Source organism: Canis lupus, chromosome 20 (genome assembly GCF_011100685.1).
Source record: "Canis lupus familiaris isolate Mischka breed German Shepherd chromosome 20, alternate assembly UU_Cfam_GSD_1.0, whole genome shotgun sequence".
NCBI classification, from domain to species: Eukaryota; Metazoa; Chordata; class Mammalia; order Carnivora; family Canidae; genus Canis; species Canis lupus.
In genome coordinates, this window is record NC_049241.1 from 39,605,614 (window position 1) to 39,864,684 (window position 259,071).

A 259,071-nucleotide genomic window follows, 5' to 3' on the forward strand; every position below is an offset into this window, starting at 1 on the left:
TCTGGAAGGCAGGCATCTGTTGGACCCTTATTTGTGAGGTTTCTGACTTACCCCACGGAAGCCCAGGTGTGGGGCTTCTGCATTTGCCTCATCTTCCAAGGAACCTGTGGGAGGCTGGCTGGGGTGAGGGCCCATAAGCACTCACCTTCAAAGTATTTCCTGAGCGCTTTTTATCCCTTTAAAGGGCCAGGCCTGCCTGAAAATAAGAAAATGTGACCAGCCACCAAAGCTGTGGCATTCCAGCTTGGAGAATAAGCCCCCCTCCCTAACTATATGCCAAACATGGAGCCCATACATGGAGTTCAGGCAGATTATGCAGGATGGATCCCCCATCACCACATCGAGTGCCAGGTAGCCTCAGATATACTTCCTGCCCTCGTCAAGTATGGGGTTACTGGTCAAGATGATGACAAGGATGTGATGACCTCCTTTAGAATGGTAAACCCTACAAACCCCGAGCTGCTCCTCAGCAGCTGAGGTGAACAATGAGGGGGGTGCATGGAGGAGGATGGGGGAGGAATGGGGCCTCAGTCCCCATTCCCCAGCACCTCAGCAGGGCAGGAACAGCCCAACACAGCATGCTGGAGTAGTCTGCAGAAATGGGAGAAACAGAGGCACTCACACTCACTTTGGTCTTTAGAAAATTGAAGTGGAAAAGCTGACTCATTTATGACTGAATTTTCATGAAGAATTTTAAGACATATTAACAAACTCTTTAACTTAAGAATCTAAACATGATTAGAGTAAGAAAAATAACAAAATACTACTTATAAATAACTTTTAACACACTTATCTCACCACCAGGCTTGACTAGCTCAGACATGCTCTGCACACCTGGTCACCCAAGAATAAAGAGACACAGACACTCATTTTTCAAGGTATTTCTTTTGTAAAGGAGCCAGATTTGGCAACTAGACTGAAAATCTTCCAAAATTCTGTACAAATGTGTAATATACAAATATACACAAGGCTTTTGCCAAGAAAAGACAGCACAACAAATGACAGAGGCGGCTTTGGTGTCACATACCACCTAGGGCATCTCAACACCCCGTAGGAATGCGAGGGGCTGACAGACCACGACATGGCTACACATGTAAAACACACTACATTACACTATATACACTGAAGTATAAAAGACCCACCGTCCCCTTGGCCAGCTCACAAGCCCTCTGGCAGGAAGGAAGGCCATTCACCAGATAGCCCATATAAGGGGAACTCCTTTAAGTGGGAGAACCTTGTAGAATGGAGTGGTTCGCCCTAAAAACTATTAACAGCACAAGGCATGCCCTTAAAGAGACAGGTAGGTGCTAAGAGTGAATTTAGGAGATGGTCCATTCCTTGTGCTCTGAGGAGCTCCTTGTCATCTTTCCCTCCCTCCCTCTTTCTCTGCATTTCACTCCATCTCAGTGAACCGAGCAAACATGGCCTTCCGGACAGCATCTTTGTAGGAATCCGCACCCGACAGTCCGTATGCACTGCCTTTGGCTCCTAGGCCAGCTCCTTTTAGCCGGACTTGAGCCTAAGGGAACAAAATTTCTGTCAGCAAATGGCAAGTAGGGTGTGGACAGCTCCAACTCCGTGTCCAGGCAATTCCCAACCAAATAGGACCGCCCACCACCGGGGACAGAAAAGAGAATGTTTTTGAGACCTGACGTAGGTTTAAGGACTGAAGGAATAAAATGGTCTAAGGAAGACAGGCAGAGGGAGACATATTCCACAACCCTGCTCAGCAAGCTTGTGTGTCTAGTAAGGGCCCCAAAGCACTCCACTGAAGCCTAGGAAGGCCTGGTAATTATGGGCACAGATCATAGCAGGACAGCCTGATGTCAGCAGAACTTGCTTGCACGAGACAAACATGGTCTGTAACAGTCTGACCTAAGCCGTGTTGCCTGGTCAGAGAGAGCAATCCCTGGTGGTGCTCTTGTCTAGAAGGCTGGAGGGCAGGGACTGCTGATCCTGAGATTATATCTCAATCTGAGCTCTGACCAACTAAAAGATTTTTCTTCTTCTTCTTAAGATTTATTTATTCATGAGAGACACAGACTGAGAGAGAGGCAGAGACACAGGCAGAGGGAGAAGCAGGTTCCTTGCGGGAGCCCGATACAGGACTCAATCCCAGATCCTGGGATCATGACCTGAGCCAAAGGCAGGTGCCCAACCGCTGAGCCACCCAGGCGTCCCAACTAAAGGATTTATCATGGATAAAACTCCTACTTAATCAGAATTTGTTTTATACATAACCAAGATCACTTAGAAAGAAATGAAAGCATAGTACACCTTAAAAAACCCAATCTAAGTACATGGATCTGAGTAGGTGTGAAGTAAGAGGCTGTTCTTAACAAAGGACATAGACATATACAGTTCTCACAAGATGGCTTTTATCCAAAGGTACCAAAAGACCAGAAAAGTCAAGTAAGGCACCACACCCATTCCTCCCAACTGCCATTTTAAAAGGGGGGTGAAACAAAGTGGTGGCGCTGCCCAGAAGAGACTGCCCTTTGTGGTAAGGTAAAGCTGCCCCTGGACCCCAGGCTGTCTGGGTGCTTCCATTCATCTCCTCAGTAGAACAAGCCTACAAACCACTGAAGCCCAATCTTACTGCTTACCTCGATGGGGGCTGTGATGCCTTGACATTTTCTTCCTAAACCTGAGCCTTCCCGCCAACCCATGGCCTGCAGCATCTTGTTGCCAATGTTACTGTGGTCAATGCCATCTTTGGTGGGCTGCTCGTAATTCCTGCCAGTGGCAAACACACAGTTACTTAAAACAGCCAGAGCCCCTGCTAATGAAATGGAAAAGGTACACAACAACACATACACAGTGCCAGCATCAAACTGCTTCTTGCGCTTGGGCTCTGGAGGTTCTGGAATGCCGTACTTCTCTCGTCTCTCTGCAGCTCGATCTCGGTATTTCATCTATGTGGGAGAACAAAGGATGCTAGACATTCAGATCTAAATCTTCCAACAGCCTGCCTGACACACTGAGACTTCACGATTACCACCCTCAAGGACTATCCTAATCTGGAGCGTGGCCTCTTAAGAGTGGTCTGAAATACCAAATGCCCCTTGTTTCCCTCACTGCAGTTAGTCCTATCAAAAATGGTGGGTGTGTAGGGACTGTGTGGAATCTGGGGCAGAGCTACACCTGCAACAAGGAATTTTATTTCATTAGCTATTGCTTGTCAAGCTCTTTGACAGGCCTGCTGAGCCGCTGGTGCAGCCTACCAGTATCTAGAGGAAGAGGAGGGCAGAGCTGCCATTCCTCTTACCACCTGGGACAGGTCCACCTCCAGGGACAGATGGCACCAAGGAGGCTTCCAGAGACCCATTCATCAGGGAGCTGGTACTGTAAACAGTGGAAAAGAACAGGAGAGCAGAAGCCCTAGCTACAGATAGCCTGAACTATAAAATTAACGTGGAGTGAGAAATTTCAAGTAACTTGTCCACTTCATCTCTAACCCACGGACCTCTATTTGGATTTTAAAACTGGCTGGCTCTCAATCTGCCTCATGAACTATTAAATGCCTATCCATTATTGGCCTCACTTGCTTTTGCTGCCTTCACTCCAAACCCTGCCCTGCCTACCGCTTTCTTCCTTACTATTTGTAATTGTCTTATGTATGTAATTGTCTTATGCCCTGATGTCCCTTGGGCCTAATGTGAAGCCTCCCTCATTGCAGGCCAAACAAGATCACATTCTCCTTACTAAAATCCAGTGTACCTCACCAGCAAGATAACCTGGTGTTTAGGACTTGTGAGCTGTCTTCAGGATGTGCTTCCGTGCATCCTCGTAGACATAGTGCAGACCTCACAATGCACACAGATCCCAGGTCCAGGCTACATGAACCACAATGGCCAGGTGACAAATATGTGACAAATCCTGCCTTGCCCCTGGGACCTGGAACTAAGTGCTACAAATAAAAGCTAAAGGCAGATACAAGATACTCCTCCTAGTGGCAAAGTGATCCTTATTCACCTCTCTCTCCCTCAGCTCCAAGGCTTCCAGCTCCTGCTCACTCAGCCTGGATCGTCGGTAGATATCCATGTTTTGCTGTAAGAAATTTGACAGACATGGTAAGAATTTAGACCAAACTAATTTGAAATGTCATTTCTAACAATATCTATCTATTCTAAGAGTCAAAGCCCAGTTCAATATACCATAGCATGAAAACCAGAACCTGATGTATATGGAGCCCCCATGCTCTTTAACACTCTACAATCTGGAACAGACCACAATAAGAATAGCCTTTTGAAAGGTGATCGAACACTCCATGCAGGGATCTGCCAAACCTTCACCACAGTCAGGCCACTTGTGACACTTTGCTGCCTTCCCTCCCTGCCTTGGATCAGCTCAGAGAAGCATGGTCACCTTGTGAAGGTCTGAGAGCTGCTGGTGCCTGACCAGGGCATCTCTGTTGGGGAACTGGCGCCGGCAGAGCAGGCAGGCCATCTTTTTCCAGTCGGCCAGCTTCTCTTCCTCACTCTCCAGTCTCTCCACTAGCTCCTCTTCATTGTCGCTGTCACCACTGTAAGCAGCAACCAGACCCCTCTGGGAACAAGAGTGTGTCGTTGGAAACATACAATAGGAAGGAGCCATGACTATATGATAAAACACGCAATTCAAGATGTGTGAGAACTCCCACTGCCCCAAGCCATATTTCAACAGTGTGGAACAGTCAGGTCCTCAAATGCTGGGCCTGCCAGCCTCCTGGTATCAACCCTCCTGAGGCCCAGGAAAAGTTCCTGGATGGCTGTTTTCAAACTACTCACCACGTACGAATACCCAAATATAACAGAGTAGTGGCCCACCTAGACCAGTATCTACCAAGTAAAACATGTTTTATTGTCTTGATTTTCTCTTCCCAGACCATTAAAATTCTACTTACAAATGCAATAAAACTCAACTGAGCTTAGGAATTCAGGTTTCATTCACTGCTCCAGCTCACTAGCTCTCACCCAGAAAACAAAGCCTTGGACATGGATTCTATGTGCAGGACCTGCTCTAAATACCCACTGATAGTGAGCACATCCAGTTTTAAGTAGGAATCACAGCCAAGATGAAGGGGAGATACCCAGTGAGATAGCAAGCACAAATATGGCCTTAAAAACACTGGTGGTGGGCAGCCCGGGTGGCTCAGCGGTTTTAGCGCTGCCTTCAGCCCAGGGCGTGATCCTGGAGTCCTGGGATCGAGTCCCACGTCGGGCTCCCTTCATGGAGCCTGCTTCTCCCTCTGCCTGTGTCTCTGCTTCTCTCTCTCTGTCTCTCATGAATAAATAAATAAAATCTTAAAAACAAAACAAAACACTGATGGTCTTCTACTTACCTTGAGAGGATTCTCCTCATCTCCATTTCGCACCAGTTCTGGGATGAGCTGCTGCCTTTCGGCTAAGGCTCCCTGGGAAACACAGAACAAGTCATAAGCCTCACATTTTACTTAAGTTCCCTTTATGAAGTGTGGCCATTCTTGCTGTTACCTTTTTCTCAAAGAGAGCAAAGCCAGCATCTGCCGCAGCGGACTCTCTCCTTTCTTCTTCTCTCAAGGAGTTAACAGGTTGAAAGCTATTTTTAAAATTTTCTTTCTGCTTGTTTAAACTCTTAGCCCAGCGTTCCATATCTTTGGCGATCTAGTGCCAGACAACAACCACGAAAAACCATTTAGAAATACAGGACTTTAGAAAACTGTCTCCTGTGCCACAAATAAGCAGCCATTAAAGGTCTCACCTCAATCACGTGCTCTGGAACAAAACCCCTTTTGCCCTTACTTCTACCTACAAATATCTTCATGAAATGCAATGCATACACCCAAAGTCATTAACAAATACTGATTGAAAAAGCCTGTGAAGCTTCGAGGATATTTTTCCTTCTAAGTATGTATACAGGCAACTGACAATGTATGGTAACTTAAAAGTAATTTACAAAATGCTCTGTGAACTTGATGTAAATAAGATATGTGGCCCAGTTTTCTTTTGTTTTGGTTTTTATTATTCATTCATTCATTTATTTATTTATGATAGACATAGAGAGAGAGAGAGGCAGAGGGAGAAGCAGGCTCCATGCAGGGAGCCTGATGTGGGACGATCCCGGGACTCCAGGATTGTGCCCTGGGCCAAAGGCAGGCGCTAAACTGCTGAGCCACCCAGGGATCCCCTTGTTTTGGTTTTTAAGATTTTATTTATTCGAGAGAGAGAGAGAGAAGAGGCAGGCGGCAACATAGGCAGAGGAAGAAGCAGGCTCCATGCAGGGAGCCCGATGTGGGACTTGATCCTGGGACTTCAGGATCACACCCTGGGCCGAAGGCAGGCGCTAAACCACTGACGTGACCCAGTTTTTAAAAAGATTCAAATAAAGCCGACACAGATGCCACACCTGAAAACACAGAAAGAAAAAAAGAAAGCCCAATCCTCTAGAGAGAACTGAGTTCCCTTCCTGGGTCATGGTCTCACCTGCTGGGCTGTTTTGCTCTTGGGTTTCTCCTTCTTTTCCTTCCCCTCCTTTGCAGGAGGTAGGCCCGTCTGCTGGTGGGAGCTGGACTCTGCAGCTGGCACATAGGTCTCCTTCTCCCCATCCCAGTAAAGGTACTGCTGGGTCAGGGAATTGTAGTAGTACTAGAAACAAAACACAATTAATGCAGGCTTTCTGCTTTGTCAAACCCTTAAAAGAATATTTTGTTAAAAAGACATATCAAGGGATCCCTGGGTGGTGCAGCGGTTTGGCGCCTGCCTTTGGCCCAGGGCGTGATCCTGGAGACCGGGATGGAATCCCACGTCAGGCTCCCGGTGCATGGAGCCTGCTTCTCCCTCTGCCTAGGTCTCTGCCCCCCTCTCTCTCTCTGTGTGACTATCATAAATAAATAAAAACTTAAAAAAAAAAAAAAAAGACGTATCAAAATTCTTTTGTCAAAAAAAGGAAACACAAACATAAAACACGCTGTGGAAAAGTATTTATTTCCTGCCTAGAAAGAAGCTGCTGTACATGCTGGTGTGGTAAGAATACAGAACTAGCCAGTGAAGAAGTATGAAACTTCTGGGACAAAAGTAGAATATGGTTTCTAAAGAGTGTAGTTCCATTAATCTAATCCCTGGGCTTGGAGTGCACCCAAAGAGCCATGTATCTGACTCCTTTTCATAGCCCATTTATACAAACCAGGTGGCCAGAACAGGTGGTACAGAGGGTTTTTTTTTTTTTTTTTTTAAAGATTTATTGGGAGGAGGGTGGGGGGTGGAGGTGAATGGGTGACGGGCACTGAGGGGGGCACTTGACGGGATGAGCACTGGGTGTTATTATGTATGTTGGCAAACTGAACACCAATAAAAAAGAAATTCATTATTAAAATAAAATAAAAAAATAAAAAATAAATGATTTATTATTTATTATTTTTAGTAATCTCTACATCCAGTATGGGGCTCGATCTCAAAACCCTGAAATCAAGAGTCCATGTTCCACCAACTGGGCCAGCTAGGCACGCCTTAGAGGAGGAGCTTTTATTTTTTATTTTATTTTATTATTATTATTTTTTTTGGAGGAGGAGCTTTTAATCACACATCTTCCATGACAACCAGTTAACAGCCAGTTCATCATCAGGTTCAAACATCTGGAACCCTTTGGACACCCAGGCAACCAAACACAGGGTTGTAAAATGCCAGCTTGGGAGTTGAAAGGTGGTAAGTGAAGGAACTGGATCTGACATATGTAGGAAGAACTGCAATAGCAGATAGGTAGCACCTATCTCTCCTCCTCCTCTTCTTCTTTTTTTAAATGATTTTATTTATTTATTCATGAGAGACACACAGAGAGAGAGAGAGAGGCAGAGACACAGGCAGAGGGAGAAAGAAGCAGGCTCCATGCAGGGAGCCTGACGTAGGACTCGATCCCAGGTCTCCAGGATCACACCTTGGGCTGAAGATGGTGCTAAACTGCTGAGCCACCCGGAATGCCCCTTCTCCTCTTTTTTATTGCCTATTCATTCACTCTACCTGCTTAGCAGGGACCCAGGGACATGATACGCTATATCTTTTCTGGGGAAGATGGCATGGGTCAGACATAGGAGTCACAGCTGCCTATGGCCACTAAAAACTGCCTGGGTAATGGTTAGACTTCACAGGCAAGAGAACTAGAACCATACAAGACTTGGCTTGCTCACCATTCCACACCTCACTCTCAGAAACCACAAGCTCTCAATGCCAAGTTCCTGTTAAAAGCACTTATTTTACTATCCTATATATATAGCTCCCGGTCATAAGTAATTGTTTATTTATGGAGTGTTAAAGCTGTCTTTCCTCTTTAAAATAATATACCACTACCAAAAATAAAACATCACCCCAGAGATCTGCTAATTTCTACCCACAGATCAGGACACTAAGTAAAAGAGGCTGGACACAATAAGTCACATGCTGTCCACCTCCACTTACATGAAATGCTAAGAGGCAAATCTGCAGAGACCAGAAAACAAATAGTGGTTGATGGAGGGACTCAGGAGGGACTGCTAAGGGGACAGGTTTCTTTTGGGGTTAATAAAAACATTTTGGATTACAAATAAATAAAGAGCAAGGGGTGTCTGGCTGGCTCAGTTGGTAGAGCAGATCTTGATCTCAGGGTTGTAAGTTCAAGCCCCAGGTTGGGTGTAGAAATTACTTAAAAATAAAATCTGGGAAAAAGAATAAAAAATAAAATAAAATCTGGGGTGCCTGGGTGGCAAAGTCACTTAAACATCCAACTCTTGGTTTTGGCTCAGGTCTGATTTTGGGGTTGTGGGATTGAGCCCTGCACTCAGTGGGGAATCTGCTTGGGTTTCTCTCTCCCTCTCCCTTTGCCCCTCCCCCTGCATATGCTCATGTGCATCTGTGTGTTCATGCTCACTCTATGAAATAAGCAAATCTTAAAAAAAATTTTTTTAAGGTGCTGCCTGGGTGGTTCAGTTAGCTGCCTGACTCTTGATTTCAGCTCAGGTCTTGATTTCAGAGTTGTGAATTCGCCCTGTGTCGGGCTCCACACTAGGTGTGGAGCCTACTTAAAAAAAAAACAAAACCTCAGGGGATCCCTGGGTGGGGCAGCGGTGTAGCGCCTGCCTTTGGCCGAGGGCGTGATCCTGGAGACCCGGGATCGAATCCCACATCGGGCTCCCGGTGCATGGAGCCTGCTTCTCCCTCTGCCTATGTGTCTCTGCCTCTCTCTCTCTCTCTGTGACTATCATAAATTAAAACAAAACAAAACAAAACCTCACATACCTAAAAACAAACAAACAAGCAAACAAACAGTGAAGTTTAGCTCAATTAAAAAAGTACACAGGAAGAGAAACCACATTTTCAAACTTCTATCTAGGTCTTTACGTAAACACTAACAGCCATCTATAAATTTTATTGACAGGGCAGCCCCGGTGGCTCAGCGGTTTGGCGCCACTTTCAGTCCAGGGCATGATCCTGGAGACCTGGGATCGAGTCCCATGTCAGGCTCCCTGCATGGAGTCTGCTTCTCCCTCTGCCTGTGTCTCTGCCTCTCTCTCTCTGTGTCTCTCATGAATAAATAAAATCTTTAAAAAAAATTTTTTTATTGACAAAATAATCCATGGTCCTAGAAATCAGACTTGTGGTTACTGAAGGGGGGGGGTACTGGCCAGCAGGGGGCATGAAGGAGCTTTCAGCACACTAGGAATATTCTCTCATCTCAGCGCTGATATAGGAGTACGTACACATGTAAACATTCTAAGAAATGTACACTTCAGCTTTGTACCCTTTTCCTATATGTACACTATACCTCAAAAACATTTTTAACATTTAAATGATAAAATTCCTAAAATAGAAATTACATCTTGGTGGTTCTGAAGAATTTAAAACCAATCTGGGCCACTTACTCCTTTGCAGGAGTTATTTCATGTCATGCTTCATAAATGGACTAAGTGAAATGAAGATATTTTTAGTGAAATTGGGGAGGAAAACAGTGCACTTACCTGTGAGTTAGGGTCATAGTACAGCCCTGTTGTTGGATCATAATAATATCCTGAAGATTCGTCATACTGGTAAGTGGATGTGTCAGGCACTGCTGCAAAAACAAAAACCAGCACACAGTCATTCCAGGTAAGAAACAAGCTTTACTTGAAACTCTAAACCACTGAGATGTGGCAGGCCTTAATGGTCTTCTCTCATATCCCCAAGTGTCCCTCTGACACCCACAAAGGGAGAAAACGCTTACTAGACACAGACAACAACTAGGACCTTCCAACTGTCAACAGCCCCATGAGGTTTGGCTTACCATATTTGGTACCAGGAACTACACCAGTGGGGGAAGCGGCTGGGGCCTGTGTACTTGTGCTAGTGCTAGGCTGTGCTTCCTCAGTCTGGAAAGAACAGCAGCTTCAATATAATTTCAACTGTAAAGCCTCTTAAGAGAACTAAATCACTGCAATGATTCAGGAGGAAGGGCTCCCCTGACAGACATACTGTAGTAATGATCTAGGGCAATCCTTGAACAAAAAACACATGCTGACAACTTTCTTCCTAAAAATCAAGTTGAAGCATGCAGGAAGTATCAATACACCCTGTTTGGAATCTTATGTTCTAAATACATACCCCAAATTATTTTATCATCTAATACTACCAGAGAAGTAAGGTCGGAATATCTGTATATTATTCAAACCTGGCTCATGCAGCAGGAAAGAATAATACTTTATAGCAAAAGCAAGCCAGCCCCCCCACCTCCCCGCATCACCAGTTCTGTATTTAGGACAACAGGATTACCGGAGAGCTGGGTGGATTGGAGGTCTGATTATACAGCTGGGGACTCTGGGACACTACAGCTGCTGAGGTGGTGGTCACTGCTGTGCCTAATGATAAACACAGAGGTTAGGAAGGGCCGAGGCACTAACTCCAAGCCAAACATCTTTATCTGTAATGCCCAAACTAACCTTCTGTCTTTGTATACGTTTTTGTTTTTGTTTTTTTTTTAGGTTTATTTATTTTTAGAGGGAGAGAGCAGAGGGAATGGGTAGAGGAAGAGGGAGACTCAAGCAGACTCTGCGCTGAGACTGAAGCAGGGCTTGGTCTCATGAGACTGAGATCATAACCCTCAGCTGAAACCAAGAGTCAGTCACTTAATCAATTGTGCCACCAGGTGCCCGTGTAGATGTCAGTTCTTAATAACTTAATTCCCACTGAACATCCTGGAACCTCTAACATTTTCATTTTTATGATCCTTTTAGAATGTCACATACAAAGTTAAATATTCTGCATGATGGTCAAGAAAAAGGAAGAGAAGAATCTCTAACTGGTCTGGGGTTGAGAAAAGATTTAACTATAAACTTTTAGAATTCTTTTTTTTTTTTTTTTAAACTTTTAGAATTCTAAAACAAAAACTAAAGCAGAAGTTTCTTACAATGACCCTTCTGATTGATGTCTGGGCATGAGACTTTATGGCCACACTCTCTCTGCTCACATGAACCTATGTAGGAACCCATGATTCCAAACAAAGCCAAGGGAGATACAAAGTTGAATTCTAAGAATGAACATTCATCACAATACGGTCTCTAAAAGGCTGTTATCCTCTCCTGATCTTCCCTAGAACCTTAGGCACATGGTGACAACCCTGAATATGTATCCCTTACCCTCATCTTGCAGGAAAACAGATACGTGGCTTTGGGTCTAGTTAGAACATCTAGTCCTATCTCCTTAATGATAGCTGCTTAAACAAAAGGTAAAACAGAGATGAAGTTTACTACCTGATGCAGATGATGCATCAGATTCCAATCCTCCAGCTTGTTGCTGATAAAACTGTTGGTAATCCTGTGAGTACTGAAGAAAAGTCCACTGTTAAAGCTGCTATTCTCAGACCTGCTCTGGAGAGCAGAAGTTGGATGCTGGTCAAATCTACCTACCTGAGCATATTGGGCATAGCCATCTTGGCCTGGCTGCAGGTAACTGTAGTCAACACTGCCTCCTTCACCACTCTGAGACTATAAAATGTCAAAAGAAAAGGATACACACAGGTGAGGTTAGTGGACATCAAGGAAAGAAGCCAGGAAGTACTTCCTAAAACTGACCTTGGAGAGCTCCTAAGGCACCAGAGATCACTTCTGTGAATTTGGGCACCACCACCACCACGCTATTTTGAAAAAAATTTTAACAATTCCTTCTTACCTGGGTAGATGACCACTGAGCAGCAGCAATGGCTGTACTGGCCACAGAGAAGGCGCTGACCCGGTTACCATCTGGGAGGACCAAGTCTCTGAAAACACAAAAATTCCATCATGTGGTTCTATCTCAGCATGCTCCCAATCTGCCAAGGAAATAGCAATTCACTCTAGCTTTTGTTGAGAGCTCTCAAATGCTAGCAAGGCCTCATTTCTCCATGGGTGAGTTCCTTAGTGGGCAAATGTCTCTGCAGTATCACTGTTTTACTGTGTATCCTACCTTCTAGTAAGGTGTTTCCTGGGTGAGCAATGATACTACAAATGGGAAATTTACATCTCTGGACTGAGGCTCACTCTATATGAAACTATTAGCATGCTGTTCTGGAAAGAATTATTTCCAGATGGGTTTGCACTATCCTGAAGCTGTTTGCATAGCACATATTATCCACCCATCTGTCATGTGTGCCTCTGTCCGTTCTGAAGTTTTCTGGCAACTGTTTTTTCAGGACAGGAGAAATATACTGTAAAAGAAGACAACTGTCTCCCTCCCAACCTTGGCAACCGGGGAGGATTGTATCTCAGTGTTGAGAACATGGGCTTAGGGTACAGTTAGCAAAGCACCCCTGGGCAAGTGTGTAAGTACAGCGGTTTGAAATAAAAATAAAGCTACTCACTTTCTGGCACTTTTTGCAAAATCAACCCCAATAGTTTTGCCATCAATTTTCAAAGGAGGGTGGAGACTCTGCAATATCTGAAGGAGCTGAGAGGCATCCTGAAGGAGAATGTCAAGAAAGACAACTTTGTCATGTAATTAAAAATCTCTCCCTACCACCAACTCCATTCGAAGTTTAGCTTTCTATTAAAAAAACAAACAGTAATTCATTATTGTTTGTGCATATGAATCCTTGAGGAGAAAAACCAGCCCTCTTTCTTCCAGTACATGAAGGTATTTCATATGTTTAAAGGAGTAAATGCTAAATCAATCTAAAATAAAGGAAGAAGGAAAAATTAAACTGTGGCTCAAACTTTAGTTATGCTAATTATCTACAGGTATACACATTATTTTTTACCACTTATCACATGTAGCCCTGACCTCTGGGCTCCAGGAGCCTTGCAGACAGCATTACAATTAGATGAACCGCATTTGCCTCTTAAAGCCTAATTTCTTGTAAAAGGAAAGATTGAGTGAGCACCTCACCATTGCAGAAGACAGCTGCACAAATGCGAAGCCCCTGTTCTGCTGGGTCTGTTTGTCTTTTATGAGGCGAATATTATTGACAGCTAAGGATGCGTAGGGGGACAGTGCTGTCATGATGGAATCCACCACAGTGTGCGGGGCTATGTTTCGAAGTATGATTGCTGGAGGTGAAAGAGACAAATGACATATATGTGCATTCCCACCACCGATACTTTTTTTTTTGTTTAAAAAATTTTTTTTTTTATTTATTTATGATAGTCACACAGAGAGAGGAGAGAGGCTGAGACACAGGCAGAGGGAGAAGCAGGCTCCATGCACCGGGAGCCCGACGTGGGATTCGATCCCGGGTCTCCAGGATTGTGCCCTGGGCCAAAGGCAGGCGCCAAACCGCTGCGCCACCCAGGGATCCCAGCACCACCGATACTTTTTAAGGCAGGTTCAAGGACAAATACTTAAATCCATTTTGGGAGAGTCCTAGTATACCTTGCACTTTGACATGGAAAAGATGCTAAAAACCAAAACTGAGGCCACAGCCATTCTAAAAACCCTATTCATTAAAAAAGGATAAGAAAACAAAAACTTCTGAGTTTAACTTCTACCACAAAGGCCAAAAGAGCATAGTGGAACTTACTATCACAGTAGTAATCCACAGACTGAACAGACTCTGTAGTTCCAGGGGGCACTTCCTGTTCAGAGTCTACAAGGGAAAGAGACAAGGAGACTCAGTAACATAAAGAAAAACAAACAATAAACCAGTGTATTTTTAGTAAAGAAATACATTCAAACCTCAAAGTTCAAACCTCAAAGCTTTAATTTTAAGTAAATGTAAGCATTTATTTTTATTTTAAACCATCTGTGGCTATAATAATACATGATTAATTTCGACGTGATAAACGTGGAATGCGAAAATTGGGCCAGTGGAGGACTGACATTACTTCAGTACTAAAGAAAAGCAGGAATAGAATACAAACTGTGAACAGGCTTAATTTTGGAAAATAAAAGAACTCTCTGCACCCACAATCATCAGAAGCATCTACCTAACATAAGGTAAGAAAGTTTAAGAATTATTTGTTGAAATGTCCTACAATCTATACTTTTCCTCAGGCTTGCAGACAGTCCAATTAGTCAGGTTTTTAATGCATATTCCAAATAGCTGAGTTTGGGCTTACCAAACTTGTCCGCTCCACATCGGAAGCATTTTAGTCTTTTCCTGAAATTGTTAAGGCAGCACTGGAAGAAAAAAAGTTTTCTCTGTAATTATTTCTCACAGTAGGCCAGGCTTACTAGTAATGAAATGGATTAGAGCAATATGGCCATGGACAAGTCCGAGGTAGCAAATAAAAGAACAGAGTGATATCACGTAACCAAGACAAACGGGAAGTCACCTAAAAATTTAAAATTTTATATGTTTTACTATGTGAATGGAATTCTTCCAAGAAAAACAAATATTTTTTTACTTTTAGAATTTGTTTATTCATGAGAGACCAAGAGAACAAGAGAGAGGCAGAAACATGGCTGAGGGGGCAGGTTCCTTGCAGGGAGACTGATACAGAACTCGATCCCCAGACCTGGGATCACACTGAACCAAAGGCAGAAGTTCAACTGCTAAGCCACCTGGGTGTCTCCCAGGAAAAACAAATCTCGATATATTTTGAAGTAGAATTCCATTTTTATCAAGTTCAAGGAAAGCTTCATTTCACCCCAAAACTTTATAGCAAACCCTCCAGTGGTGAATTTGTTTCTTGCATCAGAAGAACACTTAGTGGGATCCCTGGGTGGCTCAACAGTTTAGCGACTGCCTTCGGCCCAGGGTGTGATCCTGGAGTCCCAGGATCGAGTCCCACATTGGGCTCCCTGCATGGAGCCTGCTTCTCCCTCTGCTTGTGTCTCTACCTCTCTTTCTCATGAATAAATAAATAAAATCTTAAAAAAAAAAAAAACAACCCACATTAAAAAAAAAAAAGAGGAAGAACACTTACTATATGGACCACTCTAGATACACAATGTAACAGAATACTGTCTAGCCCCTACTGGACATGGTTCACATGCAGAACAAAGATTCCAAGTACTCTCAGAATGTCAATGGCAACACCCAATGCTCAAAATGATGCATTGGTGGGGCACCTGGGTGGCTCAGTTGGTTAAGCATCTGACTCATGGTTTCAGCTCAGGTCATGATCTCAGGGTTGGGGGATTAAGCCCTGTGTCAGACTCCACACTTGGTGGGGAGTCTGCTCAAGATTCTCCCCACTGACCACTTGCATGTGTTCACTCTTTCAAATCAGTCCTTTATTTTTTATTTTTTAATATCTTATTTATTCATGAGAGAGAGAAAGAGAGAAGCAGAGATACAGGCAGAGGGAGAAGCAGGCTCCACACAAGGAGCGCAACGGGGGACTCGATCCCGGGTCCCCAAGATCATACCCTGGGCCGAAGGCAGGCACTAAACTGCTGAGCCACCCAGGCTGCCCTCCACTGATCCTTAAAAAAAAACAAAAACAAAAAACAAGGGATGCCTGGATGGCTCAGCAGTTGGGCGTCTGCCTTTGGCTCAGGGCATGATCCGCGGTTCCGGGATCAAGTCCCAAATCAGGCTCCATGCATGAAGCCTGCTTCTCCCTCTGCCTTTTTGTCTCTCATGAATAAATAAATAAAATCTTTAAAAACAAAAACCACAAAAATAGTGCACTGGTGACAGCACTATAATGTTTTAATTTTATTTGTTCGTTCGTTCATTCATTCATTATGACACAGAGACAGAAAGAAGCAGAGACACATAGGCAGAGGGAGAAGCAGACTCCATGTAGGGAGCCCGACGTGGGACTTGATCCCAGGTCTCCGGGATCACACCCTGGGCCGAAGGCAGATCCGCTCAACTGCTGAGCCACCCAGGTGTCCCATAGACCTTAATATATAAATAAATAAAATTGCTAGTGTTCTAGGGATTCTAGTACCTATACAGGAGGACCCAAAAAAAGTCACAAAAATCACTCTATGATAAAAGCTGGTGACTGTGTATTTTCTAGTTTCCTTGTTCAAAGAAAAAAAACAATAAAACCCAAAGGATTTTTGTCTGTTTGCAAAGAACATATGCTTACCTTGTTACAAAGCCAATCTTCAAACTTAGGTCTGGGATTGCTATAATGCATCGCAATGTGCTTTCCTTGAATCACCAACTTTTTCTGTAAAAAAAAGAAGTAATTAGTTATTCCCATTGTGAGGAACATGTGTCCATTTTCCCAGGGCAGAGCACACTTCGGAAAAATCAGTGCTCTGGAATTAAATGGACAACATACGGGGAAGACCAACCACCGCCACCTATACTCTGCCCATCCAATCCTTCAGATAGGCAGTAAGAGAATGGGATGCGGAGTAAAGGTAAACGGAGTCAGGGAGTGCTGAGAAAGCTGCCAAACTCTAACCGCTGACATGCACCAGGCCGTGTCTCCAGCAGAGACAGAAGTCCTAACATTCAGCATTGCCAGGCTGCCTGAGAGTGACAGTCTATTTCAAAAAGCAGAAGACACAATTCTCCCAGTTCTGAGATTGCCTCCTACTTTAGCCTCAGCATGGTGTCCTTGGGCTTCGCTTCACTTTTCCCCCAGTCCCCGTCCTTATGCAAAGTAAATCCTTTCTAGTTCCCCTTCCCCAAACTCTTGCTTCAGGATGTGTCCTCTGGGGGACAAAGGGAGGGGAGCTCAGGTTTTTTTGGGGGGAGCTCAAGTTTAAAGGGAATCTGGTTACAACTCTTTCTTTGGAGGGCCTATTCTGAATGCCATCGACTCTAAAGCAGCTAAATGAGATTTCTTCCTGCCAATTGAAACCATGTTATGTCCTAGGTGACAGATGTGTTTTTCCCTGAAATACATGGTACTCTCTTCAAGATGAGTAACCAGGAGGCCAATGAAGTTTCTTCTGGGGGGTCAGAAGAGTTCGTAAATGCATACACCACCTTACCCTTCAAGTCAACCACGTGACTAAAAGAGACACAACTTTAAAAGATCAAAACTCCAAGCTCAATCAGTCTAGCCAAGAGTATACCCAGCACCTGCCCCCAAAGAGCCTTCATTTAACAGGAGCACCTTTTCTTTTGCTTTTCATGGGGGGGAGGGGGATCAATGGGGGAGGGAGCAGGGTGTTCTGATACTATCAGAACAGATTTAAGTAAGAGGTTAGATATCCAGATTTTTAAAAGGAGTCTAACCCCTCTAAATATACATACTGTTGAGTAATTTGGTTCTTGAAAATCCTGGAAGAGTTAAGACATGCTGTGAATGTTGTCTCTGCAATATCTAAAGGCAAGACTGCATGTCTGGCCAAGAGGGAAAAAGCTGAAGGGCCATCCACTCACTTTATTGTACAGAAACAAAAATGAAGCTGGGAGATATGTCAACAGATCATCCCAGTAGGAGGGGTGTGTGCTGGGGGAGACTCCAAACTATCACTGAGTCCCTAATCCTATTGGTCTTATTTCTGGAGTGAATTTGAGCTGTAATGAAATATTACACGTGAACTTAGCTTTGTATACATTAAAATTGTGGAGATTTTTAAATGTCTTGTGAGTTTTAATTTCTTTGGAGTTTTAAACTCCCAGGCAAGCCATTCTGATACCTCCAATGCATCAAAAGATGCTGCTGTGTCAAGAGGGCAGACTCACATGAAGCTTGTGTATAGGTTCTCAATTTACTAACATGGTGTCCGTGGTAGGAAATGAATGAAACTCTATTTCTGTAAGATCAGGCTATCACCTCTGAGTTAAGAAAATGAGAGGTTTAAAAATCTAACAAATCATTCAATCAAAATGATATGCTCATTAGTGAGTCTTTGTTATAAACAGCAATACATACCGGAGTGTAACTTATTCGTGGGTGACAAATCATAAAATGTTGCAGAAAAGCAACATAATGAGTTAAACAAACTTCCCAGAACGCACTGGGTTAAGGCATTTAATACTGCACTTTGTGGAGTTCTGGCAAAAAATGTTATTTAAGTGCCAAGTACAGAATGTTATCTCGACAAACTGTGGAACACTTCAGTTAATGCTACATCAAAGAACCATCAATGATTTGCTTTGAACGGAATACAAAAGGCATTCTCAGGGAGATTAGAATGTTAATGCCACTTTAACTAGATTAGACAGCAGCAGGACACCAGCTTCCAGGCTAATCTCATCAGACTTATTGTTCATAAATTCCATGAGGTCCTTACATAGTCCTTGAAGACCCATATGAGCAGTTATGCCTCTTAGAGGCTTGTGGTCTCCAAGCAGAAAAATGGAATTACTTCAAAATGCCTGTAGCAGACTTCTACTGCATTCTTTTTGCTATTAAATCGAGAGTTGGATATTTTAAGATTACTCTCAACGGACACAATGAATAGGAACATCATCAGTAGGGGAAAAGAGAAGGTGTTTTGGTTATCACCAGACAGGTATTCAGTGATTAACAAACTCTGCCAGGCAGCCACGTTTAAAAGCAGAGCAAATTCTATAATGCAGTCCTTGCTGCTGTATTATTCTAATAATATCAATTTTAATATATACAAAGCTTTTCTTTTAAAAAAATCACTCCTTTGGAACAAACCACTCCTTCAACCTTTTTTGTTTTTTTGTTTTTAAATTGTACAGACTTGTTCCATTTTCATGAATATCTAGACTTGGTGAGTGAAGCAACCTGATTGGCTTCCATCCAGCTGGTAGCATCTTGCAAGTGATAAAACTCCACGAAGGCGAAACCACGGCTTACACCTAGAGACAGCATTCAGATATAGACGGGATACTCGTGTTAGTCAGTTCCTTTATAACAGGTGAATCTCTCTCCCACTGCTTCAACACTGCGTGACAAAGCCAATTGGGAAGCAGCTTTACAAATGTGACTTGACTTGGGGATCTTCTTGATACTTTGCCATGGCAAGGAACCAAGCCGCCTGAACTAAGTGCCACTCGATTTGATTCCACGCTTAAAAAGTAACCATGCAACCGACTACAAACAGTCAAACAAGGAGTTTATAAATCGCTACTTACCGAAGGAAAAAAGCCCCTAAAAACAAAGTTTTTAAAAAGGTCCTCAGGTGCTCTCTAATATCGTTTTCAAAGAGTCACATTCCTTAGCCATGGCAAACCTTTCATTCTGAATTCATGTGCTTGAAGATTGGGGGAATCAGGATGGTCTTTACGGGCTGAGGTGGGAATGGGGAAGAGAGCCAGAACAGCCGGAACTAAGCAAGCTCTCACCTGTTTTCCTCTTCATCAACCTCACGTCTGCTGGCTGAGGGCCTTCAAAGGACTCCATCATTTCTCGAATCTGTAGAGTTTTACACATTTATAGTTAAAGCTTCACCATAAACTATTCCACACCAAAGAAAGTTCAAGGACCAGGAACTGCAACAACTGCTTAATCAGCCAAATTTTAAACTTCTATCACCAAAATATAATCATTCTAAAAAGCAGAATAAAAAAAAAAAAAAAAAAAGAACATTTCTCATAGAAATGAATGTACTTTAACAGCCTTAAAAGCATTCTTTATATGCTGCCTGGGAACTTCCCTTAGATACAAGTATTTATGTTATGATAAACAGTCTTGCCTGGGTGCTTGGATGGCTCAGTTGGTTGAACATCTGACTCTTGATTTTGGTTCAGGTCATGATCTCAGGGTCAAGATTGAACTGTGTCAGGCTCTGCTCTTGGCAGGGAGTCTGCTTGGTCCCGTCCCCCCCCCCCCACTCCCCGGTCCTTTCCTGCTGCGTGTACTCTCTCTCTAAAATAAATAAATCTCAGGGGATCCCTGGGTGGCTCAGAAGTTTGGTGCCTGCCTTTGGCCCAGAGCGTGATCCCGGAGTCCTGGGATCGAGTCCTGCGGCTCCCTGCATGGAGCCTGCTCCTCCTCTGCCTGGGTCTCTGCCTCTCTCTTTATATGTCTCTCATGAATAAATAAAATCTTTAAAATCAATCAATCTGTCTCAGGCTGTCTGCATTTGGCTCAGGTCATGATCTCGGGGTCCTGGGATTGAGTCCTGCATCAGGCTCTCTCCTCAGTGGGGAGTCTGCTTCTCCCTTTCCCTCTGCACTCACCCCAGCTCATGTCTGTGTGTATGTGCACGGGGGCACTCTCTCAAATAAAATCTTTTAAATAAGTAAATCTTTAAAAAAAAAAAAAAAAAATCTTGCCCATGGCACACTGTCCTGAAAGCCTCTCTTAGTCTTACCTTGCTGTCCTTTGTTCTAAAGTACCAGAAAGAAAATGAGATTTATTTTATTATTATTATTATTATTTAATTTATTTATGATAGTCACAGAGAGAGAGAGGCGGAGACATAGGCAGAGGGAGAAGCAGGCTCCATGCACCGGGAGCCTGACGTGGGATTCAATCCCGGGTCTCCAGGATCGCGCCCTGGGCCAAAGGCAGGCGCCAAACCGCTGTGCCACCCAGGGATCCCAGAAAATGAGATTTAGAAGAAGCAGAGGATGTACAATTGTCCTCTGAAGTATGTGATCCAGAATCCATAGCAAGGGACCAGGGTGGCTCAGTCAGTTAAATGTCTGCCTTCAACTCAGATCATGATGTCTGGGTCCTGGGATTGAGCCCCAAACCAGGCTACTGCTTAGCAGGGAATCTACTTCTCTCTCTGCCCCTCCCCACTGCTCATTCTCTCTCAAATAAATCTTTTTTTTTTTTTTTTTGAAGATTTTATTTATTTATTCATGATAGACATAGAGAGAGAGGTAGAGACACAGGTAAAGGGAGAAGCAGGCTCCATGCCAGGAGCCCGACTCGGGACTCGATCCCGGGACTCCAGGATTGCACTCTGGGCCAGAGGCAGGTGCTAAACCACTGAGCCACCCAGAGATTCTCCCTCCCAAGTAAACCTTAAAAAAACAATAGCTAAAAAATAAGGAACTCTCAAACATTTTTTTCACAATTATCTTTTTTTTTTTTTTTTTTTTTTAAATGATAGTCACACAGAGAGAGAGGCAGAGACATAGGCAGAGGGAGAAGCAGGCTCCATGCACCGGGAGTCCGACATGGGACTCGATCCCGGGTCTCCAGGATCGCGCCCTGGGCCAAAGGCAGGCGCCAAACCGCTGCGCCACCCAGGGATCCCCTCACAATTATCTTAAATGATTTTCGTGCTGGGAGATCCTTGGGTAGCTCAGAGGTTTGGCATCTGCCTTTGGCCCAGGGTGCGATCCTGGAGTCCCGGGATCAAGTCCCGTGTCAGGCTCCCAGCATGGAGCCTGCTTCTCCTTCTGCCTGTGTCCCTGCCTCTCTCTGTCTCTATCATGAATAAATAAATAAAAATCTTAAAAAAAAAAATGATTTTCGTGCTGAAAATTAACAAAGCTCATAACATTCCTAGGCTCCTAGTAAGTCAAAATAAACATCAATTGAACCTAGAAGAATGAATTTGGCCTGGTAGGTTTGTTATTGATGTTAGACCAAGCTGTTACTGCAAAAGGCAAAGAAATACACTATTTCTTACTCATGCCAGGCAGAAATATTCCAAGGCAAAAAGAAAAAAACGGCAAATTTGTGAAATAATTTCTTACTGGTCCCTAACTTTTCGTTATTGCACAAAGGCTACAGATTATATATTGTTGATCCTCATTATATTGGATTCCGTATTTGCAAATTTGGCCACCCACTATTCTAACTCCCAATCAATACTTGTGGCACTTCCAAGTCATCCATGGACATGTACAGATTTGAGTTGCTTGATGCACATGTCCCAGGCTGATACTCTGCTTTGTTTCAGCTTCCATAATGTAAAGAAGGGTCCCTTTTCGCAGTCTCTCTAGTGTCAAGTTTTCCACCGTTTTCTATTTTTTGGTTAGTGATTTCACTATTTTTTTTTTTTAATTTTTATTTATGATAGTCACACACAGAGAGAGAGAGAGGCAGAGACATAGGCAGAGGGAGAAGCAGGCTCCATGCACCGGGAGCCCGACATGGGATTCGATCCCGGGTCTCCAGGATCGTGCCCTGGGCCAAAGGCAGGTACGAAACCACTGCGCCACCCAGGGATCCCTGATTTTACTATTATATTTTTTAAATTTTATTTTATTTTATTTATTTATTCACAAGAGAGACAGAGAGAGAGATGCAGACACACAGGCAGAGGGAGAAGCAGGCTCCATGCAGGAAGCCCAACGTGGGACTCGATTCTGGGACTCCAGGATCACGCCCTGGGCCAAAGGCGGGCTCTAAACCTCTGAGCCACCCAGGGATCCCCTATTATTTTTTTTTAATAAAAATTAAGCTCTATGCCCAACATGGGGCTTCAATTCATGGGCTTGAAATCAAGGGTTGCATGCTCTACTGATGAAGCCAGCCAGGCACCCCAGTGATTTATGTATTTAAAATGGCTCTCCAAGTGTGGTGCTAAAGTTCTATCTAGTATTTCTAAACACAAGGAGACTAATATTCCTCACAGAGAAAATACGTATGTTAGAGAAACTTCATTCAGACACGACTTATAGTATTGTTGGATGTGAGTTCATAAGTTAATGAATCAACAATATATATTAAATAAGCCATCTCTAAACCAAAATACCACCTAAGACAGGATTATGTACTGACCCTTTGACGAAATGTAACCAGAGGCTCACAGGAACCTAACTTTTATTTTTCTAGGAATGATGGTTTAGTATGTAGTATTCTATCCGCAGTGACTTTATAGACCATAACAACCACCAATAAAAAGAATGGACTATTTTTTCCACAGAGTAGGAGAAGTTCTACACTGAGCCAGACCCCATCATGTGACTCAGGTCCATGCTTAGTAACATAGTAACTGAAAAGTTAGTCATCAGAGTAACTAAAGACAGTTACTATAAAAGTACTGTTAACAGTAACACATATAGTACCATAGTAACTAAAGACAGTTACTCTAAGAGTTCACATATCAGTGGGAGGGCTAAACTAAAAAAATTCAAACAGTATGATAAGCTGAAGTCCTGATTAAAAAACGTAATTTTAAAATATTTTAAAGACCTCAACAAGGGGATCTGCTAAGAATACTGCACAACTTGGGAACCTCAGACATTCTACTTTGAAAACCAGCCTTCTTATGGTAGGCACTTCTATTTTCCTAAAGAAGCCAGAAATACAGGGACACCTGGGTGGTTCAGCGGTTTAGTGCCTGCCTTCAGCCCAGGGCATGATCCTGGAGTCCTGGGATCAAGTCCCACATTGGGCGCCCTGCATGGAGTCTGCTTCTCCCCCTACCTGTGTCTCTCATGAATAAATAAATAAAATCTTAAAAAAAAAAAAAAAAAAGCCTGAAATACAAGAGCAGTTTCACTGTCATTCATTCTCGTTTCATTGCCAGCGTGGAGGCCCCTAAAAGTCAGCTAGAGCACTGCTTCCCCATGCTGCTCACTTCCTCTGCAGGCGCCCAGGGCCACAGGCCAGCAGAGTACTCAAAGGAATAACCTGCTAAACAGGCAAACTTTCCTAAACTGACAACTCCTGTAGTATTTCCTGTATCTTCTACTCCACCTGCCCACTGTTGCCCCTACCTGAGCTCAGCTCGGTCTTCCCTGTCCTCCCATTACCATTCTTTCCCTCCAACATTCTAACCTGTGCAGTTCTTGCTACCAGGCAAAGCCCTAAGTAACTTATTTTATACTTATCTGAGTTTTCAAAGATTCTGGCACCTGGCCTCAAGAGCACTTTCTCACCCACCTCTCTCCTGCCAAAAGCCTTTCAATTCAACCAAATGAACCTGGTGACAAGGCCTTGTCTACATTCAGCATTCAGAATCTATTTCCATGTTTGCTTGTGTGATCGCACAGCCTGGAGGGCTAGTCTACCACACCTTTCCCCCAGTTTTCTACCAGACCCAAACATTTCTTCTCTTTTTTTTTTTTTTTTAATTTTTATTTATTTATGATAGTCACAGAGAGAGAGAGAGAGGCAGAGACACAGGCAGAGGGAGAAGCAGGCTCCATGCACCAGGAGCCCGATGTGGGATTCGATCCCGGGTCTCCAGGATCACGCCCTGAGCCAAAGGCAGGCGCCAAACCGCTGCGCCACCCAGGGATCCCTCTTCTCCTTTTTTTAAAAAAAGATTTGATTTATTTGGAAGAGATTGACAGAGCACAAGCAGGGGGGAGGGGCAGAGGGAGAGGGAGAAGCAGGCTCCCTGCAAGGAGCCCAATGCCAGCTGGATTCCAGGACCCTGGGACCACGACCCGAACTGAAGGCAGATGTCCAAATGACTGAGCTACCCAGGCACCCTGGACCCAAACATTCTATCCCTCAAAAATCAGCTCAACTAAGATCTCCCTGAAACCCTTCTTTATCCTCCACCTAAAAACCTCTCTTAAAGAAGCTTCCTTCCACATACATTTTTTTTTTTTTTAAAGTAATCTCTGTTCTCAATGTGGGGTTTGAACTTACAACTCTAAGAGTCACATGCTCTACCAACTGAACCAGTAAGGCACTCCCCTACCTTTTCCCAGAGACATTCTGCAGAACCTCTTTCAACAAGACCTCTAATAATGAAGCCTTCAAGGGCAGCCCGGGTGGCTCAGCAGTTTAGCGTCGCCTTCAGCCCAGGGTGTGATCTCGGGGTCCTGGGATCAAGTCCCACGTCAGGCTCCCTGCATGGAGCCTGCTTCTCCCTCTGCCTGTGTCTCTGCCTCTCTCTGTCTCTCTCATGAATAAATAAATAAAATCTTTTTTTTTTTTTTTTTTAATGGAGCCTCCAAGCATAAAAAGGCACATTGGTAGAATGATGAACATGTCCAAAGTGGCCTACGGGGAAAGCAGGTGGTGGATGTGGTTGGAATAAATAAGGGCTAGAGAAGAGATTGCCACCGGAAAGCAGGTAGTGCCCAGTATACCAAGCTCCTAGTTGGCCAGTCTGAGGAGTGGGGAGTCAGGAATAGTCTTCTTGATAGGTTTCTCAGGTTTCAAATTTCATCAAATCAAAGGGTAGCCAGATCATGAAGGAAGTGTTTTTACTGATACATCCTCACCAAATAAATAAACAATTCAATAAAAAGGAACTGATTACCATCTAATGACTATTGAAAGAATAAGACCTGCTCCCTGTAGTTAAGGAAGTTCTGAAAACTCAATTCTATTTATTCATAAGAGACACAGAGAGAGAGGCAGAGGGAGAAGCAGGCTCCATGCAGGGAGCCCAATGTGGGACTCGATTCTGGGACCACGGGATCATGCCCTGAGCTGAGATGCAGACGCTCAACCGCTGAGCCACCCGGGCGTCCCAGAAAACTCAATTTTACACTGAGCTTCAAAGCCTAATTATAAATGGTAATTTACCTCTGAACCAAGATGAAAAAACCCCACCCGAAAAATGGAAATATACTTCACTGGCTGAGATGTTAATTTGAGGTAAAACAACAGTGTGAGAAAATGATCGAAGCCCTAAATCTGCTGTGCCTACTAGACTGCTTGTTACAACTGCTGTTTTCTCTTACATCGCTCTCTGTAATGGTGATGGGAAGGCCGCGCAGCATGATGGTCTTACTCTCCCTCTCATCACTGATGTCATGTCTGTAGTCATGCTCGCCATAGTCACCATCTGAATGGTAGCCATCTTCGGATCGGTCACTGTTCCTTCTTTCACGTTCTCTCTGATTTATAATAAAATTACAATTAAAATCATGCTGAGTTTATACCCTTTGATCCAGTCCCTCCACTCCTAGGAATTTATCTTTAGGAACAACAGAAAGGGTATGGGAACTCCATGATAATGTTCACTGTAATGTTTCTAAATTGGGGGTGGGGGTGGGGTTAGAAGGGCCATAACCATTTATGTCAGGAAGAATGGTTTAACAACTGACTGTACAGTATACTATCACACCGAAATACCACTAACTGTTACAATATGAAGGTATATGCATGGAAAAAGAAAAAACCCTGCATAATTACACGGGCAATACAATTACTTCTAAACAAAGCTGTTGTTTATATATAGATAGGAACGGGGCAAGAAACTATGCTGACCAAACTACAACTTTCAGAAGCAGCCTGAGGCACAGGGTTGGTATATTATTATGCTCTGATTGCCTCATCTTTAAAATAGAAAGACACCCACCGGTAAGGGATTGTAGTGAGACCTACATGAGTTCATTTAAGTCAAGTGCTCAAAAGAATGCCTGGGGAGCCCTATGTAAATCCTGGCTAGAGTTTCTATTACCACGAGTTCAGTTTATCTTTGAGGATTAGAGTCACCTCAGCAGATTTCAGAATAATAGAGGGTCTGAATTGTAATACTCAAGAGAAGAGTTCCAAACTTGACATCCTTACTTCATTTCTAAGATCTTAGAAGCTTTCTGCATGCAATATATAATTCTAACTACTCCATACCGGGTACTAGACCACTCACCTCTGGGCTGTCATAGTCTCGGTAGTCGTCATATCTGTCACCTCTCCGATCATCACTAGATCTTTTGTAGTCTGAGTCCCTCCGCCTGCTTCTGGATTCACGCTCATCTCGGTCATCCCTGTCTATGATGGAACCGTACCTTCCACTACGCTCTGTTCTACTCACTCTGCCAGGGAAAAGAATTTTCATTTAATCTAAAGTAAATCACCATTTATACCTTTAGAAAACATGGTTGAAAATACCACCCCTCGCCCCAGAGCTCAGTGTATAAGATATCCAAGTAGTTTTATATATCCCTAAAATTTATCACCAGATTCTAGTTTACAAAGACAACCACTAGGAAAACATCTACACCCCTAAAGGCAAAGATAACTTTCAGGAAATCATGCTAAATATGAAAATATGGCCACCACACATTTTTTTTTTTAAAGGTGAGGTTGGCCAAGTTCATCCTGTGTATTACCAAACCTGTAGTCTACACATATCACCCCTCTTATCCCTGATTCAGATCTTGCTGATCAAAAATAGGAAGAAAGTAATTTTTAGCATCTCACCCCATCTCAAAGAGAATGTGTTCTCACTCACCTACTCTCAAGGGTATCACACTACTGGGAAATGGACTAACAACCTGGATGAATTAAATTAGTTTTTTTCCCTCATCGGGCAGTTAACCAAGTTCATTTGTTAGACATAACCAGTACCAACAGAAAACATTATTTCCTATAACATCTGGTTTACTTTTGGTTACTGGACAAATCTAGTAACAAGAGGCTTAAACCCATTTGACTACAGATATAGTTCTTTCAAAAATTGTTTACCAGGTTCATAAAACAACTATGTAAGGACAAGACAAAGGAAAGGCTTAGAAGGGCCTAGTTAACAATTTTAACTTGTAATGTTAATGTTACATCCTCACCAAATAAATAAACAATTCAGAGTATACAAATTTAATAAAAAGAAACGAATGAAATTAGTAGTTAGGACTGACTATTTCATAATGGGAAGTATGAGGATGAGAAACCCTAAAAGGGTAAATGTTAATTTAGTAAGTCATTTGGAACCACAGACTGCTAACACAACATTAGAACAATGACATTACGTGACAAGAACACCTCCAGAAACTCTCTGGGCCATCAATTTGATTTATCACTAGCACCAGACTCAATACTAAGAAGGTGGCCGAATAAGGTCTTGTATGTAAATCAAACAGTTTGAGTGGGAGAATCCACAGATGACACAGCAGCCAAATGTTCTCATCTTAATTCTCTAGTAATTTTTCAATTCATTTATTTTTCATGTAATCCATGGTCCAAAGCTTCTACAAATCAGGATCATCTTGCTACAGAGGGGACAATAACAAGAACTTGTGTTCACTGATTGCTTGCTATTATGTAAAGTGACAGACTTGTATGATCTCCTGGCTTCTACACAGGCTGCTTTCCACACTGGGAACCCTCAGTGACCCACTCCACTCTGCCCTCCTTTGCCTAATTCTTACCTACCCTCAGGATTCACCTTAGAGGATACTTTCTCCAGGAAGCTTTCCTAGATATTTCCAGGAAAGTACATGCTTCCTATGTGTTCTAACAGCACCCTTGACTTCTTTTATATAGCACAGTTCACACAGTACTTCACTTCTCTCATTAAACTGCACGCTTTAAAAATAAATAAATAAAAATAAACTGCACGCTTTTAAGAGCAAGGCTCATGAAGGCAATAACAATACTTGGCACAAAATAGATACTCAAATATTTGTTTGATAAACAATTAAAAAAAATAGTTCAGTCTCTGATGAAATGTTGAGATTAAAAACACACACAGTAGTAACTTACCGTTTGTCTGAACCCATTATCCTACTGAAGATGTACCACACTATTCCAAAAGGTCCAAATTTTGTTTTTTTCTAGGAAACAAAAGAGATTGGTTGCTGAAAATTTGAGATCATTTAAGTCAATCTTTCTATAAGCTAGGACACTACTGAAGTTGGAATTTCATCAAATTAATAACAGTGATTATCCAAGGTGGGGGCAGGAGGATTAACTGTCATTATGAAAAATCATAGTAAGATTTTGTTGAAACGAACACAGCAGGAAGATGAACCACACTTTAAATATTAGAGTCCCTATTCAATAAGAATCCTTCCCTTCTACTTTAGGATTACAAAGCAAAAAAAAAAAAAAAAAAAAAAGGCAGCGATGCAATCAGCAGACTGTGTTCTAATCAAATCAACTCCAAGGGGGTAGTTGGTGGTTAAAACTTTAATCAAAGCGTCTTTATTAATACAAGGAGCAATATAAAATTCAAAATTTTCTGATGAAAAGTTTAAATCTTTCAGAAGCCAGGATGCTGCGGTGATTGAAATCTACTCCATTTATAACGCAACGGCTGGTCCAAAGCTATTTCAATGAGACAAGAGCAAACCTCGACACGACTTAATTCCTCAGTAACAATAACCACCACTAACCCTTGAGGCTGCCAGCTGGGCCCCGCAGCGCCCTGGCGGTGATAAAACAACACACAGCTAGACCGCGTTCAATGCGTGCAAGATCTGAGAAACTACTTTCAGCCGACCCTGGCGCCTGTTACAGAGTAGGCGCTCAACGAACATTTGCTGAATTATAAATGGAAGAGAACCACCTGGGAGAAATAAGGCCCTGGGCAGAATCTCTAACGCCGCCCCTTGTCGCCCCGGCAGTGCCGGGACCCACCTTCGCGGGGTGTTGAGGCCGAGATGGCGGCGCCACAGCCTGCGCGACCGACTCAGGCGTCCGGCTTTCCCTTTATGCCTGCACACGCCCCTCCTGACCCCCAAGAGGCTCCCAGCCTGCAGATCGGCCTTCGCCCAACAATCTCCCGGAAAGGGCGGATTCAAGTACAGCTGAGGGGCGATGGCGGCTAGAAACTGCCGGGCGCCCCTGAGGAGTACCCAAGGGACAGTCGACGGCTCCACGTTCAGTTGGGCTAGGGAGTCGCAGACGCGTCCCGGCAGACACACAGTCAAGAGCACGAAAGAAGCGGGTCTCGGGTGGGGCAAGAGGACGCCCTCCGAAAGCTGACAGCGCAGGCTGCGAGGAGGGGCGCGGCCCTCCAATGCTTCGGGTAACTACTTGAGAGATGCGACTGGGGCTGATCGGCTGCTGCCCGAGGCTGTCAGGAAGGCTGCACAAGTCCTGCCTCAAAAGCAAGAACCGCGGGGCGCTACGGGCGGATGCTGCACTTACCCCCAGGAAAGACCAAAGTGGCAGAAGTAGCGGTTTTGTGCCCCAGAACCTCCAACAGGGTACGGCCGCCTCACAAAATGGCGCCTCGGTCGACGGCCGTCTCCTACCCACAGTACCTCGCGCCTGCCACCTCCCCCACACCACCCGCCTCCCGAGGAGGCATCCAATCCGCGACGGTGTCTGGCTACGCGAGGACTGCTGGGAAGTGTGGTCGCTAAGGCGTCCTGTCACTCACTATGCCCTGTGTTAATTTCCTGCGTATTTCTTTCTTTCTTTCTTTTTTTTTTTTTTCAAAACCAAGGGTGAAGTTGCCAGTCTGCCATTTGCAGACTCTGATTAGAGCTCTTACCTTTATCGGTAATTCTTTGCCTTTGCTACAAAAGAGTACAGTTTGCTTTCCCAGACACAATGTAGAATATCACGTTTAATCTGGTTTTAAGAGAAGTCACGTTAGTTGACCGAGTATTGTATTATTGGACTCTAGATTGTTGGGCTAGATGCTTTATAAATATCTATTTTTTATTTTCATAACCTATGAGATGGTTATTAAACCCATTTTGCAGGTGAGGAAAATGAGGCTTATGGAAATGAGAATTCTTAAAACAAAAACAAACACCTCTGTACCCAACATGGGACTAGAACTCACAACCCCGAGATCAAGAGTGGTATGCTCTACTGAGCCAGCCAGGCGCCTCCAAATTAAGAGAATTCTTGAAGGCAAGTTTTAAGAGTGTCATTCAATTGATATTCTCTAGCCTAAGGCAAAGGCTCAGGAAAGTTGTTTTTTCAGGGTTAACAGTATTTGGATGTCTAATAGCATCTCAAAGTTGCAGCCAGAACTCAACCGTATCTCCTCCACAGCCTTCCTCAGCTCATAAATGGCAACTTCCAGTTACTGAGGACAAAAACCCTGTAGTCATCCATGATTTTTTCCTTGCATCTAATCTGTCAGTAAATCTGTTGACTCTATCTTCAAAATATATCTAGGATCTGACCACTTATAGCTGCCTCAGTTGCTGCTCACCTAATCAAAGCCATCCATCGCTGTCCTTGTTCGAGAGATAGTAGTTCAGGCAGAGTTAATAGTAATGGAACTGGGATTTGAGCTAATAAATGTGATTTCAGAGTCCATGCTCTCAATTACTAGAATGTAAACTCCAGAAGGGCAGAGAAGTATCTCTTTAGTTCACTATGTATCCCCAGTGGCTCTACTGGTGCCTGGCACATGGTATGTGCTCAATAGATATCTGCTGAGTAAACAAATTAATCCACCAACAAAGAAAGCTAAACGTGTAACATTTGGGGTGGAAAATGGCAAGGATTCTTGGGTAATTAGGAGGTATTTCAGACTGGGACTGGTCAGTGACATGGTAGTATTCCAGTGCCTCTAGTTAGCATAATTTGCCCTTTGGCATTATTTACAGAGATATTTTTAGTGAACTGGTCTTTCAGGTCACATATACAGACAAGAAGAATTAGACCATGACAAGGTAGAGGAAGATACCAGTTATAGAAAACTGCACCATATTCTTTCTCAAAGAGAGATCTTTCAAGAATAAGTGGAAAGGGGATGCCTGGGTGCCTTAGTGGTTAAGCATCTGTGTCAGGCTTGGGTCGTAATCCTGGGATCCAGTCCTTCGTTGGGCTCCCCGCAGGGAGCCTGCTTCTACTTCTGCCTATGTCTCTGCCTCTCTCTGTGTGTCTCTCATGAATAAATAAATAAAATCTTAAAAAAAAAAAAAGTGCTGGGGCAGCCCCGGTGGCTAAGCGGTTTATCCTGGAGACCCGGGATCGAGTCCCACATCAGGCTCCCTGCATGGAGCCTGCTTCTCCCTCTGCCTGTGTCTCCGCCTCTCTCTCCTTCTGTATCTCTCATGAATAAATAAATAAAATTAAAAAAAAAGTGGAAGGATGTCAGTGAGTAGATTCTAAACCAGAAGCTTCAAATATATTGGAAAATTTTTTTCTTGGTAAAGCAACCAGGAAAAATGTTCTTTAAACATATTCTAACTACGGGCATTCTACAGTAAGGGCATTAAGTGGTGGACACTGGAAACTCTTTGGGTAATCAAAAAACAATAGATGGAAAGGTAGAAATTTCTGATTTTGGAACAATGGATAACTTCCTTTCTCTCTTCCTCTCTCCTCCTCTGTATGCATGTATTTATCTCCGTTCAGGCTGCTATGAAGAAATACCACAGGCTGGGTAGCTTATAAACAAAAAAATTTTTCTCACAGTTCTTGAGGCTGAGAAGTCCAAGATCAAGGTGCTGGCATGGTCAGGTGAAGGCCCTCTTCCAGGTTGCAGACTTCTTATTGTATCCTCATGAGGTAGAAGAATCTAGGAAGCTCTGTAGGATCTCTTTTACAAGAGCACTAATCCCATTTATGATGACTCCATATTCATGAGCTTAATTATTTCCCAAAGCCTCATCTACTAATACCATTCATTACCTTTAAGAATTAGGATTACCAAAAAAAAGGATTAGGATTTACAGGGGCACCTGAGTGGCTGTGGTTGAGTGTCTCTGCCTTTGGCTCAGGTCGTGATTCTGGGGTCCTGGGATCAAGTCCAGCATCAGGCTCCCTACAGGGAGCCTGCTTTTCCCTCTGCCTCTCATGAATAAATAATTAAAATCTTAAAAATAAGAAAGGATTACAATGTATGAATGTTGTGGGGAGGGGACACATTCAGATCATTGCACTATCTATACATACACATAGTTCTACTTTTTCATGTGTGCATATATGTATTTATATATAGTGTCCAATTTACGGGGAGGAGATATATGTAAAATCTCCATCATTAGAAAAAGTAAAAGTATGCAACCCACAGAAGGTACCCAAATATGTTTAATGAAATTTAAAAGTTAAACATAGATAGGGTCATTGTAAACCCTGCAATGGATGTCTTGGATGCGTCAGTTGCTGAATCCAGAATCTGCTAGACTTTTTTTTTTTTTTTTTTCTGAACCTGCTAGATTTAATGGCCACTAGAAGTTGATTGCTTTGTTCTCAAAGCAGTTCAACAAGCACTTCTGAATATCCCTGAGGTGCTTGCTGGGTTGAGCTCCAGAGCAGTGCCCCCAAAAGCCTGTCAGGCAGCTGATGTGGGTCTGGAAAAGTTTAACAAGTTCCATAGCTAATAAAGAAAACAAAGACAACAAACAGTTGTTTTTTTGTCTCTTTTTGTTTGTTTTTTGTTTCTTTAAAGTTTTATTCTTAAGTAATCTCCACACCCAACATGGGGCTCAAACCTTACAACACGGATTCAAAAGTCACATGCTCCACCAACTGAGCCAGTCAGGCGCACCTGTTTTTTATTTTAAATAAAGCCATGTATGTTCACTACAGAGAAAAGTTTTTTTTTTAGTTTTTTTATTTATGATAGAGAGAGAGAGAGGCAGAGACACAGGCAGAGGGAGAAGCAGGCTCCATGCACCTGGAGCCCGATGTGGGATTCGATCCCGGGTCTCCAGGATCGCGCCCTGGGCCAAAGGCAGGCGCCAAACCGCTGAGCCACCCAGGGATCCCCAGAGAAAAGTTTTTTAAGATTGCTTTTCCTGGGGGCGCCTGGGTGGCTCAGTGGTTGAGCATCTGCCTTTGGCTCAGGTCATGATCCTGGGGTCCTGGGATTGAGTCCTGCATCGGGCTCTCCACAGGGAGCCTGCTTCTCCCTCTGCCTGTCTCTGCTTTTGTGTCTCACATTAATAAATAAAATTAAAAAAAAAAAAAAAAAGACTGCTTTTCCTAATCTTCTGAGGTTAAAAAAAAAAAGTTCTGTTAAAGAAATAATGATTTTACCTTTTTTTCCTTAATTTTCCACCACTTGGCAAAAGAAAAAAACTAGTTCACTTGTTTTGATCTCAGGCTGGGAACTATTGCTCCAGAATAAGTAAAGACTTATGTGAGAACTCTTACCTATACAAAGAAACTAATTTTTGTCAAGATAGACTTTGATGAACTGACATATATGCAATCAAAATTTAATTCAGCAAGTATTTTCTATAGACCTATGAACAAGGTATTATTCACTCATTTATTGGGTGCCTACTGTGTTAGGCCCTAGGGATATAGTAAGGAAAATTATCCAAGATCTCTGCCCTTATGTAGCTGGCATTCTGATCAAAGCCTCAGGGAACTGCCCAGGGACATTGCAGGGTAGCACACTTTTCATATTCATCCCCCCTCCCTTTTTTTAAACATTTATTTGAGACAGAGAGAGAAAGCACAAGCCGGTGTAGCAGCAGGCAGGAGAGAGAAGTAGGCTCTTTGCTGAGCAGAGAGCCTGATGTGAGGCTCAATCCCAGGACCCTGGGATCATGACCTGAGCCAAAGGCAGATGCTGGGGGATCCCTGGGTGGCTCAGTGGTTTGGCACCTGCCTTCAGCCCAGGGTGTGATCCTGGAGTCCTAGGATCGAGTCCCACGTCAGGCTCCCTACGTGGAGCCTGCTTCTCCCTCTGCCTGTGTCTCTGCCTCTCTCTCTCTCATGAATAAATAATAAGATATTAAAAAAAACAAAAAACAAAGGCAGATGCTTAACTGACTGAACTACCCAGGTGTCCCTCCTACTTTCATCAATACCCAAAATACTGTCTTAAAAATGTATGGAATAAATTAGACCTTATTTCCAACAGCAAAATCTCCATATAAGTGGCAAAATAAAGCTAGGAAACAAAACTAGGCAAACTAGTCTGAGGTTTGAGTTTAAACACTTTCTTAGGAAAGGTGCTGACAATACTTGCTGTACTGTCTCTCATCACATCAGTAATTGCTCAACACTCATCATCTTTTTTTTAAGTTTATTATTTATTTATTTATCTATCTATCTATTTATTTATTTATTGAGACAGAGAGAGAGAGAGAGAGAGAGAGAGGAGAAGCAGGCTCCCAGGACCCCAGGATCATGCCCTGGGCTGAAGGCAGGCACTCAACTGCTAAACCACCCAGGTGTCCCAACACCCATCTTCCTCAGTCGACTAAGTCCCATGGGCACAGAGGTCAACACTGATCTTGCTATAGCCCTGGTGAAAGTAGAGTAAGTTCTCAAAACATTCATAGAATGACTACTTAATAACTCAATGGTGCTTCTGCTGGGCAGCCAATAACTGGTGTTAACTAAGTAGCCCATAATGGAGTCTTTAATAGTATTTGATGTGTTCCACAGTTTACTCTAGGTCCAAATGGATAATGCAAATTTAGAAGGAAAACCTGGTCTGGGCAGTTTAGGACAAACCTGGACCAGCTGTCCAAAAAAAAAAAAAGATGCACCAGAGAGTCCAATGGCCCATCCTCTGTAATGCCGGACTGCTCCTGATTTTGTTTTCTCTTTGGGAGGGGTAAAAAGAGTTATTAAAGATTAAGAAGAAGGGATTATATCTGGACACAGCATGGCAAACCATTTAACTTCACATTTATCATTCCTGTTGCTAGAAATGTTTTCTCCCCTTACATCTCCCACCCCTCACTGCCCATTCCCTCCAAAATGCTAATACCTCTATGCTATTGTACAGAGCTGTCCTTGGTTCTGCTAGACTAGTGGGCCAATTCTGGCCTGCAACCTGTTTTTTTTTTTTTTCTTTTTTAAAGATTTTTATTTATTTATTCATGAGAGATACACAGAGAGAGGCAGAGAAAGAAGTAGGCTCCACACAGGGAGCCCGATGCAGGATTTGATCCAGGGATCTGGGGACCCTGGGATCACACCCTGAGCCAAAGGAAGACACTCAATTGCTGAGCACCCAGGTGTTCCTGCAACTTGTTTCTGTTTTTAATTTTTAATTTTTATTTATTTATTTATTTATTTATTTATTTATTTATTTATTTATTTATTTTTATTTACTTATGATAGTCACACAGGGAGAGAGAGAGAAGGGAGGCAGAGACATAGGCAGAGGGAGAAGCAGGCTTCATGCACCAGGAACCTGACGTGGGATTTGATTTTGGGTCTCCAGGATCACGCCCTGGGCCAAAGGCAGACGCCAAACCGCTGCGCCACCCAGGGATCCCTAATTTTTATTTATTTATGATAGTCACACAGAGAGAGACAGAGAGAGACAGAGAGAGAGAGGCAGAGACATAGGCAGAGGGAGAAGCAGGCTTCATGCACCGGGAGCCCGACGTGAGATTCGATCCCAGGTCTCCAGGATCGCGCCCTGGGCCAAAGGCAGGCGCCAAACCGCTGCGCCACCCAGGGATCCCTGCAACTTGTTTTTGTAAAGAAACTTTTATTGGAACTCAGCCACCATCACTTGTGTATATATTGCCTATGGCTGCTCTCTCACTAAAGAGTGCTGAATAGTTTCAACAGAGATCATCTGACATGTAAAGTCTAAAATATTGACTCTGGCCCTTGATGGGTCAGTTTACAAACTCCTACTTTATACCATCAACATGCTCTTTTAAACCTACAGTTCTCTTTCTTCCTTTTTTTTTTTTTTTTTAATTTTTATTTTATTTATTTATGATAGTCACACACAGAGAGAGAGAGGCAGAGACACAGGCAGAGGGAGAAGCAGGCTCCATGCACCGGAAGCCCGATGTGGGATTCGATCCCGGGTCTCCAGGATCGCGCCCTGGGCCAAAGGCAGGCGCCAAACCACTGCGCCACCCAGGGATCCCAGTTCTCTTTCTTCCTAACAAACATTCCTCCAGAGACATCTGAAAAGTGCAATTCCTAGTACTATAATATGTTACCTGGAGAAATTATTTTTTGAAGTTTTAAAGATTTATTTCTTTGAGAAAAAGAATGAGTGAGCAAGTGCGGGCTCGGGGAGAGGAGAAAGAGAATCCACAAGCACACTCTTCACTGAATGCAGAGCCAGACGCAGGGCTTGATCCCAGGACCCTGAGATCATGACCTGAGCTGAAGCTAAGAGTTGGCTACTTAACTGACTGAGCCACCCAGGCACCCCATTTTTAAAAGTTTTAATAGGTTCATAAGATATAGTCCTTTTAACTGCAAAGAATTAAAAACAACTCTCACTTTTGAAGCAAACCCTGTGAAATAGTATGATTGATATGGTAGAAAATTAAGAAAGATTTGAAAGGTGTCGAAAGACACCTCTTTAGAGAATTTTAGCCAAGGAGGGACGGAAAACCTGGGGTAGTGGCTGGCTGGAAGGGAGTGACAATTCTTACTATGCATTCATTGTGGTGATCATAACATGACGCATTGAGTGCCCAGCAAGCACCCAGAAAAAGAGCTGTCACGCTACCCCTTCCAGCAATGGGGAAATCAGAAGAGGACTTTCAAAGGTCTAATAGTAGTAAACCAACATATAGAAATATGTTCAGCCTTAGCAGTTATCAAAGAAGTAGAAGCAAACAATGAGATGCAGTTTTCATTAATTAGATTAGGAAAATAATTTTAAAAATCTGACAGTACTCACACAAAGCTAGAGTGCAAAGATCACTGTAACACATCCACTCACACTGAAGGCAGGTGATGTTTCAGGGCTCAAGGAAGCACTTCTGCCATTTCACCGCCACCTCAAATGGGCTGCACCAAGGTGCTCTCTCCCTCCTACCATAAGCCCCACCCCAACCCATCTATGGGAGAAAAATATAACCACCAAAAAAAAAAAAAAAAAATCACATTGAAAAAAAGTTTATTTAAAAAAGTTCTAGCAGCAAGAACAGTAACAAAACAAAAGGAGAGACGGACAAACAAAACAAGAAGGAGGTTGTGTCCTATGGGACTTGTCTCCATTCTTTAATCTAGTTCTTTATACCGAGCAAACATGACTCTTCGCACAGCATCTCGGTAAGTCTCGTTGGACTGTCTCTTGCTGGTTCTTCCTGGAGCCCCCACACTGGGCCCCCTCATCCGGCCTTCAGTCTGTAACACAAAGACAAACAATGAAGTGGGCTCTATGAATTCATTAGCCCATTAGCTTCGGGGCTGGCCTTTGATTATAAGCATTTCTGGACCAGTAAGGATCAGGATTTGGGGGAATTTTTTAGAATGTTTAATTAATAAACAAACCCAAGATGATTAAGGAGGGTGGTGATGCCACAACTTCAGGATAGAGGATTCCATAGCAGACTATGAAAAGTCAGTCTCCTTTTTCAAAGGTGGACCAAGCCAACACAAAATGGGCAGTGTTCCCTCTTACAACCTTTGCTCTATTCTCTACCCGAATAGTAGAGGCAAAGCCCTTTATGAGAACCAGGACTAACTTCATGCTCCTCAAATTTTAGCCATTTTAGCTCCCCTGATGATAATGCCTCTCAGAGATGCTTTTGTATCTTTTATTGTGGGCTCCCTGGTTCTTGTTACCAAACAATTCATCAGCTCAAACTGCCTGATTCCCATACTACCCCACATCTCACTCCATGTAAGAGTAAGATGAGCCCCATTCCCACTGCCAACCATAATTACAAAGAGCCCAGAATGCCTAGCTATCATCTAGTAATCAAGACTGATGGGCTCCTTCAGCTCCTGTGTCCTTCATCAGCAGTGGAGGAAGCCCAGCTAAAAGGCAAAGAGACAGCGCCGAGCCAGAGAGTGAGAGAAAGTTAAGTATATTCCAAGTTCATGCCACCCCCAAAAGATGGAAACCATTTCACCTCCTCTGCTGAAGCCAATCCAGGATGGCCATACCCGAGGCCTGCCCCCTTCCTCCAGCCAGAAGTCTGTTGGACACAGCCTCCTTTGTTGCTACTGTCGATTCCTTCTTTACCAACAGGTTTGCGATCACTGCAAAAGGAGCAGACGTACTTCTATACCATTACTTTCAAAGTGACCCATTTGTGAACCTAATAGGAACCTCTGTCTTCTTGATTTACATTTGCTTCCTCCTAAGTATATTAAACAATATTTCTGAATGCCTGCTAACAATGCAACAGGCTTTTGTCATGGGGATACAGAGATGCCCCAGATCCAACCCTGTTAATGGGGAAGGACATGAGAAGGATAGTATGTCAACGGATGCTTATAAGACAGTAAAGAGCTCAGCTATGGATGTGGCACCACGAGACATCTCCTATGGAATTACATCAGAGAAAACACAAACCCTGCAGGGGCATCACCAAAAACGACGAAATCCAACAAGATGGCACATCTGAACTGAAAAAGCAGAAGAGGAAAGGGGCCACAAAGAAGTGAAAGAATACAATTTGTCCAGGAAAGGAATAGTAGGAACTGACAAAGGCTTCTGGGTCCAGATGGAAGAGCCTTGAACATCATGCTAAATCATGACTCTGGACTTCAACCTTCAGTCAAATGTCCCCCCCACCCCACCCCACCCCACTCACCCCCGACTCCTCTAAGCCAGATATGCCTTCACAAAACAGTGAGTTTTAGGAGATTTCTGTTGACAAAGATGGTTTTGGTACCAGGGTAGAGATTACACTAGAGGCTGAAGAACAGAGATTGGGAGTAAGGATTCCTGTTTGGAGGTGAGCTAGAAAGAGGGACAAAGCTTAATTAGGGATGTGGCTAGTAATGATACAGGGGATAAAGGAAGAAGATCGAGTCAGACCAGGTGAACCATGATGTAGCGACGTCACTACTCTGAAAAATGAACACATAGCAGGTTTAGCAGGACTGGACTTGAATATAGTATGGGATATAATACTGAGTTAATTGTTTTGGATGAGGAGCTTAACAGGTCTCCAAAAGGAAATGCCCAGGAGAGATAAATGGAAATAGTGCTTTTGCACTGAGAAAACCTAACTTCCTTGGGATGGAGTTGTGGGGACCTGTTAGCTTGTTAGTGATGGTTGAGGTCTTGGGTACCTTAGACAGTCTAGGACAAGAGGGTGGAACAGGAAGAATTAAGGAGCACTAAGGGCAGAGTCCTGGAGAATATCTGGAATTGCCCAGAAAACCAAGAGAAGCAGGGGAGAAGACTAAGAAGTAAGAGAACCAGTGTGATGTGATGGGAGCCAAGAATACAGAAGGGTGTTTTTCTGCATCCAGCCAACTCACTCAGGGCTAAGGTGACCTTCTACCCCCCCCCCTTTTATAAAGAGTTTATTAATTTATTCATGAGAGACACAGAGAGAGAGAGAGAGAGAGAGAGGTAGAGACACAGGCAGAGGGAGAAGCAGGCTCCATGCAGGGAGCCTGACAAGGGACTCGATTCCAGGACTCCAGAATCATATCCTGGCAGGTGCTAAACCGTTGAGCCACCCAGGGATCCCGGCCCCGCCCCCTTTAAAAGATTTTATTTAGGGCAGCCCCGGTGGCGCAGCGGTTTAGCGCCACCTGCAGCCTGGGGTGTGATCCTGGAGACCCGGGATCAAGTCCCGCGTGTGTCTCTATGAATAAATGAATTTAAAAAAATCTTAAAAAAAAAAAGATTTTATTTATTCATGAGAGACACACAGAGAGAGGCAGAAACATAGGCAGAGGGAGAAGCAGGTTCCCTGCAAGGAGACTGATGCAGGACTTGATCCCAGGGCCCCGGGATCATGACTTGAACCAAAGGCAGACCACTGACCACCCAGGTGCCCCTGTCCTTCTTCCTCTTAACTGACTCACTTTTTGGTTTAGCCCAGTATATTTCAAATTGCAAGAATGACCTAATGGGATGTTAAATTGATTAAGTGGTCCTTCCTTAGCATTTTTCTTTTTTCTTTTTCTTTTTTTTAAAGATTTATTTATTCATGAGAGACACACACACAGAAAGAGAGAGAGAGAGAGAGAGAGAGAGAGAGAGAGGAGGGGGGGCAGGCAGAGAAGCAGGCTCCATGCAGGGAGCCCGACATGGGACTCGATCCTGGGACCCCAGGACCATGCCCCTGGCCAAAGGCAGGCACCAAACCACTGAGCCATCCAGGGATCCCCCTTAGCACTTCTTAAGAATACAAACAGGGGTGCCTGGCTCAGTCGGGTGAGTGGCTCTTGTTTGGCTCAAGTCAGGATCTCAGGGTCATGGGACTGAGCCTTATATCAGGCTCCACGTTCAGTAGGGAGTCTGCTTGAGATTCTCTCTCTTCCTCTGCCCCTCCCCCTGGTTCCTGTGCATCCATGTGCTCTCTCTCAAAATAAATAAATACATCTTAAAAAAATTGCTCATCCTTAAGAAAAAAAAAAAAAAGAATGCAAACAGAAAAGGCTACAATAAAAATACCAGAGTTTATTGCACACAGTAAGGAAATATTTTTATTTTTTTAAAAAGATTTAATTTATTTATTCATGAGAGGCAGAGACACAGGCAGAGGGAGAAGCAGGCTCCCCTCAGGGAGCCTGATGTGGGACCTGATCCTGGAACTCTGGGATCACGCCCTGAGCCAAAGGCAGACACCCAACCGCCTGAGCCACCCATGCATCCCAGGAAGTATTTTTCATAAAGATTTCTTTTTCAGGTACTGTGGGCAGTGAGCAAATAAGCTGGAATGCCAGAGCCCCAGACTCCATCAACCCTCCTCTAGGCCTTTCTCTATCAGTGATCTTCCCCATTCCCATGGGTACACATAATCTACCCTGGCTACTAGCTGCTCTTTTGCTTATCAACATATAGACCTGTTCAAGTCTCATCAGGACAACACCCTGCTTAAAATAATTTCAAAACCCCCCTCTCTGCCCTAAGACAAAGCCTTATTAGCATGGTATTCAAGGAGTATGAACTTCTTGGGCAGCCCGGGTGGCTCAGTGGTTTAGCACCGCCTTCAGCCCAGGGCCCGATCCTGGAGACCTGGGATCAAGTCCCACATCAGGCTCCCTGCATGGAGCCTGCTTCTCCCTCTGCCTCTCTCTCTCTCTCTCTGTCTCTCATGAATAAAAAAATAAAATCTTAAAAAAAAAGGGGGGGGTATGAACTTCTTGAACTGGCCTCCATCAAGTTACTTATAACTTCTCAAATGCATCATGATTTCTCTCTTATCAATAGTGTATGCAGTTTCATCAAATTGAAATGCCCTCCCCTTCTCGACTGGAATTCTATGTCTGCCCTATGAGACACTGCATCACCTAAACCTTCCTTATTCAGTATTCAGACAGTCACGGATAATATATGTCTTTTACCTATATAATGGGTTATCAACAAATTCTATATAACCCTGCTAGGTTCAAGAGTCTGATCTCGATTAGAAATAAACACAGGAATCTAGAGATCATTTATGTCTCTCAGCAGCCCACCATTCATTCAGTGCCTATGTATGAGGATGGAGGTTCCCTGGAGAAAAAGCCCAAGAGAGTGACATTCTTATCAGGTATAGGAGGTACAGCATTACTTATTAGGAGAGAAAGAGTTCCCAATCATGGCCACTCCAGTTGTGGCTTTGAGAAACTAAGCAGCCAGCCAAACTTCCATGCAAACACACATATTCCCTGAGTAATGCTAGGTGGTCAGAGGTTGGAACAAACCTCATGCTCAAGGAATTCAGACAGAACCTGCTTCTGCTGACTTCAGCATCCCCAAGACAGAAAAAAGCAGCACAGCTGGAGAAGGAGACCGTTTCATCATTAGGCCCTAAGGCCTAGGCTGAATGAAAAGTTTCTGACTTACCTATCAGTTTCCCTGGAGTATTTAATCCGTTTCCTTTCTGGAGAGTCAAAAGATTGGAGCTTTTCTCTGCGATCATTTCCTCTTTCTTTAAACCTTCCCTGTTGGTAAGCAGAATAACAAATATGAAATTTCCATTTAAGGGGGTTGGGTAGTGGGGAAGCTTCGCTTTATTCCTTTTATTCCTTCTAATGTGAAGGGAGTTCAACTGTTAACTCCTGAATCTCTTGCTCCTTCACATTATTTTTCTTGAGAAAGCAGTGGCTTCTCTGATAAATTTGAAAAGATGAGGTGGTGTGCTTGACTCAATAGTTGTGTTTACCTCTTCTAAGGAGGTGCTGTCCGTAGGTCTCCACAGGATTCGTGACCATCACAGAAGACCTGGCTCGGACACCAAAGCCTGTGGCTGTATAGGCTGAGTCTGCCTAATTACATGATCTAGGCAGCAAGTCCATTCGGCTCTACACTAAACTACTTCCTCCCACTTAACCTCTCATAGTAAAAAATGTTATTTCATTTTTTTTATATATATACATATATTTTTAATTTTTATTTATTTATGATAGAGAGAGAGGCAGAGACACAGGCAGAGGGAGAAGCAGGCTCCATGCACTGGGAGCCTGACGTGGGATTCGATCCCGGGTCTCCAGGATCGCGCCCTGGGCCAAAGGCAGGCACCAAACCGCTGCGCCACCCAGGGATCCCTTATTTCATTTTTTAAAAAAGATTTTATTTATTTATTAATGAGAGACAGAAAAGAGAGAGAGAGAGAGAGAGAGAGAGAGGCAGAGACACAGGCAGAGGGAGAAGTAGGCTCCATGCAGGGAGCCTCACGTGGGACTCAATCCCAGGTCTCCAGGATCAGGCCCTGGGCTGAAGGCAGTGCTAAAATGCTGAGCCACCCGGGCTGCCCAAAGATGTTATTTCAGTAGACCTATCTAATACTCCTTCACTGATTTTAAAAGCTAGGCAGGAAAGAGAAATGTTATTTATTTGACCTATCTGGAGACCTTAAACTACCACCACCTTTAAAATACATGTATCAATTTTATTAAGGTATAATTTATACACAATGAAGTGCACCCATTTTAATGGTAGTCTGATGAGTTTTGATACATGTATACACCATTTTTAAGGGCCTCTTCATTCTCTGTCTTCAGCACAGCCTATAAATTTCATACCAGAAAGTAAAAAGGGTTGGGGATCAAGGGAATAGCAGGTCATCAAAACTTACCTCCTGTTCTCTCCTTTCCAGATAGGCTAGCTCCTGCTCAGACTGTTTTATCTTCCGATGGATTTCCAGATTTTGCTGAGAAGAGAGAAAGTTCTATGAGTACAGGTCTAGAAAAAATGGTCCTAGAAAATGCCTTTAAGCCTTTCCCAATAGCTGCTGTAGGATTGTGGCTCCTTGGACTGACCAACTCTCCTGAGTGATCACTGTACCGTGCAAACAACAATTGCTAACTAGATTGGCTTTAGAATCACCAATGGGAATCCAACTTGTAATGCTGGCTTGTCACACAGATTAGTTATGTGGTGTGGCACAAGAGAGATCTTCATTCTACTTTTTTTCCAAATGTAGAAAACAGGGGCGCCTGGGTGGCTCAGTCAATTAAGTGTCTGATTTTTTTTTAAATAAATTTTTATTTATTTATGATAGTCACACAGAGAGAGAGAGAGAGAGAGAGAGAGAGAGGCAGAGACACAGGCAGAGGGAGAAGCAGGCTCCATGCACTGGGAGCCCGACATGGGATTCGATCCCGGGTCTTCAGGATCGCACCCTGGGCCAAAGGCAGGTGCCAAACTGCTGCGCCACCCAGGGATCCCTGATTTTTTTTTTTTAAGAATTTATTTATTTATTTGAGAGAGAGAGTGTGAGTGAGAACATGAGCAGTGGGGGAAGGGCAGAGGGAGAGGGAGAAGCAGACTTCCCCACTGAGCAGGGAGCCCAATGCAGGGTTCAATTTCAGGGCCCTGGGATCATGACCTGAGGTGAAGGCAAACACTTAACTGACTTAGCCACCCAGGCACCCCAAGCGTCTGATTCTTGATTTCAGCTCAGGTATTCTCAGGGTTGTGAGATGAAGCCCTGAGTCGGGCTCTGTGCTCAGTGGGGAGTCTGCTTGAGATTCTCTCTCCCTTTCCCCAGCCTGTCCCCACCAACCCCACGCTCTGTCTCTCAAATAAATAAATAAATCTTTAAAATGTAGAAAACACAAAATTGTTTTATAGGTCTTTATCTAAAGTAAAAATTATGAGAGGGGAATCTGAGCACATCAGTGAAGAAAACTTTATTTTTTTAAGATTTTATTTTTATTTAGAGAGACAGAAAGCAAGAGAGAGAGCAAGCATACACACAGAGGGAGAGCGAGAGGGAGAAGCAGACTCCCCATTGAGGAGACAGCCCAATGTTTGGGGCTCTATCCCAGGACCCTGAGATCATGACCTGAGCCAAAGGCAGATGCTTAACCGACTGAGTCACACAGGCATCCCTAGTGAAGAAAACTTAATGCCTACATGCTTTTCCTACCACTACCACCATCACTACCACCCCCCCGCCCCCATCCTCAGACACTATTCACTCTTTCAAGCCCCCAGAGAAATATGAAAAGGAGAAAGTCCTAAAAGAATAAAAACCTTAAAAAAAGGCGGGAGGTGGGGGTGGTGCCTGGGTGGCTCAGTGGTTAAGCATCTGCCTTTGGCTCAGGTAGTGATCCCAGGGTCCTGGGATCAAGTCTCACATCGGGCTCTCCAAGGGGAGCCCGCTTCTCCCTCTGTCTATGTCTCTGTCTTTCTCTCTGTGTCTCTCATGAATAAATAAATAGTGGTTTAGCGCCGCCTTCAGCCCAGGGTGTGATCCTGGAGACCCGGGATCAAGTCCCACATCAGGCTCCCTGCATGGAGCCTGCTTCTCCCTCTGCCTGTGTCTCTGCCTCTCTCTTTCTGTGTCTCTCATGAATAAATAAATAAAATCTTAAAAAAAAAGAAAAAAGAGAGAGAGAGAGAGAGAGAACAAAAAGGATGCTCTGAGAGTCCTGTATTCCTCAAGGGTCCAAACTTCTCAAGCAATGGCTCTATTACACAATACCCTCAGGCATATATAAGAAACTTAAGATGTCCAGAACAGCTTTTGGATGAATGGGATTCTCTGTATTGGATCACTGTGAGGAAAGGAAAAAATACTATAGTACACTTTCCACTATTCTGGGGTCAGTTCATTTTGTGGATTCACCAGACTTCGCTCCTCTTTCCTGACATTAACCATCAGACAGTTGAAATCTATTACTATTTTTTTTTAACTTTATATATCCTTTTATATTTTTTTAATTTAATTTTTTTAAAAAGTAAGCTCTATACCCAATGTAGGGCTGGGGCTTGAACTCACGACCCCAAGATCAAGAGTCACACACTCTACCGACTGGGCCAGCCAGGAGCCCCCAAAGAGCTGAAATTTCAATGTGTCAGTCTCGTGACTCAGAATTCCAGATCAAAGGGACTTGAGAGGCGATCTGTTGTAGGATTGTCAGGAACTTCTTAGACCCCTAGGAACTTTGCAAAGCCTCCACAGAGGCAGCTGGGAGAAGAAGTACACCTATTACCAAAAGCAGAGCTTCTCAGCTTTTAGCTATATAAGACTTTGGATTTTACATTGAAAGAAAGTTTAAATCCAATCTCCTCACCGGCTCTAGCAACATCTGCTAGAGAAGGAGTGTGAAATAAATCACCCTATACTGAGAACATGAGTCTATCTAGGGGGCTTTATTTGTCCAGAATTTGGCTGCTTGGTCAGTACATCTAAATGGGAAGACTGCAGGGGAGGATGAGTGTATGTCAGTTTACCACCCCAACAATAGATGTTGTGCCATGGCTCACAGCAGTGACTCCCCATGTGAAGAGATGGCACATGACCCACCTTCAGGGAAAACTACACAGTATCAGAACCAGCCAGAACAAGAGGAAGCCACCAAATACCACAGAAGAGAAGAGGCTTATCTGAGATCCAATCGTTAGGTTAATGGAAGAGCTATGGGGGATCTCTGGGTGGCTCAGCAGTTTAGCACCTGCCTTTGGCCCAGGGCGTGATCCTGGAGTTCCAGGATCGAGTCCCACATCGGGCTCCCTGGATGGGGCCTGCTTCTCCCTCTGCCTGTCTCTCTGCCTCTCTCTCTCTCTGTGTCTCTCATGAATAAATAAATAAAATATAAAAAAAAATAATGGAAGAGCTATGATGAGAAATTCAGCAAATAAGTCTCCTACTTGATGATCCCCTCTCCTCTTGTCTCCAGCACAGCCTCTGTATCTAGTGCCCCAGCCCCCGCCATGACGCTTGCCTTGGGTCTACACACTGTAGTTTTTGAATGTGGGCACAGCCTTAATGCAGAGCAACTCATGACAAAAGATGGAGGAACAATTCATTTTGGTGGCTCAACGGTTTAGTGCCGCCTTCGGCCCAAGGCGTGATCCTGGAGACCCGGAATCAAGTCCCATATTGGGCTCCCTGCATGGAGCCTGCTTCTCCCTCTGCCTGTGTCTCTACCATCCATTCTCTCTCTGTGTCTCTCATGAATAAACAAAATCTTAAAAAATAAATAAATTAAAGGTCAAGGCCCCTTCCCCATACCTTGTGCAGGTCTGAGAGCTGCTGGTGTTTGATCAGAACTTCTTTGTTGGGAAACTGCCTTCTGCAGAGCAGACAAGCCAGTTTATTCCAGTCAGTGAGTTTATCTTCTTCGTTTTCCTTCTTGGTCAGCTCCTCCCGCTGTGGGGGCTGTGTTGTGCGGGGCTGTGGAGGAGGGGTCTGCTCTTCCTCTTCCTCCTCCTCATAGTCACTGTCCCCTCCATATTCACCCAAGAGGCCGATGAGCGGATTTACCACCTTAGGCTGGAAGGAGAAGGTCAGAGATTAACCAACCTCAACCTATACTGAGAGGCCTGTTTTCTGGATATTCCAATATGGGTATTTCATTTCTTCTCTTTTAGTTTGAATAATGAACTGGGCTCAAAATAGGCCCACTGACCATACTGCTCATTTCTCACATGGAAGCGACATGGTTCAAGCTTGGCTTTTCTCATTAATTGCTGAGATAAATCAGAAAGATTCCCTTAAAGTGACTCTAGCAAAAGAATAGTGGAGAGGAAGAAGGGAAATGGGAACTGAAACAGAGACAGGGAGAATTAAGTTACAAGTTTTAAGAGGAAGAGAGAGCAGCAACCCCCCAAGTGACCGTAACCCATCGAGAACAGGAAAAATAAACTTTATTAAGACTACAGTAACCTCTATAGTAAAAGAGATTTAGCAGGTGGATTAAAAGCAAATGAAGAATAAGCTCTCAGGTAGACATTCAGCTCCTGAGTGAGGCAAAGGCATGGTTAAGCCTAATGCTACAGTGAATTGAGCTAGTAACACGGCACAGGCAGAGTATTTCTCAATAGTTTATAGGAACCGTGAAATAATGATGCATGGCCCTTGGCCTGTGATCAACTGAAATAAAAAATAAAACATGGTCACTATTACTATATATTTATATTTAATCAGAATCACCTGTGATTGGAGGAGACCATCACTTTAATACACCTAAAAAATGGGTACCAATTTTAGCATTTTTCACTTTGGCCAAGCAGGCAAACTATAAACACAACCATGCACACATTCCATATCTGAGCTTCTTATGCAGCAACAAAAGGCAGGAAAAATCAGGGCCAGGAAAATGAGTTTAGAAGAGAAAGATTAATAAGACCAAGATTATAACTTAAAAAGGGCTAGGCATTCCCTTGTCGATGGGAATGGTGGAAGATACAATGAAAGAAAACAGAAAGTAGCCTTGATTCTCCAGTTATATTCCTATTAGCAGATAGGAACGTTTATCTCATGCTCATACTCAAGAAAAGTCCTTGTTTGTGAGATAGAACAAAAGGACCCACACCAAAGTGAAGCATCAGCCTTTGAACTTCCCTTCCCATTCAGAATCAGAACCAGAACCAGACCCAGGTCCAGGCCTTGGCTTAGCCTTACTGGTGGAGGACTCTCTTCCTTCTTCACAGTGGGTGGCAGGGGCTTCTTAAAGACATCCTCTGGGGGCGCTGTCCCCTCACTGGCATTTTCCTGAAACTGATTAAGCCCATAATTCTTATATGATACTCATAAAAGCTAGGTTAAGAACTCTGTTGAAATTAATTTGATTTTCCAAACCTCCTAATTTATGAAATATCCAAAATGTTATGATTTCAAAATAAAAATCCTTTGAAAACATAACACTCAGTATATACTGAATGATCACTGTATGTCAGGCACCAGATGAGATATTTATATGCATTACTGTCCTCAGCCTTTAACTACAACCCTCCCAGATACACATTACTATCCTCATTTTACAAATGACTGGGAATACAGTCAGAAATAAGTGACAAAAGCAGAATCCACATATTAAGCCAACAAAACTCTAAAGTCTAAGTTCTCAGAAATACAAACATATTTTTTCTCTCTCTCTCTGAATCTCTAGATAAACAACCAGCAATATTAGAAGGGGAAAAACAGACAAGTTACAAACTGAGACCGAAGCAAATTCATCCATTTCCATTAATGCATAAATTGGTGCCAGGGAAAATCAATATATAATTCTTTGAAAACTAATTTGGCTTTTTGTCAGGAGACAGCAAAATATTCAAAATCTTCCATTTTGAAAGTTTATCCTAAGGAAGTAATTTAGAAGGAGAAATAAAATGCTAAATGATGCATATTATAACAGAATAAGACCAGAAAGAAAAGAAAAACAATGCAAGAATGATGAAGAAAATAAGGGTACAGTTTTGTGTTTTTACCATACAAGCATTAAAATAATAAAGAGCATTATAGAGCCATGGAAAAGCTATTTATGATCAAATATAAACTGAGCAGAGAATACAGAATGGTAACCCCTGCTACAATTACACCTACAGACATGTGTATAGAGTCAGGCACTGAAGAGGGAGCGCAGGAAAGTGAAACTGTGTGGAGCCCACGTGTTCGGTTTGAGCTGAGTCACTTTGTTCTACCATCCACAGGTTTTGCATTTGTGAAAAATTTACTACCAGCTGTAAGAGGCAATGGGATTGCCTGTTTTTATTTTTTTGTAACTTGACATCTCAACCCTAGATCTATGACTCCTTTATTTGAATCTGTAATTATCTAGTAAAGAGCAGATTCACAAGTCTTACCCTTGTCACTCCTCGGTCTTTTTTCTCCTTGCCATCTCTTTTAGATGCTTCCTTCTTGCTACTTGACTTTCCTTGACTAGAGGACTTCTTTTCCTTGATCTCTTCTTCTTCAGGTGATCCAGGGTCCTGGGGCACATAGACTTCTTGCTGCAATATAGTTAGAAACTGTTAAGTCTACAGGATGTCTCACTTTCCCAGTTAATTTGAGGCCTAAGAAACAAGTTTCCTACTAGGAGAAACAACAGCTCTCTCCCTCGCAAGCCTAACAAGAGACCAAATCAAACAATTTAGAAACCCACTCCAGAGGCCAGGACACATCCAGACTACTCACTGTTCATTTTTCCAAAAGCAGCACTGTTCTTAACTATAATGCCACGAAGCACTGATTTTCCATATAGGCAATAGTTAACAGAAAAGTCATCATCTTTATTTTTAAAATTTTATTATTATGTTTTTTAAAAAAAATTTATTTACTTATTTATTCATGAGAGACACAGAAAGACAGAGACATAGGCAGAGGGAGAAGTAGGCTCCTCGCAGGGAGCCTGATGTGGGACTTGATCCCTGGACCAGGATCACACCCTGAGCCAAAGGCAGACGCTCAACTGCTGAGCCACCCAGGCGTCCCAAGGTCATCATCTTTAAATCCTGAATGAACACAACTCAATATAAGATGCAGACTTTAAAAAAACACCAGACTAGACATGAGATACAGATAATATAACAGAACAGCTGCCAGGAATGGAAAAGTATTTAGAGTTCCATAAGATTTAAACTTTTCCACTTTTTATATAATGAGCAATCAGAAAATCCAGGGAATAAAATCTTCAAAGTAACAAATTATAGGTATTTTTCTCAGAAGAATCATTGACAAGGTCAACAAACCAAAAACTCACCTGGGTGTTGGGGTCATAATAAGTTCCTGCCAAAGGGTCATAATAGTAGCCAGTAGCAGAATCATATATGTAGCAGTCAGATGATGCTAGTGGGAATAAAACCAAAGCCAATATTAGTCCCTGTCCGGTAAAGTCCTGGCTGGGGACTCACTGAGAACAACCCACCAATGGGACTGGCCAGCCCAAACAGCTGCAGAACCTGTAGATGGTGCTCTCTCTGAATGAGCACCCCCAGTCAACAGTATCTCTTGCTAACATGGTGATCACAAAGATTTCAATTAATGAGTAGTCAGGCGAAAAAGAGCAATAGAAATAAAACAAGTGACTTACACTGTTGTCCTTGTCGATTTGTATCTGAAGACCAGTCTGAATTTCTGCCTCCTCCTCTCCTATCTCGGAAATATTTTTTACCCTATCACAGAAAGGCTAGTTAAAATTATGGAACTTCTGATAGCTCTTAACTTTAATAGTCTCCTACTGGAGGGAATTCAAGATCACTCTTTCAGGCACTTACTTGACAGAGCACTTCCCAACAGCTGAAGCCTACCTGATAGTAGTGCATGTGGTCAGAATGGTCCCCAGAATCATTTCTGCAATAAATAATACAATACATCTTGAGTCTGCTACAAAAAGCCACTTGAGGATTGCCTAACCATACAGATTTGCCAAGAAACTTTCTTTCTCCCATTTTACAGGGAAAGAAACTGACCCAGAGCAAGTAGTCCTGGAAGTAAGTACAGAGAGTCCTACAAAGCCGCTACTGAAGCAAAACAGCAAACAAGTTGAAGGTGCTAGAGCAAGATCTGCCCCATCCCTGCAAGCCTGCCTCTCTGATGCGGCCATTTCCTAGTTACCACTCTTGGGTCAAGATAAGTATAAGAGTAAAGAGAAATTAGATTTCCCAGGGCCAAGGAGGTATGAACAGGGTCAGGGGAGTAGGGAGTGAGGACAGTATTTTCTTAGGATTCCAAGAGGCAGAATGTATTGAGATTTTTCTGCACATCCAAGACTATATCATCATTTGGGACCCAAAGACACCAGGGAGTGAAGAGGGAAGGGACTAAAGTACCCAGTACTGCTATTTAAGGAAACAAACAAAAACAATAAAAAAAGACAACTAGAGTCAAAATAAGGCAAATTTCAGAAAAAGAAAACACGCACGGGTATCTGAAGAAACCCACACTGGAAGGTATCATGTCTTACTATCTTCACCTTTTAGGAGTTGACTCCCAAAAACCTGAGTAGGGAATCATAAAGAAGCCCCACTCCTCTGCCTTACCTTCGTTTCCCAGTGGCCAAGTTTACAGCTACCATCTTGCCATCAATACTAAATGGTGGATCAAGATTCTGTAAGATCTTCACTACACGAAGAGCTTCCTGGGAAACCAAAGACATGGTTCAGCATAAAGAGAGAAAAGGCCATGTCCTGTTTTTTTTTTTTTTTTTTTTTAAAGATTTTATGTATTTATTCATGAGAGAGACAGAGAGGCAGAGACCTAGGCAGAGGGAGAAGCAGACTCTCCGCAGGGAGCCTGATACAGGACTCCATCCCAGGATCCTGGGATCATGACCTGAGCCAAAGGCAGATACTCAAACACTGAGCCACCCAGGCACCCAAGGCCACGTCCTTTGAAAGAGAACTGAACATGGATTTTCCTTCTCAAAAGAAAAACTTACTGAACATTATATTCTGGTTTTAACTGTAATAGTAAGAGCACACTGGCAAAAAAAAGGTAACTCTTGATGAAGGGTTGATCAGAATAGTAGTCATAGTAGTCATCAGTTTCTGGTATTGATATCAGAAACTCAAATCCTCTTCTTTTAGGCTGTAACTGTCATCGCATCAGATCCAGTTTACAAAGTCCCTTGTGATTTCTGAGCATGAAATCTAAAAAATACCAATGAGGGGCGCCTGAGTAGCTCAGCCAGTTGAGCATCTGACTTCAGCTCAGCTTATAATCTTGGGGTTCTGGGATCAAGCCCCTCGTCAAATTCCCTGCTCAGCAGGAAGTCTGCTCCTCCTCTACCTCTGCCCCTCCTCTGGCTCCTGCTCTCTCACTCTCACTCTCTCAAATAAACCAGTAAAATCTTAAAAAAGAAGAAGAAGGAGAAGGAGAAGGAGAAGAAGGAGAAGGAGAAGGAGAAGAAGGAGAAGGAGAAGGAGAAGGAGAAGAGGAGAAAGGAAAGCGCAGGAGAAGATAAGAAGCGATAAGAAGAGAAGCGACAGAATAAGAATCGAAGCACCTCTCCTCTCCTTATCCTCTCCCAATTCCCCTGCCTAATCTCCTAAAGAAGCATCGCTCCCCTCCTCATCCAGCCGAAGAAAGAAAGAAAGAAAGAAAGAAAGAAAGAAAGAAATACCAATGATTTCCTTACTAACTTCATGTTACTTCAATAGAAAGGGGCGCCACAACTAAAAATTCAAGCCACAAGTATCTCTTAAACAACTTTTTAAGGAAGAAGAGGAAATGTCCTGTTACCATCAAATATAAAACCATCTATGGTTGAGCAAAACAAATGTAAGAAACTAGAAAATTTACTAAATCTTGGAAGGTTCATTCAGTACACAGATTCTTCACAAGTAAGTAAGTTCTCATGTTATTTTGACTGGACATTGCAAATGCCACAAGATAAAACCAAATTGGGAAAACAGAGTTCTAACTTTCAAGGGCAGTCCCTTCCTCTGAATGAGCATTAAACCCAAAGGGAAAAAAACAAAAGGGTTTTTGATACCAGGTAGCACATGAGAATTCCAATGATAAGGAAGTCCTTCAAACCTTCTTGAGATTTTTACAGCCAGCCGTCCTTGGCCATTCCAAGAGAGAGGAAACTTACTGCATGGGAGTCGAGGTCAATAAAGCCATAAGTATGGCCCATGGGGCCAGTTCTGTTCTTGATGATACGGACATTGGCAGTAGTAAGGCGGACGTAGGGCTCCAGCACTTCCACTATGACCTCAGGAGGAGTGGAACGGTAGATGCGCTTTAGCATGATGGCTGCACAAACCATACATAAATGGGAGGAACAAGGAAAGAGACAAAAGATTCATTTTCAAAGCCCTCGGAGCTTGACTTTTTTTTATTGCAGATGTTATTCTGCTCTAGCAAGACTGATTCTATAAAATAATGTTGGGTGACATAATTAAAACATTTCTTCACCAATACTCAGAAATCTAAAATGATGCCTTGATGTATTTGAATAGCAACTTGCTATTTCGGAGGATGTAAATTCCTTTGACTTGTATAGCAAGGCGAGTAGAAAGCAACAGCCTCTATAAGCAGGCTGAGCAGTTTTATTAGGGTGGAAAATACCTGGTCCCTAGCTGCAAAACAGGCCATCTATATTTCAACTGCAGTGGTCAGTTTGGTTCGTGCCTTGACAAACCACTTACTTTTGCTCTCCCCATCCTGGCGTGTCTCCCCAGACCATGACTCCTTCTCTCGGTCTCTTCGGAAGGGGAGTCCTTCCCTTCGAGGAGGCAGATACCTTTCTCCTTCTCTCTTTTGATGTCCCAAGCGTGGTTCTTGTCCTTCTTCCCGCTTCTTGGGTTCAGGTTCCTTATCAGCTGACCTCGGGGACTGGTTGGGTTGTTTTTCTGATGGTGCTGGTATGGATGTTTTCTGAGGCTGAGGATAGGTTATTAATTCTTGCTTGGCCTCTGTCACTAGAGGAACAGAAACAGAAAGAGAATCTCCAGCAGGTTTCATTCAAAAGATACTACTGCTGTGATTCCTCCTTACCTGCTACCAAATACTCATACCAGAATGCTTTTAATAGTCTCAGAAATAACTACAAAAAAGTCCTCCAACAGATTTTAAGCCAGGCCAATGAGATAACACATGAAATAGTTCAAAGAAACCACTCAAGTATTTAAAATATTTCATCTTATGAGTTTTCTATGACTTCCCAAACATATAGATGTAAGAAATCCTTCATGAGATGCTAGGCTTATTAAAACCAATGATAAGAACATATTTGGGGACAAAATTACCCAAGTATATGATCTTTGCTGTAAGTTTGGTAGAAACATACATCCCAAATGTACATGTCTAGGAGTGTTGCTTCTTCCAGTGTTGTGGTACTAAGATAGCTGTCTCATATTTTGTAAGGCCATGGGTCCCCTCTTCTCTGGGGAAGCTAACAGGCCTACCTGCATATAGCTCATTCATATGTAAATAATTGTAATGAGCAAATGTCTTTCAAAAAATAAATGACTCATTTCAAATCTGTTTCCACAGCAGGACAATTTGTCCAATTAATTAGGAACATATTTTTGCAATTAATTCATTCTTGGAGGGTTCACAAGAAGCCCTGTAGCTCAAAAAAAGACTTTCTATAGGAGCAATGTAGAGATTACTTAACAGCAGCAATAGGTAATTAGTGAACATTTGTTTTACCTATTTTCAGGTTAAAGCTTTTCAGCCCTCTTAGTGGTATAGTGGTATGGTGCTCAAGGATTTTTATAAACCAGCCATTCATTTGTTAGAATACATTGAGAAAGAAGTCTTTCTTTTCTTTTTTTTTTTTTTTTTTTTTTAAGATTTTATTTATTTACGAGAGAGAGAGAGGGGGGGGGGGAGGCACAGACACAGGCAGAGGGAGAAGCAGGCTCCATGCAGGGAGCCCGATGTGGAACTCGATCCCGGGTCTCCAGGATTACACCCTGGGCCGAAGGCGGCGCTAAACCGCTGAGCCACCCAGGCTGCCCAAGAAGTCTTTCTTCAGGGAAAAAAAACCCATAATGTTCCCTAATCTGAAGTAATACAAGCTAAAAATCTAAGTTATTTACTTACCTTCTCACAGGTTGGTTTGGTCTCTATAGCATCTAGAGCCTTCCTTAAAGATTTTCAGAACACCTGCTTCCCAGTCCTCACTAGAGAGTAGAGTCTCCACTACAGTCCAAACCGCAGCTAAGAAACTCTTCATAGACATACTAAATCCTAAACTTGGAACAAACAAGTCCTTCAGAAGGCTACCTAGATCCCTACACTGAACTGTATTTTATAGTTATGCCCTAACTCTCCTGAGGGGTAATATCAGAAACAGGCATATAACAATCATTGCTATAGGACTGTTGTTATAGATGCCTTTGACAGAATCTTCAAAGTTGCCTACACCTAAAGGGTCTCTGGAGAATTTACTTAAAATTAAGTGACTAAGAAACTTAGGTAAAACTTAGTAGGTTTTTTCTTTATAAAAACAACATATTCCCTCAATCCTGATTATTTTTCTCTTGTTCATATTTTTACTGTTATGTTTTTAAAGATTTACTTATTTATTTATTTATTCATTCAGAGAGAGAGAGAGAGAGACTGAGAGGCAGAGACACAGGCAGAGGGAGAAGCAGGCTCCATGCAGGGAGCCCAACGTGGGACTCGATCCCTGGTCTCCAGGATCACACCCCGGGCTGCAGGCAGTGCCAAACTGCTGCGCCACTGGGGCTGCCCTTTTTACTGTTATTTTAACAAATATTTTTCTGTTGAAGATCCTGAAATATTTATATAGAGTGTAAGTAAGAAAATAATTCCAATAATAGATGATTCCCAGTAACTCCGAAGCAGTAGAAGATAAGGGTCACATGGACTAATGCCACGGAGACTCTTTCTCAACTTAACATCCTTAAATATATTCTAAACTTTTTTTTTTTAATATTTTTAATTTATTTATGACAGTCACACAGAGAGAGAGAGAGAGAGAGAGGCAGAGACATAGGCAGAGGGAGAAGCAGGCTCCATGCACCAGGAGCCCGACGTGGGATTCGATCTCGGGTCTCCAGGATCGCGCCCTGGGCCAAAGGCAGGCGCTAAACCGCTGCGCCACCCAGGGATCCCCATCCTTAAATATATTCTAAATAACAGTACTATTGACCTCTGGTCAGCTGCCCACATAGTTCCCTCAGTGTGAGGATCCAGCAACCCATCTCCTTCCCCTGGTGGAGCTCTGAGATTCAGTATCAGTCACTAAGAGGTCATATGAATTTAGAGATCACATTGTACATTTAAGAACTTTACAGTTTAACTTGTATTTAGGAGTGACCACTCTTAAAAACCAAAGAGAGCATCAAATTTGTTTTGGTCAGCACATAAAAACTACCAACATCACCTCTACCACCACTTACCTTCCCTTGGGCACTTGCAGAGTGAACATGAAGATCGGTGTCCAGCTACGCTGGCCTTACACTGCATGGGAAAGGGAGAGACTTCAATTTGACCAAAAACATTTTTAAAAATCTTATGTATATGCAACACAATAGCACCTGCCAAACATGAAGGAAATAAGCCATATCCCAGATCACTGTAAAGCCTAACAAATCTGACGTCCTGCCACTCATCGGAGCTGGCAGACAGAATGTGGTGAACTACTCTTTGAGAGTAGCCTTCTAACAGGGTACCTGCACATGGGAGCAGCCCCAAATGCCTTTCTCCAAGACAAGGATATCTACAGGAAATAAACTGAACTAAGAAAACTGGACTGTTAAACGGTTTATAGGGTACTACTGCTCCACAGCCATTGCTACTCACAGTCTGCATCCAACATTTGGTTCTGCACTGCTTATGACAGCCCTATTCAGGCTGGGTTGGCACTGACAATTCAATATTAACTCCCCTTTCTCAAACATTTATTTCAAAAAGGGACAGGAAAGAGGAGGAAGATATATAAGTAGTGCCTTTGGCAGCTCTTCTGAGGACCTCAAAAGGAAAAGGAACATTCATTAGCCCAAACAAGAGAAGAGATATTGCTATGTGAATGTAGTTCTTGTTTGAACCTATGAATAAAAAGGCAAGCATATTGCCCAACTCTAAAGATGCTGAACTTTTGCCAATGAGTTTCTAAGTAGTATGAGAGCTGACTGGCAGGAAACCAAAGAACAGGAACTGTGAAGAAAAGGCTGCTATTTGATTAGGGCTTTGTAGGGTGAATAAGGAGGGTATGCCAGACACAGGAGAACAATAACCACCGTAGAGGCTAATGAGTAAACAATACACATCAGGTACCAGGCCTGTTCCACAAACTGTTGCTTAAGTGATTCAGACAACTAGTATCTTCTCATTTTGTAGAAGATGAAACTGAGGCCTAGAGACCATAACTCAAGTAAGATCATTACAGTTGATTATTCCTTGTTCCCTTCTCTGTGAGTGGATCATACACACAGACCTGCCTGTTGTCAAGTGACTGTGAGGTCTCCCTGCAGGGTGAGTGCACTTCCGTCTCTAGTGTCAGCTTTGGTCACGTGTCTTGCTTTCACCAACAGAGAGTGTGAGTGAACATGACTTGTAGCGGCCTGGTAGAATATCTAAGAGCCATTGCTTGGAAGAACAAGCCTCTTATTGTCTCCCTTATTCAGGGGGGATAGCAGTGCCACACTGGGACTACTCGTTCTAGCTGGGTCTCTGAATGAGAGGCCATGGAGCAGAACTGAAGCAATGACTCAAACATGTAACATGTACTTCCAAACATGTAACTTAAATAAAGAATATGTCTGTCAATTTAAGTCACTGGGATTTGGAGGCTGCTTGTTACTACAGAAGAGTTTTAAGTGGTGGAGTCAGCATCCTAACCTTGGTTTAAGTACCATAATGTTCACCTATTTCAAATGTTGAAATTTTTTTAAAGATGTATTTATTTGAGGGGGGAAGGGCAGATCGGGGGGGGGGGGGGAGAGAAACTCAAGCAGAGTTCCACACTGAGCATGGAGCCTGAGGTGAGGCTTGATCTCATAACCCTGAGATCAACACCTGAGCCGAAATCAAGAGTCGGATGTTTAACCAACTAATAAGCCACCCAGGTGCCCCTAATGATTTCCAGTATATGTAGGAGTGCAATCAACACCATAATCTTTTTTTTTTTTAAGATTTTATTTATTTATTCACAAGAGACACACACACACACACACACACACACACACACACACAGAAAGAAGCAGAGACACAGGCAGAGGGAGAAGCAGGCTTCATGCAGGGAGCCCGACGTGGGACTCGACCCAGGGTCTCCAGGATCACGCCCTGGGCTGAAGGTGGTGCTAAACCTCGGAGCCCCCAGGCTGCCCCTCAACACCATAATCGAACTTTAGAACATTTTCATCAGCCCAAAAGAAACCTGATGGAGTCATTTCCCATTCCTACCATCAGCCCTATGGAATAGTGCAATAGAAGGTATTTTGTGTCTGGCATAATGTTTTCAAAGTTTATCCCTGTCTTAGCATGTTGCAGTACTCTTTCCTATCTATCTATCTATCTATCTATCTATCTATCTATCTATCTATCTATCTAATCTATCTATCATCTATCTATCTATCTATCTAATCTATGTATCTATCTACTTTAATGTGAGAGAGTATGAGCAGCAGGGGCAGAGGGAGAGAGGGAATCTCAAGCAAACTCTGCGCTGAGCACAGAGCTCGATGCAGGGCTCAATCTCATGAGACTTCAAGATCATGACCTGAGCCAAGAGTTGGAGACCTAACTGCACCTTTTTAAAATTTTATTTATTTATTCATGAGAGACACACACAGAGAGAGGCAGAGACACAGGCAGAGGGAGAAGCAGGCTCCATGCAGGGAGTCCGACATGGGACTTGATCCCAGGCCTCCAGGATCAGGCCCTGGGCTGAAGGCAGCACTAAACCGCTGAGCCAACCAGGCTGCCCCACTTCATTCCTTTTAATTGCCAAACAGCATTCCACTGTATGGCTGTACCACATGTTGTCTATCTATTCATCAGTTGATGGATATTTTGCTGTTTCTACTTCTAAGCCATTACAAATAATACTGCTACATATATTTTTTAAGGTGGTGCATTCCACATCAGGCCAAAGGTCACATATGCAGGGCTGGTACCGCAATCCTTTCCAAAAAAGGGCAGAAATTACTACAAGTATCCCTGAGTCAGCTAAGCAAGTGGCTTGTCATCTTAGAGGACAATATAATCAAGCCATTCTGCTTTTTTTTTTTTACTTTTTATTTTTTATGAAGATTTTATTTATTCATGAGACACAGAAAGAGAGAGGCAGAGACATAGGCAGAGGGAGAAGCAGGCTCCATGCAGGGAGCCCAAGGTGGGACTCGATCTTGGAACTTCAGGATCACTCCCAGAGCCAAAGGCAGATGCTCAACCGCTGAGCCACCAAGGCATTCCCATTCTGTTCTTTTAGACAACAGCTTTGGCAATAGCCATATAATTTTGACATCAGATATCAACATTTGCTTTCTGCCAGTTAACAGAAAACAGACAGTTTGGGGCGCCTGGGTGACAGTCAATAGTGTTTAACTCTTGGTTTCAGTTCAGGTCATGATCTGAGATGTCCTTCTACCTCTGCCCCTCCCCCTGGTCACGTGCTCACTCTCGTTCTCGAAAGCAAATAATCTTTTAAAAAAATCGTATTCCAAATTGTTCCTTTAATGCTAGCTCCCTCCATCCTGATTATAAAATAAACAATACATGTGCATTATAGCTGATAGGGAAACTATAAGAGAGGGGCAAAATTACCCATAATCACAAAACATAGAGGCAATCACTATTAAAATGTTAAATGTTATCAAAATCCTAATGGTCTTTTTGTAGAAAGGCAAAGCTGATCCTCAAACTTATATGGAATTGCAAAAGACATTCAATAGCCAAAACAACTTTTAAAAAGAACAAATTTGAAAGACATACTAATTTCAAAGCCTTTTTTTTTTTAAAGATTTTATTTATTCATGAGAGATAGAGAGAGAGAGAGAGGCAGAGATACAGGCAGAGGGAGAAGCAGGCTCCGTGCAGGAAGCCTGATGTGGGACTTAATCCCTGGACCTGGGGATCACATCCCAAGTCAAAGGCAGATGCTCAACTGCTGAGCCACCCAGGTGTCCCGAACTAATTTCTAAACTTAATACAAAGCTACAATAATCAAACAGCATGCACTGACATAAGGATAAAAATATAGATCAATAGGGATGCCTGGGTGGCTCAGCAGTTGAGTGTCTGCCTTTGGCTCAGGGCGTGATCCCGGGTCTGGGGATGGAGTCCTACATCTGGCTTCCTGTGAGAAGCCTGCTTCTCCCTCTACGTCTCTGCGCACACCCCCACCCCCGTGTGTGTGTGTGTGTGTGTGTGTGTGTGTGTGTAATGAATAAATAAAATCTTAAAAAAAACTGAAAGTCTATAGAAATAAACCTACAGACCTCTGGTCAACTGCTTTCCAACAACGGTACAAGACCATTCAATGGGAAAAGAATAGTTACTTCAACAAATGGTCCTTGGACAAGTGGATACCCACCTGCCAAAGAATGAAGCTGTGCCCTTACCTCTCAGCACAAGCAAAAATTAATTCAAAACAGATCAAATGTCTAAATATAAAAGCCCAAACTTAAAACTCTAAGAAGAAAACACAGGGGTAAGGGGCGGCGCGGGTGGCTCAGCAGTTTAGCGCCACCTTCAGTCCAGGGCTTGACCCTGGAGACCCGGGATCGAGTCCCGCGTCAGGCTCCCTGCATGGGGCTTGCTTCTCCCTCTGCCTGTGTCTCTGCCTCTCTGTGCGTGTCTCTCATTAATAAATAAATAAAATCTTTTTTTTTAAAGATTTTATTTATTTATTCATGATAGTCGCACAGAGAGAGAGAGAGAGAGGCAGAGACACAGGCAGCGGGAGAAGCAAGCTCCATATAGGGAGCCCGACGTGGGATTCGATCCCGGGTCTCCAGGATCACGCCCTGGGCCAAAGACAGGCGCTAAACCGCTGAGCCACCCAGGGAATCCCTAAATAAATAAAATCTTAAAAAAAAAAAAAAAAAAGAACACACAGGGGTAAATCTTCATCACCTTGGATTTGGTAATGGTTTCCTGACACCAAAAGACCAGCATCAAAAGAAAAAGATAGTTGAACTGGACTTTATTAAAATTAATTTTTGTGCAAAAAAACTCAGAAAGTAAAAGACAACCTACAGAATGGGAGAAAATAATTGCAAATCACCTATCTGATAAAGGCTCAGAATGTATAAAGAACTTAACAAACAACCCAAATAAAAATGGGCAAAGGACTTGAATAAACATTTCTCCAGAAAGATATAAAAGTGGAAATAAGCACATAAAAAGATGATTAAAAAAAAAAAAAAGATGCTCAACATCATTTATCACTTAGGGAGATGCAAATTAAAATCAGGAGGTACTATTTTATACCCATTAGAATGGCTATTACAAAAAAGGGTTGGAGTGCCTAGCTGGCTCAGTTGATAAGTGTGCAACTCTTGATCTTGAGGTTGTGAATTTGAACCCCACGATGGGTGTAGAGATTACTTAAAAACAAAAAAATTTTTTAAAGGGTTAAAATTACAAACGTTGCCAAAGATGTGCAGAAATTAGAACACTCATACATTGCTGGTGGGAATGTAAAATGGTGTAGCTGCTGTCTATGGAAAACAATCTGGTGATTCCTCAAAGAGTTAAAACATAAAAGTACCATATGACCTGACAATTCCTTTGGTATATACTCAATGGAACTGAAAATATATGTTCAAGCAAAAATCTGTACATGAATGAATAGTCCTAGCAGTCTTATTTTTTCAAGAGGTGCCAACAACCCAAATGTCCATAAACTGATGAATGGATAAATAAAATGTGGTAGAGCCATATATTATTCAGCCATAAAAATGAATGACTGATACACACTACAACATGGATAACCTTTGACAACATGCGAGTCACTGAAGGGGAGACACAAAAGGTCACATGTTCTGTGACTCCACTTACATGAAATGTCTAGAATAGGCAAATCCACAGATATAGAAAGCAGATTAGTGGTTTATTAGGAAATGAGGGAAAGGAGAATAAGGAGTAACTGCTCAGTAAATACAGTGTTTCCTTTTGAGATGATGGAAAGTTCTAGAACTAGATGGTAGTGATAGCTGTACAACACTGTGAATGTACCTAATGCCACCAAATTATATATTTTAAAATGGTTAAAACAATACATTTACTGTTACTTGTATTTTATCATAATTTTTTAAAAAGTTAAATGTTTTCCTAAAATGATACAGTCAAGGTAGTATATCCATAAAATATGAGTGCTTTGTTTAATGACAACCACAGCTATACAAATTATATTTCACTGAGATTATTAAAATGTCAAGCTAAAGTTTTTACTGAATTTTATCAAGTTCTATGATGAACTTTTAATGAATCATGGTTCAGAAACTTTATAAATTTTTCATAATTATTTTTGAAACAAAGTAGCAGCAATGAAAAATGACAAATTTTATTTTCATGCTCATTTGCAAGCTGGCTGGACTTAACAATACGAGTATAACCTATGGGCGCCTGGGTGGCCCAATCAGTTAAGCGATTGCCTTCAGCTCAAGTCATGATACCAGGGTCCTGGTACTGAGCACCGTATTGGCTCCCTGCTCTGCAAGGAGTCTGCTTCTCCCTTTGCCCCACCCTCTTGCCTATGCTTTCTTGCTCATAAATAAAATCTTAAAAAGAGTATAGCCTAAAATCTTTAAATATGCCATTCTAGAAAACTATTGGAGCATAACACAGGTAAAATGTCATGGTACCTGAAGTTCTATATCCTTGGAAACACTTTAATATCCAAAAAATGTATATCTCTCACAGAACCAACCTCCCCAAATACTAATCCCCTGTAACCACCCCCAGGAAGGGTTAACTAGGGAGAAATTAGAAGTCAATGTGTTGTTATTCTTTCAGTTCATAATCAATTGAAAAGCATGGCGTATATCCCTTGAGATAGTGCCTCCAACAGGCCCAGAACCCTCTATGGCCACACGCAGCAGCTGGGAAATATGAATGGTAGCTTATTTTTGCCCTGACTTCATCTGAAGTGAACTAAGGTAGAAGAGCTCTGCCCTTGGCAATGCATACTACCAGGGAACACTGGAGACATGGGGGAGCTGTGCAGCTGGATCCTGACTTCTAAGGAATGGAATTCTTGGCACTTACCCGTTTGCAGTACCAAAAATCCGGCCCTGGTATATACTCAAGGGTGACCTCTTTGTCATGGATCATTAGAGTTCCCTGTGAAGACAAAGACAGAAGACATCAACATCAACCCCCAGAGGAAGAGAGAGACAGGAAGGCACAGAGAGCCTTTCCAGTCCCCAAGCTGAAATATTTTACAGAGTGAACCTATTTATCGACAAAAGGAAATGGCTATTTTAAGCCACAGACTTGGGGCAGTGTGGCAGAGCAAGCTTAAGCTTAGGGAAAGGGCGTGGGAGAAGGTAGAATCAGTCTTCAGCCTTGGCTCTTGTGGGTCAGGGTGCTGTCCTTGGGCAGGTTAGGCAGAGTCTACTTCTCCAGGGATCATGTAGTGCACTTTTGAGAGTCCCAGCAAGTCCCCCAACCTGACTCGGAGCTAGCACACTATCAAGAAGCAAAGTCTTCCTTCTGCAGCACAGAGGCACAGGAGCCCTCTCAGTTATCTTCTTTTCCATGGCTAACTCAAATCTCCTTGGAGGGGTAGGTAGGGCTTTTAACTGTGGTGTCTGAAAACTTTCTTTGGAACACTGGCTGCATGGCAAAAGCGCCAGAAAAAAGAGGTACAACCCCCACGACAGGTAGAAAGGAGAAAGGTGAAAGCTTCACGGCAGGTCACATCCTTATGGCAGGAGCCTGAATGGCTGATGGTGGCAGCAGAGGTGCTGGCGGCAGTATCACTCTGGCTTGGAGCCTACAGAGTGAGCTAGCCATGAGATCTGAGGAGCAACCTTTGGCAAATAAGCACCGTGGGGAAGTCTGGCACAGGAACAGGTGGGGGAAGGGGCTCGATAAGCTTGCAGTTACAGAGCTCCTTTGCCTTTTGGAAAAGTCACAAATTCTATTTCACACCAAGAAAAAGTAAGGTTTGTTTAATAAACTAGCCAGCAGATACGTGTTAGAGCAGAGGAGAAAAAAATCTCTGCCTACTGACAAGAGACCCTCACCCACACTGGTAAGTGAACTAACCGAGGATGCGACTCTGGAACTAGCCCCTGCGCTGTGTTCATTCTCCGCCCTCTAGGGTCCTCTGTGTCTCCTCAGACAGGGCTCTGAGTTCTACAAGGCATTTCTTTGCAAATGGACCTCAGTTTCTTGCTTGAATCCATACATCTGTCAAATAATGCTTTACCTCTCTGCTTTTCACACCAAAAGAGTCAAGAGAAATATACAGAATAAAATTATTGTCTTGTCAAAACCAAAGGAAATCTGCCCACCTACCTAAGTCTTAGAATCTGGTCTCTGAGAAATTGTTTCTTGGTTTGTTCTCAAGGCCAGAAGACGATGATAATAAAAACTTGCTAACATTTATTAAGTGCTTACTCAGAGCCAGAAACTGTTAATGCGATCTTGTTGAATCCCCTGAATGATCCCATAAAATCACATTATCTCCACTTTACAGATGAGGAAACGTGCTCAGAGTCAAGGTCACCCAGATGGTGAAAGGCAGAGCCAGATTCACATGTGAGGCTGTAAATAAGGGACCTCCTACTGAATTCATCAACTCCTGCTCTGTATTAAGGACAAGCAATCTGCTCTCAGAAACCAATCCAGGAAAGAGAAGAACTCTGCAGGCAGGGAGGTCAGGGGACTATCACTCTGCCAAGCTCTACCATACAGGACATTAGTCAGGATGGTACCCTTCTGCCTAGAGGCAGTTTATCACATTATTTAAGAACATGAACTCTGGGTCAGATTCCATAAATTTGAATCTTGCCTCCACCTTATGACCTTCAACAAGGACCTTATTAACTTCCATGTGCTTCAGTTTCCTCGTTTGTAAAGTAAGGATAACAGTACGTATTTCATAAGATGGTTTTGAAGATTCAGTAAATTAATACATGTAAAGAGCTAAGCATGGAATATATTGAGGGCTTGATAAGTGTATTTTGACTCCTAAGTGCTAAAAAAAGACCAGCATCAGCAGGTGAGACTAGACCAGTCAAAAAGCCACTCACTTCACCTCATTCGCTTGTCAGGTAATATTTCACAGCCCATTTCGATCTACTAAAAGGCTAAGTTTTCATAGGAAATGGTCACCACACATTAGAACCTGTATCTTTACAAAAGCACTTAGTGTTAGTTGGCATTTCCTGGGCCAGATCTTAGTGTCTTGGCTAAATCTTGCTGGCCTTTTATGATCAGTATCAAGTGCAATATTTGGTACAGAAAATAAACTTAATATGCGCTTTATGGAAGGAACAAAAGACTAAATGGATCCAACTATCCCTGGGAGACTGGAGTGCTTAGCACACAGTGGCTCTGGAGGGAGGTACTGTCATAGTGTGCATCTGTACACCCTGTCCACAAAACGTGTGTGTTGCTATTTGAAGAGTAAACAGTGCCAAAGGAATAAGGCACTACTGCAAATAGTTATTTGCAAATTTTGATTTCACCACTTGGAGGTGTCAGTAGACTCAGGAATTTCTAAGGCAAGGAGTCTTTATACTTCTCGGGTAACAAATATGCTACCCCAGGAACCATGGATAATTTTTGTCCAGGGTAGGAAACTCCTGCCAGGAGTGCTCATTAGCATATCAACTTTGAGATGATGCCTTCCCTTTATGTATTACAAAGGCATTATTTCCAATTCCTCAGAGTCCCCTACAGCTATGATGACTCTTTCTTTTCAACCTGCACATGGCTAGACATAAGGATGCCAAAGGAGACCATTGCTGAAGAATATGAAATAGTTTTAATATCACTGTTGAAGAACAGTCAGTTGTTTTATTAAGAATAAACAGAAAGAGAAATCACTTGAATGAGAACCCTCAGGTTTATCTATGATTTGATTCCCCAGCTGTTATCACATATAGGCTGCCCAGATATCCCAAGCACAGGGGTGACATACACTATGTCCTTCCCTATGCTGGCCAGGCCCTTTCTTCAGATTTCATAGGGTAAAGATCTGCCAGTGTCTCCTAGGAGAAGCAAATTGCAGGGAGTTGGATAAGTAGATATTAATAAGTAAGAAATTAATAAGTATAGGTCATTAATAAATGATTTCATCATTCTTGGTTGTCCACTTTTAAATGTCTATTATCTACCACCTTTACTCATTGGGATTTTTACTCATCATTTGAATTATTGGGTTATTAAGCTACTAAAGCAAAGGTACCATGAAGATCACAAGTCTGATTAACCAGGTCTGCCTCCTAAAGAGGCAACATACATTTGAAAGTAAAACCAAACACTCCTTTCTCAGGAGTGTTAGACTGGGCTTAAGTTAGATCAAAACCTGCTAAAATTTATCTCCCAAGCCTAAAGCCCTCACTGACAAAGTCACACATAGGTGCTCCTGAGTATATCCCAAGGAGTCTTAATGTAAAGCTGCAAAAAGCTAGAGATCATTGCATTCCTGAACAGTAAAGCAAGTCAAGACCTAATTCTCCACCTCAGGGACACTAGAGAGGAGCACACTCTGGGTCTGAGGGCTGCTGAACTCAACATCCACATTTCCATTTCCCTTTTCAGCTGCTGCTCCTGGAGATTTCATAACTTCATTTTGTGACTGTCAACCTGCGAAAAGGACTTGGGTCAGAGAATTACAACTCTACCACTTGGTCCAGCTGGCTCAAAACCAAACCCCAAGAATCCTTTCTTAAGGTTCTGGGGAGGTACAAGACCAGATGGGAAGGGAAGAACAATTATGGCCAGCAGCTAGGTATGTTCATTGACAATCTCCCAAAACAGGCATGGTCATAGTCACATTTTGTACTGAGAGCACGGTTGTTGTGTGACAGAACAGGTCATACCACTGAAGCATGGAGAGAGACAGAAAGGATCAAAAAGCAGGGAGAAAGTATGTGAGCCTTGTGAATACAACTCACAGTGAAACATCAGCAATCCCTCCTCGTAGATTTGTGCTTCTTCCAAACACAGGATGGGAGAATCAGGTTACTGGTGGCTGAGAAATGGTACTGTTTATCAGAGATAGTAATCTTTATTCATAAGGCAATTAGAGTTTACAAAGACATTCTTCACAAATGTCACCTTGCTCAATCCTCACAAGTAGGGCATATTAAAACCTCATTTCCACATGGGAAAGTGTGGTGGGATACATGGTACAGCCTGCCCAAGATTACAGAGCTACTTAGCAATACATACAGGACCAAAAGTCACGCTTTTTTTTCACCATACTGCTTTTGTTTTACACATCCAGGGAGCCAGCCAACTCTAATAGCTGCCACACCAAAGAAGTGGCTTCTGATAAAAGATGCATAATGTGAAATCTAAAGAAATTTGCAGGCAATGGTCCCGTGGGATTTTTTAGAGAGACTGTCATAGAAGCCCTGCTTACTGACAGAGCTGCCAATCCCCCCCGCCTGCTCAAGTGGTCTTTGTGTTCTCAAAGCACAATTACTTTAAGGCACAGTGCCTCACACAAAGAGAGCTGGTAAGTAGCCACTACCAGCAGTTTCAACAACCCAACAATCAAATGTATCTGCAGAAAGAATAAAGCGAGAGGAATCAAGTAAGAGGTTTGAAATGGATGTATATCATTCCTCTTAGTACAAAAGGGTAGTGTTTATAGAAATCTTTTGCAAAAGCAGCCAGGCTCATTCTTTCTGGTGCAAGGATATGCTATAGTTCAAACATTTTATAAAAATCAGTATTTCCAAAGGCCCAAACTAAAATGAGAGGAAAAGAGTAGAGGAAGGAAGGAGAAGAGTAGAGGAAGAAATCCTAAGGGAAGCACATGGAATCTTCTGTGACAACTCTGTAGTAACTCTGTCCAGTGATCTCTATACCCTCTGTTAGATTGGCTTTTCTTCTCTTTGTTTTTTAGAGGTCCTGATGGGATCTCCACTTAGAAATAGAATCCCACTTCAGGGTCCAATTTAAAGTTGAGGGGCAAGGAGACACTGCATTCTCAGCTGATACTTCATCTTGATATCTTTTCTGGTCTAGATAAAAGCACAAACATTTTTTTCTAAAATGTTCCTTAATATTTTTCACAGGGAGCCTGGGTGTCTCAGTTCAACATCTGCCTTTGACTCAGATCATGATCCCAGGCTCCTGGGATTGAGCCCCATGTTGGGCTCCCAGCTCAGTGAGGAGCCTGCTTTTCCCTCTCCCTCTGCTCCTCCCACTGCTTGTGCTCATTCTCTCTAATAAATAAGTAAAATATTTTAAAAATAATATTTTTCACTACCTGACCAGTTTATCTGTTTCCTAAGAGGACATAACCAGCTTCTTGCTAAAACCTTATTTGTGCTCTCTGAAGCAATATGGCTGGTTTGTGTTTTACTCAGCCCAAGCCACAAGACTTGGAGCTGGCCAGAGTCAGGGTCTCAAGATGAACTCTGCTCCAGGAACACAATACACTCTAGACCAGGCTCTAACATAAGCAATTTGATTATTTCAAAGGTAGCTGGTGCTGAGAATATATTCCACCCCCTCCACCACCACTTCCTGCCAGTCTTTGGTGTATTTTAAAATAACATCTCAGTTCTTCCACAAAATGCCTCTTATTATGAGGAAAAAAACCCTCCAAAATAAAAAAACCTATAGTCTTGGAGGTTAATTTAATCAATTTAGCCCCAAGAAGACTTGTCTACTAGGGGATCCACAAAACTCTCCCATTCTGAGTCATTGGAGTCAAAACCAAAGAGGCAAAATATAAACAAACAAATGAGTAAGGAAAGAAGTAAATAATCAAAACTGCCAAAAGTCTTTTCTTTCCCTGTGAAAAGGTGAGGTTCTATCAGAGAAACAGGTTCTATCAGAGATCAGGTAAATGGAGCACTCAGTAAATTCCTTCACTACAAACATCTTACTGTAACAGGATTCCTCTGAAACAAATGATACAGTATATATTAACTAAACTGAATTTAAAGAATTAAGGGCACCTGGGTGGCTCAGTGGTTGAGCGTCTGTCTTTGGCTGGGGTTGTGATCCCAGGGTCCTGAGATCAAGTCCTGATGGAGCCTGCTTCTCCCTTTCCCTATGTCTCTACCTCTCTTTCTGGATCCGTCCTCCCTCCCTCCCTCCCTCCCTCCCTTTTCTTTTTTTTTTTCCTCCCTCCCTTTTCTTTCTTTTCTTTCTTTTTTCTTTTCTTTTCTTTCTTTCTCTCTCTCTTTCTCATTCATTCATTCATTCATAAATAATCTTTAAAAAATAAGAGTTAAAAAAGAATTACAAAATCCAGCTATTAATACTTAAAATGAATAAATATGAACCACTAAAATGCAAATATTTTTGAAAGCTTTCAGTTTGCTTTAATTTTGTAATGCTTTTTTTTTTTTTTTTTTAAGATTTACTTGTTTGAGAGAGAGTCAGCATGAGCAGGAAGGGCAGAGAGAGAGAGAGAGAGAGAGTCTGAAGCAGATTCAGTGCTAAGTGTAGAGCCCAATATGCGGGTCGATTTCATGACATCAAACCTGAGCTGAAATCAAGAGTCAGTCACTTAACTGACTGCGCCACCCAGGCACCCCAATTTTGTATGTTTTATTTATTTTTTATTTTATTTTATTTATTTATGATAGGCACACAGTGAGAGAGAGAGAGGCAGAGACATAGGCAGAGGGAGAAGCAGGCTCCATGCACCGGGAGCCCGACGTGGGATTCGATCCGGGGTCTCCAGGATCGCGCCCCGGGCTAAAGGCAGGTGCTAAACTGCTGCGCCACCCAGGGATCCCAATTTTGTATGTTTTAAAGCAGTATTTCATCCAATGTTGATAAGGACCTCAGTCAAGATTTCTCTGGTTAATCATTATTTCCAAACAGTTCTTAGTGGAAGTAGATAATATTTGAACACATTTTACTGGTAATCCTCAGAATTCCCTTTAGAATTCAGGTTTCTATAACCTCCATTTCATTTTTTCTCAGCTGATTTTAATCACATAATAATGAAATCAAAGTACTCATAAAGTATATCAGATATAGAAACAAGATACAGCTTGTTCCTCACTAACAATTTTCTCAGTAAGCCCTAAAATAATTGTGAAGTATGCAGGGCAGAGGTCTTAGTGCCAGATAAAAGAAGGGCTCTCCACCTACTGCAGCCTTTAGTGCCATTTTCTTCCCACCCCACTGAATACTAGAACACTATTTAACACTCTTTCAAATTCTGAAATGGCTTTTTAAAAAAAGAATGTATTTACATACTTGAGAAAAGTGAGAGAAAATGGGGGGGGGGGTACCTCAGGGACAGAAACAAGCAGACTCTCCACTGAGTGCAGAGCCTTGATCCCATGACCCTGAAACCATGACCTGAGTTAAAACCAAGAAGTGGATGCTCAACCGACTGAGCATCCCAAGATGCCCCTTGAGATGACTATTATTCTAGCTCCCCCGACTCATTTCTCTGGAAAAAGTGAACCCTAAATTCATCACATATGCATGTGAGATCTCTAATTGTCTAGCTCTTAAATTAAGTCACTGTAGAGGAAAAGGGGAGTTTCTAAAATCAATGTGGCAAATATAAAGCTTTGTTTTTAAAAAAAATTTTTTAAAGATTTTATTTATTCATGAAAGACGAGAGAGAGAGAGAGAGAGAGAGAGAGGAAGGAACAGACACAGAGGAAGAAGCAGGCTCCATGCAAGGAGCCTGACGTGGGACTTGATCCCGGGTCTCCAGGATCACAGCCTGGGCTAAAGGCGGCGCTAAACCGCTGAGCCACCTGGGCTGTCCAAATGTAAAGCTTTCTTACTTTACTTTGTTTTTTGAGTAACGTAATCAAACCATTTCTCTCTCATTTGTTTTTCTTACAGAGCTAATGCTGGGATGTGGGAAGAACAGCCATCAGAAATTATGAGGCCTACAAGTCCTAAGCCACTGCACAGATCACACTGCTGAGCCCACCACAAAGGCGGCAGTGTTCCCCAGGTATTCCAAAGAACCAGCAGCTATTCTTGCAGTCTCACCATCACAGAGATTATTTCTACTGGCTCTTTTTTTTTTTTAATTTTTATTTATTTATGATAGTCACACACAGAGAGAGAGAGGCAGAGACACAGGCAGAGGGAGAAGCAGGCTCCATGCGCCGGAAGCCCGACATGGGATTCGATCCCGGGTCTCCTGGATTGCGCCCCGGGCCAAAGGCAGGCACCAAACCGCTGCGCCACCCAGGGATCCCTCTACTGACTCTTCATTAGCTATCTCCTACCCAAGAAACCTAGCCTCCTGAAAGTTGTCTCTATTAGCCTCTCTGGACTCAATGTCCTTGCTCAGACATTTCAACAAAACAAAACAAAACAAAACAAAACAAAACAAAACAAACAAAACAAAACAAAACAAAACAAAACAACCTGTGGACATACTTTCTGCAGAAACAATGCCCTGAAATGACAAATATAACACAGTGCCACCAGCCTTCTGAACACACACTATTCAACTGCCATTTCAGGGAGGTAACCACCCACCATTCTTTTTTTCTTTTCTTTCTTTTATTTTAAAGATTTATTTATACATTTGAGAGAGACAGCACAAGCAGGAGGAGAGGGAGAAGCAGACTCTTTGCTAAGCTGGGAGCCCCATATGGGGACCCAGAACCCGGAGATTATGACCTGAGCAGAAGGCAGATGCTTAACCATCTGAGCCACCCAGATGCTCCCCATTCTTTTTTTCTTAGGTAAAAAGCTACAGACCCAGGGCACCTGGCTGGCTCAGTTGGAAGAGCATGGGAATCTTGTCCTGGGGATCATGATATTGGGTTATAAACAATTTTTTAAAAAGCTACAGACCCAATGACATTCTGACAGTACCTACAGGACTAATAGAAGCTTTGAGTCAGAAAAGGTCCATTGGGACAAAAGGTTAGGTCCCTAATCCTTTTGGGTCTCCTCATTCTCACACTGAAACAACAGAACTATCAAACTTCAGTCCTTTTTTAAAAGATTCTATTTATTCATGAGAAACACAGAGAGAGGCAGAGACACAGGCAGAGGGAGAAGTAGGCTCCCCGAGGGGAGCCCGATGTGAGACTCAATCCAGGGACTCCAAGACCATGCCCTGAGTTGGAGGCAGACCCTCAAACACTGAGCCACCCAGGTGTCCCTCAAACTTCAGTCCTAATAAAAACAAGGGGTGGCTTTTCACATTTAAGACATGTTCAAAAAAAAAAAAAAAAGACATGTTCAAGTCAAATTACTCCATATTGAGGAAGCAACATTTGTTGAGCTATATCATGACTGCCATTGCAGGAGGTATGGATAGAGAATGAGGGAATGATCTCTGCACAGAACAGAAATCTCAGGTAATCCAGGAATTTGAGAAGAGAAAGCCAAGAGATCTCTAACAATGTCCCAGCTAGAGTTGCTGCCAAGTGCTACAAAGGCACAGCCCACAGACATCAAGAAACTCTCCCTGATCAGACGTGTATGCCCTGAAAATCTAACCCAGACTTAACCCTTGGATACCTTTAAACACCCTCAGACCTAAGGCACATCATCCAGTGTATTAAAAGGCATTCTTTATATCTATTTAAAGGCTACCAAAATAACAAAGTGATCACATAATTGAAAATTTCTCTTCTTTATAAGAAAAATTGGGTTAAGAAATATCTCTAAAAAGGGCCAGTCTCAAAGCAGTGTTAGGAAGCATCTTGAGGTTTCTCTTTTTAAAAGATTTTATTTATCTATTAATTTATTGAGTGGCAGGGGGTGGTGGTGGCATGAGTAAGGTGAGGGGCAGCGGGAGAGGGAGAAGCAGACTCCCCTCAGAGCAGGGAGCCCAACGCAGGGCTCAATCCCAGGACCCTGGGACCATGACCTGAGTCAAAGACAAGACACTCAACCAACTGAGCTACCCAGGTGCCTCTCTGGGTTTCTCTTATACACAATAGCCTGCACTTCTAGATTTTCTTTTTTTAATTTTTATTATTATTTTTTAATTTATTTATTCATGAGAGACACACACAGAGAGAGAGAGAGAGAGAGGCAGAGACACAGGCAGAGGGAGAAGCAGGCTCCATGCAGGGAGCCCAATGTGGGACTCGATTCCAGGTCTCCAGGATCAGGCCCTGGGCTGAAGGCAGGCGCTAAACCGCTGAGCCACCCAGGCTGCCCCTAGATTTTCTAAGGTAGTTTCAACTTTGTGTTCTGGACCGTTGAAAGGCTATGTGTTAAGCAATGCAAACTGATCAGAGGTTCAAGAAGATGATTAACATTACATCACATAACTGGCTCCTCTCCAAAAGACCTACTGAAATTATTTCTTCTTGTGGGAAGACTTCTAGAGTTTTATATATTAAAAAACACCTTTACCTCTTCCCTACCACATCCTCATCCCCCAAAACCATTAGCCAGAATAGGATATAAATTCATTTTTTATTTTATTTTTTTAAAGATTTTATTCATTTATTCATGAGAGACACAGAGACAAGGCAGAGACACAGGCAGAGGGAGAAGCAGGCTCCTTCTGGGGGGCCCAATGTGGGACTTGATTCCAGGACCTTGGGATCATGACCTGAGCAGAAGGTAAATGCTCAACCATTGAGCCACCTAGGCACCCCACATTTTAATTTTTTTTAAGATTTATTTGAGAGAGAGAGAGAGAGCAAGCATGCACATGGGGGGAGGGGCAGAGAGAGAACCTCAAGTAGACCCCCACTGAGAGTGGAGCCTGACACAGCACACAATCTCAAGACTTTGAGATTATGACCTGAGCTGAAATCAAGAGTTGGATGCTCAATTGACTGAACCACCCAGGTGCCCCTAGAATATGTATTCTTAACAAAAATATTTTCTCAGAGGTGATGGAGCATGGGGGGTGAACAAATCCTGATGATGCTCTTGTGGAGCTTCTTTTAAAGCATGAGGACAATAAGCAAGCATATTTTTAAACAAATATGAAACATGTATCTAGATCTGAAATTCTTATAGGGAAAGTATGAAATGGGAAGAGTTATTTAACACTGCTGGAAGTGAAGAAAGACAAAAGGAGAGTAAGAAAGTTTATGCTTAGAGGGGTCAAGCGTATAAACGATTTACCAGGTATAAAGTGCACTGTGAGGAATGCATACAATGGACAAAGCTGGATGTGATCCAGAGAGGAGAAAATTAAAAACCACAGTTAAGAAAAGTGAAAAAGCCCAGAAATAAGTAAGATCAACATATACTATTCTTCTTGCTAAGAAAGGCCTAGCAGAAATGCTGCATTCTATTTCTGTCCTTTGTAATTTCTGTATGTTTATATGTAATAAGATGTAGAACAGCTCATGCAGAAAAATTACATCCAAAGCTGCCCAGATAAATAAAACATGGTCTTTATCATACTGAAACTTCTCTAGCTTCTGCATCTATTAATCCTATATTAAAAAAAATTTTTTTAAATTTTTATTTATTTATGATAGTCACACAGAGAGAGAGAGAGAGAGGCAGAGACACAGGCAGAGGGAGAAGCAGGCTCCATGCACCGGGAGCCCGACGTGGGATTCAATCCCGGGTCTCCAAGATTGCGCCCCGGGCCAAAGGCAGGCGCCAAACCACTGCGCCACCCAGGGATCCCCCCAAAAGAATTTTTTTAATTCAAACTTTAGACACTGACACCAATGCTGATCCATTCCATAGCATATGCTATAGCTACTAGTCATCAATCTATGTGCCATTTTATAGAATACAAGAACAGGGGCTCCTGGGTAGCTCAGTTGGTTAAGCATCCGACTCTTGATTTCAGGGTTGTGAAATGGAACCTTGAGTCAGGCTCCATGCTGGGAGTGGAGTATGCTTAAGATTTTCCCTCTCCTCCTCCCTCTGCCTTCCTGCTTACTCTCCCTCTTTAAAAAAAGAAAAAAAGAAAGAAAGAAAAAGAAAAAGAAAAAATATACAATTACAGAAGCATACATATTTTAATTTTATTATCTTAAATCTATTTATATTTTTTATGATTATAAAGATAATTAAGGTGTGGCTAATCAAGTTCTATAACCTGAAAGAATTTGGAATTTGGTTCTTACTCTGTAAAATGAAGAGATTCCAAGGAGTCTCCCAATGCCTATTTGTTTCCTTCCTTCCTCATTTTTAACTGAGCACATGGCTCCTGGAATAAAGAAGTCTCCCACACCTCTTTAACTCGTTGTTAAGTGTGGCCATGACTAAATTCTAATAAACTGGACATAACAGAAATAGTGCTTGCAAAGTCCAGGAAGTATTCTTAAAGGAGGAGTGGCAAGTCCATTTTCATTCTTCATTTCCTGTTGGTTGGCAAGTCAAAGTGATAGCTGACACTCACTCAAGCAGCCATCTTGGCAATAAGGTGGAAGTCACATGTTGAAGGTGCTAGGGCTACATGACCAAAGGAGCCTGGGTCTCTGAGGATCACGGAACCACCAAAAGAAAACCTGGACAGCTTAGACTTCATTTACATTAGAAAAAAATAAACTCATTTAAAAATGTCAATATAATCTTAAATAGTACAGATGCTTTTTAGAAATTATTAGGTGATTGGGTGTTCAGTCAGTTGAGTGACCGACTCCTGATTTTGGTTCAGGTCATGATCTCAGGGTCCTAGGATTGTGTCCTGTGTCAGGCTCCACACTCAGCAGGGAGTTTGCTTGAGGATTTTCTCTCCCTCTCCTTCTTTTTTTTTTTTTTTTTTTTAATTTATCTACGATAGTCACACAGAGAGAGAGAGAGAGAGAGAAGCAGAGACACAGGCAGAGGGAGAAGCAGGCTCCGTGCACCGGAAGCCCGACGTGGGATTCGATCCCGGGTCTCCAGGATCGCGCCCTGGGCCAAAGGCAGGCGCCAAACCGCTGCGCCACCCAGGGATCCCCCTCTCCCTCTCCCTTCTGCCCCTCCCTCTGTTTGTGCTAAGATAAATGAATAAATCCTAAGAGGAAAAAGATTATTGGTGATAGGGTAGAAGCAGGTAGGTATTTTGCTCAAAATAAGACTATGAAATAAAGGGAAAGCTGTAGAATAAACTAGTTAAGTAGTGAACACAAGCTACGAAAAATAGCAATGGGAAAAAAAAAAACTGTCATGAGTTTTTTGCTAAGCTCTAGTCCTATATCTAATGGTCACCTAAAGGTTCTGCTGTCACCTCACACTCAACATACCTATAACATCATCCTTATCCCTTCTTCCCAAATGCTTTCCTTTCCCACATGCTTTATTTCTGTTTAAGGTACTATTCTTCTTCTTCTTCTTTTTTTTTTTTTTTTAAAGATTTTATTTATTCACTCATGAGAGACACAGAGAGAGGGGGGCGGGCAGAGACACAGGCAGAGGGAGAAACAGGCTCCATGCAGGAAGTCCGAAGTGGAACTCAATCCTGGGTCTCCAGGATCACACCCTGGGCTGAAGGCGGCGCTAAACCGCCCAGCCATCGGGGCTGCCCAGGTACTATTCTTCTAACCTCTGAGGGGCCCTTTGAATCTGCTCTCTCTTTGGCCTTCTGTCCAATATTCAGTATTAACAGATTCTTTGTGCAAACTCTTTCAAACCTGACTTTTCCCTTACATAGCTACTGCCAGCCACTAGTGCAAGCCATCATTTCTTCACATCTCAACTGCTGCTCTAGAACCTAAGTCCTTCTCCTCTGCAGTTTCTCCCACTCTTTCCTCTAGTCAAGACTATATACTACTATAAGAAGAGTTTCTTTATAGTGTCATTTTGATTTTGTTGTATTTGTGTAGCTCTCCCATGCCTTCAAATTAAAGATTAAATGCAAGGCTCTTGACAACCTACCTTGCACTTTCCAAGTTATTTCTTTAAAAAGATTGCTAAGAGCTTATGAAGAAGGAATATGGAGTCAGAAACTATTTAACATTTCTTAATCCAATTAACAAGTATTTATTCAGCACATCATGTGTTGCCATCTATAGCTCTAAACCATTTGGAGACTGAAGGGGAAAAAAAGTGAAAAAAAGAAAATAAACAGCTCTGACCTCATGAATCTTTCAATCTAGAGATGTCCAATTATATCTGGTGGCATTTCCGTTATTGTACATAGATCTTTGCCAGTCATTACTGAGGTACTTTGTCTGGTTTAGCGATTTACTCCTTTATTCCATATTTCTCACGGCTCTAGTACTATCTTGAAAATATCTAAACAAATGCCTAATAAGCACTCATCTCAAGCACTCAGAAGAGACACAAAGAGCATTTTCCTAGGCAAGGTGCCCAATCCAGTTCTCTGATCTTAAAGAGGTCCACTCAGCTTGGGAACTTGATAGGAATAAACACAAACATGTCTGAGCTGGCAACTCCTCCAGTCTGTAGGGAACCCAACATATCCTGTATTGTTGTGGATTAACATTATACAAGAATCAGGTCAAAGAAAAAAAAAAAAGACCTTTAACCTATTCCTTTAAAATAAATACCTCAGAACTAGACAACATGAGCATTACCAGATGCATGGGCAGAAATACTAAATGTGCTATTTAATAGTTGCAGGAGAATGTGTAAGGAATGGCAAGAAGAAAATTAGCTAGCAATTCAAGTGTCAACTGCAAATCCTGATTATGCCCAAAACCCAAAAAACAAAGACAGATTTACATCAAGGACAGCAACTACCTGGAGATACTCAGTCAAAAACCCTCCAAACAAACGAACAACCCCCAGCCTAAAGAAGAATTCAAAATGGCAATATGAGTGTCCAAAACAGAACTGAAACCTGAACACTGGAACTGTGAGTAGTCCATGTAGGCCACTATACTACTCTAATATGGAACCTAATTAGCTATCCACTTGGAGAAAGCTCCTGAAACAAACCAAAAGCTTCAGCATTTCCACTCCTAGATATACACCCAAGAGGAATGAAAATATATACCCACAGAAAAATGTGTACATGAGCATTCGTAGTAGCATTATTCATAACAGCCAACAGTGGAAACAACCCAAATGTCCGTCAATTAATAAACAGATAAAAGAAAATGTGTTACATTCATATGATGGAATACTCAGCCATAAAAAGAGATGAAGTACTACTTCATACACAACATGGATGAACTTTGAAAACAAGTTAAAATAATGCTAAGTGAAAGAATCCTGTCAAAAAAGTTATGAGCCCATCTACATGAAATATCCTGAATGGGCACATCTACAGAGAAAGTAGACTAGTGGACATTTAGAGCATGGGAAGGGGAAAATGGAGGAAACGGAAGTGACTGCTAATGAGTACAGAGTTTCTTTTTGAAATAACAAAAGTTGTTCAGGAATTGTATACTGGTAATGGTTGCATAATCTTGTGAATATACTAAAAACTCCTGATCATGACTTTTTAAAGTAGTATACTTTAAAAGGGTGAGTTTTATGATACGTGGATTACACCTCAATTAAAACAAAACAAAACATGGTTTCAGAGCCGCAAGGCTATTGCCAGGAGGAAGACATTCAGTTATTTCATTCCTCCCTCACTGCCATACACTGGTCCACTTAAACCTGCTCACACCCTACAGCCTTTCAGGGAGCATCCTGCCTTCAGCCTCTAATTATGCCTACCACTGCCACACTCATTCTTCTTATTGCATTCCCATTCTCGCCCAAAGCTCTGGTTCCCAACAACCATATATAATTGAAAATTAGAGAATTCTGGGGTGCGTGGGTGGCTCAGTTGGTTGAGCATCAGGCTTTTGGTTTCAGGTCATGCCATTATCTCATGGGTCATGAAATCGAGCCCCAAATGCCAAGTCAGGCTCCAGGTTCAGCAGGGAGTCTGCCTGAAGATTCTCTACCTCTGTCCCTTTCCCCACTCAAGTGTGAGCTCTCTCTCAAATAAATAAGTAAATAAAATAAATCTTTTTTTTTTTTTTTATTAAAGAAAGGAAAGGAAAATTAGATAACTCTAACTGGAAAGGAGCATCTATTTTCCCCAAGAAAAAGATGGCTGAAAAGCAATCTGACTGAACTTGAATGAATAAATTTCTAGGGCTGTATATAGTCAAATATCTACTTATATTTAATTTATTAACTTAGTCTGATACAGTTAAATGATAATATACTATTTTCTTAATTACAACTATACCCCCAATACCTATACAATGGCAGACATATAAACATAGTGGGGGATTTCTACTGAATGATTATAGGTAGGCAGCAATCAATGAAAGTTTAAACTACTGAGTGACAGATTGGAGATAACACACAAAATCCAGCAAGTCCACTCATGGATTTATATTAAGAGAAATGAGTATAGCTATTCACCAAGAGACATAACTTTGAAATAGTGCTCTCCACCCAACCTACATGTCCTTTAACAGAGGAACTAATGAATAAATTGTGATAATACTTTTATACTGAAAGACTGTATAACAATGAAAATGAATACATTCCAGTTATACATAAGATGAATTAAAAAAAACAATACTAAGCAAAAAAGTCAAGTAGAAAATACATCCTGTGTGATTCAATATACATAAGGCTCAAAAGCAAGTCAAAGGGCTCTATTTTATTATTTTTTTAAAGATTTATTTATTTATTCATGAGAGACACAGAGAGATTGGCCGAGACACATACAGAGGGAAAAGCAGGCTCCATGCAGGGAGCCCGACGTGGGACTCGATCCTGCATCTCCAGGATCAGGCCCTGGGCTGAAGGCAGCGCTAAACCACTGAGCCACCCAGGCTGCCCCTAAAGGACTCTTTAGTATCAGAACTTAAAACAGTGACTATCTCTGCGAAGGGCAGAAAGGAAAACAACCAGGAGAGGCAGGAGGGATTTCTGATATAAAGTGAAATTTTATTTATTAACATGGGTGGTAGTTCCATAGGTGCTATAGACAGAATGTCTGTGACCCCCACCCCTTTCCAATTTATTTTTTAAAAGATTTTATTTATTTGACACAGAGAGGGAGCCCAAGGAGGGGGAGCAGCATGCAGAGGGAGAAGGAAAAGCAGGCTCCCCGCCAAGCGGGGAGCCCAATGTAGGGCTAGATCCCAGCACCCTGGGATCATGACCTGAGCTACAGGCAGATGCTCAACCAATTGAGCCACTCAGGTGCCTGTCTTCCTCCATTTTTTTTTTTTTTTTTTGAAGTCCTAATTCCCAATCTAATGGTATCTGGAAGTGGCACCCTTGGGAGGTAATTAGGTCATGAAGGTGGAACCTTCATGAATGGAATTATTACTCTAAGAGATAACAGAAAGAGCATCTTTCTCTCCACCATTTGTGGATATACCAAGAAGGCAGCCATCTACAAACCAGAAAGAAGACCCTCACAGGGAAATGAACTCGCTGGTACCTTGATCTTGGACTTTCTGGCTTCCAGAACTTTGAAAAACAAATTACTACGTTTAAACCACTAAATCTATGGTATTTTGTTACCCACCCAAACTAAGACAATTAGTATATACAATTTGTGATAATTCACCGAACAGTAATGCTCACAATATGCTCTTTTCCATATGTATGCAATACAAAATGAATGAATGAAGAAAAGAAGTAATGATTTCAAGACATCACCCTTTCCATTCTATTTTACTCAAGTTCTTTATATGCTGCAGTTCCCTCACTGATAGGGCTATTTTAGGTCATCTAGCAATTTTTTAGAGCATGATATTTTAATTGCCATCATAACTGCTTAAGATATATCACTTCAGGGCAGCCTGGGTGGATCAGCGGTTTAGTGCCGCCTTCCGCCCAGGGCGTAATCCTGGAGACCCAGGGTCGAGTCCCACGTCGGGCTCCCTGCATGAAGCCTGCTTCTCCCTCTGCCTGTGTCTCTGCCTCTCTCTCTCTCTGTCTCTCATGAATAAATAAAATATTAAAAAAAAAAAAGATATATCACTTAAAATCTGTGTTATTGTAGTTATTGTAATGTTTTTATAGGAAAGTTTATCCTAAGCCACAAGTACCTTTTGAAATAAAATTACAATAGTCAATTATTTCATTGATACTATAAGTGAATTTGAGTACTTGTTTTATTAAAAATGTTATCTAACAAGCTGTATGATTATAACTTCAGAATTATCACTGAAATTTTGTTAGATTTCTTTACTTCTTCAGAGGCGCCTGGCTGGCTCAGTCAGTAAAGCGTTAGGACTTTGATCTTGGGTTGTGTGTTCCACCTCCACACTGGGTGTAGAGATTACTTAAAAACTGAGATCGTTATTCTTTTAAAAGATTTGTTTAGTTTACAGAGAGAGACAGTAAGAGAGAGCAGAGAGAATCCCAAGCAAATTCCACACTGAGCACAGAGCAGACATAGGGCTTGACCTCACGACCCCGAGATCATGACACAAGCTGAAACCAAGAGTTGGGCATTTAAATGACTGAGCCGCCCAGGCATCCTAAAAGTAAAACCTTAAGATTTTCTTTTTCTTTACTCCTTTAAAAAACCAACTCACAGGGATTCCTGGATGGCTCAGCAGTTTGGCACCTGCCTTCGGCCCAGGGCATGATCCTGGAGTCCTGGGATCAAGTCCCACGTTGGGCTCCTTGCATGGAGCCTGCTTCTCCCTCTGCCTGTGTCTCTCTGCCTCTCTCTCTGTCTTTCATGAATAAATAAATAAAATCTTAAAAAACAAAACAAAACAAACCTCACCCATCCACCCCAGATTCTAAGTAGCTGACTTCTGTAAGCATCCAAAATTGGCATGGGCTAAGTCAGTGATTAATATATCTTCCTCAAATACTTTGTGACTCAAAAGAATTGAGAAAATACTCCAGAACAGCAAAGACTGTTTTTTTTTTTTAATTTTAAAAAATATTCTATTTATTTATTTATTCACAAGAGACACACACAGAGAGGCAGAGACACAGGCAGAGAAAAAAGCAGGCCCCCCGCAGGGAGCCTGATGTGGAACTTGATTCCAGGACTCCAAACTGAGGCAAAGGCAGACACTCAACCACTGAACCACTCAGGTGCCCCGTCTTTTTTTTTGTTTTTTAAAGACTTTTCTGAAAGATAAATTCTTGGGAAACCCCATTTCATATTCAGATAATATACTAATTTCCAGTATTTCAAAAAAGTCCAACATGTCCGATACGTATTTACCTTAAGACTTGAGAGAGTAACTAAGATGTTCTACCTTTTCTCTTTTAGTTGAATATATATCAAGAACCAACAACTTAGAAAAGAAATACAAATAACTAGTAATTAAATATAAAAATGTTCTGGCTCATTAATAACCTAAGATAGGAAAATCAAAAAATTCCCATCTTTGATACACTGGCAACATTCTTTAAAAATATCAAATATTTCAAACATACAAAAAATTAGAGAATAACAAATATCCACATACACTACCCAGTATAACTATTTGTCATTAATACTTGGCCCTGGGCAGCCCGGGTGGCTCAGCGGTTTAACGCTGCCTTCAGCCCAGGGCCTGATCCTGGGATCGAGTCCCACGTCGGGCTCCCTGCGTGGAACCTGCTTCTCCCTCTGCCTGTGTCTCTGTCCCCACCCCCTGTGTCTCTCATGAATGAATAAATAAAATCTTAAAAAAAAAAAAAATACTTGGCCCTGTTTGGGATGCAAGGAAAACAGGTACAGTCAAACACTACTGGTAACAAAGAACAAATTGAGAAACTTCCAGATGGCAATCTGACTACATTTAACAAGTTATAAAATATGCTTACTTTTTATTCTGGCAAGTCTACTTGGAGGAAATTCACTTAAAGAAGTAATTAAGGACGTGTGACTATTTAGCTACAAGGGCATTCATCAGGGGGATCCCTGGATGGCTCAGTGGTTTGGCACCTGCCTTTAGCCCAGGGCGTGATCCTAGGGTCCCGGAATCAAGTCCCACATCAGGCTCTCCACATGGAGTCTGCTTCTCCCCTCCCTCTGCCTGTGTCTCTGCCTCTCTCTCTCTCTCTTTGTCTCTCTCATGAATAAATAAAATCTTTTTTTTTAAAGGGCATTCATCACAGCATTATTTAATAAAATACAGACCTCAAAATGTCAAATAAAGAACTAGTTAACTCATGGTGGTTTACACTATGGAGCAGTATACAGCCATCAAAAATGATGTGATAAAAATGTATTTAATGATAAGGAAATATGTCCACAATACTTGAAATAAAAAGGTTATAAAATAATGAGATTACCCTACTTTGTATAGGATAATCTATATCATCTATAATCACTAAATTATAGTGCACTGAAAAATCTGAAAAGGCACACATCAAAATAACAGCAGTAGTCTAGTTGATATTTATAGAATATATCTAACAAGAATGCACATCCCTCTCAAGCTCACATGGAATATTCACTAATATGGACAATGCTCTGGGCCATAAAAAACCTTAACAAACTTAAAAGAATAGAAAATCATAACAATGTATGTTCTCAGACCACAACAGAACTAAACTAAAAATCAGTAACAGAAAGAAAGCTATAAATCCCCAAATACTTGGGAGATTACACAACACATTTCTAAGTAACTCGTGGGACAAAGAAATCTCTCAAACTTTTTTTTTTTTTAACTTGGAACTAAATGAAGCTGTAAATATCACTTAACCAAATCTGTGGGATGCAATGAATGCAGTGCTTAGAGGGAAATTTATAGCCCTGCATACACATAATAGAAGAAAGAAATTTATCAATCTAAAATCAATAATCTAAGCTTCCACTTTAGGAAACTAGTAAAAGAAAAGCAAATTAAATCCAAAGTAAGGGACACCTGGGTGGCTCAGCGGTTGAGCACGTCTGCCTTTAGCTCAGGGCATGATCCTGGAATACCAGGATCAAGTCCCACATTGGGCTCCCTATATGGAGCCTGTTTCATCCTCTCCCTCTGCCTAGGTCTCTGCCCCTCTGTGTGTCTCATGAATAAATAAATAAAATCTTAAACAAATAAATAAATCCAAAGTAAGTAGAATAAAAGAAATGATAAAAAAAATAGAGCAGAGGGGCGCCTGGCCGGCTCAGGTGGAAGAGTATACAACTCTTGATCTCAGCATTGTAGGTTCAAGCCTCTATTTTTCAATAGGAAAAATCAATAAAACCAAAAGCTAGTTCCTTGAAAAGATCAATAACATTTATAAACAGCCAACCAGGCTAAGAAAAAAAAGAAAGAAAACATGTTACTAATATAAAAAATGAAACAGGGACATCACTACCAACTTCACATTAAAGATATTAAAATAGGGATCCCTGGGTGGCGCAGCGGTTTAGCGCCTGCCTTTGGCCCAGGGCCCGATCCTGGAGACCCTGGATCGAGTCCCACATCGGGCTCCCGGTGCATGGAGCCTGCTTCTCTCTCTGCCTGTGTCTCTGCCTCTCTCTCTACCTGTGTGACTATCATAAATAAATTAAAAAAAAAAAAAGATTAAAATAGGGACACCTGGGTGGCTCAGCGGTTGAGCCTCTGCCTTTGGCTCTAGGCGTGATCCCAGTTTGGGGATCGAGTCTCACAATGGGCTCTCTATGGGGAGCCGGCTTCTCCCTCTACCCGTGTCTCTCCCTCTCTCGGTATCTCTCATGAATAAATAAATAAAAATTTTTAAAAATTAAAAGAAAGACATGAAAATAATAATAAAGGAATGTTATGAATACAGCCACAAAGTTTGGCAACCTGGATAAAAAGGACCAATTCTTTAAAAAACACAATCTGCCAAAACTCACACAAAAAGGAGAAGACAATCTCAATAGGCCTAAATATCAACTAGACTACTGCTGTTATCCAAGAAATTGGATCAACAATTAATAATCTTCCAAAACTGAAAGCACCAAGCCCAGAGGAGTTCGATGAGGAAGCCTACTAATTAAGAAATTACACTAATTTTCTGTAATCTTTTCTAGAAGATAGAAGTAGAAAGAATACTTCCTAACCCATTCCCTGTAGCAGGCATCACCCTAATGCCACAATCAGACAAAGACACTAGAAGAAAAGAACTATAAGCCAATTATCTCCCAAGGCTGTAATGCAAAATCTTCAACAGAATAATAACAAATTGGGTGGCTCAGCGGTTGAGCGGCTGCCTTTGGCTGGGGGCGTGATCCCGGAGTTCTGGGATCGAGTCCTGCATAGGGCTTCCTGCATGGAGTCGGCTTTTCCCACTGCCTGTGTCTGCTTCTCTCTCTCTCTTTCTCTATGTCTCTCATGAATAAATAAAAAAAGAATAATAGCAAATCAAAACTAACGATGTATAAAAAGAATTATATACCACAATACACTGGGATTTATTCCAGGTATGCAGGACATGTTCAACATTCAAAAACAATTAATATAATCCATGACATCAAAAAGCTAAAGAAGGGAAAAAAAAAAAAAAATTGGGCAGCCAGGGTGGCTCAGCAGTTTAGCGCCACCTTCAGCCCAGGGCCTGATCCTGGAGACCAGGGATCAAGTCCCACGGACTCCTTGCGAGGAGAGGAGTCTGCTTCTCCCTCTGCCTGTATCTCTGCCCCTATCTCTCTCTTTCTCTGTCTGTCTCTCATGAATAAATAAATAAAATCTTTTAAAAAAAAAGAAAAAAAAATCACATCATATCATTAGATACAGAAAATGCATTTGACAAAATTCAACATCCATTTATGATAAAACTCTCAGCAAAGCAGGAATAGATGGGAACCTCAACTTGATAAAAAAAAAAAAAACACTGAAAAAAACAAAGAACAGCAGTATAGAGTTTACTGGAGATGTTAACATTTTTCCTACAGAATGAATAACAACCACACTAAAGAGCAGGTGTTGTGGTGAAGAACTAACATAAGTAACTTTGGAAAACAGAATTTTGATTATATACTCACAGGCTGAAGACAAACAGAACTGTACTCTAGTTTTTCACAGGGGTATGAATGAACAATTCTGAAATGATTTTTTTTTTTTTTTTTACACTCTAGGACACAGGAAATAAGTAAATACATTGTAGATAATGAAATCTAGGGTTTTCACTGTTAGGGAAGATAATTATATATTAAGATTGAGGTAAAGATGGATGAACTCAGTGATACTGGATTGGAATTACCATCATTAAATCATGGTTTTTAATATATGTGACATAATTTTTAGTTCTGTTCAAGAAATTGTAAGAGAGAAGGGATGGCTCGTCCTTATAGTAGAATTCTAACACATGTGTAAGGAAATGATGGAAATAGCGAATTGCCATTACACAAAACCCACAGTAATAACTGTTACACAGAAGAGTAATCAGTGGATGGGGTGCTGGGTAGCTTAATCAGTTAAGTGTCTGACTCTTGATTTTGGCTCAGGTTATAATCTCAGGGTTGTGGGATTGAGCCCAGTGTTGGGCTCTGTGCTTAGCAGAGTCTGCTTGGGATTTCTTGCTCTCCTTCTGCTCTTCCTCCTGCTCGTGCTCACTCTCTCTAAAATAAATAAACAAAAAAAAATTTTTTTTAAGATTTTATTTATTTATTCATGAGAGACACAGAGAGAGAGGCAGAGACAAAGGCAGAGGAAGGAGAAGCAGACTCCATGCAAGGAGCCTGATAGGGGACTCTATCCGGGGACCCTGGGATCATGCCTGGAGTCAAAGGCAGACACCCAACCACTGAGCCACCCAGGCATCCCAAATAAATAAAAATCTTTAAAAAAGGGCAGCCTGGGTGGCTCAGTGGTTTAACGTCACCTTCAGCCCAGGGTGTGATCCTGGAGACCCGGATCCAGTCCCACATCGGGCTCCCTGAATGGAGCCTGCTTCTCCCTCTGCCTGTGTCTCTGCCTCTCTCTGTCTTTCTCTCTGGGTCTCTATGAATAAATAAGTAAAATCTTAAAAAAAAAAATCTTAAAAAAAATCATTAGTGGATGCTAAAATTAAGTGAAAAAAGTGTGCTGAGAAACAGGACATTTATATAATCTCAAAGTATGCTGTCATAAGACACTAATTAATAAGTTAATTATACCTAAAATAGTAACTTCACAGTGGAGAAATACCACCTCACCCAAGTGGACTAATTTAACATCAGCAGTAATGGAAGGATCCCACCTCACGCCTGTGGTATTCTTGCTAAAAATGCGTAACTTGAATTTAATCACAAGAAAACAGACAAATCCAAACTGAAGATGTCCTATAATACAACTGCCAGTACTCCTCAGAAGTGTCACGGTCATGAAAGACAAAGACTGAGGAACTGTCACAGAGGGAAAAAAAAAAAAAAAAGGAGAGGACAACTGAGTACTAACATGTAATTCTGGACTGTATCCTAAACCAGAACAACTGGCAAAATGTGATAAAGCCCTGTAAATAATATTGTATCTATGTAAACTTCCTGATTTTCATAACTGTACTATGAAATGTACAAGTGGGGGGCACCTGAGTGGCTCAGTCAGCTAAGCATTCGCCTCTTTTTTTGGGGGGGGGGGCGGGTAGCAAAGCAAATTTTATTGAGTGATAGCAAGAATGATAGTAAAAAGTTCCCAAAGAGGGAGGGGACCTGAGAGGGCTGCCCAGCACCCGGTTCTTGATTTCGTCTCAGGTTGTGGTTTCAGGTTGTAAGACAGAGCCTCACACCAGACTCCATGTTCAGGGAAGTCTGCTTCTCTACTACCCCAGGTTGCTCAGTGGTTTAGTGCCGCCTCCAGCTCAGGGCCTGATCCTGGAGACCGGGGATTGAGTCCCACGTCAGGCTCCCTGCATGGAGCCTGCTTCTCCCTCTGCCTGTGTCTCTGCCTCTGTGTGTGTCTCTCATGAATAAATAAAATCTTAAAAAAAAAAAAAAAAAAAAAAAAAGGCTTCCTTCCTTTCTTTCTTTTTCTTTGTATGTAATCTCTATACATGGAGCTTGAACTCATGATCCCAAGATCAAGGGTCACATACTCTATTGACAGACTCAGCTAGGCATCCCCAAATGAAAACTTTAAAAAAATTTTTTTAAATATTTTATTTATTTATACATAAGAGACACACAGAGAAAGGCACAGGCACAGGCAGAGGGAGAAGCAGGCTACCTGTGGGAGCCTGATGCAGGACTCTATCCCAAGATTCCAGGATCACGCCCTGAGCCAAAGGTAGACGTTCAACCACTGAGCCACCCAGGCGTCTCAAAACATTTAAAAAATTAAAAACATTTAAAAAATTAAATGTTTAACATTTAAAAACATTTAAAAAATTAAAAATCCCAGAGTCCTGGGATTGAGTCCCATGTCGGGCTCCTTGTATGAAGCCTGCTTCTCTCTCTGCCTGTGTATCTGCCTCTCTCTGTGTCTCTCATAAATAAATAAATAAATAAATAAATAAATAAATAAATAAATAAATAAATAAATAAATAAATAAAATCTTTAAAAAATATATTAAAACCTGTGAGAAAGTACAAGATGGCAAAGGAGCAGGAGACCTTAGTCTTAGAAAAGCATCCACTTTCTGCAAGGTAGGAGGTGCAGAAAAGGGAATTCCAGGTGGTATATGGGCAGATAAACCACAGTGGGAGGGAGCCTCCATCAGCTGGCTACTGGAAAGTGACAGAGCAATGGGGCACAAAGTCAGAACTTCTAGAAGTCTGCTCCTATAAGGGATGTACCTGCCAGAAAGGCTCTCAGGTGATAAAGTGGACAGGAATCCCAAGCGGGACAGTGTGGTCTCAGGATCCCTGGGGTTACTGGAAGACTGGGGCTGCCCAAATGCTGCAGAGCTCCCGGGCATCAGAGTGGGGAAGCTGGCTGCACTCAGCGAGCCCATGAGTGGGATCTCAGCTTGGGGTTGCCATTAACCCATTAACAGCAAACCCCAGTGTGCCTGGGCAACTGCTCTCGGAGGAGGGGCCCAACAACTGGCAGGACTGGTGAGAACCACTTCTTCCCCAAAGAGGAGCAGTGCAGGTGCAAGCCACAGGCGTCTGCAGGATTTGAAGACTCTAAACAGGATCCCGTGCCTGAGATAGAAATGTTTAGTCACAGGCTGGGTGAGCACATAGAGTGTGGACAGAGATTAGGGAGATAGAAATGATTGATGCTTTCCCCTGAGGGTGCACTGAAGAGTGCCCCCCACCCCCACCCCAGCTCTCTACTCCAGGGCTGGAGATTTGGAGGCTGCCATTTTTTTCTTTTTTTTTTTTAATTGAAGTTTGATTTGCCAACATAAAACAACCCAGTGCTCATCCCATCAAGTGCCCTCCTCAGTGCCCGTCACCCAGTTACCCCATCCCCCTGCCCACTTCCCCTTCCACTACCCTTTGTTCATTTCCCAGAGTTAGGAGTCTCATGTTTTGTCACCCTCTCTAATTTTTCCCACTCATTTTCCCTACTTTCCCTTATAATCCCTTTCACTATTTCTTAAATCTCCTGTATGAGTAAAATCATATGATGATTGTTCTTCTCCGATTGACTTACTTCACTCAGCATAATACCCTCCAGTTCCATCCACGTCGAAGCAAATGGTGGGTATTCGCCCTTTCTGATGGCTGAGTAATATTCTATTGTATATATATATACCACCATGTTTTGTATCCATTCATCTGTCAAAGGACACTGAGGCTCCTTCCATAGTTTGGCTATTGTGGAGATTGCTGCTATAAACACTGGGGTGCAGGTATCCTGGCTTTTCACTGCATCTATATGTTTGGGGAAATACCCAGTAGTGCAACTGCTGGGTCGTAGGGTAGCTCTATTTTTAACCCTTTGAGGAACCTCCACACTGTTTTCCAGAGTGGCTGTACCAGTTTGCATTTTTAATCTTCATCCTCTAATGTGGCGTGGAAAGCCTTCATCAGGGAACAAAAGCCACAGAGAGCAATCTAGAGCCACTTACTTAGTCTGGCCCCATGGCAAGGGCATTGCAATGCCTCTGGGAGGCAAAGACACTTGAGAAAACCCAATAGGCCCTTCCCCTAGAAGATCAGCAAGAACATCCAGCCAAGACCACGCTTACTGATTACTGAAAACTGCAAAACTCCAGCAGTAAGGGAAATAGTATACAGAATTCATGTTTTTCCCCCAATTCCTCAGTCCTTCAATTTTAATTTTCTTCTCTTTTCTTTTTCAACCAATTTCTTATTTAATTTTCACTTTTACATTAACATTCTGTTCTCTCACTGTATTTAATTTTATTTTTAGGGCATCCCTGGGTGGCTCAGTGGTTTAGCACGGCCTTCGGCTCAGGGCGTGATCCCGGGATCACGTCCCGCGTCGGGCTCCCTGCATGGAGCCTGCTTCTCCCTCTGCCTGTGTCTCTGCCTCTCTCTTTCTCTCTCTGTCTTTCATAAATAAATAAATAAATAAAGTCTTTAAAAAAATTTTTTATTTTTATGTGTATATATATATATGTTTATAAGTAAACATATATATATATATAAAAACAAACATATACATATGTATGTTTATTTTTTCATTGTGATTTTGGGATGCAGATTTTTTTTCACAAGAAGGGCTTAAGAAATATTTTATTTTTTTAAGAAATATATTTTAAAATACATTTTTTAAGGTTAAAATGTTGAAAAATACAGAAGATTATGCATTATATATAGTTTTCATTTTCAGAAGAGTTGAACACACTTGCACTTCCTGCATCTATCTACCTAAGGCCCAAAGTTTCCCAATTTGCATGTTTCCCCATTTATCAAATTGCTCACTAGAAATTGGAGATCTAATAATCTCCTTCTGGTACCACATGCCTAAAAAACTGGTTTACCGTGGTTATAGAAACTGGGACTACTACAAAGTGACCAGCCTATTAGGGATGCAGATTCTTTTAACAGACCATACACCTAGAATCTAGTGTATGGCTCTGTTCTCTTTACCTGTGTGATCATAATCTCTCTTTTTTTTCTTCTTCTTCTTCTTATTTTGTTAAATTTTCACAATTACAGTTACATTCTATCCTTTCAACGTATTTAATTTTAGTTTTGTATATATGTTTTTCTTTCTTCTAACAAAGCAACCAAAATACACTCAGGATACAGTGTATTGCTCTGTTCTGTTCACTTGTCTATTTATATTCCATTATTTTTCTCCTTTTTTGTCTTCTAATTTTCATTTTTACAGTCACATTCTATCTTTTCATTATATTTAATTTACTTTTGTACATGTGTAAGTTTTTCTTTCTTTATAATTTTGGGATCTAGTTTTCTAACAAATGGACCAAAATACAGGATCCAGTAATCCTGGATTACTCTATTAGAGTAATAATAGAGTAGAATATTGCTCTATTCTGTCCACCTGTCTGATTATATTCTCTTTTTAAAAATATTTATTTATTGGGACACCTGGGTGGCTCAGTGGTTTAGCCCTTCGGCTCAGGGCATGATCTGGAATCCGGGATCAAGTGCTACATCAAGCTCCCAGCAGGAAGCCTACTTCTCCCTCTGTCTATGTCTTTGCCTCTCTCTAGTGTGTCTCTCATGAGTAAATAAATAAGAGTCTCATGCTCTACCGACTGAGCTAGCCAGGCACTGTCTCATGAATGAATGAGTGAATAAATAAATAAAATCTTTTCTTAAAAAATGAGACAGAGGAGACAATTAGTGATATAGAAGACAAAAGGACGGAGATTAAAGCTGAGAAAAAGAGAGACAGACATCTACTGGATCACTAGGGGAGAATTCGAGAGATAAGTTATACTATAAAGTGAAACAATATTAGAATAATTTGGACCCCAGAAGACAATGAAAGAGAGAGAGGGGCAGAAGGCATATTGGAGCAAATTATAGTGGACAACTTCCCTTTTCTTGGGAAGGAAACAGGCATCCAAGTCCAGGAGGCACAGAAAACCCTCCTCAAAATCAGTAAAAATAGGGCAACATCCTGACATACAATAGTGAAACCTGCAAATCTCAGAGACAAAGAGAAAACCCTGAAAGCAGTTTGGGACAAGAGGTCTGTAATCTACAAGAGTAGAAACATTGGACTGGCAGCAGACCTATCCACAGAGACCTGGCAGACCAGAAAGGTCTGGCAACATACATTCTGGGTGCTAAAAGAAAAAAATATGCAGCCAAGAATACTCTATCCAACTAGGGTATCATTCAAAATAGAAGGAGAGAGGGGCGCCTGGGTGGTTGAGCGTCTGCCTTCGGGTCAGGGCATGATCCCGGAGTTCCGGGATCGAGTTCCACATTGGGTTCCCAGCGAGGAGCCGAGGAGCCTCTTTCTCCCTCTGCTTGTGTCTCTGCTTTCTCTCTGTGTCTCTCATGAATAAATAAATAAAATGTTAAAAAAAAAATAGGAGAGATAAAAAGCTTTCAAGACAAACAGAAACTAAAAGAATTTGTGATCACTCAATCAGCCCTGCAAGAAATTTTAAAAGGGATCCTTTAAGTGAATACAGAGCCCAAAAGTAACATAGACAAGGAACAGACACAATATACAGAAACAGTGACTTTACAAGTAATACAATGGCACTAAATTTGCATCTTTCAATAATTACCCTAAATGTAAATGGGCTAAATGCCCCAATCAAAAGACAAAGGGTATTAGATTGGATTAAAAAGCAAGATCCAGGATGCCTGGGTGGCTTAGCGGTTAGGGTCTGCCTTTGGCTCAGGGCATAATCCTAGAGTTCTGGGATCGAGTCCCACATTGAGCTCCCTGCATGGAGCCTGTTTCTCCCTCTGCCTCTGTCTCTGTCTGTCTCTGTCTCTCACGAATAAATAAATAAAAATCTTAAAAAAAAAAAAAAAAGCAAGCTCCATCACTATGCTACCTGCAAGAGACTCCATTGAGCTCCCTGCATGGAGCCTGTTTCTCCCTCTGCCTCTGTCTCTGTCTGTCTCTGTCTCTCACGAATAAATAAATAAAAATCTTAAAAAAAAAAAAAAGCAAGCTCCATCACTATGCTACCTGCAAGAGACTCATTTTAAACCTAAACACACCTTCAGATTGAAAGTGAGGGGGTGTAGAACTATTTATTATGCTAATGGATATCAAAAGAAAGCTGGGATAGCAACCCTTGTATCAGACAAATTTTAAACCAAAGACTGTAATAAGAGACGAGGAAGGACACTATATCAAAAACAAAGGGTCTATCCAACAAGAAGATCTAACAATTGTAAATATTTATGCCCCTAACATGGGAGCAGCCAATTATATAAACCAATTAATTACAAAACTAAAGAAACACATTGGTCATAATACACTAGTAGTAGGGAACTTTAACAACCCACTCACTGCAGTGAACAGATCATTGAAGCAGCAGATCAACAAGGAAACAAGGGCTTGAATGACACACTGAACCAGATAGACTTCACAGATATACTGAGAGCATTCCATCCTAAAGCAACAGAGTACACACTGTTCTCTAGCGCACATGGAAAATTCTCCAGAAAAGATCACATACTGGGTCATAAAATCAGGTCTCAACTAGTACCAAATACATGTACTCAAATACACGGAGGCTAAAGAGCATGCTACTAAAGAATGAATGGGTCAACCAGGAAACTAAAGAATTTTTAAAAATCATGGAAACAAATGAGAATGAAAACACAACTGTTCAAAACCTTTGGGATGCAGCAGAGGTGGTCCTAAAAGGGAAGTATAGAGCAATACTTGTTTCTCAAGAAACAAGAAGGTCTCCAGAAACTAGGAGCTGGTTCTTTGAAAGAATTAATAAGATCATTAAACTCCTTACCAGATTTATCAAAAGGAAAAGAGAAAGGACCCAAATAAATAAAATCATAAATGAAAGAGGACGGAACACAACCAACACTGAAGAAATACAAACAATTCTAAGAACAATTATATGCCAACAAATTAGGCAATCTGAAAGAAATGGATGCATTCCTAGAGATGTATAAACTACAAAACTGAAACAGAAAACCTGAACAGACCGTGACCAAGGAAACTGAAGGAGTAATAAAAAAATCTCCCAATAGGGCAAAACTCTGTTGGGACCCCTCTCACTCCTGAGAGCTTTTTTTGAACCCTTGTTTAATAAATCTCTATCCCTTAAAAAATAAAAATAAAAATCTCCCAATAAACAAGAGTTCAGAGCTGGATGGTTTCCCAGGGGAATTCCACCAAACATTTAAAGAATTAATACCTATTCTTCTGACGCTGTTTCAAAAAATAAAATGGAAGGAAAACTTCCAAACTCTTTCTATGGGGCCGGCATTACCTTGATCCCAAACAAAGACCCTGCCAAAAAAGAGAATTACGGACCAATATCCCTGATGAACATGGATGCCAAAATTCTTTTTTTTTTTTTTTTAAGATTTTATTTATTCATGAGAGACACAGAGAGAAAGAGAGGCAGAGACACAGGCAGATGGAGAAGCAGGCTCCATGCAGGGAGCCTGACGTGGGACTCAATCCCGGGTCTCCAGGATCAGGCCCTGGGCTGAAGGCAGTGCTAAACCACTGAGCCACCTGGAGCTGCCCACGGATGCCAAAATTCTTACCAAAATACTGGTCAATAGCATCCAACAGTACATTAAAAAGGATTATTCATCATGACCAAGTGGAATTTATTGTTGGGCTACAAAAGTGGTTCAACAATCACAAATCAATGTGATATACTACATTAATAAAAGAAAGGACAAAGGGATGCCTGGGTGGCTCAGTGGTTGAGCGTCTGCCTTTGGCTCAGGGCATAATCCCGGGATCCAGGATTGAGTCCCACATCGGGTTCCTTGCATGAAGATTGCTTCTTCCTCTGCCTAGGTCTCTGCCTCTCTCTCTCTCTCTGTGTGTCTCTCATGAATGAATAAATAAATAAATAAAAGGACAAGGACCATATGATCCTCTCAACAGATGCAGAAAAAGCATCTGACAAAGTATAGCATCCTTTCTTGATTAAAACTCTTCACAGTGTAGGGATGAGGGAAAATGTCTCAATCATAAAAGCCATATACGAAAAACCCACAGCAAATACCATTCTTAATGGGAAAAAATGAGAGCTTTTGCCCTAGAGTCATAACACAGCAGGTGTCCACTCTCATCACAGTTGTTCAACATAGTACAAGAAGTCCTAGCTTCAGCAATCAGACAACAAAAAGAAATAAAGGCATTCAAATTGGCAAAGAAGTACTCAAACTTTCACCCTTCACAAATGACATGATACTGTATGTGAAAAACCCAAAAGACTCCATCCCAAAATTGCTAGAACTCATATAGAATTCACCAATGTGGCAGGATACAAAATCAATGCACAGAAGTCAGTTGCATTTCTATCTACTAACAATGAGATTGAAGAAAGAGAAATTAAGGAATCAATCCCATTTACAATTGCACCCAAAACCGTAAGATACCTATGAATAAATCAAAGCAAAGAGGTACCTTTACTTCTGTACTCTAAAAACTACAGAACACTTATGAAAGAAATTGAGGAAGACACAAAGAAATGGAAAAACATTCCATGCTCTTGGACTGGAAGAACAAATACTGTTAAAATGTCTATGCTACCTAGAGCAATCTATACATTCAACGCAATCCCTATCAAAATACCATTAACTTCTTTTTCACAGAGCTAAAACAAATAATCCTAAAATTTATATGGAACCAGAAAAGATCCTGAATAGCCAAAGGAATGTTGAAAAAGAAAACCAGGGACACCTGGGTGGCTCAGTGTCTGAGGGTCTGCTTTCAGTTCAGATTGTGATCCCATAGTCTCAAGATTGAGTCCCACATTGGGCTCCCTGTAGGGAGCCTGCTTCTCTCTCTGCCCATGTCTCTGTCTCTCTCTCTGTGTCGCTCATGAATAAATAAATAAATAAAATCTTAAAAAAAAAAAAAAAAAGAAAAAGAAAGAAACCCAAAACTGATGGCATCACAATCCCAGACTTCAAGTTCTATCACAAGGCTGTAATTATCTTTTTTTTTTTGTTTAAGATTTTATTTATTTACTTGACAGAGAGAGAGAGAGCAGAAGCCGGGGGAGCTGCAGGCAGAGGGAGAGGGAGAAGCAAGCTCCTCAGTGAACAAGGAGCCCTATATGGGGGCTCAATCCCAGAACCCTGGGACCACAAGCCACAAGCCAAAGGGAGATGCTCAACCAATTGAGCCATGCAAGTGCCCCTAAAGCTATAATTATGAAGACAATATGGTATTCGCACAAACACAGACACATAGATCAATGGAACAGAATAGAGAAGCTGGAAATGGACCCTCAACTCTATGGTCAACTAACCTTCAACAAAGCAGGAAAAGAATATCCAATGGAAAAAAGTCTCTTCAACAAATGGTGTTGGGACAACTCGACAGCTACACGCAGAAGAATGAAACTGGACCATTTCGTTATACGATACACAAATATAGGCTCAAATGGATGAAAGACCTAAATGTAAGATAGGAATCCATCAAAATCCTAGAGGAGAACACAGGCAGCAACCTCTGTGACCTCGGGCACAGCAACTTCTTCTTAGACACATCTCCAAAGGCAAGGAAAACAGAGGTAAAAATGAAGTATTGGGACTTATCAAGATAAAAAGCTTTTGCACAGCAAAGGAAAGAGTTGACAAAACCAAAAGACAATCTATAGAAACCAGAAGAAAACTCCTTCGTATGGGGGCTGTCCTGTGCATTGCAGGAGAAGATATTTGCAAATGTCTTATCAGGTAAAGGGCTAGTATTCAAAATCTATACAGAACTAGTCAAACTCAACATCCAAAGAACAAATAATCCAAAGAAGAAATGGAAAGAAGACATGAACAGACATTTCTCCAAAGAAGAAACACAAATGGTCAACAGACACATTAAAAAATGCTCAACATTGGGCAGCCGAGGTGGCTCAGCAGTTTAGCGCCACCTTCGGCCTGGGGCCTGATCCTGGAGACCCGGGATCCAGTCCCACATGGGCTCCCCGCATGGGGCCTGCTTCTCTTTCTGTCTGTGTCTCTGCCCCTCCCTCCCTCCCTCTCTCTCTCTCTCTCTCTCTCTCTCATGAATAAATAAAATCTCAAAAAAAAAAAAATGCTCAACATCACTCAGCATCAGAGAAATACAAATCAAAATCACAATGTGATACCACCTTACACCTATTAGACTGGCTAAAATTAACAAGTCAGGAGATAACATGTTGGCAAGGATGTGGAGAAAGGGTAACCCTCTTACACTGTTGGTGGGAATGCAAGCTGGTGCAGCCACTCTGGAAAACAATACTGAGCTTCCTCAAAAAGTTGAAAATAGAGCTACCTACCCTATGGCCCAGAAATTACACTACTAGGGATTTACCTCAAAAATACAAATGTAGTGATCTGAAGGGGCATCTGCACTCCAATGTTTATAGCAGCAATGTCCACAATAGCCAAACTATGGAAAGAGCCTAGATGTCCATCGATGATCCTAGATGAATGGATAAAGATGTGAGATATATATACACACACACACACATACATACAATGGAATACTACTCAGCTACCAAAAAAGAATGAAATCTTCCCGTTTGCAATGACATGGATGGAACTAAAGGATATTATGCTCTATTTCTAAGTGAAATAAGTCAATCAGAGAAAGACAATTATCATATGATCTCACTTATATGTGGAATTTAAGAAACAAACCAGGGGATCATAGGGGAAGAGGGGAAAAAATAAAACAAGACGAAATCAGAGATGAAGACAAACCAAAAGAGACTTTTAATCATAGGAAACAAACTGAGGATTGCTGGAGGGGAAGGGTTTGAGGGATGGGCTAACTGGGTGATGGACATTAAGGTGGGCATATAATGCGCCTTGGGTATTATATAAGATTGATGAACCACTGACTTATACCTCTGAAATCAATAATACATTATATGTTAATTAATTGAATTTAAATTAAAAAACAAATTAAAAACATTTAAAACTTTTATTTTTTTATTTTTAAAGATTTTATTTATTCATGAAAGACAGAGAGAGAGGGGCACAGACACAGGCAGAGGGAGAAGCAGGCTCCATGCAGGGAGCCTGATGTGGGATTTGATCCCGGGTCTCCAGGATCACACTGTGGGCTGAAGACAGCGCTAAACCGCTGAGCCACCTGGCTGCCCAATTAAAACTTTTAAACAGCCTCATCCCACTGGAAATGTGTCCATTTGATTAGTAAATGTATACTACCTAGCTCAGCATCTTGCATGTGGGAGGTGCTCCATATTCATCATGTTAACAAAAGTTAAAATGAGTTGCTTTTGATACTTCCAATGTGATTCCAGACAGATCAATCAGTGTCATCTAGCAGAGTAGGTCCCATTTACAGCAAAGTGCTATTTTACTAAGATAAAAAATATGTATTTCATATGTATCTCAGTCACATCTAAGGCTGGGTCTAAACATCATCTTTGGTTATTTGATGGTCAATCTATCAAACAGGTCTCATTCTAAAGCTCCTTTCTCAAGAGCACAAGCTGGGTATGGGATTGCTACTCTGGAGTGGGAGCAGGAACAGTGTCCACATTCTTGCTACACTGTTAATCCCACCCCCTAGTCCCCACTGTTAGGACCAGGAGGAAGGCAAGGAGAAAGATGATTCATTAAGAGACAACAAATGGCAAGATGGGTCATTCTCTAACCACAAGTACCAGAATCATCAGTCCCTTTGTACCAGAGGTTCTCAACCTCAGTACTACTGACATTTGAAAGCAGGTAATTCTTCATATGGGGGCTGTCCTGTGCATTGCAGGATGTTCAGCAGCATCCCTGGCCTCCACCCAATAGATGCCAGTAGCAACAACAAAAATGTCTCCAGACATTGCCCGATGTTCAATTGCTGGGGAAGGGAGAAGGAGGTGTTTTCTTCCCACTCTATCCCCCACGCTATTAAGAACTACTGTCTTGGGCAGCCCCGGTGGTGCAGCGGTTTAGCGCCATCTGCAGCCCAGGGCGTGATCCTGGAGACCCTGGATCGAGTCCCAGGTCACGCTCTCTGCATGGAGTCTGCTTCTCCCTCTGCCTGTGTCTCTCCCTCTCTATGAATAAATAAATAAAATCTTAAAAAAAAAAAAAGAACTGTCTTACAGAAACATTATCAGGCCAGTCTCTCCTTTCTCCTAGCTGGCATTGCTTCTTGGTTTAGTGCTAACTAGCATGAAGTCCCTTTTTGAGTATCAGGTATCCAAATGTCTGCTCTCTCATGGGGGAACACATTTGCTAGTTTAGTGAAAAGCCCCATAAAAACTTCACAAGTGCCCATGAATGAGCAGTTTGAATCTGGCCCTACTTCCCATCCCTCAATATCAACCCCAACTTTAGTTCTTGCCCAGCAGGGGATCCTCTGGGGAACACTGAGAAGATAGCTTAAGCCCCAAATATCTTCTAAAGCATCCACTCCACCCACCAGACACTCATGTATCTTCCCCTACCAAAGAGTACCTTCAACCACCAAAGGAGGGTCTGGTGGGAGGACAAGTCCAATGATGCCTCTTTCCAAGAGAAGGGGACACTGCTAATCAAAAATATCTGCATTCAAAATTCAAAAAAGGTTAACATTTGCTGAATCTGGGTACAAAGCACATAGAAATTCTTTCTATTGTTTTTGCAACTTTTAGTAAGTCTGAAATTTTTTTTTTTTTTTTTTTTTAAATGAACGCCCTGGGTGGCTCAGTTGTTTAGTGTCTGATTCTTGATTTGGCTTGGGTTATCTCAAGGTTGTGGGATCAAGCCCCTCGTTGGCCGTGGAGCCTGCTTGGGATTCTCTCTCTCCTTCTGCCCCGACCCCTCCCCACTTTCTCACATGCAAGCATACTTTCTCTAAAACAAAACAAAACAAAACAAAAAACCAAAACAGCGATCTTATTGGAATAATGAAGATGTTCTAAAACTAGGTTATGATGACAGCTGCACAACTTGGAAAATTAACTAAAAACTTCGACTTATAATTAAAATGGGTGGATTCTGTATTCCCTATGTACTACAGGTCAAACATGAAAGCCAAAATGTCAATTCTGCTGGAAAGAAGCTTCTAAGAAAGATACACAGGGAAGTAACTGGTCTTCCTCACCCCACTTTGAGCTTTGGTTAACAATTCCAGGAAAATAGGAAAGATCCACATTGGTACCTACTAACCATCTGGTTACAGCAATGTTACCTCTAAAAAGTAGCCCAAGGATTTCCTAAGAGGCATTTTTATTTCAAATCTACTTCAAATAGTTCTTTCATTAACTTCTAACTATAGGGATACTAAAGCAGAAAGCCTATTCAACTCTACCAAGCAACTACTGTGCACAAGCCACGTGGCCACTTCAAATGTGGTTATCAATTTAATCATCATCTTTCAGATTTTCAGCTTAAGTGTTCTTCTGTGGTAAGTAGATACAATTAGCAAAGAAATTCTTCTTTTACATTTTAAGATTGAAGTTCTAAATCTCTAGCTTCCCGACAAATTGACAGATACTTTTTTTGAGGGAGTAAATGAATCCATGTTTTATTTTAGACCTGGACTCATTCCCATTGGACTGGCACCCTAAACCAAATTCCATGCTAAGTTTAAAAACTTTTTAAAATTGAGATACAGTTTGCACATCATAAAATTCACTCTTTTATTGTGCTTTCTACAATGCAATGGGTTTTAGTATATTCACAAATTTGGTCAATGATCACTACTATCTAATTCTAGACGATTTTTTTTTAAATTTTTTTATTTATTTATGATAGTCACAGAGAGAGAGAGAGAGAGAGAGGCAGAGGGAGAAGCAGGCTCCATGCACCAGGAGCCCGACGTGGGATTCGATCCCGGGTCTCCAGGATCGCGCCCTGGGCCAAAGGCAGGCGCTAAACCGCTGCGCCACCCAGGGATCCCTAATTCTAGACGATTTAATCATCCTCAAAAGAGACTCTATTACCCATTAGGAGTCATTCACTATTCCCTCTTGAGAGTACTTCTCCCTAAGTGGCTGGTAACCGATAACCTACTTTCTTTCTTTTTTTTTTTAAAGATTTTATTTATTTATTCATGAGAGACACAGAGAGAGAGGCAGAGACATAGGCAGAGAGAGAAGCAGGCTCCTCACAGGGAGCCCGATGTGGGACTTGATCCTGGGACTGGGATCATGACCTGAGCAGAAGGCAGATGCTCAACTGCTGATCCACCCAGGCGTTCCCCTACTTTCTTTTTTTTAAAAAGATTGTATTTATTTATTTTAGAGAGAGAGAGTGCGAGTGCGGGGGTGGGGAGCTGAGGGAGAGGGACAAGCTGACTCCATGCTGAGCACAGAGCCCAATGTGCACTTGATCTCATAATCCTGAGACCATGCCCTGAGCTGAAATCAAGAGTCAGACACTTGACCAACTGAGCCCCCAGTAATCTACATTCTGTGATAAACTTCTTTCTCTATTTATATTCCTTTGGAAATAGGATTTATACAAATTAAACACAAATTTCACTTAGTCACAGAATTTGGTAAAATATATGGCATTAGTATATAACATTAGCATGGCTAATCTCACAATGTGAGATTAAAAATTATTAATCTTGGGCAGCCCGGGTGGATCGGTGGTTTAGCACTGTCTTCAGCCCAGGGCCTGATCCTGGAGAACCAGGATTGAGTACCGCCATTGGGCTCCCTGCATGGGGCCTGCTTCTCCCTCTGCCTGTGTCTCTGCCGCACTCTCTCTGTGTGTCTCATTAATAAATAAAATCTTAAAAAATAATTATTAATCTAGATAAGCTTATCCACGATTATCAAAATCATACCATCAATACTCTTAACAGGAAAGAAGTTCATATTATATATAATATATACTCATACGAAATGAGTTAGAAGGTAAAACAACAGCACCCGAACACTTGGCCTGGGGAGAAGGAGACACAAAGACACATTATAATATACTCCAAGTTCGGCTCAAGTGGAGAAACTGCCTAATAACACTGAATGCCACAGGAAGCCTAAGAGAATTCTGTGATGGGTGAACTACCAGCAATGCTAGGCTCTAAACAAGGCTCCCCACCCCCAGGAGTACTGGCATGGCCAGGTTCTTCTTCCCTCACATGCCTGGATGCCTGTGCACTCATCCTGCAGACACCAATGGGACAGATGCTACACAGCCTTGTTTTCACTTTCAGTCCAGGAAACCTAGTCTCATGGTAGAGGCAATGGGCAACAGCACCATCAGAATTGGCTGCCAAACATCTAGCTGCCACCCAAAGCATCATTATCACTTCTCAGGCTCCCAAGAGGTGAATAAGCAGCCAAGGAAAAGGAAGACAACCAAGCAGGGTCCAGTGTCATAGAATCATTCTCTTCAGTACCTCTTTTGGTAGTGAGCAGCCACCAAAGGCTGACTGTACCAGGCGCTTCACATACATCACTCTAATCTCACAGCTGCTCTGAGGTGGGTACTATGATTATCCTTCCATTTTACAAGTGAGACACTGAGACTGAGAAATTACAAACGAACTAAGAAGTGATAAAGCTGGAATTCTAAACTTTTCAGTGGTCCTAACCCTATACTGTCTGGAGGTATACAGAACCATAAACCAAAGTTATAATCAAGATCACAAACTGAACTATGCCTTTGTATAACCCCTGAGCTAGTTAATTAGAATTATACATATTCTGCTTGTCTTTTTTTCCAATAACTATCTGTAATCAAGTTCCAAAAGTCCACAAGACTGAAAATTAGCACTTCACACAACTCCATTTTTATAAAAAGTATAAACATTAACTACAAATACCAGCTGAAAGAATAGGTATAACATCAAAGAACAAGACTGAAATTCATAGGCATATTTCCAACTTAGAACAAATTAAGAACTAAATTACTTCAATCCACAGAAATGAATCATGATATACATGTATGACAAAAATAATTATAAACCTCATCATAGGAGACACACTGGAAGTCCTCTCTTAACACTGACAAAATGAGGGGCGCCTACATGGCTCAGTCAGTTAAGTGTCTGACTCTTGATTTTGGCTCAGGTCATGATCTCATAATCATGGTTCTGCACTGGGCATGGATCTTGCTTAAGAGTCTCTCTCTCTCTCTCTCTCTCTCTGCCCACCCCCATCACTCACGTATGCATACACTCTCTTTCTAAAAACAAAGCAAAAGACTGCCTAATGATTCAAGAAAGTCAAACTGAATCCAGTTTAGAGCACCTCTTGTGATTATTGCAGAAAGTCTGAGATATGGTAAAGCCAGGGGCTGGTCATCAGAACTTAAGAGTTTTAAAGCCGCATGCTAGGGGCACCTGGGTGGCTCAGCTGGTTAAGTGCCTGCCTTTGGCTCAGGTCAATGATCCCAGCGTCCTGGGATTGAGCCCTGTATTGGGCTCCCTGCTCAGTGGAGAGTCTACTTCTGCCTCTGCCCCTCTCCCAGCTCATATTCTTTCTCTCACTCAAATAAATAAATAAAATCTGGGACGCTTGGGTGGCTCAGTGGTTGAGCATCTGCCTTTGGCTCAAGGCTTAATCCCAGGACTCTGGGATGGAGTCCCACATCAGGCTCCCTGCATGAAGCCTGCTTCTCCCTCTGCCTATGTCTCTGTCTCTCTCTCTCTCTCCGTCTCTCATGAGTAAATAAAGTCTTTAAAAAATAAATAAATAAATAAATAAAATCTTAAAGAAAAAAAAAAGGCCACAAGCTAGATTTCTGGTGTGGTCTAGCTATGTTCCATGTCCTCCATGTGGTGTGTCTCTGGCTCCTTCTATTGGGAGAATTTAAGATTTGACAGCAAATGTAGCAGAAGCTCCGAGAAAGACCTAGAAGCAGTCCCCTGAGAATCAGTCCCAGTCAACAGTTTATTTTTTATTTTTATTTTTTTTAATTTTTATTTATTTATGATAGTCACACAGAGGAGAGAGAGGCAGAGACATAGGCAGAGGGAGAAGCAGGCTCCATGCACCGGGAGCCTGACGTGGGACTCGATCCCGGGTCTCCAGGATCGCGCCCTGGACCAAAGGCAGGCGCCAAACCGCTGCGCCACCCAGGGATCCCCCCAGTCAACAGTTTAAATGGGAAATACTGTTGACACAAAAATAATCTTCTTGAGTACTACCACCAAATCCCTTTTTAGCTAGATATCCCATGAAGCCAAGACTGAAGCTGCTGTAACTTAAGACTTTCTTGTTCCAGTCAGATGCAAAGTTGTTATGATAATAACAAATACTGACTCAGTGTTCACTGTGTGCCAGGCCTGGTTCTAATCACCCTACATGCATTAACTCATTTAATCCCAAGAAGTATGAGAGGACACTAGGACACAAAGATGTTAAGCCACTTGTCCAATCACACAGATGAAGGTGATAGAACAGGAATGCAATCCCAGGTAGTCTGCCTCCATGTATTTAATTACTAGGATATACTGCCTCATGCCAGTCAAGACTCAATTACTAAATAGAACTGTAATTTTCTTTTTTTTTCTTTTTTTTTTTTTAAGATTTCATTTATTTATTCATGAGAGAGAGAGAGAGAGAGAGGCAGAGACACAGGCAAGGGAGAAGCAGGCTCCACGCAGGGAGCCCGATACGAGATTTGATCCCGGGTCTCCAGGATTGCACCCTGGGCCAAAGGCAGGTGCCAAACCACTGCACCATCCAGGGATCCCCAGAACTGTAATTTTCTTAAATATCCTGAGAGCAAAAATCTTCAGGAACTACTGATTTACATTTACATTCATTTTAGAATGTATTTTTCTTTCTGTTTCTCACCAATAACCTTACAGAGGGCAATCAGGAAAAGGTACTAAAATTGAAGTTTCGAGGAAAAATCCCATGATTTAAGCCACAAGTCATACAGCTGAGTTCTGGATGGGGTGCCACATTCTCTTCAGTGAAGTAGTTTTGGGGTATGGGTTTAGGCAAAACCACAACCTTGCAGGATTAAAAGGTTACCACTTTTTTGTTACCTGGAATGTACACAACCTAAATACAACTTGAAAATGATTCCAACAAATTAAGTTTTCGCCCATTTTTTCCACTATGGCCTCAGTCTTCCCATCCTCCAGAACAAAGCTTTCCCTGGTGATCTCATTTTACTCAGAGACACCATTTCAGTTTTGGTTTCCTTCACATTATCTTCAGAAACACCCTTTACATCCTGGTATCTTCAAAAACCTAAACTCTCTTAACTTTGTTGACATAAAAAACACTATTTCATAAAACTTCATGGATTCTACAGCCTTCATCCCCCCCAACCCCCCCGCACCAGCAAAGGCCAGTGTCTGAAAGAATCTTCATGTTAGGTGATAATGGCATATTTTTTTTCCACTTTGTAAAGTCAGGATGATTCTATCATATAGCCAAGTCATCTTTCTAAAGAAGGCCACCAATGCTAAGAAAGTTGAGTAAATATTCCAGAGAAATGAATTCTTCTTCCAGAGCTACCCTTCATAAGAGCATTTCAGTAAACATGTGATTGAGAACCGACAACAAACATCACACCTGCAAATGGAAGAAAATAAAATGCTGGGATGCCTGGGTGGCTCAGTTGTTGAGCATCTGCCTTTGGCTCAGGGCATGTTCCCGTAGTCCCAAGTTCAAGTCCCACATCGGGCTCCCTGCATGGAGCCTGCTTCTCCCTCTGCCTGTGTCTCTGCCTCTCTCTCTCTCTCTCTAATGAATAAATAAAGTCGAAAGAAAGAAAGAAAGAAAGAAAGAAAGAAAGAAAGAAAGAAAGAAAGAAAGAAAGAAAGAAAGAAAGAAAGAAAGAAAGAAAAGAAAAGAAAAGGAAAGAAAAGTAAAAAAAGAAAATGCTAATTTCTTTAGATCAACTGACAACTGCTTGAAAGAGCTGGTACAACTGGGCAACCACTGAAGGGATCAATACTCTAATACAATGCTTCTTACTCCCCTCCCTAAGTCCCCCAGTGAAATGGCACACACGGCAAAAGGAGATAATATTCACCCTCAAACCGCAGGGACTTGGTCAACAAAGAAAGCCCAGGGTACATGACGCTGTTAGAAATACCCTTCCCAGTAGGAGTAGAATAAAAAACCCTGCCTCACAGTGTTTGCTGGCTTCCTATTTCTCCTAGACAGAGATGAAGGTACAAGCTGACAGACCTCTGCTAGAAATGAATTCCCCAGACAGACAGCTGCTAAGTTCTGCCCTGATGAGTGGTAAAGATTACTAGAAGGATGGTGAGTGGATCATGAAATCTGTACAGTTCAGCAAGAGGAGTCTGTTGTATGGCAGTGCTAGCAGTCTACGCTGTGTCCTATGACTAGGGGAAGAATATAAAACTAGGAAAGGAGGTTGACTGACTAACGATATGGTGCTACCTTATTAAATAATTATTCTAGTGAATATTAAAAATGAGATCATACAAGGCAGCCCGAGTGGCCCAGCAGTTCAGCCCAGGGCATGATCCTGGAGTCCTGGGATCGAGTCCCATGTCAGGCTCCCTGCATGGAGCCTGCTTCTCCCTCTGTCTGTGTCTCTGCCTCTCTCTCTCTATGTGTGTCTCTCATGAATTAAAAAAAAAAAAAAAAAAAAATGAGATCATACAAAAATTTGGAATCTGAGAGAACATCCTATGGGATCTATGACTACCACCTAATGTCTGTCACTTCCCTTGGTCTAAGTTCCTGTAAGATACAAGCTGTCTCTTATTTGTACTTCTGCACAGAGTACCTTATGGTACATATGCCTAAGGACAGCTACCTGTCAAAACATCCTATTTCACCCCGAAAAAATTTTGGCACTGCTCTTGCTTTGTTCTGGCATCTCATTCATGGGGCAAGGGTCAATCATCAGGGATTTGGGAACCCTAAGAATGTTCAGAGAAAGTGTAGGGAGGGTGGGAGTATAGATGACTAAAGACCACACCCCCTCAATACTGCTGTGTAAATAAACATTTTTCCACATATTGCTCGAAAAGAAACCCTGCCTAGGATAAATTTTGTTTTTATTTTTTTTATTTTTTTATTTTTTTTAATTTTATTTATTTATTTACGATAGTCACAGAGAGAGAGAGAGAGAGGCAGAGACACAGGCAGAGAGAGAAGCAGGCTCCATGCACCGGGAGCCCGACGTGGGATTCGATCCCCGGTCTCCAGGATCGAGCCCTGAGCCAAAGGCAGGCGCCAAACTGCTGCGCCACCCAGGGATCCCCTAAATTTTGTTTTTAAAAAAAGGCTGTCCTAGTTCTATGTAACACTTCTCTCTAAAAGGGGCTAGAAATTTCAGACAGGACTTTTTTGTTGTGATAGAAGGAAGAGGCAGTTAAAACACAATATTGTTATTTTTTAAGATTAAAGACCAAACAGCTCTGATAAAAAGTAATACCTCTCCAGGAGCAACACACAGTTGGGAGAACGCTACAAAAGAGAATAGCATCTGCCATGGCTCCCCCATTTATATTTCCACCACTCATAGTATTATTTAGCACAGTGGCAAAGGACTTAATGACTATTCACTGATAACAAGATGTTCACGAATTAAGTAAGTGTTCTCAAGTAGGACAGGCAGTCAGAATGGAACCAACCATAAGCATAAAGATTGGGACCTTCATTCTTCTCTCAAAATATTGGTAGCTGGCACATAACATCCATTAAATGACTGGCTTAATGATGGACAATGAACCAATCAGTCAATAAGAACTTCGTCAAAAAAAAAAAAAAAAAGAACTCCATCAAGAGGATTGTGGTTGTAATCCAGTCATTCTCTGAGGATCTAACAATATTTATACTAATAACAATAGGTATTACCTATTGGTAACAATAGGTACATCAAATTTCCTCTAAATAGCGCTTGCTCCCAAAGGATTTATAGGTGCCATCTCCCCATAAGGGGAGAACATGGCCAAAGAAGGGAGAAGGTTAAGTGTAATGAGCCATGCTGAATGGAACAAAGCTGACGAAAGGGCATCAGGCTACAAGAGAGGAAGAGTTCTCATGCAATACTACTCTTCTCTAGCAGAGCCTTAATTAAGATCTTGGGCACACTGCATTCACCGTTAAGTAACAGCAGTGGGTACATAAATATCAAACTGTATTATTAAGCTTCTTTCTCCTACTTTACAGATGGAGAAACTAAGACACCACAAAGAAAATAACTTCCCCCAAGGAAACACCATGACAAGGATTCTATCCATTTCATAATTCCAAAACCAACAGGCAGGCTTCAATTAAAAGTCCAAATGACAGTTCTAGGTGGCAAGCTGAATACATCTAGATGTTTCAAACATAAGGTAAGTAAAGATTCAGATTCACCAGCTCTGACGATAGGCAGCCAAGAACTTGAGTACGAAACTCCAATTTTTAAAGAACCATGATAAATGCACTACACACAACAATCCACTCCTCTTTCTCCTTCCTGATGGCCCTCTTGAGAAAGTAGCACATGCAAGTAGGACCTAAGTGCCACAGGTGTTGCCATCAGCGGCCCTGACCCTAGGTCTAGGTATAAGTACTGATCTAGAATTCCTGTGCCAGGCAGATCCTTAAGATCACAGACAGTCAAGGATCATTCTTTGCATTAAGATCTCCTAATCAATCACATTCCAATGGGAAGCACTCCAGACCTGTCATTTTTTTCCCATCTACTGTCTTTGTCATCTAGTCCAACTGCAACTGGGCTCCAGTTTTTAAAATACACTTGTGCCCATTAACTCTGCTAGAGAAACCTTCCCAGCCTCTTGTAAAGTTTCTCTTCACAACTGCTTTCTGGTTGGAATTTGGTATGCTCCAAATACAGATTTCTGGTACCTTTCCAAAGTTCAATCATTTGATACCCTCCCTCCCCGTACATAAAAAATATATCCTTCCAGCATCATTTGACCGAAGTATAAAGCAACCTGGTTGGCCTCCATGCATCCGATGGCATCTTCCAAGAGTGAAAACTCCACGCAGACATAGCCATAGTCGTAACCTGGGGACAGCATTTAAATACAGACGGGAGTGGTGTTAGTGCCTTGCAAACACAAAAGACACACTTAAATCCCCTGTTTCTGAACCCCTTAACACAAGCCCTCCCAACTAGCACCTCCCTCCCCTATACTGGGCAAAGCTGCTACCCCAAACAGAAAAAAGTACTGAAGGAAAATCTGGATGTTTCTGACTTTGAGAGTCATTCCAAAATGGCTTTTTCTATTAACCAAGAAGATCTGCCCTCTTTAGCACTGATGGTCTGTCTGGTGAGGTGCCCCAGAATTAGGTAATCCCACAGAAAGTTCACGAGGGGACCCAGAACATTTTAATCACAGGCTGAATCTTCTGGAAAAACAAAGTCAACAAGAGCAGGAAAGTATCTGGAAAAAAACAACAACGTATCCCGAAAGGGGAAGGAGAAGCAATTATCCCAAAGCTATGCTAATAGTCACCACTTTTCAAGCAGAAACCACCTTCAAAGACAGAAGTGCTGACAGACTGAGGCAACTATTCTGTTTGGAAACCACAGGAAGCTTCTGGTTGGCAGGGGACAGACCATTTCAGGTCTCCTCTTTTTTCCTTGTTTCAACTCAAGTCATAAACCAGCTTAAATCTTTGTGAAAGGAAGAAGGTGTAAAAGCATAAATAAGTACAAATAGCTGGGTCCCAAACTGTGCTTGTGCATAGAGACTGGCGCTAGGGTAGGATGGGGGAAGAGACAGCAGTTGTTAGCAATCAGTACATGTCCAAGAATTGTATAAGCCATTAGTCAGTCAGAGACCACCCTTTACCTTTCTCCTAAGAAAGTGTCATTTGCAACTCTCATGACCCATGAGATTAGGAACTCATGGGATTTACAGGCTGCTGAGCTCTAATACTAACCCATCCTGTAATTTCCCAGACACTGGCACCATATGCCTACAAAAACACACTTGGCAATGCAATGCTCCACAAATGCCTTCCATGTTTCCTCCACTGCCTCGCAGGATAAAGAAGTGCATCTTTAGGAGTGATGCTGTGCAAATGAACAGCAAGAAAAAGATGCAATTTGTTCAGATGAGAAATAAAACTCAGGGAAAGTGAAACAACAAATTGATTTCACACTCTGACCAACACAGATTAAAACTAACCCCTGCAGGGATCCCCGGGTGGCGCAGCGGTTTAGCGCCTGCCTTTGGCCCAGGGCGCGATCCTGGAGACCCAGGATCGAATCCCACGTCGGGCTCCCGGTGCATGGAGCCTGCTTCTCCCTCTGCCTATGTCTCTGCCCCTCTCTCTCTCTCTCTGTGACTATCATAAATAAATAAAAACTAAAAACTAAAAAAAAAAAAAAAAAAACTAACCCCTGCAACCTGTACTTAAATTTACCACAAAATCAGCCTCCTCTGATTAGTAACTATTTGAAGAAATGAAACTACTTTAAAGAAACAGTATATGTATTTATATACATCCTATTAATGATAGAAATTGTTTTGTTACTGAATTCCTTTTAAGTGGATGTTCTTTATTAAACTCCGTGAACTTTTAGAGAAAACATTCTGCATTTTGGGGCACCTGGGTGGCTTAGTCAGTTAAGCGTCTGACTCTCGATCTCAGATCAGGTCTTGATCTCAAGGTCAAGAGTTCAAGTCCCACACTGTGCTCCATGCTGGGTGTGGAGCCCATTTAAAAAAATAAATTAAAAAAAAAAGAAAGGAAGAAAACATTCTGCATTTTGTAAAGGGCTCTGAATGTTCCTGGGAAACACTATAGAATAGCAGAAGCAACTAAGGTGCCTTCTATCAGCAAATATCTACTGCAAACACTCAACTGCATGTCCACAATCAGAAAAGGGGAAGCCATGGAACAAGCAGATATACTCCAAGGTGTGTTGGTTACCTCTACAGAACATATCTAGGTCCAGATGTGTGGAAAGCAACCCTCTCTACAGCTGCCAAAATGAAAAACACAGGGAACTAACACCAAATTGGAAAACCCCTGAGTTTCCTTTCTGTACTTAAAGAAGTAACTACTGTGGCCCAGAGGAGCACACAGAATCTGTGGACAAAGAGAAAGAGAGATGATTTATGACAACATTCATACTTTGCTAGCGGACAAACAAGACTCTGATACTACAGTCACTGGGAAGGAAAAGATACAGTTTTCAAGAGACCTATGAGCATCTCTATATATCAACTCTAATACGTATGTTAACAATGTTACTTCAGATTGAATATTAAATCCACAAGCCCAACATTCAGTTTCTTCTGCCCGAAACTTTAGATATTAAATAATAACAGAAATTTAAGGCTTAATTATAATAACTGAGACTTTAAAAAAAAAAAAAAAAAGGGTACCCAATCTTAATGTTAGACATTTTGTGTGTCTAAGACTCACAGTTGTGCAAGGATTTTCAGGAATTGCCAAAATGGACAATATTAAGTAATACTTAACACTTATTGGTGCAAGGCTGCATTCTAAACACTTTACATACACTAATTTAATCCTCACAAGACTACCCTATGAGGTAAATACTATTAATATTAACCTCATTTTACCCATGGGGAAGCAGGCAAATAAAGATTATATAATTTGCTCAAAAATCACCTTAATGGAAAGTAGGAATATGGACTCAGAACCAAGCAGTCCAGATTCAAATTGATGCTGTTAACTGCTACACTGAATAGCCTCTTACCTTTTAATAAAATCCTAGACTGATATAAGTAATCTGAATTCTAAACTTTATTGAGCCCAATCACAGAAAAGGGTCCCACATTACCAAGGACAGACAGATAAGGCCATGTCTATAATTAAGAAATACGGAAATCTGCAGCACACCAGTTACCCCTATTCTAAAATATCTATAGCAGAACTTTGTAAGTAGGTCCAAGTATGCAAGTTAGAAAGCATGGGCTGCTATACTGGCTACCAAAAGTCTTCTGCAAAGACAAAAATCCAAAAGCTTGTTGCAATGATAGCTATAAAAGTTACAATACAGGGATGCCTGGTGGCTCAATGGTTGAGCGTCTGCCCTCAGCTCAGGGCACGATCCTGGGGTCCTGGGATCGAGTACTACACCAGGCTCCCTGCAGGGAACCTGCTTCTGCCTGTCTCTGCCTCTTTCTCTGTGTCTCATGAATAAATAAATAAAATCTTAAAAAAAAAAGGATTAAAAAAAGTACAATACAGTAAGATACTTGATATAGGATACTTAATATAGAATATTTTAAAAGCTTTAAAACTGAGAACAATTGTATAAAATGTGTATAGGAAAAAGAATCGGAATTAAATATGAGGAAGTCACATCTAACTCAGAGGTTAGAGATAAAAGTCTGCATATGAGATGAAAACCATGCATTGTCAAAAATTGTACTCAAACACCCCAACGTGAAGAACAACATACCATCTCTCAATATAGGTTAAGTCCAACACTGCCAGTTTTTCCTCCAGCGTCGCAACAGATCACTTTTCTTTTGGTTGACACCAGATGAAGAGGCTGGCTTGCATTTAAGGGCCATAATGTATGAAAAACATATCACTTTAAATAACAGAATCACAGCTAGCACAGCGAATGCTCACACTTAGAGAAACTTGAGAGACAGAGACCAACTGAAGCCATGACTGAGTCACATCACACCTCTCATGCTCACTCCATGAGAGAGAAGATGGAGTCGTGGAGAGGGGTTGAGCAAGCACAGGTGAATATATGGAAATCTGAAAATGAGTAACGCAACATGGCTGTAGACGAACATGATTACAGTGGTTGTACTGTTACAGCAGGATAATTGGGGATTTTTTTTAATTCCTCAAATGTAACTTTATAATTCACAGAGTAAGTTTTAGTAGACCTATCCCACCCACAGACCTAAACACTCTGAAAATAACCAACCAACCATGCATTCATAATTGCTAGAAACCATTTGGAATCATTAAGATGGTAAACTCAATGTTAACAGTGCCATAGACAGATTCTTACCTAAAGAGTAAAAAATTCTTTTATTACCTTTTTCTTCTACCGCCACATGCTGGGAAGAAGTCTGATGGGCTGATGGGTCTTTGTGCTTATTTATAGGACTATTAAAAAGCATATTTTACTCCATTTTCTAACCTAACTAAATGTACAGATTTCTCATAGAAATGTGAATGCTCCTTATAAGTTTGTTTTGTTTGTTTTTTGGGAGTTGAGAAGGATGATAACAAGGAAAGAAAGGGAAGTATATAAAGTAACACTAAAATTTCAATTCTTCTTCATGTTCATTAATCACGTGATAGCCTATTAACCAAAAAAGTATCCGTGATAAAAGCTAACCAGGTGCTTAAGGGGGAGTATGGTACAGAAAACAAAGCCCTAATGAATAATATCCAGTATCTTTTAGTCTCTGCTCCTAAAAGAGTTGACTCAGGGATGCTGACAAACATGGCCCTTAATTATTCAAGTCAATTGCAATGTTTATACCAAGCCTGGCATTTATAACAATTACACAGCAATACTTACTTAGGCAAATGAGATGAGCAGCCCTGTGTTCAAACTATTCTAAAAAAACCCAACTAACATAAACAAGTCTAGCTGAATTTCCCATTAGGAGTGATTTGACTTTGATAAAGCCAAGAATATACGTACCAACTATAAAATGTAAAAAAGAATCAGGATTTTTAAAAAAAATTTATTTATTCACGAGAGACAAAGAGACAGAGACAGAGAGAGAGAGAGAGAGAGAGAGAGAGAGAGGAAGAAACACAGGCAGAGGGAGAAGCAGGCTCCATGCAGGGAACCCAACCCGGGACTCGATCCCGGGTTTCCAGGATCAGGCCCCGGGCCAAAGGTGGCGCCAAGCCGCTGAGCCACTGGGGCTGTCCAAGAATCAGGATTTTAAAGGACACAGGCAGAGGGGAATCAGGATGTAACATATAGAATTGCTGAATCATTATACTGTATACCTAAAGCTGAACAATACAGGAATTAAAAAAAAAAGGATAGAGGTAGGGAAAAGTTTTCTTTATTGGGTATCTTTGAGGGAAAAGAACAGATTTTTTTTTTTCTCTACACAAAGATTATATTTCTGTGGGAACAAAGCTTTATGAATATAAAGAGCACCACGAAAAATCTTTATAGAGATTGAAGAGGGCTATGTTTTTATAGATCCTATTTTCATAATTCCATTTCATTACTTTTAAAAGAAAAATAAAATATTATCAAGTTAGAGATTTTGGCAAAAACCAAACAGAATCAATCCAGATATCTGAATTCCTACCAATGAAAGTAATATAACAAAGAAAGCCAATGTGCAAGATTTCTAACAGGTACTTCACTCTGTTAAAAACTCAAGTGAATATGTCCCTGCAGCTTGCATTATGAAAAGTAGGAAAATATCTGATTTATATGTCAACCTACTAACTGGGAAGAACAGAATTGGACCTCATGAAATACATCATTTCAAATCTTACAAGCACTTTCAATCCTCTCCCCCTCAACTATTCACATAAGGCTTGCTGGTTTATAATAAAAGATGAAACAAGGAAGATACACACTCATGATTACTTGCTAAATTTTTGAAAACTGCATATGGTTCCATTTTACTTAGTGCTCCATTTGTGCCAACTGGTTATTCCAAAAAAAAAAAAAAAAGGGAGGGGGGTGGTTGTTTGAGGTTGTATTTTCAAGAAGTTCTCAAAATCCAAAAAAAATTTTTTTTAAGATTTTATTTATTTATTCATGAGAAACACAGAGATGTGAGAAAGAGAGACAGACACAGGCAGAGGGAGAAGCAGGCTCCATGCAGGGAGCCCGATGTGGGACTTGATCCTTGGACTCCAGGATCACGCCCTGGGCCGAAGGCAGGGGCTAAACCGCTGAGCCACCCAGGGATCCCCGCAAAGTCCAAAATTAATTAGGGGTCACTTCATCTAATGATGATTCTCTGGGCCCAGGATATTATTATATGGGAAATTCTCACCCTTATTTAATTCATTTTAATTCCAATGACATTAATAATGCTATGTGAACACAACAAAAGAGTGTCCCTGCTCTAAGAGAGCTTAGAGCAAAGGAAGAGTTATGACAACAGATAGGCATAGACTATCTCAAGATGCTATGTGAGTCGGAAAAGAAAACAACTATTATTTCTTCATTGAGATATTACTGACATATAACACGTGTTGGTTTTAGGTGAACATAATAATTTGATATATGTATATATTGTAAAATGATTAGTACAGTAAGTTTAAAGTTAACATCCGTCACCACACACACAAATTTTTTTTCTTGGGATGAGAAATTTGAAGATCTATTCTCTTAGCAACTTTAAAATATACAATACAGTACTATTAAATACAATTAACACACTGTATATTATATCCTCAGGACTTTTTTTATCTGGGAACAATTCTTTTTCTTTTTTTTTAAGTTTATTTATTTATTTAAGCAATCTCTACACCCAATGTGGGGCTCAAACTCACAACCATAAGATCAAGAGTCGCATGCTCTTTCGAGTGAGCCAGCCAGGAATCCCAGGGAACAATTAACCTTTACAAAGCCAATGTTCTACTTCAATTTTTGTTCACTTGAAAACAAACAAACAAACAAACAAAAATCTACAGAGCAAACACCAGGAGTAAAAGAGGAACCTTTGTTGACCTACTTTTTTCCCTAGCCAACACTCTGGCCTGGCAGGAAAGATGATATAAGTATATGGCAAAAGGATCATCCAAGAGAAGAGCAGTGCCAATGAATGCTGCAGCAAACTGCCATGCAAGATGATCCCAGAACAAGTCCCCGATTAGGGGGTAAAGTCTTCTCATTTTTTTCCCCTTCCTTCCTTTTTTGAGAGAAAGAGACCATGTGGGGGGGGGGAGGGGCTACAATGGGAGAGACGATCTGAAGCAGGTTCCACGCCACCTGGTGTAGAGCCCAATAACGCAGAGATTGATCTCACAACCCTAAATCATGACCCAAGCCAAAATCAAGAGTCAGATACCCAACCAATGAGCTACCCAGGTGCCCCAAGCTCTTTTCATTTCTATATCCCCAATATTAGCATAATACCTAGTACATGATGGTGCTCAGTTAACATAATAGCAATTGCAATGTGTATCTTCACTGGAGCAAAATACAAGAAAAGTAATTTCTCCGGTTTGTACTTATGCAGAAGCTAACTCACCATGTGCTTTCAGTCCGAGCCACTTCTTTCTGGGCCTGGGATATCCATATGCCAAGTTGCAATGATGTTAACTCCTTTGCAGGGTGGTCTCAGGAGTGCATGAGATAATGCATTTCAGCACCTTCATGTTTCTTTTACAAAGCATTGTCAGGGACTAAAGATCAGATGATACCTGTGTTGCTGCTCCTCAAATATGCCCCAGTATTAAAATGTTAGCACTGATGAACTGACTCACTGATTTCTGGTTGTTAAGAATGTTTCCCCCAAAGATCACAAAGCTATTTTCATTTTGAGTGGAGGAAAAAATATGGCCCATAAACACGTTTCCTATTGCCTTGGCCCTAGTACAAATAAAAGGACAAGTCTCCACTGTTCACAAAGATAGTGGCTTCTGAGCTGGTTGCTCAAGATGAGAACAGATCACACTGGCCCAGCCACTTACCTATTCCAGAAGTAAAATAACATACAGAGAAGGGTCAGACAACTGGCATTCTCACACTCTGACGAGACCATAAACCTAGGTCATCTATGCATTATAACAGAAAACTGATGCCCAACTAAACGTACTAGCTACCAACCAGATCCACATTTGGGATCCCCATCTGTGGTAAAATAGAAAGATATTTGGTCTCTGTTCCAGGTTCCTGGCACGGAGATCTTAAAACTCTTGGAATTTCCTGAATGACAGGGGTGATATGAGTGTCTTTTGTTCTAATGAGGTGACTCTTGGTGGGCTCTTTGATAGCATTAGGATGGGGCCTGGTGATCAGAATGCCCAAGCCTTGCTCAGAAGCTTGCAACTTTTAGCCTTACCTCTCCAATGCGCAGGGAGAGGAAAGGAGTTGGAATTTAACCTAATCACCAGCAGCCACAATGATTTAATCAATATGACTACATAATGGAACCTCCCATAAAAACCCTTCAATGATGGGATTTGGAAAGCTTCCAGGTTGGTGAAAGCATCCATATGCACCTGTGTGCAATTTTTTCTACTTCTTGTCTGATCATTTCCTGTAACACCCATGAAAAGTCCTGTTTTATTTTACCTGTCTGAAAATCAGAGGACATCATTAATAATTACTTGCTGATCTCTCTGACCAAGAATTATCTCCAAGCATTCATTTAGGTGTTATTCTTTTTCAAAAGCCTGTTGCCTCTAAAAGTCCTGTTTGTCATCCTCTAGTGACTTTACTATTAGAAATAACTGACCATTTTTCATCAAGTTATCCAGAGCAGTAAACTTCAAACTTTCAGCCAAAAAGAACTCATAATGCATAGGGACTCCCAGATTCCTTTTTAAAAATTGACTTATAAGATCAGTTGAATATAGAACACTCATACCATATACCCATTTTCCATAGAAACTGAAGCCCGTAAGGTCAAAGACTACATTGCTCATGATCACCAGAATATTCTCTAGATCTCAACATGCTACAGCTATTGGATGAATAAATCAATAAACAAACATTCTCTAATAGTTTCAAAATTAGAGCCATACTCTACTCATACACTACCAAATATGTGGTAGGTAACACCAAAGAATGAATTATAAGCTTTTCTTTTTATTATTTTTTTTTAAGATTCTATCTATTGGGCAGCCCGGGTGGCTCAGCAGTTTAGCGCCGCCTTCAGTCCAGGGTGTGGTCCTGGGGACCCGGAATCGAGTCCCGCTCAGGTTCCCTGCATGGAATGGAGCCTGCTTCTCCCTCTGCCTGTGTCTGTGCCTCTCTCTCTCTCTCTGTGTCTCTCATGAATAAATAAATAAAATCTTAAAAAAAAAAAAAGATTTTATTTATTTGAGAGGGAGAAAGAGAATATGAGTAGAGTGAGGGGCACACGGAGGAACAGGTTCACCACTGAGCAGGGAGCCCAATGTGGGGCTCGATCCCAGGACTTCCAGAATCATGACCTGAGATGAAGGCAAGATGCTTAATTCAGGTGCCCCAAATCATAAGCTTTTCAAGAATATAAGGCACTATTTTATTTTTTAAAGATAGGGGGGAGGAGCAGCCTGGGTGGCTCAGTGGTTTAGTGCCGCCTTCAGCCCAGGGCCTGATCCTGGAGACCCGGGATCGAGTCCCACGTCAGGCTCCCTGCATGGAGCCTGCTTCTCCCTCTGCCTGTGTCTCTGCCCCTCTCTCTCTCTCTCTGTGTTTCTCATCAATAAATAAATAAAATCTTAAAAAAAAAAAAAAAGATGGGGGAGAAATGAAAATATAACATTTTCTAAGCATAGCATAATGAATTGAACTGAGATTAGGGACAATTATGAACTCTACCAGTAAGGTGTAAGTAGCAGTCAGTAGGCCATTAATATCTGCACTGAAGCTCTGTAAATATTCTACATGCTCATGAAAATGCTTTTAAGAAATCAATCTTTATATGACTTGTCAACTGATTTTTAAGGCTTATTTTCTAATACTAAGATTTAATTTATACCACAATATACATCCTTTTAAAGTGTACAATTCAGGGGCACCTGCCTGGCTCACTTGGTGGAGTGTACAACTCTTGGCCTCAGGACTATGGGTTCAAGCCCCACAGTGGGTGTAGAAATTACTTGAAAATAAAATCTTTTTTTTTTTTAAAGATTTTTGTTTATTTATTCATGAGAGATATATATAGAGAGAAGCAGAGACAAAGGCAGAGGGAGAAGCAGGCTCCATGCAGGGAGCCCGACGCGGGACTCAATCCTGGGACCCCAGGATCACGCCCTGGGCAGAAGGCAGGCGCTAAACCGCTGAGCCACCCAGGGATCCCCTTGAAAATAAAATCTTAAGGGGCACCTGGGTGCCTCAGTTGGTTGGGCTCCAACTCTTGGTTTCAGCTTGGGTCATGATCTCAGGATGATGAGATCAAGCCCCATGTCGGGCTCCCTGTTCAGCACAGAGTCTACTTGTCCCTCTACCTCTGATCCCCTGCCCCACTCCACTCTCTCTCTCTCTCACACAAATAAAAATCTTTAAAAAAAAAATCTTAAGTGTTCAACTCTTGATTTTGGCTCAGGTCATGATCTCAGGGTTGTGAGATGGACCCTAGGTCTGGCTCTGCACTGGGTGTGCATCTTGCTTAAGATTCTCTCTCTCCCTTTCCCTCTGCCTCTCCCCACTCTACTCCTTCTTACAAAAAAAAAAAAAAAAAGAAAAATCTTTAAAAAAAAATTAAGTGTACAATTCAGGGGCATATATACAAAGTAGTGCCACCATGACCACTATGTAATTTCAAGAAGGCTTACATATAAATTAGATAGAAGACTTAAGTGATTAAAAAAAAAAAAAGACTTAAGTGATAACATAAGAAATATGGAAGCAGGAAAAAATTGCTTTAATTTACATTTTGAAGGTGGAGAATTTAAGCTACAAAGGATGAGCACAAAATCAGATGTTCTGTGCAAGGAGAAAGTTAAAGGAAGAAGTCAATGTATTTTTATAACCTGTAAATAGTTTGTATGGATGGCCTCTAACTTCTGCCCATTGAAGGTAACTGTTTAAAGTGACTTTTCCTCCCTGGACTGAAGCTGGGAGTCAACCGGCTGCTGCACTATTCAGCCTGATTAGTGACCCTTTTATTTTCGCTACTCCAGCAGAATAAATTCTTGTATGAATTTTACTCACCACCCAAAGGCACAGGAAGCCCCATGCAGACTTATATAACATAGAAGACTCAGCCAAAGCCATCTGAGCATTTGGCCGAAGAGACAAATAAGAACTACAGAAGCCAGGAGCAATTCTACCTAGAGAAGAGTGAAGAACTCAGAAAAGCAGGGAGTTCAAACACCTTCCACATCTCAGAGAGACAAATTCCATCTCAGTTAAATAGTTCTGGGGAAGAGGATATAACCTGCCAATTAAAGCATCTGCTCATCACTGTCATGCTTTCTTCCCAAAACTGCTATTTTCTCTATCTCCAGATGTTACATGTAGTTTAGGTAAAGATCTCCAAAATGACACAGTCTACCAATTAAAAACCACCAAGGTGGTGGTCCTTGTTTCTGAATAACATGATGCCTTGGGTTGTGAAGATGTTCTATTACCAGATCGAGAATGAAACTCCATACAAGAAAAGGAAGAATGCCGAGAGCCCAATAAAAGCCAACAATAATATTAAAACTTCCCTATCAGGGCTGCAAATTACCACAGCCATCGTTCAAAACTTAAGTGGTTTCAACAAAGGGGCTTAAATTGAAGAATGACTCAGCCCACAAAAGAAATTGAGTTTCATATTAGTGTCAGGAAAGCTAAATACACCAAAGAAAAAAGTTGCTTTAGTTAAGTTAATGTAGAAAGTTAAACCAATAATCCTAAAGTATTGCTTTCAAAAACAGTACTGGGATTCTATCTTTTTTTTAAGATTGATTAATTAATTAATTAAGGCAGAAAGGGGAGGGAGAGGGACAAGCAGACTCTGAGCTGAGCACGGAGCTTCACATGGGGCTCTATCCCACAACCCAGGGACCATAACCTGAGCCAAAACCAAGAGTCGGGGGATCCTTGGGTGGCAGTGGTTTGGCACCGCCTTCGGCCTAGAGTGTGATCCTGGAGTCCTGGGATCAAGTCCCGCCATCAGGCTCCCTGCATGAGGCCTGCTTCTCTCCCTCTGCCTGTGTCTCTGCCTCTCTCTCTCTCTGTCAAGAATAAATAAAATCTTTAAAAAAGAAAAAAAAAAAAAAACCTAACCACACTTAAAAAAAAAAAAAACAAAAATAAAACACCAAGAGTCATGGATGCTTAATCAACTGAGCCACCCAAGTGCCCCAAGACATTCTTATTTTTAAAGGTTTGCCATTTTTGCTTAAGGCTCCTCTGTAAACATCCTCCCCAAATGTGGTACACCAAGACTCCTGGTTGAAAACAAAAACTTCGGAATGACTGGGTGGTTCAGTGGTTGAGTATCTACCTTCAGCTCAGGGCATCTGATCTCAGGGTCCTGGGATCAAGTCCTGCATCGGGCTCCCTGTGAGAAGCCGGCTTCTTCTCCCTCTGCCTATGTCTCTGCCTCTCTCTCTCAATCTGTGTCTCTCATGAATAAATAAATAAAATCTTAAAAAAAAAAAGAAACGTGACAAGTAAATGTGATACTTTCCAATCAGCCTATGCTCAGTTTTCCCTTAAGAACTAAAATTATTAAAAAAAAAGGAACTAAAATTATTTACTTGTCTATTCTGTAAATGCCAAAAATACTGCAAAAGATATGTATTTGCATTTTCCAACTCTATTTTTTCTAAGTGACATTAAGCTACTGTATCTTTTAGCTACTCCATTTGGAATACCATAAACTGTGCATGTCTTGTAAGTGTTAATCCATTTCAAAAGGACTTCTGCCCCTGAAGTGACAGATCTTCTCTGGGTTTTCCTTCTTTTCTTAGAACTTCTATTTTATCAACATAGTGGTGAAAACTCAAACCATTTCAATTGTGAAAAATGAAAGGGGGGTTGCCTGGGTGGCTCAGTCAGTTAAGCATCTGCCTTTGGCTCAGGTCATGATCTCAGGGTCCTGAGTCCCACAGTGGGCTTCTGCTTTTCCCTCTGCCTTTCCTCCCTCTCATGCCCACTCTCTTACACTCCTCTGTCTCTCTCAAATAAATAAAATCTTAAAAATAAAAAAAAAAGAAAGGATATAATAAAAGCCTGTTATCCAGGGCCACAGCAACTGTGCCCATTCATTATATGAACACTAACAGACTCAATGCACTTGCAGTGCAATGCAGACTCAACCACTTCCATTAGCCTTCTAACTTTCCTAAGCTAATTAATAAAACAGTAATATAATAACTTCAATCACTATGGAGAGTTACTTTCTATTTTGAGACTTATTAAGAAACATAATCCAGAAGCCATATCATTTTTGCTTAAATAATACAAATTCCTTTGGAAAAAGCATCATAGCAAGCTTATGTACTGGATAGCATGCAAATCCACCTAAAAACTAAGAGCAATTCTGTCTATATTCATAAGTTACAGAAACACTTTGAGAATGAGAACATCTAAAACCATTCCAAGATCTCTGGAAGAAATATGCTACATAAGCAGAAAGTACAACTAAAGGGCGCCTGGGTGGCTCAGTCAGTTAAACATCGTCCTTCAGCTCAGGTCATGATCTCAGGGTTGTGGGATCAAGCCTCAAGTCGGGCTCTCTGCTCAGCAGGGAGTTTGCTTATTCCTCTCCCTCTATGCTCATTTCCCAACAAACCCCAAATACTAAAAAGGAAGGAAAGAAGGGAGGGAGGGAGGGAGGAAGACAGACAACTAAGGGCATAAAATAGCAGCAACCCAACTCTAGCTCCTGTCCCAGCTCAGTACAGCAGAATTGGTAGACAAGGCAAGGGTTTGCCATGGGCTCCTAAAGCACATAAGCATTAATCTTTTTAACTTAAAGAAGGTCCACCTGCTTACTAAGTCTCTTTTAAACTGTGCCCAGGGACGCCTGGGTGGCTCAGCAATTGAACATCTGCCTCTGGCTCAGGGGGTGATCCTGGAGTCCAGGGACTGAGTCCCACATCGGGCTCCCTGCATGGAGCCTGCTTCTCCTTCTGCCTGTGTCTCTGCCTTTCTTTGTGTGTGTCTCTCATGAATAAATAAATAAAATCTTTAAAAATAAACAAACAAACTGTGCCCAAAAGTTATAGAATAAGGAATATAATCAATCTAATGCAGTGGTTCTCACAAGTCAGGGCACATCAAAATCACATGGAAGACTTGTGAGAACAGAGATGACTGGGCCTTGTCCCCAGAGTTTATGATCTGATAGGTCTAAAGTGAAGCCTGAGAATTTGTATTTCTAACAAGGTCTGAAGTAGTGCTGACACTGCTGGTCCAGAACCCACTCTGCAAACCACTCCTCCATTGTTCACAGAAGCTGTTCATTGTAGTCTTTATCTTGCAAGACTTCTGCTCAATAAAATACATAAGTTGTATTGTCAGTTCTTCAACTTTTTATTGAAAATCACTTCCAAGTTACAAAAAAGTTGCAATGCAAGATGGGGATCCCTGGGTGGCTCAGCGGTTTAGCACCTGCCTTCCGCCCAGAGCGTGACCCTAGAGTTCCGGGATCGAGTCCCACATCAGGCTTCTGCATGGAGCCTGCTTCTCCCTCTGCCTGTGTTTCTGCCCCTCTCTCTCTCTCTCTCTCTCTCTCTCTGTGTCTCTCATGAATAAATAAATAAAATCTTAAAAAAAAAAAAAGTTGCAAGAACAATAGCACAAAGAACACACGCATGGACCTGTTACCCAGATTCAGCTATTACACTTTGTTGTATCTACTTTATCATTTCTCTCTCCCCCCCCCCTATATACATCAAATATTTTTCCCTAAAAATGAGAGAAAAAAGCATAAATAATGTCTTTTGCCCCTAAAAACTTCAGTGTGTATTTCCTATAAAGATGTTCTCGGGGATCCCTGGGTGGCGCAGCGGTATGGCGCCTGCCTTTGGCCCAGGGCGCGATCCTGGGGACCCGGAATCGAGTCCCACATCGGGCTCCCAGTGCGTGGAGCCTGCTTCTCCCTCTGCCTGTGTCTCTGCGCCTCTCTCTCTCTCTCTATCATAAAAATAAATAAATAAATAAATAAATAAATAAATAAATAAATAAATAAATAAATAAATAAATAAATAAAAGATGTGTCCTGGAAGGGGGGAACATCTTAAAAAAAAAAAAGATGCTCTCATATAAATACAGTAGTTACCAATTTCAGTGAATTTAACATTAATACACCACTACCACAATCCATATAGAGAACAGTTTCATTGTGCCCCAAAATTCCCTCATGCTTCCACTTTACAGTCAACTCATCCCCAATACCATGGCAACAACTATTTTCTATCATTTTGCTTTCTCCAGAATGTCATAGAAATGGAATCATATAGTATATAATCTTTTTAAGAATTATCAAATACATATAACATAAAATACAACATTTAATCATTTTAAAATGTGCAATTCAGTGGCGTTAAATACACTCAACAATGTTATGCAACCACCCCCACTATCTGGTTTCTAGAACATTTTTATCACCCCAAAAATGAAACCTTGTACCCATTAAGCAGTCATTCCCCATTTTCCCCTTCTCAAGCCCCTGGCAACCACCAAGCTACCCAAAATGCTTTCTTCTTCTATGGATATGCCTAGTTTGTGTATTTTATATAAATGGGACCATACAATATGTGCTCCTTTGTGCCTGGCTTCTTTCACTCAGCACAAAGTTTTCAAGATTCATCCAAGTTATAGCATATATCAGTATTTCGTTCCTTTTTATGGCAGTGTGTAGCCTTTTGAGTCTGGTTTCTTTTACTCAGCATAATACCTGATATACCTCCATATTTTTACATGCATGTGTAATTTCTTCATTTTTATTGCCAAGTAGTAGTCCACTGTATTTACATACCAAAGTTTGTTCATCCGGTCACCAAAGGACAGTTCACTCTAAGTACTTTTCCCAGGAATAGAATCACTTTACTCAAGGTACTTTACAACTAATGGGGGTATAATGTATTTGCAAATGGCAAAAGAAAAACTCAAATATATACAACATATATAGGTTCACAATTCCTTATCTGCAATTCCAAAATCCCTTAAATATCAAGTTTTTTGGTAAATTTTAAGTCATTTGGAGATAAATCCTGACCTAGATGACACTGAGTCTCTTTCCAGTCTTTACTTAGTCCTTTTAGTGAAAATAGTCATATATTTTGCTGCAAAGTATTATTATGGCTGATATACATCCCACTGGGGGACAAAATTCATATATGATCTATGTACCGTATTACCTTTCTGTATTCAGAAAAAGTTGTAAACTTATTCACCCCACAGATTTTGGATAAAAGTTGTAACCCTGTACTTACACAGCTTTAAATGAAACAAAAATTAAATTGATAATTACTAGAGTCAATGAACAGGCATTAACCTTTTCTCTCCATTACAGACTTACTCCCTATTATACCAACTAAAAGGACAAACTCTGCCCTATAATCCCCTTCCTATGAGCAATGTCCATCCTGCGTGGTCTTTGTAGATTACCACAAGCCTAAAAAAACTGACTGCCATTTATAAAAGTCCTCTCTTCCACTGAAATACACATACAGGGGGTAACCGGTGGCTTAGTTGGTTAAGTGTCTGCCTTTGGCTCAGGTCATGATCCCAGGAGCACTGGGCTCCCTGCTAAGCTGGAAGCCTACTTCTCCTTTCTCCCTTTCCCTCTGCTGCTCCCCCTGCTTGTACACACACTCTCTCTGTCAAATAAATAAATTAAATCTTTAAAATAAAATACATATATAGTGCTCGCTTCGGCAGCACATATACTAAAAAAAAAATACATATATAGTCTTTTAATAAGCAAATATTAAAGTTCTTAAAACATTTGATTGCTCCAAGGCATACTCTTCTAGCAGATATAAGGCTGCTCTACTCTGAAACCTAAATGACCCTTTAATGTTCCTCACCTGAGAGAACACAGCTGCTCTCCATATACATCACAGACACTCATTCTATGCACACCGGGAATTCACTAGTGCCAGGAAGAGTGGCAAGCATGGAGGTAACAGGAGAGAACAAGGTAGACAAGGCTCCCACTGTTATGGAACTAACTCTCTACTGGGAGGCACATGACACACAAAACCACTAAGGAAATAAAATGATCGATCCTATGACAACAAACCAGGATATGATGAAAAACCAAGGAGTGATTTCAGATTAGATGGTGAGGTAAAGCCCTGAGAAGTGAAACTGAAGCCAAGAACTAAACCCCAGAAGACAAATGAGGGTCAGAGGGAAGAACAGTACAAAGGCCCTAACAGAGAAAGAAGTCTGTATTGGTCAAGCCTAAAGAAAGGCTCAGTGTGTCTAGAGAGCATAGTAAGAAAGTTAGAGAGCAGTACGGGATGAGGTCAAATCACCAAGGGCCAACTCATACAGGATTCTGTACATCAGAACAAAGAGTTGCAGATTTCTTCCAAATGAGATGGAAGACCATTAGAGGATTTTAGGCATGGCAGTAAAATGATCTTATGGATATTTTCAAAACTTCATTCTACTTGCCACAAAGATATAGATAACATGGGACTGACTGGTAATCCAATTCTCTCATTAAAAAAAGAACCATATATACATATTTAACACACTGTCACATCATATAATAAAATGCAAAAAAAATAAAATAAAATGCCAAGAAAAGATTGTATTTCCTGAAAGGTGATTTTTTTTAAACTACTGTCATAAATGATTTTACAGGAAGATCAATGTCTTTGGTCTTCCAATAACATTTCTAATAGCTACAACAGCAAGCAAATTTAAGAACTTCTATGGATCTTATACATTCATAGAAGTAATACTCTGCTAATAAATCTGACAATATAAATAGAAAGTCAACGAGTACTAAAGAAATGAAGAGTTTATGTTGCTATTTAAACATTAAGATATCTCTATTTTCCTAAATATACCAATACTTAGTAAAAACACAATTCATGAGACAAGACCAAAGCTGAGGTTACTGCTGTCAGTTAAAATGTAACTGTGGGGGATCCCTGGGTGGCGCAGCGGTTTAGCGCCTTTGGCCCAGGGCGCAATCCTGGAGACCCGGGATCAAGTCCCACGTCGGGCTCCCGGTACATGGAGCCTGCTCTGCCTATGTCTCTGCCTCTCTCTCTCTTTCTCTCTCTCTCTCTGTTGTGTGACTATCATAAATAAATAATAAATAAAAATTTAAAAAAATAATAAAATAAAATAAAATAAAATAAAATAAAATAAAATAAAATAAAATGTAACTGTGGCCTATAAATTCTACTTCTGGTTCTTAAAGATAATAGTAAATCAAGAAAGTGTGTATGAGACACGTGCCAAAAAAAATAAACAAAAATTTAAAAAGGTCATGAATGTGTAAGAACAACATGACTACTCTTATATTTCCACAAATTCAGAATTGATGCTTTTAGAACAAAGAAATAATTAGCTTTCTGAAAAATGTTTCTGAGTTTGTTCTCAAATTACACAGAAAAGTATTTCTGGACTTGACACCAATACCAAATTATTTCAAACACAAAAATTTATTTTTATGGATAGTTTCCCTCTGCAGAACCAAAGTGAAGAAACAGCTATCTAGTTAACACAACGAAATTTATTCCACAGTGAACTGTTTAGAAGTAAACGATATCCTCAAAAATACAGCATACTCTCATTTGAAGAGTTCTTTAATTTGGATTACTAAAATTCTAAGTTCTGTAAATAGATTAATGCTCTACTTTCTTCAATTTAAAATGTAAAAGAGATCACTTGAAGATTACCTTCATTTTTAAACCATTTCATATTATGTAGACTAAAATATCAGTCAATACCTTGAGTGCCTAACATTTGACTTCCACTTTGTAATAAGATTTGAAGGAACTGACCGAAAGTGTTACGCTAAAACACTAGGACAAAATTATGAAAAGTTTAATCTGCAGTTCAGACCACAGAGCAGATGTCAAAGAGAAAGTTCTTATGGATCTATTCATGGATTTCAACAACACAATTGTTGCAGGACTTCATCTCAAAGCAAGACTGAAAATTTAAGAAACTCCTAATTTGCACAATTTCTCTGGAAAGTTGTAAATTTCAAGCTAAAGCAATGAAATATCAATTTTTAAATATAATAAAATTATCAAATCCTATTAGGCTCACATATAATCACTCTACTACCATGAAGAACATATATAGCAAGTTTAATGATTATATAAAATATATTCAGGGATAAATGCTACAACACTCACTTTCTATCTCACAGGCACCCAAGAGAACTGGAACATGCATCCTCATCACCCATGTGGACAAACAGCCACAAAGAACCACAGCTAAGACTAAAGCTGGCTCTTATTTGAAGGCATCAACAGGAGGCTTCTTGAAACCTTACTGTGGTTTCTTAAAAAAACTTTGAGTAGCGCATGATGCAGAGATCTGACAAAGACCCTTCCTAACCCAAGGCCACATGCATGTCCAGAAACCCACCTGTGTTATACTCCTTCAACTCCAAGTCCTTTACAGGCATTCCATCAGGAGTCCGAAAGGCATTAAGAATCTGCAAGAACATGGTGTATACACTAATGACACAAATCATTATCAAACACTGAATATTTAATTTTCCCTACTGGTTTTTAATTCTACATAATTTAAAGCTATCACTACTTTATCAAGGCAAAATTAATCCATGTACACTCTAGGCATTCAAAACAACTAATGAGTAGAAGATAATTATTCAAAAATTCCTAAATATAAAAAAGGCAGAAGAATATAACCATCAAGAACCTGAGCTCTGGAGTGCTTGGGTGGCTCAGTGGTTGAGCATCTGCCTTTGGCTCAGGTCATGGTCCCAGGGTCCTAGGATCGAGTCCCACACTGGGCTTTCTGCAGGGAGCCTGCTTCTCCCTCTACTTGTGTCTCTGGCTCTCTCTGTGTCTCTCATGAATGAATAAATTTTAAAAAATGTTTTTTAAATAAAAATTTAAAAATAAGAACCTGAGCTCTGAAATCAGACTGCCTACATTCCAAGACTCTTTTGCTGTGTAAGTTTTCAGTGCCCAGTTTCTCATCTGTTAAATGTAAAATGATGATGCCTTGGGCTCATGCCAGTACAGGGCCATGGCACTTAAATCCCTCAGCCTGGAGCTCTCTTCCCCCATCTTCAGATGGGACTGTTCTCTCATGGCATTCAGGCTTGGGTTCAAATGTCATTTCCTTAGTGATGCCTTCCCCCAACTGAAAATAGCTCCTACCCCAATTATGTGCTTAACACCTTTTAGTTTCCTTCAGTTTATCACTAACTGAAATTATGTTTTTTTGTTTATTTTTTTATTATCCATGGATGCAGTGACTTTACAATATTCCATATTCACTGCTGCTATATCACCCAGTGCCTAGCATATGGTCTGTGATTTGTATTTGGAGGGAATGAATTAAAAGTATCTATTCATAGGATACTGTGATAATTAAAGAACTAATGCTTGTAAACATCACATAATGCCTGGCACAGAGTAAATACAGTTTGTTCTTATTATAATGGTCTGACCAGATTTTCCTGTAAGCTCAGCCATTATTTAGTCAGCCAGTCCTCTAACACTCAAGAGTTACACAGCTCCCAGTTTTTACTACTGTAAATAAAATGAATCTTTATGTTTGCAATTGAATCCTCCCTCTTGGATTATGCCCTACAGGATAATTGTCAGGCCTGATGATAGCAATCATTCATATATATATATTTTTTTACAAACGTCACCTCAGTGAGTGTGTAACTGCCGAAATTTAAATAAGTTCTATGGATTGTACCAAAGCCAATTTGCTGGTTTAGCTATTGTACTATAGTAATACAAAATGTTAACATTGCAAGAAAGACACCCAAAATATCTCTGTTCATTTCTTTGTACCTTCTTATGAATCTATTAATTTTTCAAAATAAAAGGTAAAACAAAATTTTTTTTAATTGACAAAAAAAAAGGAAAAAGAAAAAAAAAAAGAGCCTTACCTCTTCTTTTGTAGCATTTTCAGGCACCCCACTTAATCGAATAACCTTGCTTGCTTTTTCCTCGTTTGGGCCAGTCCTATAATCTTGATCCTTAAATCCAGAATAAAAGATTATTTTAGAAATAAAAATATGTTAGTGTATAAATGAAAGTCAAAGTGAAATGCAGGTTCTCAGGATCAAAAATCAAAATGAAAAAAAATCAAAATGACCTGCATCATGTTAAGATATGAAAAATTATAATTTTTTTTCAGAGTTCCAAATTTGATTTCAAATCATTAGTATGTAAGTGTGCTAAAACCAAGGTTCACTGAGGAATCTTGAAATAGTAAAGCAGAACATTAAGAGAAACCACATTGAATAGGACTTATAATCAGGAAAAAAAAATAAACCAAATAACTAACATATTCTCAAAAATACAATTTTCTTTCCCTGAATGAGAAAATAGAAAAAAAAAAAAGATTAAATCAGGTGCCATTTGTCAAAGATGTCAACTACAAATAAATTTCAGAAAGAAATCAAAAGGTGTCATCTGACCATACAACGTAACAGTACAATTCAGAGAAATTAGCATTTTTCATATTTTTCACAAAAGCCTCAACTCCAATATCCTCTTTTACTCTTGAAAGTGTCCTGATCTGAACAATAAACTATACAGTCAACCAGCTCTAACATTCTCAAAATTCATTATTTGGTTAGCATGTTTTAAGATCATTATTTGGTTAGCAAGTAACAGAAACCGGAGTAGAGATGAGAAAAATCTATTTCAGGAGATAATATTTGCATTAACCAACTGAAAACTTAACTCTCCTCACTTAGATTATGAACATTAGATTATATATATATATATTGAAATCCAACATTTAAGTCAACTAAATTACCTGTAAGAAGATATTTGCAACATTAACATCACCTCTTCATGGTCAGGGAAAGACTCCTAGGTATTTTGTATATCCTAAATTAGTTTCAGAAAATGTACCTTACTGGCTGTCTCAGTCAGAAAAGCATGCAACTCTTAATTTCAGTGTCATGAGTTCGAGCCCCATGGTGGCTGCAGATTACTTAAATAAATAAAAACTTAAAAAGGAAAAAATGTACCCTGAATAGCCAAGGCCTGACTAGCAAGAATTAAGAGAACTAACTCCCAAAGACATACTTTCTAACTAAATTATCCCAAGGTATTTAAGTTAGCATTAAAGGAGAAAATGAAGAGATAGACACCAAAAGTACAATCTGAGCTGAGAGCCACTACTCTAGAGATGTACATTCCACTCCTGAATATACATTTTATTTTTGTTTTTTAAAAAAGATTTTATTTTTAAAAGTAATCTCAACCCAACATGGAGCTCAAACTTATAACCCCAAGATCAAGAGCTGCATGCTCTACTGAGCCAGCTAGGTGCCCCCACATTTTATTTTTTAATGGTTATACAAGGAGAGACCCCAGGATCTTGGACTCTACACACTTCATCCTTCAGAAAAGCCTTATGATACAACAACAAGCAGAAAAAAAAATCTATTCCATTAACATACCTGAAGGTCTCGCTGGGCATCTCGGGAAGTTTTGCCCTCTGGGAAGGACTTGCTTTGGCCATAGCCAAATATCTGGCTTCCCGGCAGCCTGTGATCCACATCACGGTACTCCATGTTTCTGTAATCAGTGTCTTCCCGGCCAAGAAAGTCCAGACTACCTTCTTCTTTAAATACATCAGCATCTGAACTCTGTTGTTCACCTCCAGAAAGCTGTGACTTGTCTTGGTCTTGAAGTGGACTTTGGCTGTTCTGAAAGTCCGATGCAGACTCATGTTCAAAGGCTACATCTTGTTTTTCTCCTTCTCTTGTTTCTGAATGTTCAAATTCTCCCTTCTGAATGCCAAAACCAGGCCTTTCTGTTGTATGGTCATGTGTGGACTCTTCTCTCTTGTTCATGTTCATACCAGAATGTTCTCTATCTTGTGTAGAAGGTTGTATGTAATCCAAAATATCTGGATCCACAGAGGGCATCTCCCTATCTTTAAACTCCATACAAGGTCCCACCTCTCTGCTCCTAAAATCCTGATCAGTCCTGGACCGATGTCTACCTCTGAAATCTGAATGTGGCGTATCCCTGTCCCTAAAGTCTAGATCACTAGTACCTGAACCTCGGCCTCTAAAGTCCACCTGTGTTCCGTCTTTGTCCCTGAAGTCCAAATCAGACACATCTCTATTCCTAAAATCAGAACGGGACTGATCTCTGGCCCTGAAATCCAAATCTGATAAATCTCTTCCTCTAAAATCTACATGGGATCCATCCCGGCCTCTAAAATCTAAATCGTAAGTGCCCCGGCCCCTGAAGTCAGATGAAGGAGTATCCCTACCCCTGAAATCAACAGTGTGAGCATCTCTGTCTCTGTAATTCATGTGAGATGTCTCTCTACCTCTATAATCCATAGAAGTACCATCTCCACTCCTGTAGTCCATTGGTGGTCCTTCTCTATCCCGAAAATCCCCAGAATGTATGTCCCTACCCCTGAAGTCCAACTGTGATGAATCTCTGCTCTGGAAATCAGAAGATGAAAAATCTCCCCCCCTGAAATCATGTCCAGGTCCCTCCCCTCCTCGATAGTCGCCATGCGGTCCATCTCTAGCTCCATAGCTGAAAGAATGCTCCTCTACATTTGCAAAGGGAGGCCCCGAATGCCCCTGGAAATCAAAGGGAAGTGAATCTCTGCCAGGAAAGTTGCCAGAGTGTCTCTCTTGAGCATGACTCTTAAGGGGAGGAGGAGGATAATCCCTGTTCCACCCGGGAGCAAACCTTTCTTCTTGGCTCCCACTGTAGAAACAAAGACAGTGTTATTCATATTGTCCAGAGAGTTTGAAATCTACACACCAGCATATTCTTCTCTAATCACAGCACATTCTTCTGTAAACATTTTTTTTTTTTTTTTTTGGCAGAGTTCTGTAACAAGGTCCTAGATCTGCAGAAAACAGCAATGTTTTGCTATTTTAAGACGAAGTGGCGGAGTAAACTTTTATGTTCCCATTTCAGAACACGAGGAAAGTCAACACAAGGTTTTCAACATGACTGCTGCAGAAAAAGCTTTCACCCAGTCCTGCAACAGGGAAAATCCGCAACACCAGATAAGCTAGCAATGGTGACACACTACAAAAGTTTCCATTTCCTACAGCCAGGGAACTTAGAATTCCAAGATCAACATGATGAATCCTATACAGCAAATAAATCAATGCACTATAAGTGTATTACAGTAAATTTCAGGAGGTGTCATTCTCATTTCTGCATTCAGTGGTAACATTCCAAATATTTGATTAAACTACAGCATGGACACCACCCAGATCAGAATGGATGCACGCCCAAGATGAAGGAACACTGGCTGTAAATCACCAGTAGGAGCACACAAGTGTACACCAGCTGAGCATCAGTCCTGGCTGCATCTAAAATCCAGTTCTACAGTGGCTCCACCAAGAAGCGCTCTCACCTGGGTCCTATTATTATAACTACTCAAGAGTATCACAAAAGGCAGCATGAATTATGTCACAAAGCATATGTACATCAACCTAACCAAGCCAACAGCATCTAGAAGCTTAATGCTGAAAAGGACCTAGAGAGAGCCTTCAATATTATCTCCAGGTCCCAAAAGAAGCAGCTGATATTCAAGATTCTAATTCCTCATGCTAGTTTTTCATAGTAATAGTAAAATATATTTAAAAATAAGCAAAGTATTAAATTCACATTCTCAGTTTACAAAACTCAAGAGATAAATGAGGACTGGCCTAGTCTTTCATTCTACCCAATTCTTCCCTAACCTTCAGACCATTTGGTAGAAGGGAAATTAAATAGGCAATTAGATACCTAGGATTCTGAGCTTGAGAGTGAGGGGAGGGCAAGAAAAAGGAAAACATGAAATGATCTGAAGAGTTACCTGCTAGTCAGCAGTAAAACAAAAGTATTAGGAAATCAAGTCCAACTCAGTTCTCTCCTCCCAGAATATACAGGTTCTATTATATGACCCATCTGAGTGCAGACTACACCACCAGAGAAAGATTCAAAGGACAACTGATTCCAGGTGACTCAGTTCAAGAGAAAGAGTTACAAGGCCAAACCCTTTCTTAAGTAACAAGACTTTAACAACAGTAACCTGAATATTAGAAAGGTGCATATTTAATGGATTTTCAGACCATGATGACTTCCATTAGCTGCCATTAAACATAAGTTATGTCTATGTGGGGTTCATCATAAGAGAAGTATGTCTAAATGTTCCTCAGAATACAATACAGTTTTGCACTAAAATTAAGACATTACCACTAACTCTAGTGTCTCCCCTATTTAAAATCATTAAATCTCAATAGTTAGCTTGAAGGAAGACTTAAGCTTCAGCCAACGCTCATGGTTACCGACGCATCTAAATCTACATGTTTTCTGACAAGAATGCTTCTAACACTGTCTAAGAATACTGCCCTCTTACGTCAGGAAGATCAAATAGAGCAACCTACTGTACTAAGGTTCTTCGAACCATATTTTATGCAGACAATTCAAAAAACAGTTCTATTAACATAAAATAGCAGTGACTATGAAAATCATTTTTATCAAATAAAATCTAAGAAGTTGTTAAAATAAAATATAAAATCATTTTCCCGCATGATGCCTTTTTAAAAATCCAAATTAGTCTTCCAAAAAGTTATGCTATATAAACTATGTTCCCCTTCTCGTCAAAGATCTTAAAAAGAATATATAACAACTTATATTTAAACTAAAATTAAGGTGGGAGAATATCATTTTAAATAATAAATTGGTCAAAGAAAAAATGTTTTGAAAATTTTTTTACAGTTATGAAACAGAGCAAAGATTACCCAATATTTCTGAAGGCTTACCAAACAATCTAAATAAGGTTAATTTTATGAAAAACAGCCTTACTTACAAAATAGTTATCCATAAGTATAAGTAAAAAGGGGCAGATTACAATCTAAATATTTAAAAATGTTGAAGTATAAGCCCATTGATCTAGACTAGGGATCAGCAAACTGTCCACAAAAAGCCACACAATATTGCTATTATTAAGCTTTGCGGTCTGTCAAAACTATTCAACTCTGCCATTGTGGCATGGAAGCAATCATAGACAATTTGTAAACAAATGATCATGGCTGTGTTCCAATAAAACAAAAGTGAGTTGCAGCTATGGTTTGTTGACCACTGATGCAGACCTTAAATTTTGAAAGGAAAAACATATCCAGCATCATCACCATTGCTTTAAAGATTGCTGAGCCAAAAGACTCCTATTGTTTAGTATTTATGAAACACTAGCTTTACTAAATTATTACATGGGTTTTAAAAATTCAGTTGACTACCTAATTTTTCCCTGGAACCCCCAGCTTCAGAATAATGAGAATACCTCTTGATAAAATCTTGCAGACTGCCGAACCAAAAGAAAATTCACCAATAACAGAAGTTTCAACTGAAGGATCAACATTTTTAATGTCGATGCTTCAGAAATAACTTTAAAGGTCAGATTTTTTTTTGCCATACAAGTAAAACCAGAAAAACCACATTCCTTTGGCATTTTTAAAATTGTAAGCGCAATGCAAAAGCTTTAAAAATATAGCTATCATCCTTTATTATACTGGCTATAAAAAAACTAACTCCGGGATCCCTGGGTGGCGCAGTGGTTTAGCGCCTGCCTTTGGCCCAGGGCGCGATCCTGGAGACCTGGGATCGAATCCCACGTCGGGCTCCCGGTGCATGGAGCCTGCTTCTCCCTCTGCCTATGTCTCTGCCTCTCTCTCTCTCTCTCTCTCTCTGTGTGACGATCATAAATAAAAAAAATTAAATAAATAAAATAAATAAATAAATAAAATAAAATAAAATAAAATAAAATAAAATAAAATCCTCCCTACAAATCCAAAATATCTAATAACTGAATGGTATTACTTTCTCAACTCATCTTTTTACCCAGTAACCCTTAATATTTTACCTTTGAAAATTACATTAAGTAATTTTTTTTCTCAGATCTACTTTTAGTAACTGAAACATAATATGCCATGGACCAAACACAGTTCTGGATTCCAGACATAAATTAGTGAACTTAACACAACTTTTATGTACAAATATAAATGTTCATGTATGTTTCTGTTAGCTCTCCTTATTTGCCAAGTATACATTACTTTGTTAAAAAAGACTTAAAAAAATAGTTGGGGAATTATTTTTTAACGTTTAAAAACTGCTGAAACACAGGGGTGCCTGGGTGGCTCAGTCAGATAAATGACTGTCTTCAGCTCAGGTCATGGACTCAAGGTCCTGGGATCAAGCCTCACAGTGGGCTCCCAGTTCAGCAGGGAGTCTGCTTCTCCCTCTCCCTCTGACCCTCCTCCCCACTTGTATGCACGCACACGTGCTCTCTCTGTCTCAAATAAATAAAATCTGAAAAAAAAAAAAAGTGCTGAAACACAAAATACTTGGCATGCTCAGTATTCAATCTCACAAGCACTTTGGAAATGACTAGAAATTTTTTAAATAGTTTCTATTTTTAAAAAACCAGAGCTATTTCTATACAAAGAAAATATCCGTCTTTATGAGACCAAAATATATTATATGTCCTTATCATTAAAATGTTACAATTTCAATATTCAAATTTCAAGACTTACCGAAAAGGTCCTGTTCTGTTAGCAGATCGAGAATCCCCCCACATCTCTTTCTATGTCAAGAGGGCACAGTAAGCAGATCTTTTTGCTACCAAACTCTGGTTATAGTAGTACCTATATAAAACAAACCATAAAATATAAACACATTAGAACATGAAGAAAAGGTTAGACTAATTTCTCCCACCTTGGCTTCTCAGGAGCAATAACAGGGATATTTCTGGAAGTCACTTTTTAATTTTTTTTAATTCATTCATTAATTAATTTATTTAGAAAGAGAGGAAGGGAACATACATGCAGGAGTAGGGTGAGGGGGAGAGGGAGAGAGTGTCTCAAGCAGACTCCACACTGAGCACAGAGCCTAATCTGGGACTTAGTCTCATGACCCTGAGATCATGACCTGAGAAACCAAGAGTCGGATGCTTAATCAACTGTGCCACCCAGGCATCCCTGGAAGTCACTTATATTTACTTATTAATTTATAACAAGAGAAACACATTTTTTTTTTTTTTTTGAGACAGCAAGCAAGGGTGAAGGGGCAGTGGGAGAGGGAGAGAGAGAATACCAAGCAGGCTCCACGCCCAGCAGTGGAGCCCAATGTGGGGCTCAATCTCACCACCCTGAAATAACAACCTGTGCTGAATGCTCAACTGAGCCACCCAGAGGCCCCAAGAGAAATACATTTTTAATTAAAAATGTGTACTCTGGGGGCCCCTGGTTGGCTCAATCAGTTAAGTGTCTGCCTTTGGTTCAGGTCATGATCCCAGGGTCCTGGGAACAAGCCCCACATTTGGCTCCCTGCAGAGGGAGCCTGCTTCTCCCTCTCCCTCTGCAGCTCCCCCTGCTTGTGCTCTCTTGCTGTGTCTCTCTCTCTCAAATAAATAAATATTGTTTTTTAAATGTGTACTCAGGGGGCAGCCCAGGTGGCTCAGCGGTTTAGCGCTGCCTTCAGCCCAGGGCCTGATCCTGGAGACCCGAAATCGAGTCCCATGTCGGGCTCCCTGTGTGAAGCCTGCTTCTCCCTCTGCCTGTGTCTCTGTCTCTCTCTCTCTCTCTGTCTCTGTCTCTCATGAATAAATAAATAAAATCTTTTAAAAAATAAAAAATAAATGTGTACTCTGGAGCATCAAAAAATTCTAAATGTAAAAAAAAAAATTCTAAATGTACTAAGAATGTTTTACATTTACTAAATATTTACTAATTCATCCATTCACCTCCCTTTTTGGAAACAGCATCTTTAACACTAACACCATCATCAGTCCATGCACAATCCAGCCTGACCAATCAGAATAGTCTCCCACCCTCATCACAATAATTGCTCTAAAAATGGGCAAGTACCAAGAGGTACCATTATGAGATAAACATTATTTGGAATTAAAATCAAAACCTAGCAGGAAAAGCTCTTTATCGCTTTCTTATCTAATTTATCAGGAAGAGAGCTATTAACAGAAATTCCTCTTTACCAAAAACATGCATTCGAGGGCAAACTTTGTTTCCTAAACATCTCTTCTCACCTTTCTGCTAAGGTTCTTCCTTTCCTTTATACCCTCAGATCCCTAACCCTCTCCTTATTCAGTATGTCACAAAAACCTCATGTTGCCAGACTGCCTTAGGAATTTCATGTCTCTGTGGATTCCTCATATGTATGACACTAAATTTACTTTTCTCCTGCTAAAAAAAAAATTAATTAAATTTAAAAACTGAAAATGGGCATGTAGGGATCCCTGGGTGGCGCAGCGGTTTGGTGCCTGCCTTTGGCCCAGGGCGCGATCCTGGAGACCCGGGATCGAATCCCACATCGGGCTCTCGGTGCATGGAGCCTGCTTCTCCCTCTGCCTGTGTCTCTGCCTCTCTCTCTCTCTCTCTATCATAAATAAATAAAAATTAAAAAAAAAAAAAAAGAAAATGGGCATGTAACCCAAATCAAGCTGAAAAGTCATCTCCAGGACCTTTGCTGCAGCTACTAAAAAAGGTGCAAACTTTCATCACCTTGGATTTGGCAACAGTTTCTTAAATATGACACCAAGAGCACAAGGAAAAATTAAGTGGGCTTCATCAAAATAAAAAACTTTTGAGTGAAGTACACTACCAAGAGAGTGAAAAGACAAACCAAGTTTCAGCGAAATGGCAGATGAAGTTCCAAAGTCTCGTTCCACCACAAAAACAAAAAACGATGTCTGAGGCAGCTCTGTGGAGCTTAGAAAACAGCTAAAGGAAAAAAAAAAAAAAGAAAGAAAACAGCTAAAGGTGTACAACAACCAAGAGAATACTCAATCAAGAAAAGGCTATCTTCAAAATAATAGTAAAGTTTCATGGCATTTTCACTCATCCCTGTCCCACTCGCCCCTGTAAGTAGCAGTTTTGATCTTGAAGCGGCAGCCCACTTCCCAGTTCCCTCCTTCAAATCAGAGGGAAACCTGATTTGCAAATTACTATGTACATCTCTTCTAATCTGAAGGATGGGTGCAAGGTGTTGGTGTCTGTTTCTGTTTCACTAACTGAGAACTTTAGTGGTGGATGGGGCAAGCACTGCTAATAAAACCTGCAAAGCAGACTCAGATACGGGAAAGCTGGGGTGAAAACACTTTGGGAAATTAGGACATTCCAAAGCAACAAGTATAGGGGAAAATTTAGAAAACTACATGCATACCAGGGCAAGACACATGATGAGACAAGACCTGAAAAGCCTTTAAGCTTTCACCTCAGGTTGATCCCAAGGCCCACAGCAAGCCTAGCTAAATGTTGAAGGAATGTCCCAGTACAAAACCAATATGCAAAAACAGACAGAGGTGGTTATTCATCTTTCGGCTTTTCTCTTTAATTGGTGAGGTTTTTGTTCATTTTCATTTGTTTGAGCTTCCAGTATTCACAGAAAACAGCTGAACATCAGCTAAAGGAATAGACATCAGTGATCACACAATAATGACAAGGAATAGTCTTTGCAAAATAGTTTACAAAAAAACTCAAAAAAAGACTACTATAGCCTTCAACAATCCCCCTCCTCAAAAAAAAAAAAAAAAAAAAAAAAAAAGCAAACCTCAACAAAAGGGGAGAATGTGATTTCCAGAGTTACCATATTATTTTCAATAACAAGAAAAAAATCTTAAGACATACAAAGAAACGAGAAAATGTGGCTCATTCAAGGAAACAAAACACACTGCAAAAACTATCTCTTAATAAACTCAGACATCAGATTTACTAGAAAAGACTTTATAACAACTATCTTAATTATCCTTAAAGAACTAATGGAAATCAAGAAAACAACATATGAGCAAAATGAGAATATTTATAGAGACAGAAATTTATACAGTGGAATAAAAAACCTGGAGCTGAACAGTACAATAATTTAAAAGTTCACTAGAGGAGTTCAACAGATTTGAGCAGGCAGAGGAATCTACAAACTTGACAAGAAGATAGTTGAAATTATAAAGTCTGAAGAGCAGAAAAAAAAAAAATGAACAAGGGGATTCCTGGCTGGCTCAGCAGTTTAGCGCCTGCCTTTGGCCCAGGGCGCGATCCTGGAATCCCAGGATCGAGTCCCGCGTTGGGCTCCTGGCATGGAGCCTGCTTCTCCCTCCTCCTGTGTCTCTGCCTCTCTCTCTCTCTATGTCTACCATAAACAAGTAAATAAATAAATCTTTAAAAAAAATGAACAAAGAAGAACAAAACCTACAGGGCCTGGAGATGCTGTCAAACTGAAAATGATTATGTAAGAAATGAGAAGGGAATCCCAGAAGGAAAAGAGAGATAGGGCAGAGGAATTACTTGAACAAATAATGGTAAAAAAAAAAAATTCCTCCAATTTTATGAAAGCTATGAATCTATAAATCTAGGAAGCTAAATGACATACAAAAAGGCTGCTTCGGTGGCTCAGGTGGTTGAGCAACCAACTCTTGGTTTCAGCTCAGGTCATGATCTCTTGAGTAGTGGGACTGAGCCCTGTGGCCAATTCCATGCTCAGGGGGGAGTCTGAGGATTCTTCCTCAGACTCAATAAGAATGCTCAAGCTTTCTCTCTCAAATATTTGAGATATTTATTTATTTGACAAAGAAAGAGAGAGGGAGAGAGAGCACAAGCAGGGAGAGCAGCAGGCAGAGGGAAAAGGAGAAGCAGGCTCACTACTGAGGAGAAAGACTGATGTGGGGCTTAATCCCAGGACCCCAGAAGCAAGACCTGAGCTGAAGGCAGATGAGTAACAGACTGAGCCACCCAGGTGCCCCTAAATAAATCTTTATAAAAAATAAATAAATGAGGTACAAATAGGATAAACTCACATCAAGACACATTATGATCGGGCACCTGGGTGGTTCAGTGGTTGAACACCTGCCTTCAGCTCAGGTAATGATCCAGGGGACTGAGTCCTGTTATCGGGCTCCTGCAGGGAGCCTGCTTCTCCCTCTGCCTATGTCTCTGCCTCTCTCTCTTCCTTCTGTGTCACTCATGAATAAATAAATAAAATCTTTAAAAAAAAAAGACATTATGATCAAAGACAAAGAGAAGTGACAAAGCAACAAGAGAAGTGACAAGAGATCACTTATTATTATTATTATTATTATTATTATTATTATCCAATTACTTATTAGAAACCCTGGAACCCAGAAGGCAGGGAACAATTTATAAAAATACTAAGAGGAAAATAAATCAAACTGTCAATCAAGAATTCTATATCCAACAAAATTGTCCTCTAAAAAAAATAAGGAAGAAATTAAGACATTTCCAGATAAACAAAAGCTGAGGGAGTTCATTACCACTACATGAACCCTGCAAGAAATGCTAAAGGAGTTCTTCAAGTTGAAATGACAGGGAACCCTGGGTGGTGCAGCGGTTTATCGCCTGCCTTTGGCCCAGGGCGTGATCCTGGAGACCTGGGATCGAATCCCACATCGGGCTCCCAGTGTATGGAGCCTGCTTCTCCCTCTGCCTATGTCTCTGCCTCTCTCTCTCTCTCTCTGTGTGACTATCATAAATAAGTTTAAAAAAAAAAAAAGTTGAAATGACAAAGAAGATAAACAGTAACCAAACCATATGAATAAATAAAGATCTCTGGTAAAGATAAACACAGGGGCAATTATAAAAGCCAGTATTATTGTAACTGGTTTGTAATTCCACTTTTTATTTTCCACATGATTTAAAACATAGATGCACAGGCAGCTCTCTCTGCCCATGGGTCCTGTTCCTGTGCTTTAATAAAAATAAATAATTTACACCAAAAATAAATAATAAAAGATAGATGCATAAAAAAACAATTTCTAATCTAGGTTATGGGGGACACAATTTATATATTGTGATATCTGTGACATAAATAACAGAAAGACAAGAAGCTGTACAGTTTTTGTACGTTACTGAACTTCAGTTGATATAAATTCAAATTAAGTTGTTCTAACTGTTGGATGTTAAATGTAATTACCATGGTAACCACAAAGAAAATATCTATAGAATACACACATAAGAAAATAAGAAAATCAAAAAAAGAAAATCAAAACATATTACTGCCAAAAAAAATCCAAAACAAAAAACTGAACATAAAGAAGGCAACAATGGAAGAAAGAAGCACAAAAAAAAAAAAAAGCTACAGGGCACACAGAAAACAAAAAGCAAAATGGCAGAAGTTCTTCCTTTTCAGTATTTACTTTCAATGTAAAAAGTTTAAACTTTTCTAATCAAAAAAGGAGATGGGGGAGGCTCAATCAGTTAAGTATCTGCTTTCAACTCACGTCATGATCCTACGCTGGGATCAAGCCCTATGTTAGGCGATCTGCTCAGCAGAAAGTCTGTTTCTCCCTCTCCCATTTCCGCTGCTTGTGCTATCAAATCAATAAATAAAATCTTAAAAAAAAAAAAAAAAAAGAGGAGATGGGCAGAAAAAATGTAAAAACATGATCTAACACACAAGTTTGAAATGTGGCGAGTCCACTTTTCATGGATTTTTTTCAATAAATATATTGGAAAAATTTTTGGAAATGACAAAGTTGAAAACTTGAAGATGAACCATATAACCTAAAAATACTAAATAAAACTAAGAAAAATTAGGTATATCACGAAGGCATAAAATATATGTGGATATTAGCCTATTTGATCATTTACTACCATAAAATACACACAAATCTATTATAAAAAAAAAAAAATTGGGGGAGCCTGGGTGGCTCAGTTGGCTAAGTGTCTGGCTCTTGATTTCAGCTCCGGTCATGATCTCAGGATCCTGCAATTGAGCTCTGTGTCGGGCTCTCCACTCAGCAGGGAGTGTGCTTGTCTCCCTCTGCGCCTCCCTGCTCCACTTGTACTCATGCTGCTCTCTCTCTCTAAAGTAAATAATCCTTTTTTTAAAAAAAAGTTAAAATTTATCAAAACTTATAAACTCACAGACCGTAACTGATATCATTTGTGGCTGAGTAAAATGTAAACAAATATAAAGATGTTGTTTAAATTATAATTGCATAAAATTAACTATAGTACATATTGTACTACTGTAATAATTTCAGTCATTTCCTGCTGCTATTGCAGTGAGCTCAAATGTTGCAAGTATCCTCTTAAAAAAAATCATGTGGAAAAAAAAAAAATCATGTGACACTAATCATCCCTAGAGAGGCAATTGGCCTTTCTGGCAGATTGCATATCACAGTAAAAAGTGATCTCTTCCGGTTCTCCTGTATTTCTCATCATGTTTAATGCAAGATCATAAACCTTGAATAATACCATGGGACCCATAGGAAGTGCCATTAGTGATGCTCAAAGTCTTCCCAAGAAGCAAAGTCGTAACATTACAAGAAAAAGTTGAATAGAGGTCTGTGGTTGCAGCTGCAACCACATTTGTTTCAAGACAAATGAATCCAGTGTTAGGACCATTAGGAAAGGGACGACTGGGTGGCTCAGCAGTTGAGCGTCTGCCTTTGCCTCTGGAACTCCGGGATTGAGTCCCGCATCAGGCTCCTTCATGGAAGCCTGCTTCTCCTCCCTCTGCCTGTGTCTCTGCCTCTGTATCTCATGAATAAATAAAATCTTAAACAAACAAACAAAAAGGGACGTGCTGGGTGGCTCAGCAGTTAGTGTCTGCCTTCGGCTCAGGGTGTGATCCTGGGGTCCCGGGATCGAGTCCCACATCGGGCTCCCTGCATGGGGCCTGCTTCTCCCTCTGCCTCTGTCTCTCTCTCTCTCTCATGAATAAATAAAATCTTAAAAAAATAATAAAAATAAAAGACAGGAAGGAAGGAACGAACGAAGGAAAGAAGGAACGAAGGAAGGAAAAATTCATGATGTTGTCACTGGAGCTATACCAGTAGGCATGAAAACGTTAATTTTTGCAAAATATCTTTTTATCTCATATTGAAAATGCAGCTTTTACATGGGTGAAGGATTGCTATAAGAAAGGCATACTTACAGATTCTAATATGATTTGAGAAAAAGTAAAATCATTATATGACAACTTAAAGCAAAGAAAGGTGAAGGATCTAAAACTATTCAATGTCAGCAAAGGATGGTTTGATAATTTTAGAAAGATGTAGGGATCCCTGGGTGGCTCAGCGGTTTAGGGCCTGCCTTCGGCCCAGGGCATGATCCTGGAGTCCCGGGATCAAGTCCCACATCGGGCTCCCTGCATGGAGCCTGCTTCTCCCTCTGCCTGTGTCTCTGCCTCTGTGTGTCTCTCATGAATAAATAAATAAAATCTTAAAAAAAAAAGTTAGAAAGATGTTTGGCTCAAAAAACAATGTCAGATAACGGGAGAGGCAGCTTCTGCCACAAGAAGCAGCAGCTGAGTTCTCAGGGCCACTAATAAAATCACTGAGGAAAAAGTTTATCTGGTTTATAATACAGATGAATGTGCCCTACTCTGGGGGAAAAAGGACATCTATTAGTAAGGAAGAGAAGAGAGTACAAGATATAAGGCAATAAGGTAGAGGTTAACTCTACTATTTTGAGTCAGGTTCATGATCCATCCATAAAGTTGCTAACCTCCAAGTCTTGAAAGGAAAAGATAAACAACAGCTGCCAGTCTTTTTGCAGTACAAGAAGGCCTGAACAAGAACCTTCTTTCCAGACTGGTTCCACTGAAGCTATGTCTCTGAAGTCAGGAAGCACCTTGCTGGTAAGCATTGTCTTTTTAAAGTTCTTTCCATAATGGACAATGCCCTTGACCACCCAGAACCCCAGGAGTTCAACACCAAAAATGTAAAAGTGGTCTACTTGCCCCAAACACATCTCTAATCCAGCTTCTAGATCAGGGAATAAGGACCTTTAAAGGTTTATTATACAACAGTACTCTATGGAAAAGACTGTCAATGACATGAAACAGAACTCTGATAGAACATCATGAAACCCTGGAAGGATTTCTTTTAAAGACTATATTAGGGATCCCTGGGTGGCGCAGCGGTTTAGCACCTGCCTTTAGCCCAGGGCTCGATCCTGGAGACCCGGGATCGAATCCCACGTAAGGCTCCCGGTGCATGGGGCCTGCTTCTCTCTCTGCCTCTCTCTCTCTGTGTGACTATCATAAATAAATAAAAATTTAAAAAATATATTTAAAAAAATAAAAATAAAAAAAATAAAGACTATATTAATTTATTTTAGAGAGAAAATATGTGAGGAAAGAAGCAAAGGGGGAGGGAGAGAGAGAAAGAAACTGAAGCAGACTGTGTTGAGTGCAGAGCCCCACATGGAGCTCAATCTCAATGACCAACCATGAGATCACAACCTGAGCTGAAACCACGAGTCAGATGCTTGGGGCACCAGGGTGGCTCTGGTTGAGAGTCTGCCTTTGGCTCAGGTCGTGATCCCAGAATCCTGGGATTGAGCCCCATATCAGGCTCCCCGCAGGGAGACTGCCTCTGCCTCTCTGTGTCTCTCATGAATAAATAAATAAAATCTTAAAAAAAACAAAAAAAGTTGGACGCTCAACCAACTGAGCCACCCAGGCGCCCCAAAAGTCTGGAAGGATTACACCATCAAAGATGCCAGTGTTGGAGAATCCCTGGGTGGCTCAGTGGTTTAGCGCCTGCCTTTGGCACAGGGCCTGATCCTGGAGACCCAGGATCGAGTCCTGCATCGGGCTTCCTGCATGGAGCCTGCTTCTCCCTCTGCCTGTGTCTCTGCCTCTCTCCCTCTCTCTGTGTATCTCATGAATAAATAAATCTTAAAAAAAAAAAAAAACAGATGCCAGTGTTATAGGAAAAGCCATGAAAGCCATTATGCCCGAAACAGTAAGTTCCTGCTGGAGAAAACCGTGTCCATATGTTGTGAAGATTTCACAGGATTTACAACAGAGCCAATCTAGGAAATTATGAAAGAGCGGATAAAAAAAGATGGCGGGTGAAGGGCTTCAAAATATAGATCTTGGAGAAATTCACACCCCACACCAGAGTAATGAAAAGAAGATGACTTGATGGAGATGAGTACTTCCAAACCATGCCCAATGAAGAGGAAGAAGATGTAGAAGCATGGGGCACCTGGGGCTCAATCAGTTAAGACTTTTAGCTCAGGTCATGATCTCAGGGTCCTGGAATCAGCCCCTGCTCAGCTGGGAGTTTACTTGCCCCTTTCCTTCTGACTCTCCCCCTGTTCATTCACACACTCTCTCTCAAATAAATATATAAAATCTTTTAAAAAGAAAAAAATATGGAGAAGAAGCAGTCCCAGAAAACAAATTGACATCAGACATCTGGCAGAAGCATTCTGAATATTTGAAATGCTTTTGACTTCTTTTATGATACGACCCTTCTAAGGTACAAGCACTTAAACTAAAGCAAACAGTGGATGGATTGGTACCATCATAGAAACAATTTTAGAGAAACTGGAAACCAAAAGAAGTGAGAAATTAGAATGTATTTCCATAAAGTTAAAGTGTGGTAGGCCTTTCCTGCTTCTACTTCCATCTCCTCCACCTCTTCTACCTCTGCCACTTGAGAGGGCAAGACCAAACCCCACTTCTCCTCCTCAGCCTATTCAACATGAAGACAACAAGGATGAAAACCTTTATGATGGTCCACTTCCATTTCATGAACAGTAAATAATCATCATGTTGAACAGTTAATGTATTTGTTGTATATGTGTGTGTCTTTGGGTGGAAATATAACTGTATGGCAAGAACCATATGAGATGTTCTGTTGTCATCATCACACAAGTACTCATCATGTAGAACATGCAAGGCTTGCATGGAAGTAGACAGATAAGTGATATTTAATAGAAAATTAATAATGTGGGGACGCCTGGGTGGCTCAGCAGTTGAGCGCCTACCTTCCACACGGCATGATCCTGGAGTCTCAGGATCGAGTCCCACATTGGGCCCCCTGCATAGAGCCAGCTTCTCTCTCTTCCTAAGTCTCTGCCTCTCTCTGTGTCTCTCATGACAAATAAATAAAATCTTAAAAAAAAACAAAAACTAATAATGTGCTAGTTTTGTTACCATTTTATAACATTGCTTTCAAAGAGTTACATGACCATACAGTATGCTTCTCTCCTATAATTGAGAAACTGCATATCAATCTATCATTACAAGTGTTTTTAAAATCTGTGTTTCCAATACTGTATTATAAACATAACTGTAATACTGTATGCCATAAACATTTTACAATGATTAATTCATTAATGTATAGGCTAGGCTACCACAAAGCAATCATACTGCTGTTTCTTTGGTACCAATGCATGAATCATTATACTTGTAAATAAATATGTATTTCTTTTGCATAGAAATCTTCTCATTTTTAAAAAGATTTATTTTAGGGGATCCCTGGGTGGCGCAGCGGTTTGGCTCCTGCCTTTGGCCCAGGGCGCGATCCTGGAGACCCGGGATCAAATCCCACATTGGGCTCCCGGTGCATGGAGCCTGCTTCTCCCTCTGCCTGTGTCTCTGCCTCTCTCTCTCTCTCTGTGACTATCATAAATAAATAAAAAAAGAATTAAAAAAATAAAAAATAAAAAGATTTATTTTAGAGAGTGAGAGAGTGTGAGAGTGAACATACACACATAAGCGAGGGGGAGAGGGAGAGAGAGAAGACTCCCTGCTAAGGAGGCAGGTGCAGAGGCTTCATCTCAAAACCCTAAGATCAGGACCTGAGCTGAAATCAAGAGTCAGATGCTGACTGACTGAGCCACTCAGGCACCCCAATCTTTTTACTTTTGATGTCTAGTTTCAGTAATATGTATAAATATCTATAGTGTTTTTATAATATAAGACAATTTTTTTTTAGATTTTTATTTATTTGTTTATTCATAGAGACAGAGAGAAAGAGAGAGGCAGAGACACAGGCAGAGGGAGAAGCAGGCTCCACACAGGGAGACATGGAACTTAATCCCAGGTCTCCAGGATCACACCCTGGGCTGCAGGCAGCACTAAACCGCTGTGCCACCGGGGCTGTCCAATATACAATATTGATATAGGTACTAACAATTCATTTTGTGAACAATGTAGATGTATGGTATTGATTTAAAAAATGACAGTACTTAAGTGTATTTTCTCTTCCTTATAATTTTAATATTTTCTTTTCTCTATTTTAACAATATAGCATGTAATACATATAACATACAAAATATATATTGACTATCTTATCATCTGGTCAACAGTAAACTATTAGTAGTTAAGTTTAGGGGAGTCAAATTATGTATTTTGACAATGCCTGGAGTCAGCACCCCAACCCACAATGTTGTTCAAGGATCAACTGTATATGCTATATTATATGTCTGTATAAGCTGTATATGCTTCAAAAGACTCACTTTAGATCCAAAGACATAAACAGGTTGAAAGTGAAAAGATGGAAAAGAGAGGCACCTGGGTGGCTCAGTTGTTTGGGCGTCTTCCTTCAGCTCGGGTCATGATCTCAGGGCCTGGGATCAAGCCCCACATTGGTCCCCTTGCTCATCAAGGATCCTGCTTCTCCCTCTTTCCTGCCCCTGCTCTCCTGCTATCTCTCTCCCAAATAAAATCATGAAAAGAAAAGAAAAGAGAAAAGAGAAGAGAAGAGAAGAGAAGAGAAGAGAAGAGAAGAGAAGAGAAGAGAGAAGAGAGAAGAGAGAAGAGAGAAAAGAGAAAAGAAAAAAGAAAAGAAAAGAAAAAAGAAAAGAAGGAAAAGATATTCCAGCAACGCCTGGGTGGCTCAGTATTCGAGCATCTGCCTTTGGCTCAGGGCATGATTCTGGGGTCCTGGATTGAGTCCCGCATCAGGCTCCCTGCAGGGAGCCTGCTTCTCCCTCTGCCTATGTCTCTGACTCTCTGCGTCTCTCATGAGTAAATAAATAAATCTTTAAAAAAAAAAAAAAAAAAAAGGGGGCAGCCCAGGTGGCTCAGCGGTTTAGCACCACCTTCATAATTCCAGGGTCCTAGGATCGAGTCCAGCATCAGGGTCACTGCTCAGGGGGGTCTGCTTCTCCCTCTGCCCCTGCTCGTGTGCTCTCTATCACTCACTCACTTTCTCTCAAATAAATAAATAAAATCTTTAAAAAAATATTAATAAAAAATAAAAAAAGAATCCCATCTTCTCAAGTGAACCTGGGATAGTCTCCAGAATGGACCATTTGTTAAACCACAAACAGGTCTCCATAGATATAAAAAAAAATAGATACCACATAAGTATCCTCTCTGACCAACAGAGATGAAGAAGCTGAAAGTCAATAATAGAAGGAAAACTAAAATTCACAAAATTTTAAGTGCATATTACCCCTGACTTTCTAGTTCCTCTTCTAGGAATTCATTCTCTAGGAACTTATAGTGTGAGGTGACATGTTTACAAACGCGCACAGGGCAGCACTGTTTATTTATTTATTTTTAATTTTTATTTATTTATGATAGTCACAGAGAGAGAGAGAGAGAGGCAGAGACACAGGCAGAGGGAGAAGCAGGCTCCATGCACCGGGAGCCCGACGTGGGATTCGATCCCGGGTCTCCAGGATCGCGCCCTGGGCCAAAAAGGCAGGCACTAAACCGCTGCGCCACCCAGGGATCCCAAGGGTAGCACTGTTTATAACAGCAAAAGATTACAAAATCTAAATGTACATCAATAGAGTGTACTGCACTACTGAAATGCCACACAATTCTCTAAAAAATGAGGTAATTATGTTAACTGATCTAGGACCAGCAATTATATATTAAGTTTAAAAATATGTACAAAAAAACGTACAAAATACTATTTGTAATACCATACCATCTGTGCAAAAGAGAAAAGAATAAAGGCATACCTTGAAGATATTGCAGGTTTGGTTCCATACTACTGCAATAAAGTGAGTATTGCAGTAAAGCAAGTGAAATGAATTTTTTGGTTTCCTAGTACATATAAATGTTTACACTATATAGTAGTCTATTAAATATGCAATAGCATTCTGTCTAAAAATACAATGCACATACCTTAATAAAAAATACTTTACTGGCAAAAAATGCTATCATCTGAGCTTTTAGCAAATTGTAATCACTGATCACAGATCACTATAACAAATATAATAATAACGTAAAGTTTGAAATATTGTGAAAATGTAATACAGAGATACAAAGTAAGCAAACGCTGGTGGAAAATGGCACTGATAAACTTGCTCAACTCAGGGTAGCCACAAACCTTCTTTAGTCTATAAAATATGCAATTATCGAGACGCCTGGGTGGCTCAGGGTGTGATCCTGGAGTCCTGGGATCGAGTCCCATATCGGGCTCCTTGCGTGGAGCCTGCTTCTCCCTCTGCCTGTGTCTCTGCCTCTTGTGAATAAATAAATAAAATCTTTTATTTTTTAATAAAATCTTTTTTAAAAATGCAATTATCTGTAAAATGTAACAAAACAAAGTATGCCTGTATATATAACAAAGTTAGAGGACTCACACTTCCTGATTTTAAAACTTAATACAAAGTTTAAGTAATCAAGACAGTGTGGCAGTGGCATAACAATGAACATAAAGATCAATGGAACACGATTCAAAGTTCAAAATTAAACCCTCATTTAGGGTCAAGTGTTTTAGACAAGAATGCCAAAGATAATCGAATGAAGAAAGGACAGTCTTTTTAACAAATGGTACTGAGACAACATGTCCCTGTGGAAAAGAATGAAGTTGGATCCCTACAGCTCATGCTATTTATAAAAATTAACTCAAAATGGATCAAAGACCTAAGTGTAAAACTGTAAAATTCTTAAAAAAAAAAAAAAAGAGGCATAAATCTTCATGACCTTGGATTAGGCAATGGTTTCTAAGATAAGACAGATACCAAAAGCAAAAGCAACAAAATGAAAAATAAATTGGATATCATCCAAATTTAAAACTTTTGTGCTTTAGGGGTGCCTGGGTGGCTAGTGGTTAAGCAATCTGCCTTTGGCTTGGGTCATGCTCCCAAGGTCCTGGGATCGAGCCCCATGTCGGCTCCCTGCTTAGCAGGAAGCCTGTTTCTCTCTCTGTTTTTCCCCCTTCTTTGTGCTCTCTCTTTTTCTCTCTCTCAAATAAAAATATTTTAAAATAATAAATAAATAAAATAAAACCTTTGTGCTTAAAAGGATACCATCAAGAAAGTGAAAAGGCAGCTCACAAAATGGAAAAAGAATGTGTACACATCATATACTTGATAAGGGATTTGTATCCAGAATACATAATTTTATATAATTTTATAATTCAACAACAACAACAAAAAAAACCCAATTTACAAGCAGGCAAAAGACAAGAGTAGACATTTCTCCAAAGATGACAAATGGTCAATGAGCACAGGAAAAATGCTCCCCATAAGGGAAATGCACACCAAAACCACAAAGATACCACTTCACATCTACTGGAATGGTTATGATAAAAAAAGATAAGTTGGTGAAGATGTGGACAAGTAAGAATGCTCATACACTGCTGGTAAGCAAAAGATTTGTCAAACCATCTATTAATAGTTCCCTCCCAAGTTTTTCTCAGGGGGCACATCCTGAGATGTGCCTGGCTCAGTTGGTAGAGCTTGTGACTACTGATCTCAAGGTTGGGAGTTCAAGCTCCACACTGGGCGTGGAGCTTACTTAAAAGTTTTCTTCGAGATGACTAGAGTTCTCACAGACATGTAGTTTAATTCAGCAAGCAAAGCAAATGATTATGGGTCTTGGGCTGTAATGATCTCAAAACTATTCTCAAACTTTGGGCAAAAACTGTTGAATTGCTGGCATGAAGCCATGGCCACTTTTTGGTAAGCAGAACTGGCATTTCGGAGGACGACCTCAATGCCAGGTTAAAGCTTTAAATGCTGAAGCTCATGGGGACCTGGGTGGCTCAGTGACTGAGCATCTGCCTTTGACTCAGGGCATGATCCTGGGATCGAGTCCTACATCAGGCTCCCTGCAGGGCGCCTGCTTCTTCCTCTGCCTATGTCTCTGCCTCTCTCTGTGTCTCATGAATAAATAAATAAAATCTTTTAAAATAAACAAATAAATAAATACTGAAGCTTATCAGATCCTAGCAAAAAACACTGGTTGATATACACATAAGACAGGAGCCAAGAAAGTGGGAATCTATTAGGAAGTATAGAACAAGTCACCTACCATATCACTGAACTCTGAAATTAAATGGTACTAAAACATCAATTCCATACACAACTGTGGCAGGCAGTGAACCATTAAGTGGGACTGACAAGGGCCTGCCACCACAACTAACCAGATCCCACCAACACATGCTACCCACCAATCAGTAAAAGAACCCTCTGGTGAGTTCTAAAGACTGGCATATGAAACTACTGTGGGGTCGGTAGGGGGCAGGGAGGTGTGTTCAGTTGGTTGAGAGTCTGCCTTTGGCTCAGGTCCTGATCCCAGCGTGCTGGGATCAAGCCCTGCATTGGGCTCCCTGATCAGCAGAGAGCCTGCTTCTCCCTTTCCCTCTGTTGCTCCCGTTTGTGTGCTCGTGCTCTTTCTGTCAAACGGATAAATAAAATATTTTATAAAAAAGAAAAAAAGAAACTATTACAGGTACAGATCTGGATGAGTAGTAAATAGTCAAATGAGAATTTTGAAAATTGAAGTGAAAAATGGTTCCAAATGAACAGCAGTTGAACAGGGATCAGGTGGTTCTGGAGGTGGCGAGCATTATAATAAACTATAGGCTACACTCCTAGCCACGTCCTTCCACTGAACTTTGCAGTCACACTCCTTTAGAACCTAAAGACTGGTTTCCTGGAAGGTGACCAGTGGGTTTGGCAAAAAACACTCCATTGTAGGTCAGCACTCTATGGTTGGAACAATGATGGCAACTGATTGTTTTCGAGCCTCCTCTGCCTTTCATTCTTTATTAATAAAAGCATTCTTGGGAGGTGCCTGAGTGGCTCAGTTGACTCTTGAATTCAGTTCAGGTCATGATCTCAGGATGGTGAGATGGAGCTCTATGTTGGGCTTCATGCTCAGTGGAGAGTCTGCTTGCAATTCTCTCCTCTGCCCCTCCTCCCGTTCACATGTGTGCTCTCTTTCTGTCTAAAATAAATAAATCTTGCTTAAAAAAAGGAAAATAGGGCAGCCTGGGTGCTCAGCAGTTTAGCACCGCCTTTGGCCCGGGGTGTGATCCTGGAGTCCTGGCACTGAATCCCACATAAAGCTTCCTGCATGGAGCCTGCTTCTCCCTCTGCCTGTGTCTGTGCCTCTCTCTGTGTGTGTCTCTCATGAATAAGTAAATAAAACCTTTAAAAATAAATAAATAAATAAATGAAAACATTCTTGGCAAGTGTTTCCACTCTGGTCCATCTTGCAAAGGTCCAAAAATGTTATAATTTTTCTAGCAGCAAAATTCTAATACCCAGGGCCATCCTTTTTAATCATAATCATGATTTCAGTTCCAAGAGCCAACAAAGCAGAACCAGGGGTCCGATTCTATAGTTTATCTGCAGTATGCAGTAGCTTGCTTCTGCACCAAACACTCTAATTTTTTCCAAGGTAAATGCTTTGGGCCCCATAGCACACTCAGCTAAAAACATCAAGGGGGCATCAACAGGCAAAGGTTGGTTTGAGCACCTACCAAATAAGATCCACTTAGAAGTTTTTAAACAGTAGCAACTTTAATATGCACTGTGGGAACTGGAGTTTGTGGCTGCTGGTGGCACCTTTGTCCCTTGCAAAATTTCCAATAAAAGATTTTAAGTGTATTGATCCCAATTACAGGGCCCCTCAAGAGTCCTCAGATTTGGAATGGGGAATTTACATGCCTGATGCCATTCCTAGATGTGGCATCTGTTTCTCAGGCTCCCTCTCCAGAACCATATCCTGATTCCCCTTTCTTGGCACCTGCTTGCCTACCATCACACCACACTTAAAAGCTGATTAAAAATGGATCAGACATAAATGTAGAAGCTAAAACTATAAATCTTCTAAAAAACATGGGAGAAAATCTTTTCAGCTTGGTGTTAGCAAAGATTTCTATAAAGGATGCAGAAAGCATTAATCATAAAAGAAAAGATTAAAATTAAAACTTGTACTTCAAAAGACACTATTTAAAAATGAATAGGCAAACTATGGAACAGAAGTAAATATTTGTAACACAGCTGACAAATGCTTACTATTATTAGTCATAAGGAAAACAAATTAAAACCACAATGAGATCCTAATACCCACCCATTAGAACTACTAAAATTAAAATGCCTTACAAAAGCAAATACACAAGGATTTTCAGCAATCAGAACTCTTATATACTGCTGGAAAGAATGCAAGATGGTACAACCACTTTAGAAACTGGCCTGACAAACACTACCCTACGACTTAGCAATTTCGCTTCTAAGTTTTTACCCAAGATAAATGAAAACTTGTACAAAAATGTTCACAACAGCTTTATTCCTAATAGCTTAAAAAATGGAATGAATTGGGGACGCCTGAGTGGCTCAGTGGTAGAGCGTCTGGCTTTGGCTCAGGGCGTAATCCCAGGGTTCCGGGATTAAGTCCCACATCAGGGGGAATCCCTGGGTGGCTCAGAGGTTTAGTGCCTGCCTTCTGCCCAGGCAGGGTGTGATCCTGGAGACCCGGGATCGTGTCCCATGTTGGGCTCCCTGCATGGAGCCTGCTTCTCCCTCTGCCTGTGTCTGTGCCTCTCTGTGTGTCTCTCATGAATAAATAAAAATCTTAAAAAAAAAAAAAAAAGTCCCATATCAGGCTCCCCATAGGGAGTCTGCTTCTCCTGCCTATGTCTCTGCCTCTCTCTCTGTGTCATGAATAAAGAAATAAAATCTTAAAAAAAAATTTTTTTTTAAGGTCTTAAAAGTGGTACCCATGGGACGCCGGGGTGGTTCAGCAGTTGAGTGCCTGCTTTCAGCCCAGGATCCTGGAGTTACAGGATCAAGTCCCACATCGGGCTCCCTGCATGGAGCCTGCTTCTCTCTGCCTGTGTCTTTGCCTGTCTATGTCTCTTATGAATGAATGAATGGATGGATGGATGGATGGATGGATGGATGATGAATGAATGAATGAATAAATAAAATCATAAAAAAAAAAGAGTGGCACCCTAATCCAACAGGTTTGGTGTTAGAGGAAGAGATACTACAAATGCATGATGTACAGAGGAAAGTTTGTGCGAGGGCATTGCAAGAGGGCAGCTTTCTACAATCCAAGGAGAAAGGCCTCACAAAAACCCAACCCTGCTGACACCTTGATCTTGGACTTTAGCCTCCAGAGTGAGAGAAAATACATTTGTTATTTAAGCTACCTCATCTGTGGTAGTGTGTGACAGTAGCCATAAGAGGATAATACAAGTTCCAATTTCTCCACACCATCACTAACACTTGTTATTTTCGGTTTTGGAAGCATGTTGTTATTGCTTTAATAGTCATCATCCTAATGGGTGTGAAGTGACATCTCACTGTCTTTTTGATTTGCATTTCCATAATCATTCACAATGTTGAGTATTTTTCCATGGGCTTATTGGCCATCTATATAACCTTCTTTAGAGAAATGTCTATTCAAGTCCTTTGCCCATTTTTGAATCAGGTTGTATTTTTGTTGTTGTTGAGTTCAGAAGTTTTCTATATATTCTGGATATTAATTCCTTATCAGATAATACTTAAAAATATTTTCTCCCATCCTGTGGGGTATCTTTTTACTCTGTTGACAGTGTTCTTTTTTTTTTTAAATACTTTATTTTTTTTTTAAGATTTATTTTATTTATGAGAGAGAGAGAGAGAGAGAGAGAGAGACAGGAGGAGGGAGAAGCAGGCTCCATGCCGGGAGCCCGACACAGGCCTCGATCCCGGGACTCCAGGATCACGCCCTGGGCCAAAGGCAGGCACCAAACCGCTGAGCCACCCAGGGATCCCCTGTTGACAGTGTTCTTTGGTGAAGAAAAGTTTTTCATTTTGATGAAGTCCAATTTATCTATTTTTTTCTTTTGCTGACTATGCCTTTAGTGTCGTGCCCAGATCATTTCCAAATCCAATGCATGATGCTTTCCCTGGTTTCTTCTAAGAGTTTTATGGGTGGCTCAGAGGTTATATATATATATATATATATATATATATATATATATATATATATACACACACACACACACACATAGACACATACACACACTCTCTCTGGAATGTTTTTGTGTATACCTAGGTTAAAGATCGTAGTCTGAAGAACCTACCTTTTTATATTGCACCCTTGATAAATTATTTAACTTCTATATGCCTCAAAGCTCACCTATACTATAGGAATAATGGTACCTAACTCATACGATTACTATCAGGAGTAAACCAGATCATGCATAAGAAGCAATCATATTCATAGCCTCATTGTTTATAATAGCCCCAAACTGGAAACAGTCCAAATGTCTATCAATAGATGAATGGATGAACCAAAGAGAGACACCATAAAAAAGAATTCAACAACATGGATGAACCTCAAAAAACATTACAAGTGAAAGAAGCCAGACACAGAAGATTGAGAATTATATAGTTCCAATTATATGAAATTTCTAGAAAACATAAAATTACAAAGACAGGAAGCAAATCAGTAGATACTAGGACTTGCAGTTGGAGAAGTGGGAATAAACAACAAACAGGAACTAAGGAATGTTCTGAGGTGTTGGAAATATTCTAAATCTGAAGAGTAGTGATAATTACACCAAGTTGAGCCCTTACAATGGAGGAATTTTTCAATATGGAAACTATGCCTCCAAAAAAAGTTTTAAAGAATTTTAAAACAAGGTAATAAATATTATTACTACTGCTACCATGCTCAGGTTTTTAGAATCATAATAACATTAAGCTGGAAAGGATCTTCCTTAGTAGGTCTCATCCAACTCTCCAAAATGAAAAGTGATAAAGACAAGTACAACTGAGTGCTGAGTCTGCCCCAGTTAAGGACTTTACATGGGTTTTCTCATTTAATCATCACAAGTCCTCTGTAGGATAAACTCAAGTTACTATTCCCACTTTAGAGACCATGCAACTGAAGCTCAAATAGGTTAAGACTTGCCCCAAAATAGTATGAGGAAAAGCTAATATGCAAACTCAAGACCATCTGGTTCTAAAGCCAATGCTCAGAAAAAAAAAAAAAAAAAAAAAAAAAAATCCTGAAATTCATATAGAATTTCAAAAGCTGGGCAGCCCGGGTGGCTCAGCGGTTTAGCACCACCTTCAGCGCTAAACTGGGGAGTGATCCTAGAGACCTGGGATCGAGTCCCACATCAGGCTCCCTGCATGGAGCCTGCTTCTCCCTCTGCCTGTCTCTGCCTCTCTCTGGCTGTCTCTCTCTCTCTCTCTCTGTGTCTCTCATCAATAAATAAATAAAATCTTTAAAAAAAATTTTTTCAAAAGACTCTGAAGAGCCAAAACAGTCTTGAAAAAGAATTAGAGAGCAGCCCAGGTGGCTCAGCAGTTTAGCACAGCCTTCGACCCAGGGTGTGATCCTGGAGACCCGGGATCAAGTCCCACATGGAGCCTGCTTCTCCCTCTGCCTCTGCTTCTGCCCCTCCGCCCCCCATCTCTCATGAATAAATAAATAAAACCTTAAAAAAAAAATTAGAGGACTTACACTTCCTGATTTCAAAACTTACTACAAAGCTACAGTTATCAAAACAGTGTGGTATTGGTATAAGGACAAACATACAGATCAGTGAAATAGAGAACCCAGAAATAAATTCTTACATATATGGTCAGGATTTTTTTATTTTTTTATTTTTTTTGGTCAGGATATTTTCAACAAGGCTGCCAAGACTATCAAGAAGAAAAGACAGGGATCCCTGGGTGGCGCAGGGGTTTGTTGCCTGCCTTTGGCCCAGGGCGCGATCCTGGAGACCCGGGATCGAATCCCATGTCGGGCTCCCGGTGCATGGAGCCTGCTTTTCCCTCTGCCTGTGTTTCTGCCTCTCTCTCTTTCTCTCTCTGTGACTATCATAAATAAATAAACATTTAAAAAAAAAAAAAAAGAAGAAAAGACAGTATTTTCAACAGATGCTCACAGGAAAACTTGGATATCCAAATGCAAAAGAATGAAGTGGGACCTTTTCCTAGCACCACATATAACATTATCTCAAAATGGATCATAGACCTAAATGTAAGAGCTAGAACTATAAAACCCTTACAATAAAAAGAGAAAAGCTTCATACATTGGATTTGGCAACGATCTCTTGGCTATGACACCAAAGGCACAGTCAACAAAAGAAAAACAGACAAAATTGGACTTCATCAAAATGAAAAACTTCTGCATCAAAGAACACTATCAATAGAGTAAAAGGACACCACAGAGATTGGGAGAAAATATTTGCAAATCACATATCCAATAAAAGATTAATATCCAGAAAATGCATATGTCTATGTTCATAGCAGCATGATTTTTTTTTAAGATTTTATTTATTTATTCATGAGAGACACAGAGAGAAAGAGAGGCAGAGACACAGGCAGAGGGAGAAGCAGGCTTCATGAGGGGAGCCTGATGTGGGACTCGATCCCGACACTCCAGGATCACGCCCTGGGCCAAAGGCAGGCGCTAAACCCCTGAGCCACCCAGGGATCCCCATAGCAGCATGATTTACAATAGCCAAAAGATGGAAACGATGGTTATCTACCAACAAATGAACAGATAAAATGTGGCCTAAAAAAAAAAGTGGCCTATTCACACCAACGAAATATTTACTCAATCATAAAGGAGAATGTCAATTACATCTCCACTTAAATTTTTTTTTTATTTTTTTTAAAATGGGGGGAGGGGCACCTGGATGGCTCAGTTGGATAAGCATCGGCCTTTCAGCTCAGGTCATGATCTGAGGGTCCTGGGATCAAGCCCCACTTCAGCTCCCTGCTTAGCAGAGAGTCTGCTTCTCCCTCTCCTTGCCATTCCCCCTTCTTGTGCTCTCTCTCCCTCTCTGTCAAATATATAAAATATTTTAAAAGATTTTATTTAATTTAAAAATAAATAAGGAATGAAGTCTGGGGTGCCGGGCTGGCTTAGTCAGAAGAGTGAGCAACTCTTGGGGTTGTAAGTTTGGGCCCCATGTTGGATGTAGAGATAAATAAATAAATAAACTTTTAAAAAAAGGAATGAAGTTTGCATACATGCTATGATGTGAATAGACCATGAAAACATCATGGTAAGTAAAATATGTCAGACATGAAAGGATAAATATTGTATGATTTCACTTGCATGGGATACCTAAAACAGAGAAATTCACATTGACAGACTATAAATTAGGGGCCACCAGGGGCTGAAGGAAGGGAACAATGAGTTATTTGCTAATGGATAAGAGTTTGTTTGGGATGACAAAAAAGTTTTGGAAATAGTGGGGATGGTTGCACTACACTATGTATGTAATTAATGCACTGAATTTTACACTTAAAAATGGCTTAGGGGTGTCTGGCTGGCTCAATCAGAAGGTTGTGTGGCTCTTGATTTCCAGGTAATAAGTTTGAGCCCATGCTGGGTGCAGAGATTCCTTAAATAAATAAACTTTAAAAAAAAAAATCAAAAGAAGTGGTTTAAATAGCAAATTTTGTTACATTTTTGTAACAAAATATATTTACCACACCTTTGGAAAGAAATTAGCAATGTAATATATAAAAAGTATTGAATTACACACTCTAAATGGTTAATTGTATGGCACATGAATTACAAACTACATCTCAATAAAGGGAAAAGACAACAGAGGTGGTTAACATTTAGTGGACACTTTCTACACACCACTGTTCTTTTTTTAAAAAAAAGATTTATTTATTTATTCATGATGGACACAGAGAGAGAGAGAGAGAGGCAGAGACCCAGGCAGAGGGAGAAGCAGGCTCCATGCTGGGAGCCCAAAGCGAGACTTGATCCCGGGACCTCAGGGTCGCGCCCTGGGCCAAAGGCAGGCGCTAAACCGCTGAGCCACCCAGGGATCCCCTCCAAGCACTGTTCTAAAAGCATTACATAAAACCTCACAAGAACCTCATTTCACATATAAGGAAACTAAGGGTAATTTATCCAATGTAATTGAATTAGTGGAGGAGTCAAGGATTCAAAACCTATCAGATTCTAGAGCTCCACCAGTTACCTACTCTGCTATTCTGAGTCCCACAGCATTGACAGGAGGGTTATAAAAGGCATTCAACAGATGCCCCATTAACTAAGTAAATGAGATGAAGAAGGTACTGTGGGAGTATGGCAGAAAAATTAATTCTAAGCACTTGGTATATGGCTAAAAAAAGACCATCCAGGAATGAGTTATGATCTTTAAAATTTCATAACTTTCTAATAGTTTTAATTTTATTACAACCCTGAATCTGATTTTTAACAGTAGTTTATACATTTAAACTTTGGCAGAAGAGTATAACCTTGCTCAAGTATTTGCAATAAGAGAGCTCATTTAGTAACATGCACTCACCGCCCCAACCCAAGCTTTGACAAGTCTCCTCTGAAAGGCTACAACAACCTAGGATCCTAAAGGCAGCAAAAACCCCAGTCTGGTAACAGAATTCTATAAAGAAGGGTGCTGCAGGAACACCTGAGTGGCTCAGTGGTTGAGCATCTGCCTTTGGCTCAGGGAGTGATCTCGGAGTCTTGGGATCGAGTCCCACATCAGGCTTCCTGCATGGGCCTGCTTCTCCCTCTATGTCTCTGCCTCTCTGTGTTTCTCACGAATAAATAATAAAAATCAGGAAGAAGAAGAAGAAAGAAGAAAGAAGGAAGAAGAAGGAAGCGACTGAAGATGTCCAGAAAAGAGACCTAGTACCTATCCTATAGGTTAAGTACCCAATTAGGTGCTAATTAATGAGACAAGGTTCAGGTCCAACTTGTCTGTGTTTCACCAAAATAGTAACAGGCCATTAGTTAAGCAATGTGCTTTACACGTTGCTAGTTTCACTGTTACCCATCAGTTTTTTTTTGTTTTGTTTTTTAATAAAGATTTTATTTATTTATTAATGAGAGAGAGAGAGAGGCAGAGACACAGGCAGAGAGAGAAGCAGGCTCCATGCAGGGAGCCCGACGTGGGACTCGATCCCAGGTCTTCAGGATCACGCCCTGGGCCGAAGGCAGGCGCCAAACTGCTGAGCCACCCAGGCATCCCCCACCCATCAGTTCTTGATACCTCTGCCTATAGTCCTCACAAGTTTGCTGATGTTGACATTATAAACTATTCACACTGGTGGCATTACTCAACAGAAAGTCGAAAACAAACCTAGGGCACAATCCAGAGTTCAGAAAATGAACCAAATGACCAGGCTCATCAGAGTCTACTGAACTGGGCAGCCCGGGTGGCTCAGCGGTTTAGGGCCGCCCTCAGCCCAGGGCGCGATCCTGGAGACCCGGGATCGAGTCCATGTCGTGCTCCCTGCATGGAGCCTCCTTCTCCCTCTGCCTGTGTCTCTGCCTCTCTCTCTCTCTCTCTCTTTCATGAATGAATGAATGAATGAATGAATAAATAAATAAATAAATAAATATCTACTGAACTCCTTCAATTAGATCCAGCAACTCTGACCTTCACCTGCAAAGCTGGAATATGCAAAAAATACCATTACCCTTAAAAGTGTATGTACCTTACAAAACATAGTCCTTTAAAAAAAAAAGCACTCCTAGAGTTGAATCAATACTAAAGTTAGGAGGAAAACACAGATTTACAATGCTAAAAGGAATCTGAAGAGAAAATACAAAAAAAAAAAAAAAAAAAATTCCCTCCTCCCACATTCTCCCAACGGGCGCAGAACCCACCAGACCACTCCCCTGCCTCCAGGTTCTACAGCCCCGCGTGCCGGGCTCCGAGCTCGCACACCCGGTGGCACGGCCGAGCCCATTCGTGCCTAGCCAGGTCTAAGGACGAAACTACGTGCCAGGCACACGAAGGCCTCTTTCTCAAGCAATGCCTCAGAACTGGATCAGATTCCTGCAAAAGCAGGAAAAAAGGAAGAAGAAAGGACCCGCCTGCGGCTCCACAGACCAGAAGCACCAAACCGTAACCACGCGCCAGGCCCCTACCCGCAGCCGACAGCCCCGAGGCTGCACCGGTAATTCTACCGCCGCGCCGGGCCCCGCCCCGGGCCCGCGACCGTTCCGGGGCGTTCCTCCCGAGGGCGGCGCCTCCCTCACCACACCGCCACTTGGCTCTCTTCTTCCCGAGCGAGGCCGCGGCCGCCCCGCGACACCGAAGCCGCAGCTGCCAGGCCTCGCGGACCCGCGACTTCAGTAGCGGCCTGGCAGGCCGCCTCCCTCCCCGCAGGCCCCGGCACGCCCTCTCCACTGCCCTAGGCCCTTACCGAGGCAGCGCGGCCTCCACGGCCCGCTCCTCCTAATCCTCAGCCGCCGCCACCGACCCAGCGTCGCGGAGACCGGAACTTCCTCCGCGCCGGGCCGCTGCCTCCACAAAGGCGCCGCGCCGCCGCCTTCAGCGCTCTGCCCGCCGGGAGATAGAGTACAGCGGCAGGTCGCTCCGACTCCACTCCCGCCGTGCCCCGCGCGTGGGGGGGCGGGGCTGTGTACGGGAGCCAGGCGTGAGGGCACGCTGCACGCCGGCGTCCAATGAGAGGACGTGCCTCCCCACGTTCGCGGGGCCTGCTGGGGGTTGTGGTTTAGACCCTGGCTTGTCTTCCGGTGCTCTCCTTAGAGTTGAGCTGGAAGTGAGGTCGGCCTTTGGATTGGCCTGCCCTAGGTTTGCTCCCCACCGGGAGCACGGATCAGGCTTTGGTCTGCCTAGTTTGAGGCCACCTTCTTTCCTGTCTTTGTAAAGGCAGGGTGAGACTTCTCCCGCCTAAGTCTTCCAAGGAAGGAAGGCCCACACAAGCGCCTGATCCTGACCCCCTCTGTCCAGCTTAACCCTTTGGCCCACGACCCGAGGATAGGTGCAAGAGAAGCATTTGAATTAGAGAAGCAGTAATCAGAGGCTCCTCCCCCTTTCCTTCTGATGGGTTTCCAAGTTAGGCAATCCCCCCGCTAAAGAATATCAAGTAAAGGGATCCCTGGGTGGCGCAGCGGTTTGGCGCCTGCCTTTGGCCCAGGGCGCGACCTGGAGACCCAGGATCGAATCCCACATCGGGCTCCCGGTGCATGGAGCCTGCTTCTCCCTCTGCCTGTGTCTCTGCCTCTCTCTCTCTCTGATGACTATCATAAAATAAATAAAATTAAAAAAAAAAAAAAAAAAGAATATCAAGCAAATACCACCTATGTTAAAGGTTCAGTACTGCCAATGAGGGAAAATCCACCCAGCTTCAGCTTCCACAGGGCCTTGCTGGATCTCAGGAAATAAATCTGGCCAAGAGCGACTTGTGGGAGGTCTCAGAACTGGAAGGTTATCTGCAAATCTCCCAATCTAGCAGAAACGCTTTCAGTTTGCAGCTCATTTCCAGAATCTCCTTACAGCTAATCTTCAAATGGCAAGCTGCAACCTTCCAGGTGGGTTATCTACACTGTTGATATGCTTGCTGGTTCCGGCCACCTGGTGTCTGTTATGGGTGGACCCTTACAAAAGGTAACCTGATTTTGTAGCCTGAATTCAACATCATGGGATCAAAGGAATCTGCCACAAGAAAAGCCTGTAAAGCATCCTAAAATAAAGCAATGCTTATCTATAGAGAAGAGGTTGTTGGGTTAAGTAGTCTTTAAAATTCCTACTTTTCAGGCATCTTGTCCAGAAGCCTTTCCTTCATTTGGAAACTGTGAGGGGCCTGTGTGTGCCAGGCACTGTATCAGGTGCTGGGGATATAGGAACAAACAAAGCTGATAAAATTTGCTGCTCTACTGGAGATGGGGGTGGGGTAGTTACTGGAGATGGACAAGGAACTAAACAAGATATACAATCTCTACTGAAATGAGTTTGGTTTCTGTAAGGAGGGACATGGGAAGTCATTGGAGGGCTCCAAATAGAATAATATCATAACTTGATATCCATGTTAATAGGATCCCTCTGGCTGCTGTGTGGAAATAGGCCAAAGGTAGGAAGGGCAGAAGCAGTGCAGCCATTTAGGAGTCTGTTGTAATAATACAACCACAGAAGGATTATACCTGTACCCGTCTGGCAACAGAAGACATGAACTGGGATAAGGACAGAAAGGGAAGAATATGGGCAAGCAGTTTTGGTAGGAAGAGCAAGAGCTGTTTGGGGTAGATTGAATTTTTTGATGCCTAGTATTAAAATGAGACATGGAATTGGTCATTGGATACATCAGCCTGGAATTCAGGATAATAGGTCAGTGTTAGAGATGCAAATCTGGGAGGTATCAGCGTATTGCTGATGCCAGTATCTGAAGCCACAGGCTTTTATGAGATGACCAAGGGAATGAGGGAGGGAGTGTAGGCAGGAGAGCAGAGTTCCAGCCCTGAGCACACTAGCACTAAGAAATTACAGGGAAGAGGAGGAACAGCTACACAGAACTAACTGTGGCTACTTTGACTTTGTTTCCCAAACTGGACAATTCATTGTTGGTGGTGGATCTCTCTCCCTTATCAGATAGTACTTTGTCCTCTAAAGAGGTAAACCTTATTAAGACACCAATTATTCTTACTGTACACCAAACTCCTTGAGTAATAATCGCTACTCTCTATCAAACTATATGGCTGGCATTGTGCTGCCACTTCATTATCTTTCTTTTGTTTTTTCATTATCTTTCATTTAAATTTTCATAATAATCATATGAGGAAATCCCTTTTATAGTTAAGGAACCCAAACACCAGAAAAATTAAGTAATTGCCACAGCTGGTTGGGTGTGGGAAGTAGGCATGGAGATTCCAACCCAGGTCAGTCCTGTCCTCCAAGATTTATGCCTCTTGACTACTTTCCCCTTTTCCTTAAGGTGATTATTGATGGTTTTCAGAGGAAGCATCCAGAATTTTCTCTTTTTTTTCATTTTTAAAAAATATTTTATTTATTTATTTATTTATGAGAGAAAGAGACAGAGACATAGGCAGAGAGAGAAGAAGGCTCCCTGCAGGGAGCCTTTGTGGGACTCCATTCCAGGACTCTACCTGAGCCAAAGGCAGACACTCAACCTCTGAGCCAGTCAGGCACTCCAGAATTTTATTTTTTTAGCGTACAAGGGCTCATAGTACTTGAAGTTCATTTTTACTACATGAGAGCAGGAAATCTGAGCTATTTAGAAGAGCTGATCCAAACAGCACCTTCACCTGGAACAGGGTGTACAAGATCTAGTCAGTGAGATGTGTCTGCTTTCAGCCCCTAAATCCTCACAGAGGAGGACCCAGAAAAGAGAAAGACCATGTCCTGTCTGTTGTTCCTTGTTGCCTTGGTCTCATTCGGGGCCATGGCTCTCCAGTATCAAAAGTAGGATTTGATCAAATGTTAAAATAAGAGACAGGAAAAAAAGAAAGAGAGACAGGAACCAGGAGAGATACAGAGGATACAAAACCATGGATAAAATTTTCCAGCAAAGCTGAAAACCCAGCTGCCTTCCCAGGAGTTGTGAAGTAATAAAGGCAGAAAGGAAAACTTCAGATTTTCCAGGGAAAGATTGAGTGTTCCTATTTTTAGCTCAAAATACTTCGTGCTAGATGTCTTGTATTTGTAGGCAAGGGAAACAGCTAAAGGTGCTGAAAGGGACACGAGAGGATTTCCCCCTAGTCACACCCTTAACATAGCAAGAGGGCTGGGAACAGATCCCAGCCTCAGGGCACAATCAGGCATTTTCATGTTCACCATGACTTCCTCACAGTCCCTTGGGTTCTGAAATGTCCACTAAAGCTATAAAAGAAAATAAATCTGGAGAAGAACAAGAGGTCTTATTTTATCATTGTTCTAGTCCCCACTAGTCCACACTACTATGTTGTGGAGATGACAGCGGGGTCCATGAAAATCATGGGCGCACACAAACAGAAAGCAGAGATTTAGAGGGGCCCCTGACCTGGAGGGTAACAGAAGGTGCAGGTAATGTATTATTTGTGACAATGCCCCAAATTTGAAGCAGCATAGTGCAGGGCAGCAGAGCCATTGGGACTGGCATTTATTATTATTCCAAAAGACTAGGATTTATTTCTTGGTAATTTCTTATTTATTTACTAAGCAGGATCCACACCCAGCCTGGAGCCCAATGTGGAGCTGGAACTTGCAAGCCTGAGATCAAGACCTGAGCTGATATCAAGAGTCATTTGTCGCCCAACTGACCAAGCCACCCAGGCACTCCTGTTTCTTGGTAATTTCTATCAGCAAAAAGTGACATATAGAGGAGTGCCTGGATGGCTCAGTTGGTTAAGCATCTGCCTTCAGCTCAGGTCATGATCTCAGGCCCCTAGGATCAAGCCCCCCATCATGCTCCCTGCTCAGTGGGGAGTCTGCTTCTCCCTCTGCCTGCTGCTCCCCCTGCTTGTGTTCTCTCGCTCTCTCTCTCTCTGTCAAATAAAATAATTTTTTTAAAAGTGACATACAGGAAAGGGTTGTCCCAATATTCATTTTTTTAAAATATTTTTATTTATTTATTCATGATAGACATAGAGAGAGAGAGAGAGAGAGAGAGAGGCAGAGACGCAGGCAGAGGGAGAAGCAGGTTCCACGCTGGGAGCCCAACATGGGACTCGATTCCCAGACTCCAGGATCGCACCCTGGGCCTAAGGCAGGCTCTAAACCACTGAGCCACCCAGGGATCCTCAGTCCCAATATTCAAATGTAGATCAATAGGGATGCCCCGGTGGCTCAGCAATTTAGTGCCTCCCTGCATGAAGCCTGCTTCTCCCTCTGCCTGTGTCTCTGCCTCTCTCTCTCTCTCTCTGTCTCTCATGAATAAATAAATAAAATATTTTTAAAAATGTTTTATTAAATAGCCACAGTGGTTTGCCCTGTGAGAGTACCCTAGGCACAAGTTTTAGCCAGAAGCACATGGGGCATGTCGCCACTTGCTTGGCTAAGTAGATACAGTACCATTGAACCCTGAACAACCTAGGGGTTAGGGGCACAAACTGCCCCACACTGTGGAGTTGAAAATCCACCTAAAACTTTGACTCCCGGGATCCCTGGGTGGCGCAGCGGTTTGGCGCCTGCCTTTGGCCCAGGGCGCGATCCTGGAGACCCGGGATCGAATCCCATGTCGGGCTCCCGGTGCATGGAGCCTGCTTCTCCCTCTGCCTGTGTCTCTGCCTCTCTCTCTCTCTCTCTCTCTCTCTGTGTGACTATCATAAATAAATAAAAATAAAAAAAAATAAAAACTTTGACTCCCTTAAAACTTAACTACTTAATAATAGTGAGAACCGTGAAAGGTCACTTTTTACTCTGATAAGCAATTTACCAGAGAGATTAACTGCTTACAAGGAGATAATTAGTGGATACTAGCAAACTTGAGCTCACCACAAAAGCAACAGTAGGTGGCTATTTAATTGTTACAGTAGGGGATGCCTGGGTGGCTCAGTGGTTGAGCATCCGCCTTTGGCCCAGGATGTGATCCTGGAGTCCCAGGATCAAGTCCCACATCAGGTTCCCTGCATGGAGCCTGCTTCTCCTCTGTCTGTGTCTCTGCTTCTCTCTCTGTGTGTGTCTCATAAATAAATAAATAGAAATCTCTAAAAAAATAATAATAAAATAAAATATCCTTTAAATAATAATAATAATAATAATTGTTACAGTAGTATAATATGTTCTGTAGTTAATTTTATGCAGTTATGATTTAACACTGCATCTTTACATTTGTTTACATTTCAACTATAAATGGCACCATGTACAGTCTACAAGTATTTGTGGGGAGTGGTTAATAAATTTTGACTTTTTGTAATAGATTTGTATATATTTTATGGTAGTAAATGATAAGATGGACTGGTATGTACATATATTTTATTCATTCATGACATACCTAACTTTTTCTTATTTTTTTTATATTTCTAGGCTACGTAGTTCATCTGCAAGTTTTTTCAAATTATCCCAAATCCAGAGTGCCTGACTGGGTGGCTCAGTCAGGTAAGCATCTGTCTTCAGCTCAGGTCATGATCTCGGGGTCCTGGGATTGAGTCCAGCATGGAACCCAGCATCTGGCTCCACCCTCAGCAGGAGTCTGCTTCTTCTTCTCCCTCTGCCTCTCCCGCCTACTCGTGCTTTCTCTCTATCTGTCTCTCTGTCTCCAATAAAAAAATATATATATTTTTAAAAATGTATTACAGGGCAGTCCTGGTGGCCCAGGCCCAGTGGTTTGGTGCTACCTGGAGACCCAGGATCAAGTCCCACAGCAGGCTCCCTGCATGGAGCCTGCTTCTCCCTCTGCTTGTGTCTCTGCTTCTCTCTCTTCTCTCTCTCTCTGTATCTCTCATGAATAAATAAAAAAAAAATCTTTTAAAAAATGTATTATAAATTGTCTCAAATTCCCTCAACATTTTCCAATATACTTATTGAAAACAGTGTGCGTATTAGTGAATCTGCATATAACAAAACACCTGAAAAAAAAAAACAAAAAACAAACAAACAAACAAAAACACCTGTTGTCCAAGGGTCAACTGTACTTCCAAATGACAGTGGTGCTCTGGTGGAGATATGCTTGAAAGCAAGAGTGAGACTCTAGAAGAAACCCTAAGGTCAACATAAAGACTGTTGAGGAGACTGGTTAGGTATGTTAAGAAACTTTAAATTTGTTTTCTATGGAGATTAATTCTATGGGGTGCAATTTCTGGTTAATTGAATATAGCCAGGATATTTTTTTTTTTAAGACTTTATTTATTTATTCATGAGAGACACAGAGAGAGAGAGAGAGAGGCAGAGACATAGGCAGAGGGGGAAGCAGGCTCCATGCAGGGAGCCTGATGCAAGACTTGATCCTGGGTTTCCAGGATCCCTGAAGGTGGCACTAAACCACTGAGCCACCGGGGCTGCCCCAAACTTTATTTTTTTAAAAGATTTTATTTTTAAGTAATCTCCTCACCCACCATGGGTCTCAAACTCACAATTCCAAAATCAAGAGTCCCATGCTCTACTTACTGAGCCAGCCAGGCACCCCTTGGTTTAAACTCTTACAATGCAATGGGATGTATGCTAAACATTATAAATGATATTTACCATAAGCAAGGGAGCCTGGACTCCTGAGCTAGTAAGGAGATAAAATACTCAGTGACCTGTGAAGACCTGGATAGATTCCTCTTTCCTCCCCCACTCTCCTTTCCAGGGGAATAGATAGTGAGGGAATTGAACTTTTTCTCACAGGTTCTTACCTAAAAGGGAGGAAAAAGCTTCCCTTAAATTATGTGCAAGGGGAGCACCTGGGTGGCATGGTCGGTTGGGCATCTGACTCTTGGTTTCAACTCAGGTCCTGATCTTAGGTTTGTGAGATTGAGCCCCATATCAGGTTCCAGCTAAGACTACCGCTCCCTCTGCCCCTACCCTCCTCAAATAAATAGATCTTGGGCAGCCCTGGTGGCTCAGAGGTTTAGCACCGCCTTCAGCCCAGGGTGTGGTCCTGGAGACCGGGGATGGAATCCCATGTCGGGCTCCCTGCATGGAGCCTGCTTCTCCCTCTGCCTGCTTCTCCCTCTGCCTGTGTCTCTGCCTCTCTCTGTGTCTCTCATGAATAAATAAAATCTTAAAAAAAATAGATCTTATAAAAAAATTTTTGTGCAAGGCTTTCAGCCCTATGCAAAGTCATCTCCAGTAAAAGGCCACAGCTTTGTCACCATTTCAGTCATTTCAGTGGTATGGAGATAGGTTCCAAATGGCAAACTGAGATCATGAGAGAAGAACAGGGGCAGAACTTTCCCAATTCTAGTGTAGGGCTGAGATGGAGACAGGACACTACATGGGTGCTTGAAGCAGCAGGGAGAATCAAAGAAGTGATTTCAGCCTTTTTCCTTCATCCTAGAACTGTTTGGGGGAATTAACCAGAAGACTATAGAGTCTTCAGAGATTTCATTTCCCTTTCTTTCTTTCCTTCCTTCCTTCTTTCCTTCCTTCCTTCCTTCCTTCCTTCCTTCTTTCTTTTATCTTTTCTTTTCTTTTCTTTCTTTCTTCCTTCCTTCCTTCCTTCCTTCCTTCCTTCCTTCCTTCCTTCCTTCCTTCCTTCCTTCCCTCCTTCCTTCCTTCCTTCCTTCCTTTCTAAGATTTTATTTATTTATTCTGAGAGACACAGAGAGAGAGGCAGAGACACAGGCAGAGGGAGAAGCAGGCTCCATGCAGGGAGCCTGACGTGGGACTCAATTCCCAGTCTCCAGGATCACACCCTGGGCCGAAGGCAGTACTAAACCGCTGAGCCACTGGGGCTGCCCAAGATTTCATTTCTTCAGAGAAAACATGAGCAGTTTTCATTTTCCTCTAATTTTACTTTTTTTTTTCTTTTTTTAAAGATTGAGAGACACAGAGAGAGAGGCAGAGACATAGGCAGAGGGAGCAGCAGGCTCCATCCAGGGAGCCCAATGTGGGACTCAATCCGGGGACTCCAGGATCATGCACTGAGCTGAAGTCAGACACTCAACCGCTGAGCCATCCAGACGTCCCTCTAATTTTACTTCTTTATTTTTTTTTAAAGATTTTATTTATTTACTCATGAGAGACACACACAGAGAAAGGTAGAGACATAGGCAGAGGGAGAAGCAGGCTACCCGCAAGGAGCTCCATGCGGGAGTGGATCTGGGATACTGGGATCAGGACCCCAGCCCACAGCAGATGGTCAACGGCTGAGCCATCCAGGCGTCCCAAATTTTACTTCTTTAAATTGTTCTTCAAAAATAGAATTGGGAAAGCCTTATGTTTTCCTGTTGTTGGAATTGCTTTGTTTCTAGGAAATTACAAATGCCCAAAGCAATGGTTCCTTGCCCTGGCACGTCACCTGGGAAGCTTTTTTTTTTTTTAAGATTTTATTTATTTATTCATGAGAGACACAGAGAGAGAGGCAGAGACAAGGCAGAGGGAGAAGCAGACTCCATGCAGGGAGCCCGACGCGGGACTCGATCCCAGGACTTGATCCTGGGACTCCAGGACCACACCATGGGCCCAAGGCAGCGCCAAACCACTAAGCCACCCAGGGATGCCCGTCCTGGGAAGCTTTTAAATAAATACTGATGCCTGGGTCCCATCCCCGTTCAATTAAATCAAAATGTCTAGAAATGATCAAAATCTCTAGGCATAGTGATTTTTTAAATTTCCCCAGGTCATTTCACGTGCAAAGTTGAGAACTGTTTCATGTTATTTATTTTTTTAATATTTTATTTATTTGTTCATGAGAGATACAGAGAAAGGGAGAAGCAGGCTCCATGCCGGGAGCCTGACGTGGGACTCGATCCCAGGTCTCCAGGATCAGGCCCTGGGCTGAGGGCGGCGCTGAACCACTGAGCCACCCGGGCTGCCCGAGAACTGTTTTAGAACCTCATCCTGATATATTAAAACATGGCTAAAAGGATGATTTTAGCAACAATTGATGTGTTTACATGCTTTACATCCAGTGTAGCTGGATCCACTAAGGACATTTATCCAGCCTCCAAACTTGTACTGCCCTACATGGTCAATAGAGGAAACAACCCCAACGTCTCCTTCTCTCCCGTGAAATAAACCTTTAGTTGGCGGGGCCGGAGGGGCTTGGAAGTCTGGGCCTGCCGCCCACCCTGGTCCCGGTTCCCGGGACGCCCTTGGTGCAGGACCCCCGCGTAGGAGAAGGCGGTGCAGCCCGAGGCAAATCCTGACCCTGGTCAGGCCCCGCCCCCGACTTTGCCAGGATCTCGCGCCCCGCCCCGCCCCAGGGTGCCGCAGGCCGCCGCGAGCGCCGGACTACATTTCCCACAATGCACCTCGGGGCGGGCAGGGCTGGGCCGAGAGGCTGGAGCCAGGCCTCCGCCACGAGAGGCCGGCGAGGGCTGTCTTCCTGGGCCGGCCGACCCGGCGAGGGGCAGTGGGAGGGGGCGGTGGCCCGCGCAGTGGCCATGTCTGCATCCGCAGGGGGCCGTGGCCCCGCGAACCTGCGTTCTCGGTCCAGGTCCGGCCGGGCACCCGTGCTCTCCCGGGGGTCCGGCAGAGTGCAGTGACCGCCAATCTCTGTGCGTCCAGGGCCCCCCAGAGAAACAGGTGAGTACGACTGCCAATCCACGTGGCCTGGAGGTACCGAGAGACGGGAGAGCTGTCATCCTCTGGGCGAGGGGCTCAAAGACAGGGCTCCCCTGCTGCCCACGCTGCTATTTGCGGTAGGAGGTCTCAGTCTCTTTGGGGTGCCTTAGCCGGTTGGCCTCCAAGTAGAGAATACAAAAGGCGAGGACCGAAACCCTTTCTTTGGCTGGGAGGGCAAAGCCCTGCAGGGATCAGTAGCCAGATAGGACCCGCCCCCAAGGCACCCACATTTCCCCCGGTAAAGTCCTCTCAAAGATCAACAGAGGTGACTGTGGGGTAAGCCAGGGAGCTCCTGGAAGTGTCCTGGGGCTTTAGACTTTGCTCTCAGGGTGCCCTGGCTCAGATAACGCGTCTGACCCTTGTACTGGGTGAGCCACCGTTTCTGGGTTCCAGTTTGCTGGGGGAGGGTGAGCAGTCTTTGTCAGAGAGGGGAGTGGCCACCAACAGTGACAAGTACCAGGCCATGCTCTCAGCACGGAGTAGGCATCCTGCTGAAACAGCTACAGCACAGCCTCACTGGGGCCCTGTCTGCCACGAAGGGCCTGGATCTGGCTGGATCCCCATATTAGTCCTGGAGATGCTGAGGTGCTACATGATTTCAGATAGCAGGGGAACAAATGTAAAGGAAGCCATCACTAGCCCCAGCCAGCTGACCCTGTCCTCACTCCATGCATGTACCATGCTGAGTACCACTTAGCCATACTGGGCTGTCACCTAAAGCCCACAATGGATCAGTGGGTAGTGGGGCCCGGTATATTGAGTAAGTTGCTGTAGACCTTGTTTGGGTCTTTAAACCAAAGGTGCAAGGCATAGAGCAGGGGCATGTGGTAGACCAAAGAGTTGGGAGAGACTCCCAGCAGCTGCAGCAGAAAAACAATGGTCTGTTCCTGCAACATCAGGCCAAATGAAGAGCCAGTAAGCCTAGAGGAACTCCAGTCCTAGGCCCACAGACAACTCTTTGACTGGACATCACAGGTGGCTCACTTCAGGCCAGAGCCTACCTGGCTTCATGAGGTCAGAATCATGTTTTCCCAGGTCATTTCACTCAGGGTGAGCCAATTCTCAAAGGACTGATTTACGTGGCAGAAACCGTTGGATCTGTGTGAAAGTGCAGCTACATATGGTCTGAATGCTAAGTAAAAATACTCATGGTGTACTAATGGCAGCCGCTGCATGTACAAATGCCTACTCTGAGCCAGGTTATCTTATAGGTTATCTCATTTAATCCTCCCACAACCCAGTGAATCAGTATTATCATTATCCCTATTTATAGATAAGAAAACTAAAGACTTATAAAACCAGGGACACCTGGGTGGCTCAGTGGTTGAGCGTCTGGCTTCGGCTCAGGTCGTGATCCTGGGGTCCTGGAATCAAGTCCCCGCATCAGGTTCCCCACAGGGAGCCTGCTTCTCCCTTTGCCAATGTTTCTGCCTCTCTCTGTGTGTCTCTCATGAATAAATAAATAAATAAATAAATAAATAAATAAATAAATAAAAATCTTAAAAAAAAAAAAAGACTAATAAAACCAAACCAGGTTAATCCAGGTCCCTCTGACTCCAGGGCCATTGTTCTTGAGCACTTGACTACTCCCAAACACAAGTCTTCTCCACAGACCAGTGTCTCTAGAGGCTGCATTATAATTGGATGTTCTTTGAGGATCTTTCACCTTTTCCCTTCCAAAGTTATTTATCTGGCAAATGTTAATTAAAGTCTTCCTGTGTGTGGAGTTGACATATTGAAATTTGTGGCAGATCACAGGGTGACCTTCAATGTAGAAAAATGCAGCAGGGCAAAAGGGATGAGAATCAGGGATATTGCAGGAAGGCCTCTCTGATAGGTAACACTTGAGCAACAACCTGAAGGAGGTGAGAGAGTGGGTCATGTCAATATCTAGCCCAAGCAGTGGAATAGGGAAGGTGAGGGGCAGAGGGAAAGGCAGGAAGACATGGTCCAGGCAGAAAGCTCAGCAAGGGCAAGTGAAGAAGTGCTCAGGATTTACATTTAAATTTTTTTAAAATTTTTTATTTATTTATGATAGTCACAGAGACAGAGAGGGAGAGAGAGAGAGAGAGAGAGAGAGAGAGGCAGAGACACAGGCAGAGGGAGAAGCAGGCTCCATGCACCGGGAGCCCGATGTGGGATTCGATCTGGGGTCTCCAGGATCGCGCCCTGGGCCAAACCGCTGCGCCACCCAGGGATCCCAGGATTTACATTTATATTATCTCAAAGGAAAGCCATGAGATCAGTGTGGCTGGGCTAAAGTAAAGCGAGTGGGGGAAGGGATAGGAGATGAGGTCGAAGAAGTAATGGCGGGGTAGATAGAGTGGCGCCTTGTACACTGCTGTGAGGAAATTGGCTTCTCATTGAATGAGTGGGAACCATTATAAAGTTGTGAGCAGGGGAGTTACATGACCTGACTTCTTTTTCAAGAGGATCACTTTGAGTGCTGTGCGAGGGATAGACTGTGCAGGGACAAAGGCAGAAGTAGGGAGCCTGGTTAAAAGACAGGTACGATACTCCTAGAGAGAGAACGGGTAGCCTGGACCAATGTGGTAGTGGTGGCCGTGATGAGCAGTGGTCAGATTCTGGACATGGGCATTTCCCATTTAACATCAGTCATCTACAAAAGTTGGGCATTATGTCTAGAATCACTAACTTGGTATCTGTTTCCCCTTTTAAATGGGGAAAAGTATAATGCTTCCCTCAGTAACCCAAATCTCAAATTTTCTAAAATAGTACTAAATCACAGGAAAAATATATACCTAATATATGCCTAGTAAGGTATAGGGTTAGGATATAAAATGCTTAAAAAATTTCCTCCTAATCACCAAACAGTATTTGCTGCTTTGCTGCAGTATCATGGCTTCTTTCAGTACCTGCAACAACCACAATGCAAGTAAGCCCCTTTTGTTGCCACTCAGTGATGTTCTATCTGATTTGGAATGTAATTTGAGGCTTTACATGCACATTGCTTTGTTTAAAATGGTTTGATGTTGTAAATATGCATTTTTTCTCCTTAAACATAAGCTGAATCAAATACAAGTTTGTTGTATTAGCTATTGCTGTGTAACAAATTACCCCAAAACTTAGCAGCTTAACACAACAATAAATATTTATTATCTCATGCAATTCTTATGAGAATTTGGGAACATTTGGGGAGCAGCTTAGCTGGATGATTCAGGCTCAGGTTCTCTCATGATGTTCCAGTCACCTGAAGGCTTGACTGGGGCTAGATGATTTGCTTCCAGGTTTGCTCATTCACATGACTGGCACATTTGATTTTTTTTTTTTTTGCTTTTATTTTTTTTTTTTAATTTTTATTTATTTATGATAGTCACACAGAGAGAGAGAGAGAGGCAGAGACATAGGCAGAAGGAGAAGCAGGCTCCATGCACCGGGAGCCCGACGTGGGATTCAATCCCGGGTCTCCAGGATCGCGCCCTGGGCCAAAGGCAGGCGCCAAACCGCTGAGCCACCCAGGGATCCCGACTGGCACATTTGATACTGGCTCTTTGCAGGTCGCAGTTTCTTGTCATGAGGTTCTCTTGGCAGGGCTGCTCAAGTGTCCTCACAACATGGCTAATGGTTCCACAGGGAGAGAGTGATCCAAGAGAGAAAGGCAGCAGCCACAATATCTTTTATGACCTAGCCCCAGAAATCACACATTGTCATTTTCACATTATCCTGTTAGTTACATAGATGAGCCCTGCTCAGTGTGGGAGGGGAGTACACAAAGGCATGAATTCCAGGAGTTGAGGATCACTGGGGACCATCTTGAAGGCTGGCTACCACAGTTGGGTATTAAATACTAAAAGGAATTCTGTGGGGAAAATATTAACAAGAGAGACATTTTACTGGGTGCACCTGTATTCCGAAGTACAGGTGACAGGATTTGCTAATGGTTTGGTATATGAGGTGTAAAGAAAAGAGATGACTCCAAAATTTTTTTTGCTGAATAACTGAAAGGATGACATTGTCTTTCATTGAGATGAAGAAAACTCTGGGAGGAATAAGTTTCTAAGAAAAGGATCAGAAACTCAGTTTTGGACATATAACTTTGAAATACTGTAAGACATTCAAGGGCATACATCAAGTAGATGGTTAAATGTGTGTGCCTCTAGAAGTCAGAAGAGGGATCAGCATTGGAAATAAAAATTGGAATCATTAATGTATCAATGGGATTTCAAATCATGAGACTGAATAGGGCTACCAGTGATTGATGAACACAGAAAAGGGATCTAAGGACTGAAACCTGGGTCTCCTAACTGTGAGAATAACTGCAAAAAGGACTTAGAAGAAATGGTCCATGAGGTAGGAGGGGAATCACGGAAGGAGAGTGGTTGGTGTACCAGGAGCCAAGAAGAAAAAAATGTTTCAAAAGAGAGGAAATGATCAACTGTATCCATTGCCGCTGAGTGAAGCGAGAGGATCCTGAGGTTAACTGACAGCCTTGATGGGAGTGGTGTTACTACAGAAATGAAGGCACAAGTCTAGTTGGAATGGCTTCAAGAGTGAGCAGGAGACATGGAGAGGCTGTGGCAGATGTACTTCTTGATTACCAAATATCCATGACTCCCCATGTTTCTCAGTTCCTCTAGCTATGGGACTAGTCCTGGCCAATTTGGGCTTTGAAGTATTCAACAGCTGATACATGACCTTCCAGCCCCGTCTTCCACGTATTCCAGTGGCAGAGCTAGGAGATGCAAGTAACTTGGATTCCTGAACCACAGCTTGGAAGGAAGCTAAATTATGACCAGACCCATGCTAGATTTTGTGTGAGCAAAAAATAAGCCTTCATGTGTAAAGCCTCTACCACTTTGGCATTCATTTTTTTAAATTTTTTTAAAAATTTATTTATGATAGTCACAGAGAGAGAGAGGCAGAGACATAGGCAGAGGGAGAAGCAGGCTCCATGCACCGGGAGCCCGACGTGGGATTCGATCCGGGGTCTCCAGGATCGTGCCCTGGGCCAAAGGCAGGCGCCAAACTGCTGCGCCACCCAGGGATCCCGGCATTCATTTTTATACAGCATAACTTAGCCTATATAATTAAACTTCAAGTATTATTTACTCTTTCGAGGTTGATTGGTTGGTTTTATAAAAGGCAACAACAAAAAAATGAGGTGGAACCTAGAGGGGAATGTAGAGTTAAGGAGAGGTTTGTTTTAACTTTTTTTTTTTTTTTTTTTTTAAGATTTTTGTTTATTTGACAGAGAAGGAGAGCCAGCACAAGCAGGGGGAGCAGCAGGCAGAGGGAGAAGGAGAAGCAGGCTCCCCGGGGAGCAGGGATTCTGATGCAGGGCTCAATCCCAGGATCCTAGGATCATGACCCAAGCCGAAGGCACTCAACCAACTGAGCCACCCAGGTGCCCTTTGTTTTACCTTTTTAATTGAAATAAGACAGACTGGGCAGCCTGGGTGGCTCAATGGTTGAGCGTCTGCCTTCAGCCCAGGGCATGATCCTGAGGACCCGGGATCGAGTCCCACACCGGGCTCCCTGCATGGAGCCTGCTTCTCCCTCTGCCCGTGTCTCTGCCTTTCTCTGTGTGTGTCTTTCATAAATGAATAAATAAAATCTTTAAAAAAAAAAAAAGAAATAAGACATAGTGTTCACAAATCAAAAGTACAGCTCAGTGAATTATAATGGAGCAAACACACCTAAAGGAAGGTGTTTTGAAAATGGATGAAGCATCAGCATATTGGTGATATGATAGGGGAGTGGGGGGAAACAATGATCTGGGAAAAAGGGACAGCTGCGGAAGCCATGCACTTGTGCTTGCATCGGCAAGAGGGACAGGAGTGGAAGAGTTTGCCCCAATGGAGCATCGACAGCTCATCTTCAGTGAGAAGGAAGGCAGAGTCTGGCAGATGAGGTGAGGTCATGGTAGGAATCTTGGAAATTCTCTTTTGCTAACTTCTGTATCCTCAGTGGTATCACGGATAGTGCTGAGTGAGTGGGGGAGAAGCAGATGAAGGAAGTTGGAAAAGAGAGAAGGTGAGAACTTACTGACTAGGAAAGTGGGAAAGTGAGTCAACACAGAAATGTGGTAATTTAAAACAAAGGTTCTGGACCTTCTTCCTGGAAGTAAGCACGTAGCAATCCAGGTTTCCTTTTTTTTTTTTTTTTTCTTTAATTAAAGCTTTTATTTACTTATTCATGAGAGACAAAGAGAGAGGCAGAGACATAGGCAGAGAAAGAAGCAGGTTCCATGCAGAGAGCCTAATGTGGGACTCGATCCTGGAACCCCAGGATCATGCCCTGGTCCGAAGGCAGGGGCTCAACCGCTGAGCCACCCAGGCATCCCGCAATCCAGGTTTCCATCAAGGGAGCCAGATCCAGAAGCCCTGGCCACAACCCTGGACTGTCAGTAGCAGCTTGCCCTCTGTCTGGTCATGGTCTCTCTGGAGTCACACTCTCTTCCCATAGCAGTGCAGGCCCCAATCTGGCTTTCAGGTTAGCTTGTGAAATAATGGTCTACAAGGTTCTCATGTGGCCTGTATCTTCTTGCTGAAGACCTAGGCATGCCATACTTATTGTGGCACCCACTGCCCTGGCCTCTGTGGTGTTATAATGGTTGTTTTGGCCTCTTTGGTCTCCATCTCTGTCTCTGAGCAGACCTTTCTTGAACAGGTTGCTGTTGAGGGCAAGTAGCCTCATAGTTACTCTGGCCCATTGTCAGACAAAGTAGCCCAAGGTGGTCCCCTGGGCTCTGACTCATGCCAGGAACCATCACTCTTGATTGTCCTGATGGGTGGGATAAGTGGCCTAGAAAATCCCCAAAGGTGGCTGTTCTCCCAAATGACCTTCCTTTGGTCCTGCTCTGTGTAGGATGGTGCTGTTGGCCAGTGGTGCCCAGCCTTCACTTGTTCTGTGATGCTCCAGGTTCAGTGCAGGAATGGCCACCAGCCTCCCTGTCTGTTTTGCACATTGAGCTTCTGCAAAAGACTCATTTGAAGAAAGGATTCCATAGCTTACAACAAAGATGACCAAAAGAAGAAGAAGGGAAAAAAAGAGCTTGAAAGTCAGTTCTTTGGATACATACAGGAGCTCCCTGATGGGAACTCTGGTGTGATGGAGTGGGAGGTCTGAGAGAGTGTTCGTGGATACAGACAATCTGAGATAACAACCTGCGGTCACTGTCTCTTTGAGATCACATTCTTCATGAATGTTTCTGAGTACCTATTTCATGCCAGGCTCAGGGAGGAGTCATTTGCTCAAGGTTGCAGTATGTAGGAAACAAGGCCTCAGTTATTCCCTATGACTCTGCCCTAGAGGAGACAGGGGGAGGGTCACTGACACCAGTCCCTCCCAGGCCCCTGGCCTGCTGCATGACCTCTTCATGAGTCTGACTGGTCTTTGCTGCCCTTCTAGCCTATCCATCCAGATTTCTCTTCACGAAAGGGTCAATGCATCAGATGGAACTCCTTCCCTGGGAATGTATATTGCCTACCAAATGAGGATCCTTCAGCTTGCCATTCAGGGGCCCTAGGGGTGACTCCAAGTAAGCCATACAAGCCAACAGCCATACTTCGTTATCCCTGCCATCCACTCATAGCCACCTTCACCAGGCCCTGAGGCTACAGAACTGGGAGATCAAGCTGTCTGTCCTGGTCATCAGAGGGCCCTGAGAACTGTTATGTCCAAAGTTGTTGGTAACTTGTAAGGCAAGCCTTGGTGCCAAATTCAGAAAGTACAAAAGTGTATTCAGAAAAAAGCAAGCCTAAGATGCCTGGGTGGCTTGGCGGTTTGTCACCTGCCTTCAGTTCAGGGCGTGATCCTGGAGACCAGGATCAAGTCCTACATTGGGTTCCCTGCATGGAGCCTGCTTATCTCTCTCTGCTTGTGTTTCTGCCTCTACCTGTGTGTCTCTCATGAATAAATAAATAAAATCTTAAAAAAAAAAAAAAAAAAAAGAGGGCAGCCCGGGTGGCTCAGCGGTTTAGCGCCACCTTTGGCCCAGGGTGTAATCCTGGAGACCCTGGATTGAGTCCCTCATCGGGCTCCCTGCATGGAGCCTGCTTCTCCCTCTGCCTGTGTCTCTGCCTCTCTCTCTCTCTCTCTCTCTGTGTCTCTCATGAATGAATAAATTAAATCTTTAAAAAAAATTAATGGGGAAATGTTCATGGTAGGCTGTGCAGTGAAAGACACCAGGATATAGAATTGTTTCAAGTCCCAGCTCCAGTATTCCTTCCCTGTTGTGACATTGGGCAAGACATTTAAAACTCTCAGCCTCAGTCCTTTTATCTATAAAGCTAACCTGAGACAGGACACCTGCTAGAGTGGAGTGATTAGGCTTAGATAACTGTCCACTGAACCTCTTAGCTCACACTTCCTTGGTGCTCAATTAGTGTTAGCTGCTGTTAACAGTTTGTAAAAAAAAATAAAACTATTTATCTTTTATGTACATTTTTTTAAAAATGGAAGGAAATGCACCAAAATGTGAAGAGTGAAAGATCCTGAATGCCAGGAGAATGGCGACATTTCTTTCCTTTTTTTTTTTTTTTAAGATTTTATTTATTGATTGATGAACAACACAGAAAGAGAGAGGTAGAGACATAAGCAGAGGGAGAAGCAGGCTCCATGCAGGAAGACTGATGTGGGACTAGATCCCAGAACTCTGGGATCATGTCCTGAGCCAAAGGCAGATGCTCAACCGCTGAGCCACTCAGGTGCCCCAGTGACATTTCTTTCTTTAGACTTTGTTGTATTTTCCAAGTTTTCTATAATGAATAGGTAGATGAATTCTTCCTTTTCTTTCTTTTTTTTTAAGATTTTATTTTTTTATTCATGAGAGAGAGAGAGGCAGAGACATAGGCAGAAGGAGAAGCAGGCTCCATCCAGGGAGCCCGACGCGGGACTCGATCCTGAGACTCCAAGATCACACCCTGGGCTGAAGGCAGGCGCTAAACCGCTGCGCCACCCAGGTGTCCCAATTCTTCCTTTTTTTATTTAGAAAAAGAGCAACTTTTTTTTTTTTTAAAGATTTTATTCATTTATTTGACAGAATGACAGAGAAAAACAGTGCTTGTGCACAAGGGGGAGCAGCAGAGGGAGAGAGAAGCAGACCTCCCACTGAGCAAGGAGCCCAACGTGGGGCTCGATCCCAGGACCCTGGAATCATGATCTGAGCCAAAGGCAGACACTTAACCAACTGAGCCACCCAGGCACCCCCATACTTCGTTTTTTAGAGGGGACTACTCAGAACCCATTCCCCAAGGGGTTTGAGCTAGTTGGGTCCTGATGAAGGATGCTTTCCTGTACTTACCACTGTTAATTATGCCGGTGACCCCTGCCACCAGCACCTTTCCCCTTACCCTTGATGATGCCTTTGTTTATCCCACAGGAGAGCCCAAAGGATGGCTGCTGACATGCAGAGAAAGAGAAGCAGCGAATGCCCTGATGGCACATTGGCTCCTTCTGATGGGCAGAGTATGGAGAGAGCTGAGAGCCCCACACCAGGACTGGCTCAGGGAATGGAGCCAGGTACGGGCAGGGTGTGCAGCTCCAGGAAGCTGACAGCGAGAGCAGCCTCCCAGGCAACTGGGATTCCCAACCAGTCTTTCACTCCCGGTCATTCACACATTTGTCAGGTCACTCCTGGGCTGTTTGTCAGGTGCAGGGGGATACTGCAGGGAACTGGACACAGTCCACCTGTGTCCAGCCTTCCTCTCCACCTCATGTTGGGCTACTCACCCTGTGTTGTCTGGCTGCCAGCATGGGTTCTCCTCCTATTCCCTGGGTCTACGGTGTACCTTCCTGGCTCCTTCTCCCTCCCTCAGCTCTCAGCTTAAATGTCACCTCCTCACAAATTAGGCCTGCCTGCTCTGACCATGCTTTCTACAGGATACTCATTATTTTGTAATTTTTTAATATATGTATTGCACATCTGTAGTCCACAGGATTGTGAGCTCTTTGAGCACAGAGTGGTTGTATCCCTAGGACCTAGTACAGTATGGAACTCATCATAGAGACTCAAAATACACCTGTTGAATTACTCTGTCAAAAAAAAAAATCAGCAAAGAAAGACTGACATGGTCCCTGCCTTAGGGGAGCCACAGGCTAGTAGGGTCATCAATTGGAGTAGGGTAGGAACTATGGCCTGAGCAGGGTCAGGGAGACTTCTCGCAGGGAGAGTCACTGAACACAGAAGTATTCCAGGCACAGGGTGAGGTGCTGGGCACACGGCAGTGAATAACCAGGTTCCTGCCCCTCTGGAGGAACCCCTCTGTGGTTGAGAAGAAGGATAACTGACAAGTGGCACAAGAGAAATCAAGGAGGGAGATGTGATAGAGTGCCTGGGGTTGGAGGTCAGGTGAGGAGGTAGCTAACATCTTTGCTGAGAGCTGAAGTGTGACAAGGAGCCGGCCCCATGAGGAGGTGGGAGTGCCTTCCAGGTAGAGGGAACAGCAGGTGCAGAGGCCCTGAGGTAGATGGGGGCATGTTGAGGATGTCCAAAGAGCAGGGGGATGAAGGTCAGTATGACTGGAATGGATAAGGACTGTGAGATGAGAATGAGAGCAGCAAGCAGATACCAGCCGCCCTCACAACCATGAGGGGTTTGGGTCTTATTCCCAGTGTGATGGGAGGAATCTGGTGGGCTCTAAGTTGCAAGGAGGCATAACTCCTAGCAGGCAGTAGTAGGAGGTAACAGTGGCTTGTCTTGCCAGGACAGGCAGTAAGGTTAGAGTGCCATTTTGGATACCTTGCTGGTAAGATGATCTGCCAGCGACTACTGCTCTAAGCACCAGTGCTTTTGGCCGCCAGGTGCCGGGCAGGAGGGTGCCATGTTCGTCCATGCCCGTTCCTACGAGGACCTGACGGAATCGGAGGATGGGGCAGCTTCTGGGGACAGCCCCAAGGAGGGTGCTGGGGGTCCCCCACCATTGCCTGCAGACATGCGCCAGATCAGCCAGGACTTCAGTGAGCTGAGCACCCAGCTGACAGGTGTGGCCCGAGACCTACAGGAGGAGATGCTGCCAGGAAGCTCTGAGGACTGGCCAGAGTCTTCAGGGGCAGCTGGGCAGCCAGCCACAGAACCTCCCAGGGAGGGGACAGGCGAGGGGGATGAGGAGGAGGCTGCTGAGGCATGGCGACTGCACCAGAAGCATGTCTTTGTGCTGAGCGAGGCGGGGAAGCCTGTGTACTCCCGCTATGGGTCAGAGGAGGCACTTTCCAGCACCATGGGTGTCATGGTGGCCCTGGTGTCCTTCCTGGAGGCAGACAAGAATGCCATTCGTTCTATCCATGCAGGTGAGCCACCTGGAAAGGGGGGTAGGGAGGGCTCCCCTGGCCAGGGTTAATTCATAGCAGGTTTTGGAGCCCCCGGGTATAGAGGGCTGGGATGTGCTATGTGACCAAGGGCAGTCCCTCCACCTCATTAGGCTTTGATATTGTCTTCTGAACATGGATAGCAACAGACTGCCTTATAGGGCTATTGTGAGGGCCAAGTGGCTCTGACATGGGCTTTGCCCTTGGAGAGAACCAGAAGTCTGAGGAGGTGACCAAAAAGTCCCAGGTCCTGGGCCCCACCCAGCTTGCCATTTAACACAAGAATGTTTTTCTGAAGTGCTCACTGCATTTTGGCTGGTGCCAGTCTGTGAATCAAGTGGCAGGGATAGACCTGGAGTCCTCAGGGAAAGGGGACCTCGGGCTCCTGTTTTTATCTTCATCATCCTTAAGTCCCTACTGTGTGCAGAGCTCTGAGGGAGGGTGGAGAGGATGTAGAAGGCAACAAACTGCATAGGAAGCCAGGGCTCCGAGGGAGCTGGGCAAGGCCAATCCCGGGAGGCTTCCCGGAGAAGCTGACGCCTCCTCCCTCCACCTTCAGATGGCTACAAGGTAGTATTCGTGCGCCGGAGCCCACTGGTGCTGGTGGCAGTGGCGCGCACAAGGCAGTCGGCGCAGGAACTGGCGCAGGAGCTGCTCTACATCTACTACCAGATCCTGAGCCTTCTTACGGGCGCGCAGCTGAGCCACATCTTCCAGCAGAAGCAGAACTACGACCTGCGGCGCCTGCTCTCGGGCTCGGAGCGCATCACCGACAACCTGCTGCAGCTCATGGCGCGAGACCCCAGCTTCCTCATGGGGGCGGCGCGGTGCCTGCCCCTGGCGGCGGCGGTGCGCGACGCGGTGAGTGCCAGCCTGCAGCAGGCGCGTGCGCGCAGCCTTGTCTTCTCCATCCTGCTGGCGCGCAACCAGCTCGTGGCGCTAGTGCGCCGCAAGGACCAATTCCTGCACCCCATCGACCTGCACCTGCTTTTCAACCTCATAAGTTCCTCCTCGTCCTTCCGTGAGGGCGAGGCCTGGACGCCCGTGTGCCTGCCCAAGTTTAATGCAGCCGGCTTCTTCCACGCACACATCTCTTACCTGGAGCCTGACACCGATCTCTGCCTGCTGCTCGTCTCCACCGACCGCGAGGACTTCTTTGCAGTCTCTGACTGCCGCCGCCGCTTTCAGGAGCGCCTGCGGAAGCGCGGAGCCCACCTGGCGCTGCGGGAGGCACTGCGCACACCCTACTACAGTGTTGCTCAAGTGGGCATCCCTGACCTACGCCACTTCCTCTATAAGTCAAAAAGCTCAGGACTCTTCACCAGGTGAGGGAGGGCCTTGGGGACACTGCTTGAGGGAGATAGGGGCGCAGTGGGATCTAGGGGAGGATTGGTCCTGAGTCCTGATGCAATCCTGAAGCTGAGAACCCCTCTGGGAATGACTGACATGTTGGGTCTGTTTCACTCTGACATCAGGGACCCAGTCTCCCTATCATTCTACTCCCAATGGGCATACACCTTTCCACGTTGTTACCCAGGAAGCCTTGAAATGCCCAATATACCCAGGGAAGGAAGCTGGAACAGAGGTCTCCTGGATCTCCTGCCCTGGAGCAAGTCTGCCTTAGGGATCATTTTGATCCAGTCCAGGATGCAGAACTCCTCTAACAGAGAGGCTGGGGCAGCTTCTATCGTCACATTACTCCTTTTTGAGTTCCCACTTACTTTCCCTCCACTTCAGACCTGTCACTCTGTCTTAGACACTGAAACTTAGATTGGCAGCTCTCCAAGGGAAGATAACCAAAGATGCCATGAACTCAGGGGAGGGAGAAGAACAGGGCTTCAGTCTGGAAGGGCCCAGCCCTGTCCTGGAGTCTTCTGTGGTAGGTAGACATTGCCTTGTCCTGGGAGATCATTTGGAGGGTAGGACTCATGGCAGAGTCTCTCTGGCTAGGCATAGTTATTTCTGGATCACCAGAGAAGGCAATGGAAGTCATTTCTTTGCGAACCCACTCCCCTATCTCCAGCCCTGAGATTGAGGCCCCGTACACGAGTGAAGAGGAGCAGGAGCGGCTGCTGGGCCTCTACCAGTACCTGCACAGCCGAGCTCACAATGCCTCCCGCCCACTCAAGACCATCTACTACACAGGCCCCAATGAGAACCTCCTGGCCTGGGTAAGGTGGCCCTGGGACGGGCTGGGCTTCATCAGGATCCTGGGTAGGGGGCCTGAGGGATATTTAACCTCGATGACTACCCTGTGCCCCCTCCTCCAGGTAACAGGTGCCTTTGAGCTCTACATGTGCTACAGCCCCCTGGGGACCAAGGCATCGGCCGTCAGTGCCATCCATAAGCTGATGCGCTGGATCCGCAAAGAAGAAGACCGCCTCTTCATCCTCACGCCCCTCACTTATTGATGGGAAAGTGTGTGGGTTCAGCCCTCTTAGACACACTGGGCGATGGAAGCCATAGGCACCTCTACATGGGCTGGCCTCTCTTGCCCAGGCGGCAGGCAGGGACTGTGGGTTGGTGTGCGCATTAAAGTGCTTTGGGGAAGACACTCATTGGGCCTTGTCACTGGTCCCTTTACTCACCCTTTCTCACTCACATACAGATACTGAATCCTTCTTAGTCCTTGCCCATGTTTCCTCCTGCACAGGGGCACAGGCACATTCGAGTCCCTCTCCTCCTTAGCATCAGGACACAGGCACTCAGAGTCGAAACTTGGGCTGGGGCTCTTTTCATTCAGCTCAAGTCTTGCCACACATAAAGTGTACTTTAGCACCCCACTGGCCTTGCCCCCACAGCCCCACCTCAACACTCAGCCTAAGCCCCTGGTGCCTCCCCTCTCATTCCTAGGAATCATACACCCTGGTAGCTGTGGCTTTGTTTAATGGGCTGCTGTATTTCAGCAGTAGCTGAGCTGAGTAAGATACAGTCAACTAAGGAGAGTCTGAGCCTTGGTATAGGTAGGTGGGAGCCCTTGGTGAGGTGGTCTAGTGTTCAGCACAGACAAATTTAGAGTTCAGTCTCTAGAGTTTAAGCCACTCGGGAAATTGTCCCAGATTGAAGGGCTATCCACCTCAGCATCTATACTTCCCCAGAGTGGCCCCAGGAGTGAGCTGGAGGGCCTGCAAGAAAACTCAGCTGACCTCTGGGACAGGGGAAAACCCTGCCTAGGAAGGGCAGATGACATAGGCACACTGGGCCCTCTTTAACCACCCTATACTCTGGCATGCCCCAGCCTATGGGAGTCACTGTGGACATTCCTGGAGGCTCAGCAGTGAAGGCCCAGCCACATTCACTCTGTCCCAAGACCTTCTTTGGGCAGAGCCCAAGACAGAGTGCAGAAAGCTTCTACCTTGCTGCTGGGGGGGTAGGGGTGCTTTCCCAGTTCTGCCACAATTTAACCATATCATGGGCTAGGGGAGCAAAAGACTAGGAAATGCTTATGGGAGAAAAGTGTCCACTGAATATGGTCTTCAGACAGTAGAGTAAATCACCCTCTTGCAATCTCTAAAAAGATGGGCTAAGGTACTCTGCCTCTAAAACCAATTCATGTTCGGAAAAATATTTGTGTGGGTAACATGGACCAAGGGTACACTGGAATGGTTCAATTGCTATCCCAGGAAATGGCAGCATAGTCCCTGCCCTTGGCTGCATCCTGGATCACATTAGAATGGGTTTGGCCATGAGCCATCTTCCCAGACCCCAAAGTTCTTGGGAAACAGTCACAGGCTTGGTGGTGCTGCTCACCCTGCATATGTGCCCTGGGTCTCTTTTCTGCCTGTTCCTACTTCTGTTTCTCCCCTTGATCCTGGCCAGTGCACCAAGTCACTGCCCCTGGGACCAGGGTGACACCATGACTGCTATTGGCATGCTTCTGGTAAGTGGTCAACCCCTAAGTGCCCCTTTTGGCTGCTGTCATCCTTGTAGGGCTCTCAGCTTCTCTGTAGTTTAGCACCTATTCTGAGTGGGTGTGGAAAGGGGTGGTCACAATTAGATGAGTGCATGTACCTAGGGCAGGAAGCACCTGAAGTGTGGGGTTCTCAAACTCCAGGTAAAAGTCTGGCAGTAGGGAGCTATTGAATGTTTTAAAGCTACAGAATGATATGGTCATACTGTGGTTAGAGAGATCCCCTGCTAATACTCAGATGATCTCTTTGGGTTGGAGATAAAGGCCAGCACTAGTTCTTTGAAGTAGTGTTTAGAAGGGTGTGAGAGCTCACAATGGGAAAAGAGGGCACTCCTTTGAGGTGACAGATGCCAGGGCAGTTGGGCAGATCTTAAGCCAAATATGGGCCAAGGCTTATGAGTTCAGCTTGGGAGAGCACTTATACTTAGCACTGCAAGGCCCCATTAGCAGACTTCCTCCAGATGGTTTACCTGCCCCCTCCTGCAGAGCGAACAGTTGGGGAAGGAGGAAGGGGCACTCCTGTGGATGCTTCTATCAAGGACCAGGGCTGCCCAGGAAGGGACACTGGCCTGGGGGCAGCCAACATCTTGGCCACACGATGGCAGCAAAGAATCAACTGTTGACTGCTATACCCCAACTCACAAAGGGTGGGATAGGGTGATCAAAGAGGGCCCTGAAGTCTCCTCCCAACCCACAGAAGTCTCTTGAAATGTCCTGAGGCAAGATGGGGGTCCAAGAAACTATGTCTCAATGCCAGCAAAGAATATTTCATTTCAGTTTTTCCCTGCATGTCTCTCTCTCTCTTTTTTTTTTTAAGATTGTGTTTATTCATGAGAGACGCACAGAGAGAAGCAGAGACATAGGTAGAGGGAGAAGCAGGCTCCCCATGGAGAGCCCGATGCGGGACTTGATCCCAGGACCCTGGGATCACGATCTGAGCCGAATCAATCGCTCAATCACTGAGCCACCAAGTGCCCTGCATGACTATCTTTAGACAAGTTGACTGTGGAACACAGGAACTGTGCCATGATTTTTTTGTGGGTATTTATTCATTTCCGGGCCAATTCTGGTTAGAGAAGGGAGTGCCTTTTATGTTGCCTGAGGCTTGGAATCCTCCCAGCACTGGGTGTGGCTCCCCACTCCTGTTTCCTCTCTCCACCAGGTACTCACTGAGCTCCAGCCTCGAGGGGAGAAGGGAGTCCAGCACTAGGAATGGGGGAAGGGGGGAGTCAGGTATCCAGGGTCAACTGGCCGGGAGAGGGGTATAGCATAGGATCTGTGGGACCCACGAAATGGCTCTGGCATTTACAGGATCAGGAGGGCTTCCTGGAGGAAGTGCTATCTAAGCTTTAAGAGGAGGAAAGGAAAAATGGTGCTCCTGGAAGGAAGAACAAGGAGTATGGTCTTACAGGAGATACAGCTCTAAAAGTCAGGCTGAATGAATCCTGCTGGGCTGAAAGCTCCTCTCTCCCCCAACCTTCTTACCTTCCAAAACCCTAGGACCCACAGTTCACAGGTCTCTTGGACCCCAGCATAGGGCCACCTTATGAAGCTTCCCCTCCCTCCAGGGTCCAGGCCCACTTAGTTGAGGGGGCTGTCAGGCTGACGATGTCTCCCAGCCCCTCTCTAGTATCAGGGAGAACTAGTTATCAAGGAGCAGCTGCTGAAGTCCAGGTGTAAGAGGCAAGGTGGCCTCTCCTTCCTCCAATCCCATACACCTCACACACTGGAGAACTCTGGACAGCCACCTAGTTAGAACTACATCCTCGTTTCAGAGACAGAGGGACCGATGCCCAGCATAGCTTATAGAGCAGGTTAGAGGGCCCCTGTCAAAGCCCATGTTTCTCCCATATGAGCAGCAAAGAAGGCCAGCACTGTGTTTTGTTATCCCCTATCCTGCAACTTCTATCTACTGAGGCAGCAGTGGAAGTACCAGAGTTGAGGTCAGGCCTCCACATAACCTACCACTCTTGACTCTAATGTCCAGCCAGCAGAATAGGCCCCAACTCACAATCCCTACCTTGGGCAGGCAGGGTGCAATGTACCTTCCTCTGACACCATCCTGTCACTGACATCCCAGGGCAGGCCCATGGAAGGATGGCCCCTTCCCACAGAGTAGTACTCTTGGGGGGCCCCCCATGTCTCCCCTCTGGTCTTCCACACATTCTTGGCCTCTCAGGGGCCTCTAGGCCTTGTTTGGGAACCAGCGTCTGAGTATGTTGCTAGATACTGATGACAAGGGATGAAGTAAGCCAAGTGGTCTTCAAACCCTCACCGGTGCTGAGGCGGCCCCTGATCCTTCTTTTTTTTTTTTTTTTTTTAATTTTTTTAAAATTTATTTATGATAGTCACACAGAGAGAGTGAGAGAGAGAGAGGCAGAGACACAGGCAGAGGGAGAAGCAGGCTCCATGCACCGGGAGACTGTCGTGGGATTCGATCCCGGGTCTCCAGGATCGCGCCCTGGGCCAAAGGCAGGCGCTAAACCGCTGTGCCACCCAGGGATCCCTGATCCTTCTTAGTTTCAGCCTAATTGGTCATGGAGGGCAGGAAGGGACGGCTCAGGCCTCCTTGCCTCTTTCCAGGCCACTCCACGCACATTCACCCACATGCCATTGAGAAAAACGTGCCCAAGAGGTGTAGGTGACAGGCCTGCCGGGGCCTGGAGAGTTGGGTGGTAGACAGGCCCCACCCACAGCTCCACCCCCACGCCGTGGCCCCGCCAGCCCCGCCCCGCGCCCTCAGCAGCCTTGGCTCTAAGCTCCGGCTTGGAGCTGCAGCTGGGGCAGCAGGTGAGGTGGCCTCCCTCTTCCCTGGCGGGGTGTGAGTGTTCACCTGGTGCCGGGTGCTCAGACTCGAGGGGGGAGGACGTTGGGCATCACGGTAGCCCCGGGCGAGGCTCAGCTGCCCGAGGGCTCTCAGAAGCGGCGGCTCTGGATGAGGATCCCAGTCTAGACCTCGAGTCTGCTCCCAGCCAGGCCCGAACGGGGCCCCAGCGGGGCCTCAGCGGGGCCTAGATGGAGCTTCTCCCGCCGCCTTCCCAGCCTTCACTGTTGCTGTTGCTGCTGCTGCTGTTGCCGCCGCCGTCGCTGCTGGCCAGAGGGTCCTGGCGGTGCCCACGCACCCCCTATGCCGCCTTGCGCAATTTTGACGTGGAGTACCAGGTGCCGAGCTTCTCTGCCGGAGGTCCGGTACAGGCCGTAACGACCTACGAGGGCGGCGAGGACGGGAGTGCAGTGTTCGTAGCTATACGCAATCGCCTGTTTGTGCTGGGGCCTGGCCTGCAGCCAGTAGAGAGCCTGGTCACGGGCCCTGTTGGGGACTCCGGCTGCCAGACATGTGCGGCCTGTGGCCCGGGCCCCCACAGCCCACAGGGAGACACAGATGCACGGGTGCTGGTGCTGGAGCCGGCGCTTCCCGCGCTGGTCAGCTGCGGCTCTAGCCTGCACGGCCGCTGCTTCCTGCACGAACTTGAGCCGGGAGGCGCTGCCTTGCGCCTGGCACCTCCGCTCTGCCTCTTCTCCGCCCACCACAACCGACCCGACGAGTGCCCTGACTGTGTGGCCAGCCCCCTGGGCACCCTGGTGACCGTGGTGGAGCAGGGCCATGCCTCCTACTTCTACACGGCATCCTCGCTGGACGCGACGGTGGCCGCGAGCTTCAGCCCCCGCTCGGTGTCCATCCGGCGCCTCAAGGCCGATGCCTCCGGATTCGCACCCGGCTTTGCGGCGCTGTCGGTGCTGCCCGAGTACCTCACTTCCTACTCCATCGAGTACGTGTACACTTTCCGCGCCGGAGCCTTCGTCTACTTCCTGACCGTGCAGCGGCCCAGCGTGACAGCTGCCCCGGGCGCCTTGCACACGCGCCTGGCACGGCTCAGCGCTGCCGAGCCCGAGCTGGGCGACTACCGGGAGCTGATCCTCGACTGCCGTTTGGAGCCCAAACGCCGGCGCCGCGCAGCGCCCCAGGGAGGACAGTCCTACCCAGTGCTGAGAGCGGCCCACACGGCGCCCGTGGGCAGCCAGTTGGCCAAGGAGCTGAGCATCCCCCAGGGCCAGGAAGTGCTATTCGGAGTCTTCGCGACTAGGAGAGACAGCAGCCCCGGTGTGAATCCCAATTCTGTCGTCTGTGCCTTTCCCCTCGACCTCGTGGACACTCTCATTGAGCAGGGTGTGGAACGCTGTTGTGAGCCTCCTGTCTCCTCCGGCCTGCGGCGAGGCCTCGACTTCTTCCAGTTGCCTAGTTTTTGCCCCAACCCGGTGAGCAGAAAGAAGGGACCCTCACCTGTGAGCAGGTGGCTGAATCCAGTGAGAGGGTCTGGGATGAGAGGAGGAGGGGAGAAGAAGGAACCTCGACGCAGTTCCTTAGTCCTGGGGGCAGCGGGGTGGAGTGGCACAGGGGTGAGGGAATCAGCCAAGCACAGGCTACCTGGGAGGCTCACCTCCCAGCCAGGCTAGCCCCTGTTGCTTCTCCATTTCGTTCTTTCACCCTCTCAGGTACCACCGCCTCTGTTTTTTTTAGGTAGTTTCCCAGATTGTGTGAGAACCAGATTGCATCACCACTGTCTCTGGCAGGCACACTGCCAAACTCCAGATAGAAGGGTGGGATCTCCTCCTGCCTGCCCACCACATAGCCTTGGGGACATACACAGAGAAATACCCCCTCACACAGGCAGATGCTAACAGTTTCACACAGATGCAGCTGTTCACCAACACAGTTTCATTTTACCTTTGAATGCACTTGTTTTGCTCTGCTTTCTAAAGAGGGGGGTGCGGGAGTTGTCAAAGATTCCCCTACTCCCCCACCCTAATTCAGGGAGCCTCCTGGGTCTTGGAAGTTTGGGGGCTTGTCAGAGAGCCTGCATGGCTTGGGCTTCACTGACACCCTTCACTGTTCTTGATTGTTCTCTATGGGGTGACTGGGGGAGGACCTAGGACATGATGGGAAGGTGGCTTGGCACTAATAAACTCCAGGAGGCTCACTCCAGTCTTGTGCAAGCAACTATAAACATCTGGGGATGAGTAAAGGCTTAGGAGGGGATGGTTGGAATTGGTTCACCACAAAGGAGTCTCAGACTTTCTTCTACTATCTTTGAGGCCCTGCTCCAATTCCCCCTCTCACCCCAAGCAGGAGGTCTCCCAGCCCATGCTGAACTGGGGGCTCTTTCTAGCAGACCCTACCCAGGTTCTCTCCATCCATGGTGTCAAGGAGCTGGAGCAGAGACAAATAGGACATTCTTTAAAATGCTGAGCACAAAACCAAAACTGACCCTTTAGAGCCTAACAGTCCTACCATAGTTTATAAGAGATTAAACCAAGGCCATGGGGTGAACAGCATTAGATGAGTGGTCTTTCAGTGAGCTGACTCACAGTCTCTGCTCTCAGAGTCTGTGGTTGCCCTATGGCCCTGGCCCTTCTGGGATATTCTCCACTGACTTCTTTCTAGCTCTTATTGATGCCTCAGAGGTAGAAGAACTTATACACAGTGAAGAGTAGGGGATCTCCAGCCTCTCTCCTTCAGCTGAGTCCCTCTGGGTTGAGGAGACCTTAGGGGTGGAAAGACCTCGTCTGTGTCTACCCTCCTCTCCCCCTAGAGAGTCAGAATCTCTCCCTGACTTGGCTAGTGGTCGGTAGGTCAGAAGACATCCTGTGTGAGTTGGCAGTGCCAGGTTTTGGGAGGACTAATCTCAAAATGACCCCCAAGCTGGCCAGGCCCCTGGGAGGTGAGTGAACCAGCCTGTGCGCTGTTTGATGACTGGGCACGGAGCCTCCAGGGCAACACCCACTGTGTGCTGATTGTGGCTGTCCTCAGGTAGCCTGTGGGGCTCTGATCTGGCACCTGCCTTCCGTGGGTCCAGGTAGAGTTTAAGTTTGGAGCAGTCACCCTCCTCTGTGGAGCACTGGACTCTAGAGTCAGGTTTTCAGGAGCAATAGGCTCATAGCAAGCCTGGAAACCCAGAGCTAAGGCCCTGGAATCCAGGGGCCAGCGTACAGGGGTGTGGCCCCAACTGGGGTAGGGCCTCTTTTCCACCCCTCAGCCTCACCTGCCCCTGAGTCATGCTGAAAACACCTGGCTGGCTTCTGGCTAAGGCCAGGCCCCTTTTCCTGCCTCAAGTGAGGCCAAAGTCCCAGTTCCCACCCACACAGGCTACAGCCCCAGAGTGTGTGGAGCTTCTGGGCTCAGCTCTGCACCCCAGGGCTCCTGATCAGCACTGAGGTCCAAGCACTAAGTTAAGCATACTTGGTTTGATGGGAACCTCAGGACTAGCAAGGGAAGGTCCCAAGCAGCAAGAGCTACTGAGCCCTGCCTGTGCTTTGCACTCAGTTCCAATACTTTGCATTCTTTTTTTTTTTTTTTTTTTTTTTTCCCAATACTTTGCATTCTTATCCTGATCTGATTCCCCAGAAGCTTCCATAGTCCTGTCTTGGGGCTTTGAGTGCACCCGCCAAACACCTTCCTGTTAAGATCAGGGGAGCGGTGTCTTCCCCTTAAGTCCCCCTTAAATCCAGGGGGTCTAGCCTTCAGGCCTTGGTTTTTCTCTTTTGTTCCCTGAAGGGGATACAGGTAGCAGGTGGCGAGGGCGGGGGTGGGGATGTGGAGAAAAATCTTTGGAGTCTCAGGAAGAAGGACCTGTTACCAGTCCCATGCTGGCCAATTAACTTTGGAGTTTACTTTATGCTAGAGAGGAAACGGAAGCCCCAAAGGGGCACAGGGTTTGCTGAAGTTCAGGGCATAACCGGCAGAGAGCACAAGAAGACTCTGGTCAAGAGCTCAGATTTCTTACTTGGCTCCTCTCCTGAGAGGCTATAAGGCCTTGGACAAGTGACAAAATGCTCTCTGAGCCCATTTCCTTAACTGCAAAACAGGGATGGTGAGAGCACCCACTTTACAGGGCAGTTGTGAGGACAGAATGGGGTTGGGTCTCTGAGAGTCTAAGTCATTATCAGAATGGACATGGCGGGTCAGAGCAAGGCATGGAAGGCAGTCTTCCAGCCTGGACCTTCCTTCTTGGCCTTATTGCCTCTGAGAGACCCGTAGGTGGAAGAGGGCAAGTGGCAGATCTGGGGCCTAGCTAAGCCAGGTAAGGGATGGGGGTTTGGGCTTCTGTGGTCACTGACAGAAGTCCCAGGGGCCAGTGTGTGGTGATGAGCCCTGACTCCTTCCCTGATCCTCCCCAGCCTGGCCTGGAGGCCCCCAGCCTCAACACCAGCTGCCGTCACTTCCCTCTACTGGTCACTGGCAGCCTATCACGTGTGGACCTCTTCAATGGATTGTTAGGACCAGTGCAAGTCACTGCCCTGCACGTGACACGCCTCAACAATGTCACAGTGGCCCACATGGGCACAGCTGATGGGCGCATCCTGCAGGTAGGACTCCTGTCTCCATGTCTCCTTGTCCCTGGGTCTCCATCCCCATTTCCATTTTGCTCACACTAACCTGTCCCAGGTGGAGCTGGTCAGATCTCTCAACTACTTGCTGTTTGTGTCCAACTTCTCACTGGGCAACAATGGGCAGCCCACACAACGAGATGTTAGTCGCCTTGGAGACCACCTGTTCTTTGCTTCCGGGGATCAGGTAAGGTGGGACTGGGGTCAGGCCTGGGGCCAGGGCTGTGGGAGCCTAGCCCCTCCATCCAATCCTGGGAAGCACTGATACACAGGTCTCACCACCCTGATCGACAATAACCAGGGTGTCTGTGGGGCCTAGTTCCCTCTCCAACCACCCCTGAACCACCTGTCTGCCACTGCAAGGTCTTCCAGGTACCTATCCAGGGCCCTGGCTGCCACCACTTCCTCACCTGTGGGAGTTGTCTGCGGGCACAGCGTTTCATGGGCTGTGGCTGGTGTGGGGGCATGTGTGGCCGGCAGAAAGAGTGTCCTGGCTCCTGGCAACAGGATCATTGCCCACCTAAGCTTACTGAGGTAACACTTGCTTGGCAGGACACAGGTAAGGGTGGGACAAGCTGGGCCTGGGGTGGGGTCAGCAGGTATTCTTCTTCTTCTTCTTTTTTTTTTTAATACTATTTCTTTTTGTTTCTTTCTTTTTTTTAAGACATTTATTTGAGAGAGAAAATGAGTGGGGGAGGGACAGAGGGAAAGAATCTTAAAGAGATTCCCCGCTAAGGGTGGAGCCCAACATGGGGTTCCATCTTACAACCTGAGATCCTGACCTGAGCTGAAATCAAAAGTCCGATGCTTAACCAACTGAACTACCCAGGTGCGGGGTCAGCACGTTTTGACCATGATCCTTAGGCCTGGAATGTTCTCAGTATCAACAAGAAAGGTATTCTTGGCAGAGAGGATGGCACATGGAAAGACTTGGAGGCAGAAAAGTGCCCGAGCGAGGACTAGCCAGTGATCTAGGAGACTAGAGGGAGGGCAGGCAAGGGGCACAGCAGAAAACTCTGGGAAAAGCTGAGAGCCCTGACCCACACAGGGACTCAGGTTCTCTTCCCCTCTTCAGTTCTACCCTCAGAGTGGACCCCTAAGGGGCAGCACAAGGTTGACCCTGTGTGGCTCCAACTTCCACCTGCGTCCTGCTGATCTGGTGCATGAGGGCACACATCATGTCACCGTGGGCCAAAGTCCCTGCCGACTGCTGCCCAAGGACAGTTCAAACCTCAGGTATAACCTAGTCTCTGCCCTTCCTATCCTTGACAGGGATGACCAAACAGCCCTTGCCCTGTGAGACCCTGTCTTCTCCTCCCTGGGGACAAGGAGATATGAGGCGAGCTGAAGTGGCTCTGGCTGCTTGATGTTTGACTGCTTGATGTTTGAGGAGACATCTCTGTCCCTTCCTTTTTTTTTTAAATATTTTATTTATTTATTCATGAGAGAGAGAGAGAGAGGCAGAGGGAGAAGCAGGTTCCATGCAGGGAGCCTGATGTGGGACTCAATCTCAGGTCTCCAGGATCACATCCTGGGCTGAAGGCGGCGCTAAACGGCTGAGCCCCCCCGGGCAGCCCTCTCTGTCCCTTCCTGAGCCTGCATATGCCTTACCTATCTGTTGAGTCATGAAACTGGGCAAGGCTAGTAGGCCCTGCCTCACCAGATCCTGCCTACCCTGGAGGAAGGGATGAGTGAAGAGATGCCATTTTAGGCTCAGAGGAGACCTGTGATATGTGGTGGGCAGGTAGCCAAGCCTGTGTGACCCCTGGCTGACCTTGGCTTCCCCTGGTATTCTAGCCCAGTGCCCCAGAAAGACTTTGTAGAGGAGCTTGAGTGTGAGCTACAGCCCTCGGGAAAGCAGCCAGCAGGGCCCGCCAATGTCAGCCTCACTGTGACCAACGTGCCTCCAGGCAAGCACTTCCGGGTAGATGGCACCTCCATGCTGCAAGGCTTCTCTTTCATGGTGAGGCTACCTTGCCTTGTCTGTGCCCTTGGTCAACTGGGCAATATGGGTGGGGAAAGACTTAGAGTGGAAGGCCTCTTATGCCAACCTAAGCCACCTCCATACCCTCTTAGGAGCCGGTGCTGACAGCAGTAAAACCCCACTTTGGCCCACGGGCAGGGGGTACCCGCCTCACCCTTGAAGGCAAGGGCCTGTCCTTAGGCACCAGTCAGACTGTGCTGGTCAATGGGACTGAGTGCCCACTGAAACAGTAAGTGACAACAGGCAAGGGGATGGGAGACTACAGGACCCTCTCCAGGTGGGAGTTGGATCCTGCCAGGGCAGAGAGAGGAGAGCTGGCACATGGTCAGTATAGGGAGTGGGTCCAGGAAGAAGGATCTGTTGCCCGCCCTGGTGGGCAGCCCAGAGCTGGTTTAGGGATGGTGAGAGAGCCCATCACAGAGTTTATTAGCTCCAACCAAGGCCCTGGGGAACCTATTCCTGCCCTGCCTTCTTGGAAGACTTAATGGCTCTATCTTCAAACAGACCCATTGAGTATGGGCAGATTGGGGAGATAACCAACAGAGGAACTGGGAGGGATTGGCAGACCCTTGGAAAAGATAGATCTGGCCATCACACGGAGGGTGATCCTGAGCCCAATCCCCCTCTCCACCTCCCACTCTGGTCTGCAGGGTCAGCGAGCAGCAGCTTTTATGTACCACGCCCCCTGGGGCTGCTACGGCCATCGTTCCCATCCACCTGCAGGTAGGGGGTGCTGTGGTGCCTGGCTCCTGGAACTTTCACTACCGGGAAGACCCCATTGTGCTGGGCATCAGCCCCAACTGTGGCTATATGTAAGTGCCGCCTCCTTGTCCACTCTGGTCTCCTAGGAATGAGGGAACCAGCTTGAGAGAGCACCCTAAGCCCACCACACTGCTCTCCTCCACAGTGGCTCCCATGTCACCATCCATGGCCAGCATCTGACTTCAGCATGGCACCTAGTGCTGTCATTCCATGATGGACTTAGGGTAGTGGAAAACAGGGTGAGCTGGCACTGGCAGCTGCCAAGTGGGCATTAGCGGGGCGGGGGGAAAGACTGGATCAGTCCCCTGAGTTCCAGTTCGACCCCATGCAGGGCTGAGGAGGGGAGGGGTGAGGAGGTGGCTATAGGTGGAATGCCTGGCTAACCACTCTACATGGGCCCTGGCAGTGTAAGGGGCTGTCCCCGGAGCAGCACCAGTGCCGCCTGCCTGATTATGTGGTCCGAAGCCCCCAGAGGTGGGTGATAGGGAACCTGAGTGCCTGGGGGGATGGAGCTGCTGGCTTCACACTGCCTGGTTTTCGCTTCCTGCCCCCACCCCATCCACCCAGCACTGACCTAGCCCCGCTGAAGCCTGAGGAGCATGCCATTAAGTTTGAGGTAAGTATGGGGGATGGAGGGTAGGGACAGTGGAGGGTTAGGGCTGAAGCCTTGCCCAGAGGAGATGTGGGCACTGGCCAGTCCTTATGACTGTCTCTGCAGTATATTGGGCTGGGTGCTGTGGCTGATTGTATAGACATGAATGTGACCGTGGATGGTAAGGTCTGCCAGCATGAACTCCGGGGGGACGTGGTCATCTGCCCTCTGCCCCCCTCCCTGGAACTTGACAAGGAACCACTACCACTGCAGGTAGGCAGCTCAGCTGGCTCTCCATGGGAGACATGGGCCAGGGCTTGCAGGCTGGGCCTGAGTTGCTACCTGCCCCCAGGTCTGTGTGGATGATAAATGTCACATCCTGGGGAGGGTGGTACGGCCAAGCCGAGAGCGGGTCCCACAGAGGCTACTCCTTGGTGTCCTGCTGGCCCTGCTCGTGCTTGTAGCTGTGCTGGCCACTGTGCTGATCTTCAACTACCGGCGGAGGAGACAGCTAGGTGAGCTCTCATCACCTATACCCCCAAACTCAGCCTATACCCCCAAACCATGACATCTCCAAGTCCCTATATCTTCCTTCTGCCCTGGCCTTGGAGGTCTGCCCACACCTCTAGGAGCTTGGAGAGGCTGACCATCAAGGGCTGTCTTTCCACAGTCCTCTCTCTAAACTCAAATGACCTGGCATCCTTGGGCCAGACGACTGGAGCTGTGCCCTTGCCTGTGCTCTGCTCAGGCTCTGACTACAGAAGTGGCCAAGGTAAGGCGGGGGAAGTGCTGAAAGCTGGAGCCACACACTCTGCTCCATAGACCCCTCACTCCCTCTCTTCCATAGCCACCCCTGCCGCCGCCGATGGTCTGCATGATCTGGATGGTCTGGATTCTACTACTTGGGGCCACAAAGCGTCCTCCTCAGACAGTGGGGATGGGTCCTGTGTCCCACTGCTGCGGACAGCGTCCATCCAGCTTGGGGACTTGGACTCTGCACTCCTGGCCGAGGTCAAGGATGTGCTGATCCCCCACGAGCAGGTGGTCACCCACAGTGACCGAGTCATTGGCAAAGGTGTGGGGGCCAAGGCAGGTGGAACTGGGGCACAGATGGAGTTCTGAGATGGCGTGGGCTCAAGGGACATTTGGGCAGGACTCTGCTCTGGCCTTCTCACCAACCTTTGTGATCTTGGGAATACCACATAACCTCTCTGAGCCTCCATTTGCTCATCTGTGGAATAGGAATTCATCTGTCTTCAGTGGACTCTGCTACAGATTAAGTGGGCATGGGAGGGTGCAGGCTCTATCACCAGGTGGCTGATGTTTGTTTTTAATATCAGATTGGCCAGGTGGTGCTCTGGGGTTTGCTTGCCAGTGAGAGGGTGTGGCGTGCACCCTGGGCATTGGGGGTCCCTTACCATTTCCCCTTCACCAGGCCACTTTGGAGTTGTCTATCATGGAGAATACATAGACGAGGACCAGAATCGAATCCACTGTGCTGTAAAGTCACTGAGTCGTAAGTGGGGAAGAGGCCAGGAGGTTCCCCGTCTGTGCTGTGCTACAGCCTTGCTGAGTGACCTCAAGCAGGAGAACTTTCTCCTTTATTTCCCCATCTGAGCCTTGCAGAGGGTCTCCCTGGTCTGAGCCTGACTCAACCCATTCTGCAGGCATTACAGAGGTGCAGGAGGCAGAGGCCTTCCTGCGCGAGGGGTTGCTCATGCGTGGTCTGCACCACCCAAACGTACTGGCTCTCATCGGTATCGTGCTGCCACCTGAAGGCCTGCCCCGTGTGCTGCTGCCCTATATGCGCCATGGAGACCTGCTTCGGTTCATCCGCTCACCCCAGCGGGTCGGTGCTCAGGTGGCTCTGGGGCAGGGTGGGGTGGGGGGACATCAGGAGACTTGGGCAACAGTTGGGGATGCATTGCTATGCCCTTGCTTACCAAGCCCCCTGTGGCCCCCAGAATCCCACGGTGAAGGACCTCATCAGCTTCGGCCTTCAGGTAGCCCGTGGCATGGAGTACTTGGCAGAGCAGAAGTTTGTGCACAGGGACCTGGCTGCTCGGAACTGCATGTGAGGGGCCAGAGCATTTGTGGTGAAGCAAGGGGGCAGGGCACCAGGGTGTGCTACTGCATAAGGACACCTCAGGGCAGGGCCCACACTCTGGCCCTTGTTGTGCCATCCTGGGCATGTCCTCACTTTTCTGGCCCTCAGATTCCCTGTCTGGCCAGATTGTGGCTCTGAAGCCCTATGACATCTGGAACTAATGGGTTCATGGCCTGGTGGGGGCCAGTCCTGAGTGTGATTCCTTCCCCGCCCCCCCAGGCTGGACGAATCATTCACAGTTAAGGTGGCTGACTTTGGCCTGGCTCGTGATATCCTGGACAAGGAATACTACAGTGTTCGACAGCACCGCCACGCTCGCCTCCCTGTCAAATGGATGGCACTGGAGAGCCTGCAGACCTACAGATTCACCACCAAGTCTGACGTGGTGAGGCCCCACCTGCCCCAGAGGCCACATGGCCTGGTGTCCCAGGAGAGCACTTGGCTTTGCCCATTCAGCTCTAGCTGATGATCTGAGTCCAGGGAATCCCCAAACTGAGTGGCATCCACAGCCCATTTGCCTGCCTCTGGAGCAGGTCTGAAATGGACTCCTCTTGCCAGGGCAAGAGGGGGCTGTGAGCTCATTGGCTCCTTGCAGATGATACAAGGCCTGCCCCGGCCCAACTCCACACAGGGTCCCAATGGTGAGAAGAGACTGAGGGAAAATGTGAGGTATTGAGGAAGGGGCTCTGATAGATTTCCAGCTAGAGGACCTTGGGGAGCCCTCCTGCCCCCAAATTTGAGGTAAAAGTTGAATCTCCTCTTCTCTTCCCACAGTGGTCGTTTGGTGTGTTGCTATGGGAGCTGCTGACACGGGGTGCCCCACCATATCCCCACATTGACCCTTTTGACCTCATTCAATTCCTGGCCCAGGGTCGGCGCCTGCCCCAGCCTGAATATTGTCCCAATTCTCTGTGAGTATGTGGAGGTGGTGGTGGGAGGGAGCCTGGGCCCCAGAGACAAGGAAGGAGCAGGAGACAGAGCTCTTGCCTGGCCCTCTGACCAGTCCTCTAGTTGACCTGGAAAGAGACCCTCTCTGGGCCTCAGTTTCCTGGTCTATGGACTGGTTCCACCCCCATTTGGGGCTGAGTGCTGGGAGGATATCATGGTTGCCATGGTAACAGTACTCCCCACTCAGAGTCTGGGTTGAGGCCAGTGATTTGATTTCTCAGCACTCCTCTCACCCCACCCCCGCCAAGGGGGCCTGTTTTCCATCTTTTCCATTCACTTAACCTCAAGGAAAGGTTCCATTAGCTCCCACACTAGCCCCCACCACATCTCCAGATCAACATTTTTCCCTACTGAATATAGTTTCAGATTCCCTGTTCCTAAGGCATGGTGGCAGCTATGTTCACCATGCCTGCCCAGTGGGCCTGTGTGAGGGTTCAGCTTCAGCAGCAGTACGTGTGCCTCAGCTGAGCCCAGGTCTTTGTGGTTAGAACAGGAAGAACCAGGTCACAGGTAAAGGTAGTTGATGACTTCTGTCTCAGGCTGTGCTCCAAAAGAGTATGAGTAACCTCCAGCCTTGCCTGCCTTGGGTTTAATCTTTATTATTCGTTTCACTAGTACATCTGCTTTGAAGTAAGGGAAATCATCTTTACTGCCCATCTGCCCCTGGGTCAGGTTCCCTGACAGAGACTTGGAGCTGGGGATATATGTACAGGGGGTTTATTGGTAGATTGGGGGCCAGGGTAGCAGGAGTGGGCTAGGGGAGAAGCTGGGCTGCTGTGGAGAGGCAGCAGAGGCTGTAGCCCATCCCATAGGGGCTACTTGATCTGGAATGGCTCCTCAGGGTTTGTTTGTTTTTTAAGATTTAGTTTATTTATTCATGAGAGACACAGAGAGACAGGCAGAGACATAGGCAGAGGGAGAAGCAGGCTCCCCATAGGGAGCCTGAGGCAGGGCTCAATCCCAGGGCCCCGGATCATGACCTGAGACAAAGACAGATGCTCAACCACTGAGCCACCCAGGTGCCCCAGCTCTTTGGAATTTTGCAAAATTTAGATCAAGGGGCCAGGTCCTTGTACTAGACATTAATAAGTCACTGGTCACAGTGAGAGCTTGGGGAAGGCAGCTATTTTTTGCCGAGACACTTCCTAAGAAGGCTTCAGGCAAGAGCTGGCAGCAGCCACTGGGGAATTAAGGGAGATCTGGGTAGACCACCACAGCATCCATTAGACCAGGCCAAATCTTTTCTCCTCTTGAGGCCTTAGTTTCCTCATCTGTAAAGTTGGGATGATGACAGTACCATCCTTAGAGAGTCTGACAATTGGGAGATAATTTTGTGTAGGGCACTTAGTATCATTTAAGGCTGGGATGGCATTTCCAAGATAAAGAGGCAGCCAAACCCAGAGAAGCACTGCTTGGGAATCACACGGCCACTTGCACCATCTCCTATGTCTGTGTCTAGGGACTTTTAATCCCCATTTCACCCAACACAGGCTTCCTTCCTAAAAGACAGAATATATCTGTGATAGCTCGGGAGGTGTGCCCTAAGCTAAGTGCTTCCCAGGCATCCTTCCACTGTCTGCCCAACAGCTCTGTGATCAGGGGAGAATCCAGAGACACAGAGAACTTAAAGAACTTGCCCAAGGTCCATCATTCAGGTCACAGGGTACAGGAGTTCAAGCTCAACCTTTGGGGCAATCGGACCTCTGCCAGGGTGGGGAGGCAGGACTGGGATAGCAGTCGCAATGCTGAGAAGAGCTGTCCCTGACTGGGCAACACTCTGCTCTAGGCCCTGTCACCTGTCCTTGTCCCTGCATGGCCTGCCACAGGATTAACAGCAGGTGGGCAGCCTAGAATCTCTGACTGGGGGGTGCTCCCAGCCTCCGACATTCACCTCTTCTCACAGGTATATGGTGATGCAACGCTGCTGGGCTGTGGACCCCGCGGTGAGACCCACCTTCACGGCACTGGTGGAGGAAGTAGAGCACGTGGCGGCCAGGCTGCTTGGGGACCACTATGTGCAGCTGCCGGCAGCCTATGTAAACCTGGGCGCTGGTGCCTCGGAGGAGGCAAACAAGCCCCCAGAGCAGTTGCAGACCACACCTGTGCACAGGAACACGGGTCGACTCCGGCCTTTCTCAGAGCCATCACAGCCCACGTGACCTCAGCTGTGGGCAGGCCTCCAGGGATTGGACTGTCTAGCAGCCAGGGAGTTAATCCCAAACTGCCTCTGGGCCAGGCTAGGCCCCAGGGCAGCCCAGGCTGGCCTCTGTCCTGTCCCTCCCCCTGAACTTTCTGGGGCGACAGGAGGGAGCAGGGCCCCATGGCCCCTCACTCCACAGAGGGAACAGTGGGGTGATCCTCAATGTGATGAGTATTTATGAGGTACCTGGTGTGTGCCTGACCTGCTGGGCACAGGAGACTCAGCAGTGACCAGCACTGGCCCTTGAAATAGTAAATGAACACCCGAATATTCAAGTGCAAATCGTGGTCAATGCTATGAAAGAAAGGCTGCTGTGAGGGAATGGAGGGCAGCTTTAGAGAGAGAATAAAGGTGAGGGAAGCCTCCCTAGGAGGTGACATTTCTGCTAAGTCCCCATCAGGTGGGAACTGTGCCAGAAGCAGAGGGGGGAAGAGAGTTTTGGGCAAAGTGAGCAGCACATACAAAGACTCTGAGGCTTTGTAGGGTTAGCACAAAGGCTCTAGAGAATAGGAGGGTTAGGGTGAGGCCCTGATCCAGGTTACAGGGTCCTGGGGACTTCTTGATGGAACCAAGAAGGGTGGGTTGAGTACCCAGGCGTGCAGAGCCAGAATGGCTTCTCCCATCACCCAGCCTGCATCTGGCTCTCTCTAACCTGTTCCCAGGGATCCCTGCTCCACCTGCAGCTCCCTCTCACACTGCAGGGCATGGAGACCAGCTCCCCCCTCAACCATGCCCTTACCAAATCCTGCCAGAATTCCCCTTGCTGCCTTGAGAGAGATGAGCCAGCAGCAAGGCCTCAGCTCCACACTTTCAAGGCACCAGCTCCAAGATGTTGGACTGCCCAGGCTATTTATACCCGTCAAGGCCACTGCACAATAGCCACTAGATGGGCAGACTCCACTGGGGAGTGAGGGCAGTTTCCTCCATATTGCTCCTCCCCCACACCCTGGATCCTAAAGGGGGCAGCTGGGATGCCAGTGACTGGGTCTGGGGCCTGCATCGTGGTGGTTCCTCTCTCTTTTTCAGGACCCCTGTGGCTTCCATCCCTCCAGTCTGGGAGACCCCAGCTCACCCTAAGGGGAACAACCTCCCTCTCCTGTGAGTTCCCAGCTCCTTGCCCTGTTACACATGGACTCCTGGGTTTGGAGCAAGAGCTCTCTGGTAAATAGTGGGGTTTCCTTGGGACTGGAGCTGCCCAGCTGTTTTCTACCTACTGCTGCTTACTCTGTCCCCTCAGACCAAAGGAGGCCCTGCCATGGGGAGCCTAAGGACCCTAAGGACATGTGGGTAAACTTAAAAGGGGGATCTTCTGCTCAAGTACAGGGTTCTGAAGATCAGGGATCTATGATCTGGAGAGGTAGAGATGGACTCTGCCTATTTACTACTGTACCTCTGAGCCCCACTTAGGCATAGAGGCAGTTTTGTAGCCTTGCACACTCAGCTGGAGACCCCTGGTGTGCGTGTGTGTGTGTGTGTGTGTGTGTGTGTGTGTAGGGGGGAGTCAGTTGTGTCGCTGCTGAGGCTGGAAGAGAGATGGGTGGAATAGCCTAGAGTACCCCCTGAGCTGTAGTCCCCATACTAGTTAGAAAGGACTGTCTCCATCACTCCACCTTGTAGTCCTCCTGCCGTGACCTCATCCTGAGGATCTGAAGGCTGCCCAGAACTCCCCACCCTGGATAGGGAGTGAGGAGAAGGCCCAGGAACCTCTCTGAAGCTGGACTGAGGCTCTTTCCCCACTGAGCCTCTGGAGTTCATGGACCATAGCTTATCTGCTCATAAAACAGGGGGGTCTGTACTTGAGAGGGGAGCTTAGCAGGAGAGGGTTCTCAGAGAAGGGAGATAGAGGACAGCTTAGAGGGTGTCAGCTTTTCTGTGCAGCCAGCATATCAGGCTTTGGACATGTTTCTGAGTCAAGGGCCTTCAAATCCAGAGTTTTCCAGAGAGGGGCCGCAGTTAAGCAGGTGCTTGGGACTCTGGATCATAGCACAGCTGCACCTCCTCCTCCCAAAGCTGCAGCCCCCAAGCTCTGAGTTTCATCCTCAGAGCCATCTGAATAGTCACAAGTCCAGCTGGAATGTCAGGAACTGGATTTAAGACTTCAAATTGCTGACAGGGCCACAAGGGAGATGAGGAAGGGTAGGTTAGTTCTAGGCCCCCAGATGGGCTGGAGGAACTAGAAGGTTTCCTTCCAGTGAAGGCTGAGCTGCCTTTCCCTGGGGGAGGCCTGAGTAGTATCTCAGGCATGGTGGTGGCCAGTGCAAGGAGAAGATTGCTGGTGGCCATGGTGGGCCTAGGCCTGCCACTAGTTTCTGATGGGGTGAGCAGAGGCTTCTCCTGGGGCTTTGGGAGTCCAGTCTTCTACCATGAGCTATGGATGACAGCTACCAGCTCCCCTGCCTCATCTCCTTCTGTTGTAGTGCTGTGGGGCTGGGGGCAAGCAAGTACTAGTAAAGGTTGGAGGCAGGCCAGGATGGGAGCTGGGGCCAGGGAAGCTGCAGATGACTCACAGCCTCCTGACTGCCCATTGGTGTCACTGTTGTCTGGCACCTGGAGAGCACACATAGGTAGACCGACCTGCTTTGATGGGGGACCCTGAGTCTGGTCTGAGGTGCTCCTTATGTCTCAACCCCAGCCTTTCAGAGAATTTTCCCAAGGATCCCAAGGCCCTCTGGGGTCATACCCAAGGGCTCTAGATATTGCCCCATTCCAAACTTTGAGAACTTCTGGGACACTGGCCTTACTGGTCACTTCCTCAGTGTAGCCCATTAGGCCACAGGTCCACCTATGGCGCTACATCACAAATTAACTCCCTTTACCTGTAGGAGAGAGCTGGACACTCAGTGCCAGAATGAGGCAGGGGACATGGGTGCTGCTGGGAGTGACTGAGGCTCAGAGAGGCCCAGGCTGCATCTCACACTTTTTGCCTCTGCCTGGGGAGAAGCAGCCCCAGAAATCAGTAGCTGAGCACTGAGCCCCATCCACCAGGCCCTAGTGAAGAACACCTTTTACTCCATGCTGGGCTGGAAAACCCCCCTCTGTGAAAACACCAGGTACTGAGCATCTCTTCCCTCAGAGCCTCTGCTCTGCCATCACGAGGATCCAACCAGCCCAGAGGTGGAGCTACACCAGCCCAGAGGAGCAGGGATGACTCCAGGAAGGGCTCCAGCATTCTCCATCTGGTACAGAGGGGCTGGCTGAGCCTCATTTTCTCCTGCCACTCTTCTGGGGTTTGTTCCAGCCAGGGTTTCTAACCCAATGAGTGTAGATGTCAGAAGAGCCTGGACAGCTGTGACATTCACATCTGGCTGTGGTAGCTTCCTGAATGGGCTGGGTTCTTCACGTTTAAGGATGGCGACCTGGAGCCATGGCCTTCACACTTGGTCCTCCCCTGGTGGGAGTCCTTGGCCCAAAGATAAGCAGGAAATGCCCAGCAATTGGCAGAGCTTGCCTGACTCATCTCAGTCCATAGGTGTGGCACCTGGATCCCAGCCACCTCACACTGATATCCTCAGATACCCTTAGAAATAACTGTTTCTCCTGAACCCCGTAACACATCAGTCCATCCCAGATGGACTGCTCCAGGACCTAGAAGGGAGGGTAGCTCTGCTCCTGAGCCTTCCCACAGCCTCTTCCCCTGCATCTTGTTCTCTATTCCTTCGACATTCTGAGCATCTTCTGTCCCTGGTTCCAAGATACTCATGCTGAGCCTGGCAGGGATGGTCACACTGCCCAGATCATACTCCTCTTGTCGCTGAGAATCCCAGGACCATTCTGGGATTGTGCCCTACCATTGCTACTCATTCCCCTGCAATTTCTACTCCACCCATTGGGCAGCCTTGGCCTTGTCAGGGAAGCAGAAGCACTTGTGGCCCTGACAACCTGCCCTTGCTGGGGGCGGGGGGGGGGGCAGGGGGTGACAGGAAGTCCTGGTATTTGGCCCATACCTGTCCCCCTGCTGCTCAGTGGAAGCTCAGAGGTGAGGCCCATGGTGGTTTCTATTTTGAAATCAGGTGGTAGGAGCTGAGGGAAGTTGCCTAATCCTTGGGGCTCAGGAAGAGTAGATGCAGAGGGAACACCCGTGGCCCCACTGCCAGGGGCATCCTTCCCTTCTCTATTTGTTCCGTCTCACATTGGTTTAGTCGCCGCACGCTTGTGGTCAGTCTTGGACTGGGCACCCGGAATCTGGGAACATATCAGGAGAGGCAGGGGACTCAAAGCAACTGGCAGCCAAGATCACAGGATCATAGGATCTTCAATCAGCTTGGAAGCCAGTGCTCACTTTCTTATGTCACTAGCCCCACCTGTGCAGCCTGGACCATAGAGACCAAGAGGGGCCCCAAAGGAGTTGGCTTCACTCCCGGACCGGACCCCATGGTCAGGACAGCTTCAACCAGGCATCAGTCCTGCTGGCATGTTCTTCCAAGCTGGGAAGCCACTTCCAAAGGGGGAAAAGAATCCTTTGGGCAGCCCCGGTCGCCCTTGCCCACAGGTTCTGACCCAGCCATCTGTTCTCAAAGTTGTCCCCACTCTCCCCTGGGCCTGGGTTCTTCAAGTCCCCTGCAGGAGGGCAGATCTCACCTCCCCTCTGCAGATGTGGTTGGAGGTCTCTTCTCAATAGTCATGAAATGGTGCATGTTTCTGACAGCATTTCCTCTGCCCCACCTATGCTGGCTCCTGACTGGGGGGCTGCTTCCAGGGACTGTGAGGAGCTTGCCTCAGCCCTGAAGCCGTCAGGGTGTCTCTGCCACTGCCCTCCCTCCGGGCTGATGCGGCTGGCCATCTTTCACGCAGAGTTACGTAAGCTTGAGTCAATTGGAGCTCAGAGCAGTTCATTGTGGGCTATTTTTAAGCTGTAACACATCACAGCAGAGGGGTCACTGCACCACGGCTTGCAGGGAAGGTTGTTTAAACATCTGTTATTTAAATTTCCTATTCCTTAGAGCTCAAAAGCCACATCCTCCTGGCACTGTTGGATCTGCATTCCACATTCCAGATTAGGAGTAGATTATCACCCCTCATCCCATCAGGGGCTCCCCTAGGGCTGGAGTTCTCTCTGCACCCTGGTTGTCTTCCTTCGGGAGTCAGGGAGGGAGACTAGAGAGGAAGGGGAGTCAACTGCCTCTCAGAACGGGTGCACCCTGGCCAGGAAAGGCGGCAGGGAAGCAGGAAGTTAGTGCTCACAGGTCACTTGGATTCTCCCCCTCCCCGGGGAGGAGGGTCAGGAGAAGGAAACACAGAGCACTGTGGAGCAGTCTGTGGAGCCTGAAGACCAAGAGTGCTTCGGTTTAATACCCATTAATAATATTAATTAATACCCCAAGAAGGTTGGATCACAACATCCTTGTAGGTCTTTTCAGAAGCCCATATTTACCTGGGTTGCGCTACTAGCCGGAATGCCCTCCCTTCACAAAGCTAAATGCCACCCAGCTGTACCCTCTGGGGCAGGAGGGCTGGTGTATGAGCTCCTGGACAGTGGGCAGAAACCTCTGGGGAAACAGGCCTTGCTTTTCACTCCATTACCAAGTGGTTGCCTGTACTGGGAGCCCTTTAAGACTCCTTCTGTTCCTAGATTTTTGGAGATATCCAGAGTCTTCCTGGGCACAAGGAGGGGGAGACAGGTAGACCAGAAAAGTTCAGGGCCAAGAATTTGACAGAGCTGTTTCAAGAACACTAAGTGCCAAAGATACGGGTGCATTGGAAAATCAAGTCTGGGAGATTTGGCTAGTCCCAGAACCTTCCCTCTCCCCTTGATGCACTTCCTTCCCACCACACTCAAGGCATCCTAAGTGGGAGGGCCCCACCCTGATCCACAAGGAAGAATGGTTTCTCAGAGAGCCCCGACTCCATCTCCTGAAGCCTGACCCTCTCCACAGGGGCTGGGGCCTTTCCCCAAAGCCTGCTCAGAGGGGGCCCAAGTGAGCTGTGAGAGAAGGTGATGTCCGGACTGCCCTCATAGAGAAGACTTCTATAGCCCTGCCCTCAGACTGGGCTTCTTCCAGTTCTTTCTTGGCCTCTCCATCCCAAAGAGCCCTCAGCCTGGGGAATGGGCTCAGCCTCAGGGAGGGGCTCTCCAGTTTGCCATGGCAACATGTTGGCCCTCCTCACTTTCCAGAATCAGAAATAGAATTGGATGCCCTTCTTCGTGGTGAGAGACTGTTTAAAAACATGTAGGGGGGAGGGGTACAGTGGCAATGTCCCTGCCCAAACCCTGGGGGCTGGGCAGAGGGGTCTAACCTAGGAGCTTCTCTGGCTGCCCTGCTGCCCCTGCCCTTACCTGGATGAAGTATAGTCGGCTTTGGCCATCCAAGAATTCTGAGTACAAAGGACTCAGCCTGGTTTGGCAGGGTGTGTAGCTGGTCCCTATTCAGTGCTGCCAGGCTCTCGGGAGTGCACTGGCTTAGAAGTGCTGACAGGGGAAATGCCCCTTCCAGGCTTGAGCACCTGCTAAGCTATTGGGAGGAGGAGAAGGTTCAAGTGGGACATAGCTCAGGTGGGTGCTTGGGGCTATAGCACTCAGAAGGGAGGCATGTTGGCTCCCTTCCAGGAGGGTCCATGGATTTCTGAAGTGCGGGTCCAGAGCCTGGTGGCCTGGCTTCAGATTCTGGCTCTACTACTCATTTAACTGAGATCTCTGTGAATTCTCTCTTCTTTGTGCCTTGGTTTCCTCATTTATAAAATAGGGATAATAGTGCCCAGCTCATCAAATTACAAGGCTGGTAACTAGCACTCAGGAATGCCCAGCTCATAGGAAGAACCTGATCAATATTAGTCATGGTTCTTTTTTATTTTTTAAGATTTTATTAATTTTGAGAGAGAGAGAGAGAGAGAGAGAGCACGAGTGAGGGGGGAAAGGCAGGGGAGAGAGAGAAGCAGGCTAGCAGTCTCCATTGAGCAGGGAGCCCAAAGGACGTGGGACTGGGTCCCAGAACCTTGGGATCATGACCTGAGCCAAAGGCAGACACACTTAACAGACTGAGCCACACAGGCGCCACACTTCTTATAAGGGGTGTTTGCTTCCCAGGGGGGAAAAACTTTCTCCTCTCTCAGGACTGCTTTTTGGGGGCCTTCCTTCATGGGCCACACCCTTCCACTGGCTCTGCATCCTTCCTCAAGGACACTTTAGGAGGATCTCTCAGTCAGTTTTCACAAAGCTCCCAGCCCTGGAAAAGAGGATTATGCCCCACTTCTGCAGGAGGTGGAGGGCGGAGGTGGTCAGACAGGCAGGGGGTCTCAGGGTCTCCCTCCCTGCCTTCTTAATCCTCCCAGGTGTAACCTGGCTCAAACCTCCCCACCAGCTCTGGAGGTTACTATGAGCATCTCCATCGTGGAGGAAGAAATCAGTTTGCTTGAGGCCAGAGATTAATGAAGTTGACAGTGTTGAGCGAGTATGTGTGTATGCATGTGCGCATAGGCAGGCCACAGGCCCTCCAGCTCTGCCACCTTCCTAGGCCATAGTGTGTGGTGAGGAGTAGCATCTGGGTGTTCTTTGCTGAAGGCAGCATCTGAGGAAAGGAGAGGAAGCCCAGGGGGCCTGAGCGGTGCTGAGTCAGGCTTCGCCCAGGGCCAAGGCAGGAAGGTGCAGAAGCAGCAGCACTAGCCAGCCTGGTCCCTGGTCACATCGTTTCACACCCCACGGCCAACTGTAAGCTCTATTTTTAACATTTGTGAAAACACTGCTTCCGAGGACAGGCCGACTGCTGCATTCCCCACAAACCTGTTTCCTGGGCAGAAAGACTGAGGCCTGAAAGGACACAGCCCTGGGGACTGGACAGAAGAGGCTCAGAGCTCACAGCTGGCAGGCAGGAGGAGGGCTGGCTCGGCCCCAGGTCAGAACCTCCAGACTAGGCCTGTGGTAATGGGTGCTTCCCCAAACTGCTGCCTAGGCCTGTCTTCTATAGCTAGAAGCTTGCCTACCCTATGTCCAGTCCCGTGTCCAGCTTGTCCTCACTGTGTACACAGCTGTGCCCACTGTGTGCCCAGTCCCGCACCAACCATATCCGTACTCTGCAGCCAGCCCTGTGCTCACTGTGTCCCTCCTGTGTCCCATCTGTAATTGCCACTTGGCTGGCCCTATGTCCACTGTGACCTAGCCCTATGCCAAGTGCTCTGCACCACCCCCACCCTCCTCAACCAGCAAAGGTGAAGTCGACACAATGTGACAGGAGCGAGAACATTCTGACTTGAGGATTCTGAGCAAAGGCCCCACCCCCACCCTTGTCGCCCCCATAGCCACCTCTGTGGGATACTGGTTCTAGGCTTGAAGGACATGTGGCTCTGGGGAGGGGGCTCTATGAGGCACAGGCAGAGGAGAACCATCTGGAGCAGAAAGACTGCCAAGGAGCTGCTGTCCCTGGAGTGGGAGCCAGGGAACGTGGGGGAGAGGAACACGGGCCTGAGCCAGGCCCCTCACCCTCTTCTGTCTCCCAGGACCGAGTGGTAAAGGGGCTTTGATCCCCCCAAAGGGCCTTGTGTCACATAGTTGGAACTCATCCCTGGGTTGGGGCTAAAGTCTCAAGTTGCTACATGAGAAGAGAGGAGAAGGAATCAAGTCTGGCATCTGACGTAGACCAGAAATCCAGGTTTCCCCAGTCTATTTTTCTCCCTTGCCCTTGGCCTTCCACTGCCCTGCCCAGCCCCTGCCACAACGGGCACCACCCTCGTCTGGCTAGCTGGCCTGGGGAGAGAGTAGTCAGTCACCTGGCCCGTAAGGGTAGAGGAAGCCGACTTCACCAGGATTCCCAGGCCTTTCTGTCTCCCAAGGTTCTCTGGGCAGGCCCCATTCCTCAGGGGGGTGGGGCCCCTGGTTTCCCATACTCTGTCACCACCACCCCCACCCAGGTCACTGGGGGCTGTGATGTGTGAGGTTGCCATGGCAATGAAGTGGGGGCAGGGCACCTAGGGCATGGAGCAGGGCTATGGAAGTCACCAAGAAGGTGGGGGGCCCTGATCCATCGGGCCCCCAGGGCCACCCCTCAGCCAGCAGCCAGCAGCTGGGGGGTGGCCACAGAGGGTCCCAAGGACCATGGATAAACTCGGGATCTGTATACTTCAGGCAGGGGTTGTCATTATCCACTGAGGCCATCATTGATAGGACCTGTGACCCTGCCTCCCAGGCCCATGCCCCTGAGCCCATTCACCAGCTACACCAGGATCCTGCTGAGGTTGGCTCCCAGTGTGGCCGTGAGCAGGCCTCCCAAGATGCCCCAAAACTCCCCTCTACTAGCCCATTTCCAAGCTCCATCGTGGGAACCCAAACGCATCTCATCGTGGAGAACAGGACTCTGACCTTACCCGTGGACACACGCAGTGACAGCACCAGTGACTCGCTCCAGCATGGATTTTGCCGCTCCCGGCTTCGGGTGCACGTTGCAGGTGAGGGCAAGGCTCCAGCTAAAGTCCTGGTAGGCTGGGGCAAAGGCCCCTGCCACCCTGACAAGATAGCCCCCTTGGGCAGCAGGAAGAGCCGGTGGCTACCTTATTTCCTTTCAGGGGAGGATGGCTTGGCTGCAACGCAAGGTCCTCTTCTGACTCCAGCCCAAGGTCAGGGCCAGGGCAAGGGCCCGTGTCCTCCCGCCCAGGCTCCTCCAACTCCAACTCAGGCAAATACTCCAGCTGGGGATACTACCCCAATGCCGGCAGCAGCTGAACCTAATACCTGCAACTCTGACCACTTGACAGACACCACTGCCACAACCCATGGCCTGTCCCAAGAGCTCCTGCTCAGGAAGTGTGGCAACCAATGGTCAGTCCTCTTGGAGTCTTCCGAAGTGGTCCCATCCTGCCAGGACAAAGTGGATTTTTGTTTCCAGAAGGAGCCTCCCACCCCAACGCCCACTCCAGAGGAGTCCTCTGACCATGTCCAGGAGCTCGAGGTTGCTGGAATGCAGGTGTTACCCACCCCACCTGAGAACCCAGAGGAGAAGCCCCTGGTCTGTACCTCTAGGCCAGGCAGCCCAACACCAGGCTCAGGCCCCCCAGGTACGCCCAAGTCCCAGAGGAATAGCCAGGAGAACTGTAGCTCTCAGACAGACCAGCAGCCTCTCAATGTTTGCAACAATACCTGCTCCAGTGTGCCACCATCTGCCTACCAAGTATCCTGCCACAAGCAGTCGCCAGTCCAGTCTCCCAGGGAAGCTGCACAGATTTCCCCCTCCAGTGCTCCTACCTGCCAGCTCCAGGATGCCACTGAAGATCATGTGCTGGTATTCGATATGGCCACAGGCAAAACCAGGATCGGGCTACTGTGCCATGACCCCACAGGTTCACGGGCAGTGCTGGTTGGTGTCATGCCCAGCCACTCATCCATCTATGTCCCCGAAAATGTGTTGTCCACTGCACCATTAGCCATGCCCATCCTTTCCCCTGACAACAATCGCTCCAGCTTCTGGTCCACTTCGCACATGCTCTCCAGCCCTGCACCCTCCAGCCTTTCAACTGGAAGCTACCGAGAGGTGGCCTTGGTTCCCAAGGAGGGCAGGCTCAACTTGGAGTCACAGGACACCCCTAGTTCTGAGACACCCATCAGAGTGTTCACTGGGCCCGTTCCACTAGGAATGCCCCTCCAGCTTGGTGAGAGGCTATTGAGCCATGTTCGTGATCCTGGCTGCTCCAAACCAGATGGTGTAAAAAGTGAACCTAGTCATACTGTCTGGATGCTGGATGCCTTCAGGATGCAGCACACCTCCATGATCCAGCCCAAGAAACTTCGGTGGATGAACTCAGAGCAGACCCCAGAGCTTGCTCCAGAAGCCCAAAAGCAGGAGGTGCCCAGATCTCTGCTTCAGGAGGATAGAGGCAACCACGACCAGAAAGAGGTCCTTACTGCTCACCCTGACAGCCTTCGGGGTGAAGGTGCTGGGCAGGCCTCCCTCGGTGGTCGGTCCCTACTGGCTGAGCAGCATCCTCTTGCTGGACAGCCCTCTCTGACCAGTCAGCCTCCCTCTGCTGAGCAGTGCCCCCTCACCAGGCCCACCCATCCTTCTGGACAGCTGCTCCTGGCTGAGCAGTCCCCCTCCACCAGGCAGCTCCCCCTTCCTGGTCAGCCCCCTCTCACTGGCACCCCTCTTGCCAGGCAGCTTTCTCTCACCGGGCAGCCTCCCTTTTCTCAAGAACCCCCCATTTCCAAAGGACCCATCTCAGGAGGGCCCCCCATCATCAGGGAGCCCAGCCAGGCCTCCACCATGTGCCAAGAAGGTGAGCCCTTGGGCTTGCCAGCCCATGTGGGGGTACTTCAGATGCCCCTGGCCCCTGAGGAGACCTGTGTCTACATGAGCAGAGATAAGGTCGGTGGTGGCGCCACTGAAAGCTCCAGCACACATCGGCTCTCATCCTGGCAACCGGGCAGTTCCCCCAGGACCCAGGAGGAACAATTTTCCCTGGTCACGTTCTCTACATCTGGCACTGGCTGCAAAGTCTTGCCCGTGGCCATGGTGGGCACAGAGCCCCAGGGTCCCCGCTTCAAGGTGACACCCGAGAACATCATGCACTCATCAGTAGTTGCACACCTTGGCCTGCTCCGTGGGGCCTGCTATGAACTGGTGCCCACCACAGATGCTCCGCCAATGCAGTCCCCGGTGCTCTGCCGCCACTCGCTTGGTCCCTACCAGGACATGGCAGCTGTGGTGATTGACACAGGCACAGGCTTCACCAAATGTGGACTGGCCAGAGAGGACCATGTCCTCAGTGTGTTGCCTTCACGTGTCCAGTTGCTACAGCACCCAGCCCAGGACGAGCCCCGGTATGCGGTGCCTGAGAACCAAGAGGGCTCCTATCCGGTGCTGAATCGGGGAGTGGTCTCTGACTGGGATGCGCTGGAGGTGCTGTGGCAGCACCTGTTTTACTGCAGGCTGGGCGTGCGCCCGGAAGAGCTGGCTGTACTTGTGGCCGATTCGCCCATCTCGCCACGCACCAACAGAGAAAAGGTGGCGGAAATACTCTTTGAGCGTTTCCATGTGCCAGCCATGCAGACAGTACATCAGGCCCTGCTGGCACTCTACGCTTATGGGCGCACCACTGGGTTGGTGCTGGGCAGTGGCTATGGGACCTCCTACGTGGCACCTATCCTCACTGGGGATCTGGCCCCACTTGACACCTACCGGCTGGATGTGGCCGGTGTTGACCTCACTGAATACCTGGCTCAGCTACTGTTGGCAGGTGGCTACTCACTGCCCAAGGCAGGGTTGGTCAACCAGATTAAAGAGGGCTGCTGCTACGTGGCCATGAATATGACAGCTGAGATGGCCCGCACTCGGACCCAGGCCCGAGTGGACTTTGTGCTTCCAGACAAGCAAGTCATCACTCTGGGCTCTGAGCGTTTCTGCTGCCCTGAGGCCCTCTTCCAGCCCAGTCTGCTAGGCCTCAACCAGCCTGGCCTCCCACAACTAGCTCTCTTGAGCATCAGCCGGCTGGAAGCCAAGCAGCAGGAGCAGTTGCTGGCCAACGTGGTGCTGGACGGTGGCAGCACCCTGATAAATGGTTTTCCTGAGCGTCTGAGACAGGAGCTGGGCCCCCAAGCCACTGTGCTGGGCTCTCCCCATCGTGCCGTTGCTGCTTGGCTTGGAGGCTCCATCATGGCGTCCCGGGACTCCTTCCAGAGCCTGTGGCTCAGCCGCCGTGAGTACGAGGAGGAAGGCCCTTGGGCTATCTACAAGTACCATCTGTGAGCACATAAAAGTTCTGGTTCTGCTTACTTGATCACTGTGGCATGTTTTAGACACAGAGTGTCCAGACATAGAGTCAGGGATGGGGACCCTGGCACTCCCAAGGCACACCCTGCACATTGGAACTTCCATGGGTCCTAGCAATCCTATCCTTTCCAGAGGACCCCAGAACCCCTTGGCTGGCATTGGCTCTGGTCTAACCTGACCTTTCCTGCACCCCAAGGGCAACCACAGACAGTGGCTGCTGTGGGTTTTGCCCCGTTGCCCTGGCGACAAGTGCAATTACCCTTGATTGCCAGCTCGTTGCCATGGCAATTTCAAACATAATGTAATAACCCACACAGCCTGGAGTGAGTCATGAAGGGGGACAGCCCCCTCCCCTAGCTCCAGAGGAAAAGACTGCTTGCCCTCCTCCATCTTGGGCCCCCTACGGGGGGCTAAGGACAGCAACATGAACAACACCCTAACAGTTCCAAAGATGGCTGGGGACCTGCAGCATTTTGACCCCCATGAGAGGGTATTTGTCAAAGTTTAGGCTTCTTGGGGGAGCTAGCCTGGTAATGCAGTGACCCCAAGTCTGAACTTTAGCTAGAGCTCTATGCTTCTGTGGGCCAGTCAGAATATGAGAATATGAGAGTTCTGGCCTTTGGTGTCCTAGGGCAGGAAGTCAGGGTCATGGGGGGCAGCAGATAAGTCCTGGATCCTGGATGGATGGTACACCTGAGCCGGATGAGATCCGGCCTGCTTTGTAGGCTCTGTGGATAGGGAGGCTCATACTTTACCTTGCCTCTCTGTCTAGCTCTGGTTGGGAGCTGGAACTGTCAACTTTAGGCTCCCTTCTCCTCCTCAGCCTTCCAACCTGGACTGTCCCCACTCACAGGGTGCCTAGGGCACAAGCTTCCTCAAGAGATCCTCAGAGAGACTACTGGCCAATGCCAATGCCAATGCCAACTGCTCCGGCTCTTTGTCCAAACTCTGTCTTATGCTAAAGGACCTTCTGCTATTCCTCTGGCCAGGGGAGTGTGGCTAGAAGACATGGCCCCTGAACTGGTCTAGCTCTGAATAGTGGAGGTAGGAATAAAGTTAAACATGGGCCCAGTCCATGGCCTAGAAGAGCTGAGAGGATGGTGTCCAGCTGGTATTGCTACTTCCCACCCAGAGGGTAGCTGAAGGTAGAAGCCAAGACACTGAAGCCCTACCCTGCCTGTGCCTCCCTCCCTGGCTGGGGGCTGAGGGACTAGCCATTCCCCAGTCCCAACCCTGGATCCGCATCTTTAGGTTGTTCTCTCCACAAAGGGCCAAGACCTGATATCCCCCAAATGCCTGAGAGTGAAGGGCTGCCCAGGGTGGGGAGACTGGCAATAGCCAATAGGGTCATCACGGCCCCAGCAAGCCCTTAGCATGGCCCAGCCTCTTCCCACATCTGGCTTTTACACCCTGCTTCAGCCTCCACTTTCCTGAGGCCTGTGTCAGGCAGGAAGAGGATCAGTGGCTCCAGGGACCAGTGGCTCCAGGGACTGGCAACAGTGTCCATGTATATGTGCGAGCAAGCATGCCTGGGTGCACACAGAATGCAGACACACGTGCCACTGGGCACCACCGCACACACTGTGCTCCTGCCATCTCCTTCAGCAGAAGCGCGCGCACAGACATAGTCACACGTGTACACACACACCCTGCCACGTGCACTCACCCACAGGCACATGGAATGTGCACACGACCAAGAAGACGTGGAGCACTGCCAGCAGCAAGCAGGGCTCTAGCGAACCACCTCTTCCCCTGCCTCTAAATGCCCCATTCCAGCCTCTCCTCAGCCCAGCTTCTCCATACCTAGACAGCCATGGCCTTTGGGAAAGACAGATAATGTATGTCACATGTGTAGGGTCAGCAAGCTACGGCTCAGCAGCACTATACAACTCAGAAAACCGTTGCTTCAGGGACCATGGGCAGACAACAGGAAAGTGCCAGGCCATTCATTCATTCTGCAGACATGAACTGAGTATACTGAGATAAAACCCAGCCTCTGCCTGCCAGGAGATTAGGAGATTCCTACGGCGCGCGCATGTGTGTGTGTGTGTGTGTGTGTGTGTGTGTGTATGTATGTATGTGACTGTGATCACCCAGAGCCCAGAGGGCTCAGAGGTGGCATCAGCCTGGCCTGCAAGAGGTGACCCAAAGCCAGGGAAGGATGTGAAGGGCCCCCTGACACCCTCGTCCGGAGGTCCGGAGGTAGATATTGAGGGGCCTTGTTTGAGTGGTCATTTCCCAGGTCAGCCTTCCCAGCCTCGGCTCCAGCTTCCTCACTTGAGCAGTCACTCCTGTCAGCAGCCATGGGGACCCATGCAGGGTAGACTCACTCAACATTAAAGGTTTTGGAGATGACCCCATCCAGGACAGGGTCAGAAGGCTCACTGGGAGGTTTGGGGTGGGGTAGAATCCAGCTCCAGCTACCAAGAAGTCTGTCTGGCCTTCAGACATTGGCCTCAGGATGGTTCTTGTGAGGGCGGAGGGGCAAGCACTGGGGCCATGTGCCTCCCTGACAAAGGAAGGAGAAATGGCCAAGGTCTACCTTCAAGACTTCCTTTTGGCAGTTCTCAATTTCCTTCTATCAGAGGACGGGCGTGGTGGGGCACCTTTGGTGCAACAGTTCTCCTGTATTCCCATATCCCAGCCCAGGATGCTGGTGGTGATGCTTCTCATGAAGAGTTTCAGGGTGATTTTGCTGGAAAGAAAGCAGAATCCACATCATGTCATAGGTGACTTTTATAGGCTGGGAAATTCAGTGCTATGCAGGGAGGAACAGACTGGGCCAGTCACCCTGGCTGGGACTTGGGGATGAGAAAGGCTGAATTGGGGTGGGGGGTGCGGGGGGATAGGAGGTTCTCCCACCATGGTCGGGAGCCCTCACTGACCACGTGCACACATTCACCCATGTGTTTACTATTCATAACTAGGGGATGCCAGTCTGTAATGCAGCTTGCCCTAGCGACTGCCCACTTTGTTCTTGGAAGTAGTTCCGCCCTTTGGGTCAGGTTTTGGGAGCTAGGCGGAGGGCTCTGTCCCCTGGGGACTACTACCTGCCGAGAGATTCCTGTGTAGCTCCGGGGCTCAGGCTTTCCCCACACCTCCTACTCCCAACTCCCTATCATGGGCGTAAGAAGGCCGCCCTGGCCCCTGTGCCCAGTCAGTCCGAGGGCCGGCGGCGGGCAGACCAAGGCTCTCTGAGTCGCTGCCACCAGTCGTCCGCCCCCCTGCGAGTGGGATTCTGGCTTCAGGCTCTGCCAGGGCCGGGGCGGAGCCGGCCGAGGGAGGCCCCGCCCCCAGCCCGCCCCCGGCCCGGGGTGCGAATCCGGTGCCTGTGAGCGGCGGGAGATGCTGGAGGTTTGCGAGCCGGAGCGGCTGCAGCTGGCGCCGCGTCTGCCCCGCGTGCCCGGAGCGGATTCTGCCCGCCGCCCCCGGAGCCTTCGGCGCCCCGGCGAACACGCGATCGCTTCCTCCGTGTGACCGACCGGCGCTGCAGGTGCGGGGCGGGCCGCGCGGGGGGGGGCGCCCCCAAACGCACGTTGTGGGGGTCTTGGGGGATTGGGTCCCCGACTCAAGGTTTGGGTCGCTCAGTGCGCGGGGGCTCCTCGAGGGCTCGGGGTCCCAGCGGGGGCAGAGCACGCCAGATCCGCAGGTCCGGGGGGCTTAAAGTTCCCGGTCACCTCGCACGGCTCGGGGGTCCCAGGGGAAGCCTCTGAGCCTCAGGTCCAGGCGAATCTCCCCCTCCCTACCCTCCCCCGCTACCCTTCTCGCTGCGCTCCTAATTGTGAAAACCTTAACCCTCGAATATTCGTGGTGCCCCATGGGGGTAGGGGCCCAGGGCTGAACCGACCCTCCAGACTCCCAGAGCCGCCTTCAGCCCCTCCCGACTGCCCCCGGGTCCCCTTCCTCCTGCTAAGCAGTCACTAATTTCCATGACAACGGAGAGTTCTTTATGGGCGACAACCTGAAGGGGGCTGGGCGGGGCTGCCGCGGGGTGGGGGAGGAGGCTCCAAGCCCCTGGGGCCCAGCAGCCCCCTAGCCAAGGTCCTGCTTCCTTGCCTTAACAGGGAGGCCAGCGGGGGGTTCAAGGCGCCGACCCAACGCTGCGCGGTGGGGGTAGGGACGCACATGCTTCTGCTGGGAGGTGCGGGGCTTGGTGCTCACACGTGTGCCTCCCGCATGTGTGTTGCTGTGCCAGCGGGGGCGAGTCAGCAGCGCTGGGGAAGGGGGTCAGGGTGGCACCACGGTGGGGAGCAGGGTCCCTGGCTGGAGAAGTGGAGGAGTAGACAATAGACAAATGAATTTCCGCCTTCCCCAGCCTGTAGTGTCTGATAGAGACCCTTCTCTCCCAGCCCCCATGGCTCTGCCAAACTGCTTTTGTCCGCACCCCCTAGACACAGCCTGCTCCACCAGATCTCCTTCTGGGGAGGAGGGCCCTGTATCCTTCACCAAAAGCTTAGTCTGCAGCAGTCCAGCCCCTGCTGTTGGTGGCCCCCCTCCAAGGCCCAGACTTTGAGCCCCCCAGGACCACCTAGGGAGACCTAGTTCTCCCCCTCCCCCCCACCCCACCCCCCAGGCGAGTTTTAGCCACCTGCTGGACCTGTTTCCTCATCTGGGAAATTGGTGTCTCTACTCCCCTCCGTGTCAGGCAGAGGTCTCTTTCTGCCTTTCTTTTATAGCATTTGGTGCGGAACCCCCCACCCCACTGGGTCCCCAAGGCTGCCTTTCTCCTATTTGCAGCTGGCCCTCTTCTCCAGCTGGTGTCCTGGTGACCACTCACTAGCAGGTGGACAGTCCTTGCCCTGGGAGATGGCTGCAAAGTCCAGGATCTCCTTCTAGGGAAACCGAGGCAGGGGGTTTGTGTTGAGCAGTTGTTACCGTGTTTCTGGGTTGTTTAGGGTGCTGTTTCTGCCCACCCCCCCCCCCCCGATCCACTATTAGAAAGGGAGGTGGCTGCAGCAGGGAATTAGGCTGAACTGCTAGAGGGGCCCTAGGGACCCAAGGCCTGGGGAGCACCACTGATGGGGGTGGGTGTGGCTGGGGAGTCTAGGCAGGGCTGGGCCAGCTGACAGGAGGGGCTAAAGGGAAGCAGCCAGGTCTCCAAGCTTTATTTCCCCCACCATGTTTGTGCCTTCCACATGAGGGACCTGCTTCACCTAAGCTGCCTGATGATCCAGAGTGGGGCCACAGAATTGTTCTGAGGGGATTGTGGCAGCTGGCCTTTCCTCTCAGGCCACGGTTGTGTCTCCCACATCAAGTCCAGTACATATCTGAGGGCTATGGGAGGGTTCAGTGTTGAAGGTCCGTGAAGCAAGGACATCTCCTGGCCCAGGTGTTCAGTACATGTGGCTGTGGGGGCTTTGGGGCTCTGCTGGGCATCCATAGACCCCTTTGGAATTCCCTGCCTACCTTCCTCTCCTGTATCATTGTGATCATGTCCCTTTTATTGTCACCTCTTTGCTCCCCTCCCATCCGTTTCTGCCTTCGTCCCTCTCTGTCCCTGCCTCTCTTTTCCTTTCTAAAGTCTCTTAATTCCCCTACCTCCTCTTCCTTGAGGGGGCCAGGTCACAGAACCTACAGGAAAAGAGTCGGACCAAAGTCTCAGGGAATTCTTAGAGAAGGGGTTTGGCCCGCACTTCTCCCCTTTCCCTTCCCTTTGTTTCAAAACTTCCATTACCATAGCAATCTTTTACTCCGAGGCCTTCTCCATTTCCCTCCTCTACCCACAGGGAAGCAGGGCCCTCCGTGGATTCTCCTTCGGGGTTTCAAAGATTGGGACCCCAGATGCCTGGTAGGGGCCAGTTCACTCTTCCCTCTGCCATGCCAAGTTCAAGGCTGAACTTTCTGGAGGCAGCCGCACTGGACTATATGCCCACTGCTGAGGCTGGAGAGGACCCTCCTCTCCCTACTCCATCATTAGAAGGGAGAAAGTCGGCAGCAGGAACTATGGACCATGATTTGGCTGGAGTCGGAGGTCCAGCCAGGGCAACCCCTTGCCCATGTCCCTGAGGCAGTTGGACAGTAGACTAGAGCTTGGTTCTGTCTCCTGATACCAGACCCTAAGAGTGAAGTCTCCATTTCTCTGGGTCTTTTGGGTGAGACCTCAAGCTACAGGCCAGGCAAAGCTTGGGCCCAGGCATGTACTATGCACCAGGAAACCCAGCCCCAGTCCCCAAGAGAGAAGAGCAGGGGAGGGGAGGTAGTACCTGAAGGCTGGTGTTCACAGCTGCCACTAAATTGGGAGGTGTTGCCCACAGTTGTCGGGAGGTAGCTAGAGCCCTCTTGGGCCCTTCCTGACCTCCCAAGATTTATTACAAGTTCTGGAATTCCACATGGGAGAGGACTAAGACAGCAGGAAACTTGTTTATGGCTATGAAATGTGGGGCCTGAGCCAGGCTGACCCCAGTGGAAGAGGGGGACAGGACTCCAATGTAGGACCACAGGACCTCTGGACCCAGACTTGTTTAAGGCTGCAGTAAGGGCCCCTAGAGGACTCTTTATTACCAGGGCACCAACAGGCAGAGGCTCCCTCAGGGCTGTCTGAGGCTCGATTGCCCAAGCCCAGAGGTCAGACCTAAGGAGCAAGCATTGACTAGAGAGTGCTTGGCCCTTAGGCACCCTTAGAGCCAGTTGGAGGACAGTGGTAGTGCCGGTGCCAGGCTCCGCACTTCCCCCAAGCTCTCTTTGGACAGCCTCCATGCACCCTGTTTCTCTGCAGAAAATGGAAGGAGCCACATCTCTAGGGAAATGGCCACTATGGGGCTTCTGTGCCCTCCTATGTCCCAGTGTGGACCCAAGGCAGAGCCCAGGTCCCGCGTCAGTGGGAAAACTCTTTGCTGTTGGGTATTGGGTCTGAGCTGTCTGGGCCATGAAGGTGAGAAAGCAAACCCCTTTCTGCCTGGCCTTCTACTGTTCTTGAAGCTGTCCCTTGACTGTTCCTCCCAGGCTCAGGGCCAGTGTCCCCTTTGTTGCCAGCAGGTGCCAGGGGTTTGGTGCGCACACCGGCAGCCTCTGAGGCAGCAGCAATGGGTAGCAGGTGGTGGAGTGGGTGGGGGTGGAGGGGACCCCTTTTCTCCTTTCTTCGCCCTGGCGCTAGATTGGGGGTGGAGACAAATGAGTGCATTAGACTGGTAAGGAGAAACAGTACTGGCTGCCATCATGGCACCCATGGTAGAGAGGCATATCTGCCTCTGCCCCAGCCATGAGGTTTTAGGACATGGATCGAGGCTGATGTGACTGTGAGCAGAGGCCTGGATTCCTGTGGTGGAGACCGACTGTGAGACCAACCTTGGGCTCTTGTAGGCACAAGTGCATATGCATGGCTGAAAGCTGGGGCAAGATCAGGGATGGGCATATACAAAACCTCCCACACCACATGGCAGAGCAAGGAGCTGGAGGAGTGTGGGGTGGGGGGAGGTGGAGATTGTGGAAGGTGTCTCTCAGAGAAGGGCCGTTTTGAGTCTGGAGCGTCAGGATCATTTTAGGCCATTTGTTGCATGAACAACCTTATAAGGTCAGAAATCACAATGAAAGAAGAAAAAGATTAAGCCCTGGTCTGGACACCTAGCTCATGTAGAGGCTGCTTCACAGGGGGGCCAAGGTGGGCAGTGTCCTTGCCAGTGTCCACGCTTCCTGCCATTGAATGGACACAGTTGAGCTGGCGAGTCACCTGTTGTTGGATTTTAGATAGTTGCTGATTTTTTTTTACGTTATAAATAACTCTGCTGTGACAAATAGGATACTGATGGGAGGCTTTGGGGGAAGGGCATTCCTGCCACAGGGAATGGTGTAAGCAAAGCAACAGAGCTAGGACTTAGGTCCCTCCCAGTTTCCCGGGGGGCCTGCAGGCTAGGGTACCACCCCTCTGCCCAGTACGTGGTCCTTGGGTTCCAGCCTGGAAAGGGAATTGCAGTGCGTTAGCCATCAAGGGACTGATACAGGCCCCCTCCCCCAGATTGTTAGGGCATAGAGATGGGTGGCCGGCAGTGGTGGGTGGCTGTGCCTCTGCTCTCAGCTCTGAGTGTGGGATTCCAGCCACATGCTCCTCTCCGGCAGACGCAGGAGCAGGGCTGTGACCACGGTGGCAAAGACACGCAGTCGGGGCTGATCTTCAAAGCTTCTCTTGTTTGCATCTGCAGTGCCTCACAAGATGGCTTAAGCCCTGGCTTAAATCACGCCGACGAAATGCATTTGCGTTCCCTGAGCCCAAACCACAGGGATGAGGGAAGGATGGAATGTTTTTCCTAATGCTGAGGGCAAAGATGAGAGAAGACTTTGGGGACTATGACCCGTGGGAGGTGGGTGGCCTCTGCCTGGGAGGAAGAAAGCAAAAGCCAGGGCTGGCCACAGGGCTCATATGGGTCCTAGCCTTTGACCCTGGCTGGCAGAGTCCCTGGGACCCGAGCTGCTTCCTCTGGGGGTGGCTTCCTCCCTTCTCCACTACCCTGTAGCTAGGAGTGACTCCAGGCCGGGGAGCATCTAGGTGGTCAAGGCCATAAGCCAGGTCCTGGGCACAGTGGTTGCTCATCCGTGAGGAGAGAGAATATGCACCATCAGCAGAGGCAGAGCTGTGTGAATATAGCCTTAGTGCAGAGCTTGCCATGGTCCCAGATCGCATTGACCAGGCATTACCGAGGTCCAGACACTGTCACCAACTCCCCTCCCAAAGTTGACCATTAGCAAGAGCTGTGACTTCCTTTTCCTTTGGGTGCGGGAGCCAGTTCCCCAGCACTGCAGGTGAGGATTGGGTCTGCAGGATCATAGACCCTCCAGTACCATGCGCCAGGGGCCAGAGTGCTTGGAGCCCATTGTAGTCAGCTGTGTGTGGTCGCTTTTGTGCCTGGAATGCTCACCCCTGGCCAGGGCTCTATGCCCTGGACCTGACTGCCTAGATCTCCTGTGGGCCCTGGCACTGTGGGACTGGCAGGCTTGTCTAGCTTTTCCAGACCATTACCCCTGTATGCCTCCTGCCAGATCCTTCCCCTCTAAGGCCCAGCCCTGATGCCGTTTCTTCCTCAAAGCCTTTCCTCACTTCCACCCAAATGGGGGTTCTCTCTCTGTGGAAACTCTCCAAGCACTGTGCCTCAATACGTGTATTAAATCAATAAAGTTAATTATAATAAAAATTCTAACAGAAAAGTAATAAAAGATATAAACTGCCCCTCTAACACCTAATTCTTTGCCACAGAGGGCCCTCTGATTTTCTTAGGTGTCTCTCCAGAATTGAGTTTGTGAATGTACACTGGTATATAAACTTTACAAAATTTACCTGAGGGGATCCCTGGGTGGCTCAGTGGTTTAGCACCTGCCTTTGGCCCAGGGTGTGATCCTGGCGACCCGGGATCGAGTTCCATGTTGGGTCCCTGCATGGAACCTGCTTCTTCCTCTGCCTCTCTCTCTCTCTCTCTCTGTCTCTCTCTCTCTCTGTCTCTCATGAATAAATAAAAATAAAATTAAAAAAAAAATTTACCTGAGCACCCTTGACCCATCATTCTGTCCCTTGCTTCTCCACTTAACATCTTAGAAACTGTCCAACTGTAGCACATTTTGCTACTATATTCTTCATCATAACTACCAAGTATTCTTTTTTTTTTCATTTTTTTAAATTTTTTATTTATTTATGATAGTCACAGAGAGAGAGAGAGAGAGGCAGAGACACAGGCAGAGGGAGAAGCAGGCTCCATCACTGGGAGCCCGATGTGGGATTCGATCCCGGGTCTCCAGGATCACGCCCTGGGCCAAAGGCAGGCGCCAAACCACTGCGCCACCCAGGGATCCCCCAAGTATTCTTTAATATGGATGGCTATACTTTTTTAAAGATTTTATTTATTTATTTATTTATTTATTTATTTATTTATTTAGAGAAAGAGTGTGAGAAGGGGGAGGGGCAAAGGGAGAGGGAGCAAGTATCCCGAGTAGACTCTGAGCTGACCATGGAGCCCAATGTGGGGGCTTGATCCCATGACCTGGAGATCATGACCTGAACCAAAATCAAGAGTTGGATGCTTGGGATCCCTGGGTGGCGCAGCGGTTTGGCGCCTGCCTTTGGCCCAGGGCGCGATCCTGGAGACCCGGGATCGAATCCCACATCGGGCTCCCGGTGCATGGAGCCTGCTTCTCCCTCTGCCTATGTGTCTGCCTCTCTCTCTCTCTCTCTCTCTGTGACTATCATAAATAAATAAAAAAAAATTAAAAAAAAAAAAAAGAGTTGGATGCTTAAGCAACTGAGCTCCCCAGGTGCCCCATTATGGCCATGATTTTTATTAACATTTTAACATTATGAAATATAACAAAAAATCTAAAAATGTGCCCCAAACTTTTATGTGCATTTTTACAAATTATTATAGAACAAACAACTGTGAAACCACAACCCAGGTTCAGAAATCAGCCCTCCAGAATATCCCCAAGTGTCCTCACTCAATCACAACTACTCTCTTTCTCTTAGAAGGACTTGTGGTATTTATTTCCTAGCTTTTTTTTTTTTTAATAGTTTTACCAGAACATTTGTATCCATATATAGTACAGGTTAGTTCTGCATGTTTTGAATTCTATATCAATAGGATTATGGTCTGTGTATTCTTTTGTCTTTTTCACTCAACACTATGTTGGTGAGATTTACCATGTTATTAGGTATAGCTGCAGCTCCTTCACTTCCATTGCTGTGTAATATTCCATTGTGTGACTGTACCATAATACATTCTGCTGCTGGTGGTTATGTGGGCTGTTTCTAGTTTTGGGCAGTTACGAATGTTACCACTATAAGCATTCTTGTATGAGTGGCCTGCTGCCTAAATGTATACATTTCTGTAGGGCTTATATTTAGCAGTGCAAATGCTGGTTCATAGGGCATGTTCAACTTTAACAGTTTTACCAAACTGTTTTCCAAAGGAGAGACATAGCCTCTACCAGCAGGGCTTGTGTTCTCCACATCTTTGCCAACACTTGGTATCTTCAGACTTTTAGAGATGGCTCTCTGCTGGGTGGGTGGTTATAGCCCCCTTCATCTGTGTAATAGCTGAAATGTAAAGAAATCATTTGGTAAAATTTTTTTTAATGTATGCTGTACAAAATGATTCCCTGGTATGTCAGTTTAATATTTTTCGTAAGTGGGGGTTGTTGTAGTTCAGGCAGCCAAGCTGAGTGGCAGTAGCAATGGCCAGCAAAGCAGGATTAGGAACCTGACCACCTTTTAGCCCCTTCTAGTACAGTCTCTGCCCCTTGCTTGGCTTGAGCCAGGCTGGGGTCTCCCAGAGGCATCCTCTGGATTGTGGGGAGAAGCCTCCATGTTGTGGTACAGCTGAGCTAGACTCCATCCTGCCTGCAGCTCAGAGCCTGGCAATGCCGTTTGGGTGTGTGACTCTGGGCGATAAGAAGAACTATAACCAGCCGTCGGAGGTGACTGACAGATATGATTTGGGACAGGTCATCAAGACGTGAGTGCTGGGTCTGGTGGTGGAGGGTGGGTGGGCAAGGGCTGGTGAAAGGGGAGCAGAGGGCTGCTCACACTGAGGCCAGGGCTGAGTGGGGTGCTTGCCGGCTGCAGTGAGGAGTTCTGTGAGATCTTCCGGGCCAAGGACAAGACGACGGGCAAGCTGCACACCTGCAAGAAATTCCAGAAGCGGGACGGCCGCAAGGTGCGGAAGGCAGCCAAGAACGAGATAGGCATCCTCAAGATGTGAGTGTGAGGCCTAGGGGTAGGGTGGCATAAAAGGTAGCAGAGAAGGGTTTCAAGGGCAGGTGGCCTCAAGCAGTACCAGCCTCTGGGCAGTTAGTTTGCTGTGGCCCACAGTGGCAACCAGAGCCTCTCTTAGGGGTTTACCCAGCCCTGACTATTGGTCCCTCTCTCTGTTGCCAGGGTGAAGCATCCCAACATCCTGCAACTGGTGGATGTTTTTGTGACCCGCAAGGAGTATTTCATCTTCCTGGAGCTGTGAGTGTGGGCCTGGGGTCTCAGGATTCCTCAGTCCCCAGGGCCTTTACTTCCTCTGCCTTCTGCTACCAGGGAAAGCTCCCTTTCTGGACCCACAGGGTCCTGGGTCCCTGTGTCTTGCCCAGCCAGCTTCCTGGTGTAGGCAGCCTGCCCAAGTCCTCCTGCCCCACCCCCGATCCTGCCCACGCCGGGCTCAGGGGCTGGTGTCCCTCAGGGCCACGGGGAGGGAGGTGTTTGACTGGATCCTGGACCAGGGCTACTACTCGGAGCGAGACACGAGCAACGTCGTGCGGCAGGTCCTGGAGGCTGTGGCCTACTTGCATTCACTCAAGATCGTGCACAGGAACCTCAAGGTGAGGCCAGGAACCAGGTCTGTTGGCAGCCAGCCTAGGGCTGACGTGGGCTGCACCTTGGGGTCTGAGTTCTAGCCTCTGGGGTCCTCATGGAGTCTTTCTCTGCTCACCCACATGTCATGCCTGCCCGGAGCAGTTGGAGAACCTGGTTTACTACAATCGGCTGAAGAACTCAAAGATTGTCATCAGTGACTTCCACTTGGCTAAGCTAGAGAATGGCCTCATCAAGGAGCCCTGTGGGACTCCCGAGTACCTGGGCAAGCAGGGGGTGGGGCAGGAACAGGGGCAGGGTGGGAGATAGTCTTCAAGCAGTGGCTCTCGGTAGGGGGGGAAAGAATTCTCTAGCCTGGGAATGGGTGTGAGTGGTACCAGGACTGGCCAGGCCTGATACTGACCATTAGATGGACACTGTGTTTGCAGCCCCAGAGGTGGTAGGACGGCAGCGGTATGGACGCCCTGTGGACTGCTGGGCCATTGGAGTCATCATGTACATCCTGTGAGTGATTGGGCAGGCAAGCAGGTTTGCAGCCAGGCTGGGTTTTTTTTAATCCATGGCCTTCCAGGGTGACCCTGACCTTTGGCCCCCATGCAGGCTTTCAGGGAACCCACCTTTCTATGAGGAGGTGGAGGAAGACGACTATGAGAACCATGACAAGAACCTCTTCCGCAAGATCCTGGCTGGCGACTATGAATTTGACTCTCCGTATTGGGATGACATTTCACAGGCGGGTGAGGAGGTGCCCAGCATGTGGGTGGAGGGAAGGGTTGGTGTGGGGGATCTGCTTTCAGCCTTCTCTGCTGGACTCTGCTCCCACATCCCAGCCCATTCATCACCCCTAGACAGTGAGATGAGGTACCCATGCCTATCCTCTCTCTGGCTTTGTCCCCAGCCAAAGACCTGGTAACAAGGCTGATGGAGGTAGAGCAAGACCAGCGTATCACCGCAGAAGAGGCCATCTCTCATGAGTGGTGAGTAGGGCCCATGGAGGATAGGAGAGGCTAGGTTTCTCTAGACCTTTGTCCTCCTCAAATCTAGTAGCCTCCATCCTTGATACTTTGTGTGGGGGTTGGGGGTGCCCAGAGCTCAGGCCAGAGGGCCTGCCTCATAATCTCTGGATCTTAAAAGAATAGGGCTGGGCAGTCTCCATGAAGGCCTGTACCCCCTCAGATCCAGAAGCACTTGCACCCTTTCTAGGATTTCTGGCAATGCTGCTTCTGATAAGAACATCAAGGATGGTGTCTGTGCTCAGATTGAAAAGAACTTTGCCAGGGCTAAGTGGAAGGTAAGGCTTGGATGACTCCCTTTCCTGGACTGATCCCAAGTGTTCCTTCTGGCACACACAGTTTCCTGCTATATCACACCCCTGTAGCCACACATAGGCATTTCTTCCACTGTCACTACCGTCAACGAGTGTGCTGAACAGTTGGGTCCCTGGTCTAGTCCCCTGGGGTGGTCAGAGGCAGCTAGGGGTGCCATGGAATGGTCTGGCTTTGGCTCTTGCCAAGGAATGGATCCGGCTTCTATAAGCCTCACTCTGGGCCTCTCCACTACCCTCCTTTCAGAAGGCTGTCCGAGTGACCACCCTCATGAAACGGCTCCGGGCACCAGAGCAGTCCAGCACAGCTACAGCCCAGTCTGCCCCAGCCACAGACACTGCAACTGCTGGGGCTGCAGGTGGGGCCCCAGCTGCAAGTGGAGCTGCCCCAGCCCTTGGGGGTGGTGCCACCTCAGCTATGGCAGGTGATGCTGCTCTTGCCGCAAAGAGCGATAATGTAGCCCCTGCAGACCGTAGTGCCACCTCAGCCACCGATGGCAGTGTCACCCCAGCCACCGATGGAAGTACCACCCCAGCCACTGATGGGAGCATCACCCCAGCCACTGATGGGAGCATCACCCCGGCCACCGATAGGAGTGTTACTCCAGCCACTGATGGGAGAGCCACACCAGCCACAGAAGAGAGCACCATGCCCACCACCCAAAGCAGTGTCACACCAGCCACCAAGGCAGCTGGCACCCCTGAGCCGGCTTTGGCCCAGCCGGACAGCACAGCCCCCGGGGGCGCAACAGGCCAGGCTCCACCCTCTAGTAAAGGGGAAGAGGCTGCTGGCTATGCCCAGGAGTCTCAGAGGGAGGAGACCAGCTGAGTGGGCAGGCTGGTGTGGGGCAGGGGGCGGGCAGGAGGGTGGGAGAGTGGATGAGGGGCTTCTCACTGTACATAAGAGTCACTGGCATGATGCCCTTGCTCCCCCCTGCCCCTGCCTCCCAGTGTGAGGCATGACTGGGGGCCACGGGAGAGCAGTCTCATCTCCTGTGTGTATGTGCGTGAGTGGTGGGCAGGCCAGAGGCAGGACCAGCCCCAGCCCCTGCATGGATCCCTTGTGGCTTTTCTGTCTTTTGCTAGCTTCACCAGTTTCTGTTCCTTGTGGGATGCTGCTCTAGGGATACTCAGGAGGTCCCTGCTCCCCTTTCCCTTCCCTTCTTGCCTCATAATTTCCCCAGGCAGGCCCTGCAGGCCCCATCCTCTCCCAGGCCCTAAACTTGGGTGGCCTTGCCCTGAGAGCTGGTCCTCCAGCGAGGCACTGTCAGCGGTCTTAGGCTCCTGCACATGAAGGTATGTGCCTGTGGTTTGTGGGCTGCTCTAGAATGGACACAGGCTGGCATAGAGAATGTAAAAATCTAGGGCAGTATGCTTTAAGACAAGACTGGTCGTATGGTTGGGGGCACTGCTTGGTAGTTTTGGGGGTCCTCAGAAGTGAATGAGAAGGAGTAGGGAGGGTAGAAACTTCCACCTTTGTTCCTGAAAAGTTCCTACTAATACCCTTGTGCTATTTCCTGCCATCCTGGGCTCTGCAGTGGGTTGCCCTGTGCCCTGAGCTTCATGAGCCTGTAAGGGGAAGGAGGAACAGTTGGGATGTGGCAATGAAAACTGGGAAGGCAGCATGCAGGCCGAATACCTAGCGTACCAGCCTACCTGGATCCTTACCCCAAGTCAAAGAGGGAGGGCTGATATCCTTGACTCTTCTCTGAAGGTATCCCTCAGGTTCAGGCTACAGTCCTCTCCATCCCAGGGGGTCTGCCACATGGCAGTGTCCCATAGTTTGATTTGGGGGAGGTTCACCCTTCACAAGGGCATATCTCTGCTCTCCTAATTCAAAAACAAAATAGAGAGGAACCCCCCTCTGTCTGTGACCCATTTCCCCTTCTGTCAGGGCTTAGAGAGAGGCCCAGGTGCCTCTGAACTATGCTGAGTTGCTTTTTCTGGAATGAGGAAGTGGAATAAGGCTCCCCAGTTTCCTTTTGGAGGCTCCTGGCAGGTGCCCTTTGTCAGACCCCACCACAGCTTGGGCAGGCAGCCACACTGGTCCCGGCCTTTGCTCGGCACTCCAGTGGCAGTCCTGCCCTTCTCCCTGCATGCCTGTGGGTCTGCTCTGGTGTATGAAGGTCGGTAGGCTAACTGTGTGCCTACTGAACCTGGCAAATAAATGTCACCCTGCCAAAGCCTCTGGCCATCCTCTTGCCTTTGCTTCCTCTCTCTTACTTGGGAGGGGCCCCTGGAAGGCAGTGGGGAGGGAAGAGGCTGGGAGCAGGTTCACAGGTCTGTGCTCACTGCCATGAGGATTGCTTGGGCTGAGAGTGCAGATCATTCTTTACCACTGTGTATTCCTTGATTGTGTTGGCGGGCCCTCTGGACTCCAGAAATCCATGTGGGTGGTGGGTCCTGTCCTGGGCTTCTGCCAAGGAATAACCTCTGGACTGCTATTCTGACAAGTCCTGTTGAATAAGGAGCCCTTGTCTTGACTTAGGTATACAACTGGAAATCACCACGGACCAGCCACCATAGGGAGAGACCTTGCCCATGGCCAAAGTGGGCTTCCTTGGGTTGGGGAAAGGGTGCAGGGTGGGAAGTGCACAAAGGTTCTGTGCTGCCCTTTGAGTTGATTCCTCCATCCTGTGAACAACACCTGTGCTTTCCACATAGGCCCAAAGAATTTCACTGTGGGTCTAATTCAGGTGGGATAAATCAGCTTTATATCATGGGGCTCTACAAAAGATTTCTTTTGGGATGAGGGTAGTAACACTGCTAAAAATAGTAAAGCATGAAAACCCCTAGGAAGACTTGTTCCAGTCGTGACTGGCCCAGGTGAATTCACCAAGTATGCTGCTCTTTCTCAGGGAAGACCCCAAAGATAACCTCTCTGATGTGGGAATCAGAAAAAGGGTTTGCTAGTTGTGAAGCATCTGGGCCTCCAAGATTCTTATCCCACTACAGTCTGGAGCCATGCCGATCATTCTAGGAACTAAAAGTTAAAGTCAGGGTTCTGGCCCTGCCGCCTTCAAACTGAGGGATCATCATGCCTTGCCTGGATAAAGCCAGAGTAAGCTTGGGGTGTCCTGAGGGATTAGGACCTGTGTCCATCTTTCTAGGATAACTCAGAGCCGAGGGCTGAGAGGGTGGAGCATTCTTTTGGTCTGTGGGAACTTCGGGTTTCCGGGCTTCCGGGCTTCCGGCGAGTGGTTGAGCACTGCCCAGAGCCCAGCGGGCCACACTCCATCGGGACCATCGTCCCATTCCCGTACGGCTTCGGTCTTCTCGACTCTCCCGAAGTGCAGAGAAGACTGCCCTGACAGAACAGGGCTGAGAGCAGAACAGCGCCTCGCACCGGATCTGACTTCGGACCGTAAAGCCGTGTCTTGCCCCAGAAAGGGGCCCGTGGCGCGGCGTAGCTGCTGCGGGTACTTGCTGAACCCTTCCGGGAGCCACAGGAGAGTTACCACTGACAAATCCAGTCTCGCGCTCAGCCCCGGGATTCTCTCCGGCCGTTAAGCCCCGCCCCCTGTGGTTCGTCCAATCCGGACCCAGCCTTCAGGCTCCGCCTCCATGTTTCTTATTACCACTTCCGGTCCGCTCCTGGAAGTTGCTCAGTGGAGCCAAATTTGAAGCCAGCCGGGACGCGGGCGCACGGCCGTGAAGCTGGACCGGCTGAGTTTTCCTTGCCCGCCTGTGCCCTTTTAGGCCCGTCATCATGCCTATCCGTGCGCTGTGCACCATCTGCTCCGACTTCTTCGACCACTCCCGAGATGTGGCCGCCATCCACTGCGGCCACACCTTCCATCTGCAGTGGTGAGTGACCGCAGTGGCGGGGCCAGGCCCTCTGCCTGGTACCGCTACAGGACTGTGGGGTGTCAGGTCTCCGAGTGGAGCCCGGACAGTGATAAAGACGGCACTAGTCGGAGCCCCACGGTCGGTCTCCGACCTGGGCAAAGGCGGATCAGGGCAGGCTTCCCAGAGGAGGTGACAGTTGAACTGAGTCCAGGGAAACAGAGTTGGTTCAGTGAAAATAAAGTAGGGGGCTCATTATTAGTACGAATGGAGGTGAAATTTCGCCAAATTAACGAGGCCTTTTATTTCTTCGAGATTACCTGGTAGGCCTCTGACTATCCGATTTGTTGTGGTTTGCTTGATGGTTTGGGATTATTCTACCCAGAGTCATCTCGTTGGCCAGACATCCCAGTGTATTCACTGACACGAAGAAACCCGAGTTAATATGGAAGGGCAAGGAGGTGCTCTCTGATCAAGCCGTCCTGCTGACCCTTTGAATGTACAGCTGATGAGGAAAGATCCTCGAGCAGCTGTGGACTGCCCCCCCCCCCCGCCCCTTTTAAGAGTCTTATTTATTCATTCATGAGAGACACAGAAAGAGAGAGGCAGAGACATAGGCAGAGGGAGAAGCAGGCTCCATGCAGGGAGCCCGACGAGGGACTCAATCCTGGATCCCGGAATCACGTCCTGAGCTGAAGGCAGATGCTCAACCGCTGAGCCACCCAGGTGCCCTGGACTGGCCCCTTTTTAAAAATGAAATATAATTGACATACCATATTATATTAGTTTCAGGTGCACAACATACTGATTCAACAATTCTGTACATTACTCGATGCTTACCACCATAATTGTGGTCACCATACAACAGTATTATTGAGCATATTTCCTATGCTGTACAAGTCTGGGTTTTTTGCTTGTTTTTTTAGTTTTTTTTTTTTTTCAATATTTATTTATTTATTTTTTATTTTAGAGAGCACAAGCAAACACACATGCCTAAGAGAGGGGAAGGGGCAGAGAGAGAATCCAGAGGGAGACTACCTGCTGAGTGGAGAGCCCATGTGGGGGCTCTATCCCAGGACCCTGAGATCATGACCTGAGACGAATCAAGAATCTGCCATTTAACCAACTGAGCCACCCAGACGCCTCTTTATTTGTGTTTTAGATTCCACATATAACTGAAATCCCTGACTTATATATCATTTAGCATAATACCCTCTAGCTCTATCCATGTTGTCCCAAATAGCAAGATCTCATTCTTTTTTATGGCCGAGTAATATTCCTATGTGCGCGTGTGTGCATATACATGCTATACTTGCTTCCATATTTGGCTATTGTAAAAGAGCTTCTTTTTTTTATTGTGGTAATTTTTAAAAAAGATTTTATTTATTTATTCATGAGAGACAGAGAGAGAGAGACAGAGACACAGGCAGAGGGAGAAGCAGGTTCCATGCAGGGAGCCCAACGTGGGACTCGATCCTGGGTTTCCAGGATCAGGCCCTGGGCTGAAGGCGGTGCTAAATCGCTGAGCCACCCGGGATGCCCATATTGTGGTAAATTATATATCACATAACAGTTACCATTTTAACCATTTTTGGACTATCACAAAAGTTTACTTAACAAAGAAGTTCAATATGAAAATGTGTATGACTCAATTTTATATCATAATAAAATGGACCCTTTGGAGAGGGACATGTGAAAGCAATTGATTTCTCTGGTGAACACAGTCATTGTTTATACTCATTCCAAGGCTTCTAATATGATTATGCTATTCTTTAATGTTACCACCGTTCTATATTGTTCTGTTGCCCACTAGTTGTCATCTGCACACATTTATCTGTCACAAGATTCTTAAAAGGGTCAAATCCAAGCGGTATTCCTCGAACATATCTACCACCATTTAATTTCAATGATAACTTCTTGTCCATAATTTTTTTTTTTAACTTGGGATGGTGAGCTTTGCTCATGTTGGTTACTTGGTGAGCTTAATGATGCCTTCCATTTTTAACCATTTATAAGTGTACAACTCACTGGCATTAAGTACATTCACAAAGCTATATAACCATACCCAATATCTATTTCCAGAACTTTTCCATCATTCTAAACAGAAACACTGTACCAACTAAACAACTCTCCATTACGCCCTCCCTGTTGCCCCAAAAATGTCTATTTTCACCCTCTGTCTCCTTGAATTTTCCTATTCTGGGTACCTTGTATAAGTGGAATCATACAATATTTGTTCTTTTGAGTTTTGCTTACTTCACTAAACATAACGTTTTCAAGATTCATCCATGTTGTAGCATGTTATCAGAATTTCATTCCTTTTATGATTAAAATTCAGTTGTATGGAAATGCATTTTGTTTATCTCTTCATCTGTTAATGGACCTTGGGTTGTTTCCATATTTTTGCTACTATGCGTAATGCTACTATGAATGGATTTAGAAGTATCTGTACAAGTCCCTGCTTTCATTCCTTTTGGATTATGCCCAGAGATGAAATGGCTGGATGAATATGGTGATTCTGTGTTTAATTTTTTGAAAAAGTGCTTCACTGCTTTCCATATCAACTTCACCATTTACATTCCCACCAGCAATGTGCAAGGATCCAATTTCTCCACATCCTTGTCAACATTTGTTATTTTTGGTTCTTGTTGTTTTTTTATAATAGTTACCTAATGGGTGTCTTTTTTTTGGTATGTGGTGTTTTCATTTTCACTCATCTCAAGGTATTCTCTAATTTCCTTTGTGATTTCTTCTTTGACCCATCGTTAAGTGTGGGTTGTTTAATTTACATGTATTTGTGATTTTTCCAGTTTTTTTTTTCTGTTACTGGTTTTCAGTTTCGTTCCACTGTGATCAGAAAAGATACTTTGTATGATTTTAATCTTTTAAAATTTATTTTTTTAAAGATTTTGTTTATTTATTCATGAGCGATACAGAGAGAGAGAGAGAGGCAGAGACATAGGCAGAGAGAGAAGCAGACTCCATGCAGGGAGCCCAATGCAGAACTCTAAACCAGGACCACAGGATCACGCCCTGGGCCGAAGACAGGCACCCAACCATTGAGCCACCCAGGCATCCCTTTTTAAATTTATTAATACTTGTTTTGTGGCCCAACCTATGGTCTATTCTGGAGAATGTTCCATGTGCACTTGAGAAAAATGTGTATTCTGCTGTGATTAGGTAGAGTATTTGTGTCTTAGATCTAGTTCTTTCATGTTAAGTCCTCTGTTTCCTTATTGATTACCTGTCTGATTGTTCTATCCATTATTAAAAGTGTAGGGTAGGGGCAGCCCCGGTGGCGCAGCGGTTTAGCGCCGTTTGCAGCCCGGGGCGTGATCCTCTCTGTATGGTGCCTGCTTCTCCCTCTGCCTGTGTCTCTGCCTCTCTCTCTCTCTCTCTCTCTCTCTCTCTCGGTCTCTATGAATAAATAAATAAAATCTTAAAAAAAAAAAGTGTAGGGTATTGACATCTCCAACTTTTATTGTAGAATTATTTCTCTCTTTAATTCTTTCCAGTTTTCTTCCATATATTTTTGGGCTCTGTTGTTAGGTACATGTATGTTTGTAATTGTTATTTCTTCTTGTTGGATTACACCTTTTATCAATATTAAAGTCCTTTGTTTTTTGTGACCTTTTTTGACTTAAAGCCTATTTTGTCTAACAGTAATATAGCCACATCAACTCTCTTTTTGTTACCATTTTTTACTTATCCTGCTTGAGATTCACTATGGTTCTTTTTTTTTTTTTTAAAGATTTTATTTCTTTATTCATTAGAGACACAGAGAGAGGCAGAGACCTAGGCAAAGGGAGGATACGCAGGCTCCATGTAGGAGCCCGATACGGGACTCGATCCTGGAACTCCAAGATCACGACCTGAGCCAAAGGCAGACGCTCAACCACTTGAGCCACCCACGTATCCCCTCACTACGGTTCTTTTACTTATGGAATGGTTTCTTTAATTAGTTTTGGAAAATCCATCAGCCATTATCTTTTCATGTATTGTCTCTATTCCATTATCTCTTTTCTTTTCATATTAGTTTCTCATTTCTGTTATAATAAATTACTACTAACTTGTGGTTTAATTTTTTTTTAAAGATTTTATTTATTTCCATGACACAGAGAAAGAGTGAGCTCACGTGAGCAGGTGAGCAGGGGGTGCAACAGAGGGAGTGGGAGAAACAGGCTCTCCACTGAGCAGAGAACCCAATGTAGTGCTTGATCCTGGGATCATGACCAGAGTGAAAGGTGGATGCTTAACCTATTGAGCCACCCAGGCACCCCTAACTTGGTGGCTTAAAAAACACAAATTTATTATCTTGTAGTTCCAGAGGCCAGAAATCCAAAACAGTTTTACGGGGTTGTAGTCAATCTTAGTAAGTGGGGATATGACTTTCTTGGCTCATGACCCGATTCTCCATCTTCAAATCTCTCTGTATGACTCTGACACTCCTACTTCACTTATGGATCCTTGTGATTACATGGGGGTACACTTGAATAATTTCCCCATCTCAAGATCCTTAATCACATCTGCAAAATTACTACTGTCGTATAAGGTAAAATATTCACAGGTTTGAGAAATTAGGACATAGACTTCTTGGGAAAAGTGCATAATTCCACCTAATACTTTATTTTTGAAACTCCTCATTATATGTGAGCTAGACCTTCTCATAATATCTTCTATATTTTTTATCTTCTCTTATTTTTCTTTTTAATTCTCAGTGTTTTCTCTGACCTATCTTTTCATTTTACTCATTCTTTGTCCGTGCCTAAACTGCCATTAAACTTGTCCATCAAGGGGCACTTGGGTGGCTCAGTGGTTGGATATCTGCCTTTGGCTCAGGGTGTGATCCCAGGGTCCTGGGATCAAGTCCATATCGGAGTCCCCTCAGGGAACCTACTTCTCCCTCCGTGTCTCTGCCTCTTTCTCTGTTTCTCTCATGAATAAATAAATAAAATCTTAAAACAAACAAACAAAAAACCCAAAATATTGTCCACTGAATTCTTAATTTTGGCCATTTTTTATTTTAGAATTTGTTTGGTTCTTATTAAATTCTACTATATCACCCTTTGTTCTGTAGTTCTCTGCTGATATATTTTTTCTTTTTTAAAATAAACTCTACCTCCAACACAGGGCTCAAACTCACAACCCTGAGATCAAGAGTCACACACTCTACTGATACTTTCAGTCTTGATTTTTATTTCCTTAGCATAATGTGTAATGCTGTATCTGACAATTCTCATAGCTAAAGTCTTTGCGCACATGTTCTGATTTGTACTTGTAATGCTTTTTTCCTTGTGTGACTATTTAGTTTTTTTAAAAAAACTAAAACATTTACTTCATGTAAATGGAGTCACACCTAATATACCTTTTATGTATCTGGCTTCTCTTCCTCAATGTTATGTGTATGTGACTTATCCATAATATTGTTCATAGCTGTAGACTTGTTCATTCTTATTGCCATATAGTATTCCAGCTTTGAATTTATCTTGCCTATAATATATGGAAAATTATTTATAGAAAAAAATTGAGACCTGGGATGATGGTATCATCTTCCAGATGTTACCAGAAACAGATGGACTCTTTCTCCTGATCCCTGATGGGAGAGTCTACTAGTAGGAGACTAATTAAAATTTAAGGCTTGAGGGACGCCTGGGTGGCTCAGAGGTTAAGTATCTGCCTTTGGCTCAGGGCGAGATCCTGGAGTCCCGGGATTGAGTCTCACATTGAGCTTCCTGCATGGAGCCTGCTTCTCCCTCTGCCTATGTCTCTGCCTCTCTCTCTGTGTGTGTCTTTCATGAATAAATAAATAATCTTTTAAAAAATAAAATTTAAGGCTTGAGGTTTTGTTGGACCACTCAGATAAATGTTACGAAGCTGGACTGTATTTTGCTTTTACGACTACTTGCATTTACTTCTAGTTTACTCTTATTCTGAAAGTGTAGCCCTTTGGAGTCCCTGCTTAAAGTAGGGGTGTTATTAGAATCCCTATCTTTGAGGGACCCTGGGTTCTGGCTGCTGCTCTCTAGTCAAAGCCTAGGATGTTGACAAAAGAGCAGCTCAGGGGTGGGGGGTGCTACACCAACAGGGCCAAAAAAAGGGCCAACTGGTCAGAATGCTTGTACCAGTGAGGCCTTGTGGGATGTGCAGTACCACCTGTGGTACTGCCCTCCTATGTGGTCAGGCATTGGATCGAGGAAGAAGTCAGATGCTGTTGTGGTCAGGGTTGCTACCTGGCCTATATGTCTCTAGCCAAGCAAGGACTCACTAGTCTGCTTATCTGCTTCTCATTCCAGCCTCATTCAGTGGTTTGAGACAGCACCAAGTCGGACCTGCCCACAGTGCCGAATCCAGGTGAGGGCAGTGGGGTGAAAACACCTCAGCTGAAGACATCTTTTCCTTGTCAGGGAGTAGGAATAAGGAAAGATCTCTGAAACTGAACATCTTTGACCTTTTTGGACCGTCCTGGTTTGAGGCTGATTAAGCCTTGTGCTTTTGAGTGGCTCGGGAGGCCCACTTATGCCCAAGAGTAACTGGCAGAGGGACTTGTTGGGTGGGCTGGTCTTCACCTAGGTAAATTTGTCCTCCTTCCTTGCCTTTTCCCATCCTCAATGCCCAGTATCTAGAGTTGGTATATCTTTTGAACAGTTACCACACGGGTCTGTGACATGACTTTAGTAACCACCAAACCAGTGGCACCAGCTGGGGCTACCTATAGGGTTACAGAACTCATCTCATTCCAAGGGATGTGCTGTGAAAAGCTAGGCCTGATAACAGGCCTGGTCACATGGTAGGCTGCATGTACATCCCTGTCCTCCTTACACATGACCCAGCTATACAGTCATACTCTATCTTGTCCTTCCATCCAGGTTGGCAGAAGAACCATTATCAATAAACTCTTCTTTGACCTCGCCCAAGAGGAGGAGAATGTCTTAGATGCAGAATTCTTAAAGGTACCTGGGATTTATGTCATTCTACTGAACTCCAAGCCCTCTGAGAATTTACTTTCTGCTCCCACCCAGGGTGGGTATGTAGATGGTGAAGATGGTATCTGGAGGGAGATTTGTAGAGGTTTCAAGGCATAAGGGAGTAGAGCAGAGGAAAAGTGATGATAAGACCTGGTCATTGGAGAAATACACTGTTAGGGAAGAAAGGAGCCATGTGACTATGAGCCTTCTCCCTTGGGATTTCAAAGCAATTCTCACCAAAGACCCGAGTGTCTCTCCCAAGATTCTTTAACCTTGCAGAGGTTCTATGGCCATCTTTCCCAGCCCACTATGCTGCTTGGACAATTAGAGACAGATTAGAAATTCTTCTAGTCCTCTGCCAGGGAAGATGTGTAGACCCACTATTCACAAATCTGGCTGTGCCTCAAAACTGTGAGGAAGCTTGGTATATATGCAGATGCCTGGGTCTTTCCCAGACCAGGAATAGAGGGTAGAACCCTTGGAATCAGGATGTAAGCCGGGGTAGAAACCCAGGGGAGAATGGGTGGATTCCCTCCTACACTTCTTCCCTTCAAGTCCAATATTTAACTTCCTTTGTGCACCAGGGGGCTGGATTGGCCACAGCTTCTTTTTTTTTTTTTTTTTAAGATTTATTTATTTATTTATTCAGAGAGAGCGAAAGAGAGGCAGAGACACAGGCAGAGAGAGGAGCAGGCTCCATGCAGAGAGCCTGACACGGGACTCGATCCCGGGTCTCCAGGATCACACCCCGGGCCACAGGCGGCGCTAAACCGCTGCGCCACCGGGGCTGCCCTGACCACAGCTTCTTGAGCAAGTGGGGTTGGGGTTTTTAGTGCACCTGGACTCTGAGCATCTGGGCATCTGTCAGCCCAGGGTTCATTTGGCCTTGGCCCCAGGGTGTGGTGATGTCCTTGGAACCATACTGCTTCAAGAACGAAGAGCTTTTCTGTTTAAAGCCAACATGTTCATCGTCATGGTAACTGCTCCTGGTTTTAAGCTGTGTCCTCCCTGTGATAAAGACAACAAAGGCAGCTTGTTTCTTTCTGGCTTTCAAACCCAGATCTAGGAGACAGAGAGGCAACATCTTGAGTAATTTGGGGAAAGGGCTTGCAGGCACCTTGCTTGGGTGTAGGATCCAGGGAACCTGGGGGAGCTTTGGGTTGGTGTCAGTTTTCTGGTAGCCCATGTATGCCCTTCTCTACCCACCACTTGCATTTGAGGATGTTCTGCCTACACTAAACAGCCCAGCCAACAAAAGTCCTGGGTGGAGATTTTGACAGCAGGGTGCTTATCCATCTACTGAGACTGGGCTTTAGTACTGGTCACATGTGAAATTCTGAGTCTTGTATTGACCTGGAAAGGGTGACCTGGAGGAAGATTTGCCTGGATTCCACCCAGCTACCACCATGAACCCTTGGCCAAGGCTTTCAGTTCTGCAGTGCCTGTTTTCCTGCTTATGGAAAGCCTCTTTTGCCCATGGGCATGTTGGACTCCTGAATGGGAACTGGGTTCAGTTCATCCCTAGCCTCTAGGTGGCAGTAGCTCTGTAATTTATGCACGGGCTTTGAGCGGTTCATTTGACCCTCATGATAGTATGGTTAGAGCCCCACATGAGGTTTCATCCAAAGACACAAAGTTGTTCCCATTTACCTACCTTATTAGGGTTGGAAGATTTGTGGTGCAAAAAGGCAGCTTAGAGCTTGGAGAGAAGTAGACTGTGAAGTAAGCAGGACCCGGGGTGAAAGGAAGGAGTGGTGACCCAAGGTCCTTGGTCATCCCAACTCTGTGTCCCCAGTGAGTGCAGCTGAAGCCAGGAGAAGTTAAGGGCCAGCACAGGGCCACGGAAGTGATGGAAGCCTCTGCTGTGAGACTGATCACACAGGTCCAACTTTACTTCTCTTGCCCTTGTTCTGCCTCTTTCCCTGTCGCAGGGTCTTGTACTTGAGATTTTTTTCCTCCATCTTACCTACTTTTAAAAAAAGCATAGAGAAAGCAAGGCATGTCTCTTCACTATTGGCTTTGGTTGGCCGTGACATATAGCAGGGTCTGTGCCTCCCTGGACCTACAGGCCTCATTGTCCCCTCATGGGTCTTCCTGCAAGCCTTCCAGGATTCTGTGTGGAAGCCAGGTATGATCTCTTTCTGCTTCTTTTTTTTTTTTTTTTTTAAGATTTTATTTATCTATTCATGAGGGACACAGGCAGAGGGAGAAGCAGGCTCCATGCAGGGAGCCCGACGCGGGACTCGATCCCGGGTCTCCAGGATCAAGCCCTGGGCTGAAGGCGGCACTAAACCGCTGAGCCACCAGGGCTGCCCCCTTTCTGCTTCTTATTGTGGATATTGCCTTGTAGAATGAACTGGATAATACCAGAGCCCAGCTTTCCCTGAAAGGTGAGTTAGTAAGAGACAAGGGTCCCTGGGAAGCCCCTGACCTAGGTGCTTGGGGGAGAGGCCCTGGGAGGAATGCCTCCAACCTTCTGGTGGAGCTAGGGGCTCTCCCTGCTTTGTATATCCAAGAGTTTTGCCAGGTCTTGTGATTGGCAGGAAAGGAGGGAGAGGGAGGTGCCTCAAGCTGTCCACCTACGCTGATGAGCTTCTTCTCTGAGGCTTCCTGCCCAGGACTGAAGCTGGGAGGGGGTTACCTAATGGGACAGAGTATTTCTAGGAGAGTGTTTGGCTACTGAGTTTGGCAGGAAATCTGCTTGAGTTCTAAGATAATGAATTAACTAGACCCACAGGAGTGGGGAGCAGTGAAATCTTTACTCAAGTAGTTCTAAGCAGCAGAAAGAGGGTCTCATCCCCTGAATGAAGAAACTCTGGCTTAGCTTCCCTGGTTTAGTGCATGCCAGAGAGAAGTAGGCCTTCAACTTGCTGACCTGAACTTGTTTCTTACCTGGCTCTAGGGTGGGGTGCTAGCCAAGGGCTCAGGTTCTTATGCTGATGGGTGAATGGGCCTTTCACCTTCCTGCCCCTGCTCCAGAGAAGGAGAAAAAGGACAGCCAAGCCATCATCGACACGCTGCGTGATACGTTGGAAGAGCGCAATGCCACTGTGGAATCTCTGCAGAGTGCCTTAGACAAGGCTGAAATGCTATGCTCCACCCTCAAGGTGGGTCACCAGGTCTTGTGGGCAAAAGTTGGTTGGGCTTATCTTCTGGCTCTGCCTTGGTCATTACCTTAGATTGTATGATTATAAGATGGAGGCAAACCCCTTCTTCCTGAGGCCTCTCATATCATACTCTTTAAGCCTGTAAGCAAAGGACTGTATTGGCTGCACTTAAGGATTTTGTATTAGGTAGTCTGAAGAGGTGAGGCCTTCCCAGTGCTTCTTGGAGGGGCAGCTCAGCTAAGACCTCAGTGAGACTGGACCTTGTTTCCAAAAGTGGTTTGTACTCCACGGATGAAGCCAGACTGAAGAAGCTTCCATTAGCACTCTAGTCCTTGGCTGGGCTGCTCTCTGGAGCTAGATCAAACAGCATCCCAAGGAGGAGCAGGGGGCCTTTGAAGTCAGCTGTGCTAAGCTGACCGGGCAGATCAAAGCCTGCAAAGCAAGCAGCTCTAGACCCAGATGAATTTTGTATCAGCCTGGGTTGGTGAGCCTCTTGCTCTCTAAGGGGCATGAGGTGATTGATCTGTACCCACAATTGATATTCTGGCCTCGTAAGAAGGAGCGGTGCTTGCTGGATGCCATTTAAAAAGGAAAGGAAGCCATCTTTGTGAATACAGAGCCCCAGGGTGTTCGTTGTGTCTGTTCCTGCATGGTGCTGGGCTGGATCACGTGGCCTGGCCAGTGGGAGGGAAGGAGTGAATCAGTACCTGGTTGCAGAGCAGGAGTCTTTGATGGCATTCCCAGGTCAGAGATGGAGTGCTTTTGTGCTAAGGGCACCCTGGCCAGCTGCCTCTGGTTGAACTCTCCTATCCTGATTGGTAACTGTCCATGGGTCTAGGTGGTGGGTAATGATACCTGGATTTGTGTTTCTTCAGCTTCCCATACAATATGCACCATGAGCCCTTAGCCACAGGACCTTGGCAGCCCACAGTGGACCTCTAGATAGTGGCAGTGGGATGTGCCTGTGGTAAGACATATCTCAGGAGGAAGCAAGCAGGGAGATGAGGAAGCAGTTGGCGTAGGGCCGCATAGCAGAAAAAGCACAAGACAGAGTGGGGCCCAGGAACCTGCCTCCCTGGAGACTGGGGATGCATGGTTATTAGCATTTGGAAAAGCAGACAATTCTAGAGTAGAGTTCTCAGGATGACTTTAGCCATGGTCCCTAGGATCCTCTAAGCAACAGGTATGCATGGGTGTGTTTGCTCTTCAGAAGCAGATGAAGTACTTGGAGCAGCAGCAGGATGAGACCAAACAAGTGCACGAGCAGATGCGCCAACTCAGAAGCAAGATGAAAACCATGGAGCGGTGAGCTTGGAGCAGGGGACTGCTCTCTGCCTTTGCTTCTATGGCCCCCAGGTGGCCCAACTCTTAGGACTGCAGTAGGGGTTGGGTCACTTTTGTGGCTCAGATCTCCATAGGCCACATGGGGCTCAGGCTAGCAGGGTGTGGGTCCAGGTCTCCTTGCTTGGCTTCCATGGGGGACGTTGCCTCACTCCTACCTGTTCCTGTTGCCTGTGGCCCAGTGACCTGGCAGGTCTTTTGTTCCAGAAACCTTTCTTCAAGGACCCCTGACCTTGAGGACCTATCAGCATCCATTCTTCCCCAGCAGCATCCCTGCAGCTGTGTTTAGCTCTGCTGTGGGGCCTTTCTTTGGGTAGACCTGCCTGCTAAAGCATGCTGGCAGGCCAGGCTGTCACCATAGCAACAGCAGCAAAGGAAAGCAGAGCTGCACTGGGTACCTACCCATCAGCCTCCGGATTTTAAATGCCGTGGGCTGGGTGTTTTTCAGGATTGAGCTCCTACTCCAGAGCCAGAGGCCCGAAGTGGAGGAGATGATCCGAGACATGGGTGTGGGACAGTCAGCGGTGGAGCAACTGGCTGTGTACTGCGTGTCCCTCAAGAAGTGTGTACTCTGGCCCCTCTGGCCCAGTCCAGGAGCTAAGCCATGGCACCCTCTGTCTGCTGCTCATCTCTTATAAAGCAGAGCAGGCAGCATGAAGGGGCGAGCTTGGGAGCTATGGTGCCTCAGGTTGAACCCCGACCCCACCTCTCACCATGTGGCCAGGAGCCAGTTTCTTAGCTTCTGACCCACAGCTTCCTGAATGGAGATCGTAATAACTTTCCTCATAGGGTTATTGAGAGAACAGGTGTGAATATAAGTTATTTCTAAGAAGGTTGGCACCACTTTCTGACCTATAAGCCCATGATGATGAATGGAGCCCGTTTCTCATCAACACTTACCGACTCTGCCTGACCTGCATCAGAAATTTGGCTCAGATTCTCTACTATTGTGGATGTGAGGTTGGGGTAAGGAGGCCACTTGGCTGAGAGACACGGAGGATCCCAGATGTCTTCTGTGAGGGCCACGTGGTCTAGGGGGCCTCCCTGTGAGCCTTTAGTGAGGGCAGGGCTTCCTGCATACCCTCTCAAATCACCAGTGCCTGTGGAACAGGCAGGGAATAGAGACTCCCAGCTCTCCTTGCAGGACCCTCTGTGGCACTGTTGGGCTCAGGTGTCAGAGTTGGAATGAGAACTGGCTGAGGGGACAACCTGGGCTCTGCGTGTGTTTGGTGCTCTCATGCAGTGTGACCACTGGGTGTCCCATTCTGACATCTCTTTTCCTGGCCCCCTCATAGAGAGTATGAGAACCTTAAAGAGGCACGGAAGGCCTCAGGGGAGCTGGCTGACAGACTGAAGAAGGACTTGTTTTCTTCTAAAAACAAGGTAACAGTGGGGGCAGAAGGGGAGGGAGAGGTGGCTTCCTTTTGTCCTGCTCGTTCCTGTCTCCCGAGCAAAGCCATGGGGCCTGATGTGCAACAGACTCCATAGGGCTGTGGGGTGATTCAGAGAGACTGCTTACTGGGCCTTGGCTCTGGCTTTGTGGCTTGTCCACTTAGGGTGGCAGGTCATGCAAGTATCCCCCTCCCCCCAATGTGTGCATGCTTATGCTCCCTTCTATTCTTCCTGGCTCCTGGGTAACTCTCAACTGGCTGAAGAGCACAAGTCCCAAATGTGACAATGTCCAAGGCCTGTTTTTGTACCTGGCCCAGAGTAGGAGGAACATACTTGGGATCCAGTTCAGTCAGCACAGCTGTTTTATTTCTGGGCCTGGTGCATCCATGGGCTGTCAGACATAGAACTCAGCCCTAGTTCCTAGGCAGCTCCAGATGGGCATTGACAGGCCCCACAAAGCCAGGGCCTCCCCATGTGTCCTCAGACTCTTCTGGACACTGGGTTCCCATGAACATGCACTGAGTAGAGCACGTGGCCACCTGCTGGCTTGTCCTTTACTGCCCATACTTTCTTATAGTTGCAGACAGTCTACTCTGAACTAGATCAGACCAAGTTGGAGCTGAAGTCGGCTCAGAAGGATTTACAGAGTGCTGACAAAGAAATCATGGTAAGGGACATCCCTGGCTAGACAGGAATGAGGGATAGTTTGTGTATCTTCCAAGAGCCTAGGAGCCTCTGCCCCAGTCTGTGTTGGTGGTTCTGGGTTCCCTGCATCCTCCTGAGCCAGAGTGGGTCAGGATGTATACCTTGACTCTGATTTGGAGCCTGGACCTCCTCAGTAGGGGATAGGCAGCACCATGGGTCTTCTACAATCTGTCCTGTACCTATATCCCTAGGGATAGAACCTCATCAAAGGAGAGGCTTCACCAGAGAGGGGTTCTGAGGCTGGGTGATCCTGGCCTCCCAAGCTTGATGTTGGGGGTTTAGGCCTTGCTCTGTTCCCAGTGGGCTTGCCTGTCGTGCATGTTGTTCCCGCCCTTGGCAGTCTCTCTGGACTTGCTGCCCCAGCCTTTCTTTCACACTCTTCTCTTTCCTTCCCCAAGAGCCTGAGAAAAAAGCTAACGATGCTACAGGAAACCCTGAACCTGCCACCAGTGGACAGTGAGACTGTCAACCGCCTGGTTTTAGAGAGGTTTGTTGACCTTCTGGGGTGGTGCGAGGGTCATAAGCTAGAAGAACTCCCTAATAAGGGTTTTCCCTACTCTTGACTTTGGTTGGGTGAGTGGTCCATGTGGGCCTGAAGGCTGTGAGCCTCCTGCCCTGGGACATAGCCAAGATTTAGTTGGAAAACAACTTCGAGGTAAGTTCTGGGCTCTGACAAGGAAAGGCCAAGGTAGGCCAGAGAGGACCTCGGGATAGGCAGGGAAGGGGCAGGAGCACTGACTGTCTGCAGATATCCTGTTTCTGCATTTCTTACCAAATGCATCTGTGTGCCCCAGATTCTGAAACAAACATGAAACCAGTCACCAAAATAATTCCCCACTGGTCTTAGGACTGTGTGCATTAAAACTGCCGGCAGAGGGAGCCAAGAGGCAGACGGATGAATGTCCCTACCCCGACTGGCTGCGCATTCCTCTTGAGGGTTTCACAGAAGCCACGCCCACTGGCTAAGAGCATCTCAGGGCTGTCCTGCCTAGCTGTCCAGCTGAGGGCCCTGACAGAAAGCACATAACCCAGTGGTCCAGGCTTTTATTTGAGCCACTTTTCAGTGTCCTTTGGAAAATCATTATGCTTCTTCTTCCCGACATCCAATCAGTTGCTGGAATCTATCCATCTAACCTCTGCGGTGCCTCCTGATTCTATCCCTTGTCACCACCTCCCCATGAGGCTTGTGACCCATCCTCTCACTTCTCCTGCCTGCCCAGCTTATCAGCCCTTGGGGCTTCACGTCATTCCTCCCCCCACCAAACACTCTAGACCTCTTGGCACTGTGTCTGAGACATTCCCAGAGCCAGCCCATGAACGGTAGTCGATCTTTAGGCCTTGGCCAAATCATACTGTTTGACACAGCAGAATATACCTTGCCTTCCTGCTTCTGTGCCTTTCTGTATGTCAGCTCCTGTGAACACCAAAGGGTCAGTTGCCATGCAGAGCCTTACCTACCCTCCTCAGCAGGAGTAAGTGCACCCTCCTCTGCACAGGTGATATTTATTTAGATACTGTGTCAGATGCCATGGGCCATAGAGGTGCTCTAGAGTCTTACCAGAGCCTGGGCCACCTAATATGTAGACTGGGAGTTGCATCTTGATCTGTGTTCCTTACCACTGGCTTCCTTACACATACATTCTTTTGCCCACATCATAGTACCTGGTCAGCATCTGCACAGGGGAATGTGTGAGTGCCAACAAGCCAGTTTCCTCTCATCCTCATTGTACCTTTAGTTCCTCAACTCTCTCCTTTCTTACCTTAGACCCTCCAGTGTCTTTTTATGGAGCCAGAGCTCTCTGCCCACCTCAGTTTGGGTTGGACTGAGAAACAGCTGTGGAAATGTGATGAGCATGTGATTCTCTGTGAGGTCCAGTGTGTTGCTGATTTTGACAAAGTAGATTCCATGTCTGGTCCTTCTTCCCCACTCCACCCTCAGAGCCCATTAGCCATGCTGGCCTGGAAGCCCCAGGTAGCACAAGGGCTCTGTCAGGAGCTTGGCTCATAGGAAGCTGAGAGTCTCAAAGACCATCTCATGTGGTCAGACATTTAGAACTGGAGCTGCCTCAAGGCCAGAAGTAGAAATTATTTTCCTAGGCTACCACTCAAGGCTGATTTCTACAAGCTCCAAGGTGCTCTGTCCACTTCCCACTCCGTGCACCTCAGGGTATTTCTACACACTTGCACTCTGTGTCTGGCCTCCACAGTGAGGGATGTCTCTAGGCTGCCAGGGACTTCGCATACCTGCTTTTGCTTACTTTCTTCACCACTTCTCACTGGAGTAAAGCCTAGACTTCTATAACAGGCTCTTACTGAGGGCGTGCTGCATGTCGGGCCCTCTCAGTCCTCTTGGAGCTTATTATGTTCCAGGGGGTAGACAAACTACAGGATTAGATGGCCAAGCCCTAAACTCCCCCAGCCACACACCATGGCAGGCCAAATTCCATGACAAGGGAAGTCAAGCTTGTTCCATTTGTATTTAGAGGCTTGAGTAAGGGGTGAGCCCTGGCTCTCAGGGCTGGGGCACACCAGGGCATGGTGGAGGGTAGGGTGTTATGAGATTTTTTGACCCTTGAGGGTGGTAGTGGCAGAGGACTTGCTGGATGATGGCCGAAGTAGATAATGGCCAAATAACAGACATTACAAAAATGCTGCCATGAGTGCTCCTGGCTGCTGCTTTATGCTGGGAGCCAGAGACAGAAGCAAAGCAACCAGCATGGCATTGGTTTTTTTTTTTAAGATTTTATTTATTTATTTATTCATGAGAGATACAGAGAGAGAGAGAGAGGCAGAGACACAGGCAGAGGGAGAAGCAGGTTCCACACAGAGAGCCCAATGTAGGACTCGATCCTCGGTCCCCAGAGTCACACCCTGGGCTGAGGGCGGCGCTAAACCGCTGAGCCACCCAGGCTTCCCATGGGATTGGTTTTGAGGTAGCTTTGTGCAACCTTTGTTTTCACTTGCAGGCAAGAAGGGGCAGGCCCAGGGACCTGACCAGGGAAAGGAAGAGATAGTCCAAGCTTCCCACATTGCTTATTGTTGTAGGTAGTTCCCTTTCCTCCAATCTGTGTGCCCTACTGGGCTGCTGGCTGGAGACTAATACCCTCATAGTGCATCCTTCTGCCCTTGAGCTGTGGGAGCAAGGCTTTGGGCAGCCCTGATGGAAAGGTCCCTAAGGAAAGGAAATAGAGGATGTTCTTGGGGCTGCACTGCCACTCCCCAGAGTTCTCTGACCACAGGAGCTAGGGAGCTCCACCAGGCCTGGGTAGGCTAGAAAAATCCTAGTGGCTGCAATTTTCTAATAGAATACCACTGCCACCCCCACCCCCACCCTCTGCCATTATAAAAGTACTAACATATTCATTGTTGAGAATTTGGAAAATACGGACTTAGCAAAGAGGTCGTTGTTGAGTGCGACCACAGTTCAGTGGCATTATGTACATAATGTTGTGCTATCATCTCTACCAGGCACCTCCAGAACACTTTTCATCTTGAAATACTGAACCTCTGTACTCATTAAATAATAGCTTCCATTTTCCAGCCCCTGGGACCCACCATTCTACTTTCTGTTTCTATGATTTTGACTCCTCTAAATACCTCATGTAAGTGGAATCATATGGCATTTGTCTTTTTTGTGACTGGTTTACTTTCCGTAACATAAAATCCTCAAGGTTCATCCATGTTGTAGCAGGTGCCAGTATTTCCTTCCTTTTTATTTTTTATTTTTTTAAGATTTATTAATTTTTTAAAAAAGATTTTTATTTTTATTTATTTTTATTTATTTTTTAATTTTTATTTATTTATGATAGTCACACAGAGAGAGAGAGAGGCAGAGACACAGGCAGAAGGAAAAGCAGGCTCCATGCACCGGGAGCCCAATGTGGGATTCGATCCCGGGTCTCCAGGATCGCGCCCTGGGCCAAAGGCAGGCGCTAAACCGCTGCATCACCCAGGGATCCCAGATTTTTATTTATTGATTGATGAGAGACACAGAGAGAAAGAGGCAGAGACACAGGCAGAGGGAGAAGCAGGCTCCATGCAGGGAGCCCGACGTGGGACTCGATCCCGGGTCTCCAGGATCATGCCCCTGGCTGAAGGTGGCACTAAACCTCTGAGCCACCGGGGCTGCCCTTAAGATTTATTTATTCATGAGAGACACACAGAGAGAGGCAGAGACATAGACAGAGGGAGAAGCAGGCTCCCCACAGGGAGTCCTATGTGGGACTTGATCCCTGAGCTCCAGATCATGCCCTGAGCCAAAGACAGATGCCCAACAGCTGAGCCACCCAAGTGCCCCTCCTTCCTTTATAAGGCTGAATAATCATTCATACAGGGAATATAAAAAATAGTGAAAGGGAGGGATCCCTGGGTGGCGCAGCGGTTTGGCGCCTGCCTTTGGCTCAGGGCGCGATCCTGGAGATCCGGGATCGAATCTCACATCGGGCTCCCGGTGCATGGAGCCTGCTTCTCCCTCTGCCTGTCTCTCTTTCTCTCCCTCTCTCTGTGACTATCATAAATAAATTAAAAAAAATTAAAAAAAATAGTGAAAGGGATTAAGGGGGAAAGGAAAGAAAATGAGTGGGAAATATCAGAGAGGGTAACAGAACATGAGAAACTCCTAACTCTGGGAAACGAACAAGGGGTGGTGGAAGGGGAGGTGGGCAGGGGAACAGGGTGACTGGGTGATAGGCACTGAGGGGGGCACTCGATGGGATGAGCACTGGGTGTTATACTATGTGTTGGCAAATCGAACTCCAATAAAAATATACAAAAATAAATAAATAAAGCTGAATTATATTCTATTGTATGTATATACCACATTTTTAAAAAGATTTTATTTATTTGTTCATGAGAAACAGAGAGAGGCAGAGACAGGCAGAGGGAGAAGCAGACTCCATGCAGGGAGCCTGACGTTGGTCTCGATCCTGGGTCTGCAGGATCACGCCCTGGGTTGAAGGTGGCTCTAAACTGCTGGGCCACCACGGCTGCCCCTATATACCACATTTTGCTTGTACATTTGCTGGTGGATGGACATTTGGGTTGCTTCCACCTTTAAACTATTGTGAGTATGTGGCTATTAACGTGGCTGTGCAAATAATCTCTTTGAGATCCTGCTTTCATTTCTGGATATATAACCAGAAGTGGAACGGCTGGATCATATGGTAATTCTATTTTTGATTTTTTGAGGAACTGCTGTACTATTTTGTACGGCGGATGTACCATTTTACATTCCCACCAATAGTGCACAAGGATTCCAGTTTTTTTTTTTTTTGGTAAGATTTTATTTTTAAGTAATCTCCACATCCAATTGGGGCTGAAACTCATGATCCCAAGATCAAGAGTCTCCTGCTCCACCCGGTGGGCCATCTGGGCATCCCAGGGTTCCAATTTTACCACATCCTCACTAACACTTGTTATTTTCTATTTGTTTGGGTCTTTGTTGTTGTTTATAGCAGCCATCCTCATTGGTATGAAGTAGTAGCTCATGGAAGTCTTGATTTGAATCACCCTAATGACTAGTATCATTGAGCATCTTTTTGTGAGCTTACTGGCCATCAGTAGATCTTTTGGAGAAAAGTCTATTCAAGTCCTGTGCCCAGTTATTAACTGGGTTGTTTGTTTTCCATTATTGAACTTCAGTTCTGTCTATATGTTGGATTTTAGTCTTTTATGGAGAGGTGATTTGCAAATAGTTTCTCCCATTCTGTGGATCACCTTTTTACTCTGTAGACAGTGTCTTTTTTTTTTTTAAGATTTTATTTATTTATTTATTTATTTATTTATTTATTTATTTTTAATTTTTATTTATTTATGATAGTCACACAGAGAGAGAGAGAGAGAGGCAGAGACACAGGCAGAGGGAGAAGCAGGCTCCACGCACCGGGAGCCCGATGTGGGATTCGATCCCGGGTCTCCAGGATCGCGCCCTGGGCCAAAGGCAGGCGCTAAACCGCTGCGCCACCCAGGGATCCCTATTTATTTATTTATTTGAGAGAGAGAGTGTGTGTGTATGGGGGCAGCAGGGAGAAGAACAAGCAGACTCTACACTGAGCCTAGAGCCTGATGGAGGGCTCAATCCTATGACCCCAAGATCATGATCTGAGCCAAAACCAAAAGTCAGATGCTCAGCTGACTGAGCCATCCAGGTGCCCTGACAGTGTCTTTTGATGCACACAATTTTAAATTTTTTTGAAGCCCAACTAGTCTGTTTTTTCTTTTATCACCTGTTATACACAGAGTTTCATATTACTTTTTAAATGTAACATATGAGCCTTTCCCCCATGTTATTAAGTTTACACTCTGGAAACACTATTTTAATTTCTGCATCATATTCAAGCTGTGAAAGTGTCAGCCCCCTAGGGGAGTCAGTTGACCATTTCCAATATTGTGCCATTTGCCATTCATGCCAGTCCGTGGTCACATCTCTGACTGGCCCCTTGCTCTGTGTTCTGAGAAATGAAGCTGTTTTGTCAAAAGGCAGTAACCTTTTGTTTGTATGCTTAGGTTTTGTGTGTGTTTTGCTTGCTTGCTTGCTTCCTTCCATGTTTTGAAGACTTTCACTGGTCCCGTGACTGTGTGAAGCACTAAGCCGAGTGATTTTTTTTCTGTAGAGTCAGACTTCTTTGCAGGGTGGCCCTGAGCCACCTGTGAGTTCCAGACCCCTGGAACCAAGCCATCTCTGACACTTCAGGGCTATTGTCCTTCTGGACTGCCACGGTGGTCCAGAGTAACCAGGCCATTTCTGCCTATAGCCCAGCCCCTTTGGAGATGCTGAGCCTGAAGCTTCGCCGACCAGCCTTTGGTGATGACATTGACCTCAATGCCACCTTTGATGTTGACACCCCTTCAGCCCAATCTTCCAGCATCCAGCATGGCCGTGCCAAGAAGTTCTGCCAAGAGATAGCACAGTAAGTGGTAGTCCCTGTCCCTGTTCACATCCTCAGGGGAGGATGACCAAGAGATCTCTGCAGGCCCTGCCCTTGTCACTCCAAGTGGCTGACAGGGCAGTGAGGGTCAGCTGGGGTTAGCCCTGACTTTGGTTCTGACCACCTCTTCTTCCCACTCTTAAATACTCTGCACAAAGCCTTTTTCTTGCTTGTTTCAATTACCACTCTCACCCTTCAAGCAAAGGTGTTGTGATGTGAGTTGGAGAGAACAGAGGTTCCAGTAGGGGCAGATCTAGGTTGGTGATGGGGGGTGGCGTGTGCTGTCTGTACCTTGAATGCCTGTCTACCAGTGTCCTGCCTCAGGGACTCTGAACGTCCTCTTCCATCATGCACCTCTTGGGCTCATGCATAAGGACCATCTCAAATCATTGAGCCCAGTTCCCCACCACCAAGGGGGTCTCCCACAGGGCCAGGCTTAAGAAGCTAGGAGGCGCTGTAGTGGGATGGGTGGGGCCTGCTCCCAGTAGACTGGGAATGGGGAAGTTGTCTGCTTGGGCAGGCAGATTAAATATGGTTCATCAGGGAGACAAAAACTCCTGTACATACATGTAGGTAAATGCTGCTTGGGTAACGGGGTCAAGGGTTGAGCGGGTTTCCTCTTAATCAAGAGTTTGGACATGAGAGAAATTGAGGTGTTCGGCAGTAAAGGTGGAAGAAGCCTGGAGAGAGGACAGCAGGCTCTCCACCTCTCCCTGCCCTCAGGGCTGGAGGCACCTGTGTCATACAAGGCAGGCCAGGTAGCGGTGGAAAACAAACCTTGGGCATATGGGCTGTGGTCAAGGGATCTATGAGTGCCTGCTGCAAGCCCTGGCTTCTTCATGTTATCTCTTTAGCTGTAAAGAGTGAGACAATCTTTTTTTTTTTTTTAATTTTTTATTTATTTATGATAGTCACACACAGAGAGAGAGAGAGAGAGAGGCAGAGACACAGGCAGAGGGAGAAGCAGGCTCCATGCACCGGGAGCCCGACGTGGGATTCAATCCCGGGTCTCCAGGATCGCGCCCTGGGCCAAAGGCAGGCGCTAAACCGCTGCGCCACCCAGGGATCCCGAGTGAGACAATCTTTATCATCTTTAGGGCCTTTGAGGGAATGTGAGGGAGCCCAGGATGCTTCCACCTTGAATCAGCCTCCCCAGGGTCAAGCTTGTAGCAAGTGGAGAACCTTCCCATGGTCATCATGTAGCCTCACTACAAGCTATGGGCGCAGGGGAGGAGGTGTCCAAAGCTGACGGGCCCAATCTTGCCCTTGACCTCATGGCTTTGAGAAGCAACAGGGTCAGCTTTAGGTTACCATCCTTCTACCCAACTGGGAAAATACCAGGAGAGGGTATTCAGCTGCTAGTGTACCCAGGAATGGGATAGAAACACTGTGTCTAGTTCTAGAGCTGGGAGTGAAAGGCCAGGGCTTTGGGCCATGATCAATTCTGCCCCAGACCCTGCCTGCACAGATTATCTAGAAAGATGGCCTAGCCCTGTGTTGTGAGAGCACTTTATGAGCTATCTACTGAGGGTCTTATGGAGGTAGTGGCCCCACTCTGGGCAGATGGGGCTAAGTCTGAGCTCACAAGGTACCTTCTGCCTGTATGGGACATGACTGATTTTTTTTCCTGTGGGTGGTGAATCAGCTAGGCCTCCAGCCTCACATAAAGCCCAAGACACTGTGAGGTGTCTGAGGTGTTGGGGCTAAGGGCCCCATTGGAATGGGCTCAGCTCCAAGCTAAGAGCCGCAAGATTGGAAAGTTGCCCAATTTCCCCTGCCTCCTCCACTCTGGCAGCTGTCCAGCTGTTCCCAAACCTGCACTTGGGATGGGATGGGGCTTACTGAGATGCCTTGCCCAGCACACAGCCTTTACAGAAACCATGCCACATGCTGGCTCCCCAAGGGCCATGTGCTGAGCCTGGCTTGCCTGGCCCCGTGTCTTGCTCACCTCCTTGCCTTCATGTCTCATTCTCGCAGCTCTCCCATTCAGGACATCCCCAGGAAGATGCCTAAAGGCCCCAAGCAGGTAAGAATTCAGGCAGCCACCATCCTTTGCCAGGACTCTGTGTGAAGCTGGGCTTCTGAGAGGGCAAGGTCTTGCCAGAGCCCTCTCACTCCTGGCCTGGGACTAAAACACTTTGGAGTCACCCTGGAAACTCTACTCATTATCCTTCCAGCCTCTGGGTGAGGGGTGAGACATCAGAGATTCTGGCCCTGCTCCACCACCACTACCCGCCCCCTCCTTTCCTGCCATCGGGCTCCTCAAGTCTGGCTTTGGGGTCTCCCCTCCAGGAGTCCCAGCTCTCACTGGGCGGCCAGCGCTGTGTGGGAGAGCCAGATGAGGAGCTAGCTAGTGCCTTTCCTGTCTTTATCCGGAATGCTATCCTAAAACAGAAACAGCCCAAGAAGGCCAAGATAGAGCCCTGCCGCAGCACAGATGCAGTGAGTATGGCTTCCCACAGGGGCAAGTGCCAGCCCTCTCTGGGGTGGGGGTGGAGGTGCAGGGAAGAGCCAGCCCCCTGGCCTATCAGCTTGGCCCGCTCACTTCTTCCTTCTACTTTAGGTGAGGACAGGCTTCGATGGGCTTGGAGGTCGGACGAAATTCATCCAACCTGTATCCTTGTTCTGTGACATTGGGCTGAGTTGAGCTACCCACACCATCTCTCACCTGTACCCCCAGCCCCCAGCCTGACAGTGGCTGTAGCCTCAGGTGTGCAGAGCAGGACCTCGTTCAGTATAGCAGAACTGCCCACCCCTCAAGTCTAAGCCTTTGCTGTCTCCTCTTTAAGCCTCTTCCTTGACATCTTCCTCAGACTGACACAACTATGATCCGCCCACTGCCTGTGAAACCCAAACCCAAGACTAAGCAGAGAGTTGGGGCGAAGACAGTGCTCCCTCCCTCCCAGGCCAAGCTGGACACCTTTCTGTGGTAGTGAGAACAGTGAGCCAGATCAATATCCAGATATATGCCTCTAACTTATAGGTCAGGACTGGCTCAGCAGGGGGCTTGGGGGGCATGGCCTATCTTCCAAGACAGCCCCAAGGGCAAGTGTAAACAAAAAGGTGAGGGTGGGGCCCAAAGACTGCTTTCCTGCACTTACCCTGCCCACCCCCACCATACTGGGTCTGCTATACCAGGCCTACATGTGACTGCTGATGTGAGACCAGCAGGACTTCTTCCTTGTCAAAGTTTCCTACTTATAGCCAGATATGGCTGCGTGCTTCTGGTTCTCCAGACTAAGGTCTTTTGTTGACTGTGTGAACCAAAGTGCTTGGGGCTTCTTGGGTAGTTTCAGCTTGCCCAAGCTTGTGCCTGCTTCTGACTTGCTGCTGGGCATGGCCAGAGCTGAGCAGGATGGGGAATGAGGGGATGGTGGTGGGGAGAGGATGAGGAGGGAAAGATTTCTATGTAAAATAAAAAAGACTCTTTTCTTTCTGGCTCTGGGAGTATATATATATTTGCACCAACATTTAGGAAAACATTTGGCATAATTTTCTAAAGTGAGACCTTCACCTGAGCTCAGACTCAGAAGTCCTACCCTTAGGCATATGCCCCTTCATAGGGCACAAGGAGACTCCAGCAGGAATGAGATCACTGCAGTTTTGTCCACAGTCTCTAACATGGGCACAGCCCAAATGGCATGGTCTGGAAAGCAAATGGGTAAACAGGTATAGCCATACAGGGAATTCAGAGCAAGCAAAAATCAGTGACCTTTGAGTCTTAACTTCAAGAGCAATTTCCCTAGAAGACTTTTCCTTCATGACCTGTAGCTTGGGTGAGGTCTGCTGCACTTTCCTTTCTCAGTACTGCATGGGGGTACATCTGTCTCTGCAGGGCCCTGTGGGCCTGGCACAGGGAATGAAAGTGAGTGCCCTCATGCTTCAGGTTGAACATGCCCAGCTGTGCTGGAGGAGCATCATGGAAAGAAAGTAATGCTTTGGGTTATGGGAGTTGGACCCCTCCTCTGCTACCTTGAACCAAGGAGGTTTGGTGTGGAGAAGTGTAGCATCAAGTTGAGGGTGTAGTCAGGGGCTGGGCTGGCTAATAGTGCTCCCTGCCAGCAAAGTGATCTTAGGCAATTTAGCCTCTCTGTGTCTCAGAGTCTTTTTTTTTATTATTCATGAGAGAGACACACACAGAGAGAGAGAGAGAGAGAGAGGCAGAGACACAGGCAGAGGAAGAAGCAGGCTCCATGCTGGAAGCCCAATTCAGAACTCGATCCCAGGTTTCCAAGATCACGCCCTGGGCTGAAAGTGGCGCTAGACCGCTGAGCCACCAGGGCTGCCCTGTCTTAGGCTCCTTAAAGCGGGGACAATAGGATTAACCTCCCAGTTGTAGGAACCTGATGAATCAGCATTACAGGTTAAGAACTTATGACACCTAGGCAGCCCAGGTGGCTCAGTGGTTTAGCGCTGCCTTCAGCCCAGGGTGTGATCCTGGAGACCCGGGATCAAGTCTCATGTCAGGCTCCCTGCATGGAGCCTGCTTCTCCCTCTGCCTGTGTCTCTGCCTCTCTCTCTTTCTGTGTCTGTCATGAATAAATAAATAAAATCTTAAAAAAAAAAAAAAAGAACTTATGACACCTAAGGAAATAAGTCAGGCTCAAAAGATAAATATTGTATGATTCCACTTAAATGAAGTATCAAGAATGGGTAAATTCATAGAGAAGTGGAATAGAATAGAGGTTGCCAGGGGCTAGAGTGAGGAGAAAACAAGGACTTTTTGCTTAATGGTTAGAGAATTTCTGTCTGGGGTGATTTGTTTTCTCGCTACATAAATCGTTTTCCCCCTTTTAAAAGAATTCCAGTATAGTTGGGGTGCCTGGGTAGCTCAGTCAGTTAAGTGTCCAACTATTGATCTCAGCCCAGGTCTTGATCTCAAGGTTGTGAGTTCAGGCCCCACTTCAGGCTCTAGGCTAGGCATGGAGCCTACTTAAAAAAAAAAAAAAAATTCAGGATCACCTGGGTGGCTCAGGGGCACCTGGGTGGCTCAATGGTTGAGCATCTGCCTTTAGCTCAGAGCATGATCCCAGGGTCCTGGGATCGAGTCCCACATTGGGGTCCCCACAGGGAGCCTGCTTCTCTCGCTATGTTTCTGCCTCCCTCTCTGTGTCTCTCATGAATATATAGATAAAATCTTTAGGGCAGCCCCGGTGGCTTAACGGTTTAGCGCTGCCTTTGGTCCGGGGCATGATCCTGGAGACCCGGGATCAAGTCCCACGTTGGGCTCTCTGCATGGAGCCTACTTCTTCCTCTGCCTGTGTCTCTGCCTCTCTCTTTGTATGTCTCTCATGGATAAATAAATAAAATCTTTAAAAATAGATAAATAAAATCTTTTAAAAATTCCAGGATATTTAACATACAGTGTCATATTAGTCTCAGCTATACAATGTAGTGATTCAATACTTGCATGCATTTCTCAATGTTCATCACAATAGGATGCCCTTTTTTTTTAAGCTTTTCTTTATCTTTTTGAGAGGCAGAGATAGAGCTCAAGCAGTGGGGAGAGGGAGAATTGGGCTTCCTGCATGGGACTTGATCCCAGAAACCTGGGATCATGACCTGAGCCAAAGGCAGTTGCTTTACTGACTGAGCCACTCAGGCACCCTAATTAGGGTACTCCTGAACCTCTTCACCTATTTCACCCACCTCCTCTTTGCCTGGGGTGATTTTAAAGTTTTAGAACTAGGTAGTGGTAATGGTTACAAGTAGCCAAACTATGGAAAGAGCCCAATGTCCACCAACTAATAAATGGATAAAGAAGATGTGGTATATATACACAATGGAATATTACTCAGCCATCAAAAAGAATGAAATCTGGCTATTCCCAAGGACATGGAAGGAGCTACAGTGTATTATGCTAAGCAAAATAAGTCAGAAATACCATATGATTTCACTCATGGGGAATTTCAGAAACGAAACATGAATGTATCGGGGTGGGGAAAGAGGGGAAAACAAACCATAAGAGACTTTTTAAAAAAAAG

At 45.1% G+C, this 259,071-nt stretch overlaps 7 protein-coding genes, 1 long non-coding RNA gene and 1 pseudogene across 19 annotated transcripts; 6 read left to right on the forward strand and 3 right to left on the reverse strand.

Moving 5' to 3' along the window:
* Window positions 1–866: 866 nt before the first annotated feature.
* Window positions 867–30,046, reverse strand: RBM5 (RNA binding motif protein 5). The gene is made up of 25 exons (XM_038566392.1): window positions 29,894–30,046; window positions 28,505–28,575; window positions 26,673–26,838; window positions 25,762–25,917; window positions 19,549–19,618; window positions 18,989–19,062; window positions 16,415–16,498; window positions 14,486–14,546; window positions 13,948–14,013; window positions 13,317–13,477; window positions 12,793–12,890; window positions 12,126–12,213; window positions 11,864–11,941; window positions 11,708–11,780; window positions 10,731–10,816; window positions 10,246–10,330; window positions 9,944–10,035; window positions 6,444–6,605; window positions 5,475–5,624; window positions 5,324–5,395; window positions 4,369–4,548; window positions 3,976–4,050; window positions 2,818–2,915; window positions 2,607–2,736; window positions 867–1,519 (listed from the first exon to the last, which is right to left on the reverse strand). The coding sequence occupies exons 2-25, from the start codon at window positions 28,519–28,521 to the stop codon at window positions 1,394–1,396; spliced, it is 2,448 nt and encodes an 815-aa protein (XP_038422320.1). The 5' UTR covers window positions 28,522–28,575; window positions 29,894–30,046; the 3' UTR covers window positions 867–1,393.
* Window positions 11,203–19,818, forward strand: LOC119864690. Its single transcript, XR_005374934.1, has 2 exons — window positions 11,203–14,363; window positions 18,943–19,818. It is a non-coding gene; the product is annotated as an uncharacterized LOC119864690 (long non-coding RNA).
* Window positions 30,047–37,488: 7,442 nt separating the features above from the next.
* On the reverse strand, window positions 37,489–161,878 carry RBM6 (RNA binding motif protein 6). 5 transcript variants are annotated; one of them, XM_038566393.1, is made up of 21 exons: window positions 161,685–161,877; window positions 136,104–136,214; window positions 131,001–132,279; window positions 129,471–129,560; window positions 127,961–128,030; window positions 108,783–108,856; window positions 63,373–63,447; window positions 56,559–56,619; window positions 53,832–54,104; window positions 53,276–53,436; window positions 51,720–51,817; window positions 50,988–51,030; window positions 50,771–50,852; window positions 50,441–50,526; window positions 49,545–49,691; window positions 48,364–48,459; window positions 46,972–47,232; window positions 43,585–43,659; window positions 42,354–42,451; window positions 38,467–38,596; window positions 37,489–37,735 (listed from the first exon to the last, which is right to left on the reverse strand). In XM_038566393.1, exons 2-21 carry the CDS (start codon window positions 136,145–136,147, stop codon window positions 37,610–37,612), a joined length of 3,369 nt encoding a protein of 1,122 aa, XP_038422321.1. In that variant the 5' UTR covers window positions 136,148–136,214; window positions 161,685–161,877; the 3' UTR covers window positions 37,489–37,609. The 5 variants fall into 5 exon arrangements, with proteins under 5 accessions (XP_038422321.1, XP_038422322.1, XP_038422323.1 ...); XM_038566394.1 differs by lacking the exon at window positions 48,364–48,459 and having other exon boundaries at window positions 161,685–161,878; XM_038566395.1 differs by lacking the exons at window positions 108,783–108,856; window positions 131,001–132,279; window positions 136,104–136,214; window positions 161,685–161,877 and having other exon boundaries at window positions 129,471–129,535.
* Window positions 161,879–170,827: 8,949 nt separating this feature from the next.
* Window positions 170,828–185,253, forward strand: MON1A (MON1 homolog A, secretory trafficking associated). The gene is made up of 7 exons (XM_038565356.1): window positions 170,828–170,869; window positions 171,042–171,388; window positions 180,771–180,910; window positions 182,192–182,677; window positions 183,255–184,020; window positions 184,719–184,866; window positions 184,966–185,253. The coding sequence occupies exons 1-7, from the start codon at window positions 170,828–170,830 to the stop codon at window positions 185,104–185,106; spliced, it is 2,070 nt and encodes a 689-aa protein (XP_038421284.1). The 3' UTR covers window positions 185,107–185,253.
* Window positions 185,254–189,312: 4,059 nt separating this feature from the next.
* Window positions 189,313–208,722, forward strand: MST1R (macrophage stimulating 1 receptor). Of its 3 annotated transcripts, XM_038566401.1 has the most exons (21): window positions 189,313–190,862; window positions 193,782–193,970; window positions 194,050–194,178; window positions 194,355–194,525; window positions 195,067–195,227; window positions 195,789–195,954; window positions 196,068–196,204; window positions 196,626–196,787; window positions 196,883–196,976; window positions 197,144–197,353; window positions 197,456–197,602; window positions 197,682–197,844; window positions 198,000–198,101; window positions 198,177–198,404; window positions 198,765–198,845; window positions 198,997–199,190; window positions 199,294–199,403; window positions 199,656–199,821; window positions 200,211–200,347; window positions 203,611–203,682; window positions 208,458–208,722. In XM_038566401.1, the coding sequence occupies exons 1-21, from the start codon at window positions 189,621–189,623 to the stop codon at window positions 208,501–208,503; spliced, it is 4,107 nt and encodes a 1,368-aa protein (XP_038422329.1). In that variant the 5' UTR covers window positions 189,313–189,620; the 3' UTR covers window positions 208,504–208,722. The 3 variants fall into 3 exon arrangements, with proteins under 3 accessions (XP_038422329.1, XP_038422326.1, XP_038422328.1); XM_038566398.1 differs by lacking the exons at window positions 203,611–203,682; window positions 208,458–208,722 and adding an exon at window positions 202,288–202,866 and having other exon boundaries at window positions 189,319–190,862; XM_038566400.1 differs by lacking the exons at window positions 203,611–203,682; window positions 208,458–208,722 and adding an exon at window positions 202,288–202,866 and having other exon boundaries at window positions 189,320–190,862; window positions 198,997–199,178.
* A 2,033-nt stretch (window positions 208,723–210,755) lies between these two features.
* On the forward strand, window positions 210,756–215,277 carry LOC476620. Its single transcript, XM_038566402.1, has one exon. The coding sequence runs from the start codon at window positions 211,500–211,502 to the stop codon at window positions 215,244–215,246; it is 3,747 nt and encodes a 1,248-aa protein (XP_038422330.1). The 5' UTR covers window positions 210,756–211,499; the 3' UTR covers window positions 215,247–215,277.
* CAMKV (CaM kinase like vesicle associated) lies at window positions 215,111–231,066 on the forward strand. Of its 5 annotated transcripts, none has more exons than XM_038566406.1 (12): window positions 218,565–218,763; window positions 226,591–226,699; window positions 226,810–226,941; window positions 227,122–227,196; window positions 227,411–227,549; window positions 227,686–227,806; window positions 227,970–228,045; window positions 228,142–228,278; window positions 228,440–228,518; window positions 228,745–228,832; window positions 229,113–229,224; window positions 229,327–231,066. In XM_038566406.1, exons 2-12 carry the CDS (start codon window positions 226,605–226,607, stop codon window positions 229,692–229,694), a joined length of 1,422 nt encoding a protein of 473 aa, XP_038422334.1. In that variant the 5' UTR covers window positions 218,565–218,763; window positions 226,591–226,604; the 3' UTR covers window positions 229,695–231,066. The 5 variants fall into 5 exon arrangements, with proteins under 5 accessions (XP_038422332.1, XP_038422334.1, XP_038422335.1 ...); XM_038566407.1 differs by having other exon boundaries at window positions 229,336–231,066; XM_038566404.1 differs by lacking the exon at window positions 218,565–218,763 and adding an exon at window positions 215,111–215,242 and having other exon boundaries at window positions 229,113–231,066.
* Window positions 231,067–232,414: 1,348 nt separating this feature from the next.
* On the forward strand, window positions 232,415–256,527 carry TRAIP (TRAF interacting protein). 2 transcript variants are annotated; one of them, XM_038566408.1, is made up of 15 exons: window positions 232,415–232,672; window positions 238,945–239,002; window positions 239,518–239,601; window positions 241,967–242,006; window positions 242,596–242,723; window positions 243,934–244,028; window positions 244,513–244,626; window positions 245,360–245,447; window positions 246,034–246,123; window positions 246,560–246,648; window positions 252,914–253,069; window positions 255,065–255,113; window positions 255,380–255,529; window positions 255,651–255,701; window positions 255,901–256,527. In XM_038566408.1, the coding sequence occupies exons 1-15, from the start codon at window positions 232,575–232,577 to the stop codon at window positions 256,018–256,020; spliced, it is 1,410 nt and encodes a 469-aa protein (XP_038422336.1). In that variant the 5' UTR covers window positions 232,415–232,574; the 3' UTR covers window positions 256,021–256,527. The 2 variants fall into 2 exon arrangements, with proteins under 2 accessions (XP_038422336.1, XP_038422337.1); XM_038566409.1 differs by lacking the exons at window positions 232,415–232,672; window positions 238,945–239,002; window positions 239,518–239,601 and having other exon boundaries at window positions 241,970–242,006; window positions 242,519–242,723.
* LOC119864691 lies at window positions 234,389–234,615 on the reverse strand (annotated as a pseudogene).
* Window positions 256,528–259,071: the final 2,544 nt, after the last annotated feature.

Excerpts from the sequence above, each read along its gene's own strand:
- RBM5 (XM_038566392.1), bottom strand. Across the intron at positions 13,478-13,947 it reads TGTGGATTACTACTGTGATA|CAATCATACTTCGAAACATA; the intron begins GTAAGTTCCACT and ends TTTCACCTCCAG. Across the intron at positions 11,942-12,125 it reads CTCAGTGGTCATCTACCCAG|TCTCAGAGTGGTGAAGGAGG; the intron begins GTAAGAAGGAAT and ends GACATTTTATAG.
- RBM6 (XM_038566393.1), bottom strand. The coding sequence starts at position 136,147 with ATGTGGGGGGATTCTCGATCTGCTAACAGAACAGGACCTTTTCG. Across the intron at positions 129,561-131,000 it reads ATGCCCAGCGAGACCTTCAG|GATCAAGATTATAGGACTGG; the intron begins GTATGTTAATGG and ends TCTGGATTTAAG. Across the intron at positions 56,620-63,372 it reads ATTTTTGGTACTGCAAACGG|TGTAAGGCCAGCGTAGCTGG; the intron begins GTAAGTGCCAAG and ends TTTCCCATGCAG.
- MON1A (XM_038565356.1), top strand. The coding sequence starts at position 170,828 with ATGGTCAATAGAGGAAACAACCCCAACGTCTCCTTCTCTCCC. Across the intron at positions 170,870-171,041 it reads CCAACGTCTCCTTCTCTCCC|GATCTCGCGCCCCGCCCCGC; the intron begins GTGAAATAAACC and ends CGACTTTGCCAG. Across the intron at positions 180,911-182,191 it reads GGCTCAGGGAATGGAGCCAG|GTGCCGGGCAGGAGGGTGCC; the intron begins GTACGGGCAGGG and ends TTTGGCCGCCAG.
- MST1R (XM_038566398.1), top strand. The coding sequence starts at position 189,621 with ATGGAGCTTCTCCCGCCGCCTTCCCAGCCTTCACTGTTGCTGTTGCTG. Across the intron at positions 190,863-193,781 it reads CTAGTTTTTGCCCCAACCCG|CCTGGCCTGGAGGCCCCCAG; the intron begins GTGAGCAGAAAG and ends GATCCTCCCCAG. Across the intron at positions 196,788-196,882 it reads AGCCCCAACTGTGGCTATAT|TGGCTCCCATGTCACCATCC; the intron begins GTAAGTGCCGCC and ends TCTCCTCCACAG.
- LOC476620 (XM_038566402.1), top strand. The coding sequence starts at position 211,500 with ATGGAAGTCACCAAGAAGGTGGGGGGCCCTGATCCATCGGGCCCCCAG.
- CAMKV (XM_038566404.1), top strand. The coding sequence starts at position 226,605 with ATGCCGTTTGGGTGTGTGACTCTGGGCGATAAGAAGAACTATAACCAG. Across the intron at positions 228,046-228,141 it reads GGAGTCATCATGTACATCCT|GCTTTCAGGGAACCCACCTT; the intron begins GTGAGTGATTGG and ends GCCCCCATGCAG. Across the intron at positions 228,833-229,112 it reads TTGCCAGGGCTAAGTGGAAG|AAGGCTGTCCGAGTGACCAC; the intron begins GTAAGGCTTGGA and ends CCCTCCTTTCAG.
- TRAIP (XM_038566408.1), top strand. The coding sequence starts at position 232,575 with ATGCCTATCCGTGCGCTGTGCACCATCTGCTCCGACTTCTTCGACCAC. Across the intron at positions 253,070-255,064 it reads TTCTGCCAAGAGATAGCACA|CTCTCCCATTCAGGACATCC; the intron begins GTAAGTGGTAGT and ends TCATTCTCGCAG. Across the intron at positions 255,530-255,650 it reads CCTGCCGCAGCACAGATGCA|GTGAGGACAGGCTTCGATGG; the intron begins GTGAGTATGGCT and ends CTTCTACTTTAG.